The sequence below is a fragment of the Pomacea canaliculata genome, linkage group LG1 (assembly GCF_003073045.1).
Source record: "Pomacea canaliculata isolate SZHN2017 linkage group LG1, ASM307304v1, whole genome shotgun sequence".
Taxonomy (NCBI): Eukaryota; Metazoa; Mollusca; class Gastropoda; order Architaenioglossa; family Ampullariidae; genus Pomacea; species Pomacea canaliculata.
In genome coordinates, this window is record NC_037590.1 from 5,718,789 (window position 1) to 5,970,950 (window position 252,162).

At 40.5% G+C, this 252,162-nt stretch overlaps 22 protein-coding genes and 2 long non-coding RNA genes across 39 annotated transcripts; 14 read left to right on the top strand and 10 right to left on the bottom strand.

Moving 5' to 3' along the window:
* The first annotated feature begins 7,585 nt into the window (after window positions 1–7,585).
* LOC112571224 (NACHT domain- and WD repeat-containing protein 1-like) lies at window positions 7,586–22,736 on the top strand. Of its 2 annotated transcripts, XM_025250088.1 has the most exons (11): window positions 7,586–7,784; window positions 13,362–13,502; window positions 14,728–14,839; window positions 14,973–15,019; window positions 15,350–15,459; window positions 16,018–16,064; window positions 18,458–18,766; window positions 19,386–19,585; window positions 19,706–19,879; window positions 20,109–20,232; window positions 20,590–22,736. In XM_025250088.1, exons 2-11 carry the CDS (start codon window positions 13,383–13,385, stop codon window positions 22,704–22,706), a joined length of 3,360 nt encoding a protein of 1,119 aa, XP_025105873.1. In that variant the 5' UTR covers window positions 7,586–7,784; window positions 13,362–13,382; the 3' UTR covers window positions 22,707–22,736. The 2 variants fall into 2 exon arrangements, with proteins under 2 accessions (XP_025105873.1, XP_025105882.1); XM_025250097.1 differs by lacking the exons at window positions 7,586–7,784; window positions 13,362–13,502; window positions 14,728–14,839; window positions 16,018–16,064 and having other exon boundaries at window positions 15,000–15,019.
* Window positions 22,721–28,404, top strand: LOC112571235. The gene is made up of 5 exons (XM_025250110.1): window positions 22,721–24,013; window positions 24,265–24,435; window positions 25,125–25,239; window positions 25,486–26,111; window positions 26,299–28,404. The coding sequence occupies exons 1-5, from the start codon at window positions 23,021–23,023 to the stop codon at window positions 26,377–26,379; spliced, it is 1,986 nt and encodes a 661-aa protein (XP_025105895.1). The 5' UTR covers window positions 22,721–23,020; the 3' UTR covers window positions 26,380–28,404.
* On the top strand, window positions 26,385–31,665 carry LOC112577437 (N-acetyllactosaminide beta-1,3-N-acetylglucosaminyltransferase 4-like). The gene is made up of 4 exons (XM_025260513.1): window positions 26,385–26,592; window positions 27,333–27,435; window positions 29,857–30,583; window positions 31,044–31,665. The coding sequence occupies exons 1-4, from the start codon at window positions 26,385–26,387 to the stop codon at window positions 31,647–31,649; spliced, it is 1,644 nt and encodes a 547-aa protein (XP_025116298.1). The 3' UTR covers window positions 31,650–31,665.
* Window positions 31,666–42,173: 10,508 nt separating this feature from the next.
* On the bottom strand, window positions 42,174–46,838 carry LOC112577448 (zinc finger protein 808-like). Its single transcript, XM_025220146.1, has 2 exons — window positions 46,073–46,838; window positions 42,174–42,244 (listed from the first exon to the last, which is right to left on the bottom strand). Exons 1-2 carry the CDS (start codon window positions 46,833–46,835, stop codon window positions 42,174–42,176), a joined length of 834 nt encoding a protein of 277 aa, XP_025075931.1. The 5' UTR covers window positions 46,836–46,838.
* Window positions 46,839–51,605: 4,767 nt separating this feature from the next.
* On the top strand, window positions 51,606–67,136 carry LOC112553129. Its single transcript, XM_025220157.1, has 7 exons — window positions 51,606–51,725; window positions 52,295–52,504; window positions 52,770–54,198; window positions 57,417–57,495; window positions 61,210–61,546; window positions 65,141–65,359; window positions 65,625–67,136. The coding sequence occupies exons 1-7, from the start codon at window positions 51,638–51,640 to the stop codon at window positions 67,079–67,081; spliced, it is 3,819 nt and encodes a 1,272-aa protein (XP_025075942.1). The 5' UTR covers window positions 51,606–51,637; the 3' UTR covers window positions 67,082–67,136.
* A 2,883-nt stretch (window positions 67,137–70,019) lies between these two features.
* LOC112571908 (zinc finger protein 91-like) lies at window positions 70,020–91,931 on the bottom strand. Its single transcript, XM_025251309.1, has 2 exons — window positions 91,483–91,931; window positions 70,020–72,331 (listed from the first exon to the last, which is right to left on the bottom strand). Exon 2 carries the CDS (start codon window positions 72,196–72,198, stop codon window positions 71,116–71,118), a length of 1,083 nt encoding a protein of 360 aa, XP_025107094.1. The 5' UTR covers window positions 72,199–72,331; window positions 91,483–91,931; the 3' UTR covers window positions 70,020–71,115.
* LOC112571898 lies at window positions 75,953–81,724 on the bottom strand. 3 transcript variants are annotated; one of them, XM_025251276.1, is made up of 3 exons: window positions 81,687–81,724; window positions 80,792–80,862; window positions 75,953–79,980 (listed from the first exon to the last, which is right to left on the bottom strand). In XM_025251276.1, the coding sequence occupies exon 3, from the start codon at window positions 79,321–79,323 to the stop codon at window positions 77,161–77,163; it is 2,163 nt and encodes a 720-aa protein (XP_025107061.1). In that variant the 5' UTR covers window positions 79,324–79,980; window positions 80,792–80,862; window positions 81,687–81,724; the 3' UTR covers window positions 75,953–77,160. The 3 variants fall into 3 exon arrangements, with proteins under 3 accessions (XP_025107061.1, XP_025107072.1, XP_025107081.1); XM_025251287.1 differs by lacking the exon at window positions 80,792–80,862; XM_025251296.1 differs by lacking the exons at window positions 80,792–80,862; window positions 81,687–81,724 and adding an exon at window positions 80,345–80,367.
* LOC112553140 (serine/threonine-protein phosphatase 6 regulatory ankyrin repeat subunit A-like) lies at window positions 85,525–86,604 on the top strand. The gene has a single exon (XM_025220168.1). It carries the CDS (start codon window positions 85,525–85,527, stop codon window positions 86,602–86,604), a length of 1,080 nt encoding a protein of 359 aa, XP_025075953.1.
* On the bottom strand, window positions 89,203–91,485 carry LOC112571917 (zinc finger protein 39-like). The gene has a single exon (XM_025251319.1). The coding sequence runs from the start codon at window positions 91,365–91,367 to the stop codon at window positions 90,285–90,287; it is 1,083 nt and encodes a 360-aa protein (XP_025107104.1). The 5' UTR covers window positions 91,368–91,485; the 3' UTR covers window positions 89,203–90,284.
* A 3,149-nt stretch (window positions 91,932–95,080) lies between the features above and the next one.
* On the bottom strand, window positions 95,081–101,674 carry LOC112572906. Of its 2 annotated transcripts, XM_025252897.1 has the most exons (4): window positions 101,553–101,674; window positions 101,189–101,241; window positions 99,965–100,034; window positions 95,081–99,681 (listed from the first exon to the last, which is right to left on the bottom strand). In XM_025252897.1, the coding sequence occupies exon 4, from the start codon at window positions 98,910–98,912 to the stop codon at window positions 96,645–96,647; it is 2,268 nt and encodes a 755-aa protein (XP_025108682.1). In that variant the 5' UTR covers window positions 98,913–99,681; window positions 99,965–100,034; window positions 101,189–101,241; window positions 101,553–101,674; the 3' UTR covers window positions 95,081–96,644. The 2 variants fall into 2 exon arrangements, with proteins under 2 accessions (XP_025108682.1, XP_025108689.1); XM_025252904.1 differs by lacking the exon at window positions 101,553–101,674 and having other exon boundaries at window positions 101,189–101,519.
* A 5,838-nt stretch (window positions 101,675–107,512) lies between these two features.
* Window positions 107,513–110,436, bottom strand: LOC112570493. Its single transcript, XR_003100635.1, has 3 exons — window positions 110,241–110,436; window positions 109,577–109,724; window positions 107,513–108,269 (listed from the first exon to the last, which is right to left on the bottom strand). It is a non-coding gene; the product is annotated as an uncharacterized LOC112570493 (long non-coding RNA).
* Window positions 110,437–111,536: 1,100 nt separating this feature from the next.
* LOC112574554 lies at window positions 111,537–117,133 on the top strand. Of its 2 annotated transcripts, XR_003101458.1 has the most exons (3): window positions 111,537–112,347; window positions 112,720–114,776; window positions 115,182–117,133. It is a non-coding gene; the product is annotated as an uncharacterized LOC112574554 (long non-coding RNA). The 2 variants fall into 2 exon arrangements; XR_003101457.1 differs by having other exon boundaries at window positions 111,560–112,347; window positions 112,720–117,133.
* A 2,211-nt stretch (window positions 117,134–119,344) lies between these two features.
* On the bottom strand, window positions 119,345–124,680 carry LOC112567064. The gene is made up of 2 exons (XM_025243583.1): window positions 124,431–124,680; window positions 119,345–123,254 (listed from the first exon to the last, which is right to left on the bottom strand). Exon 2 carries the CDS (start codon window positions 122,917–122,919, stop codon window positions 120,751–120,753), a length of 2,169 nt encoding a protein of 722 aa, XP_025099368.1. The 5' UTR covers window positions 122,920–123,254; window positions 124,431–124,680; the 3' UTR covers window positions 119,345–120,750.
* A 7,090-nt stretch (window positions 124,681–131,770) lies between these two features.
* On the bottom strand, window positions 131,771–140,332 carry LOC112570885 (beta-1,3-galactosyltransferase 5-like). Of its 4 annotated transcripts, none has more exons than XM_025249599.1 (2): window positions 139,952–140,332; window positions 131,771–134,041 (listed from the first exon to the last, which is right to left on the bottom strand). In XM_025249599.1, exons 1-2 carry the CDS (start codon window positions 140,005–140,007, stop codon window positions 132,793–132,795), a joined length of 1,305 nt encoding a protein of 434 aa, XP_025105384.1. In that variant the 5' UTR covers window positions 140,008–140,332; the 3' UTR covers window positions 131,771–132,792. The 4 variants fall into 4 exon arrangements, with proteins under 4 accessions (XP_025105384.1, XP_025105401.1, XP_025105393.1 ...); XM_025249616.1 differs by lacking the exon at window positions 139,952–140,332 and adding an exon at window positions 136,573–137,115; XM_025249608.1 differs by lacking the exon at window positions 139,952–140,332 and adding an exon at window positions 135,685–135,789.
* A 3,555-nt stretch (window positions 140,333–143,887) lies between these two features.
* On the top strand, window positions 143,888–153,125 carry LOC112570850 (beta-1,3-galactosyltransferase 1-like). 8 transcript variants are annotated; one of them, XM_025249524.1, is made up of 4 exons: window positions 143,888–144,714; window positions 146,747–147,031; window positions 149,473–149,712; window positions 150,930–153,125. In XM_025249524.1, the coding sequence occupies exons 3-4, from the start codon at window positions 149,672–149,674 to the stop codon at window positions 152,275–152,277; spliced, it is 1,389 nt and encodes a 462-aa protein (XP_025105309.1). In that variant the 5' UTR covers window positions 143,888–144,714; window positions 146,747–147,031; window positions 149,473–149,671; the 3' UTR covers window positions 152,278–153,125. The 8 variants fall into 8 exon arrangements, with proteins under 8 accessions (XP_025105309.1, XP_025105326.1, XP_025105343.1 ...); XM_025249541.1 differs by having other exon boundaries at window positions 149,479–149,712; XM_025249558.1 differs by having other exon boundaries at window positions 149,566–149,712.
* A 3,192-nt stretch (window positions 153,126–156,317) lies between these two features.
* On the top strand, window positions 156,318–157,428 carry LOC112553157 (beta-1,3-galactosyltransferase 4-like). Its single transcript, XM_025220194.1, has one exon. It carries the CDS (start codon window positions 156,466–156,468, stop codon window positions 157,426–157,428), a length of 963 nt encoding a protein of 320 aa, XP_025075979.1. The 5' UTR covers window positions 156,318–156,465.
* Window positions 157,429–161,246: 3,818 nt separating this feature from the next.
* Window positions 161,247–162,383, bottom strand: LOC112553267 (lactosylceramide 1,3-N-acetyl-beta-D-glucosaminyltransferase-like). Its single transcript, XM_025220373.1, has one exon. The coding sequence runs from the start codon at window positions 162,381–162,383 to the stop codon at window positions 161,253–161,255; it is 1,131 nt and encodes a 376-aa protein (XP_025076158.1). The 3' UTR covers window positions 161,247–161,252.
* Window positions 162,384–165,047: 2,664 nt separating this feature from the next.
* LOC112553274 (beta-1,3-galactosyltransferase 4-like) lies at window positions 165,048–165,656 on the top strand. The gene has a single exon (XM_025220386.1). The coding sequence runs from the start codon at window positions 165,048–165,050 to the stop codon at window positions 165,654–165,656; it is 609 nt and encodes a 202-aa protein (XP_025076171.1).
* Window positions 165,657–168,770: 3,114 nt separating this feature from the next.
* On the top strand, window positions 168,771–169,764 carry LOC112553417 (putative UDP-GlcNAc:betaGal beta-1,3-N-acetylglucosaminyltransferase LOC100288842). Its single transcript, XM_025220622.1, has one exon. The coding sequence runs from the start codon at window positions 168,771–168,773 to the stop codon at window positions 169,731–169,733; it is 963 nt and encodes a 320-aa protein (XP_025076407.1). The 3' UTR covers window positions 169,734–169,764.
* Window positions 169,765–172,230: 2,466 nt separating this feature from the next.
* Window positions 172,231–174,782, top strand: LOC112553426 (putative UDP-GlcNAc:betaGal beta-1,3-N-acetylglucosaminyltransferase LOC100288842). Its single transcript, XM_025220632.1, has 2 exons — window positions 172,231–172,360; window positions 173,636–174,782. The coding sequence occupies exons 1-2, from the start codon at window positions 172,296–172,298 to the stop codon at window positions 174,780–174,782; spliced, it is 1,212 nt and encodes a 403-aa protein (XP_025076417.1). The 5' UTR covers window positions 172,231–172,295.
* A 3,476-nt stretch (window positions 174,783–178,258) lies between these two features.
* On the bottom strand, window positions 178,259–179,389 carry LOC112553446 (lactosylceramide 1,3-N-acetyl-beta-D-glucosaminyltransferase-like). The gene has a single exon (XM_025220667.1). The coding sequence runs from the start codon at window positions 179,387–179,389 to the stop codon at window positions 178,259–178,261; it is 1,131 nt and encodes a 376-aa protein (XP_025076452.1).
* Window positions 179,390–183,639: 4,250 nt separating this feature from the next.
* On the top strand, window positions 183,640–186,117 carry LOC112569600 (beta-1,3-galactosyltransferase 4-like). The gene is made up of 2 exons (XM_025247432.1): window positions 183,640–184,102; window positions 184,526–186,117. The coding sequence occupies exon 2, from the start codon at window positions 184,885–184,887 to the stop codon at window positions 185,809–185,811; it is 927 nt and encodes a 308-aa protein (XP_025103217.1). The 5' UTR covers window positions 183,640–184,102; window positions 184,526–184,884; the 3' UTR covers window positions 185,812–186,117.
* Window positions 186,118–187,685: 1,568 nt separating this feature from the next.
* Window positions 187,686–191,745, top strand: LOC112566452 (zinc finger protein 2 homolog). Its single transcript, XM_025242658.1, has 4 exons — window positions 187,686–187,805; window positions 188,093–188,180; window positions 188,474–188,572; window positions 188,995–191,745. Exons 2-4 carry the CDS (start codon window positions 188,100–188,102, stop codon window positions 190,669–190,671), a joined length of 1,857 nt encoding a protein of 618 aa, XP_025098443.1. The 5' UTR covers window positions 187,686–187,805; window positions 188,093–188,099; the 3' UTR covers window positions 190,672–191,745.
* A 1,086-nt stretch (window positions 191,746–192,831) lies between these two features.
* Window positions 192,832–205,308, top strand: LOC112566461 (dnaJ homolog subfamily B member 11-like). The gene is made up of 10 exons (XM_025242668.1): window positions 192,832–192,979; window positions 193,463–193,619; window positions 194,239–194,330; window positions 195,559–195,694; window positions 196,204–196,346; window positions 196,650–196,732; window positions 201,785–201,842; window positions 202,189–202,300; window positions 202,682–202,841; window positions 203,176–205,308. The coding sequence occupies exons 1-10, from the start codon at window positions 192,909–192,911 to the stop codon at window positions 203,238–203,240; spliced, it is 1,077 nt and encodes a 358-aa protein (XP_025098453.1). The 5' UTR covers window positions 192,832–192,908; the 3' UTR covers window positions 203,241–205,308.
* Window positions 205,309–252,162: the final 46,854 nt, after the last annotated feature.

Genomic DNA, 252,162 nt, shown 5'->3' on the forward strand with positions numbered 1-252,162 from the left:
GCTACTAAAAAGCTATTTCACATTCATTCCTCACGCAAGTTCAGTGCAGGTCCTGTTGCTAGCTCCGCCATTGCGTGAGAGAGAGAGAGAAGAAGCATTATCGTTCTTCAGATTCATTCGCTCTTTCGTGCGTGTTTTTATTCGTTCAGCCTCCTGTTTCTTCGTTTATTTCTCCCCGTATCAAACCTGGTTAACCTGTAAAAGGACGACCTCCCCCTTCCCTTAAAATGCTGTTTGTTCCGGAAGCGTAAATAAAATTGTAGGTTCTGTATAGCCTTTCCCCACTTCTTTGAATTCTGTGTACCGTGGCGGAAATCAGTCTACCAGCGAACGATCAGACAGGATTTGTCTCTCCCTCGGCTGCTTTTGTCTCCAGAGTCTCGGACCTTCATGCGTGACGAGGTGGTCACGTGGTACGGGGACAGGGAGCATTCAGCGCGAAAAGAACTTCATTTGTAGTCGGCGAGCCGCTCGATCGGAACTGAAATAACGGTGACAGCAGTGTACTTTGTCTCCTCCGCCTCCGTAGGTTTGCCGAGCCCGGAGGGAGCCACAGACAAAAATTGAGACATCTTTATTCTCGTTGTTATTGTTATCATATCAATGCCATCGTTAGCACCGCCAATGCCGCCTCTACCACGTCCACTACTGTTACCACCATCGTGACAATAGAACACTTATTTGAACATAAAATGAGAAAAAAATGTTACGATTATCCCATTGTTCTCGTCCCAGGTTCATCCCGGAGTTTATTGTTAAAAGCATTAATTAAATAAATAGCGAGTTTCTTTTTTAACGTCTAAATAACGTCCTGCACGGTCCACGGCATCCTGAATCCTCCTCCCTGGGGTGCCTCAGGGAGTAAGATTATTTTAATTAATTCACGCAGTCCTGTGTGTCTTTCAGCCATTGACATGCTGTCTTGATCACGAGTTTAGTTCATCGAGTGCAGGGAAGAGAAATTTTTTGGAAAGAGAGAGGGAAAGGTTGGGAAGGAGGAGGGACTGCAGGGAGTATGTCTAGGTGCAGCACTCTAGTAGTGTGCTAAGTATATATATATATTTTTTTTTATAGAGGGTAGGGGTCGAACAGACCCAATGACTGTCCCCTTCTCACGCCATGAACTGTCCACTCTTGGACACTGGACCTATTGTTGCACCCGAAGTCGCCTGACCCACTTGGGGAGGTCATGACCAGACAGTGCGGGATGGGGAGTGACCACTGTCGTCACGAGAGTGGGGGGTAGAAAAAGGTCGTGACCTGGCCGTGGAAGTGGGGGGTGGGATCGTTCGACGGGAATAGGATAAGTAGCTGGCGGAAAGAATGGAATGGTATTGCCCGTGGGAGGGAAGGTAGGAGAACACGTGGTGTGGACTGCCATCGGCAAGTCGTCTCCAATTACTACCCGGACAATAGGCAGGGTAGATACCACAAACACTGACGACTAGCATGGCAATAAACGTCTTCCTCACCCGACCAGTACTTGCTGTAGGGTCTGAGCGCTGAGGTGAAACGACTTCTATCTGAACATACTGTCATGGTTAGGACAAGATGTATTCTCCACAAACAAACTAACTAACAAACAATTAAACAAACAAACAAACAAATAAAAAAAACTAGACCATATAAAGAAGAAAGTGATGAACATCGCAAATGACAAAAACATAAAATCAACTGAATTTTCAAACTTTATATTTATTGCTTTTTGTGTCTTTCTCTATGTCCCTCATCTTTCTTTGCTCATAAGCGGGGACATTAAGATTCGGCTTGTAGTCCGTGCTCACAGCTTTCAGTTTGTTCTTGCACGGATACATCATCGCCTCCACTGTCTTCACTGCGGGGAAACTGAGGACTTTCACCGCTCAAGAAATGATCCAGCAGAGAAGACAAGAAAGCAGACCCGGATTTACATCCCGATTTTTTTCGTGCAAGTTCAAACTTATCACTAAATAGTTTTCTTTCTTCTTCATCTTTAAAACACAAGCGTATGTCTTTTGTTATGGATTTATATTCGTAGGTTTTAACAGTGCCGTCCGTCAAAGTTTTCTTGTAACGTTTCTTCAGTTTTGGGTTTTTCTCCATTGTAGACAAGTCACACTGTTTTGGTAAATCCACAGTAATCCAAGATCCTGTAAAATATGTGAAAATAGTCTTTAAACAAACGGGTTATTTTTTGCCATCATTAAACATGTTTTTTCCAAAGAATTTCGTGATAGTGGTTTGTACCAGAAGGATAAATCAGAAATAAATGCATTTTCATTTCACTTCTTTACACATCTGAGACGAATGAGGCGGGGAGAGGAAGGGCATGACTCGCCCGAGGGGAAAGGGGTCACGTCAGCTTGCTCACCCACCCGACTGTCGCCCTCTCACACCAGCTCACCCGTCTATTCGCATATTTCCACAGGCGTACGCACTGGTAAACACTTTCACCCGCCTGTGCAAAACCAACCGACAATACAGTTGTACAACGTATAAAATTATTATACAATAAAAAAAAATACGCAAGATATTAAACAAGAAAAGCGAAAATTTGGTTGATATGAAATCAGATATGAAATCGAATATGTATATAACTACTTAAAGTGACCCGGCATCAGATCGGGGAATGAGTAATGAATTTGGAAGATAACGAAGTCTTACGGCAATATCTATACGTACGTCCGGTCACGCGGTCCGTTCCTCACCTCACAGTCTCGGAATCCGGTAGGTACCCGGAACACGAACTGTCCCTTGGCGCTACCTTGTCCTGGGTTACTCGAAGATGAGCGGCGGGTGCGCCGCCTACAAAGCACAACCTAGTGAACCAACGACAAACACCACAACACCACAAACACCACTGCTGCACTGTCCTCTTGTGGAATATTTCCTGCCGTTGTTCCACAACAACAGCTTTGACTAAAGTGACCACCTGCGCTATACCCGGGATACCTGGCCCTATCCACCGTCTCTCTTTCTCACTGTCGGCCACAAATACCTCCGCCTGTCGCGACACCTGTCTAGCTCCCTCAGTCAGCACCCGTGTCCAGTCGGTGGCAACGAAAACAAACATCGTTCTCCAAGGATAAGTATACCCTTCTGAACAACAGGCCCGAAGCGGGGTAGATAATTATAGGTGGGCAGAGGTCAGTGAAAGCGGAGAGTGAGGGGAAGCCTTTCTGTCCGTTTTTACGACTTGACAGGTCGCCTTGACTGATGGAGGCGATCGAGGCCCAGGGTTGGGAGGTAAGAAGGAGGTGTTTAGCGAACCGAGCTCTGTTGCTGATGTCATAAAATCTGAAATGCAGCAATCAACCTGGAAACACGAGAATGGTGTAAAACTGGAGTTCAGTATTCAAGATGTCACTTGTTCAATTAAACACGATCCTGAGCAGAATCCTGTGCATGATGCAAAGACAGAAAGGCTCCCTCTATTTAAACAAGAAGAAAATCTTAGTCATATAATATATATTAAAAAAGTTGGTTTACTTATCCCGGAAAGGGCTTCGAACCAGGGGCAACTTTTTGCTATGGACAGGAAACGGATGACGAAGGAAGATGAAACAGTAAAAAGTTAGATGGAATGAAAAGACTTGAACATAATAGTTATTTCAAATATTTTCTGATTAAAACAATTTTGAATAACTGTCTAGTTAAAGAGCCAGGAGGGAAAACATTCAGAATGTCTACATTTTTTAAAATCACTAGAGAGGTGACAACACTTGTTAATCTACTGGCGTTGACTCTTTCATTAATACTTCAGCAACACGTATAACAGCAAACATCTATTAGACCGCCATAACGGGTAGAGGAAGTCGTCGCAGCGGAACGGAGACCAAAGTCGCGACATAGCACAGGGGAGCAAACTCTTGTTAACTGATTAACGCAGCTACACAGGAGTTATCTCACATGAACGAGCGATGCGCTGTAACGAGAAACTACATTTTGTCTCTAGATGAAGTCACATTTTTGCTTATTTCTTGGACTTTATGTCACGACCTTTGGCTACAAGTTTTCTAAAGTCAAGAATTCCATCGTGTAAGGACAAAACAGGAGTGGGTGTGGGTGTGGGTTGGGGGATCACTTCAGTAACAAGACGGGTGACGACTGTCCGTGCCAGGAACATTCTGCTTACATTCTACCAATGCCCCGCTAACAATAAAATATCTACAATTATTTACCCTTGAGGTCTATGTCGTTCAAAATGAGCCAGGGCTCCCCTATCAGCTAGTCTACAACCGGTGCACCTCGAATCCAGCGACACCCTTCATTCCGAAAGGATCTGGCAACACAGGAACGCTGGACTTTAACTCACCAACGCCGAAAAGTAGCCGCCACCGCATTTTACCCAGAAAACAGACAGCACCCTGCACCGAGAGAGTTAATACCCGAGCTGGTTGTTGGCAAACAGTGAAGCCAAGCCACCCCTTTATCGCAACAAGAGAAATTCTTATCAGTTTCGCTGTCTTTGCCTTGAGGTGTCAGAGGTTTCGTGTCTGGAGATTGTGTCTGGTGTTGGTTACAATGTTCAAACACTTTACAACGGTTACTCCTTCGTCGTTACCGCCCCCTTCCCGCAAAGGATGTTGGAGGAGGGTGGTGGGTGGAGGAAGTTGAATGTGAGATAAAGTATAGTAAATTAATCAGCTTTATTGGTTTTAAATTAATTTTGTATGTCTATTCTGTGTCACTTTTATGTATTTGTATTTTTGCGAGTTCACAAAGTTACATCACTGCAATGGAGGAGCTACACTAACTATAATAGTTTCTTTCTGAGGGTGTTGGCAGCACACCCGACATAATTGTGCAACTTGTGAATAATTGTCGGTTTTTCCTCCTGAGTCTACGAATAGCTAGCATAGCTATTAGTTACTACCACCTAGGTAATTATCTTTCTTCCCACCACAAAGAGCACTTTTTTTGGATTTATTTATCGAATTACGACTGGAAAAAGACCGTTCATATTTTCTCCGTAGAAGCTTTTCTTTGTATGTATGTATTAAGCAGAAATATTGCCGCTGTCTATTTTAGGATTTAAGATTCAAGTTTCAAGATTTTTTTATTCTGTCACTCACTAAGGGATATTAAAAATATATTCACACATGTTCACACACATTCCTATCTTTATAAATAGAATATTGCTGTTATCGAATGTTTGATCGTGGACGATGTGTTGCTGTTGAACGCTGTCCCGACCATGCTTACCTTAAGTGTTTATCTTCGCATTAAGTATTTTAGTCAGAAATTCGAACCAAAGAAAGAAATACATAGAGAGAGAGAACCTTGGAGTATTTTGATCTACTGCGCACAGTTAATTTACAGAACGCAGTCAGTTGAGATGTTCGTCAATGAGAGAGTGAAAGACAGAAACATAAGGGAGAGAGAAAGAGGGGTGCGAGTGAGCCACTCACACTAGACTGGCACGAGGTAATTTTTATCTCCCCTTTGAGTAGAAATAGTCTGTCACCTCGCCCGTCCTCCGACTTGCTCCGCCAACATGGACTTCGCGCTGATAGTCATCCGCTGATTGTTTGTCCTCAACGTCCGAGTGACAGAAGCCATCAGCATCCCTGACACTCCGCGATGAACGAAACTTACTTTCAATCGTTCCCTTGACAAATGAACTATGAAACCTTGGTATGACTCCGTACTGAGAGAGAGAGAGGATTAATGAAAATTACAACTCTTTATTAGTCAGGATGAAAAGATAAATAAAGTGTTCTTTTCTAACACGTAGCCACATTTCCAAGGGAGGTAACAATATGTCCAGCAAAAAAAAAAAAAGTAATAACGAACTGAAACGTTGAATAAAAATATAAAAGAGGTGGTAATAATATTTCTGTATAGTTGTACTAAATGGGTGCGTGGAAGTTTGATGTGGTTTTTCATGCAGGGTGAGTCAATGACAACTGGTAGAGGATGTGATATAAATATTTAAGAAAGTCCTTTTTGAAACATTTTTGACTAGATTGCAGTAGATAAGAGAAGGAAGTGTTACGTGTTACTGTCAGAATATCTTCAGGCATGTATCCTAATGTCTGAAATTCTAAAATCGAAGTAGCACTAGTGTATTTCCAGTAATCTATTAATATCTAAATTCAAATACATCTCCCTGAGTGTCTCATATTTAACTGATATAAAAACTAAATCTCTCACTACTATATAATTCCATTCTTGCCAGTGACAATCAATTTACCCTTTGTTTAAAACATTTAATACAATTGCTAACTGCTTCCGCTCCTCGAATTAACCAAACACGTCCAAACATGGTGAACTCGACTGGTCAAAAGTGGATTTCTTTGTTCATGAAAATTTCTGTACCTTGTGCGTAAGTGTCACCTGCCGGCAACACGTACCCGACAATAAAGGGGTGCTACACACAGAAGGGAAACCAAATGTTGAGGTAGGAGGTGAACGAACTGCCGAGCTCAATGACCCTCACGTGGAGAGAGAGAGAGTTCTAGGCACCAGAGCCATGAATGGCGAACATTAGTGATGACGAGGAGCCTACAATCTGTCACCAATCAATAAGCCTACAACCTGAAATCAATCAATATCGATGATTTATGGCTAAACTCAGTGGACCGCTTCTCGTATTTCCGGAGAGTTATTTCCCTTCCCCGTCAAGTCTCGAACCTGCTGTCAAGCATTTGGGGGACCGTTGAAACTTGCCCTGACCCATTAGGCGAGGGAACTATGTCCAAGAGACATGTGTTGTGCACAAGAGATCGTCAGATGAAAACTTGGAAACTGTCCACTGACAATGAGGAGAGGGGAGACAGTTTGTGCTCTTTTAACTCAATCAATCCACCGAGTGTGTTGTGTTTCTGGTTTTTCGCATTTTGTCAACTCTGAGACATATAGACGTGGTCAGGACAGAGGTGGTTAGTGGAGTGGAAGTAAAGCCCCGGTCAGTAATGTAGATGGATGGTAGTTACTTCTGTGGTACCTCAGGTCTAGCCTCTGGAGCACATGCATTTCTGTAGGGATTAAACAGATGATGACATCTTCATCAACAAGAACTATGTCAATAAACTGCTTCAAGATTTCTTCTTTGTCTTTCCACCCTATACAGAGGTACAACAACAACTCAGGTTCCTGCCTTATGTTAATTAAGGATCGTAACAATAAAATAGAACAAAGATTGTAGGAGAAAAAGATATTGAGAAACTGGCACCGGACAACGGATAGGACGCTGTTTGATTTTCTTCGACAATGGAATATCAAACTCGGTCATGTAAATGTATGGGTTCATTCATAAACACTTTTCTCAACACACACATACATAATCATGAACGTACACACTCACAGACTAATGCAAAGCATGGTTCCAGACCTGACCTATCCGTCAAAGTGCCAGTCCAGCTGTGTAACCAGCTGCGGGTTGTTGTACTGCTGTCTCACAGCCGGCGACAGCGCCCCCAAGTGGTGTCTGTGAGGGCAGGCGACTGGTCCTCCCCCCACTACGCTTCTCTGATACCCACCACCACCACCAGCGGTCGCCACACGTTCACAGGTGCCCACCCTACATACCCACCACCCCATTCCTCCCCACACAGTCCCCGCACCGTCTCAACAGCCAGCGCCTGGAGACTGCAGTGCAGCGCCGCCTGACGTACACTTGCAGCACAGCACAGCTCCACACGACACAGCGAGTGTCGGATCCCCTTCACTGGCTACGGCAAACAGTGGAATGTCACGTGAAGCCCTCGAGTCATGACAGTAGCTAAACACAGTTGTGCTGGAAGCGGGACAAACAGACTGAGCAAGAGAAAGGAACAGGTGAAAGGTTAAGTTCTGTACAGGTGAGTGCACAATGTTTATTTCCCTCCCTCCCAACTTTCTTTTATCATTCGTGTTCCAATTTCATCCATATTGTTCTCTATATGATTTTAGTTTTTGTTTTCTCTTCCACTGCTTGAAACCATACAGTTCCAGACTCTAATCCCCTTATTTTATTATGTAAGCAAGAAAGAGAAAAGAGATTATCCACAAGTTTTTTAAAGGCTCAGAAAAATATTAGCGCACAGTGCACGGCGCTGATTGGCGAGCACAATTAATACTTTCCTATCGATAAAAAGCGATAACAAAGTCAGCTTGGGCCATAAACTTCTCAGTGGGGATCCGGTTTTGGTACCCACCCTTTCACTGTCGTCTCACCGCTGAAGTCTCCACCCGTAAACTTCAGTCGACGATCTATCAGCGTCGCCTTGGAGCTACCGACAGAGGCAAACATGCACGAGACTAGTACACCCGCAACACTCATCGTCCCCATGTACCTTAAAAAATACCCCGAAAAGACCTGTCTCTGCTTGAAGTAGTGAGCCCCGAAATACTATATTCACTAAGCTGGGTGTGCTTTATAACGAGGTATTGTTATGTCTGTACTGATCGACAGTGAACTGCACACTTCAGTGTTCGTGATCGAGGCCTGCTGTGTCAAATTATTTTTTACACAACCATGATAGGTTTAAAAAGGGTTTTAGGACTGTGTCAGACTGCATGCCGCAGTCGTAATGAACTCACCCGTTAGGTAAGAATTATGCTAATGGATGCTGATGTCGATAATGGATGCCGACTGAACAAAGGATTTCGGTTGATTTCCATGATGGCTTGAGGATTACTACACACTGCGTGTCGGCTGTAGTTGGGTTTACGGGGATAACAGAATGAATGACAATGCAAATAAAATAAATAAATTGAAACATGTCAAACAAAGACCAGTAACATCTCAAAGGATAGGCAAGAGAGAGAGAAAAGGCGAGTGTAGAGGTACTGATGCCCTGTCCTGACATTTAAGGCAAATACTTACATCAGGCCGGTTCGATACCAGATTGGTGTATTTCTAGTTTCTAACAAGGAGAGAGGTCTTTGGATAAAGATATGAACGATTTGTAATCTCAGGGAGGTCCAAGAGTCCAGCGGACCTTCAAGCCACAAGGTGTCCGAAAAAGAAGGGTCGGGTGGCTTTCATGGGATCACAGCAGGAATTTCCATGAGATCCTATACGATGTTCTCCACTACAAACCGTCGATGTTGAGGTTGGAAAAGAAATCACTTTCGGTGTCCATCTGTAGTCTCCAGTATCAGTCGCAATCCTACTGATATTTATTCTCATCATTTTTTTCATCTAAGAGTGTTTTTGTTTCAGATTGCCCTCTGCCCACCCGGGCTCCGTTTGACATCGCTGTCTGTTTTTTATGACCCCCTCCCGCTTCCCCCCCCCCACCTGATTCCTAGTACAATGTGCATCCAATGGAAAGAGGGGCAGGGTGGTGTTTTATTTGTGTTTTATGGAGCAGTCGAGTCAAAAGTTTCACGACAGACGATGTTTTACGGCACATAACTTCCTTGTGTTTGACCACGTGATGGATGAGTGGTATGAAGGCTTCCACAAGAACAACTTCATTTATTGACTTTTTTCTTGTACTTCCCAGTGAAAACAAGGATTACACATTTTTTTATTCGACGAGATTAAAGAAAAATGGAATCAGTGCAGTTCCTCTACCGAACTCCTTTACTATCGCTGTCAGAATAATTCCAAGCTGAATAAAAAACGCTTTATCTTATATTTTCTCCTGTTGGAAATGAAGGAGAAAAATGCTGGAGGGTATATATATATAGAGAGAAAATGTGTGAGGAAGGGTGGGTGATGCTTTGGAAATGAAGTTTTTGGGTGGCTGTATATCGTGTCTATTGTATTAGGTGGCCAAATATTTTGTACTTTCTCTCTTTTACCTTTATATCTCCTTCTGTGTGTGAGAGACACACATCAAAGTGATTGAAAAATCTTCTTTTTTATTATTAGTCACTAATCTCCATCAGGGGTACCTGACATCTTCTTGTTCCTAATCACCCCCAGTGGACCATAGGACCGCAAGTACACCAGCGGTACCTGACACACTGACAAACTCTAGTCATCGCATTGGCTGAGTTGGAACAGGAGACGAAGACAGCTTTGGATGGCCAAGAGTCCGTGTCCTCCATTCGTCTTGGGAAAAACAATCTCTTTCTCCTCCACGCAGGAAGACCACGTGACAGCTCCTCGGGGCGACACTAAGAGCCCTCATGGCCTCCGTTACCGAGGACACACAATGGTGTTCGATCTATTGTCAGTGGGAAGCACCATCGACACTGGAATCTTGGCCGTGTAAACACGCCAGGAATGCAGGAGGATACACGTGGAGGGGAAACCTCTAAGTGCGAGGAAAGTCCTTGTCAAATGTTTGAACCACGTGAAGGTGCATTAGCACTGCGGCCAGAGGTCAGCAGAGCACCCGACCCTCGAAAGACAAAGCACCGCATCCTCTTCAAAGCAAGGGAGGGAGAGTCAGGGTCCCTTCAAGTGGTGTTTAAACATATTAGGCAACATTTACCGTCCTGCATCAAAGAACGGCTAAACCTATGTTCCTCGGAGGGAAAAAAAATCATTTGCATGGAAATGCGAAGTGTTAAAAGCTTCAATAATGGATGGAAAGATTGAAGGCATAAAATTTCTTTTGAATTTTTTTTTATGAATGAAGTCTTTTGAAATTTACAGTGCCGTATGTTGCCACAGCGCTTGAAGAGACTGAGAGGTTTCTGTTCTCCTTCTCTCTCTTGTTTATAACGAGTTGGCTGATTGCATTCTAGGCGTTTCCTTGGCAACCTTCATTTCTGCCCGCCACGAAGGCTTGCAAATATGGTTTCACATAAAGATAACATGTGTTCATTTATAAAGATAAGATATTCATAGTCACGAGCGTGAAGTTATCTTGATCGAACTGGGAGGACTTTGAGGTGTAAGAACTGTCGAGGTAACACAATCTGCCGCAAAATTCTCTTTGATCTTCAACGCACTCCTCCCTTATACACACAGTCCACGAAACTCTGTACAAACACACGGATGCACATGCAGACGAACACACACACACATACAAAGTCTTGAACGGTTGCTGACGAAAACCATACGACGATAATTTCTTCCCAAGACTCGTGCGACCATCAAACTTCACAACCGGGGGGACGAGCACCGGGTGGAGAATGGCTCTTGAGTTTAAAATCAAAAATCAAAATCAAAATCAAAACAGACTTTATTGTCTGCCCAGGAGGACAGAAATTTGTCTTTGCTCACATACCCATACAGACATTTAACAAACAGTTAGGAGTAAAAGTGAGGAGTAAAATAGTGTTGATTGCACCAGTCCATCAAGGCAGTGTATGTTTATCCTAACAACAAACCTTGGGTGACCAAGGGCCTAAAAGCACTGCTGAACAAAAAGAAACATTTGTTCATCACGGGCAGAAGCCCACGACAGAAGATTAGTACATAGAGAGGACCATGATGCTATCCGTTGGTGGGCAGAGGCTCTACGAGCATACTAGTTAGTCCGCTTTCAGTAGTTTGCCGGTGGACCAACGAGTGTCGACGAGATTGAAACAGAGGTCGAGTGAGCTCTCGCCATAAACCCGATGTGTCAGAATGCGGCTCGTGGTTACATCTTGAACTCGCTGGAGGGACCTGCCAGACGTCGAGTGTTTGATGCTTCCGCATGACGCAAGAGATACGCCGAGAAAGATCTTGGGTGTCCTAGTGGAGCGTACGGCGAACGGAAGGATGTCGACATCAGTGCCACAGCAACGTGATGAGGTGGTCGACGAATACGCCGCGAAGCTCCAGAATTTAAGCAGGCGAGGTAGAAGGCGGCGCAGAGCGTCGAAGTGGCGGCGATTGACACCATCTCGGAGGACTGCAGCCGACGGTCAGGGAAAGTGACTGCCCCCGTCATCCGTAACAGGATGACAGGAAATAAAGTGTAGCTGGCCTGACTGGAAAGTGTCCGACGGCGGAGGTTGTCATTTATGGCAGTTGAGTGATGGCGTTGCTCGACACCGGCAGTGAGGTAACGACGGTCACTGACGAGTGGGCACGAGGCACATACAGGACTTACAGCTAAAACAAACTCAGGAGTGGCGGTGGTGGACATGTTTACGGCCAGCGTCTGAGGACGTTCCTATCCTGGTGGTCAAGGACCTGGTCGATGTGGTCACAAGTGAGCGCAGGAGGCGCGTGTCGCTTCTACTAGGGAAGAACGTCCTTGATCAGATAATGGACTCTACCGAAGATGTGGCGCAGGCAGTACAGGCAGCCGTGCATGAAGCTCATCTTGAGAAGACATTGTCAACAAAAGGACTGGCTAGGGCCGCTGGCAACACGCCCGTTCCAGGATGCCAATGGGTCTGACGTCCACACCAGCCACTTTCCAGAGGTTAATGCAGACCACCATGCCGAACTGTTTAATTTCAGTCCTTCTTGTGTACCTAGACGATCATTTGGTATACTCCAAGATAAAGGACAGCCACCCTCCCACCGCTAACGGCCGCCAGGATAAGCTGAAATGAAGTCGCCCTCCTGTCAGCCCCTACCCTGTCACCCACCCCATCCCTCGCAGGTTATTACTGAATTGATTACACCAAATGGGATCGGCTCCCCTTGCCCGAGCAGCAGAAGGGAAGCATAAACGATTTTCTATACAACTTGGCTGTTAGTGCTCTTTCAGAAACTGCCGCCGTCTCGGGCTCCGGGCTCAGCGGGTAGGACGGGTGGCTGTGAATGGCAATAATGGCCTCCCTTGCCTCGTGAAGTCCTTTCACTAGACGCTCACAGGAACTGCTGTGAAAAGAAGGCAATTTTTTATGCTCCTTATTTGACCATCGTTCACCTACGTGTCACGAGTAGCACTATGGAGCTTATTTATTGACTTATTCTTTCATTTATTTTGTGATAAATGCATTACAAATTAATATTTTTTTTTGGCTTTAAAATACTATACAATATCATGTCTGATGAAAAGGGAAAATGATGAAAAAAAAAACACCCAACAAGGTTGACCTCGGAGAAAACCTGCAGATAACTAAATTTCGCTGAAACAGCTTATTCTGAGACATACTATAACGATGTTCTCTAGTGAGTGATCAGTTAATGAGTGATTGACAGATTTATAAACACTTTCTAAACAGAATTCAGTAACCTGAGGTCACAGCCCCCACAAGATAAGAGGGTAGGATGAGAAACACAAGAAGGAGAGAGAGAAGAAACCCACAGCATGACACTGAAGATAGCGAGCTGCAGGCCGTTCATTTCGACAAACATGACAACCACGCTAATTTGTAAATAAATAATTAATCAAAGAAAAAGTAGAAAGACAGAAGGAGTTTTATTGCTTAAATGTTATGCCTTATTTTTGTAATTCAAACAACAATAATTAGACAAGACGATGTGGCTGATCATTCACACAAAGTACATACATAGTTCAGCCTCTCCGACGGGCAGGTTCCCTGTTGATATGTCACCCGACCGATGTTTCAAAAGAGGTTCATCTTCTCGTGAACATGTGATGCAGAAGCATGACCACGTGACTGGTATGGCGGACTCCCAGAGGACAGTGCAGCCATGGACAGATCCCCCGGAAGCGGAACTGCGTCGTGTGAAGACAATGGTCGAGGATGAACTGCTAATCAAACTGGGCGCCAAGAAAGAGGCTGTGAGTAGTTTTCGTGATTTTTTTTTCTTCGACAAATGTAAGAAAACCTTTAAATAAGGTAGGGGTGTGTCAGGGTTGGGGAATGTTTATAAACCCGAAGTGTGCACAATGGCCTCGCATCATGATGAATTCAATGTAAATTTCGTTTTTTTTTTGTATCAAAATAACTGGCATATCGTTAGCAAAATGTAGCTGGTGTCTTATGTTCTGATAACTGACAGTTTAGAAATATCTTGATGTCATTGTCAAGAGCAGTGAAATATCTTAAAAAAATATTAAGTGATTAAATCATAAAATTACAAACAAGTTTAGCCTACAGAGTCGTATTCCAGGTGCCAGGGGTCTTTGTAGGATCCAAATGTCGAAACAATATGTTTATGTAGATAACCTGCTGCTGGCGGCTACTACATTATCGGTAAGAAATTCGTTATCATGTTGTTGAAGAATCTAGAACCGCCTATACCATCGCCTCTCATTCGAGGCACCGAAGAACCTGTTGTAATTTAAGAATCCACCCAGCCCAGCTACAAATACCCCAGTGCGGAGGATGGGTGGCTGCAAGGTGGCCTGACAAACTCTTCTCTCTAATTACCATCGACCTGGTCTTTTTATTAATCACTTCCTAGACACTCCTGTGAGACAGACACATAAGACTTTGCATTGATTTTGTTGAAAGACATATTGTCTTGCACACCATTGCCAGCTCAGGCAGGTGGTACAAATGTCTTCAGTTGTTGTTTTTTTTTTATCTTTTACTTCTGCGTGACAGGTATTTCTATTTATTTTGTTATTGTTATGACAATTTATGTTATTACTGAATACTCATATCGCGTGAAATGCACGTGTAGACCAGTCTGCAAAGCATCAGCCTCAAGAGCACATAGCATCTCGGGTACTCACATCCGTCATCGCCTGACATCTGTTTGACATCAACCACTCCAACCATCCCACCCACTCCACCCAGTGCATGTCTGCCGTGCACAACATGAAACTTTAAACGAAAGACAATTATCGTATTGATTGTGTGTTTGTCTGTGTGTGTGATTTTGTGTGGAGGGATGAGATTCGTAAACGATCCGAAAATTATCACCAGGGGAGATCACTATTACATTACTCCATATAAAGCAACCATTCCTGATTAATTACCTCCCCCCTACATAGACCGTTAGTTGTATAATTGCTGCGGCATTGATTGTGGAGGTTCACAACGTTTTTTTCTGCACAGATTGAGTTTCATCCCCTGATCCTGGCACAAAGACCCGAGCGGCCAAAGTCTTCTGTCGTCCCTGACTACCGCCGTGTGAAGCCCCCCCGTCAGGAGAAACAGCAGCCCAACAGTACGTGTCCTCAGGGTGACCCCAAGCTGACCTGTAACCTTTAAACCTACTTTATATTTACAACTACCAGAACCCAGCTGTACATTCTACTGCAGTACAGTCGTCTTCTTTAATGTCTTCAATTTGTTTGCAGGAAACCCTTGGAGATGTTCTGATCAAGCCCTTCGTCAGCTGACTAATGTGAGAAAAATATCTGGTGATGGCGAGTCAGAAATTAATCATAAATTAATCTTAGTGTTTAGTCATACTCAGGTAACTGAGTTCAGTTCCCTGCGAAAAGCGTGCAAGACATTTCTCATATTAATGACATTCCAACTACTTGCGGTCACCGGCAAGTCTTTGTCTTCGCTGTCTTTGCAATGATGGCCGACATCCCTTCTGGTCCTTTCTACGTTTATAAACTATTCAGACTGACCTTCCTCCTGAATTTTGTGATAAAAGATCACGTGATTTTTCTAGATGTCGTATCGTATTTTTTAAAGGTTTGTCCCTTTTTTCATCCTTGTAAAGAATCGCACTCGCCAAGGTCCTCGTCAGATTCAACTGCCGTCTGCCAGCAGCCGCAGGACCGTCAACCTCCGGACCATGCCAGCCTGTGATGAGGAGTACAGGAAACTGAGGTGAACACTTCTTGTTCTTCTAGCGCCAGACTCTACTCAAGTCTTCTTTCAATCCCCTTTCTAGCTGTTGAAGGAGTATATGCATGTATGTGCGTGTAGCTCTGTAAATATGTCTGTGTGTATGTTCTCTAGTGAGTGACGAGTTAATGAGTGATTGACAGAGATTTATAAACACTTTCTAAGCAGAATTCAGTAACCTGAGGTCACAATCCGTGAGAAGAACCCACAGCATGACACTGTGGATGTGCGTGTGTGTGTCTCTATGAACTCATTTGCATGTATGTGTGTGAACAAGCATCTCCTAGTTTAATGTGTGAGTGTTGCACAAAAGTCTGTTTGTGTGTTTGAAGGAACGGCTTGTTTTCTTTGCAGTTTTGATGGCATTGTCCTTCAATTATTACTTCTGAAATGCTAGTCTTTACAAGATGAATATTTACAAATGTTTACAAATGCATTTCCCAAAATGTTTCCTCCCCACTTGTCCCGAAGCAGTGAGCTTAGATGCTAAGTAGTGCTAGAATGGTCTGATGGCATTGTTTGATGTCGTTTCCATGCCAGACTGGTGAAGCTGAGCAAGAGAGATGAAATTCTAGCCGAGTGGCCAGGTATCATCCAACATGACAGCACCGTAGTCCTTAGAGAAACTTTTCTCTCATACTGTACACGCTTATTTGCTGATAAGACCTTTGACCTTATAGCATCCTCTAGAACCGGCCTTCTTCTGACCAACAGCACTGACTTCTGATTTTTTGTAGCTGGGTGGATAGTAAGTCTGTCTGTTCTTTGTCAATGCTTGCAATCTTCACATCCTTCACCTACTGACATACTTGGTACAACCTGTCTGCTTTGAAGTAGCGTTGGCAGTCTCGGCACTTTCATTGGACTCTGTCGGTTTGTTGGCAAAGATTCTTTATGACACTCTTTTTTTATTATTAAATACACCTCAATTAGCCGAGCATCTTCATGCGCTACTGATTGCCACTATTATCTCACCTACATAGCTGTATAGGAACCGTTCACACTGTCTCTCAGGCCATTTTATTTTCATGTCATTGGTGTTGGATGCTTTGAGCCTACACGCGATCTGTTTTTTTTATTTTAATTTTATTTTATCGTTGCTTCTTCTTGAGCTTCATTTGTACATGGAGTTGGTTTGAATAGTTTCATTTTGAATAAAATTTCTCCTCCTCATTTACTGTGTATCAGTCTGTCATTATCTTTTATTTGTATTGTTTGTGAGACCTACAATTTCTTTATGTGTGTGACTGTGCGCTCTCATCAATGTGTGTGTGCATCCACGTCAGTGTTGTGTGTGTGTGTGAGAGAGAGAGGGTGAGAGAGTGTGTGTGTGTGATCAGTTTACAAGAGGTAGTTAACACCTTTCTATGTAATCAAATTTAAACATAATATCAGAACAGGCTTTCCTGGATGAAATGAGATGCTATGGGGTTTAGAAGAAAAATTATAACATTAATAATAAAAACCTACTTTATATGTAGACTTTTGCAAGCCAGACGGTTTCAAAGAAATAACATCATTGCATCACGCGGCATTTTCATTGTCTTCTTCGTTTTCTGTGCCGCACTTTCCACATCGCCCTGTCTTTATGTATATTCCATGAACTAAACGCTTTCAGCAACTTGTTTAGCTGCATTTTTTTACTTTTGGTGACCTTTTGATTTTTTTATTTTATTATTTTTTTATTTATTGACTAATAAATCTTTTTTCAACCTTTTTTTAAAATTCGCTTTTTCGACTCCTTCATTGATGCTTCAGTCTGTTAATGCTGTTGGTATTGTAACTCCATGACTGCCGATGTTAGAACATCTACAAAGCAACAAAACATAAAGCATACAATGTATATAGAGCTTTCCATGTATGTCTACTGATGACAAAACTGCAGTTTATGTCCAATAATTCTAAACAAGTATTTATTTACTTTTTCGTTTACTGTTTTATTCTCAACATTATTCAGTAAAATGTTTTTTGGAGGACTGATGAGAGTCGCTGAAATTTTATTTTGTTGTCATTGATTTGAATACAACAACTGTAAATAAATTTCACATCGAGAGAAGAAAACTGATATTATCACTGAAATTGTTTAAGGAATTGTTCCATATTAATCTGTTCTTATCAATCTTCACTTTTATTTTACTTAAAAAAAAAGGAAATAGTGTTATACAGTTTCTTACTCATTGTTATAACTTTTGTACATAAAGAGACAATTCATCATCTATAGCAGAGCCAGTGTGTTAGTCATTCTGGCAGGACCTACAAACAGATGCACATCCTTAAAAATACTTTTTTTGGAAAAAAATCTTGAATGTATCGTTTATGAAACAGAAGTTCAGGAAGAAATACAGATAATGTGTTATAATTTCCTAGAAAAATCACTAGAACAAATTTAAATCGAAACATTTCTTACCTTCTAGTCATGTTTAAGCACCGCGTGAAAGATAAAATAAAAAGCACAATCACAGATTATTTCGTGATAATTTAATTTGTAAACTGTATTTTCTCTTGTGGAGGCGAGCACTAAGCTGAAAGAGTTGATACATACCCTGTGTTATCACTGTGAATGCGGTGTGGACCACTGAATATAGGAACTTTATTTATTTTGACATCTACTTCCTTTATTTCCCTCTTTTCTCTTGCCTGTAGAAAGATTTATTAAGCGTGAAAGGTACTTTGAATATGTGTGGAATACTGTCAATTATTCAGGTATGTATTGATTGTAACAAAAATCTAGAAGTACACCTGTTATACATACTATTTACAGCTGTGGCCACAGAGCTGTAGATATTGAGTGGAGGTGTAGACTGCTGTGGATATATCTCTGTTTCCTGAGTTATATCACATATCTACACTAAATAATTACAAACAACCGTGTAAATATATTTTCCTCCAAGTTATCTCTTGACCTAATATCTTTGTTTTCATACTCATTTGTCTGAGTGCTAAAAGACATGCGCTGACAAGACTGACCTTTCACCTCCAGTGTACCAGAGCCAAGCCTACCTGCTGAAGAGGCTGACCTTCTTCGTGGTGCCGGACACTGATGAGCTGCGTCGCTTCTCTCTCGTGTCCTCCACGTCATCCATCGCTGGTCCCGAGAAAAAGTCCGCTCACCCTCGCCCCGCGCGCCGCGTCCTTGACCATTTGACCCAACCCACCCTCCGCAAGCGACCCCGCGCTCGGTGGCGAGGGATGGCCAGGCAGGTCTTGTGGAACACTAAGGCGGCGCAGATGCGGATGCCGGAAGAAATTCCGAGGTCGGAGGTCAGAATCTACGTCTCGTGTACGGAAGGTAAAACTGTCACTGTAGTTTTTGTGAAAAATCTGTGGTAAACAAAAAAAGAAAGATATGAAGGAAGGAGGGAAGGGAGAAAAAAAGAAACTAACAGACTACAAAACAGACAATATATTGATTAATTGTAATATCGTGGAAACAATACTTTAAAATAATTTTACCAACATTTCTAGCCTTTATGTTAATATATGTGTTCTTATTTGATTTGAGAGACACGTAAAATTTTCTTATGAAATTTACGTTCATCTGTAATTCAAATAACCATCTAAATAGTCATCTAGTTGTCAAATAACCGACCCGTCATCTAGTAGCTGTGTAAGTGTCACATGTAAATTAAATGACTTTCATCTAGTTACTGTGTAGGTGACATCTAGAACTTATCTAACCGTCATCTAGTAGCTGTTTCAGGGACATCTTTATGTCTCGACTAGAATAATTTCCACACTATCATCCAACGCAAACTTTGTAACTTATTCATAATTTTTTTTTTCGGTCTTTGCGATTCTCTGTTATTCAATCTTGTCTCAGTTCTCGTCTTGTTATTTCATATTTTCCGGATTTACTCAGTTTGCTCTAATCGACACCCAAGACAGTTTAAGGAGTTGTCTTTTCCCAGATATGTCAGAGGAACGGGAGTTCCTAGCAGAGGTCGCTTACCCAGAGTTAAGACGATTTTGCGAGAAGCATGGGCTGGGATGTCACGTGGTTGACCTACGTCACGGCATCAATCGCCTGAAGAATGATCGAGAAACCTTTGATGTCATTGACTATGAGGTCAAGAAATGCCAGCAGTACTCCATCGGCCCGAGCTTCGTCGTGAGTTACTCCAGATAGTAATTTTATTCATTTGTAATGGCAAGTGGGGCTTTAGAAAAGGAATCTCATTAATTTATCCTTAATTAATTTATCCTTAATTTTGTCGAGGTCTGATTGCAGAGCATCATCGGCCGAGAGGCAGACGACAGACACCTGCCCGGCTGGATGTCCAAGGACGACGTTCTGGCCGTTCGGAGCGTGCTGGTGAAGCGCGAGGACGTGGTAGCAGTGGAGGCCCTCGACAACATCTACAGGCTGGACTCCAACTACAACCCGCCCATATACCTCCTGGAGGTGACTTTTATAATAAAATAAACATTCCCAACTCTTACCACTCTTCAAACATCACTGAAGCGACAAAATTAAACCTAGTTATTTAGAATTTTAAAAATTAATTTCCTGTTTTTATTTTCGGAGGCCAAGTGAGGCTGTTTTCAACCTGACACGATGGGGGATATCAATATTCATCTTTATGAACGAACGAAAGAACGAAATGAAAATGAATAAATAAATCTTGTTTCAGGAATCTCAGTTTTTCGCAGAGACTGCAGAAACCAAAGTTCTTCAGAATGTTCTTCCCGATGTACTCAACCTTCTCCGTGGTGAGGGGAAGGTAAAGGACAGTAAGGGTTTCTACCCATGGAGCAGTAAGTCAAGAAATAAAATCTACCTCTCTTTCTCCTTCTCCCTAATCTGCAACTCCTGTTCTCTTTCTTCCCATCATGAAGATTGAGATTTCTTGGTTCCAATCCCGTCTCTGGACATTTCTCTGAAAACTGAACCTATTACAGGCTTGGCCATCGGGCAACCCTTTATCAGCATTTTATCCTGCATCCAAAATTGTTACAAGGTCGAAATACTTTCTTAAATCAAATTAACGAAAAAAAATCTTCCTCCTTCGTATATATGTAAGTATTTAAAGGACATTATGGCAATCCTACAACAGCGTTAACACATGTAATCTGCGATGTTCTAGTTTACAGTAAAGATATTTATTGTCGCAGGTACGGTCAGAGAAGTCGAACGGGGACTCTTGAAATGTCTGGAGCCCAACAGGCAGACGATTTGTTTGATGGCTCGTGCCGATAACAAGAGCGACACGGACATCACGGCCAGCACCGGCGACCTCGGCGCCGACAAACTGCGGGCAGCGGTGAGCGACTGCTACAAGTTCACCAGCAGCAAGAACAACCTGGTGCTCTTCAACATCGGAAAGAAAAATGTGGCCTACCTGCGTGAGGTGTGCGCTGTCTTCCTGGCGGCGGTCACACGACTGATCGAGAGCCAGATCGGCCATCATGAGTTTGACATCACGCATCACATGACCAACGCCGCAGACCTCGTGCAGCACGTGCGCGTGGCCAGACGTGCGTGCGATGGTTTTATTGGTTGCGAGCAGGCGGTACAGAGAATCTGCGACCTTTTCACTGACGCATCGGCGCCACGGGTCGCGGTGGTTGCTGGGCCGGAAGGACGAGGCAAAACTTCGCTCGTCGGCCACACAGCCGCAGTTTTGTCGCTGGCTGCGCCGCGGAGGAAGCTAGTGTTCCGGACAATCGGCATCACCCTGAGCTCGTCCACACTGTTCCACACGCTAAGCAGCGTCTACGCACAGGTGGCCTACCTGTACGAGATCAGTCCTCACCTTCCCGCGGACATCAACTTGGGAGAACTGCTGCAGGAGTTCCGGAATCTTCTCCAGAAAGCTCGGGAGAAGTTTCGCGACAAGGGATTCTTCGTTCTGATCCTGGATGGCGTGGACAAGCTGCGTGGACTTCAGGCGAAGCAACTGAGTTTTCTCGTAGCCTCGATTCCAGCTGGGGTCGCGCTGCTCATGTCTATGAGTGACTTCGGGCCGCTTTACGAGACGATGAAGGTCTTTGCCAATATCGAAATGATCCATTGCGAGCCCATGAAGTCCGACTACCTCAACTCCTACATCAACTCTTTTCTCGCGAGATGTGGTCGAGTGCTGAAAAATGATCAGGTCAAGGCGATCCTAAATGAACTCACGGAGGAAAACGAACCTCTCGTGGCAAAAATCGCTGCATCCATGGCCTCACGCTGGCCTTCCCACACCTTGAACGATGACCTGGACATCTCGTCTGATATGGAAAAAGCTTTCAACAGGCTGGTGCAATCCTGCGAAATGCAGTTAGGACTCAAATTCACGCGATACTCTCTCTCGCTCTTAGCAGCTTCTCGCTACGGACTTGCCGAGTTCGAGATTCTTCATCTGATCTCATCGGACTCGGAGCTGATTGACGAGATCAAGGAGGAGATCGAAGACTTGAGTGTCGTTGAAGGCTGCCCTTACCAGCTACAGCTCAGCCGACTGCTGTGGAGGCTTGAGCCTTTCCTGTTTGAAGTGAAAACTGAAGGAGAGACTATTCTCAAAATCAGCCACAGAACTCTTGAAAAGGTCGTGAGGGAGAGGTTCATGAGGGATGGATTCCAGTACCACATCCACAGCAGGCTGGCCACGTACTTCCAGATCACCCGCCGGGGTCACCTGCTGAGTTCTCGAGACATCGCAGAGGGACAGCACAAAGATCTCTCGCGTTACCTGTGGAGGACCCTCCGCTCCGTCCCCTACCATCTGTGCCACTCCCACCCGGACCCCAAGGAAGCGTGGAAAGTGCTTAAGTCCGCGGTTTTCACGAAGTTTGCCTGGATCATCAACGAGATCTATGCTGGCTTCTTCAACGACTTTATCGACGACATGAACTACGCTTTGGAGACCCTGGGCCTAGACTCGGAGGTTCTTTTCTTACGCCAGTTTCTGACCAGTGTCCGGAAGACCATCATCTTCAACCCAGTCTCCCTGGCCTCACTGATGGCCGGGCAGGACTTGAAAGAGATGGCGGAAGTGCACCGGTCGGTGACGGAAGCCACGGATTGGTTGAAACAAGTCAACGTGCAGGTGCTTGTGCCCGCAGCTTTTACAGTAGAGAAGGCCAGCCAGCTCCTCCTCAACACGGCGCTACTGAAGACCGTAAGCACTCTGGTGACGGACGCCAAAGGGGAACGTGTGTTGGCGCAGCATGACACCTTCCTGACGTCAGTGGAGCCCATTTCCGGAGAAGAAACAGTTGTAGCCTCTTTTCATCGCGGATACTAAGCACGCATTTGTGGGGATCGCATTTCCTGACGGTCCTGACCATATCCCCGACCGGGAAATTCGTGTTTGACACGTACGCGCTGGACAAAGGCAAGCAGGTTGGCTCCGTACATATACAGGAGACCACCGTCACGTGGTATCAGGTTCGGTCAGACGGCTTCGTCTTCTACGCGGTTGGAAATGCCGTCAAACGCGTGGTTCTGGAGAAAGGCAGCGTGACAGAGCAATTCAAAACACCCGAGACCATCGTCGACGCCTGCGTGTCGGAACCGCTCCGGGTAAAGGTCGTTACCCTGCACACTTCCCCCAAGACGATGCTGCGCGTGTTCGACGCGCGCGAGCCGACCAATCAGGGCAAAGTTTATCTGCAGAACAAGACTCTCAACACCAACGCCGTCAAGCTGCTGGCCATGACCAAGGACAGCACCTTCGTGGTGGTGATGTGCGAGCGCGAAGTGCTGATCGTCGACTTGAGCGTTGACAAGGTGACCCAGACCTTGACCTTCAACAATGTGCCCGTGATCCTGAGCGCCTTCTCTCGTAGCAACGAGCACGTCTTCGTGGTCACGCCCACACATATCGTGCAATGCTTCAAGCTCAGCACGGGTGCCATGGTGATGAATTGCAAACTGCAGCTGGAAGAGCAACATCGGGAAGATGCGCATACCGCGCAAGCGTCTTCACGTGACCAGCTGACGTCACGCACCGGGTCAAAAACTCCCGCATCCGCATCGTCCCGGAGGAAGGCCAAAGGTCAGAGAGAAAAGGATAAAGAGCTCGTATCCACTGTCGTGACGTCAGAGGACGATCACTTCCTACTGGCCGGCACGTCACTAGGCCGGATGTTCGTACTGCACGTGCCAACAAGTCTGCAAGTGTGCGTTCTGACCACATCACAGTCCCAGCTCCAACACGTGACCTACTTCACCAGCGCCATCTGGTTCCAGCACGTCGTGACGGTGGACGCACAAGGCTTGGTGAAGCTCTGGAATCTTCGCCCGCTCGTGACCCGGGCCCGGACTTTAGTGATGGACATCATCACCGACAACGACCTGTTGAACGAGGAGGAAAAGAAACTTGACCTGAGGTCGTACTTCAAGCACTACCAGGAGCGATGGAACGACAGGATGTTCTTGAACGGACCAGACATCTCCTCCTTCTACAAGAAGCCCCCGCCAGCGGATATTTTTAACGTCCTGGATGGCATGGACCCGTCCTTAAAAGCGCCCTCTATCTGGCAGTCCTCGTGCTGCCTCAGTGACTGTACTGACGTCTGTGCTGTGTCCAGTGGCAGCAGTCTGAACGAGGTAAAGGTTATACTTTGAAACATTGTTATACATTATTTTATTAAGGCCTTCCTTGAGCGAAAGGGCAAATGTTTGACCAAGTTTGACAAAGATTTGACCAAGTTTTAGAGTATAACCTCCTTGTGAAAACTTGCCCAAATATTTGTCCACGTGTGTCCCTCTTAGGAAAGGCCTCGATGGTAGGAAGAGTAACATGTAGTTACAATCTCATGGTTTGACGAGTCAAGTTTGTTTACTTCCCTCCTTCCAAGGTAATCTTCACGGCGACATCATGTGACCTGCTTCGCTGGAGTCTTCAAGACGGATCCCTGTTGTCAGTGCAGTCTTGCCCCTTTCCCGGGGAATACGAGACCCTGAGACCTGTCTACTACGACAAAGCGTTTTTTGTTGTCGTGAAAAAAGACGATTTTAAAACAGCAGCAGTGAGTAATAACAGGCATGCTATGGGAAATTAATTTGAGGAATTAATGACTTTTCTGTAATTATTATGTAATTAATATCTTACGACTGGTTAAAATATTAAATATGTATGACTTTTATGTAATTAACATATGACTGGCTGAAAATATTTAAAGCTCCTTTTCCTCCCGTCATGAATAAGTTAATGTTTTTAGAAAAAAGTGAGCAAGGAATGTGGTTTGTATAAAAGACCTAAAGGCTTAAATAGAATTTATAATACATACATATTTGAAAGAAAAGAATAAAATCCGAGCTGCAGATAATGATCAAATAAAACATCGACGACATCACTTTTCTATCGAATTAGCAAAATAAAACTAAAAATTAAATGTCGGGGTTACTGAGTCATTATGGTAAGTCTTTGATACAGAGTCAGAGAAGTTTGGAAAATGAAGCAGTTTGATATAAAATTACAGTTTTTTTTTAAAAATGTAACAATTATTAACAGTCTGTAATACGACGGCAGCCTTTGAATATCATCCTTTTGAAATAGTAATCTCTCGTTGACCGGCTTTATAATAAATACCTGTTTGATTATCTCCCACTGAGCCCATCAGCTTTATCTTAAGATTACAAGGAAGAAAACAGGTGGGAGGATGGCTGGACGAGTAGGTTATTTCTCTGATGAAGCAAATCTCACGGCTCACTGTAGGTGTTGTATCCAGAGGACAAACATAACCGTGTCTTGAAGCAGGAGAAGGTCGCCACCTGCCAGGTGAGCAGTGACGGAGCAACCATAGCCTTGGTCACCAGTGATGAGCAAACAGGTAAGACGTGACTTGGATGCAGGTAATCTGGGAAATATTGCTGAGAGCTAGCAGACTTGGGTTGTCTGGTGTTTTTATTTTTTATTTTTTTTCACCCTTCCCCTGTCGATAAAAACGAACTTTAAACACAGTTTTGCAAAGTAAGACATGCACACCTCGTGAACAGAGAAGCAACTGTACCTCTTTCTAAGGGCATCCAGATGACCTGTGAAATATCACCCGTCTCACTTGCTTTGACTCTTGCAGAGTTGACCATAACCTTCTGGAACGTGCTGTCGTCCGAGCATCAAGGGTCAGTCACTCTTGTTGCCTCCGACACCAACTTGGCCGCTAGAGCCTCCAGCATGGTCTTCTCCCCTGAGCTCGGCTCGTGTTGTCTTCTGACCTCACAGGACCAGGAGCCCGGATGTACGCTCCATCAGTGGATGCTCTCGCTGACTGCACCGACGGCCCACAACAGGAAGCACAGCACAGCAAGCAGCGGCGACCCCTCGGCAGCAGAGGAGAACAGGGCAAAGGTCATCTCCCACAAAACCACGCGCCTGTGCTTCGTGCCCACCGCAGTTTGCTGTTGCAGCGGTAGTAACGTCATCGCCCTGGGCACGACGTCAGGACTGACGCTGATGGTCTCCGCTCAGACCTTGACCCTGAAGTCAGTCTTGACGGCGGAAGGCGTGGAGCCTGCGTCAGACGAACCGTTAGTTGTCGACACCACGTGGTCGCTGCTGGTCCCCCCAGTCTGGTCTGAGGTCACGGGACTCGAGTCCGTGCCGGACACTCACGTGCTCGTCGTGCGCTACCCAAGCGCCATCTTCCTGTGGGACCTCCAGCAGAACAGACAGCTGCTGAGCATCATCCTGGAGGGAGACGAGGTAAGGATAGAAGTTTTATGGGTCGAAAAAAATATTATAAAAAAATTACTTTAAATAAATAATTTGTTAAAGGAGCATTTAAACAACAACTGACTTTGTGACTTGATTAGGCCAGCATATAATAATAATAACAACAACAAACATTCCTTTCTTTGTTGGAATTTTGTTTACCTGTTTGTTTTCCCAGTTTCTACATTACTGCGTGTCTCGTAACTGCCGCGTGTTATGCTACGCCACATCCGGTCACGTGGTGGCACTGTGGGTGTGAAGGAGATGAGGGAGCTGTGTTCGTACCGCCTGCCCCATCCTGCCACGTCACTCGTCATGACACCTGACTGCCGCCGCCTCGCTGTCATCCAAAACGACGGTGTGACCTCACGTGTGCGGGTCTTTGAGGTCAGGAACATTGAGGAGGTCACGACGGAGTCGGAGGCTCAGAGAGAGCAGAACAAAGCACCAAAGGACAAGAACAATGTCGAGGGCAATGATTTGTCGTAGCCATGGATGAAAATGTCGACACCTCCAGACTCTTGGCACAACGCCTAAAACAATTTCATATCAGCATCATTCAAACAGCTTTAATTGTTTTATTTATTTTATAAACAAGCGTATTATGATAATTTATTTACAGAGAAACTGTTTTGATTAATTACTGATGTCAGTAGGTCTGCGACAAACGGTTCTGCGGATTCAGTTTTTGGTTAAGTTATTAACCCGTTATCAGGCATCTGAAACTGGAGGGACTGGGTATTTCTTCGGGAGAAATACGATTCAAATGTCAAACGATTTATGTGAAGAAGGGTAAAGTTTAATTAAGGAGTGTGTTGTTTGAAATCATCCCTTCATTATTCTCTCTGTCTTTTGTCACCCACCGTTCAACTTATTTTTCTTGTAATCTCTACCTCGGCAAGAACGCGTGGTTGTGTGGGCGGGTACACAAATACATCCCAGGTAAGTGTTTCATTACAATATCTGTGTGTACTTACATGGAATTGAAGCATTTCCCACCTGCTTTACCGACGATTACCTCTGCTCTTATCGAATTTGCTTTACGATCCTGCAGCTGTCGTCTGTTTTAAAAGAGAGGTGGTGGGCGAGGAAGAAAGTAGTGTTACAGATGATGGACTGACGAAACCACAGGTGTTCCCTGAGTGCTCAGTCATCACTCTGTTTATAGGTCATTGACACTCCTTTGTTTTTCTCACTGCCTGATTGTCTTAGAGTTTGTTAAACAAATTATAAGTCAGGAACCCACCAAACCATCATCTGTTACTGATGCTGAGAGCCAAGTGGTCAGAGCATTGGCGTCTAAACCCAATGGAAAGTTGGTTCGATACCCGTGTAGTCTCAGTCGACCCAGGTGTCGGGAATGAGTAGCTGACAATGTGAAGGGTTAGGGAAGGTAAAGCAACAAGGGATACGAGATGGGTACTTTAATTAATGTAAAACCTCTTATCAGTTGTAACGCAAGCGACTTTACAACATCAGGGATATACTCTGGGGTATCGATAGAAATAATCATCTAACCCGAGAAAAGGAAATCTCGACCTTTAACTTACTTCACCGTTACTGATGTTGTGATTCATATCAATGTTGACGCTATCAAAAATACTTTAATCAAAAGCTTTTACCACGATTGCTTTCTTTAATACTTAAGTTCTGTTCTACTTTTCTGTATTTCTGTGAGCATTTAAATTACAGGTGTATATTATTCCATAAGCAATGTGCCATTCCTCCGCTCCTTTCTGTCCATCTGTTTGTTCGCGTGTCTGCGTGTCTGTCTATCCAGTCAATAATTTTCTGCCGTTCTCTTCACTCTCTTGGAATCGTATTATTGTGTGTGGTTGCTTATGTTAATCTCAATGGTAACAAACTGACTGCAAACATTCTTGTGGTATTGACTAGATTTTTAATTATCAAAACATTTCCTGTCACTTGTTGACTTTAATTAAACACACCACAATCAGTCAGATGTGTTCACACATTCAGGAAAGAGATTTTATGTCATTTCTACACTTAAATCCAAAAATTGTTTTTTTTCATGTGCTTATAAAACAATGAAAGATAATTTTTTCGTAATTGATCAGTTATATTGTTATTTTTGTTTACCTTTGACCTAATGCTGGGTCCTTAGTTTCTTGTGTATAGTCTCCACGTTAGCCGTGGAATTAACAGTATGATTGTATTCTTCCTGTGTTTTGCTAATATAATATAAACAGCCTGTTTTAATTAGCTATTTGTCATTTTGCTTTCATGTGAATGCAGGAGACCGAACGAAATAAATAATTTATTACAATCACTCAGCATATATATATATAGACTTGTGTGTGAAAGACTGTGTGTAGGTGTTTGAATGAATGTGAGTAAATGAAAGAGTGAGTGGAGGAGGACAAGATTCTATTCCACAACCCGTGGTGGCACCAAGTGTAGCACTTGCCATTACTGCACCTGCTGACATTTGTTCACCTGAACAAATCTTTAATTGCTGGTCGACTGTGAAACAGTTCGCGTGAAGCACACGTGACAACACACGTGACAGCTCAGAGCTAATTAAGACAAGCAGCTGCACATTAAGTCCAGAGACAAAACCATTAGCAACATCTGTCTCCAGCTTTTATTCTACACATTCCTTCCATTTCGGCGGAAACACAACAATTGTTGCTACATCTCAGTCTTTGTGCAGTCTCTGCAGCATGCACGAGGGATGCACTTTGTTGTCCTCTTAAATCAGTGAGTGATAAATAAGCACATCTATAATACAAAATATCCACAAAAACTGCAGAGGATAACCGACTTCTTTCTAGCTAGCGTTAATTAAAGGATTTATTTGCTGAGACTTGGTAAGTGTTAATTAACGCATTTTCTTTCAAGGAAGTCTCAGTTCTTCTTTTTCTCACCATAGAATAAACAATTAGCCCAGAATCATAGAACATTTCATCTAAAGATAATTTTTACAGGGTGGGACAAAGCTTTCAAAACCTTTACTTTTCTTATCATTCTTTCTCTCCTTTTTATTAATGGGTCGACAAAATACATAGATGCGCGCAGAGAAAAAGATAGAGGAGAAACGGAGTGGGTGAGTGAGAGAGCAAGAGAGAGGTATATTTGGTCTGTTTATCCATTTGTCTGTTTGTATGCTATAAGGTGTGTGCACCTACGTCCGCTCGAGCGCGAGTTCTCTCTCGAGTATGTGTTGGCAAATATGTTTATGTCCTCTTCACACAGAGAAAAACAGAGGTTTATTTCGTTTAATCATATACATCATTATATTAACATACATCAACAGCTATAAAAATTGTTTAAAGATATCACGTGTTGCCCTGCAGGTAAAATGGCCGCGAAGCAGTCGCCCTTTCGAAGGTAATGTTTTACATGGGTTGGTATCGTGTAAGTATGGTTTCCGAAGTGAATGGAGCTGCGTACTTGTGTAATTCACTGGAAGTTAAGTGTAATTGATCGACTGAAAATACCTTTTAATTAAAAAAAAAATTACATTATGAGAGACTATTGTGGGGGAAAAGTAATCAATCTTTGTGGCTGCCCTTGATAGCTAGACCTTTCACAAGGAATATAAATCAAACGTAAGCAACAATTTCAAAACAAAAAAAAAATAGCGCTAACCATGAAAAGGAAACCCAACATTTTGTTTGGCTATTTTTTCCAATCAATCAATGAACTGTAGCAAGTGAGGAGTTTGATTTTTGAATAAGGAATTGGTTGTACTATTGCCGTTGTTGCTGTACAGGCAGCCCGCTTGTCGGATGAAGATGCTGTGGAGCTACGCGCTGCTGTTGCTCGTGCTGGGGGTGATGCTGGTGATCTGGACCGCCGGCTCCTACCACACCTTCGTCTGTACTAGCTTGGTCAAGGTCAGCGTGGCTGAAGTTCAAGGCCGTCTCGAGGACGACCTGGCGGAAGGTCACGTGGCCATGTCCAAAGCCACCCGACATTCTGATGGCGAACCGTCTCGAGGTTTTTCCACGAACGTCAGCGAGCTGTCCACTGTGTACAGACACAGCTTCCGGACCAACACGCCCCTCGAGGACCATCAGTTAGTCTTAAACTCGCCGTACTTCCGGCCTAGACTCCACGTTGTCACTTCCCTAGTCACGAAATATCTCATTGAACCGGAAGAACTTTGTGAAGGACCGGAAGGGTCCCCGTTACTCCTGATCTTCATTCCTTCTGTCGTCACCAACGTCAACATGCGAAGGGCCATCAGGGCGGGGTGGGGGCGTGCCGCCAAGGGGGAGTGGCCCGGAACTCGACACCTTCCACCGGTCAAGATCCTTTTCGTCTTTGGCAGGAGCGGTCACGTGGACGAGCACGCCATCCTGTGGCAGGAGAAGGAAGTGTGGGGAGACGTTCTGTTCGCTGACTTCACAGACACGTACCGCAACCTCACGGTCAAGGTCCTGACCAGCCTGCACTACGCCGCTACACGATGTCCAGCAACGGACTTTGTCTTGAAGGTCGGTAAACACGCCAAGGCTGTTATTGTGGTCGTGTGGAATTTTGGAATTGGAAACATCTCGTGAAAGCCATAAAAGTATTTTATCGTATATTAAAGCAGAAGAGACTAATTCAATGTTGGACGCAAGGGAAGCAGAACTATCGTGTTTAGAGTTTGTTCAGATGTTTTTCAGAATTTGCCAATGCTTGAATGCTTGTGAGAATAATCTGCGGGATTGCTAGATATTGATAAGGATTTAGTGGCTGGAAGAGTGGGTTGGAAATATAAAAAGTACAATGTGTTTTGTGTAGAACTTAACTGGATTTCAATGATGAATAGATTGATGAGCAAAAATTGAGAGGCCAGCAAACGTATACGGGTAGAGAAAAGAAAATAGAGGAGAAATTAGGTTGCAGGTACATATGGTGCAAAACATTTGTCACATTTGATAAAGCCAAATAATTTAACATTATCAACAGGTTGACGAAGACACGTTTGTCAACGTGCCGTACCTCCTGGAGTTCCTCAGATATCACCGCAAGGAGCTGTCTGGACGCATGGTGGGATACGCTATCAACAGACCCGTCAGCGTGCGCCTGGGCAAGTGGCGGGTAGCGGCAGAAGCGTACCCGCTGCCCATCTTTCCCAAGTACCTGTTCGGCCACAGCTACCTCATACACAACAGCATCGTGAGCGACCTGGTCAACCTGTCGCAGTACATGCCCTTTGTGCCGGTAGAGGACGCCACCGTCACGGGCATCCTGGCGCGCGCGTTGAACGTCAGCCGCTTGCACAGCTCTTTGTTCGCGTTCGGCAAACGAGGCCACACGTGCGCCATCGTCAAGAACACCAAAGTCACCATGACCTTAGTGACAGAGGCGTCACACAGGCTGATCTGGCAGGCCGTGGAGTCGGCCACGTGCTCCTACACACTTCTGAATCCAGACAGACTGGAGGAGAGGACTGCGGAAGGTTTACCTGAGGACCGTAAGACTCTGGATGACGATTCAGGTCCCGACAGGGGAGTTAACTTGATCCAAGAAGTGGGCCACCTTGACAAGGAAGACGACGAAGAAGTTATTTAAGACCTCCAGGAAGAATATCGATGGCAAGATCCCGACGTCAATACGGTCAATCCCCTAACTTCTGGCGATCTTTTGACTCTAATATTAAAGGGTGTTAACAGTTTACAAAAGTTAATGACACTCAGCAGAGTAAAACAGACAGACAACGGTGTAAAAACATCAGGAAAAGCTAGCAGTGGACGAAAGCTTAGCACAGACGGTACAGACAACAGTGTGAAAATGTTTTGCACAGAAAGCAAAGTAAGAAAATTAAGAACAGACAGCTGTGGAAAAAAGTTGACGCCAAAGCAGTGAGCAGTTCGAAGAAGCACAAGTTCAGAGGAATGTCTCAGTGAGTTATAAAGAAGATGGCGGACCACGACTGTTGTTTTCCTGCTCACTCGACCATTTTTAGAGCAACAGCTTTTCTCTTATATATGACGTCATTTTCTGCTTCAGGTGACGTGGAACAAATGACGCACACAAGACGTCAGACACGAGACACCGTTTGTACACGAGACAATACGAGACCTATCACGTGAGACAAAGGACGCACTCAAGACGTCAGACACACGTCACCGTTCGTAAACGAGACAAAACGAGACCTACCACAACTCACTACAGTGTCTATGGAGGGAAGACGTCCAGTGGTAATTCGATAAATAATGCAAAAAAAAATTTGTCTTTTGTGCTGGGAAGGAAGATAATTACCTAGGTGGTAGTAACTAACAGCTGTGCTAACTGTTCGTAGACTCAAGATTGATAAAGTGGCACAAGCATAGGAAAGTGCTCCCAGCATCCTCAAAAAAAAAAAAAAAAAAAAATTATAGTCAGAGTTAGCGTAGCTCCTCCATAACAGCGGTGTAACTTTGCGAGCTCCCGAACATATAAATAAGTAAATGTGACACACAATTGACATATCAAATTAATTTAAAACCAATTACAATGATTATTTACTATACTTTCTCTAACATTCAAATTCCTCCACCCACCACCCTCATCCAACATCCTTTGCGGGAAGGGGGCTGTAACGACGAAGGAGTAACCGTTGTAAAGTGTTTGAAGATTGTAACCAACACCAGACACAATCTCCAGACACGAAACCTCTGAAACCATAGAACCGCAGCAACACCTCGCCAGCGGACCCGGCTTTGGGCAGCATCCGTCAGTTAGGCCCATGTGGTTCCTATGTCCTTTGCCTTGCTCTCTACTGTTGTCTTCCAAACCTGCTTTGGTCTCCCAACTCTCCTCTTCTCCTGAGGATTCCAGTCAAGTGCCTGCCTGGCAATAGTGTCAGCTGGCTTGCGCAGGTTGTGTCCTGTCCAGCCCCATTTGCGCTTTGTGATATCTTGGCTAGTGGCATTCTGGTTGGTTCTTTTCTACAGTAGATGTTGATGTAGATGTTGTTGATGGTGTTTGTCACTCTCCAGGTTTCATAACCATACAGTAGGCGTAGGCTGTTAAAAGCATGCTTGGCCTTGTTGATAATTTGTTTTCTTTGTCAATCTCTCACTGATGCAACAAAAACTCTCAAACCCTGGAGCAAAGCATGTCAGCATCAAATATGTCCAATAAATGGGAACTTAACACTCCTTTCAAAACAAAGCACATGAGCACAGAACCTTCCATTTCACCCTAAGGCCACCTTACCATATCAAAAAAGTTAGTTCTCTACTAAATAACTGTTTCAAACAATTCTCCAAGATCCACATTCATTCTCCTAAGAAACAGACAGAGGCTGTAAGGGAGACAATGCAGTGCTCAAAATCAAAATTAGTATGTTGTATATAAAGCACCAGGTGTATGTGGGCTGCGGGCATTTTCAATCTAAACAAGCCTCAAACCAACAACCTTGTGTGTCTATCTGAGTACATGTCAGCTAAAACCATTGTCAAAAAAACGCTTTTGAGAGTACATTTCACAAACTATAGCAGCTGATTTTTTTTTCTTTTATTGATATTGAACCCACCCAGCAAACACGCAACATTGGCCCAAGCTTGGCCGAATCTTGTGTGTTTGCTGGGCATGTGTAACCTGATGATGTGTTGTTATTATTATTATTGATCAATAGTTTACCCAAGCTTGCCTCAGTTTGTACAAATTTTGGAACAAGATGGCTCCTCCTTTCTGAACAAAATATTCAAGATGGATTGTAAAATGTCAACAATCTACAGACTGTCACCACTCAGCTATGCTGACAGTGACAGTGTCTGCATCGAAGAGCTTTCATCGACATGCTTTCGGATGACAAGAAATAGGTACATGAGCTAAGACTGCGAGGCTTCTGCTTACGCAAAAAATTGCATACAGTACGCATTAAAAGTTCGGAGGACCCCTTCAATTTTCGTCAATGGGGTCCCAGGGGACCCCTTCAAATTTGGGCGAAGAACAGATACAAAATTGGGTAAGTGTAGTGTCTGACATCGTAGCCCAATCTATTGTTGTCGTCTGCTACAAGGTGAGAGTAACTTCCCTTGCGCTGAGATTTTTTCCCTTACTGGGAAGAGTTCCAAGATGTCGTTGACAGCGTGGATAGAATCATCCTCTCAGAAACGGAAAGAAAGTGAGCACCCGAAGTACAGTGAGCATAAGCTCATCACAGATGCTTGCACAGACTTCATGGCACAGAAATCTCGCCGTTTCTGACTAGACATTACAGTGCTTTGTGTGCCTGAAAGGCAGTTGAACAAAGTAGTTGATTTGTTGTTTTTTTTTCAACTTTGTAAAGGGATCCTTTAGAGTTAGCCTGGGACTCCTAAGAGATCTGAAGAAGGAGTCCCTGGGACGCCAAACAATTAAGCCTTAGCAGAAGCCCTGTAAGATGTGTTGCTGTTCTTCTTCTTTTTTTTTTGCTTGTCTTAGCAAGGGTGAATGCCTCGAAACACGAGGACAGGCTGCATCGAGCGAGCGAGGGAGGGAGCACACTGCGACCTGTATGATGCCGTAGTCAGCAGCGGCTTCCATGGCAGCCTCAACTCTCACAAACATCCCCAAACTCTCTACACTGTAGCAGTAGAGGCGATGGACTGAATGTTGATAACTACAGAGCTACAACCGTACTGACATGCTATTTTACTAGTACAGGTAGTCCTCGACTTACGACGGGGATCCGTTCTTAACGCGGCGTCGTAAACCGAATTTCGACGTAAGTCGGATCATACGTTCATACAGTACTGTATCATAATTACAGTACAGTACTGCAAACATTTAGCCTATCCAAACACCTATCCTAACAGAGTACCCTACATAATTATCAATAAACATAAGTACAGTAAAATAGTGTAGTACAGTACGTTTACTAATGAAATACTGTACTGTAAGTGCTGTAACAGTAATAAACAGTGTTAGGTTAGACAGACGTTTCCACAACAAGCCTGTCTCATCCACGTTGAACACTTGTTGAGCACAGTAACCACCCTCCTCAATTATCTTAGCCAATGCATTAGGAAACTCAGTTGCTGCTTTCTCATCAGCACTGGCAGCTTCACCTTGCACTTTAATGTTATGGAAGTTGGGACGATCCTTAAACCTCATTAACCAACCCCTACTCGCCACAAATTCTTCACTTTCACTTCCTTCCCCTTTTCTCTTTTCAACGCCTCAAACAGTCCCTAGCCTTCTCCTGACTGACCATAAAACTCACAGGGATACGGCGTTGATTTTGGTCTTCCAACCAAAGCGCCAATAATCTGTCCGTCTCAGTAATAAGCCCACTACGTTGCCTTGTTATCACTGTCGCTGTAAGTGGGAATGAGTGTCGTAACCACGAAACGACGTAACTCGAGACCGTCGTAACCCGAGGACTACCTGTATTCTTAATACAATGTTATACAACTTTCTGAAAGCCAACGACATACTATAGAGACTGAGCAAGCTGGTTTTAGAGAAAACACTACATGGATTATCCTTCTTTACCTGTAAATGTCACCTGCAACTGTACATAGATCTGCACTGTCTCAGTCTATGTGACTAGGATCTTCTTTCTCCACCACAAGTTTTTCTTCTATCTGAGCATGATGCACAGGATTCTGCTCATTCTTAATTCAACAAGGAGAGAACTGAGAGTGGATCTCCAGTTACTTCCATAATTTTCTTATTACAATCATCAAGAATAGAAAAAAACAACAACTAAGAAATATTATGTATCTTGTTCTAATAAGGTAAATAGTTCAGCAAGCAAACATACTGATGTTATGGTTATAGCAGCCAGCACAAAATTATCCACTTCTTTTATGCACTATTAAGATTGTAAGCGAGGCATATAACACTTCATTCTTCATTGACATGAAAAGGTGCTTTTTTTTAGATTGTACTGAATAATAGTGTTTGATTTACATTACACACATCTTTAACAGGTACCTTTAAGTGGTAAAGTGATCAAAGCTAACAACTTAGTTATTTTGTTTGTTTAATACAAATCATGAAAGAAACTTTTTCCTGAGCCATTTTCTGCTTTCACTTGATTACATTGTTTATTGATGTGACTCTAAGAATCTGTGCCTGTGTGCTCAAAAATACTTTGTGTGGGGTATTCTGTAACTTAAAATTGAAGAAAATTTGTTATAACCCTGAGAAGGCTCTTGTGAGAGGAGGAATGCATGATCCTCACTTACTTTCAAGTAAGGTCAGTGCTGTTACCAAGTCTTTTTACATGTTGCCTGCACTTGATAGCACTACAATTCTTCAGCATTTTCTCTGGTACAAAAATCACTTGTTTCATTCTTTATTTCTTTTCAAATAAATCCAATGTTGTTGCAATGTCAGATGTTATTATTATATACAAGCAAAGAATGTTATAGACCAAAGAAAAAAAGTATAGTGAATCTTGGTTTTTCAAACAAATAAAATATCTTTGTGTACTGACAGGAGTTCATGGAACTTTGAATTATCAAGTGACTTTTTCAATGAGCTTGGATCCTAGAGGCAGCTTTACACACTGTACACATGACTCTCAACAATATCAGCATTTTTTATTACAAAAACCTCTTTCTCTAATTAACAAATCTACTTTTATTTTTTTAATAGCTTTCAATCAAACTTAGGATGCTGATGATGATGCACCCTGACATGCTATTTGACATTAGCAACAGCAACGTTAAACACAATACTTAGCAAACCACTAAAAGGCATGCTAGATTCTAATAGTGTATAAAAGATAATAAAATCATTAAAATCATGTGTGAAGCAAGAAGACCTGATGTGAAAATGCTCTAAACTCAAGTTGCTCTTTCAAATTATTGATCTTCAGATGAAAAATTAACACACAGACTGCACTAGTGAATTTAGTCGCCACTTCTTCGTGCATAATGATTTTTACTGATATCAGTAAGCGTTTTGTCAAATAGCCTGGTCTGGCAACTTGAAAACAACTTATTACACCGCTTACCCGTGAGGTCTCTCATCACTCTCACACCATATGCTCGTTCACAAATGATCTTATAGCAGCTTTATGTACACTGCACTATTGATCTTTAATATAACTGTGGGTCAGTAAATGCCTTTACAAATAGTCTCAGTGCCTAAAAGCAGCTTTACATAAGATAAGATAAGAGATAAGAGATAAGAGAATACTTTATTGATCCCTAGAGGGCAATTCAGTTGCAGCTCGATTATATATATATTAAACCCACAGGCAGTCGTGTTGCAGTCAATCATACCAGCTCGATTAAAGTCATACATGATCGCATGCACATCACATTCATAATCCATTCAAAAGTCTGACGGCTGAAGCAACAAAAGACAGCCGCAGTCGGTTTGTCCTGCATGCAGGCATACTATATCGGCGACCTGATGGGAGCTGGACAAGTTCACCCGACAGAGCATGCCTGGCATCACGAAGGATGGCAGACACTTTCAGAAGAGTCCTCCTGTTATACAGATCCTGAAGAGAACTCTGGGTGGATCCAACGACTTTGGAGCAGGTGGATACCACACGATGTAGGCTGCTCTTGTCCTTCACCGATAAATTATTATAGAAACAGATGAACGAGAAGGACAGCACGCTCTCTATATGTGATCTGTAAAAAAGCTGAAGAAATTGGGGGGAGACAGAGAAAGACCTCAGCTTCCGTAGGAGGAAGAGGCGTTGTTGAGCCTTCTTCACGACAGCTTGAGTGTTGACATCCCAGCAAAGTCGCCTATCGAAGATGGTGCCCAGGTATTTAAAAGCAGAAACAATTTCCACCTCCTTGTCATGGATGACACAGACGGGACATGGTGGAGAATTCCGACGGAAATCAAAGACAATCTCCTTCGTCTTACTCACATTAAGTTCTAGAAAGTTGTCATCGCACCAAACAATGAATTCTTCCAAAGCAACACCGTGAGTGTGCACCGGCCCGCTAAGGAGAGACAGCAGTGCAGTGTCATCAGAGAATTTGACAAGATGGTGACCCTCATGACTACTGCGACAACTGTTGGTATACAGGATAAACAGAAGGTACATGATCTTTTGAAAGCTATATAACATACAGTAGACAGTTGACATCTCTCATCACTCTGGGCCAGCATGAGTCCTTTTAAATGATTGGATCACTTAAATGTAGCTTTATAAAATCTGAGCTACTTAGTTTTCACATCAATGTGCATGAGCACGTGGCCTTTTAAATTGCTTAAGCGTAAAAAACTGTTTTTTCTAGGTTACTCACTACTATGGACCAGCATGTGCCTTTTCAAATGGCTTGAGCGCTTAAATGTAGCTGCACACAAGCTGCACAGATAAGATTTCACATCACTGTGTGTGAGCATGTGTTCTTTTAAATGACTTGAACACTTAAATGTAGCTTTACACGAACTGCACTGGATAGGTTTCACATCACTGTGTGTGACCATGTGTTTTTTTAAATGACTTGAACACTTAAATGTAGCTTTACACGAACTGCACTGGATAGGTTTAACATCACTGTGGACCATCATGTGTTGTTTTAAGTGCTTTGAGTTCTTAAAAGTAGATTTACACAAAGTACACTGGTAAGATCTCTCATCACTGTGGACCAGCATGTGCTGCTTTAAACAGCTTGACCTCTTAAAGACAGCTTTACACAAGCTACACTGATGAGATCTCTGATCACTGTGGACCAGCATGTGCCCTTTTAAACTTCTTGAGCAATTAAAGGAAGCTGGACACAAACTGCACTGGATAGGGTTAACATCACTGTGGACAATCATGTGCTGCTTTAAACCGCCTGAGCTCTTAAAGGCAGCTTTACACAAAGTACACTGGATGGGTTTCACATCACTGTGGACAAGCATGTGTCTTTTTAAGTGGCTTGACCTCTTAAAGGCTGCTTTACACAAGCTACACTGATAAGATCTGTCATCACTGTGGACAAGCATGTGCCTTTTTAAATTTTTTGAGCACTTCAAGGTAGCTTTACACAAACTGCACTGGTGAGGGTGAAGTTGCACATCACTGTGGGTCTGATTCTCTTGATTTTCTGCATTAATATCCATAACCTCATGAGCATTACACCTATGAACACTCATTTCTTGACATTTCTCATTACTGTCATTCTGCCATATTGCAGGTCTGTCTGTCTCAATCTTCTCCTTTTGACTACCTTCTTGTTCTTCTTTAGTCACAATCTGCTCTTCTGTCTTTATTCTATGTACAAAATCTTGCTCAGGTTTAATTGAACAATTGGCACACTGAAAGTGGTACTCCAGTTTCAAAGTGCTTTCACACTTGCAGTCTGACTGCTCAATGTGTGTAGCATGCTCTAGTTTGACTATATTACTAGGATCTTTTTCTTGCTTAAAAAGAAGGTGCTCTTCTGTCTTTGCACCACGCACAGAATTCTTGTCAGGATCCTGCTTAATTGAACAAGTGACATCTTGGGAATTAAACTCCAGTTTTACACCTGGCTCATGTTTCCAGATTGACTGCTGAAGCTCATATTTGATGAGATCCTCTACAGAGCTCGGTTCATTCTTTATGCTGGGCATACATGGGACCTGGACTTGATTGTTTATGGCTGACATAGCTTCCTGTTCCTATTACTTTACGTTTGAGTTTTCTTGTTTAAATTAGACTGAATTACCACACAAGGTGTCAGCTCCTTTAACTCCTGTGTCTCAGTTCCTGGTGCTATAATAAAAGCCTGCAATATACAATGCAACACTAAGTTAATTATATCTTACTTCTTTTATCCTTCCTGTTGATATTTCTTCTGTCAAATGTAGAATTACACAGGTATAAAATAGTACATTTGTAAGTAAATGTCAAAATACCCTGTCTTTTTATGCATACTGAAAACCTACTTAATTTTCCAAGATTATTTTGTGACCTGGAAGAAAATACTGCTTTACAGCTAAAAAATTCAAATTACATTTGATATTTGGGCATGACAACTAAATTCACATTATAATAATATGGTAGTATGGGGCATCGTAGGATGAAACGTAGCACGCACATCCACGCACACAGGGAGGGTACAGGCTGGCGATGGGGGGTAATCACTGACAGGGTGACGACACCGTAATCGAAGGAGAGCGGGAGGGGGACGACAGGTTGTAGGTGCGCGGGTGTGTTTGGGAGGAGTGGAGCGTGAAGGTCGGGTGAAGAGGCGGGTGATCAGTTCGTGAGGAGACAGCGAAGAGGTGGGAGCACATTCCACAGAGAGAGCTAGTGTGTTGTGTAGTTTCGCCATAGCCAGCACCATCGACTGGCGTTGGAGTAAATGATCTAGAACCCACGAAAGTGTTGTGTTTTGTGGTTGTGGAAGGATTGGGGGAAGAGAATCGCATCTTACCCTCATAAAGGAATCAAATACATATTCATTAACTTAAACCAAAAAGTAGAATTTGTAACTGCAGTTACCAAATATTTCTTAACAAAATATTTGCAGCAAATTGTATATTTTATTCATAATTTACCACGTACATCACTGGCATCACTAATAATTTCTAGCATGGAAATGTAAATGGTTATAATAACTATATTAAAAATGAAAAATTTTCAAATTTATATTATTTCTTTCAACTGAAAATGCACTAAAATAGTATCCTTGTTTTGAATTTTTCATGGTTTTTACAATCCTTATAAAATGAAATCATTTTCATGGTCAGTTGCAAAGGTAGTATCATTTCATGCTCCTCTTCAGTTACCATTCTGAACATATCGCGGAAAAAAACAGTATAACTAAGCTATATAATCGTTGAAGTGGCGGACTACGTTGCTACACATACTAGCAGGATAGACCGTTGAGCGAGACTCGACGTTGAAGCGAGGCATGCTCATGCGTAGAAACTATGGATCTTCTAGTGTTGCTGAATGGATTAGCAGACATGTTCGTGGTATTTTTCTAAATCAAAACCAATAATAAAGCATGAGTTGCAAGTGTTTAGCTTTTTCGTGTTATTATGACCTGAATTTACTCTTTAGCAGACGATCAAACACCCACTCGCGCAGGGATATCAAACGAAAATAGTCCACTATCCACATCACTTGCAAGCTATAATAATTTGAACTTAAAAGTTTCATTTGTTAAATTTAAATTTGTAGTATTTTTTTTTTTCTTGTAAGGTTCAGTACATTCTCTTTGACATGTCTCTCTTCAACACCGAGTCTTGCTAGAACGGCAGATATGAATTTCAGTTCTTACCTGGTGGCACACTGTAGCCAACACGTCAGCACGTAGGGGTGGACTAGTCGCCTGTCTCCACTCTCACTTCCAAATAACATGAGCTCCTCTCAACTGTAAAGCTACACTACTTATTCTATCCCCGTAGAATCTTCTAGCAGCCCTGTATTGTCTACTTTTATGAATGGTAAAAGTTGTGGCTAGAGCAATTAGGTTGGGGAAAACCAACCGCGAACTGGTCCAAGTGGCGCCACCTGGGGCACGGCTGACGCGGCAGCGGTCTCGCTGTCCTATTCAACACCGGTGGCCAGTCGACGGCGATGAAACTCAACGCTGCGATTCACGCACGGCCGGGGGATAATGACAATGACAGTTCCTTATTTATGAAGGGTAAAATAAGTAACAGGGCTTTTTTCCATTTAGCCCTCGCCCTTTACAGGGAAGGAAAATAGCTACATAAATGAAGTAATTAAGCATTATATAAGAACAAAAGTCGTAAACATAAAGAAGGGTGGATATTTACAAGGCGATGGTTAAGAATATATATTTACAAGGTCACATGGAGTTGGGAGGAATCTCTAGAGGCCTCATCTATATGTCTTGTAAGTATTTGGATAGATGGCGTCTAAAGCAGTTCAGGGAGTTTAATTGCTTGAGATGGAGAGGGAGGCTTTTTCCATTGCACGCTTCCCGATAATTTCAGACTTGAGTTGAAGAGGTCTAGTCTAGGAAAGGGGATATTCAGTTTTAAATTGCCACAGTTAATTAATAACAGGGTGTCGCACGAGGCGATCAACGTCCCTTTAGTAATGTCGCTTTGCACACGTCCAAGGGGACGGGAAGAAAGAAACAAACCAAGTCTGGTACAGAGGTCGCAAAACCTCACTTTTCCGGGTGGCGAGCGAGGTAGCGAACGGCTGACGGAGGTGACCTCCGCTTCACTACCTTCAGGCGGATCAACTTCTTATTCTTTTTCCTCCTTCTCCCATTCTTCTTCCGAATCCTCCGCCTTCGTGTGGATAATCTGCCACTGCCCTGTTCAAAAGAGACAACGTACATCACTGACGGTCGTCATACTTCCAGTCATAGATAACGGTCGTCATAGGGGTCAAAATACCGTCTTTGTCCCACAATTTTACAAAAAACAAAAATTGTACTATTGTTACGTCAGTCACAGAAATACCTTTTTACGACAGGTGCTCGAAGTAGAAACATCCGACCTTTACCGCATGTTCTGGCACCTATAGTGCGGAAGCTGTCAGTGACAAAATTAACTGACGAAATTCAATGTATTTATCGCGATGGTCGTCATGACTACAAAGTATAGCTAAGGACAAAGTGTTAAACACGGAGCAGACCGTCTGTCTCAGGCCAATGTTCGTTTGAAGCACTGCGCGTCTCTCAGCCAGATCATGTTTCCATGGTTACGTGCGTGTAAAAAGTCGATACAAAAAAGTTTCATGACAAAAAAAAAAAGTGAAATCATACGGCCGTCATGATTGGACAAAGTCTTTCAGTTTCAAGCAAAATTGTATAAATTCCTTTAAATCTGTTGGTGTTTTTAAGATTCTTAGCAGACATGTAATAAAAGTAGATTCGGACAACCATTTTGTATACATCACTCCTGTCGTCTCGACAAAAGCGATTATCTCGGTGATCAAAGCAAAAACTAATATCTTCTATGTATGGGAATTTTTAAAATGTATGCAGAATATTCGTCTGAGTATAAGTCAGCTAAAAATATTCTCAGAGAAACGCATTTGGGTATAATTTTCAGGAACTATAGCAGTTTTTCTTCAATTATTGTTGATACTGCACACAGGTAACACTGAAGATTATTCTAAGCAGAAAATGCATTTTAGTTAAAGGTGTCAAACACTGAATTATAAGAATTATACCGTAGTTCTAAGACTAGGAATGTACCAGGATATGAGAACCCAATTCTAACCGCACTCTTTCCTGGACTACACTGCTCGCAGCCAAATCTTAAAGGTTTTCGTTAGAATTTACATCGGGTAGGACTTCGGGGCTGCTTAAGGAGTTTGAATGACATTGTGCATCATCTGCTTACTGCTTAGTATGTTGTCCAGAAAATTATCGACGATGACCCCTTCACGGCACTGACACACACACACAGACCCGAATTTTTCCACAGACAGTCGTCCCCCGTCTTGTTAGTGATGTGATCCCCCAACCCACACCCAAACTTGTTTTGTCCTTACACGATGGAATTCTTTACTTTAGCAAATTTTTGGTCAAAGGTCGTGACATAAAGTCAAAAAAATAAGTATAAATGTGACTTCATCTAGAAACAAAATGTAGTTTTTAGTTACAGCGCATCGATCGTTGATGTGAGATAACTCATGTGTAGCTGCGTTAATCAGTTAGCAAGAGTTTGCTCCCCTGTCCTATGTCGCGACTTTGGTCTCCGTTCCGCGCGACTTGCTATACCCGTTATAGCGGTCTAATAGATGTTTGCTGTTATACGTGTTGCTGACGTATTAATGAAAGAGTCAATGCCAGTAGATTAACAAGTGTTTTCACCTCTCTAGTTCTTTTTTAAAAAAATGTAGACACTCCGAATAAGTTTTCCCTTCTGACTCTTATAAACTAGAAAACTGTTAAAAATTGTTTCTATCAGAAAATATTTAAAATAAAATCTATCATATTCAAGCATTTTCATTCCATCTAACTTTCTACAATTTCCTCTTCCCTCGTCATCCGTTTCCTGTCCACAGCAAAAAGTCGCATTTGGTTTGTAGCCCTTTCTACATAAACCAACCTTATAATACTCTGGAGGATTACATTGCTGCTACGAGCTACATGTACATGACATATCCTTAGACGAAGAAGAATCATAGAAAACACGTGCGACTCTCAGACGAACACGTGTAAAGTGAGAGAGAAAGGAAAGCAGTTTGTATCTTCTGGTTCCAAACATCTGAACACTGGGCTGATTTTAATCATGGCCGCTCTCACTTTGATCACAAAAGAGTATCAGCTGACATCACAAAGTAAATGTAGCTTATTATAATTTTTATATTTTTCGGTTTGTGAAGTATTCTTATTCAGAAGTGCAAGGAACGTTAATAAAACAAGGGGCTGTCACAGGTGGCTGCAGTCAAGGCTAATACATCAGAGAACAAAAACAAACAAAAAAGGGAAAACAGAATCGATGATTTTTTTTCAGGAGAAAAAGTTCTTAATAATCGTTGGTGTTAGACAAGGATATTTTCCTAGAACTATTAAAATGAGCACCAATTAAAGATATGGTTAAAATACTAAAATCAAGACTTGCTACATATTAAGAAACAATTGAGAAGAAAAGCACGTGTAACTTGTATTATTGCTAATGCATAGAAATGGTTAGGGTAGCACTATATATTTCTTCAGCATCTTCTCTGGTACAAAAATCACTTGTTTCATTCTTTATTACTTTTCAAATAAATGTTGCAATGTCAAATGTTATTCATATATAAACGCAAAGAATGTTATTGAACAAAGAATAAAAGTATCGTCAATCTTGGCTTTTCAAAGAAATAAAATATCTTTGTGTACTGACAGGAGTTCACGGCACTTTCAATTATCATGTGACTTTTTAAATGAGCTTGGATCCAACAGGCAGCTTTACACACTATACACATGACACTCTCAGCAATGTCAGAATTTGTTGTTAAAAGAAACTCTTTTTCTAATAGAAAAATCAACTTTTTTTAAATAGCTTTCAATCAATCTTAGGATCTGATGATGATGCAACCTGACATGCTATTTGACATTAGCAACAGCAACGTAAAACACAATACTTAGCAAACCACTAAAAGGCATGCTAGATTCTTATAGTGTCTAAATTCTAAAAGATAATAAAATCATTCAAGGCATCACCTCACCAACCACGTTTCGCAAAAACTTAAAACCCATCTGTTTCTTTCAAACCAGTCTTAAACTACCAAGAAACACTTATGTCTATATTTTTTACTTTTAACGGTGTTTTATATATTTGTTCACTTTATTTTTTTCTTCTTCTTTTGTTTTTTTTCTGCGGAATGAGCATTCTTCGGAATCGGATACCTGCGCATTACAAATCGCCATAATCATCATCATCATGTGTGAAGCAAGAAGACCTGATTTGAAAATGTTCTAAGCTCAAGTTGCTCTTTCAAAATTATTGATCTTCAGATGGAAAATTAACACACAGACTGCACTAGTGAATTTAGTCGCCACTTCTTCGTGCATAATGATTTTTACTTGATTTTATTTGATTTTGTCAAATAGCCTGGGCTGGCAACTTGAAAACAACTTATTACACCCCTTACCCGTGGGGTCTCTCATCACTCTCACACCATATGCTCGTTCACAAATGATCTTATAGCAACTTTATGTACACTGCACTATTGAGCTTTAATATAACTGTGGGTCAGTAAATGCCTTTACAAATGGTCTCAGTGCCTAAAAGCAGCTTTATATACATTACACTGGTGAGATTCCACACGAATAAGTAACACCATGTACTGTTTTAAGGTACATCATCTTTATGAAATCTGAGCTACTTAGTTTTCACATCAATGTGCATGAGCACGTGGCCTTTTAAATTGCTTAAGCGTAAAAAACTTTTTTTTCTAGGTTACTCACTACTATGGACCAGCATGTGCCTCTTCAAATGATTTGCACGCTTAAATGTAGCTGGACACAAGCTGCACAGGTAAGATTTCACATCACTGTGTGTGACCATGTGTTTTTTTAAATGATTTGAACACTTAAATGTAGCTTTACACGAACTGCACTGGATAGGTTTAACATCACTGTGGACCATCATGTGTTGTTTTAAGTGCTTTGAGTTCTTAAAAGTAGATTGACACAAAGTACACTGGTAAGATCTCTCATCACTGTGGACAAGCATGTGCTGCTTTAAACAGCCTGGCCTCTTAAAGGCAGCTTTACACAAGCTACACTGGTGAGATCTCTCATCACTGTGGACCAGTATGTGCCTTTTTAAATTTTTTGAGCACTTAAAGGTAGCTTTACACAAACTGCACTGGTGAGGGTGAAGTTGCACATCACTGTGGGTCTGATTCTCTTGATTTTCTGCATTAATATCCATAACCTCATGAGCCTTACACCTATGAACACTCATTTCTTGACATTTCTCATTACTGTCATTCTGCCATATTGCATGTCTGTCTGTCTCAATCTTCTCCATTTGACTACCTTCTTGTTCTTCTTTAATCACAATCTGCTCTTCTGTCTTTATTCTATGTACAAAATCTTGCTCAGATTTAATTGAACAATTGGCACATTGAACGTGGTACTCCAGTTTCAAAGTGCTTTCACACTTGCAGTCTGACTGCTCAATGTGTGTAGCATGCTCTAGTTTGACTATATTACTAGGATCTTTTTCTTGCTTAAACAGAAGGTGCTCTTCTGTCTTTGCACCTTTCACAGAATTCTTGTCAGGATCCTGCTTAATTGAACAAGTGACATCTTGGGAATTAAACTCCAGTTTTACACCTTGCTCATGTTTCGAGTTTGACTGCTGAAGCTCATATTTTATGAGATCATCTACAGAGCTCGGTTCATTCTTTATGCCGGGCATACATGGGACCTGGACTTGATTGTTTATGGCTGACATAGCTTCCTGTTCTTATTACTTTACGTTTGCGTTTTCTTGTTTAAATTAGACTGAATTACCACACAAGGTGTCAGCTCCTTTAACTCCTGTGTCTCAGTTCCTGGTGCTATATAAAAGCCTGCAATATACAATGCAACACTAAGTTAATTATATCTTACTTCTTTTATCCTTCCTGTTGATATTTCTTCCTGTCAAATGTAAAATTACATGGGTATAAAATAGTACATTTGTAAGTAAACGTCAAAATACCCCGTTTTTTATGCATACTGAAAACTTACTTGATGCTCCAAGTTATTTTTATGACTTGAAGAAAATACTGCTTTACAGCTAAAAAATTCAAATTACATTTGATATATTGGGCATGACAACTAAATTTACATTTTAATAATATATGGTAGCATGGGGCATGGTATATAAGTAGGATGGAACATAGCATGCACATCAACCCACACAGGGAGGGTACAGGCTGGCGTTGGGGGGTGGTCACTGACCGGGTGACGACCCCGTGATCGAAGGAGAGCGGAGGTGGTCGACTAGTTACAGGGTGTAGGTGCGCGGGTGTGTTTGGGAGGAGTGGAGCGTGAAGGTCGGGTGAAAAGGCGGGTGATCAGTTCGTGAGGAGACAGCGAAGAGGGGGAGCACATTCCACAGAGAGCGCTAGTGTGTTGTGTAGAGTTTCGCCATAGCCAGCACCATCGACTGGCGTTGGAGTAAATGATCTAGAACCCACGAAAGTGTTGCGTTTTGTGTTGTGGAAGGATTGGGGGAAGAGAACCGCATCTTACCCTGTTACAATAAATAACCTGATAAAGGAATCAAATACATATTCATTAAACTGTAGACTGCAGTTACTAAATATTTCTTAACAAAATATTTGCAGAAAATTGTATATTTTATTTATAATTTTCCACATACATAACTGGCCTCACTAATAATTTCTAGCATGGATATGTAAATTGTTATTATAACTATATTAATATTGAAAAACGTGCAAATTTATATTATTTCTTTCAAGTGAAAATTCACTAAAATAATATCCTTTTGAATTTGTCATGGTTTTTACAATCCTTTTAAACTGAAATCATTTTCATGGTCATTTGCAAATGTAGTATCATTTCATGCTCCTCCTCAGTTACCATTCTGAACATATCGCGAAAAAAACAGTAAAACTAACCTATATAATCGTTGAAGTGGCGGACTTGTCCATACACACTACAGGATATGAATTTCAGTTCTTACCTGGTAGGCACACTGTAACCAACACGTCAGCACGTAGGGGTGGACTAGTTGCCTGACGTCTCTCCACTCTCACTTCCAAGTAAAATGAGCCCTCTCAACTGTAAAGCTTCACTACTTATTCTATTCCCGTAGAATCTTCTAGCAACCGTGTAGTAAACGTATTTTTCTACTTATTGTCGACTTTTATGAATGGTAGGGTAAAGTCGTCCTTAGAGCAAGTAGGTTGGGGAGAACCCACCGGGAACTACTCAAACTGGCGCCACCCTAGGCACGGCTGACGCGGCAGCGGTATCTCTGTCCCATTCAACACGGGTGGCCAGTCAGGTGGCCAGTCGTCGGCCGGGGGACATCAATCGACACAGTTAATTAATAACAGGGTGTCGCACGAGGCGACCAACGCCCCTTTAGTATTGTCGCTAGACCCTTTGTACACGTCCAAGGGGACGGGAAGAAAGAAACAAACCAAGTCTGGTACAGAGGTAGCAAAACCTCACTTTTCCGGGTGGCGAGCGAGGTAGCGAACGGCATACGGAGGTCCGTCTTGTGTAAGACGTAAAAGGGTTCGCCGTACGTGGAATTATTAGTGATTTGTGAACTTTGGTGAGCTGATGAACGGTAGAATTAACAGTGAGTTGTTATCCTTAGTGAACTTGTAAACATTGGAATTTGTGAACTCTAACTTTACTGAACTTGTGCACCGTTGGATTATCACCAGGAGAACAACACCCGAGAGATATGTTTCATGATTAATGTAGTAACCTAATGTATGACATATATATATTCACGTATTGTCTAATTACACTCTTTTAATTATTACTAAGATCGTTATTGAACGTGTTGTAAGTAGGTGTGTGTGGCTGAATGCTACATGAATGCATGAATGCAAAAGTCAGCTATTGCGCACAGAGCCCGCATTTCAGACCATTACAAACCCCCACCTTCCACGACTGGTCACGACCTTTCTCTGCCCCCCACCCCCCACACCGCCCTGTCTCGTCATGGTCTCCCCAAGAGGCTCCGGCAAGTTTGTGACTTCTGGTGTAACAACAGGTCCAGTAGCCAAGGGTCCAAGCCAGCAGCAAAATAAAAGGAGATAAATGCTAGTAACAATTCACTCAGGGACACAGTTTTACACGTTACTTCAGTTAGTCGTCATTGCAAGTGCAGATTAAAAAATCAATAAGAGTAAGAAAAAAACATCATCATCATGAAAATCAACAAAATAGATGAGAGAAAGGCTTGTACCAATGCACTCAGCGACAGAGTTCTCCATGATTTCCAAGACAATGTTTAAAAGTATAGTACCATCTTCTTTCTTTTCCTCAGTTTTAAAGTTTACCTCGTCTAGGTTTCTGACACTGAAGAAATTGTGATCCGCGAGGGGCCATAACTGTCTGAAAACAGACGTGCACCATCGCGCCAGGGGAGGCGACTGCATTACGTTAGTACTGCGCAGCATGGGAAGGGAGTTCACACTCACTTAATCATGAGTTGCTGCGCTCTATTCTATCCTTGGTTGTTGTTGCTCAACTAACAGTCTTCAAATAAAATCGGCTGTTGGTAAAAATGTAATGAGATGAGTTAGAATTATTCGAGCAGAGTTGTGAAGCGCGCTCGGTAGACAGAAAGGTCCTATGTGTTGCTCGCTCCCAGCTCCACTGTTCTCTACACACGGTATGAAAGGGCACTTGTGAAAGGAGGAATTCTTGTTGCTTAGTTACTGAGCGTTAATATAACTGTGGGTCAGCAAATGACTTTTCAAATAGTCTGGGTGCCTATAAAAGCAGCTTTACAAGCATTATACTGGTGAGATTTCACACCACACGGAAACACCATCAGCTGTTTTAGGGTACTTGATCTTTTTAAACCTACATGACATACAGTACATAGTTGACATCTGTCGTCACTGTGGGTGAGCAGGTGTCCTTATAAATGATTGGATCAGCGCAAGGCCGCAGCCATAACAACAGTTAAAACTAGAGACAGGTCTATTGTGTCCCGTAATCAGGGCTGGGGATTAAAGTCTTCGACATACAACTTTGAGTAGATATTTAAATAATTGTCCTGCTTTAGTCACGTGCAGCGCCTCCGGCAAGGAAGCTACCCCAAGCGCTCGCCGACTCTGACGCAAGCTGTGACTACACTGAAGCCTGACCTTTAACCTTTGACCTCATAAGAGCTGGAAAAGAAACTCTTTGGACTAGAAATTGCGAAATGTACCCAGAAGATAGCATTCACCCCCCCACCCCTCACCACCACCACAACCTCATTTCTTTCCACCCTTACACCCCCGTAATTTACTTTTGGCACGTGCGAAATTTGACTCATTGACTTATGTCCTGTAGACAGCCTCTGGACTTTGGGAACAGCAAGTAAAATATTACAGGGGCAGTATTTTTTTTTTCTACAATTTGAATATACCAGTGGCAAACCTTTTTTTCTGGGGACTAGCTAATGTAGGATTTGTATACATGTATTTAAATCTTGATTTTTTACACACACACACATCGAACGACGTTCATTACAAGACTGAGCCGTTGTCACAACAACATTATTAAGAAAACCGAATCACAGCGCTTTCATTTTCTAAGGACACGATTGAGCAGCGAAGTAAAAGAACTTGCGTTAGCTTTGGCCTGATGGATAATTATTATAATTATTATTAACCCTAACACATGCAGACGTTCAAGTGCGTGTGACTAACAGTTACATAACTCTAGGCCATGCTTGAGAGCCCGTGGGGGACGTTAAGTCATGTCGGTACACGTGAGCTGACCAATCAGCGCCTCAGTAGCCTCCAGGTCAGCCGGGGGAAGTCGGGGTTTTCCTCGGGTACTCTGGTTTCCTCCTCCTTGCTCTTCACCCTCTCCTCCCACCTAGTGAGTAATCGCCGTAAGGTGGCAGCTAAACTGAACAAAGCAACCAATCAGCAAACATCAGTGACGTAACAGTTTAGGCTTTAAGGGTCAAACCGCGCTTTGCCGCGAAAGTCAACGAGAGGTTTATGTGCAGAAGGCACACGTGTCACAGTCACTACCTACAGAGAAAAGGAAAAACGGTGATACACTCAAGAAAAAAGTCTAGAAAAAAGGCAAGTAATTTCAAAGTAGAAATCTACTGACAGCTAACTTCCTGTCAGTATTAGGATCGTCATGACAACATGACAGCAAATCGTTTTTATTTTTGTAGAGTAGCTCTTTCCTCTTACATGAATGACCACATTACTTTAAATTATTATTAGCTTACAAGTGGGGGCACGTGCAAGCAACGACCTTCTTTAAAACGTTTGTGGTCAACCTTTAGTATCCATTTCAATTTTAATATGAGGAGAACCTTGTTTCGTCAATTATATCATGATTTTTATTAATAGATTCGCTTGTAAATTTGTTTCTATTTCAAAAATTGTGGTGTTGCTCATGGTGGAGGTGGCATCAGAAAAAGAAATAATATAATTTCAGTTTTTAAAAAGAAATACTGACGTGCCATTTATACTTTGTTCCTGCTTAAAAATAAATTATGGCAATCCAGAAACAAATAGGACAAAAACATTTGCTTTTATTCTGATGTGTGTTTCAGATCCGGGCAGTTTCACATTGTGTATAGGACCACTCGTGAGAATGAATGCAAAATTGGTTTTCCGCATGTACAACGGTACGTAATACCTGTTATTTTGTTTTTAACTTGATTTCTTTAAAGGTTTTGAAAAAGTGAGCGGTTAGCGAATTGTAGAAATATGAACATCACCTCTACTGCACACGTGACTAATAGCATATCCTCAATAAGTCACTGTAAACTATTCTTAGTATGTCATTACGTAATGGGAACCAGGCATTGGTTCAGTGCGTTACAGTAAAATATCCTGCCATTGGGTTGTCTAAGTCACGTGATGCACACACTAGCAACAAGGCGCTATCCGCCATCTTGTAAGCCTCGTGGTTTGCTGCGAGTGTATAGTGACATAGAATATGTACACTAGGCACAGAGGCAATACCAAGGTGTTGTAAATAATTGCTTGTTTTGTTTTTGCAACTTCCTCTGCTAGTCCGGACTATGTACCGCTATACCGACTAACTAGTCTCCTTTATTTAAATAATGAAGACTTGACCTGTTGACTGTTTACGATTAATTCTTTACAACTGATAATTGTCTGCCGAGTAAACGTGTCATTTTTCGAATGTATACGAAAGAGTAAAGACTTAAATATGACATTTTTCCTGCAGACCTCGAGTTTGTGAAAGGCCCCTTGCAAGATTTCCGGAGAATGGCAGTTGCAGAGTATTTGCGGAATAACTCTCTGGCTGTCCGAGGTCAGCATATCGACGCTCTGCGACGAAGAGTTGCTGCAGAATCTCTTTGCTCATGTGAGAAAAGCAACGACAGGAGCGACACTGACAACGAAGGAGACTCTCGGGGCATATTGGAGGATGGTGGTATGCATAAGGACTTCAACATACGTTTATATTTGTTTCACATTTACTAAATTGCTAGAAAAGTCTGAAAAATGTCCTCGGCTGAAACAAATATTTGGAATACTTCTTGGGTTTTGGTAGGTTAAATGTAGTTTTTATTTTAAAGTTATGCTACATGCATTCGTAGCTTTAGTTACATTAGTTACTATGCAGTATATATTATGCTGTATGATGGTGATTACAATACCCTTTGCAGCTAACACGTCGTTATTTTCAAATATTTCAGACTGGTCTTTCCTTGAAGCCCTCGACCCACACTCACAGATACCCGTTCAGCTGGAGGATATACCTTGGTCGATAGTGGCAAAGGCACATTACATCCCTTGGTGCTGCACGGAGCCTTACACCTGTTACCCGATACACCTGGCCTGTCTCTTTGGCCAAATGGATCTGGCCAGAATGATGTTCGAGAAGAAGGGAGCTGACATTCACGCCAGGGACAGCCGAGACAACACTACCCTTATGATGGCCGCTGCCTCAGGCTCTGCCATGACCATGGTTCCCCTCATTTTGATTTTGTGCAAGGACGAAGAGGACCGAAAGAAGTTAGTCACCGCCCAGAACATGGACGGACTCACGGCCCTGCACTTCGCTGCTCTGAGCGATGACCCGCAGGTCGTGGAGCTGCTGGTGGATGTTGGGGCTGATGTCAATGCTGGGCAGTTCACCACTTTGCAGAACCGACGCTTCGCCTTGACTCCTCTGCACTTTGCCCTCATCAGGGGCACACTTCCTGCCGCCAGCATTGTAAAAGTGCTGGTGAAGTCAGGAGCGGACCTCAGCTTGGAGGCAGCCAGAGCCGACAGCAGGGTGCCATGCGTGACGATCGTTAGAGAGTGTTCCTGCGGGATTTGCTTGTGTCTGGGTATCTACGTATTTCCCGATCTGCTGCTTCCCTCACACGGAGCTCGGTATGACGGTCAGATCAAAAGCGTGGGGACTGCTTTACACCTGGCAGTTAAGCGCAGCTTTGACCTGTCTGATATCCTCTCGGAAAAGCAACACAGACCGCTGCTGAACGTACCCGACGGTTCAGGCTACCTGCCTCTTCATTCCGCAGTCAAGAATTTAAACCAGAAAGCTATAAAGATCCTCCTTAGTTTGGGTGCTGATGTTAACGCCAAGGCGTCTGGAAATTGTTGTATGCTGGGTAGAACGGCTCTTCACATCCTCTTTAATTTCAAGTTAGTAACGAGACTCCATTGCATCTTCTGCTCCCGCACACTGCAGCATAGCCACCACTTTAAAAGATGCGTGTCCCTTTTGCTGCAGCAACCTTTGGTGGATCTCAATGCGAGAGATTGGCAGGGTAAAACCCCTCTGCATGTAGCCTGCGAGTCCGGGCATTATACCTTTATTGAGCAGCTGGTCGCTCGCGGGGCCAACGTCCTGGTGGAGGACAACAGGGGCGGCTCGCCGCTGTCCTACGCCGCGTGTCCCCCCGACAGGACCGTCCGTGAAATGCTCGTGGACGTCCTTCTGAGATGTGGAGCTGTCGTCTCGTGTCTGAATACGCCCTTCTACCGTTCTCCAGTGCGAGCGTTCTACGGCCGCTATGACGTGGCCATCCTTCTGAAGCTGCACAACCTCGGGGCTATAACCCCCCAAGATCTGAGTTCAATGCTTTGTACCATCCCTTACAATTATGAGGCAAAGTACTGTAAAAGAAGAACAATGCGATGAAACGGCTGCGTACAGACGCGAAGGATTGAATCCACGCTCACTCTGCTCCAATAATTCTAACTCATCTCATTTTTAACGTTGACGATAAACGGGTATTACATTTTTACCAACATTGTTTTATATGCACTTTCAATAAAGGTTAGCGGAAGTAACGTGTAATGGCCTGATCTTCAACTTTAAAAAAAATACCATTTACTAACAAGAAACGCTACGTGCCAATATTTGGAAAAAGTTTTTCTTATTTTATTTCCATGTCACACTTTTTTGTTTCTCTCACACACACAGACATACGTGCTCACTCACGCATACAAATTCTTTATTTTCTTCGTCGTCTGATGTGCTACAGTTGTTGCTACCAATAAGCGCTGGAGTCGACGATCTTTGCAGTCTCAGTGACAAATGTCAATCACAGTGAAGTGTCCAAGTCAATACAAAGATAAATCTCTTCTTTTCACAAAAAGCGACCTTAGGATGCTACTAAGTGCGTCGCCGCTTTGTGACTGTAAAAGAAAAGAAAATTTAATACAAAACAAGGGATATTAAATTTCAGCGGGTTGTCCCGTTGCAATCTTATACAATCAGCTCCCGGATGACTATCAGTGCATAGTCCACATGGCGGAGCAAGTCCAAGGAAAGCCGAGGCGACAGACACTTTCTCCTCAAAAGGGAGATAACAATTACCTCAATGTGCTTTCTCTCTCCCTTATGTTTGTCTTTCACTCTCTCAATGACTAACATGTCAAATGATTGCGTTCTCCAAATTTACTCTGCGTGTTAGATTAAAATACTCCAAGGTTCTTTCTCTCTCTATGTATTATTTTCTTTCGTTAGGATTTCCTAACAGTTTCAACAGGAACACATCGTCCACGATCGAGCCTTAGATAACAGCAATATTCCTAACACAGACAAGAGAAATATTTCTAACATCGACAACGGCAAAATATTCCCGCTACATTTGGTTGGGTCGAACTCTGGTTTCAACCGCCGACACACACAAGAACGCATGCACGTTCATTTCTGAGAAATGTGTCTATGGAATGAAAAGAAATGTTTTTGTAAAATTGTGATTCAATAAATAATGCAAGAAATATGTGGCGGAGAAGCAGATAGGGGAGCTCTGGCTCATTTTGCACGACACAGAGCTCAAGGGCAAATAATTGTAGCGATGTTTATAGTCAGCGGGGAATTTTTAAAATGTAAGCAGAATATTCGTCTGAGTATAAGTCAGCTAAAAATATTCTCAGAGAAACGCATTTGGGTATAATTTTCAGGAACTACAGCAGTTTTTCTTCAATTATTGTTGACACTGCACACAGGTATCACTGAAGATTATTCTAAGCAGAAAATGCATTTTAGTTACAGGTGTCAAACACTGAATTTCAAGAATTACACCGTAGTTCTAAGACTAGGAATGTACCAGGATATGAGAACCAATTCTAACCGCACTCTTTCCTGGACTACACTGCTCGCAGCCAAATCGTAAAGGATTTCGTCAAAATTTACATGGGGTAGGCCTACGGGGTGACATTGTGCATCATCTGCTTACTGCTTAGTGTGTTGTCCAGAAAATTGTCGACGATGACCCCTCCATGGCACTGACACACACACACACAGACCCGAATTTTTCCACAGTCGTCACCTGTCTTGTTACTGAAGTGATCCCCCAACCCACACCCACCCTGTTTTGTCCTTACACGATGGAATTCTTTACTTTAGCAAATTTTTTGGTGAAAGGTCTTGACATAAAGTCCAAGAAATAAGCATAAATCTGACTTCATCTAGAATCAAAATGTAGTGTTTAGTTACAGCGCATCATTCGTTGATGTGAGGTAACTCATGTGTAACTGCGTTAATCAGCTAGCAAGAGTTTGTTCCCCTGTCCTATGTCGCGACTTTGGTCTCCGTTCCGCTGCGACGACTTCCTATACCCGTTATGGCGGTCTAATAGATGTTTGCTGTTATACGTGTTGCTGAAATATTAATGAAAGAGTCAATGCCAGAAGTTTAAAAAGTGTTTTCCCCTCTCTAGTTCTTTTTAAAAAAAAATTCTTCAGCATTTTCTCTGGTACAAAAATCACTTGTTTCATTCTTTATTACTTTTCAAATAAATGTTGCAATGTCAAATGTTATTCATATATAAAAGCAAAGAATGTTATTGAACAAAGAAAAAAAGTATAGTGAATCTTGGCTTTTCAAAGAAATAAAATATATTTGTGTACTGACAGGAGTTCATGGCACTTTCAATTATCATGTGACTTTTTAAATGAGCTTGGATCCAACATGCAGCTTTACACACTGTACACATGACACTCTTAGCAATGTCAGCATTTGTTGTTAAAATAAACTCTTTCTCTAATAGAAAAATCAACTTTTTTTTTGTGAATAGCCTTCAATCAAAATTTTAACTTTTTAATAGCTTTCAATCAAACTTAGGATGCTGATGATGCAACCTGACCATTCTACTTGACACTAGCAACAGCAACGTAACACACAATACTTAGCAAACCACTTAAAGGCATACTAGATTCTTATAGTGTCTAAAGTCTAAAAGATAATAAAATCATTCAAGGCATGTGTGAAGCAAGAAGACCTGATGTCAAAATGCTCTAAGCTCAAGTTGCTCTTTCAAATTATTGATCTTCAGATGGAAAATTAACACACAGACTGCACTAGTGAATTTAGTCGCCACTTCTTCGTGCATAATGATTTTTACTGATATCAGTGTTTTGTCAAATAGCCTGGTCTGGCAACTTGAAAACAACTTATTACACCCCTTACCCGTGAGGTCTCTCATCACTCTCACACATATGCTCGTTCACAAATGATCCTTCTTATAGCAAATTTATGTACACTGCACTATTGAGCTTTAATATAACTGTGGGTCAGTAAATGCCTTTACAAATGGTCTCAGTGCCTAAAAGCAGCATTACATACATTACACTGGTGAGTTTCCACACAATGTACTATTTTAACACCATGTACTATTTTAAGGTACATGATCTTTTGAAAGCTATATAACATTCCATACACAATTGACATCTCTCATCACTCTGGGCCAGCATGTGTCCTTTTAAATGATTGGATCACTTAAATGTAGCTTTATAAAATTTGAGCTACTTAGTTTTCACATCAATGTGCTTGAGCACGTGGCCTTTTAAATTGCTTAAGCGTTAAAAACTGTTTTTTCTAGGTTACTCACTGCTATGGACCAGCATGTGCCTCTTCAAATGGTTTGCACGCTTAAATGTAGCTGGACACAAGCTGCACTGGTAAGATTTCACATCACTGTGTGTGGCCATGTGTTTCTTTAAATAACTTAAACACTTAAATGTAGCTTTACACGAACTGCACTGGATAGGTTTAACATCACTGTGGACCATCATGTGTAGTTTTAAGAGCTCTGAGTTCTTAAAAGTAGATTTACACAAAGTACAACTGGATGGGTTTTCAAATCACTGTGGACCTGCGTGTGTCTTTTCAAGTGGCTTGAGCGCTTAAATGTAGCTTTACACAAGCTACATTGGTAAGATTTCTTATCACTGTGGACCTGCATGTGTCTTTTTAAGTGGCTTGAGAACTTAAAGGCAGCTTTACACAAGCTACAACTGATAAGATCTCTCATCACTGTGGACAACATGTGTCGTTTTTAAACGGCTTGAGATCTTAAAAGTAGCTTTACATAAGCTGCACTGGTGAGGGTGAAGTTGCCCATCACTGTCGGTCTTATTCTCTTGACTTTCTACATTATCCATAACCTCATGAGCGTTACACCTATGAACATTCATTTCTTGACAGTTCTCATTACTGTCATTCTGCCATATTGCATGTCTGTCTGTCTCAATCTTCTCCTTTTTACTGCCTTCTTGTTCTTCTTTAGTCACAATCTGCTCTTCTGACTTTTCTGTATGCACAAAATCTTGCTCAGGTTTTATTGAACAATTGGCACACTGAAAGTGGTACTCCAGTTTCAAAGTGCTTTCACACTTGCAGTCTGACTGCTCAATGTGTGTAGCATGCTCTAGTTTCACCATATGACTAGGATCTTCTTGCTTGAACACAAGCTGCTCTTCTGTCTTTGCACCATGCACAGAATTCTCCTCAGGATCCTGCTTAATTGAACAAGTGACATCTTGAGAACTGAACTCCAGTTTTACACCTGGTTCATGTTTCCAGGTTGACTGCTGAAACTCAGATTTTATGTGATCAGCTACAGAGGTCGGTTCGCTCTTTATGCTGATCATACATGGGACCTGGTCATGACTGTTTCTGGCCGACATAGCTTCCTGTTCTTATTACTTTACGTTTGAGTTTTCTTGTTTGTTAAAGTAGACTGAATTTTCACACGAGACAATCTGCATATATCGCGGAAAAATACCCAACAGTATAACTAACCTATATAATCGTTGAAGTGGCGGAGTACTTTCAGTTCTTGCCTGGTAACACACTGTACCCTACACGTCAGTCCGCGATGGGTACTCCCGGGTGGACTAGTCGCACAAAAACACAGCAAAGATCATTGCCGCACAACTGTAGTTACTTGGAGTTTACTCAGCGGTTGGCCTGCCGTATCTCCACTGTCACGTCCAAACTGAATAAGCCTCTCTCAACCGTCAAGCCACACTACTTACTCCAGCGGTTCTCAACCTTTTACTTGTGACGACCCCCCTGACGAACACCGGTACGTCCGCTACCCCCCCCCAGCCTAGGTCGGTGGAGGAGCGGGGGGGGGGAGCCTTAGCTAACCTCGAACGCGGCGTCGAGGAAATCCACAACGGAAGAACAAAGTTCGTATCTGCAAGAAGTATAACTGTTAATGAAATTTTACTAAAGCAAATTCTGCGGTGCTAATAAATATTATTTTATTGGAAACTCACTTTGATTAATGAGAAGGTTGAGCCTGCTTGCTGTTGCATAGAGAAGCGAACCTGTGTCGATGTTCGTACCCACTGCTATTCGCAGCTCAGCCTCTGCGTCCACACCATTTCTGTATTTCGACTTCAGTGCTGCCAATGCTGAAAATCCTTGCTCACACATATACGAAGTTGAAAATGGCAGAAGAACTTTCATTGCTGGAGAGGGAGAGGGGAGTCAGCGATGAGAGATTGGGGGAGAGAGAGGGCAAAAGGCGAGAGGAGGGAGATTGGAGGCTTAATTGTTGAGAGGGGGATTGTGTTGTGAGTTTTGGAAGTGAGAAGTCACTGCATGCCGAGACAGTGTACTTGAATAGGGAGAAGAGATTTGGAGTTTGATCGCCCTCACTACTCGGTTACACAATCTAAGCTAATTTCACTAATACCGGTATAAGAAACTTTTTAGAAAAATGACCACCTTCGCGACCCCCTTGTAGGAACGTCGCGACCCCCCAGGGGGTCGCGCCCCACAGGTTGAGAACCGCTGACTTACTCCATCCCCGCAGAATCTTCTGGTCACGACCTTTCCCTGACCCCTGACCCCCATAATCCCCCCCTGTGACGTCATGGCCTTGCCACCTGGGTCAGGCGACTTCGGGTGTAACATGGGTGGACAGTTGAAGGCTTGAGAAAGGGACAGTCGTCACTAATTACTATCCGGACGAGACTATTTTATTCGAACTCGGTTTTCTTTTTTTTGTTTGGGTTTCTTTCCACTCTTGTACGCATGCGCGAACTGCCCTACCAAGCTGTATAAACCCTGACCTCGACTTTGCGAAAGCAACTATTGCTCGCGTGACCGAAGCTTTCATTCAAAACAATAAAAGTAATAAATGCTGAGATGGATGTGCCTCAAGAGTGATGTTAAAATTAAATGAGAAAGCTGTGACTTGTTCTGATGAACATTGCTACAGTTAGCACTGAGAAGGAACGAGTTAAAGACAACGGAGAACACAGATGTGGAACAGAGGACTGCACCATTCGATGGTTCCAATGTATGTTCAACAGCCAAAGGAATGATAATAATACTGGATTTGCTTCTACGACTTTCTTTTCAAAGTAAACAAAAAATACCGAATATATTTTCAGGTAGAATTCCTTTTATAAATTATTGTAGAGTGCTTATAGGTATCCTTGTGCTTAGGAAGGAAAGCTGGTTTCCTCAGAAAGTGACTAAAAGCAGGAAAGGAAACCCGAGAATGAAGAAGCTGTCAGGAGCATCAGTAAAGACACATCAGAACACGAACTACTCAAGGCATTCCAAAATGTCAGTAAGCTAAAGTGTAGCACGCTGGAGCAGTTGTCAGAGAAGGTGGTAGACAAGAAGAATAGAGGAAAAGGAAGGGTCCGGTGACCTGTTATAGGTGTGAAGAGGAGGGTCAATTTTCGCGACAGTGACCCGGCGACCCGGGCTCACAATGAAAGCGAGCAAGGAAGTTCAGAAAACTAGGAAGGGTTAAGAGTCCCGAACTTGACCCGTGGAGGAGGGACAAGTGTCGCCATAAAACTTGCAGACACGGACCAGAGGAATGTGTTTGTACTCGCAAGAAAGAGAGAAGGAAAGAGAAAGGCATAGAGGTCCCTAGATGTCTGGTTGAGGTAAAGGGAGAAGATTTGTTCGTCCCTGTTACAAACTTTAAAGAAGTAAAAGTAGAAGCTAGCGACAGTCCTTGCTCTGCTAATGTTGAGTTAGGGAGGAAGAAAGATGTGTTGTAAAAGAGAAGAGTGTGTACAAGGTTGTGGGAAGCGATTCAGGGTACTGGCTCGTGCGCGTGCGCGTGGACAGGGGTTGACCGATCAGGCTGCAGCGAGAGAAATTCTGCCTGGGGCAGTGACGCGTGTTGTCCTGTCGGTGACAGGAAAGATGATACGGGTGGATCGTGAGAGGTCAACCAAAGCGAGGGGCGGCACCCGCGAGTGATGATACCTCCGCTGACTTGCCCGAGGGTGGCATGCAGGGTGACATGTCTGGCACGTCTCTAGAGGGTAGAGGCTGAAGCTAATGAAGTAGTTAGTGACAGTAGCTCTTTATGTGTTCCTGGTGTGCCAGAATGTAATCCCTGTGTGTTACAGGAACAGTATGGGCGGAGAGAGACTGAAACTAATGAAGTAGTTAGTGACAGTAGTCCTCTGTGTGTTCCTGGTGTGTCAGAACGTCCCCCCCCCCCTCATCTAATCACCTCCTTTTACGGAGAGAAAGGTGCGTCAAGCCTGTTCGAAGGGCTATTCAGTCAGGTGTTGGTGAAGCAGAACCAAGCACGAGTGGAAGGCGAAGCCACCACCAACCTCCGGGTACCCTACGAGGTTACCAAGGACGCCACCACGCGCCAGGCTGCAAAGATGCTGAGACCAAAAGGGGAAGCACCTGCCGTACACTTTCTGCACGTGACAGTGACCAATCGCAAGTGGTGTAAGTTTTCTATGGACGCTGGAGAAGATTCTGGAGTTTTTGAAGATGCTTTGCCAAATGTCAAAATTTAAGACGAACTTTGTCAAGATAAAGAGACTCATAAACTGCACAAGAAAATGAAAGAACTGTGAAATGACTTGTGCATGTTGGACTTGAGAAACCGATTTACAACTGAGAAGCTTGAACATGTTTTTGATTTTAGAAAATGTTTAGAAATTATTATATTTGTTTTAGACTAATGTACACATTAGGTCTGAGGACAGGGGAGTGTAGAGGGAGCGCTTGTTTAGGTCAGCGGGTACCACTGACAGTGCCTGGTCCCTCCACCCCACATCCCCTACCACCCCAAGCGTGGTCGCGCGAGCGGCGCGGCGCGAGACGGACAGCAACAGCGGATGAGGTAGTACCCGAGCTGTCCGGTACAAACAGCGGGTGACGTAGTACCCGAGCTGTCCGGTACAAACAGCTTCTTTTATCCTCCCTTTTGATATTTCTTCTGTCAAATGTAAAATTATACAGGTAGAAAATTGTACATTTTATAAGTAAAAGTCAAAATAACCCTGGACTTATTTGCATGCTGAAAACCTGCTTAAAGCTCCAAGATTATTTTCATGACCTGTAAGGAAATATTGCATTCACATTATAATAAATAAATTTCATAAGGGAATCAATTACATATTCATTAAACTAAAACCAGAAAGTAGAATTTGTAACTGCAGTCACTGAATATTTCTTAACAACATATTTGCTGAGAATTGTATTTTTATTTATAATTTATTACATACATAACTGGCATCAATTAATAATAATTTATAGCATGCAAATGTAAATGGTTTTTAATACAATCCTGAAATTGAGAATATACAATGTATATTATATCACTTTCAACTGCAAATACACTATGATAATAGCCTTCTTTTGAAGTGTTCATGGTTTTTTACGATCATTTTAAAGTGAGATTATTTTTATAGTCAGTCGCAAAGGTAGTAGCATTTCATGCTCCTCAGGAGTTACCATTCTGCTAAATAAGGGTGTGACATGAACTGCTTCATCATCTTTATCTAATTTTGTCATCTACTTCAACGGGCATGCGCTGTGTAGCTATTTATAGCATCCGCATTCTGCAAATAATCTGTTCTCGCACAATATCAAGGTTAGCCTGCTCCTTAAATTACTCAGCTTCCTAATTTTAACTTTTGATTGAAGTATTTCCTCCCTCGTCTAAGGGTCTTTTTCTATTTTTCTTAAAACTTCATTCTTTCGTCTAAGTGCACTCTTTTTTTCTTTTTTGTTCCTTTCTTTCTTCATTTGTTCATTTGTGATGTATTTATTTATTTTGCTAATTTGTGATCTATTTATTTACTGATGATTTATTTTTTATCTGGACTGAGATTGCATCCACTGTACAAGCAGACGAAAGTGCTCACAACATTATTGTTAGCAACTGTAGACTAGACAGACAGGCGACCACAGCAACACTAAGGACATGCTGAATGGTTTAAATTGAATCTGTTTCCACACACACACACAGGTGAACTGAAATCGCATACAAATATAAAGAACATTTAATTGTAAATAATCAGTATATATTCTTTAAAGTGTTCAGTATCGTGGCAAACACATGTTAACAACATTAACTGAAGATAACTGTAGGTACTGAGGAGCTACTGAAAATATACTGGCTACGTCACAGACTGTGGTGTCCAGGCCACACAGTTTGTCAGTTTAAATTCATTGTGACTCAAGGCACTTGTAAAACAGGGTAGAACAACCATACAAACTTGAAGGTACTCACACAATCACTGTATTTAGTAGACCATTCACTGTCAATATCAGATTGAAAAGGAGTAAAATTTACACAGAGGTGCAGGATAGTGACTACTTTCACACTGCGAACAATGTGTTGCCATGGATAGAACCCTCAAAAATACTTTATACATCCTAAATCAAGACGAAATAAACTCTGTCAACAAGGATGACGACGATAATTTGTTCTGTCTGCGAGAATGAAGACTTTTGTTTGGCTGAATAATACAACAAGTGTTGACTGAATGGCACCGAGCAACACAACATATTTTAAGAGCAATCCTGTCAGAGATTTGAAAAATGGATAAGAAGCTTGATAAAAATTTAAAGTATCAAAAATATACAAAGCCTCGTAAAACCATGGTCTTAGATGCATATCACGACGACGTATAATAAATACCATGTTGATAGGCACAATGTCAGATCATGTCACGTGTCACAATACCACTCTGTCACATCATGTCACGTGTCACAATACCACAATGTCACATCATGTCACGTGTCACAATACCACTCTGTCAGATCATGTCACGTGTCACAATACCACAATGTCACATCATGTCACGTAGCATCAGAAATACAATAAAATGCAGAACGTACAGTGGCTTTTGGAAATTAGAAAATAATACTGGAAAAAAGACACGCTGTAAACAAATTCAGTCTGGCTTAGCATAATGACTAATCCAGTATAATTAATCAGTACAAAATGACTTTCATGACACACGTTCATGAAACATAGATGTGCTCACTGACATCGTCGTTGTCGTCGTCACGCGAATACGTCATCCAAGCTTTGGGGAAACAGAAAACAAAGAAAACAGTAAGGCAATCACACATTTTTGACTGCCTGACTGGCAAAAAGTACATATCTTACATTCCAACATCATCTGTCCCACAGCTTTGTTTCTTGAGGTTCATCCATAATTTTGAGAACCAGTCAGAAGCATTGTGAGGCATTTAATGGAGCAATTAATATTGTAGCTATCGAAATAATACTTGGAATAAATAACAGTAACCCTAATAATAGATAGATTGGGCCTTGTAACTAGATAACTGTGGAAGACTATGTTTATTCCGTCGATTTGAACATTTAATTATTTCAGTTTCATAAAATGCATTTAGAAACTTTTCCAAACAATACCCTTCATGCTAATATTCCTGTGTATGTTTTCTTATGCCTCTATCATTATCTCCGTGCGTGTAGGGGAGGTGATGGGGGCTACAGGATGAGTACAGAACATGTCACAAGACACTAATAGAATACATCTCATTAATTATAAGGAATTGAAATACTTTTATCTGCTCCTTAAATGCTAAAAAGTAATATTGATAAATTTATGTTATTTTCTCCCTCTACTTTCATGTGACAAATGTCTTTTTTTTTTTAAGAAATAAAATGAAGAAATTTATTTATACAGACCCTCTAAAAATCAGATAAAGGCTTCAACTGCTTATAATTCCCCTCATTTTCTCCCTCCTTAAACGTTCTTCCGGTGATGTGTCTGACAAAGAAAAAAATATAACGAAAAACTACATCAGCATTTATGACAATCGTTAAAACCATCACAGCCGGGGCTAGGGGGATGCGGGGCCGTGGGCAAATAGAATTGCGGGGCCTTTGTGAAGCCGGTACAGCTATGACACTTGTAGGCGCGGGGCCTTGGGCAGTCACTCCTACCTTAGTGTCACTGTTTTGTTCTAAAAGATGAATAATCTTACTCTTGATAATGAGTTTATCCCAGCAGTAACCGTCATTGCTGCTCTGAATTATGCTTTCCATTTTGGTAGTTAATAGGGATTATATGCTGCTTACTCTACATGACTTGCAAGATTTCCGGAGAATGGCAGTTGCAGAGTATTTGCGGAATAACTCTCTGGCTGTCCGAGGTCAGCATATCGACGCTCTGCGACGAAGAGTTGCAGCAGAATCTCTTTGCTCATGTGAGAAAAGCAACGACAGGAGCGACACTGACAACGGAGACTCTCGGGGCATATTGGAGGATGGTGGTATGCATAAGGACTTCAACATACGTTTATATTTGTTTCACATTTACTAAATTGCTAGAAAAGTATGAAAAATGTCCTCGGCTGAAACAAATATTTGGAATACTTCTTGGGTTTTGGTAGGTTAAATGTAGTTTTTATTTTAAAGTTATGCTACATGCATTCGTAGCTTTAGTTACATTAGTTACTATGCAGTATATATTATGCTGTATGATGGTGATTACAACACCCTTTGCAACTAACACGTCGTTATTTTCAAACATTTCAGACTGGTCTTTCCTTGAAGCCCTCGATCCACACTCCCAGATACCCGTTCAGCTGGAGGATATACCTTGGTCGATAGTGGCAAAGGCACATTACATCCCTTGGTGCTGCACGGAGCCTTACACCTGTTACCCGATACACCTGGCCTGTCTCTTTGGCCAAATGGATCTGGCCAGAATGATATTCGAGAAGAAGGGAGCTGACATTCACACCAGGGACAGCCGAGACAACACTACCCTTATGCTGGCCGCTGCCTCAGGCTCTGCCATGACCATGGTTCCCCTCATTTTGATTTTGTGCAAGGACGAAGAGGACCGAAAGAAGTTAGTCACCGCCCAGAACATGGACGGACTCACGGCCCTGCACTTCGCGGCTCTGAGCGATGACCCGCAGGTCGTGGAGCTGCTGGTGGATGTGGGGGCTGATGTCAATGCTGGGCAGTTCACCACTTTGCAGAACCGACGCTTCGCCTTGACTCCTCTGCACTTTGCCCTCATCAGGGGCACACTTCCTGCCGCCAACATTGTAAAAGTGCTGGTGAAGTCAGGAGCGGACCTGAGCTTGGAGGCAGCCAGAGCCGACAGCAGGGTGCCATGCGTGACGATCGTTAGAGAGTGTTCCTGCGGGATTTGCTTGTGTCTGGGTATCTACGTATTTCCCGATCTGCTGCTTCCCTCACACGGAGCTCGGTATGACGGTCAGATCAAAAGCGTGGGGACTGCTTTACACCTGGCAGTTAAGCGCAGCTTTGACCTGTCTGATATCCTCTCGGAAAAGCAACACAGACCGCTGATGAACGTACCCGACGGTTCAGGCTACCTGCCTCTTCATTCCGCAGTCAAGAATTTAAACCAGAAAGCTATAAAGATCCTCCTTAGTTTGGGTGCTGATGTTAACGCCAAGGCGTCTGGAAATTGTTGTATGCTGGGTAGAACGGCTCTTCACATCCTCTTTAATTTCAAGTTAGTAACGAGACTCCATTGCATCTTCTGCTCCCGCACACTGCAGCCTAGCCACCACTTTAAAAGATGCGTGTCCCTTTTGCTGCAGCAACCTTTGGTGGATCTCAATGCGAGAGATTGGCAGGGTAAAACCCCTCTGCATGTAGCCTGCGAGTCCGGGCATTATACCTTTATTGAGCAGCTGGTCGCTCGCGGGGCCAACGTCCTGGTGGAGGACAACAGGGGCGGCTCGCCGCTGTCCTACGCCGCGTGTCCCCCCGACAGGACCGTCCGTGAAATGCTCGTGGACGTCCTTCTGAGATGTGGAGCTGTCGTCTCGTGTCTGAATACGCCTTTCTACCGTTCTCCAGTGCGAGCGTTCTACAGCCGCTATGACGTGGCCATCCTTCTGAAGCTGCACAACCTCGGGGCTATAACCCCCCAAGATCTGAGTTCAATGCTTTGTACCATCCCTTACAATTATGAGGCAAAGTACTGTAAAAGAAGAACAATGCGATGAAACGGCTGCGTACAGACGCGAAGGATTGAATCCACACTCACTCTGCTCCAATAATTCTAACTCATCTCATTTTTAACGTTGAGGATAAACGGTTATTACATTTTTACCAACAGCCGATTTTATTTGAAGCCAACGATAGAATAGCAACTCATGATTAAGTGAGTGTGAACTCCCTTCCCATGCTGCGCAGTACTAACGTAACGCAGTCGCCTCCCCTGGCGCGATGGTGCACGTCTGTTTTCATACAGTTATGGCCCTTCGCGGATCACAAATTCTTCAGGGCGAAAGCACGTGTCAGAAACCTAGACGAGGTAAACTTTAAAACTGAGGAAAAGAAAGAAGATGGTACCATACTTTTAAACATTGTCTTGGAAATCATGGAGAACTCTGTCGCTGAGTGCATTGGTACAAGCCTTTATCTCATCTATTTTGTTGATTTTCACGATGATGATGTTTCTCTAACTTGATGTAAATCTTGTTTACTCTTATTGATTTTTTAATCTGCAATTGCAATGGAGACTAACTTGAAGTAACGTGTAAAACTGTGTCCCTGAGTGAATTGTTACTAGCATTTACAGTGATACCTCGGTTCTCGAACATAATTCGTTCCGGGAGGACGGTCGAGAACCAAATTGTTCGAGAACCGAAGCAATGAAACCCATAGGAAATAATGGAAACTGGTATTAATTCGTTCCAAGCCCAGAAAATGCCTATTTACTGGCCTAATTGTATATAATATGTAGAAAAACATGAGTCTCAAACAAGAATAAGAAATAAAAGTGTATTATTAAAACAAAAAAAAATAAATAAAGATGTACTGTACAGTACAGTAAATTGTGTTTATTTACTGTACCTGGCTACCAAACTTATATGAGGAGGGAATGAATGTGGAGGAGGAGGAAGGGGGATGGTTATTGTTTTGAAGGGGAGTCCTCTTCAATAAAAACAGAGGGTAACTGCTTCTTCGGGTGTTTCTGTTCTCTGTATCTTTTTGCTGAGGAGAATCAGAATCTTGGTCTGCAGTTGCTTGTCTGATTTCTTTACGGAAGAATTTGTCAATTGTTTGCTGTTTTTTTTTCTCCTCTGCACTTCACACTGATGACGCAAGCAAGGCGCACTGGGCCGATGAACGCCATTCGGCTCAACTCGGCTCATCTCGGACGTTCGGATGTTCGAGTTCCAAATATTTGTTCGGATTCCAAGACAAAATTTTCTCGAATTTCCTGGTCGAATACCGATTTGGTCGAAAGTCAAGGCGTTCGAGAACCGAGGTATCACTGTATCTCCTTTTATTTTGTCGACGATGAAGATATGTTTCTAAGTGATGTTGTAAATCTCATTTATTCTCTTTGTTGCACTTGCAATAAAGGTTAGCTGAAGTAACGTGTAATGTCCTTATCTTCAACATTTACCAACTTAAAAAGAAACACTACATGCCAATATTTGAAAAAAGTCTTTCTTACTCTTTCCATGTCACACTTTTTTTGTTTCTCCCTCTCTCTCACACACACAGACATACGTGATCAAGCACGCATACAAATTCTTTATTTTCTTCATCGTCTGATGTGCTACAGTTGTGTCTACCAATAAGCGCTGGAGTAAGGTAATCTTGTCAGTCGGCGATCATTGCATTCTCAGAGACAAATGTCGATAACAGTGAAGTGTCAAAGTCAATACAAAGATAAATCTGTTTGTTTTTTTAAAAAAAAAAAAAAAAAAAAAAAAAAAAAGCGACCTTCTGATGCTACTAAGTGAGTCGCCACTTTGTGGCAGTTAAAGAAAAGAAAATTTAATAGAAAACAAGGGATATTAAATATCAGCGGGTTGTCCCGTTACAAACATACAATCAGCTCCCGGATGACTATCAGTGCATAGTCAACATGGCGGAGCAAGTCCAAGGAAAGCCGAGGCGACAGACTCTTTCTACTCAAAAGGGAGATAACAATTACCTCAATGTGAGTGGCTAACTAGCACCCCTCTTTCTCTCTCCCTTATGCTTCTGTCTTTCACTCGCTCAATGACAAACATGTCAAATGACTGCGTTCTCCAAATTTACTCTGCCTGTTGGATTAAAATACTCCAAGGTTCTCTATCTCTCTATGTATTGTTTTCTTTCGCTAGGATTTCCTAACAGTTTTAACAGGAACACATCGTCCACGATCGAGCCTTAGATAACAGCAATAATCCAAACACAGACAAGAGAAATATCGACAACGGCTAAATATTCCCGTTACATTTGGTAGGGTCGAACTCGCACTGGTTTCAACCGCCGACACACACAAGAACGCATGCACGCTCATTTCTAAGAAAAGTGTGTATGGAATGAAAAGAAATGTTTTTTGTAAAATTGTGATTCAATAAATAATGCAAAGAATATGTGGCGGAGAAGCAGATAGGAGAGCTCTGGCTCATTTTGCACGACACAGACCTCAAGGGCAAATAATTGTAGCGATGTTTATAGTCAGCGGGGAATTTTTAAAATGTAAGCAGAATATTCGTCTGAGTAGAAGTAAAAATATTCACACCCACCCCTGTTTTGACCTTACACGATGGAATTCTTTACTTTAGCAAATTTTTGGTCAAAGGTCTTGACATTAAGTCAAAGAAATAAGCATAAATGTGACTTCATCTAGAAACAAAATGTAGTTTTTAATTACAGCGCATCGTTCGTTGATGTGCGATAACTCATGTGTAGCTGTGTTAATCAGTTAGCAAGAGTTTGCTCCCCTGTCCTATGTCGCCACTTTGGTCTCCGTTCCGCTGCGACGACTTCCTATACCTGTTATGGCTAATAGATGTTTGCTGTTATACGTGTTGCTGAAGTATTAATGAAAGAGTCAATGCCAGTAGATTAAAAAGTGTTTTCACCTCTCTAGTTCTTTTTAAAAAAAAATTCTTCAGCATTTTCTCTGATACAAAAATCACTTGTTTCATTCTTTATTACTTTTCAAATAAATGTTGCAATGTCAAATGTTATTAATATATAAAAGCAAAGAATGTTATTGAACAAAGAAAAATAGTATAGTGAATCTTGGCTTTTCAAAGAAATAAAATATCTTTGTGTACTGACAGGAGTTCATGGCACTTTGAATTATCATGTGGCTTTTTAAATGAGCTTGGATCCAACAGGCAGCTTTACACACTGTACACATGACACTCTCAGCAATGTCAGGATTTGTTGTTAAAATAAACTCTTTCTCTAATAGAAAAATCTACTTTTTTTGAATAGCCTTCAATCAGAATTTTAACTTTTTAATAGCTTTCAATCAAACTTAGGATGCTGATGATGATGCAACCTGACATGCTATTTGACATTAGCAACAGCAACGTAAAACACAATACTTAGCAAACCATGCACTCAAAGGCATGCTAGATTCTTATAGTGTCTAAATTCTAAAAGATAATAAAATCATTCAAGGCATGTGTGAATCAAGAAAACCTGAAGTCAAAATGTTCTAAGCTCAAGTTGCTCTTTCAAATTATTAATCTTCAGATGAAAAATTAACACACAGACTGCACTAGTGAAGTTATTCGCCACTTCTTCATGCATAATGATTTTTACTGATATCAGTAAGCGTTTTGTCAAATAGCCTGGTCTGGCAACTTGTAAACAACTTATTACACCCCTTACCTGTGAGGTCTCTCATCACTCTCACACCACATACTCGTTGACAAATGATCTTCTTATAGCAACTTTATGTACACTGCACTATTGAGCTTTAATATAACTGTGGGTCAGTAAATGCCTTTACAAATGGTCTCAGTGCCTAAAAGCAGCTTTACATACATTACACTGGTGAGATTCCACACGAATGTGTAACACCATGTACTGTTTTTAAGGTACATCATCTTTTGAAAGCTATATAACATACAGTAGACAGTTGACATCTCTCATCACTCTGGGCCAGCATGAGTCCTTTTAAATGATTGGATCATTTAAATGTAGCTTGACAAAATCTGCACTGCTTAGTTTTCACATCAATGAGCATGTGGCCGTTTAAATCTCTTCAGCATTAAAAACTGTACTTTCTAGGTTACTCACTACTATGGACCAGCATGTGCCTTTTCAAATTGCTTGACCACTTAAATGTAGCTGGACACAAGCTGCACTGGTAAGATTTCACATCACTGTGTGTGGCCATGTGTTTCTTTAAATAACTTAAACACTTAAATGTAGCTTTACACGAACTGCACTGGATAGGTTTCACATCACTGTGGACTATCATGTGTTGCTTTAAGTACTTTGAGTTCTTAAAAGTAAATTTACACAAAGTACACTGGATGGGTTTCAAATTACTGTGGACATGCATGTGTCTTTTTAAGTGGCTTGAGCGCTTAAATGTAGCTTTACACAAGCTACATTGGTAATATTTCTTATCACTGTGGACCTGCATGTGTCTTTTTAAGTGGCTTGAGAGCTTAAAGGCAGCTTTACACAAGCTACACTGAAAAGATCTCTCATCACTGTGGACAAGCATGTGTCGTTTTAAACGGCTTGAGATCTTAAAGGCAGCTTTACATAAGCTGCACTGGTGAGGGTGAAGTTGCACATCACTGTGGGTCTTATTCTGTTGACTTTCTTCATTATCCATAACCTCATAAGCGTTACACCTATGAACACTCATTTCTTCACATTTCTCATTACTGTCATTCTGCCATATTGCAGGTCTGTCTGTCTTAATCTTCTCCTTTTGACTGCCTTCTTGTTCTTCTTTAGTCACAATCTGCTCTTCTGTCTTTTCTGTATGCACAAAATCTTGCTCAGGTTTAATTGAACAATTGGCACACTGAAAGTGGTACTCCAGTTTCAAAGTTCTTTCACACTTGCAGTCTGACTGCTCAATGTGTGTAGCATGCTCTAGTTTCACCATATGACTAGGATCTTCTTGCTTGAACACAAGCTGCTCTTCTGTCTTTGCACCAGTCACAGAATTCTTGTCAGGATCCTGCTTAATTAAACAAGTTACATCTTGAGAACTGAACTCCAGTTTTACACCTGGTTCATGTTTCCAGGTTGACTGCTGAAACTCAGATTTTATGTGATCAGCTACAGAGGTCGGTTCGCTCTTTATGCTGATCATACATGGGACCTGGACCTGACTGTTTCTGGCCGACATAGCTTCCTGTTCCTATTACTTTACGTTTGAGTTTTTTTGTTTGTTAAAGTAGACTGAATTTTCACACGAGACAATCTGCGTATATCGCGAAAAAAAACAAAAAACAAACAAAAAACCCATCAGTTTAACTAACCTATATAATCGTTGAAGTGGCGGAGTACTTTCAGTTCTTGCCTGGTAACACACTGTACCCTACACGTCAGTCCGCGATGGGTACTCCCGGGTGGACTAGTTGCACAAAAACACAACAAAGATCATTGCCGCACAACTGTAGTTTCACTCAGAGGCTGGCCTGCCGTCTCTCCACTGTCACGTCCAAACTGAATAAGCCCCTCTCAACCGTCAAACCACACTACTTACTCCATCCCCTGAATCTTCGGGTCACGACCTTTCCCTGACCCCCTCCCCCCCATAATCCCGCCCTGTGACGTCATGGCCTTGCCAACTGGGTCAGGCGACTTCGGGTGTAACATGGGTGGACTTTCTTTTCAAAGTAGACAAAAAATGCAGAATATATTTTCAGGTAGAACGCCTTTTATAAATTATTGTAGAGGGAGCGCTTGTGCCGTGACCCGGAGACTTTTCAATCGAGTGTCAGCCCCGGTTCTCTCTGTGTTCGCTGGACACCGGGCTGCTGTGTCCCATTCCTGTAGTGTAGAGGCAGCAGCGTTTTCATTACACACACTGTGCTCATCATGTTGTTAACGGCTGCTTTGTGTGAGCTGGTGTTTGCGCTAGGTGTGTTTATAGGTATCCTTGTGCCTAGGAAGGAAAGCTGGTTTCCTCAGAAAGTGACTAAAAGCAGGAAAGGAAACCTGAGAATGAAGATGCTGTCAGGAGCATTAGCAAAGACACATCAGAACACGAAGGCATTCCAAAATGTCAGTAAGCTAGTGTGTAGCACGCTGGAGCAGTTATCAGAGAAGGTGGTAAACAAGAAGAATAGAGGGAAGGATAGGAATGGTCCTGTGACCTGTTACAGGTGTGACGAGGAGGGTCACGTTTCGCGACCCGGGCTCACAATGAAAGCGTGCAAGGTATTTCGGAAAACTAGGAAGGAGGAGTCCCGACCTTGACCCGTGGAGGAGGGACAGGTGTCGGCATAAAACTTGCAGACACCGACCAGAGGAATGTGTTCGTACTCGCAAGCAAGAAAGAGAAAGGGATAGAAGTCCCTGGATGTCTGGTTGAGGTAGAGGGAGAAGATTTGTTCGTCCCTGTTACAAACTTTAAAGAAGTAAAAGTAGAAGCTAGCGACAGTCTTTGCTCTGCTAATGTTGAGTTAGGGAGGAAGAAAGATGGGTTGTCCAGAATACCCACAATGTGTTGTAAAAGAGAAGAGTGTGTATAGTGTTGTGGGAAGCGAATCAGGGTATTGGCTCGTGCGCATGCGCGTGGACAGGGCTTGACCGATCAGGCCCCGTATGCAAGAAACACCGTTAGCCAATCGTCGCGATAGAGCCTTTCGGTCCGAAAGCTATTGCAGCGATAGTCTCCCCACTAACGTGGTATGCAGGAACACGCCGATAGAGCTCCAATAGCTTTCGGCGCGGGAAGGCAGTTCTATAAATAGCTTCCGGGTAGGCCCGTTTTTCATGCGCTACTGCGAATGTATTTGTTTTAAAAGTAGCGTTTACTTTTTCTCCCTGACGATGTCCTAGTTGCAGAAAAACGGGAAACGAAATGTATGCGAAAAGCCAATTTCAGTGACATGGAAATAAAAATTTTGCTAGAGGAGATATCCATGGAAGACAAAATTCTTTCCAGCTGCTTCTCCAACAAAAGAACGATACCAAAAAAAAAAAAAAAAATAAAAAAAAAAGAAAAGAAACACCTAACAAGCAAAACAAACAAACAAAAAAATTTGGAAAAAAAAATCGCGGCCAAGGTGTTGGCAAGCAGGGTGGCTGTTCTGTACCAGAAATAAAAGATAAATGGATCTACGAAAATAGACAATGCTTCAAAAAAAAAAAAAAACAAGCGAGGCAAATAAAACAGTTGGAGACAAGGGAATGCCACCACCAAATATATGAAGAGGCTGTTGCTGCGATCCTTGGCAATAACACCTACCCTGATCAGTGGTATTGGAGGTAAGTGACACATTAACTGGCTAAAAAAAAGTATATAAAACAGTAAATGACAGAATAATTACTTATTTTTATTTATATTTTTTATGAAATTATAATATTATAATAGAAAATGTGATTATGTTTTGCAAATCAGCTGGATGTAGCGAGGGGAGCAGTGAAACATATTGTATGCGTTGGATGTTTAAATCACGCTTATAATTGTTAATATTACACGCTTTACATTCTTGGTAACTGGGGACACAGCACCACAGGTTGAAATGGATTGGTTTAATCTTGCCTCAAATGCAATCATTATTTACTTTTCTTTTATTGTTTATACATCAGCTATAATCTTGTTGATTAAATGAAGTACAATTTTTAAAACATGTTTTTTATTCCAGTGAATGGTCCAGATTCACAGGAGGTAAGCAGGCTGAATGAATTCATGTTTTATGGTGGCTCTATTGTGAACTTTGCGCGCAGAATGCTGTGTTCTGAAGTTTGTGTGCAACATGTTGCCATCTCAACAAGTAATACACAATATCTTAAAATTTACATAGTGACATTTATTTTACTCTCAAACAGTCACAATCAAACATTTTAAAACAAAAGCAAAGTGAAAAGTGAATAATTGCATCCACACACAAATATATATATCCACATTTAAATGATATTTTCAGTCAATTTTTGCAGGATTGATAATTTTCTGACACTTTACACTAAATCAGTTTGTGGATAACATCACTTTTCTTTAGAATGCTATTGATGTATATGCAGATATCTAATTGCCACTCTTGCAGCTATCATTTACTACATATTTTTCTCTGCTCTGCCACAGAATATTCAAGTCCCTTCAAATCGTTGACAAACTTCTATCCGTCAACACCACCCTGGACAACCGGAAAACCCTTAGAATGAAAAAAAGAAAAACAGCCAGCAAAGGAGATACAGAGCAACAGCTCATGATATAACATTTCAAAGACCAAAAAGCAGTCTATTATAAGCCAAATGGGACTAGAAATTAAAATCTCAAACTAGAAGTCTGGCTGCTAAACGCTAAATAAGCAAGCTAGACAAACAGATAAATGATAATTAAAACTAGCAGTACTGCCAGTGTATGCATTTTTGTATATTAGAGTGGATCTGTATACAGTTAAAAAATGTGGGTTACAGTACAAAGCATCAACACACACAAACTCACATACCTGCAACACATATTCTGAAGTGAGATACAATGCAAAATGAAAAAATGTGGGTGACAGTACAAAGTCACACACCCCCCTGCAACAGCTACTAAAAAGTGAGATGCAATGCAAACTAAAAAATGTGGGTTACAGTACAAAGCATCAACACACACAAACTCATACACCTGCAACACATATTCTGAAGTGAGATGCAATGCGAAATTTAAAAAAATGTGGGTTACAGTACATAGTCTCAACACACACACACTCACCTGTAACAGGTATTCAGAAGTGAGATGCAATGCAAAAAAAAAAAAGTGGGTTACATTACAAAGCATCAACACACACACACACCATGCAACAGGTATTTAGCAGTGAGATGCAATGCAAAATAAAAATTTGTGTATAGTACAAAGCCTCAACACACACAAACTCACACACCTGCAACACATATTCTGAAGTGAGATGCAAAGCAAAATGAAAAAATGTGGGTGACAGTACAAAGTCTCAACACACACACACACCCTGCAACAGGTATTCAGCAGTGCAAACTAAAAATTTTTGGGTTACAGTACAAAGCCTCAACACTCACAAACTCTCTCACACAATGCAAATCCTACGTCAAGAACTAGAAGGTTTGACTGTCACATTACAGTCATGTTAGTCTGCACAATACCTAAGCTAGGATGTTAATTTTGCCTTTTTCAAATTTAAAATATCATTTAAAAAGCAACTAATCACGGCTAAAATCAAATAGACAACAAGCTGAACAAGTTTTATCAGCAGATTAATAACTGATTTATTCAGTACCTGTAACACTGGAGAAAGCGACGCACGTCGATTCGATGATTCGATTGCTGCTGCAATGTCATTTGTCAGTTCTAAAACATCATGTCTTCTAAATTTACATTTATGGTAAAGTTCTTGGTCGTTGTACCGGTCCAGGGGAGGATTCCTGTCCCGAAAAACAAGTTCGTGGCGCAAACAGCGTAGAATACGGTCCCCGAACCTCCAGTCCGCCATCTTGTGCTTTCGGTACGATAGCGAGCTAACGGAGGGGTGAGGCTCCATTAGCCGTAGAGCTACGATAGCCGGCTATCGGCGGTCCCTGCATACGAATTTTCCCGCGCTATCGTGACGAAAGGGATATCGTACCTTTAGCGGCGCTATCGGTGCTCCCTGCATACGGGGCCAGGTCGCAGCTAGCGACATGCAGAGATATTCTGACCTCTGGCTGTGTCCTAGGGAGGTGACGCGTGTTGTCCTGTCGGTGACAGGAAAGATGATACGGGTGGATCGGGAGAGGTCACCCAAAGCGAGCGGGCGGCACCCGCGAGTGGTGATACCTCCGCTGACTTGCCTGAGGGTAGCATGCAGGGTGACATGTCTGGCACGTCTCTAGAGGGTAGAGAGGTAGAGGAACAGTGTGAACAGAAGGAGGCTGAAGCTAATGAAGTAGTTAGTGACAGTAGTCCTCTGTGTGTTCCTGGTGTGTCAGAACCTCCCCCTCCCCTCATCTAATCACCTCCTTTTATGGGAGAGAAAGGTGTGTCAAGCCTGTTCACGCGCCAGGCTGCGAAGTTGCTGAGACCAAAAGGCGAGGGCCGTACACTTTCTGTACTTGACAGTGACCAAAGACTGGACAAAAAATGGCCAGGGACCGTTACATTTTTTATCACTGTTAATGTAACTTAAAAACATACATCAACTTACCAAGTGTTCTTAATAATGAAAAAACAAGCGATAAGAAAGAGGACCAATTCAGGTATTGGGTTTGGCTTCTTCACCCATCTAGACAGTCTCAAAAGATGGTCTTTTCTAGGCAAAGAAGTCGCCCAGTCATGGACTTCAAATGATGTCATCCAAGGAAGTAGCGGACAGTCGTCAACCTTGATTATCAGCAAAGACGACCGAGGAAGCATCTTGCTGGAAATCGCATTGTCGCCAATCATACCAGCCTCCAGGTGCTGTTTAAACCTGTCATTCAAGTATTTCAAAGACAAGATGATAATATAGCGATCGCTGTTCTCAATGGCTGTGGACACTGCTGAAATTAGCTGAAGGTTAGGCGGAATTCCCAGCTCCGATGTGCACACTGTCTGCCCTCTTTCTTTTAACACAGGTAGAATCTGAGCTTTGACAAGTTCCATGTCCTCTTCTGAGTGAGATATAAAGAAGTCAAAATGCTGTCTTGAAAATTGCGTGTCTGCATCTTCAGGAATTTCTCGTCTGTAGATATCTCTGCGCCTCAAATTTGGAATGAACTCGTTAAAGATCCGTCGTCCTGCATAATTTCCTGCCCATTTCACAAGCAAACAAGAAAAGCTCAGTATGATGGCAAACAGAACTATACCAGCTACTATCAGTAAGTTTTCCTTCCAAGCAAACTCATTTTCTATAGATGCTGCTGCGAGTTTTACATAATGCATGTCCTGTGGAGATGGAGTCCGTCGCTGACTGTCATGAGACGTTGCTTTATGGAAGTTTAACATGTCCTGCTCTCGAGGCAACACGACCAGTTCATCAGGATGATACACTTCCATCAATTGGTATTTGCCTGTACGGGCATTATAAACCTGACGAAGAAAGTGAACATTGTGACGTCCATAAGTACTGGCACATAAACAGTGAAAATACCAAGGACGTTTTTGTCTTTTAAGATTCCATTCGAAATCCAAATTTTCGACAGTCGGAGGTAGCACGTAATTCTTATATCCAAAATAGAGGTAGAGTAGCAAAAGCTTTGAACATCCACTGAATTGACCTTCGCACCCCATCAGTTCAGCTGGTTCTCCATTTATGAAGTATTCTGTCAAAATGTCGGAGCCGCTTTCACTCAGATGGAAATAGTCTGGTTGAAAGTGAATGATAGCTCCTGGTGGCACTGTTACGATTATTTGCTTACGAGAAGTTTCAGTAAGTCTAAATTCTTCGAAAGGGGAACTTGCATACATATTTTTCGCCATTTCAAACTTGTCTTCCAAATGGGTTTTCTCGGCAGTAAAGCTGCTAATTTTTTTAAGAAGCTCCTCTGTTCCTTTTCCTAAATCTAAAACGCTAACATAAATATCTGTTGATTTCACTTTAAGGGTTATGTTATGACGATAAGTAAGTTGAACCTTATTCAGAACGTGACATGTGTAGTTTCCATAATCTTTCGACTTGACCATATATATTCTGAGGGTTGCTGTAATTGTAACAAGACTCAAATCACGTTTTTCTTTTGAGTTCGTCAAAGTATCATTTTTTGTTGATTCTGTGATATTCAAGTCTTGTCTAAAACGTGCTGACGAAGGAAGCGGTTTTCTATTTTTCATCCAAACCACTTTAATGTCTTCTTGCGGCCCCAAAGTCCCGGTGAGTTCGCATTTAGAGGTGAAATAGGCATCTTCTCCTCTGTAAACGTATTTTTCTTCCAACCATACAGGTCGATGTTCTCCGTGTGTCTGAGGATGAACTATGTGATGTTTATGTAATTTTCTGGACGGTGACAAAGAAATGATGTTGTCTTCAAAACGTTGAACCATTTCAGACTTGAAGACATTCCACGTTCCCGTAACTATGCCATCAAGAAGCAAAGCAGTAAACACGTAGGAAAACAAACATACGAAGATCACATAAACACATGGCCTTATCATGCCGTACTTGACGTACAGTCGACGAAGCATGCATACAATCATAATCAGAAACAATTTTACATAGTTCAAACCTAACAAATATACTAATATGAAATATTCAGAAAAATCGCTGATGATGTTTAAATCATTCTCAGACTTGCGCCAAGACTGGTCCAGTATTACAAGTTTGATGATCTGATATATGACATAAACAAGCACACTTATGTTTATGAATGCTTTCATTCTGGACGTCATAATGAGCTACAGAGTAGATACGTTGAACCGCTTACTTAAAATATACAATAGCGGCGTGATGTTTTACAATGTATCAGCTTTGATCTCTGTTGTTCTCCAGACGCTTTGTAAGATTACAGAAATCACATATTTTCGTCTGGACAACTAAGATAAATAGAGAAGAGGACAAAACAGTGTGAACAATATGAAATTACATAATTTTTCTAAAATAAATGAAACTAAATAAAAACAGTCTTGAAAACTGAGCCGTAAAACCAAATCAACGTCTTTCTGACGTCCCTCTCTCCTTCTCCAAAAGTGCACAGAAAAACAAGCAAGCAACAAAAATATTTTTTCTCTCAAAACATTTTATGAATTTAATAAATTTGTCATTGGAAGTCACGTCCACCTAAACTCTATTCTGAACATAATTTATGCAGAGGTCCAGGACTTTAAATTATCTGCAAGGTTGTATGAAATCGTCGCCTCATCTACTGGTGAAAGGATAGTCTTGTTTGATATGATTCTCATACACAGCGACGAAAATGACTTTCTGAGATACCATCTACATTAGGCAGTTAACGGTGCACAGTAGTACAAAATATGGAGAAATTTCTCTGGGTTCTCACTATTCTGTAGCCGATTCAGCACAATGGTCGTATTAATCTGTCCCCACCACTGCGGAAAAATTAAAGGAAATTTTATAATATTACCAGCACATTTTATAGAGATTTCTAGAATGTTCCTTCCTCTACAGTTAAAGTAAGCAAGGACATCTGAAAGTGTTAAACATGTTTAAAACTATAGACAACTATAATTTATTAAAATGTCCACAAAACATCTGGATCTTTTTCTTGGTTTTGTGAAAATTTAATTATAATTTTCAATGCTGTCAATGTATATATATATTATATAAAAACATATACATGTATAAACTTGCTTATATGGACACGTTCCAAATGAAACAAAGGAAAGAAAAAAGAAAGAGCAAAGAGAGAGAAAGAATACTTTCGTTTGACTGCATGAGTTTGCGTATACATACATGGAGACGTTTATGAATCTGTGTGTGCACAACAATACATAAAGCAGTAAATAAACATGTATAAAGGAATTAAATCAGCGACAGAAGCAAAGTACCGAGCAGATGTTATGAAGATATGAGCGTAATCTATTCGGTGGTTTACATTCGAGCGAGTATAAAAGTTAGAACTAATGGACTCAAGCCAAGGAAAGTAGACCAGTGCTGTTATCATGATGGTGATTAACATCATGTGGTGTGACAGATAAACTTTCAGGATTAGAGTACTGTTTAAACACAGATAGCTCGAGCTAAAATGTATCAAAAGATACGAACTACACACAAGGTCATAAAGTTTATGCTGTCATGTGATTGCACAACAAGGGCTTATTATGGCCACATCACTACCATATAGTTTTTGAACTGTTTATGTATCCTAAACAGTAATAAACTCATCAAAACTTTACTTACCGTTGCTAGATTTTGGGGGCTAATGTTAAGCTTGTCTAGAAATCTGAACAATCGAGAAGTCCGTACCTTTTCTTGTTTATTAATTCGAGAATAGAAAGGAACAGGATAAAAATCAGATAGTAGTATTCACGACATCAAACAACTAACACATTTTCTTATACACAGTTGATACACATGGTGAAGTAACTTACCATACTACTTGTAGCAATATTGTTAAAATGTTGAGGTCGCATCAAGACTTTTCTGTCAAAAATTAACTTTGTATAGGGACACGTAAGCGATTCCTCTACATCCACCCCTCAGATTATGGACACGTACTTTCCGCTCGATGTATACAAATGCATCATATTTGGTTGACATATATTAACAAACTCTTAATTTTTAATTTGAAAAAATTAAAAAGTTAGAGTTGAAGAAAAGAAGTAAGGACAATTTCTAACCCCACATACTTGTAGGTCACAAAAACATTGGTTACATATAGGTCATCATTTCAATCTTCAACAAAATGATTTAAAAATTGTCGCATTACAAATATTTGACTTGTTTTTCTCTGATTCTAAAAGTGGGAAAGTACAAGGTTACCTAATGATCAGTGAACTCGACCTAGCCAATATATTATTTGCACCTTATTATTTAATCACATTGAAATGCAGCTACAAAATACATAATTTATTGAAAACAAAGCAGTATAAAGCTTGCGAAAAGACAATACAAGAAAAACCCAAACCAGAACTATCAACGTTAAAATACTACATTGATTCAACATCATTTTCCTTTACCTCAATTGCTCCTTTTCATGTATTACCAGATTTTAAAAAATCACAATCTCTAAAGAAGCAAAAAGGAAGTTTCACGGTAATAATATAAAACCCTGAGGACTGTGTAAAAATATTACCTGCAAGAATTGGGTGAAACGCCCGCTGCTTTGCTTTTACTTATGTGATCGAAGGCAATCAACCTCAACAGGAAAACCCTAAGTAGATAATTTTGGTATTATTAGCTATCTAGTATTACTGGGTACTTATGTCAAGGTTACTTACCCGATATTTCGTGCATCCAACGTTTATAGGTTTCCTGCTATCTTCATTGTTTTGTTTTCTTTTTTTCATTTAGTAACGGGATATTTAATTAATTAGTGGGCGTATGTAGGTAGGCAATGCAAATTTTCATATATATATATAAAATAAAGTCAGGAGTAAATTAGGTACGAGATAGGTTTACACGATTCACAATTTAGTAAGTAAATGACTTTTAGCCTAAGAAGAATTAATATTTAGTGCGATGGTGTCCAACGGTTGGGATATAAGGCATTTTGTAATGATTCTAACAACTAGAGGGGAGCGTGGCCTAGTCAGCCCAAGGTAAAGTTGTTAATATTAGTTCGTTTACCCCCAGCTTCCACCTTTCACACACCCACTCAGGGTGCAATACACTTCACATCTTTGCACAAAGCAGACAGCACCTTCCAGCAGGTAGTGATCTACTCTGTAAAAGAATGGGCCTCCCTCATTCAGACATGCTGTATCAGCTGTTCTAACACTCAGAAACCGTTGTCTCTATTGGAGAACAAGAAAGAAAGACCCTCAAGCTATTATTATTATTAATATCGTAAAACATTCCGATCTCTTGGACCAAAGTGATCAGAAGTCAAAGCGAGTGAAGACCAAAGTGAGGGTGGAAATACATTGATACCCACGGTGTCCATTCTCTCTCCCTTTTTCTTTCTAATGAGTGGTCAAGCATTTACCCTCTCACCCTCTATTACCATTCTGCGCTTTGTTCCGGACCAGAGACGACTGTTTCGTGAGACATGATTGTCTCCATTTAGAAAATGAGAGATGTTGCATGTGCTAGTTTACCACATTATGAGAAAGAATCATCAAGTAGACAGAGACCGAGGAAGAGGAGAGATCGAGCGAAAGGACGGTGACACTTGAGCTCAAGTTAGTTGCACTTAATCGTTATTGTGGCTTATTTTAGCCTCATGATAAACAAATTGTTGAATTTCCTTGGTAAACCATTTTCGCATCCTTGCTGAGTGAGTGCATTTGGAAAAGTGGAATCAATGCTCGGCTCCTCTCTGCCTCTTTATTCCATTAATTCTCGTAACCCTTTTCTTCATGTTCTCTCCTACATTCAATCATTTCGCCTCTACTCTCTTCTTTTGTCTCCTCTAATGGCAACACGTCAGAAGCGCCTGTTATCTGGTGATGATCGAACCTCTGTGTTCCACAATGGCTCCTACTAAGCATGTATATATTGATAACTAGCTTGTGTATCCGACCGTGTTAAGGTCAAACACTTTGAACTAAGAATTCATTGTTAACTTTCGTTCTACCACTTCATTCGAATCAAGCTTGAGCAGTTGACTTCCTTGGTGTCAGTGCGGTGAAGCAGTCAGACACTTGTGTTCTTTCACTTGCTGTGCTCATGAAGCTCATTTACAAACTTGTTAAATCTGGACAAACAACCTTTTGGGGCCCTTTCATTAAATTGTGACTGTAAATTAGGTTTTGCTAAAGTATAGTAGCTGCGGCCCTATGCTCCACTGGGGTGAATAGGAACAAGACGAAGAAGCAGAAGCAGAAGAAAAAGAAAACAAGAAAACAAGAAGAAAAAGAAAGGAAGAAAAAGAAAAGAAGAAGGAAAAGAAAGGAAGAAGGAAAAGAAAGTAACAAAAAGAAAAGAATAAAAAATGAAAAGAAAAAATGAAAAGAAAACAACAAAAGAAGATGGAGGAAAGAGAAGAAAAAAGAAGAAAAGAAGTAGTAGTAGAAGAACAACAACAACAACAGCAACAGCAACAAGAACAAGAAAGTATAGTAGTAAACTTACAACTCGATTGTCATCACCAGCATTTCTCGTAATAACACAATATCGACAGCAAACGGAACAAGGGTAGCTACAAACTACAGAGGACCGCTGTCTCTTCATGCATTGCAGACCTAGCTCGACCGAAAGAAACCAATAAACGAAACGTAATATGAAATTTTTTATTTTCTTTTAAACTAGTGTCTTAGGAACAACAACAATAATAATACAGAGCACTTGTATAGCGCATTTTTCCAGCACCGAAGCCGGGCTCAAAGACTTTCAATGCATCTTCACGCACCAATACGCATGACAATGCATCCCGTACACAGGTGTCGAACCCAGAGAGGGATGAGCTGGAGCCAGGATCAAGAACTAGAGCACAACAATCAGGTTAAAATTTACAACGACCCATCCTCAATCAAGAAAAAAGGTCGGCTGCTACTCACAACAAAGATCATCAATTATTCCTTGCATAGATTAAACGTGTTAAACCTCGCAGCAACAAAGGCCTCTCTGTTTCTATTTATTTTAGTAAAATAGAAGATCAGAGTCAGGTGCTAGGTCATCTTGCGTGCGAGGCAACAGACACATTCTTAAATCAATTTACAACAGCAACTTAGCAAACAATAATGATCAAGAAATTTTTTCAAAATTAGCAATTCATTAAAGTGATGTTAATAATTCACACTTTAAAACACGAAAAATACTCACTAAAAATACAGTGATTCAGTGATAAAAGCATGTATAAATGACTGAATCGGATAAACAAATATCGTCAAAAACGATGAAAACATCAGATTTGTCTGGAAAAGATAGTTTAGCTTATGGTAAATTGGTGAGAAGAACAATCATGACAGGGAAGAAAAATCATAAACAGGCGTAGGAGAGATGTGGTACAAATGTCAATGTTCACATATTGCGTTTAATTTGATACCTCTCTGCACCCATCTGGAAAGTCTGCGTAGTTTGTCCTCTCTGGACAAAGATGTCGTCCAGTCATGAACTTCAAATGATCTCATCCAAGGAAGCAGGTGACAGTCATCGAGCTTTATAACGAGTAAAGACGACTGAGGTGACATCACGCTGGATATTGCTTTCATGCCAATAATATCTGTCTCTAGGTTTAGTTTCAATAAATCATTTAAATATTCCGAGGACCAGATAATAATGTAGCGAGCACTGTTGTCGATGGCTGTGGACACTGCTGAAAGTATCGGAAGGTTGGGTGGAATGTCCAGCTCCGATGTACACACCCTCTGTCCATGACCATGCAACACTGGGAGTATCTGATCAATCAGAAGATTCGAATTCCAGTCCACGTGAGAGATAAAGATGTCAAAATGCTGATTGGAAAAGTTTGTCTTTGCATCGTAGAGATCTTCTCGTCTGTCGATATATCCGAGTCTCAGACATGGAAGAGGCTGGTCAAGAATGAATCTTCCTGCATATTTTCCAACGCATTTAAGAAATAGATAGGAAAACAGCAGTATCAGAAAAAACACGCAGAATCCTATTACAATAACTTTTGTTTCCGAACTATCAAATTCATTTACTACAGCTGTTCCAGCCATATTCACGTAGTGCATGTCCTGTGGCGAGGGAGGTTTAAGGTGTTGCCCGTTGTTATGAGATGTTCTGTTCTGAAACAGACTCAACATATCTTGCCCTCGAGGTACCACCACCAGTTGATGTTGATGACGAACTTCTAACAGTTCATACTTACCAGCCGAGGAGTCATAAAAGCGGCGCAGGAAGTAAACATTGTGATATCCATATGTATTTTCGCACACACATTGATAGTACCTAGGAACTTTTATTCTTTGTAAAGCAGAGCTGTCATCTAGATTAAGAAGAAATGGAGGAATGATTTGAAAGTTGTAAGTAAAATACAAATAGAGCAGAAAAACCTTTGAGCATCCATGAAACATATCTGTGCATTGGTGGATGTGGGGGCTGATGTCAATGCTGGGCAGTTCACCACTTTGCACAACCGACGCTTCGCCTTGACTCCTCTGCACTTTGCACTCATCAGGGGCACACTTCCTGCCGCCAGCATTGTAAAAGTGCTGGTGAAGTCAGGAGCGGACCTGAGCTTGGAGGCAGCCAGAGCCGACAGCAGGGTGCCATGCGTGACGATCGTTAGAGAGTGTTCCTGCGGGATTTGCTTGTGTCTGGGTATCTACGTATTTCCCGATCTGCTGCTTCCCTCACACGGAGCTCGGTATGACGGTCAGATCAAAAGCGTGGGGACTGCTTTACACCTGGCAGTTAAGCGCAGCTTTGACCTGTCTGATATCCTCTCGGAAAAGCAACACAGACCGCTGATGAAAGTACCCGACGGTTCAGGCTACCTGCCTCTTCATTCCGCAGTCAAGAATTTAAACCAGAAAGCTATAAAGATCCTCCTTAGTTTGGGTGCTGATGTTAACGCCAAGGCGTCTGGAAATTGTTGTATGCTGGGTAGAACGGCTCTTCACATCCTCTTTAATTTCAAGTTAGTAACGAGACTCCATTGTATCTTCTGCTCCCGCACACTGCAGCCTAGACACCACTTTAAAAAATGCGTGTCCCTTTTGCTGCAGCAACCTTTGGTGGATCTCAACGAGAGAGATTGGCAGGGTAGAACCCCGCTGCATGTTGCCTGCGAGTCCGGGCACTATGCCTTCATTGAGCAGCTGGTCGCTTGCGGGGCCAACGTCCTGGTGGAGGACAACAGGGGCGGCTCGCCGCTGTCCTACGCCGCGTGTCCCGCAGACAGGACCGTCCGTGAAATGCTCGTGGACGTCCTTCTGAGATGTGGAGCTGTCGTCTCGTGTCTGAATACACCCTTCTACCGTTCTCCAGTGCGAGCGTTCTACAGCCGCTATGACGTGGCCATCCTTTTGAAGCTGCACAACCGCGGGGCTATAACCCCCCAAGATCTGAGTTCAATGCTTTGTAGCATTACCATCCCTTACAATTTTGAGGCAAAGTACTGTAAAAGAAGAACAACGCGATGAAATGGCTGCGTACAGAAAGGATGGATTGAATCCACACTCCACACGATTTTCTTTGAAGATTGTTAGTTGAGAAACAACCAAAGATAGAATAAAGCGCTGCAACTCATGATTAAGTGAGTGTGAACTCCCTCCCCTGGCGTGATGGTGCACCGTGCACGTCTGTTTTTTATTCAGTTATGGCCCCTCGCGGATCACAATTTCTTCAGGGCGGAAGCACGTGTCAGAAACCTAGACGAGGTAAACTTTAAAACTGAAGAAAAGAGAGAAGATGGTACTATACTTTTAAACATTGTCTTGGAAATCATGGAGAACTCTGTCGCTGAGTGCATTGGTACAAGCCTTTCTCTCATCTATTTTGTTGATTTTCATGATGATGTTTTTCTAACTTGATGTAAATCTTGTTTACTCCTATTGATTTTTTTAATCTGCACTTGCAATGAACATTAAGTGAAGTTACGTGCAAAACTGTGTCCCTGAGTGAATTGTTACCAGCATTTATCTCCTTTTATTTTGCTGCCGGCTTCGACGATGATCATATGTTTCTAACTTGATGTTCTAAATCTCATTTACTCTCATTGTTTTATATGCACTTGCAATAAAGGTTAGCTGAAGTAACGTGTAATGTCCTTATCTTCAACTTTTAAAAAAATACCATTTACTAACAAGAAACGCTACGTGCCAATATTTGGAAAAAGTCTTTCTTACTCTATTTCCACGTCACACTTTTTTTGTTTCTCTCTCTCACACACACAGACATACGTGCTCACTCACGCATACAAATTCTTTATTTTCTTCATCGTCTGATGTGCTACAGTTGTTGCTACCAATAAGCGCTGGAGTCGACGATCTTTGCAGTCTCAGTGACAAATGTCAATCACAGTGAAGTGTCCAAGTCAATACAAAGATAAATCTGTTCTTTTCACACAAAAAAAGCGACCTTAGGATGCTACTAAGTGCGTCGCCGCTTTGTGACCGTAAAAGAAAAGAAAATTTAATACAAAACAAGGGATATTAAATTTCAGCGGTTGTCCCGTTACAAACTTATACAATCAGCTTCCGGATGACTATCAGTGCATAGTCCACATGGCGGAGCAAGTCCAAGGAAAGCCGAGGCGAGACACTTTCTACTCAAAAGGGAGATAACAATTACCTCAATGTGCTTTCTCTCTCCGTTATGTTTCTCTTTCACTCTCTCAATGACGAACATGTCAAATGACCACCTTCTCCAAATTTACTCTGCGTGTTAGATTAAAATACTCCAAGGTTCTTTCTCTCTCTATGTATTGTTTTCTTTCGTTAGGATTTCCTAACAGTTTCAACAGGAACACATCGTCCACGATCGAGCCTTAGATAACAGCAATATTCCGAACACAGACAACAGAAATATTTATAACATCGACAACGGCAAAATATTCCCGTTACATTTGGTTGGGTCGAACTCGCACTGGTTTCAACCGCCGACACACACAGGAACGCATGCACGTTCATTTCTGAGAAATGTGTCTATGGAATGAAATGTTTTTGTAAAATTGTGATTCAATAAATAATGCAAAAAAAAAAAAAAAAAAAATGTGGTGGAGAAGCAGATAGGAGAGCTCTGGCTCATTTTGCACGACACAGAGCTCAAGGGCAAATAATTGTAGCGATGTTTATAGTTAGCGGGGAATTTTTAAAATGTAAGCAGAATATTCGTCTGAGTATAAGTCAGCTAAAAATATTCTCAGAGAAACGCATTTGGGTATAATTTTCAGGAACTACAGCAGTTTTTCTTCAATTATTGTTGACACTGCACACAGGTATCACTGAAGATTATTCTAAGCAGAAAATGCATTTTAGTTACAGGTGTCAAACACTGAATTTCAAGAATTACACCGTAGTTCTAAGACTAGGAATGTACCAGGATATGAGAACCCAATTCTAACCGCACTCTTTCCTGGACTACACTGCTCGCAGCCAAATCGTAAAGGATTTCGTCAGAATTTACATCAGGTAGGCCTACGGGGATGCTTAATGAGTTCGAATGACATCGTGCATCATCTGCTTACTGCTTAGTGTGTTGTCCAGAAAATTGTCGACGATGACCCCTCCATGGCACTGACACACACACACAGACCCGAATTTTTCCACAGTCGTCACCCGTCTTGTTACTGAAGTGATCCCCCAACCCACACCCACCCCTGTTTTGTCCTTACACGATGGAATTCTTTACTTTAGCAATTTTTGGGTGAAAGGTCTTGACATAAAGTCCAAGAAATAAGCATAAATGTGACTTCATCTAGAATCAAAATGTAGTGTTTAGTTACAGCGCATCGTTCGTTGATGTGAGGTAACTCATGTGTAGCTGCGTTAATCAGTTAACAAGAGTTTGTTCCCCTGTCCTATGTCGCGACTTTGGTGTCCGTTCCGCTGCGACGACTTCCTATACCCGATATGGCGGTCTAATAGATGTTTGCTGTTATACGTGTTGCTGAAGTATTAATGAAAGAGTCAATGCCAGAAGTTTAAAAATTGTTTTCCCCTCTCTAGTTCTTTTTTAAAAAAAATTCTTCAGCATTTTCTCTGTTACAAATATCAGTTGTTTCATTCTTTATTACTTTTCAAATAAATGTTGCAATGTCAAATGTTATTCATATATAAAAGCAAAGAATGTTATTGAACAAAGAAAAAAAGTATAATGAATCTTGGTTCTTTCAAAGAATTATAATATCTTTGTGTACTGACAGGAGTTCATGGCACTTTCAATTATCATGTGACTCTTTAAATGAGCTTGGATCCAACATGCAGCTTTACACACTCTCAGCAATGTCAACATTTGTTGTTAAAATAAACTCTTTCTCTAATAGAAAAATCAACTTTTTTTTTGAATAGCCTTCAATCAAAATTTTAACTTTTCAATAGCTTTCAATCAAACTTAGGATCTGATGATGATGATGCAACCTGACATGCTATTTGACATTAGCAACAGCAACGTAAAACACAATACTTAGCAAACCACTAAAAGGCATACTAGATTCTTATAGTGTCTAAAGTCTAAAAGATAATAAAATCATTCAAGGCATGTGTGAAGCAAGAAGACCTGATGTCAAAATGCTCTAAGCTCAAGTTGCTCTTTTTTTCAAATTATTGATCTTCAGATGAAAAATTAACACACAGACTGCACTAGTGAAGTTACTCGCCACTTCTTCATGCATAATGATTTTTACTGATATCAGTAAGCGTTTTGTCAAACAGCCTGGGCTGGCAACTTGAAAACAACTTATTACACCCCTTACGCGTGAGGTCTCTCATCACTCTCACACCATATGCTCGTTCACAAATGATCTTCTTATAGCAACTTTATATACACTGCACTATTGAGCTTTAACTGTGGGTCAGTATATGCCTTTACAAATGGTCTCAGTGCCTAAAAGCAGCTTTACATACATTACACTGGTGAGTTTCCACACAATGTACTATTTTAACACCATGTACTATTTTAAGGTACATGATCTTTTGAAAGCTATATAACATTCCATACACAATTGACATCTCTCATCACTCTGGGCCAGCATGTGTCCTTTTAAATGATTGGATCACTTAAATGTAGCTTTATAAAATCTGAGCTACTTAGTTTTCACATCAATGTGCATGAGCACGTGGCCTTTTAAATTGCTTAAGCGTTAAAAACTGTTTTTTCTAGGTTACTCACTACTATGGACCAGCATGTGCCTCTTCAAATGGTTTGCACGCTTAAATGTAGCTGGACACAAGCTGCACAGGTAAGATTTCACATCACTGTGTGTGACCATGTGTTTCTTTAAATAACCTAAACACTTAAATGTAGCTTTACACGAACTGCACTGGATAGGTTTAACATCACTGTGGACCAGGATGTGTAGTTTTAAGAGCTCTGAGTTCTTAAAAGTAGATTGACACAAAGTACACTGGATGGGTTTCAAATTACTGTGGACATACATGTGTCTTTTTAAGTGGCTTGAGCGCTTAAACGTAGCTTTACACAAGCTACATTGGTAATATTTCTTATCACTGTGGACCTGCATGTGTCTTTTTAAGTGGCTTGAGAGCTTAAAGGCAGCTTTACACAAGCTACACTGATAAGATCTCTCATCACTGTGGACAAGCATGTGTCGTTTTAAACGGCTTGAGATCTTAAAGGCAGCTTTACATACACTGCACTGGTGAGGGTGAAGTTGCACTTCACTGTCGGTCTTATTCTGTTGACTTTCTACATTATCCATAACCTCACGAGCGTTACACCTATGAACACTCATTTCTTGACATTTCTCATAACTGTCATTCTGCCATATTGCAGGTCTGTCTGTCTCAGTCTTCTCCTTTTGACTGCCTTCTTGTTCTTCTTTAATCACAATCTGCTCTTCTGTCTTTATTCTATGTACAAAATCTTGCTCAGGTTTAATTGAACAATTGGCACATTGAAAGTGGTACTCCAGTTTCAAAGTGCTTTCACACTTGCAGTCTGACTGCTCAATGTGTGTAGCATGCTCTAGTTTCACCATATGACTAGGATCTTCTTGCTTGAACACAAGCTGCTCTTCTGTCTTTGCACCATGCACAGAATTCTTGTCAGGATCCTGCTTAATTAAACAAGTTACATCTTGAGAACTGAACTCCAGTTTTACACCTGGTTCATGTTTCCAGGTTGACTGCTGAAACTCAGATTTTATGTGATCAGCTACAGAGGTCGGTTCGCTCTTTATACTGATCATACATGGGACCTGGTCATGACTGTTTCTGGCCGACATAGCTTCCTGTTCTTATTACTTTACGTTTGAGTTTTTTTGTTTGTTAAAGTAGACTGAATTTTCACACGAGACAATCTGCATATATCGCGGAAAAATACCCAACATTTTAACTAACCTATATAATCGTTGAAGTGGCGGAGTACTTTCAGTTCTTGCCTGGTAACACACTGTACCCTACACGTCAGTCCGCGATGGGTACTCCCGGGTGGACTAGTCGCACAAAAACACAGCAAAGATCATTGCCGCACAACTGTAGTTTCACTCAGAGGCTGGCCTGCCGTATCTCCACTGTCACGTCCAGACTGAATAAGCCTCTCTCAACCGTCAAGCCACACTACTTACTCCATCCCCGCAGAATCTTCTGGTCATGACCTTTCCCTGACCCCTCCCCCCATAATCCCGCCCTGTGACGTCATGGCCTTGCCAACTGGGTCAGGCGACTTCGGGTGTAACATGGGTGGACAGTTGAAGGCTTGAGAAAGGGACAGTCATCTCTAATTACTATCCAGACGAGACTATTTTATTGGAACGCGGGTTTTTGTTTTTGTTTTGTTTTCACTCTTGTACGCATGCGCGAACTGCCCCACCAAGCTGTATAAACCCTGACCTCGACTTCGCGAAAGAAACGATTGCTCGCGTGACCGAAGCTTTCATTCAAAACAATAAAAGTAATAAATGCTGAGATGAATGTGCCTCAAGAGTGATGTTAAAATTAAATGAGAAAGTTGTGACTTGCTCTGATGAACATTGTGACAGTTAGCACTGAGAAGGAACGAGTTAAAGACAACGGAGAACAAAGATGTGGAACAGAGGACTACACCATTGGATGGTTTCAATATATGTTCAACAACCAAAGGAATGATAATAATACTGGATTTGCTTCTAAGACTTTCTTTTCAAAGTAAACAAAAAATACCGAATATATTTTCAGGTAGAATTCCTTTTATAAATTATTGTAGAGTGTTTATAGGTATCCTTGTGTTTAGGAAGGAAAGCTGGTTTCCTCAGAAAGTGACTAAAAGCAGAAAAGGAAACCCGAGAATGAAGAAGCTGTCAAGAGCATCAGTAAAGACACATCAGAACACGAACTACTCAAGGCATTCCAAAATGTCAGTAAGCTAGTGTGTAGCACGCTGGAGCAGTTGTCAGAGAAGGTGGTAGACAAGAAGAATAGAGGAAAAGGAAGGGTCCGGTGACCTGTTACAGGTGTGAAGAGGAGGGTCAATTTTCGCGACATTGTCCAGACCCGGCGACCCGGGCTCACAATGAAAGCGAGCAAGGAAGTTCAGAAAACTAGGAAGGGTTAAGAGTCCCGAACTTGACCCGTGGAGGAGGGACAAGTGTCGGCATAAAACTTGCAGACACGGACCAGAGGAATGTGTTTGTACTCGCAAGAAAGAGAGAAAGAAAGAGAAAGGCATAGAGGTCCCTAGATGTCTGGTTGAGGTAAAGGGAGAAGATTTGTTCGTCCCTGTTACAAACTTTAAAGAAGTAAAAGTAGAAGCTAGCGACAGTCCTTGGTCTGCTAATGTTGAGTTAGGGAGGAAGAAAGATGTGTTGTAAAAGAGAAGAGTGTGTACAAGGTTGTGGGAAGCGATTCAGGGTACTGGCTCGTGCGCATGCGCGTGGACAGGGGTTGACCGATCAGGCTGCAGCGAGAGAAATTCTGCCTGGGGCAGTGACGCGTGTTGTCCTGTCGGTGACAGGAAAGATGATACGGGTGGATCGTGAGAGGTCAACCAAAGCGAGGGGCGGCACCCGCGAGTGATGATACCTCCGCTGACTTGCCCGAGGGTGGCATGCAGGGTGACATGTCTGGCACGTCTCTAGAGGGTAGAGGCTGAAGCTAATGAAGTAGTTAGTGACAGTAGCTCTTTATGTGTTCCTGGTGTGCCAGAATGTAATCCCTGTGTGTTACAGGAACAGTATGGGCGGAGAGAGACTGAAACTAATGAAGTAGTTAGTGACAGTAGTCCTCTGTGTGTTCCTGGTGTGTCAGAACGTCCCCCTCCCCCTCATCTAATCACTCCTTTTACGGAGAGAAAGGTGCGTCAAGCCTGTTCGAAGGGCTATTCAGTCAGGTGTTGGTGAAGCAGAACCAAGCACGAGTGGAAGGCGAAGCCGCCACCAACCTCCGGGTACCCTGCGAGGTTACCAAGGACGCCACCACGCGCCAGGCTGCAAAGATGCTGAGACCAAAAAGGGAAGCACCTGCCGTACACTTTCTGCACGTGACAGTGACCAATCGCAAGTGGTGTAAGTTTTCTATGGACGCTGGAGAAGATTCTGGAGTTTTTGAAGATGCTTTGCCAAATGTCAAAATTTAAGACGAACTTTGTCAAGATAAAGAGACTCATAAACTGCACAAGAAAAGTGAAAGAACTGTGAAATGACTTGTGCATGTTGGACTTGAGAAACCGATTTACAACTGAGAAGCTTGAACATGTTCTTGATTTTAGAAAATGTTTTGAAATTATTATATTTGTTTTAGACTAATGTACACATTAGGTCTGAGGACAGGGGAGTGTAGAGGGAGCGCTTGTTTAGGTCAGCGGGTACTACTGACAGTGCCTGGTCCCTCCGCCCCACATCCCCTTCCACCCCAAGCGTGGTCATGCGAGCGGCGCGGCGCGAGACGGACAGCAACAGAGGGTGAGGTAGTACCCGAGCTGTCCGGTACAAACAGCTTCTTTTATCCTTCCTTTTGATATTTCTTCTGTCAAATGTAAAATTATACAGGTAGAAAATTGTACATTTTATAAGTAAAAGTCAAAATAACCCTGGACTTATTTGCATGCTGAAAACCTGCTTAAAGCTCCAAGATTATTTTCATGACCTGTAAGGAAATATTGCATTCACATTATAATAAATAAATTTCATAAGGGAATCAATTAGATATTCATTAAACTAAAACCAGAAAGTAGAATTTGTAACTGCAGTCACTGAATATTTCTTAACAACACATTTGCTGAAAATTGTATTTTTATTTATAATTTATTACATACATAACTGGCATCAATTAATAATAATTTCTAGAATGCTAATGTAAATAGTTATTAATACAATCCTTAAATTGAAAATATACAATGTATGTTATATCACTTTCAAATGCGAATACACAATGATAATATCCTTCTTTTGAAGTGTTCGTGTTTTTTTACGATCATTTTAAAGTGATATTATTTTTATAGTCAGTCGCAAAGGTAGTAGCATTTCATGCTCCTCCGGAGTTACCATTCTGCTAAATAAGGGTGTAACGATCCTAGATAGTCGCTGGAGTAGCGGACTACCTCCAACCACTGACCTGAACTGCTTCATCATCTTTATCTAATTTTGTCATCTACTTCAACGGGCATGCCCTGTGTAGCTATTTATAGCATCCACATTCTGCAAATAATCTGTTCTCGCACAATATCAAGGTTAGCCTGCTCTTTAAATTACTCAGCTTCCTAATTCTAACTTTTGATTGAAGTATTTCCTCCCTGGTCTTAGGGTTTTATTCTATTCTTCTTAAAACTTCATTCAGTTTCTTTCGTCTAATTGCACTCTTTTTTTTTTCCTTTCTTTCTTCCTTTGTTAATTTGTGATGTATTTATTTATTTTGCTAATTTGTGATCTGTTTATTTACTTATGATGTTTTTTTTTATCTGCACTGAGATTGCATCCACTGTACAAGCAGACAAAAGTGGTTACATGTGAACTGAAATCGCATACAAATATAAAGAAAATTTAATTGTAAATAATCAGTATATATTCTTTAAAGTGTTCAGTATCGTGGCAAACACATGTTAACAACATTAACTGAAGATAACTGTAGGTAGTTATGAGCTACAGAAAATATACTGGCTACTTCACACAGACTGTAGTGTCCAGGCAACACAGTTTGTTAGTTTAAATTCATTGTGACTCCAGGCACTTGTAAAACAGGGTAAACAACCATACAAACTTGAAGGTACTCACACAATCATTGTATTTAGTAGACAATTCACTGTAAATATCAGATTGAAAAGTAAAAATTAACAATGAGGTGCACTTTCACACTCTAGGCACTTTCACACTGCAAACAATGTGTTGCCATGGATAGAACCCTCAAAAATACTTTACACATCCTAAATCAAGACGAAATAAACTCTGTCAACAAGGATGACGACGATAATTTGTTCTGTCTGCGAGAATGAAGACTTTTGTTTGGCTGAATGGCACCGAGCAACACAACATATTTTAAGAGCAATCTTGTCAGAGATTTGAAAAATGGATAAGAAGCGTGATAAAATTTCAAAGTATCAAAAATATACAAAGCCTCGTAAAACCATGGTCTTAGATGCATATCACGACGACGTATAATAAAAATACCATGTTGATAGTCACAATACCACAATGTCACATCATGTCACGTATCACAATACCACATCACATCATATCACGTAGCATCAGAAATACAATCAAATGCAGAACGTACAGTGGCTTTTGGCAATTACAAAAAACAAATGCTATAGTTTGCTGTGCTTTATCCTGATTGTACGATGTATAATGGAAGAAAGACACGCTGTAAGCAAATTCAGTCTGGCTTAGCATAATTACTCTAATCCAGTATAATTAATCAGTACAAAATGACTTTCATGACACACGTCCATGAAACATAGATGTGCTCACTGACATCATCGACGTCGTTGTCGTCGTCGTCGTCTTCAAGCGAATACTTCATCCAAGCTTTGGGGAGCTCAAAGAAAACAGTAAGGCAATCACACACTTTTGACCGCCTGACTGGCAAAAGTACATTTCATTAGAAACTTAGCCAAACAATGCCCTTCATTCTACTATTTCTGTGTATGTTTTCTTATGCCCCTATTATTATCTCCGTGCGTGTGGGGCGGGGATGGGGGTTACAGGATGAGTACAGAACATGTCACAAGACACTAATAAAATACATCTCATTAATCATAAGGAATTGAAATACTTTTATCTGCTCTTTCAATGCTAAGAAATATTATTGATAAATAATAATAAAAGTATTATTTATAAATTTGTTATTTTCTCCCTCTACTTTCACGTAAAAATGAACAAATAAAATGAAGAAGTTAATTTATACAGACCCTCTTAAAATCAGATAAAGTTAATCCCACCAGTAACTGTCATTGCTGCTCTGAATTATGCTTTCCATTTTGGTAGTTATTAGGGATTATATGCTGGTTACGCTACATGACTTATATAGTAAGTCACTTGCTCAGAAAAAAATTCGCACAAAGCGGAATTTTCTGTAAGTCAGAAGATTGTGTCCTATGCAGTAAGCATCAACAGTAATTTCTTTATGATCAATGTATCAGACAAAGCCACATTAGAGATCCCCAAAAGTTGTACGAAAATTACAGAAAAAACGAACAGACAAATAAAAGGTATAAGGATGAATACAAGTTCATAGCATTCACGTTTTGCGTTTTGCTTTGTGCCCAGCTGCACCCATCTAGACAATCTGTTCAACTGATTTTCTCTGGACAAAAAAGTCGTCCAGTCATGGACTTGAAACGACTTCATCCAAGGAAGCAGCTCACAGTCGTCAAGTTTGATACAGAGCAAAGACGACTGAGGTGATATGTCGCTACAGCTTGCTTTGTTGCCGATCATGTCCAGTTCCAAGTTTCTTTTGAATCGGTCTTTTAAATATTCTGAGGACAAGATGACAATGTAACGGTCACTGTTGTCAACGGCTGTGGACAATGCCGAGATCACTTGAAGGTTGGGTGGAATGTCTCGGTCTGGTAAACACACTTTATGTCCCCGAGCTTCTAAAATAGGCAGAATCTGACCAGTTACCAGTTCAGCATCCGAGTCCGTTACAGATAAAAAGAAATCAAAATGTTTTTTAGAAAATTTAGTTTTCGCATCTTCCATACCTTGTTGATTCTCAGTCTGTCTGTGCTCTAAGCGTGGCAGGAAAGCAACTGTTTGGTCAAGAATCATCCTTCCTCCAAAGTTTCCAATGACACGAATAAGTCTGCGAGAGAGCCACAGAATTATAAAAGACACAAACATTCCGAGCCCAGCAACATATTTTTCATTACTTTCATACAAACTTGTAAATGCATTAGCAGCCATATTCACAAAATGCATGTCAGATGTGGTAGGACACTGTTCGTTATTTACATTGGATGTTCTGTTCTGGAATAAATATAACATGTCCTGTTCTCGAGGCAGCACTACCAGGTCATCAGGATGATACACTTCTAAAAGTTCATATTTCTTTTTCCGAGAATTATAAAATCGCCGAAGGTAGTAAATGCTGTGATGCCCGTAAGTTTTCTCACACAGGCAATGGTGATGATGATGAATTTTGGCTCTGTCTGGAAATGCTTTCAATTGATAATTTTGAACAAATGGTGGAAATATTGTATACTCGTAACTGTAAAACCAGTAGAGCAGCAGAAACACTGAGCAGCCATTGAGCCTTCTGTTGCACGTTCCCATTTGTGTTGATTGTTCGTTAATGAAATACTCTTCACTAACATCATCATTACTTTCGCTCAAATGCCAGTAACTGGTTTTAAACACAAGAATAGCCCCTGGTGGTGCCTGCCTGGTCATTTGACTTGGATGAACTTCGATAAGCCTGAATTCATGAGAAGGTGTGTACATGTCTTCTACACTTGTCTTCACGCTCAGTTCATTTTTGTTCTCTTCAGTCGATTTGGATTCACCTTGATGTTGAAACGAGCCAGGAAAGTCAGAGTGAGCTTTTGATGCCTGAATCCGTTCATTAAGAAAAACCATCCATTCTTGTATACTGTTCTGAACCATTTCGGCTACATGACAGGTGTAGTTTCCAAAGTCATAAGATTTTATCAGGTAAATTGTGAGTGTTGCTGTGATTTTATAAACGCTTAGATGATGCTCCTTCGCTATCTTAGTCAGCAAGTTTTGGTCCTCTGTTAGTTCTGTGAAAGTCAGCTCTTGGCGAAAACGCAGTGACCTAGGAAGTGGTTTTCCATTTTTCCTCCAGACCACTTGTTGTACGTACGGACGACCACCAGAAAGCCATAAAATCTGGCGTTCACATGTGAATTCAGCATCTTCGTCTCTGTAGCGAAATATCTCGTACAGAAGGAGGGGAGGTGTTTTACCACCTGTTAAAGGATGCACCCTGACCTTCTCAAAATCTGGTCTGGATTCATCAACCTCAATGATGTTTTCTTGGAACCGACGAACCACTTCACCTTTTGAGAGGTTCCATATGTACATGGTCGTGCCATCAAGAATGAGGACAACAAAAAAGCAAAACAGACACACAAAGACTAAATATATACAGAACCTTTTCCATCCATACAGAACTAAAAGTTGGAAAACCTTGCAAAACAGACAAATCGAAAACAACATTGCATGTTGCAGACTATATACAGAAGCTACTAACAGACAAACAGAAAAATAGTTTAAGACATTCATGTCATTTTCGAACTGACGCCAAGCTTGCTGCAGCAGTATTTGATGTATTATCAGGGAAACGGAGTAGGCTAAACAAAGCCCGAGCATCCATTTTCTAATTCTGAACGCCATGCTTTCAGTTAATCAGAAGTATTTGCCTTTAATTAAAATATATGTATATATATGTGTGGTAGGCGTAGATTAGGACAAACAGCAGCCGAATTTTAGACTCTTCGCTTAAACACAAGAACGAAAATAAAAAAGCAGAGCATCTGTATACCTGATCAATGCCTAGAGTAAATAATACAATACAAGGAAACAACAAAATTCTCAAAATAAATTTCAGCAAACAAAGAAAAAAAATTATTTGAAAGAATATGACAAGCAGTGACAAGCATATCACAATCAGTAAATGATATTTCAAATATAACTATTCTAAAAACAGCACAGTCTTTGTTACTGTACTTTTGAGAATCAATAACAGAAGCTTAATTTGTCATAGAATCATTAAAAGTAATAGCCCAAAATATATTGTTGAGTCTCAGTATGTTTAGATAATTAATTTTTTTTCAGTCGCACTGCGAAAACAAAAACACTGCAGAATGTAAACTAGTCTGAAGAAATAACATTCACGGAAGACTTTCAAGATTTGGTAGATGTCATCATGCAGACAAGGAACTTTCCTCTCCCACAAAGAACTTGAAAACGACAGGATGGTTTCCCCAAGTCGATCTTCATCTAGTTGCGATTGAATCGCATGCATGGGGATCTTATTAATCCGGAAAACTCAGCATCGGAGTAGATGGCAACATGTGGCAAAATGAAGCAAGATATGAATAGATGTTTGGTTTTCACGATCTCCTCAATGATTTTACCAAATCAGCTGTATCGTTTTGCGCACCTTAGCGAGAAAGTAAAATAAATTCTTATCAAAACCTCTTTTGATCTTTGCATCATACACAGTCATCCAAAAGTATGCCTTACCAGCTTTTCTTTCCATGCTAAGAATGGAATAATTATACAGAGGTACACCTGTATTTCATACACACCACCCTAAATCTTGTGCCTAATTAAGATTATCAAATTATGGAAGCTTTCTCCCACTCCTATAGCGATAAATGAAGTTTACATTTTTGTTAAGAAAAAACAAAATTAAAGGAAGTATGAATGGATTGGTTATTTACCTTTCAGGTACCTGAATCTTCAAAAAAGGAATATGGAATGGTATTTACCCAATAGATATAGTATTGTGTCCTGAGGAAAGTAGGAATCATAATTAATATGCAAAAATCAGACATTGCATGCAGATAAGCACATCTAAAACAAATTATAAGCACTAGTTGCCTTAAATTCCACAAGAAAGTACATTTCTCTGTACTCCAAGCTAGACTACAATACACTGCACTACATGCTATACAGTATTCTCCACCATCCACTATACTAGACTGAATGATACCATACTACAGACCATGCACTGCATTATTCTACACTATGCTTCACTGACTTACACCATACTACAGACCATGCACTATACTATTCTACATTATACTACACTGAATGACACACCACACACCTTGCACTGCAATATTATGCACTACACTAAACTGAATCATACCATAATACACACCATGCAATGGACTATTCTACATTAGACTAAATTAAACCATACTACAAACCATTCATTGCACTGTTCTAAACTGAATGACACCATATTACACAGCCTGCACTGCACTATTCTACACTAGACTGTATTACACCATACTACATTTTATATCACACCTCACTACACATCATGCGCTTCATTATTCCTCCCTACACTCTGTAGTGCATTTCTGTCCAGTATGCTTTACTCCACAACATTTGCACTCCACAGTAAAAGACAACATATTGTTTACGTTTGTGGCATGAGAAATTAATCAGGTGACTTAGAGGTGTTAAAAGCATTGCCTTCAAAGGTAAAGAATTATTTGAAATTGCTTAACATCAGTCAGGTGTTCATGTTTCCAGTGTTGTTTTATTTCAACAGTGTGCAATGGATGAGAAAACGAAAGTACCAACAATGACGGCTTCCTAGCTACCTGTGTACTTGTGGTTACTGTATTATCACCTCACGGTGACACGTATGCATATCTATTTTGAGGACTGTTAGTATATGGCGAAACACTGAATCACAAACTTTCATAAAAAGGTTGTCGTTTACTCATTTGTCCTTAAAGAGATGTGTTCTAGAGTATAACTTTGGATAATTCAGCACGTAACAACATGATATGATACACATACTGCTCATGTTTCCAAAATATGAAATGTGCCCAGCTGTTGTTTACAACATTTTCAAGATAAATTACACAGTCGCGAAATTAATTTTGGCAGTAAGTTAGTTTCTTTGGAAAATAATCTAGGTCACTTACCTGAGAAATTTTTCTGTACCTTTATTAACGGCAATCACACCACCACTACACATCTAAAGGGAAATCCCAGTGACTTATATTTAGTATCCGTAAGCTTTGTACAATCCGGATATGTATATATACACACGCTCAAAAGAAATTTACGGATAATGGTAATTCAACGTAAACCTAATTTTTGTCTTTTAATTGATTAATTAATTTAAATAATATTATTATTAATTGATGAAATTATTTAATGATGTACAGTAATTTTCTGAGACAAAAATTTAACTGTATGTTAAATTAAATCACAAGATAATAAAAGTCACATGAGACAAATGTGAAGATAAACAGAGATTGAACTTATATCAAAGAAAACACCAACCGGTATCCGAGTATGTTACCCGCTCATCTGTGGGTATACACGTCTGTCACAAGACCTGGGTAGCAAGCGGTGACAGGTTTGTCCCAGCTTTTCATGCCAAGCCATGGAGCTTTGGCTCTGGTATTTGTTATTTATATGCTGCTATTCAGTGTCAATCAACATATTTATGGCGATCAGCCAAGGGTCTAAGTCGGTATTACCAATGATATATTTGTGAGTTGTGAGCTATTGAGTATGAAGCTATTACTTACTGCTAGTGCTTTCTTTGATGTGTCTACTCCAGTTAGGCTACATTTACATGATTAATCAAGTTGTAATGAAACACTTAAAGTAAACAATGCCTAAAAACGAGTTCTGCCCGACAAGTTTAGAAATGGTTAGTAGAACTATGAGTGACTGTTTGAAGACAATTTTATTCGGTTTTAATGCACTTGGTTTTATTTTGGCATGTGTAATTATTGTTCTCAAGGTCTTTGATATCTGGCGAGTATAGAAAGTGCTCGACACTGCCGGATGACATCTTCCAGATGTCAGAAGTCTTCCGTGAATATCATTTTACTAGTATTTGAGTAGTTCACATTTTGAAGTATGTCTGCTTTGGTAAGGATGTAAAAAGATTCCTTACTAGAACAAAATTAGCAGAAGGTACAGGCTAAATATAGCTGATTGGAGTGTTTCGCCTAGATGTATAGCGGTTTCCGATTTGCATGAGTGACTTTAATTTTCCATGTTATGTCCCCGTATAGCTACTCACGATTTCTACATTCAGACCTATTTTCCCAGCTGCTTTACTTTCTGAATCTTCGTGAGTCATCAGCTTGGTCTGACCCTCTGACCTCTTGTCTACATTTCTGCCTCTTGCTTCACCCAACCTCATCACTGTCCTTGTGTTTGTACCACCTCCGTGACAGTCTTCGATGTGTACACGTGTCTTCTAAATACGGACATCTATGTTCTTCACTGACAACTGTGTCGGCAGCTTTACAGTTGATGAGTGTGTGCTCCTTCGCATATTATTATTAATGATTAGTGTTGTTTTTGAACAGCCCGTCTAAACGGCAAAAGTCGATATAGAAATCAACATTTATTACTATCATCAATATACATTGACTTGCAGAAACATGTTGAAAAACAAAAACAGAAAGCCTTCAAAAAATCCATGCCAGCAGTGTTAATGAATGCGTAAGAACGTTTCACACTAATGGCTCTGCTCAAAATATTTTGGTTATCACGACACCAAACCTCACACACGTGAAGGTGTTCACAGTTTTCACTCTGTAGATATGTTGTCTATACTTAAGAATGTCACAATGTTGAGAGTACTTGCCACTCATGCTTTTAAAAAGCCTTTCAAGTAAATGAAACGCGTGAGGAGAGACAATTCATAATGAGCTGAGCAACCATAAAAGCCATACAACTTTCACAAACCATTGCATTTATTAGAAAGTTCGTTCACAGCAAATGTAAGAACGAGTGAAAATTGACAAAAATAGTAACATTGTAGCAGATGTCCCACTCAACAATGTTTTGACATAAATACAATCCATAAAATAACTTTACACATGCTGAATGACAAGGAAAATGAAGGAGAAGCTGATGACAATTGCAGAAAGGATAAATTTTGTGACGACCGGGGAAATAACAGGGAGGAATAATGAATTTACACAAGCAATGTCACAAAATGTCATGCAATATAAGAAGGACGGAAAAATGCAGTATACAGAGACGTTAGGAGAGAAGGTAATGCCTGCAACATTGTAGACATTACTACAACGATGGGTGTCTCAATGTGTTTAGAAGCTTGGCCGTGCAGTTCCACGACAGTTCGCTGGAATATCACAGCTCACGTAACTAAACAGAACAGAATTTTGCTTCGATGGAGGCAATGAATGAGGCAGGGTGATTCATAAAAATATAAGCAAGTTTACTCATCAGTTTAACAGACAATCTTGCCAGTGTTTGATGTCTGTTTAAAATTATTTAAAGACTTAACACTTTGTCATATTTGTGACAACAACAGCAATAATAAAAATGAGATAATTTTTTATGTGTGTACTTTCTTCCCTGGAATAATATGCAATAAAAACACTACTACAACTCTAAGTTTCTGAATGACAAACTGAATCTCAAACATTCCTACGTTTGATATTTTTTGTTTATTAGTGACAGATTCAAATATGCGCCTCTCTTACAGCTACTCAGAAATATTGTTAAATATTGCTTTAATAAAGTCATCGTTGTAGCATCGGCATAATTTTTGTCTTGCAACACACTTCGAAAGTACGAGGAAAACAAGTATGACATATGAAATCATTAATTAATATTGAACTTGTATAATTAGAAGAGACATTGTCAAAAAAGCAGTCTGAAGGCATCAGTAGTGACATTCAATTACTTCATTTCGATGATATATTCATTACCTTCACTCTCATATTTTTCTATTCCCACAAACACTATATTGTAATTATAAACATAATAGTAATGGGAATGTTCATTTTAAATAACGCAGCATATGATGTTATTGCATTAGAAATCACAGTATAATAAATATTTAATTATCAAAGATCAAGCAGACAGCATGCGACAGCAACTGATTTTTTGGTATAACAAAACACAGAAACCTGTCAGTAAACTTCCTAATAATTTGATACTTAAAACAAAGTAATTTTACCATCACACATTTTTCAACAAATATCTAGTGAGTGACAATAAAAATGTATTTTTCCTCGAGGGGTCATCAACTCCTGTGAAGCAAACATGTAACCGATGTTCATGTATAGTTCATTCCAGTCTTACTTCTTTATGTAAGCAAACAACCAGTACTCGTGTAAGTCCTGCCCAGGGTTACTACAGAATTAGACTGCTTTAGTGAACATAAGAATACCCTACAAATAAAATAAAATAAGTTTGATACCATGTGCAAGAAGTCCTGTCAAAGTTCTGACCGGTCGCCAGTAAACCACACTTGGGTAGAGTACAACACCACACAACTAATCCACAAAATCTGTACATTCTGTACAAACAAAGTTGACAGGTTCGCAACATTTACATGCATAGGAATAAGAAAAATGTAAACTCCACATGTGTAGTTGTGTCCGCCTTGTTTTAGCTACTGTAAAACTCACGGCAAGCACAAGAGTTGATCAAAAACTGACGGAGTGGTCATCTCCTGGACAAAACACTAGGTCACACCGCAAATACAGCAGATAGCTTGGTACCTATACCCGAGGTGAGAGTGAAACAGACCCTATATAACCCAGGTGGAGTCCTGTAACTCTTACATAATGCTTCACATCTAACTTACTAAAAATGATAAATTTTTTCAGCAAAAAAGCACACTGCGTTTTGTGCTAAAATTTCTGGTCAGCGAACAAAAATGAACCATAATTTTAAAATGCTATCTTGTCTAAACATAAACAAACATAAACTCACAAGTTATAACTCGTTATTAGGCACACATGATAATATGGTGTGTCGGTTTTGACGGTCTGGTTAGGGTGGCTTGGCAGTATTTACATAAAGACCAGCAGTGAGTGAGTACTAGTGAGCGCTAGTTTTCTGACTGAGGCTCATTCGCCTGCTAGTTCAATAATCTAGTTAAAATACACATCCAAACATACACATTGCTTTATATATTTATGATATAAGATACCCCATAAAAAAGTCAGCTTCAAACCTTGTAATAAACAGTTTTTAATATACTAAAATATCATTCAATTTACTGAAAAATGTACTATAACCAGTAACCTGATGTACTTACAAATAAAAGATTTGATTAGAAAAAGGATCGAAGGCATCAGATCAAACCTTATTTCAAAAAGATACCACAATTCACGCAATCCACTTGGTGATGATTAGAAACATAGCTATAATAAGCTTCAGAAGAAATAGCAATGGTCAAAAGGTGCTTTGTTTACAGAGACTAAGTTTCGTGTCTCGCTTGACGCCCTTCTGCACCCATCTGGACAGTCTGCGCAGGTGGTCCTCTCTGGACAGAGTGGTCGTCCAGTTATGGACTTCAAATGACCTCATCCATGGAAGCAACGGACAGCCGTCAAGTTTGATAATGAGCAAGGGCGACTTACAAAACTTCTTGCTGTAGATTGATTTGTGGCCAATCATCTCTACCTCCATGTTTAGCTTAAGCTCATCATTCTTATATTCCGAGGACCAGATGATAATGTAGCGAGTGCTGTTGTCAATGGCTGTGGACACTGCTGAAAGTATCGGAAGGTTGGGTGGAATGTCCAGCTCCGATGTACACACCCTCTGTTCATGACCATGCAACACTGGGAGTATCTGATCAATCATAAGATTCAATTTCCAGTCCACGTGAGAGATAAAGATGTCAAAATGCTCATTGGAAAACTTTGTCTTTGCATCGTCGAGATCTTCTCGTCTGTCGATATATCCGAGTCTCAGACATGGAAGTGGCTGGTTAAGAAAGAATCTCCTTGCATATTTTCCAACGCATTTAAGAAATAGACAGGAAAACAGCAGTATCAGAAAAAACACGCAGAATACTATTACAATAACTATTGTTTCCCACAAATAAAATTCATTTACTACAGCTGTTCCAGCCATATTCACGTAGTTCATGTCCTGTGGAGAGGGAGGTTTAAGGTGTTGCCCATTGTCATGAGATGTTCTGTTCTGGAACAGGCTCAACATATCTTGCCCTCGAGGCAACACCACCAGTTGATGTGGATGACGAACTTTTAACACTTCATACTTACCAGCCGAGGAGTTATAAAAGCGGCGCAGGAAGTAAACATTGTGATATCCATATGTATTTTCGCACACACATAGAAAGTACCAAGGAGATTTCATTCTTTTGAAAGGAGGTATCATTTCCAGATTTGCAACGAATGGAGGAATTTTTGGGAAGCTATAAGTAAAATACAAATGGAGCAGAAAAAGCTTTGAGCATCCATGAAAGATATCTGTGCATAGTGACATTTCAACTGGTTGCCCGTTTATGAAATATTCCGTGGAAACGTCTTCATTGCTTTCACTCAAGTGCAGGTAGCGAGTTTTGAAAGTCAAAATGGCTCCAGGCGGCACAGATATGACAGTTTGTTTACGAGGAATTTCAATAAGCCTGAACTCTCTCGGAGAGTTTATTATTTTAATTCCTGCAAGCATTACAAAATCATCATCTACTTTTATTTCTGCGACAAAATTTCTCTTTATTCGCTCAATGGGTAGTGTAAGATCTTCAAACCGATTATAACCAGCGAAAGATATTTTATCTTCTCCAGCCATCATTTTAGAACGTTCTAGTATTCCCATTATATGTACTAAGTGGCAGGTATAGTTTCCAAAGTCATAAAATTTCACCTGATAGATTTTGAGTGTTGCTATGACTTTAAAAATGGCCATAGGAGGGTAATTTTCTGGAACCAACTCATGAGTATAATTATAAACATCATACGGTAATGGCGTAATGATAAGTTCTTGTTGATAACGTCTTAACGAGGGAAGTAGTTTCCCATTTCTCTTCCAAATCACTTCAACGTATGGATTACTACCCGGGAAGCCGATGGTATCTTCTTCACAGGTAAAAGCAATATCTTCTTCTCTGTACCGGTACTCTTCGATCACAGATTGAGAAGTACGCGTCTCATTTTCATCAAATCTTCTGGACTCTTCTACAACAATGAAGTTTTTTTCAACGCGAGTATCCAATTCATGCTCTGCGAACTTCCAAATGGCCATGCCAGTGCCACAAAGAATACAGAAAACGAAGACCAATGAAAATAAAATCACGATCACGTATTTACATAATCGTCCTTTGTTGAACTGTGAGAGACGTTCATAAAAAGTGGTAAATTTCAGAAATAAATACAACACCGAGAGTCTGAGACTAAATACAGATGTTTCATTAAGACAAACCACAAGATACCTAAAGGTATTTAAGTCATTTTCAAACTGGTGCAACGCTTCAGCCAACATAAACACTAACTGAACTGCGATGACGACATACCAACTTCCACATATGACTAATTTATACCTGAACAACATGTTTCTCAACAACGAAGAGAAATTTGAATTTACTTAGAATGTCTCAAAGCTCTGTAATATGAAACGAAAGGTGGAATTTTACAGCAACTATTCTCTAAACATTTTGGTTAAATATAAAATAGAATTTCAGGCGAGAATGTTGGATCAGTATTTTTTGGGGAGCTGTATAAACAATCCAGGAGGACCAAACAATTAAACAATGGACACAACTTAAATGTAGAAGATTTTGCGAGTAATAAGCGTTGTATTTAATTAGAATTTAGTCTAGAAAATGCACATCACAAACATAGAAAAAGACTCATGTCAAGGATTATTTTGAAAAAGGTCTTTGTGAAAAAGTGGCAGCAGCAGCAACTTTCGTGTTACATGACTGTTGGTACCAGTTGATATGAGGAACTTCTGTGATTCCAGCACCGTGAGTGAATAAACATGGACAGTAAAGAACTTGAGGCCATCAGCTTGCAAAGGAAAGAAGTCGACAGAGCATAGTGTGCAAATTATTATAGAATAATGACATAATGACTACACAATACCAAAGATAATAACGTTTTTGTTACAGCATTGCCCAACAGAAACTGCTCCTCTTCCTGTTCAGGGTGATGAGACAATAAGCTGCTTTGACTTTCATCCGGCATATACTCCTCTGTGTGACTCGGAACTTGGCGTCTTCCATAAGTGGAAGTTTCCGTATCTCTGAAATAAATAAATAACCAATGTCCTACATTAGTTACAGGGTTAAGCTTACTTCTGTTTCTTTCTTATTCATAGAAAGATGGGAAACTACAAATTATTCTGTACCAGTATACTATCGTCATCATGTTGCTATAACTTTTTGCCACAGTTCACAGTTTTTAAAAGAATAGATACAAATTTGAGCCGAATGTGTTGGAGTATTATTTATGAAGCATTTGTTTAAGTTACAGTGGCATTGAGAGTCCTATAGATAGCATTAACAGGTAGCAGTAAACAGAAGTAACGAAATTCGGACGACGACGACGAGGATGACGACGAGGATGACGACGACGACTTGGGACTAAAAAGATAACACTGTTATGAAAAAAAAGAGAGCAAAACTTCGAGATTTCAAAAGATGTATTTTCATCAAACGTTCCGTGAGCCTTTCTTATAGTTGTTGTTTGCAGTATAACCCATTGTGTAGCCTTATTTCAATCGTCTTTATGTGGGTTATGGTGTCGTGACTTTATGAACAATGTGGAGTGGGTGGCAGGCTCTTGCACAGAAAGTGTTCTGATAGAAAATGGTGCCAAGTATATCTTTGAAGCTGTTAGCTGATATTTACATAGGAAATAATATTTTAATCATAACTAATTATAAATTATGTCAATTTCCTGTTTTTTAACATCTCAAGACGCAAAGAAGTTTCTAAGGTCTGTGAATCATTCACAGGTGTTATTTTTACACAGCCGCTAGTTTGCGCACCTTAGCTCTAGACAGAATATAACTGAGATATTATCTTGTAAATTAATATTTCAGGTTTATTTTTCTAACAGGAAAAAATAGTACTGGTGGGTCTAACTGAAAAGTTAGAAGACAGTGCGACTGCCAACACGCAGAAGAAGCATAAACAAACACCTAATTTAAGAGGGTACCAATGACAGAAAGAAAAAGGGGGTGAGACAGCGACAGAGATGTAGAGAGAGAAAGAGAGAAGGAATGGGAAACAATAAGCAATAAAATTGACAGAAGAAAGGAAGAAAGGATGTGCCAGAGATTTAGTTGCGTGGCTGTTGGCACCACAACAACTTTTATCATCCATTTCACTCAAAACTTAGTGCCTCAGTTGCCAGCTGTCAACCTGCCAGTCGCTCGTGAATAAGCTTGCCTCAAAGGAAGCCATCAATTGATAGTTGGACTCTAACACCACGCCAGGTAAAGAAAGTGGCAGAGAATAGCTCTGGCGAAACCCCACCTAGTACATAAAAGTATACAAAACATCAGTGAGTCCAATGCATGAAAGAAGGGGAAGAATAAGTGTGTACCTTGTCAGCGAGCCAGGGAGAATCTCTGGCAGTGGAGGTGTGTGTTTGGCCAGCACTCAAGTCACTCCATGTAACGTGCGTCAGTCCCGTATTCACGTTGGTCACGTGATGAATAATATTTCAGGAGTTCAATACTGTTTACACACGTCTGTTAGAAAGAAAAAAAAAACTTGCCAAACTTGGCATTACATATCTGATAGGAGAAGAAGACTTTCTGTCCCCTCCCTTCACTCTCTTTATGTGGTTGAGCTTAAAAACGTTGCAAAAATTTCACGTTTGTATAATCTGTATCAATATTACTATACAGCAGGTCAATCTGTACTTATCAACTTTGTGATATCATAGGATATGGGATAGGCAGCGCAATCTGACAAGCAAAAAGAGAAGAGACACTTTGTTGAAACCTTTAAATTTGCGATTGTCTACGTCGTCTAATAGGCTAATTGCAAGATACTCCCCCTGCCCTCATATTCCATTTTGTCCAGGATACACGCCTACAAACAGCACCACACATAAAAAGGTTACAGTAAAGTCTGTTAAATACTGGTCTCTACTCAATTCATGAAATGCTCTTTCTGAAAGTCATCAGCGGGAAAAGGAGACTTCCAGGGCATTAATATGTCGTAAAGCCACCGAAAATAGTGAAAACTGGTGAGAGACTTACCTGTAACACCTTGCTGAGTCGCCGTCCTTTCATTTACTCACTGAAATGAGAGGCTTGAGCGGAAAAAAACTCCGACACCAATGTCTAGTTTTTATTAACTGAAAGCCTTATAGTAAGACGGGCACTGATGTCTAAGTAAGTCACCTGCTTGTGAAAATTGTCCTGTTTGAGTTTGTCAGGTGACATGACCACAGAATACTCGCTGCTTAAATGTTTACATAGTTCCTTAGCAACAGCGGGACCTCTGGCCTAGTTACCGTCCATGACCACAGAATACAGATACACCTTTATTCATCCTTTTCAGGAAATTATTTATCTGTCATGCTACTATTAAATCAGACATTACAGGACAATTTAAGTAGGACATTAAATACTAACATAAATTTAAAAAATAGAAAGACCGGGCTTTCCGGGAACGGACGCCACTAGCGAGAGAACTAACTCAACTGCGTGTCCCAGTCACGATTTGGTTGTGTCTGTGGATTGCCATCGGAATAAAAGTTCAGATAGTGTGTGGTTCTAGCAAAGTGAGAATGTCTCCTTCGCCATTTTATCTTTCTTTGAATCTTTAGACGAAAATGAAAACTCGTGAGCAAATCTGTTCCTTCTCCCATATTTTAGAGATTCATATCAATGTTTATTCCTCCAATTAAGCCCGAGGCGTTTTAATGCCTTCAAATCGCAGGATCCGAGTCGGACATAGGCTTCCACATAGACTTCATACAAAACATCATTTTTGAAAGCACGATTTAATCAGGGAGGAGAGAGTACTTGTAGACACATAGAGAGCTTGTCTTGGGAGCAAACCTAACATACGGGTACCTGACGGTCAGGCAGTACCCAGGAAAACGTAAAGGCAGTGGAAGGAGCGGGATGTATTAGACACAATAAACCAGTTCAGTTCGCGGCTCCAACAGACTGACCTCCAACAACTAACCCCTTATGCTTTTACCAGTCGTTGGCTGGCTGAAGATATTTTGTGCCGAGCCAGCAACAAAATCATGACCTTGGGAAGTTTAACAGTTGACACGTGCCGACAAGTGCTTCACACGGGATGGTTGCGACTTCATTGATAGACCTCTTCTTTACGTGCCGCTACGGGGTCATTACGTTGATGCCATCCACACACCAGACAGCCAGAACATACACAAGAGCACACACACACACGCACACGCACACACAAACAAACAGCTATCAACAGCTTGTGATGACAAAGTAATTAATGCTTCTATCATCTACAGGCCGGAAACGTACTTGGCATTAGTGTAATCCTACAATCAGTTTCCTGCACTCACTAACAGCAAACCTGCTGACAAGGTGGTAACCCTGATTTGACTAACAACCAAACGATTTCGCAGGATGCTGACTAAGACGAAAGACACCAAGCTTTAGAGCATAAGACAAAAGAAGTGACTAAGATATGGACAGCATGCGATTGTTTGTGCTTCTAGTTCTTCCAGAGAACATTTCTTGAACGTAGATCAGGGTTCTAGTCGCTCCTTGAAGTAAATCTCTCTCGCACAAAGCTCGAAGCTTAATAATAGCCACTAAGACTAAAGCGATTAGGAAAGACGCGAGCGATTATCGACGGAATTTACTTGGCAGTTGCTGCAGTTGACAGAAGACGTTGTCTCTACTAACGGAGGTCGAGTTCAGATCCTACATACTTCCAGAGGCGACACCAGTCAAGGTGGGAATGGCTGTCACAGATGTTGTGAGGAAAGTTTTCATCTTTTTCTACACACTAACAGTGGGGCTAGCGGTGGAGTTAGTTAAACTACTGACAGTATTTGTGATCATCGCTGTCGTGGTGTTGACGTGGCTGGTGGTCGCGGCGTTCACCGTGTGGCAGACATACGAGCACACACACAACGCCGCCCTGACGGTGCTCGCGGGTTGTAGGGCTGTTGCTGGTGGATATGTTGTTGTCGTCCTTCTTCGGCGTCTGGCTCGTGGCGTCGTCGGGTCTCCACCAACGTCATCGACTGATGTGTTACAGTTGTTGCTGCCTACAAGGTCATCAAGGGCTGAAGTGAGGTCGTCTCGTCAGTCGACGATCTCCGGCACAAAGGTTAAAAACAATGGAGTGTCTAAGAAACGAGTTTAGGTCAGTACTAAGATACATCTGATTTTTTTTGTTTTACCAAAGTAACGCGATCCTGTGATGATGATAAGCGCGCAGCCGCTTTGTAACTGTAAAAGAAAAGAGTAAACCGTTTAATATAAAGTTTAACGGGTGATCACGTGTTAAAGCTTATATTTTCAGTAGCATGCCATACAGCTTTTTCTTAGAAATATTTTAGAAGTACTCCTAGTTTATTAATTGACAATTTTAATTGTTCAATTGTTGGTTAGGCATTGCCCACACCAAGAGAATGCTTTGGTGGACTGTGGCGTGAATACTGTGATGGTTCAGTGAGTAAGGCAAGCACTGACACTACATGTCATTCCTTTACTTGCGTGCATTCTCCGTCTGCAGACACACTAGGACGTCTCTTGGCAAGAAACAAGAGTTGGGTATGAATTCAGTGACATCCAGTGACCTGTGACCTCAAGTCAATACATGAACCAGGAACCACATGAAGAGAAAGACTTTGCAGGCTATTGCAGAAAGATCATAGCGGTTAATATCACAAATAACTGAACGTGTACAAGACTGTGACCAATACAAATAAAAATATTATTGTTAAATCAACATTTTCATTGTCGTGTTTCATACTTTATTGGTATTGGCCATGGTCTTGAACACTATTACTTATTTCTGAGACCGTATCCAGCTCAAGACGACGGATACCCTCGGTGTTTGCCTTACAGGTACCGAGATCTTCAATGAAATGAAATGGTATATTGAATGGAATTCACCCAGTAGATATAGTGTTGTGTCCTGAGGAGAGTAGGAATTATGATTAATATGCACAAATGTTGCATGCAGTTAGGAACACCTAACACACAATACACAGCACTACCTACATTAAATTACACCACAAAGTACATTTGTCTGTACTCCACACTAGACTGCAATACCTTCACTGCATACTACATGCTACTCACACCATACACTACACTACACACTACACTACACTACACTACACTACACTACACTACACTACACTACACTACACTACACTACACACACGACACTGTATTACACAATATGGCATCTCATATCACACGGTACTGTTCATCCTACTCTGCATTACTCCCCACTGCCGTCTGCACAGTGTGTGTGTTAGTGTGTGTGAGGGTTAGGGTCAGGGTTAGGGTTAGGGGTAAAAAAGATATGTGTTCTTTGATCTTGGCATCTGTTCATCTGTATGCCTCGGACTTAAGCGTTCAGATGGGGTTTGTCGGAGACACACGACACTCACATTTAGCCATATCCGACAAGATGTCACAAGATGTCGGCAGGTACGGCAAGAAATGGAAGAGGTGGCTCCATGTGACAAGATTTTATAGGATTCTCTTCATCTTTCAGGTCTGCTTGTGTTGTATAATAATTTCAGTTTTACCCAGGTCAGTTAACCATTCAGCGGGAATTTCTGTATAACTACGACCAAAACAAAACAATAGAAAAAATATAAAGACCACACACATGATGTATGGGAATGTATAGAGGTAGAAGAAACCTCTCGCTATACACAAGAGATATTTTTGATAGTGTGAAAAACTTGAATCCTGATCGTACACCGGGTACATCTGTCGAGAGGTCATCAGAAATCGCCTGACCTTGAACATGTTCTCTTTTTGACTGTACAAGATGACACTACCATAGAATATTCGCTATATAAATGATAACTTTGTCAGTCGTAGAGTTCGTTAGGATAAAGAAAGGTGTACATAAGCTACATAAGCTACCCAGCTAACTCCTCTGAGGACCGTTCGACCTTGTGTAGATGGAAGGCGGCGATCTACTTCAGCGGGAATTCCGTCTTTCTATTTGTATTTACAGCCACTTAGGATAATGTGATAAGGAAAGACTAGGGCGAGTATAACAGGAGTTTATTTATCACTTCCTGCTGTTGACACAAGACGTTGTTTCTGTTAACTTTCACAAAGGTCGAGTTCAGATCGTGCATCTTCAGATCGAGAGGCCAAACCGGTCAGGGTGAGAATGGACGTCGAAGATCTTGCAAGGAAAGTTTTCATATTTTTCTACAGACTAACAGTGGGGCTGGTGGTGGAGTTAGTTAAACAATCGATGCTAATGGTGATCGTCGCTGTCGCGGTGTTGATGTGCCTGGTTGTCGGGGCCTTGACCGTGTGGCAGACATACGAGCACACACACAACGCCGTCCTGACGCTGCTGGTGGGTTGTGGGGCTGTTGCTGGTGGATATGTCGTCATCATCCTTGTTCGGCGTCTGGCTCTTAACCTCTGGCTCGTGGCGCCTGATCCAAAGTCATCGACTGATGTGTTACAGTTGTTGCTGCCTGAAGGTCATTGAGTGCTGAAGTAAGGTCGTCTCGTCAGTTGACGACATCTGCAGTTTCCGGGACAAAGGTCGAGAACAATGGCGTGTCCAAGAAACGAGTTTAGGTCAGTTCTAAGATAAATCTGATTTTTTTTTCATGATAGTAATGCGGTCTTGTGATGTTATTAAGCGCGTCACCGCTTTGTAACCGTAAAAGAAAAGAGCATTTGATGTAAAAACGAGGAATATAAAGTTCAGCGGGTGATACCGTTGCTCAGTGGAGACCACGTTTTACAAGCTTATACATGTATTTTTAGTAGCATGTTATACATGTTTGTCATAGAAACATTCTAGAAGTACTGGTAGTTTATAAATTTACAGTTTTAATTGCTGAACTATTAGTCAGACTTTGCTCAGAGCAAGACAATGCCTTCGTATGCTCTGCCGTGAAAACTGTGACGGTTCAGTGAGTAAGGCCATCAGTTACACCTCGTCCCATTACTTCACTGTTGTACACTCTCCGTCTGCAGACACATGGGGTTGTCTCCTCAAGGGACTAGGAGCTGAGTATGAATTCAGTGACATCCAGTGACCCGTGACTCCATCTCGCAGTGACTTCGTCAGTACATTAACCAGGATCACATGAGAGAAAGATTTGCAAGCTATTGCAGAAGGATTATAATATCACAAATAACTGAACGTATATAAGACATTGACCATTACAAAAATATTATTGTCTTGTTTCAATGAACATTTTATGCTGAACCTCATACATTTTTGTACTGATCAGCCTTGAGCACTATGACTTATTTCTGAGAACGTTTACAGCTGAAGACGATGGATACCATCATCGCACACTGTGTTTGCAAATATTTTTTTTATATATCGCTCCTTGTGTCAGTTAAGAACAGAAAGCGAGTGTTCATAATCCGTATCTGCTTGGGTGCTTTCAATCCCGCGTTGTGCCATTTCGACTTCTCTCGACAAGAGACCTTGAACTGATCTCCAACAACCCGTAACCGTTGGTCACAACCGAATGCAGTATCGACACGAAGAGCTACAACCTTGCAAAGTGTTCGAGAGGACAGAATATTTATGTAAAATGCTGCATGCAAAACGAACCCTACGACACGAGGCAACCGTTGATAGCCGTCAACACACGATTATTTTCAGGAAAAAAATGTTTTTCTGATACATGTTACATACCAATATTTTAAACATCATGATTAAAAGCGCTGAGCAATATAAGTAGGAAAATACAATGTATCTTAATTATCATGTGTTGTTAATAATATCCATTGCTTTCTGTTTTTGATTTATATTTTACAATTGTTATTTCACTCGTTTGAGTACCGAAGAGTAAGGAAGATATCGTAAATGTTGTTTGTTCAGGTTACAATGTTATCATTTCTTTCGTGCAAAATGTATTTATACAATTTAATATGTTCTTTTCCATTTTATCAACATGAGCATTTGTCAAATGATGGTAAATATATTATTGACAAGTCCGAGGGAATCTTGAAAGTGTATATTTTTCCAATAAGAAACAAACCAATGTGATAAAAAATAAATGATTTATAGTTAAAAAAAATGTTACCCTTTCAGAACTAATTGTTGCTGAAGTCTTCTAGTCTTCAGAGCAACATTTTTATAAGCGATAGAAACAATCTATACGATGATATATATGATATATATAATCATGGCTATCAACCATGCAGGCTTTAAGATATATAAAATATATGATCTTACATGCGTTTTCAATCAGGGCCTTTTTCCTGTAGACTATATTTCAGCATTTATATGCCGTAGGTTTATTCATTATTTATGTATTATTAACCATCTCTCTCAAATAAAAATTGTTTAAAAAGTGATTAAAAGAACTGCTAAGTTATGTCTTTATTTATATTCAAGGTGTAAGTACTCAATGTACTCCAGAATGAGCATAAAGGCTCTGTGTCAAACAAACTGCAATCAAATAAAAATAATATGTAAAATATAGAAAACAAGATAAATACCAAAAAAGTTGTATAACAAAATAACCTGTGACATTGTAAAAGTACTTAGGCAAAGGATTTATTCTGTCTTTATTTGAAGCCATTTTTTATTTTAGACAATTTATCCAGTAAAAGTATGTTTTTGTACATAAGGGATAATGATCTAAATACGAGTTTTATTTAATATAATTTAAGTAAAATTGTTGATCCTGATAGTGAGACTGTTGAAGCCGAGGAGTTTTTTTTAACATAGGATTTCTCGAACGGTTTTAGTGTCACGTATACCTGTGTTTTACCTGTTTTATTGCGAAGGTATATAACGCGTTCAGGGGAGGCAATGACCTTTACTAAGATAAATTCGGAGTACAGTCCCTTACATTGTGTTTCGTCTTAGCATCAACATGCAGTTCTTTGTCGATATGCCTAGTCTAATTTTACTGTGTTCTTTAAATAATTCGTTAAATAAAATATTTCCGTAAATTACAAATGTGCGTCGTTTCATTTGTTTCTGGATTAAGACTGAAAACTTGTGATATTTTTATTTGTCCCTTATATCTCGGAGAAACTATAGTTCTGGTGCAGATCAAGACTTAAACTGAGATATGAATTAATGTGTTGACGATTTATCGATATAAAAATGCTAAGCTTATTTACGTTACATATGCAAATGAGGGTCATAACCCTTGACAATGACAGCTTGTGTCCAAGAAAGTTTTAAAAGAGAGGTGACTGTGATCATCGAATGCTTTGAGGTTAAATTAGAAAATCTTCAAGTACGCTGACAAACGTTTTCCAACTACAAACATGGAATCGTTCATGAATTCATCATTGTTATTGCACCACATGGTATGTTCATATTAATTTCAAAGGCGTATAAAGGTAGGCTCGGTGAGGGACATAATAGCCAGGGTTGTCCATGGGACATATTTTTCTATCCCGTCCCATCCCATCCCATGGCAATTTATGCCTGTCCCATCCCGTCCCATCCCACGGGATGTTTCCCATGGGATTCCCATGGTATTAACAATCCAATGGACAACACTGAAAACCACTTTTCGGCTTTTGTTCTATAATTCCTGCTACTTCACATACAATAGATGATTCAGAGGAAAGATTTAAATCCTTGATGAATGAAATAACAGTAAATTTATTTTGCAATATCAAGTATCGACTACCATGGGAAATACAAATGTGTGCTGTCCCATCCCATCCCATCCCATGGGACGTTTCCCATGGGATTCCCATGGGATTCCCATTCCTATGGACAACACTGATAATAGCAAACCAGAGTACTTCATTAGACAATATAGGGGCGGATGACATTATTTTGGCTGATACGTGATCAGTGGTTTAATATTCATAAACTGAGGGTTTAGGTGTGCATGAGTTAAAATCCCACATTTACAACGCAGGAAGGTGCAATTATTGTTTGCACAAAGTGGAGTCGGCAAGGAAGTAAACTAATATTTGTATTCATGTGGAGAATGTGCTGAGTACAGTGAGGAAAATACCCTTTCCGCATTAGTGATGTCGTTAATGAGTCTTTATACGATAATGATAAGACAGTTTTATACAAGGTGATGTTACTTTGTGAAACATTATAAATAATTTTCCGAGAAAATAGTAAATGAATTAGACTTTATTAGATATCATTTAACAGAACATAGGATTATGCTCTGGTGTCACAACAGAAGTTTTACTCTCACACACATCCAGACTTTAAACATAACTAAATGCTCCTAAGAAGATTATACGTGTGTGTGTGTGTATCATGCTTATATTTTTAATCCACCCTGAGGATGTTTTTGCCGCACAGCATCTCGCACCTGTTGAGAGTGTTATGTATGTACACAACTACTGACCCAGTTGAAAACACAACCAGCCACGCAGGCATCGTCGGCAGAGGTGACAATCATACAACACCTTTGACACCAGACACGGAGATGGTTGTCCTTCAGGAGAGTAACGACCTTCATTTGCATATCATGCAATATGCCACGTGGCACAGCTCGATGTATATTAATATGTCAAAGCTGCTTTGAAAAGAAACTTTCAGTAATTTCAGGTGTAAAATCACTCATGTAACACGTGCCTAATAAACGTCATACCTTACATTGACGAAATAATAACAGAAACAAAACTGAAATTGGAAATACAGGTAGGGCTGAGAATTGAAAGTTAAGTTTTATCGCTTAATAAATGTTATTTGGACTTACGTAGATCGTCGAAAACTAAGGATAAAAATAGACAGTGAACGATGGCGACCGTGTCACCGAGACCTTTTGCGTCCTCTCATTGCTGTTATTTTATCTTTCTGTCTCGTTTTCGAGGCCTTGACCGTGTAGCAGACACGAGCGCACACACGACGACGCCCTGACAGTGCAGTGGGTTGTGGGGCTGTTGCTGGTGGATATGTTATCATCATCCGTGTTCGGCGTCTGGATTGTGGCGTCGTCAGATCTGCGCCATCGTCATCGACTGATGTGGTACAGTTGTTGCTACCCTTAAGGTCCTCAAGTGTTGGAGTAATGTCGTCTCGTCAGTCAAAGATGTCTGTAGTCTCTAAAACTTGTTACATTGTAGTAAGAGAAATGAAATCATCCACGAAGAATCCATTTTCAGCGAAGGAATGTTAAATGTCTAGGCAATAATTATAAGCAGTTATGAGACACTAAACATAATAAAGACCACGGATTTTGTTTAAAGAAAATAAGTTTGTTGTATTTTATGTATGAATTTCAATACATAAAAAGATTTCAAAAACATTTTAAGAATTTATGCCAAGAGATATTTCAAAATGATGCCAACGGATTAGAGAACACAACATGTTTTGACAGGGAGTGACATGGTCATACAGTGTACAGCTCAAACATCGTTACAAATGATAGTAATGCTACTGTTGATACATAATTTTAACTAGGATGACAGCTATGAAGATGACAACGTCCAGAAATTGTGGATTGATTACCACTTTCACAACTAAATTGTCATCTTACATAATGAGTGCAATGTTCTTGCACAAGAGTGCATTATAAATATTTGACAAAAATGAAATGTACATCATTAACAAGGCACTAAAAGGGATGGTGATTCAAAGAATTTTAATATGGGAAAAAAACTCGCGCCCTTCAGAATAAGACAATAAAGGAATAAGCATTTTGTAATAAAGAGATAACCACATTACGTATCTTGTTTATCTGGAAATCGGAGTCATTGATGACATCTGTGAAAAGAAGTCGTCCAGTCAGATGCTGTAGTGCAAGGAAGTAGATTGGTCATAAAGCTTAACAATGAACCAAGACGACCCAGGAAGTATTTTGGAACAACTAACGTTGTCTCCAATCATGTAATTGAAATATTCCAAGGGCAAGATGATAATGTAACGATCTCTACGGTAAATATTTGTCAACAAAGCTGAAATTGATACTGTTTATAAGATTAATAAGTTTAATGAATCCTGCTCTCGAGGCAGCACGATACATTCATCGAGGTACAAAACGTTCATTGTTACACATTTTCCGGCATAGTAAGTAAGACATAGATAGTGAAGGTTGTGACGTCCGTAAGTATCGATGCACACACACACACACACACTCACACACACAGTGATACAGTGATAATGAAGGTAATTTTTCAGTTTTTCAAGAGGCCAAAGTAACATCGAAAGAACTAAAATGAAGGAAAAGTTCTATAAGTAAAATAAAAGCACAATAGCAAAAACGTTGAGCACCCTTTGAAAAATCCTTCGCACGCCCCTTTTTCAGATGATTCTTATTTATGGAATAGTTTGAGGAAGTGTTTCTCGCTTTCATTGAAACGAGTGTACATAGTCTTGAGTGTAAGAATAGCTCATTATCGTTGTCATTGTCATCATCGTGAATAACGAAGCATATAATTCTTGCATAAGAAATATTCATAATAAAAATGTACAATATTAAATCAAATTCATTACATATGAAGAGAAGAGTCGTTTTATAAATGCAAAAAGATCTTTGAGTGAAACTGTAACTATAAGTAATGAATATGCTTTATTTACAAATGATAGTTTTAATTTGAAAAATAAACCACCAGACCCAATCGATATACTGTATCTTCAAAAGATACGTCAAACGGTATGCCAGATGGCAAGGAAAAATATAACAAAAAGAAAGAGGATAATAAAAGGCAAAGAAATGCTGCAAATATCGAGGAATTGCCCTTTTGCGTTTTGTTTGTTGCCCTTCTGCACCCATCTGGACAGTCTGCGCAGCTGGTCATCTCTAGATAAAGTCGTTGTTGTCCAGTCATGGACTTCAAACGGTGTCAACCAAGAAGGAAGCTGAGAGTGGTCATTCTTGATTACAAGTAAAGCCGTCTGAGGTGGCATATTCCTATCAATTGCGACGCTGCTAATCATACCTACCTCCAGATTTTGCTTCAACTTGTCTTTCGAATATTCTTTGGACCAGATAATAATGTAACGAGCGCTGTGTTCGACGGCTGTGGACAGAGCTAATGTTACTGGCAAATTGGGTGGGATGTCCAGCTCCGATGAACACGTTCTTTGTCCACGAGCACGTAACACGGGTAGAATTCGACCGACAACTATTTCTGTATCCCATTCTGAGTGAGATATCAAGATATCAAAATTATAACGTGCATCGCCGGTGTCGTCTGTTCTATCGACCTCTCTGTGCCTTAGACATGGAAGTGGCTGGTTAAGAATGCATCTTCCAGCATATTTTCCTATCCATTGAATAAGCAGACAGAGGATCCATAGCACGGAGACAAATAAACCCACCATTGTTCCAATAAGAAAGCTTTCGCATAAATCAAACACATTTTCTTCTCCTTTTGCTGCCATTTTTACGAAATGCATTACCTCTGGAGGAAGAGACTCAAAAGTTTCATTAAAAGTTATGTTCTGTTGAAAGAAGTTTAACATGTTCTGCTCACGAGGAAGCACAATCAATTCGTCGGGATGTTTAGCCTCCAGAAGTTCGTATTTGCCTTTATGGACGTTGTAAAAGTGACGTACATAGTGAGTAGTGTGACGTCCATAAGTCTTGGTACATACACATTGGCGATACTCAGAAGATTTCACTTTTTCTGAATAACTTTCTCTATCGTTATTTTGACTAAACGGACCCAGCGAGAAGAATTCGAAATTTAAATACAAGTACAGCAGCAAAAGCTTAGAGCATCCTTTAAAGGGTCCTCTGCATACTCCCCCTTCAGCTGATTCTCCGTTTATGAAATACTCTGTAGAAACGTCTTCATAGCTTTCACTCCGATATCTGTACTGGGCTCTGTATATAAGAAAAGCTCCTGGCTGCGCAGTTATGGTTATTTGTCTACGAGGAATTTCAACAATCGCGAACTTTGCCGTTGCGTACTTCTCTTTCACAAAAAAAGGCTTGTCTTCAAAGCTTTTTTTTGTTTTATGATAGCTCAATATTTCGCAAGCAACTTCTTTTCTTTCTTCAGTAGAGTTAAGAATACCAACATACATTTCTCCTGATGTGTTATGCGTTACTTTTTTAAGAGCTGACACTTGTATCCTTTGTACAATATTGCATGTGTAGTTTCCAAATCCATCGGAGTCCAGGAAGTATAATGTAAGTGTTGCTAACACAGTATATTTTCTCTGTGTATGCTTTGATGCTGATTGCGCAAAATCGTCATTTTTTGTTGATTCTGTGACATTCAGAGTTAGGTGAAAGCGAGTTGACGAAGTAAGTGGTTTTCCATTTCTAAGCCAAATCACATTAATATCTTTTTCCAGACTTTTTGAACTTCCAGTGACAGTACCAAGACAGGTCAACAGAACATCTTCTCCTTTGTAATAATACGAGTAGAAGATCGAAGTATCAATGTTTGTCGGCCTGTAAATTGTGGGTCGGAGTTGAAAACCATCTAAGTAAATGATGTTGTCTTCGAAACGACGAACAATTTCTGACTTGAAAACATTCCAAATTCCCAGAACAGTGGCATCAAGAATTATAACAACAAACACGTAAGAAAACAAGCACAGGAAGATCAAATAAACAGATAACCTCACGGGGCCCCACTGTACATAAAACTGACCAACCTTGCATAGAAACCAACATAGAAACAACCTTGAGTAACATAGAAAAAATAGAAAAAGTAACTCAAAGTTCTTAGAGAAATGGTTGATAGTGTTTAAATCATCATCGTATTTGTTCAACGATTGGTTAAAAATCACATGTTTTGCGACATAAAGACTCATGAAGCACAGACACACTTTTATGAATGGTTTCATTTTGGTGAGCATTTAAGATTAGAACCTAAAAATATGCACTTCGCACATTGAAGATGGTCTTTAAAAAGGTCAATATTAATCTCTATTATGTAATCTAAAGAATTTTTTTGCTATTGGAAATCCAATAAGAACACAAAATTTTAGCCAAATTATTAATTTTCTCGCAGACCTTATAGGAGTATGTCTATGGTCTTCAGCCTGGGTTGCAGGATACAGGGTAATCAGAAAGCCTTTTTGTGACAGTCAGGACACAGCTGTGTCTGGATATTTCTTCAGTTTTCTTACTGTCTGGTAGGACTGCTGTCTTGCTTTGGTGGTTCAGCACTTGCTTACAGCTGATCACATTTCTACGACAAAGAAATTATAATTATGTAAACCATTTTTTATAACTAATTAAAATAATACCCACACAGTTCATGCGCAAAGGAATGTAACATCTTAAATCTCCACAACAGCCATAATATCTAGATACAATATGAACAAAATAGTTAACTAGAATAAAGCCCATACAGACCTCAATGAAAGAGTAGGTTAGAATGGTAGGTCCTCGTGGGTAACTCAGTATGTTGATGCCGATAGATAAGGGTAAACAATATTTTTGACACTGAGAACTATTTTCAAGGGTACTGAGTAATAAAAGAAACCACTTGTTTGATGCAATCGGACAAAGTTGCACAGTTTACCTTTAATGATGACAATATTAATAATTAAAACATATCTAAAGGGACTGTCTGATCACGTTAGTTAAGCAAACAAATAGAATAAGAAGAGAAGCTTTAAATTTATGATTGTCCACGTGTCAACGTCAAATCCAGAGACATTTCTATTAAAGGAGTACAGGGGGGCATTTTTTCGAATGATAGAGTAAAGCTTGTTGCAAGATACTCTCCCAAATTATTCTGGGCAAACAGCCCAATTCCGTCTTTAGAATACAGGACTACAAATAGCACCAAACAAAAACAAGTTAGTCTTGTGACCTCACGCTTCTACACCATTAATTAAGATATGGTCCGAGCTCTTCCACTGGCATATCCATATTCGTAAGCATATCTATACACAATCTGTGGTGTTGATGTCCGTGCATGGAGAGGTTTGTATTAACTTTGACTTTGGAAAATAGTATCTTACATTGAGATTTGCCTAATCATTAAAATCTGCACTTTACTACAATTCAACAGCAGTAATGAGATGTAAAAATGGCAGCAAAATGAACGTTTAATGTCGTTATACCACTGTTAATCAGTGTTAGCCCAGAGCCAGAAGATTACTGGTTAGCTATTTTATCCTATTAATGTTAGCATAAAATAAAAGCAAACATTGACGAGACTGTGAGCATGCATTAGTCCGGAAACCCGAGAACTCGGTAACATGGCGATGTTGTCATTTTTATTGCTTGTGAACTTTGTGTACTTACATTGTGTACACTATTCAAGACCTAAAACCATTAGTATGTAAATAGTTCCTGCAGTAGGAAAGGGCATTAATATATCGTAGACTACTATGACAACTGGTGAGAGACTTACCTGTGACACCTTGCTGAGTCGCCATCTTTCTATTTACTCAGATCAGAGATCGAAGGTGGTCGATCGGTTTGAGCGGAGAAGTTCCCGACAGCAATTTCTAGAATTATGAACTTAAAACTTTATGGTAAGACAAGGACTGATGTCACGGTAAGTCAAAAGCTCCTGTAAATTGTCTTCTATGACTTTCCCAGATGAAATGACAACAGAATATTCGCTAGTTGACTGTTTACACTGTCAGCTGTAGAGTTCACTCCTTAGCAACAGCGGGACGAGTAAAGGCTAGCTACCTCCGTGACGACTGAAGTCGACAGTCTACCTCAACGGGCAGTCCCTGTGTAGCTGTCTATTCACATTCTGAGAATAATCTGGTCATACATAAGGTATTAATGTCAAGGCTTAGTCTGATCTTAAGAATTACTCCCCTTTCCAGTTCTCACCTTTTGATTAAAGTAACCCACCCACTCCCTGGTTTTATGGTTTTATTATATTCCTCTTATAACTTCATTCTGTTCCTCCGGCCAATTATTGACTTGTTAATTTGTTATGTATTTATCTACTTTTTGTAAACTAAGACTATATCTACTGTACTTCTTACTACAATATTGTTAGCGAGACAGAGAGGCTACCACAATAAAAGCAAGGTCCTGCTTAACTGTTCAAACTAAATCTGTTTCCATGGAACCACCCCCCCCCCCCAGAAAGCGATTGTAGATATTATCAGATTCGGTTTGATCTCGTAAAGTACCTTGTCACCTTTGAAAAGTAGATGAAAACTGTATAAATACAGGGTGTACTGTTTATCCGATTAAGTGAATATCTGTTCAAATAAATTAAAAAATTATTAATGCTGTCTTTATATGGATGTTAAGAAGGTTCTATATATTATACATTGAAGACGAACTGAAACAGTATAACGAATGCTTTATTGTAAATAACTGGTATATTTTCATCAAAATGTTTGGTAAACGTTTCGAGCAAATGTTAATAAATTCATTGAAAATAAGTTTCATGTGAGAACTGTAGATACTTCGAGCAAGGTATACTGGCTACATCACAGAGTATTCACGACCAGCACAGAAAAGTTCAGTTTAAGCTCATTGTGACTCAAGGCACTTGTAGAACAGCGTGGAACAACCATTAAAGTTTACTTGATTAAATACGATGGCTGTGTGAATGTGTTACAGCTTTCAGCAAAGAAGGGGGTGATGGGTAAAGGAGATGTTTGTTCTTTAATCTGTGCATCTGTATGCCTCGGACTTCAGCGCTCACATGGCGTTTGTAGGAGACACAGGACACTCAGAGTTAGAATCATCCGACAAGATGTAACAAGATGTCGGCAGGTACGGCAAGAAATGGCAAGAAGAGGCTCCATGTGGAAAGATTTTAAAGGATGCTGTTGATCTTTTTAGGTGTGGTTGGGTTATATAATAATTTCAGTTTCATCCAGGTCAGCTTACCATTCAGCAAACACTTCTGAATAAGTCCAACCAAAACAAAACAAACAAAAGTAGAACTATAAAGACCACACACATCATGTATGGGAATGTATTGCATTATGAGACACCTCACGTTATAGACAAGAGATATTTCTGGTATTGTGAAAAAACTTGAAGCCTGATTGTACACCGGGTACATCTGTAGTTATGTTCCCAGAAACCGCCTGGCCTTGAACAGGTTCTCTTTTTGACCGTACAAGATGGCAGTACTATAGAATATTCGCTATATAAATGTTAACTTCGTCAGTCGTAGAGCTCGTTAGGATGTTAGGACAAAGAAAGGTGTCATTAAGTAGCCAGCAAACTCCTCTGAGGACTGTTGGACCTTGTGTAGATTGAAGGCGGCGATCTACTCAGCGGGAATTCTCTGTCTTTAAATTTGTGGTATTTACAGCCACCTACGATACATTGATTAGGAAAGACGTGGGCGAGTATAAAAAGAATTTACCTTTCACTTCCTGCAGAGGTGGAGTTCAGATCGTGCATATTTCCAGAGGCGAAAACCGGTCAGGGTGAGAATGGATGCCACAGATTTTGTGATGGAAATTTTCATATTGCTCTACACACTAACAGTGGGGATAGTGATGGAGGTACTTAAACTATTTATTCTAATTGTGATCATTGTTGTCCTGGTCTTGATGTGGCTGGTTGTCACGGCCTTGACCGTGTGGCAGACATACGAGCACACACACGACGCCACCCTGACGGTGCTGGCGGGTTGTGGGGCTGTTGCTGGTGGATATGTTGTTGTCATCCTTGTTCGCCGTCTGGCTCGTGGCAGGTGGCTCGTGGCGCCTCATCCAAAGTCATCGTCTGAGTTGCTACAGTCGCTGCTGTCATCAAGGACTGAAGTAAGGTCGTCTCGTCAGTCGACGGTTTCTACAGTCTCCGGGACAAAGGTCAAGAACAATGGCGTGTCCAAGAGACGAGTTTAGGTCAGTACTAAGATACATATGATTTTTTCATAATAATAATGCATGATTCTATTAAGCGTCACCGCTTTGTAACTGTAAAAAAAAACAAAAAACAAAAACAAGGAATATTAAGTTTCAGAGGGGGATTCCGTTGCTTAGTGGAGACCACATTTTACGACCTTGTGTTTTTAGTAGCATGCTATACAGCTTTTTCTAAGAAACATTCTAGAAGTACTCGTAGTTTATAAACTGACAACTTTGATTGTTGAATTATTGTTCAGACTTTGCTCAATTCAAGAGTGTGCCTTCGCATGGAGTGCCGTGAATACTGTGAAGGTTGAGTGAGTAAAGCCAGCAGCTACACTAAGGCCCATAACTTCACGTGTGTACATTCTCCGTCTGCAGATACATGAGGTCGTCTCCTCTTGGCAAGGGACTAGGACCTGGGTATGAATTCTGTCATCCAGTGACCCGTGACTCCATCTAGCAGTGTCTTCGTCAGTACATTAACAAGGATCGACGTGGAGAGAAAGAGTTGCAGGCTGCTGAAGGAGGATTATAGCAGTTAATCTCACAAATAATTGAACGTGTATACTAGACATTGACAAGTACACATAAAATATTATTGTCTTGTTTCATTGAAAATTTTATGTTGAATCTCATACTTTATTCGTACTGTTTAGTCTTTAACACTGTCACTTACTTCCGTCAACCCGGAGGAGTATTTTCAGGAAAAAAAAATCTGTTTTGCGGATACATGTGACATATCAATATTTTAAATATCCATGATTACAAGCCCTGAGCAATGTAAGTAGGAAAATACAAGGTATCCTAATTATCATGTGTTGTTCATACCATTAATTGCTTTCTGTTTTTGATATATATTTTACAGTTGTTATCTCACTAAAGTGAGTACCTAAGAGTAAGGAAGACATTGTAAATGTTGTTTGTTTAGCTTACAATGTTATTAATTTCTTACTTGTTAAATGTATTTATATACATTTACTGTGTTCTTTTCCATTTTATCAACACGAGCATTTGTTAAATGATGGTCAATGTGTTGTTTACAAGTCAGAGGGAGTCTTGACAGTGTATATTTTTAAAATAAAAAAACAAACCAGTGTGATAAAAAAACAAATGATTTATAGTTCAAAAAAAAGATATACTACCCTTTCAGAACTAGTCGTTGCTAAAGTCTTCTAGTCTTCATATCAACATTTTTATGAGCGATAAAAGCAATCTATATTTTGATGTATATATACGATCAACCAAGCAGACTTTAAGTTATGCAAAATATATAATCTTACATGGTTTTTCAAGTCAGGGCCTTTTTACCGTCCACTATATTTCGGCATTTATATGCTTGATGTTTAGTCATTGTGTGTTTTTAAATATTTATGTATTTTTCACTGTCCCTCTCAAATGAAAATTGCTTAAAAAGGATTTTAAAAACTTCTGCTAAATTATGTCTTTATTTATATTGAAGGTGTAAGTACTCAATGTACTCCTTAGATATTTTCTCTCCCAGGTATATTGCAGATGTGTGCACTGACTGACTGTTTTTAAAACTGCAACCGGAAAGGGGATGGGAGTGGTTCTTTATCACATGTGAGCAAGAAAAAAATTGATGTGCTCAGTCATTATATTTTTAAGAATGAACGTTACGGCTCTGTGTCAAACAAACTGCAATCAAATAAAATTAATTAAGTTGTCAAAAATGGCAAACAAAATAAATACAAAATGGTTGTATAGCAAAATAACCTGTGACATTGTAAAAGTATTTAGGCACGGGATCTATTCTGTCTTTATTTCAAGCCATATTTTTATTTTAGACAATTTATCCAGTAAAAGTGTGTTTTTGTACATAAGGGATTATGATCCAAATACGATTTTTATTTAATATAATTTAAGTAAAATTGTTGTTCTTTATAATGAGACTGTTGAATCAGAGGATTTTTTTGTTCGCTTTTTTTTTTTTTAGAATTACTTGAGCGGTGTTAGTGTCACGTTCACCTGTGTTTTACCTGTTTTATTGCAATGGTCGCTAACGTGTTCAGGGGAGGCAATGACTTTTACTAATATAAATTCCGAGTACAGTCCCTTATATTATGTTTCGTCTTTGCATCAACATGCAATTCTGTGTCGATTTGCCTAGTCTAATTTGACTGTGTTCTTTGAAGATTTCATTAAATAAAATATTAGCGTAAATTACAAATGTGCGTCGTTTCATTCGTTTCTGGATTAAGACTGAAAACTTGTTATATTTTTATTTGTCCCTTACATCTCGGTAAAACTATAGTTCTGGTGCAGATCAAGTCTCAAACTGAGATATGATATGAATTAATGTGTTGACGATTTATCGATATAAAGATACTAAGCTTATTCACGTTGCATATGCAAATCAGGATCATAATCCTGACAATGACAACTTGTGTCCAAGAAAATTTTAAAAGAGAGGTGACTGTGATCATCGAATGCTTTGAGGTTAAATTAGAAAATCAAGTGTACGCTGACAAACATTTTCCAACTACAAACATGGAATCGTTAATGAATTCATCATTGTCATTGCACCACAGGGTATGTTCATCTTCATTTCAAAGACATAGGAATGTAGGAGCAGTAAGGGACATAACAGCCAAGCAGAGTACATGTACTTCATTAGACAATGTAAGTGCAGATGACATTATTTTAGCTGATACGTGATCAGTGGTTTAATATTCATAAACTGCGGGTTTAGGTGTGCATGAGTTAACATTCAGCATTTACAAGGAAGGTGCAAGTATTGTTTGTACAAAGTGGAGTCGGCAAGGAAGTAAACTAATATTTGTATTCATGTGGAGCATGTGCTGAGTACAGTTAGGAAAATACCCTTTACACATTACTAAAGTCTGTAATGAGTCTTTATACGATAATGATAAGACAGTTTTAGACAAGGCGATGTTACTTTTTAAGAAACATTATATATAAGTTTCCGAGGAAATAGTAAATGAATTAGACTTTATTAGATATCCTTTAACAGAATATAGGATTATGCTCTGGTGTCACAACAGAAGTTTTATCTCACACACATCCAGACTTTAAACATAACTAAATGCTCCTAAGAAGAGTACAACACGTGTGTGTGTGCATCATGCTTATATTTTTAATCCACCTGAGGGTGTTTTTGCCGCACAGCATCTGGCACCTGTTCAGAGTGTTATGTATGTACACAGCTACTGACCCAGTTGAGAGTACGACCAGCCACGCAGGCATCTTTGCAGAGGTGACAATCATACAACACCTTTGACACCAGACACGGAGATGGTTGTCTTTCAGGAGAGTAATGTCCTTCATTTGCATATCCCGCAATATGCCACGTGGCACAGCTCGATGTATATTAATATGTCAAAGCTGCTTTGAAAAGAAACTTTCAGTAATTTCAGATGTAAAATCACAAGTGTAAGTCCTGCCTAATAAACATCATACCTGTCATTAAGAAATTATAACAGAAACAAAACTGAAATGGATGATTGGGAAAAGGATGACAGGACAGCCAACTCTCAAGCTGCAGGCTGGTCACACGTGTGTTAGTTGGTAGGTCCAGCCTTACACTCCATCTCGATAACGAGGACTCTTACACCAACATTTTCAGCTTGGAAACCATTGGAGAGTGTCACATGACATGTACTCAATGTACCGGACTTGTGCCAGTATTGTTCCTGATGACAGAAACTGCGGAAATCTGTCCGTTACGAACCCGAGTTTGCAAACAATGCGCTCGTTATCGAGGTTTGCTAGTGACGTCACGGATGTCCGGTCTCAGCTTCATTGTGCCGACTTCTTCCCTTCAGACATGAGATTAGGAACCACAGGACGAGAATATTGTCACTTTTTCTAATAAATATATCCATAAGATAAATGATCTTGTCACCTTGTACTTGGTGACCGTTCAGAAATCTTTTTCTATCAGGAGACAAAATATCAATTTGATGCTACATATATATATACAAAAATTTGATGGTCAGGTATTCTTGAAGACAGGTAGGGCTGAGAATTGAAAGTTATGTCGCTGAATAGATGTTATTTGAACTTACTGAGATCGTTGAGTGCTAAGGCTAAAAATAGACAGTGAAGGATGGTGATAATGTCACTGAGACCTTCCACGTCCATCCACTGCAGTTATTTTATCTTTCTGTCTCTCCCATACACACCACCACCACCACCTATACACACACTCTCGTACGCTTTACTTCGCCCCCCTCCACACACACTTTATCTCTCTCTCACAAAGTTCAAACAACCACATTTCTCAATTGTTTTTTTTTAATCACGCCCCTCAACAACAGCCGCACCTAAGGATGAACGCATACCGTTATACAGATACAGAAGCCTGCCCTGGCCAGGTCACCAGGTTCAGAAAATCTGTGCAGATAAATGTGTTGTACTTTAGCGGTTTGATGGATACATATCAGTTTTTAGATGCAGAAAAGTATGTTCACAGATAAAACAAATAAACTCGGTACGGCCTATGTCGGGTATCACAAATAGTAGTTACAACGGTCAAACTCGATATCTTGATCCTAAACAAATCCCTCGTAGTTGCTATGCTGAGTAATTAAACTATTCCTAGTTTTTATTTTTCACCTACCGTCTACAATTGTTTCAAAATTCTAAGAGGGCGACCATGAACTGAAGACGTTCACATTGAAAACAGAAGGTGGATTGCGGTTTAACTGCGGCCAGGCTAATGTTACATTTTAATTAAACAATTGTACGCAAATGCTATTCGAATTTTTATTCCGTGGGCCTGTGAGCATCTCAAGCACCACCACTAACGCTACCACCACCAGCACCTACACCACACATGATTAGATCATTAGGGAAGAATGGAAAATAAAACTAACTCTCTAGTATACAAGGATGAAGGGTGGAAGAAAGAATAAGACACGAGTACAGAATGAATTCGTTTAATGTATGATTCGTCAAAGCTGTACACTCCTTCTATGTGTATGATAATTATTATTACATCTTGAGTAGTTTATTAAATGTATGATTTTTTCACTTTCCTCTTGGACTGCAGGTTTGTTTGTTTTTTTTCACTTCGAGCTCTCTCTGTGCCTGAGGTGTGTGTGGGAGGCTGTGTGCTTTACTCCACACGTGCCACGGTTACACGCCGCTCCATCAGGACGAGAAAGAATAACCTCCCTTCTCACATTTCATTTGCATGCTTGACTATGCACCTGCAAGCTCCAATCATCCATCCTTTCAACCCACGCAGATGACCCCCACAGCCATGTCGCCATGACAGGAGTGACAAGCTTCGCCATGCTGCAGCTCCGAGAGGTCAATAGGTCGAACTCCGGTGTCAGCCTGTGGCGTGAAGTCTCGCGAGAAAAATGGCCGCCGATGAGGGGAAAACAGTTTTGATAGCACGGGGCAATGTGTTGACAGATACCTGACAGCGACAGAGGCGGGCGACTGGAGAAAAAGGTTTAGTCACACCGGAGGCTGGGAACCACAGGCTACAGGTTTCACCACTGTCATGTCAACTGTAGTCACGATGAAGACACCACGTGACAGAAAATGTCGCCAGAAGGTCTGTGCGTGTCCGTGATTCATTCCTGTGCCAGTTTAAAATGTTCAACTCAGCACCTTAATCACCGAAAAGTTTTGATATCCCCTTCACACAATTATTCTAGACAAGTGGCCGTTACAATGCTCACTCGCCCGTATGGTCCGCTTTTTACTACACGATGTTCGCAACTTAAAAACCAGAATTAAATGCTTCTTCATTTTCAGTTTTGTTTGCTAAATCTCTCGTTATCATGTCAATAAAGGTTTTTGACAAATGCGTCAATAAAGAACGGACACAAGGTTATATTCACTTAGCTTTTGAGTCTGTCTTGTGTCTCTATTGCTAGCCTGTGGGGTTGAATTGTTGTAAAGGACAGAACAGTTACAAAAAAAGGATGACTACTCACATTTACCTGTCACTATACTGTCCCACATCTTCAGAAGGTCTTTCGCACCCCTAAAACTAGTCAGACTCACAACATCTTCCAGCAATCGGCACTTGTTCGTGTTGGAAATGACGGCAAAGTACGGGCAGTGGATTCTAGGAATGTTCATCGTTTTCGCCAATATTCCCGTCAGGTGAGAATCCTCCGACAATACCGTCGGCATGTGATGGAAAGCAAGGAGCAAACTGCTCAAGGCATCATGGGATATCACGTACGAATGCCCGTACAGGTAGCGCGGGAAGTAAGGAAGCGGGTACGCAGCTCTGTCCACTTCCCAGCGTCCATAGCGAACGACTGCAGGCTTCGAGTGCGTGTGTCTGTGGCCCAGAATGTAGACCTTCCTCTGGTTGGAGATGGTGGCCAAGAGGTCAAAGAGAAGAGGCATATTCACGAACGTGTCTTCGTCTATTTTTAACACATGTTGAGTGTTCGCACAGAAGGTGACGCTCCAGTGCAAGACGAACCCCATTTTGATCGTCAGGTTGCGATAACTCTCGACAAAGTCGCCCATGACGATGTCTCCATAGAGGTCAGATTCTGCTTTCAGCTCTGTCATGTTTGCTTTTGAGAGAACACCGAGGAAGAATACGACCTTCATCTCGTAAGATGGACCTGACCTCCGTGGCCACGACCCTCCACGAGCCAGGCTCCCCCATGTCTTGCGGATAGCCTCCCTTTGCTCTGTGTGATCTGCTACGGAGGGCACAGCGACCAACAGAAACGGACCATCCTCTGGACACAGAGGAAAAGCCTGAATAATAACCTTCGGGACAAAGCTGTTGACAACGTGTGGTCGAAGCTGAAAGAAGGACGAGTTGTCTCGCAGATAATCCTCATCGATGAGCTGCAAGGACTGAACAATGGTGTGCAGATTCCTCAGATAATTCCAGCTTGCAGTCAAATCGTGTTGAACGTTCTTTGTCTGGATTTTGTTAAAGATGTCTTTGGTAGTTCTGTTAACGTGGGCTGGAGATTGGGTGGAAAGACTAGTTGTCTTGTTGAGCTTTCTGTCTAGACTCCCCGCGACTGGCTCCGTGGTGACGGGTGGAGAAAGTCTCTCGTGTATGGAAGCCGAGGACATGTACTGCGATCGCTCGCTGGAGGGGTAAGCCGTGTAAATGAAGACAAGGGTTGAGAAGATGACGAAACAGAAGAGCTGAATACAATACTGCCTGTAGACTCGCTTGAGGCCACGTAGGAGACTGAAACATAAGAGAAAATGCATATAAACATTTATATTGATATAAGATATAAGCTAATGATGGACCCCACAGCCTACAGGCTATAACTAGGGCGTGGCATGTGAAAGCCCAACCCTGTTCTTCTCTGCATCTGCCCTGGTATATTATGGACCCATTCCTGCAGAGCAGCTGGTTGTTAGAGGGAAAGCTTTCCAGACAGATGTCCACAGGCAGAGACTGTTAATTAGGCGCATCGGTGTACAAGCGTGACGTCACGATTTCAACCTTTCTATGTAAGGTTATATTTGTAAGAGTTTATTTCGAGAAACAGAAAGGTGGTGCTCACTTCAAAACATTAATCAACTTTAAAATTCTTAGGCTAGATGTTGGAACTGTGCGCCTTGTCGATGTCGTCTGCTGAGAAGACATCTTGTTCCAACTTATATTTCTAGAGTACTGTTGTCTTCGCTTCCTTCAGCTGTGCTCTGTTCTCAAATGTGTTGCCACTAAACTTCAAGCAAAGAATTCAGACAAATCTCTCTTCACCTTCCCTTGACTGTATGTTTTACCGGTTAATTTCTGTAAAACACATTAAACCTACTTAAGGGAAACTAAGCTATAGAATATACAAATGTACATAGACACTGTCAGCCTGGTGTTTCTGTCGAAACGAATTGAACTTGCTTCCAGCAGAAAGATGCACTATATAAATACTTTTATTATTATTTATTTTTATTGTTTATTCTGTAAGTATTTGCAGGTTTCCACGCAGGTGACACGCCATCGATCTCACCTTTCAGACAAGAAGGATTTTTTAAACTCTTGGGACGAACAGCATGTGTCAGTAACAGCATGATGAATGTAAACAGATGATATATTAGTCACGTGATGTATGTAAACAGATGATATATTAGTCACGCAGCATATTTTGAGCTCGATGGTACAAAAGTTCTTGTCATCGCAACGGCTGTCGTAAAGCTTTTCAGGTGATGGGACTCGGGTAAAAAAAGTATTTACTACTGACATCAGTGAGAAACATTCTCAAACAATACTTCTCTAATATGAGCATGTGTTCAGCTTTTATTCAGTCTGCAGAGTACATTTCTGAACACGATCGACAACTTTAAAGTCGGCTAGACGAGTTGGTAAGTGTTTATATTATTTATTATCATTATTATTGATGATGATTTTGCTGATAATGCTAATATAACATCGAAAGAAGTTAGAACTATATTATCACAAGACTGCTGAATCATCATCCTTCAGTGTGTTCATCTGTCATTAAATCCGGACGGTAAGTGCACGATGGACAACTGTGATCAGACAGGCGATGATGATAATATCATTGTCGACATCGTTACGATTACATGAAAACAATGTGTACATTATTACCAGACTGATGAATCATCATCTGTCATCAACTCCAGAAAGCAAACAGTGCACGATCGACAACTGTGGTCGACAAGGCGATGATGGTGGTGGTGAGGATGATGATGATGATGATGATGATGATGATGATGATGATGATGATGATGAAAAAGAAGATGATGCTAGCATTATCTACATCGTTACGATGATAATGATTAAAACAAGGTAGAAGTATGTCCTAATGAGATTGACGAATCACAGCATCATTCCCAGTTCAAACTAGCCATGCCACTTACTTCATTGCGAGAATTAATTCACTTAGCAGCAGGGCTTCTCGTGTGGTTGTTGGTAAACTCTTTGAGGGAGAGGAGGATTTTTATTCTTTCTGATCTCTCTCTCTCACACACACAAATGCAAAGACAGACAACAGTTTTATTTATGGACAGAGTTGACAGTGCATCTGCTGGAGGCACACTCCATGTCGCAGAGAGGGGGTGACAGGGTGATGGAGGATCTCAGTGACAAGGAGGCTGAGTAGGCATCACGTGTAAGTCACACATGGCCATGAGTAGGCGAGTGTGACCACATGTTGCTACCTCATATTCCTTTCTTCTGAGGATTAGCAATATTAATGTGCAATATGTCAACCGACACAGGTCGCGCCGTTGTTGGTGCTGAATAGAAAAAGACGAAGTAAAAAAAAATTGTTATTGAATTTGTAGAGTTCACCTCCCGGTGAAGATGCCAGATCACTGCGCTGCACGTGAAAGTGCAAACGAACCGACAGTCAAAACAATAAGTATAAATGTCAGCACACATGTGACAACATGACAAAACATGAGCTCAGGGACTGGATGAAGAACCTGAGGGTTGAGCAGAGCTATTGACTTCGCCAAAAATATTTCTCAAAGCGAAAACAAATACAAAGCTTTTCTTTTTAAATAAACGACCTCTCTCTTCAATTTCTTTTTTCACGGACATTACTCTTTTACACACACGCACGCACAATCACATAACAGTATTTGTCAGATATGTACACATAAATATATTTACACAACAAATTAATGAATAGCAAGGGGTAGATGTTGGAAAGTAAGCCTATTTTTTCACGTCCAGTTACTGATTATTTTAAACAAAGTAATCTCGGTATCCCTTGAGGTTCAAATCAAATGTTTCAAACTTACTTCATTGTGGTGAGAGAAATAAAGTCTTGTCGCCTTTCTCCATCACCAAGAGGAGGCCTGTGTGTTGTGGGGGGACCTGCACCGAGCTAGCATGGGGTTGCATCATTTAATTATATAGGGGTCTACTACCAAGCCTGTGGTATCATCGCTGCTTGGCTGTGAATGAAAAAGATCAGCGATAGACGAAATGAAAGTAAGATGACATGGGAGTTCTCATACCTAGGGATTAGGACCAGAAGAGTTTATCAGTCAAGACATTTATCATGACTGTTGGATATCTGAAGAAGGAAGTGCACCAGGACAATGTGAGGTCAAGAATGTCAACCCACTCCCCACCAAAGCCTTTTCCAGCTCTATTTCTCCACAGACACTTTGCCCGCCACTGAACTTAAGTTTTTCTTGTTTATTTTGCTCAAGATATTTAAGTGCAGCAAATATCCTTAAAATCCGCAAACAAAGATGTTTTTCCAGAGGTGTTTCAAAACACCTGTGGCATTAACAGAAGAGAGAAAACACGGGGTTGTCATGTTTCTCACGCAACATTGAGTTTAAAATGTTACTTATAAAATCATCAAGATTACTGATAATTCTTGACTTCTCATGTTAGTCTACTATACTATACTAGTCTACTAACCCTTTCATGTTCTCACAAACAATTGTTTCAGACATTATTAGAAGTGTAACTCTTTGTTTGTTTAAATGCTCTTCTTTGCAACAGGCAAGTGAAAAAAGAAAAACTTTTGAATTTAATAAGTCTCACATTACTAGAGATTGTTTCACACGAATTGCCGTGAAAATGCTGCCACTCAGTCCGGCTCATAAACAGTTGTTTGCACTGTAAACAATGGCACATGCCTCAGTCGCCTGGAGGGATTGAGTGTCTGTCTATCAACAGTACCGCATCCCTCTTTTGTATTTTTTTTTTTCATTCGTCAGTTTAGTCGCATGCGTGAGAACACACCACCTGACCATGAAAGTCGAGTAGTGAAGCGGACTTTACCTTGCAAACGTAACCTGAGATCGATGATACCTAAATAATTCCCCAGGTAACTGTACACCATCTCCTCAGTGTCTACTCGCGGGACACCAGGTAGCGGACTGTCCTGTGGTTTTGGTTGGCACACCTGTGTCACACTCTGCAACGTGTGATGCGAATAACCACACTTTGTGAGAGAGGTTTTAGAGATGCTTTTTGAGAAGGTTGGAGATTCGTGAAAGTAATAGAATATTTTCTTTCTTGTTTCCATGTTGGTGAGTTTCTAAAAGGATGATGGACTAGCTTGCTGATACATAGACCACAAACAGTTCGCCGATAATCTCTCATCTAACATCCACTCCTGAGTACAGGTGCACTGCAGGGTTGTCTCCTCTCTCCCTTCGTGTATTAGACAGTTTGAGATTCCTCCTTAGCACGACGGGTACGGGAATGGGTGGCGCCATCATTTACTTATTTTCCTAGTTACTTTTTCAGTTCATTAAAATGTTTTAATCATTGTACCGTTAATCCATATTTTTAAAAAAAATTAATGATTATTTTTTTCGTAATTTTGGATGCGCAAAACTAAGGAAAAATTTGAGGTTTGTATCTGCCCACGTATATTTTATTTAATTTCTGTTTCTATTTAATTTTATTATTTTTGTTATTGGAAATTTTGGTGTTATTATTTATTACGTAATTGTATATTATTTATATCAATTAAAGCATTTGTTAATATTTTGAATGCACTTACAGGGGTACCAAAAACAAACGATCAATTAACAAAAGGACTAAAAGTTTACTTAAAATAAATTTAAAAAAACCGAAATTTAATACATAATCAGACAATCTCTCTCTCTCTCTCACTCATTTGTTTTTAAGCAAAATTTATCTTGGAAGGTAACATTACGCTGACAAACAAGAGAAGCAGTCTCCGGAGAATAAGATAATGCTTCGTTTGAACCATAAGTCCCCCACGAAAAAGAACAGCCATCATTTCAGAACAAATACTGATAAAATTTAATTACGTTTAATGCAAACACCCATTCTTTCTAAAAATAATTTCAAAAAGAAAACAAGCAAGAAAGAAAGAGAGAAGAAATGGAAAACATAAAAAAAAAAGAAAACAAGGGTTAAAGGATTAGGAAACGTAGAGAAACTATCCCCTGCAATGTACGAGAAATGATGATTGAAACGGTGAAATTACAGTTTCTCAGTCTATTGTTCAGCTACTCCCGAGGTTTGTTACCCTGAGGTGAGTGCGGCAATGTCTTCCTGTTCTTTAAAGGACGTGCAGTCCCGTCTCAGATGATTTACACCTGTCAAATGCCTTTAAATGACACGTCACAGATGATTTACACAGACAAGTGCCGTGTATCTGTCTCTTTTAAGTGAATCATGAAGAACAAGTCACATCCTGACCTCTGACCCTGACAATGCCGTGTCGACACAAACTCGCTGTCTGTTATTTTGAGTCAGTCGTCGCACCTTAACCGTCTACCTGTAATCTAGGCTAACTCATTAGGGGTTAATTTAGTGGGCAAGGAATTGCTGCACTGTAAAAACTCCACAAATCATTTATTTCCGTAAGTAAAATATGTCTAAAACATAAATTGTCTCAGTACTTTAAGACTGAAATTTTGTTGGTGACTTGTTGACATACTTTGGGAAACTTTATTTTTCTGTTTACGGTGCGATCGCTAAGCGCAAGACATCTTAAAGTGTTTATTTACCTACACAAGGTAAGTAAACAAAAATTAGTACACACCTTGCGCGTGTCGTGTTTTATGGAGGTTTATGTTATGAAAGCAAGAAGGAAAAAGAACAACAAAATATAAATAAAATCACATCAAAAACGAAAAGTAAGCAAGACAGAAAAGCAAATACCAGATGTGCATTCGTTTGTTTGAATAAAGGTTGAAGACAAAGTCGCTTCGCGTTTTAATTAGTTGCAAGATGCGCCGAGGTTTCTGGAGATCTTTGACCACGGGGGTCAGAGGTCCTTTGTGAAGATTAGCGCAATTGTTAATGATGAACATTCATCACGGTCCAATAAAGCTTGCATGCAAGGACTGATTTATCTTTGTCTTCTCAACAACATGTCACATTTTGAAAGCCGTTTGCACTTTTATTATCATTAAAGCGGAAATGGAAAACCCGCGCGCGGGATGATGAATGAGTACTATATATATATATGTGTTTGTGTGTGTGTGTGTGCGCACGCGTGCGTGCGTATTTGTGTTTCTTTGTGTTTATGTTATGTGTATGTGTGAATGAGCTTTCAAGTGTTTACGAGCAGTGTGTTTTTCTGTAAATATTTTATGTAAATAGCCAGTATATGTTTTAGGAAAACTTCCGTTATTTTAACAAACGCATGTAAGTTAGATTACACAAGGTACTCACCAAGCGAGGCCCACGTTCTCTAACCGTCTCTGTGTGTGGGGGCTAACCGTGGCCATTCACCTGTAACTTTGCTGACGTGTCGAAAGTCAAATGTTACAGAAGCAGAGCTTTCCTCTCGAAGAGATGCAACAGATTGTACGTGTTATGTCAACAGTCACAGAGGTTTCTTGTTCACAGTGACAAGGTGTTCACAGTGACAAGGTGTTCACACAACAAAACCTGCGTCAGATGGACTCCGCCAGCCTGAAAGAAGATCGGAGCAACTGTACAGGTGGCGCGCACTTCCTCTGGCAATACGTCTAGCCATGACCTCAGGTGACCCAACTTTTCATAACCTCTACCTTCTCTTGTCAAGTTTTTTTTTCTTTTTTTCAGAAGCGGAAACGTCAGTGTGACAGGCCGGGCAGACGACACCAACCTCGACAGTCGCTTCTCTAACCTCTGGTGGCAAGCGACGCTGACTTTTGATGTTCTCAGCATGTGGACACTGATGGCAACTCACCCAGTCTAGCAGCCTGGGTAGTCTTTGTTAACCCTAAGCTAGACACCATTAGGGTTAAGTGGACATTCGACTGTTTCCTTAACTCTTTGCCGGCACGGCGGAGATTTTTGTACGCCCGCGCGCAGACTCTTAGTCGCCACGGCGGGTTAAAATAACCGCCGTGTTTTTAGATTTTTTTTGGCGTTTACAGCTTTTTTTTCCGTAAAGAAATCGCTTAGTTACGATAGCTTGTTCATTTCTGAACACAGTTATTTCCTTGTAAAGGGAGAGTACTCTGTCTTGACTTAACTATCGTCATTTTCCAGAGTAACCTTTCTTTTCCCTTGAAAAAAAAATGGCGAGACGATGTACGATAGATATGCGGCTAGTTCCTCGGATTTTCAGAAATCTGGCATCATTTGTGAATTTCTATGGACAAGAACTATGTGTGTGCATTTCTTTTTGGTTTTCAAAGATCAAAATGTGTTCCAATAAGTCATCTTTGTGTTAGACTTCGTGTACGGTGACAACTTGTGTAACCACGTGTAGAAAAAAATTTCTGCTTCATCTACCCGATTCTGTATGGATAATAATATATAAAAAAGTGAGCTCTCAAGCAAGTTTCAGGTAGGATTGATAAAATTTTACACATTTTCATCTATCATTATCAATTTGAATTATTCTTCTAGCTCTTTTAGTTATTTTTTTATAATTTTTTGAAAAACGTTAAAAATCATGCGTACCAGTGTGTAAAACTGCCTCTAGCTCTACCTTCGGCAAAGAGTTAACTGTTAGAAAGTTTGTTCATCTGGAATAGAGTAATAGACAATGTGTGTGTGCGGGTGTGTGTCGGGTAGGGAGAGTTTGCGGCTGTGCGTGTTGTCTGTGTGCTCGTGCTTTTAGAAACACACAGAGACCTGGCGGGTAAGTAACCGAGACCACAGACGTGTACAGGTGGACTGCTGTCTGTCTGCCAAGACCAACGCTTAGCCTCCTGCGAAGTTCTCCGCTGTTAGTCTCGGCGAGCCTAAACAAAGAATGTGACTAAACCGGAAGCTTTGTAGTCTCCTGCCTCGTTTTAGTAGTTAACTGGAAAAAAAATCGGCTGACACCCTTCAATGCACCTTGGATGGTGGTCGACGCCGTGGTGGTCAGAGGAACAACTTGCTTTGGAACATCAAAGACTGGACTGGTCGTCCTGTACAGTACCTGCTGACGATCGCCAAAAATAGAAAAAATGGTGGGTGGTGTCTATCCGTGTCCTCCCCCAGTTACACCTGACTGACTGGCTTCTATTTATACTATTTCCCCAAAGGTACGCATGAGAGCCCGCAATTAATGGGGTCAGCAGCTGGGTTGTAAATTGTTGTCATGTCTGTCCATAAATACATATAAAGTGGCGGAGAAATATGCTTGGCTTTGAGTGTGGGAGGCAAACTCCAAGCTAACAGTCAACGTTCACACTCGCACATTACGAAAAAGAAACGGCGGTGAGTGAGTGCAGCCATTCTCTCTCTCTCACACACACACACGCACAGACACAAGGTACGTGTGCCTGAACAAAAAACCGCCTCTTCATTGTTTTGTAGAGTGTTTCTTTCTCCATTGTTCTGGTAGAAGGCTGGATGTAAAAATAGCATAACTGCCCCAAATTCTGTTACTCTAAATGAAGATTTGTCATTTGTCTCTCTCTGTCTCTCTGTCTCTCTAAGCTTCTTTTTGTACTTTGTGAATAATCATCTCAAGCACTGGGCAAGGGTGGGTGAGGGAAAAAGATATTCTTGCCCTCTTTTGTGGGGGCGGCTGTCTTCTTCATCCCCCCCTTTGGTTCGTACTCCACTAATACATACATTTTTGTGTACAAAGGAGATTCCTGCCTGTTCTTTCCGTCACTTCTGCTTGGACATCGATGTTGTTCCTACAAGAAGCCGCTTACTTTGTGTTAGAAAAGATTTTTTTATTTCCTTGATAAGAACAAAGCTTTACACGCAAGTCACATGGATTGTTTCCCATTCCAACTATACCACATACACACAGATAATGAAATATATTTCCACTCACACACATACAATAAAAAATAAAAACATAAATTATCTTTCCTTTTTCAATTGAACATCCTATCGATGAATCTTGAGAAAACAACAAACTGTGCAATAACAGAAGAAGACAGTATTCCTGCGCATTATCCATGGTTTCCGTTTTGTGGAACTCTTTTCTTTCCTTCCTAACCATGCTGATGCTGCTGTGTCCTACAGTCAATGTATCAAGTCAGCCTCTCAGTTGACCCCAACCTCCTCTACTTCCTCTCTTGACCAGTCCTCGTCAATAACCGAACTCTCGTGCATCCTTGCCTGTGTGTCAGGACCACTCTCTCTATGATTTACTCCCCCGCCAAGGGGCGTGGAAGCAAGAGGAGGGGGAGAGGTGAACAGCTGGCCATGTGCTACAGTGAGTTTACTTAGTACTTGTGGTGACTTAGTAGCTTGCTTGACTGGCAGCGCCACCAGCCTGTGAGTTCGTTAGCCAGCGCTCGTGTAATCATTCAGGCTGTCACCTGCTCGCTCAATATATTTTTCTGACAACAATTTTCAGATACACCAGCTCGGTCGTTATAACCAGAGGCCATAAATGTCATATATATTTGTAGAAACATCCTTTCGTTTTAACAACTCGCAAAGAAGCAACATAACTGTTCTTAAGAACCCTGAATAAAATTTTGGAGGTCGGGCCACAGGCCAAGTACTGTTTCAAAGATTTGGACAATAAATAAGAGGCCAGGTGGACCCGGAGTAAAAAAAAAACCATTACAAAACAAAATATAAAGCATCTTTATTAATCCTTTTCAGAAAAGGTTTATGTCTGGTAATATTAATATTACATAACACATCTGACATGACATGAGACAGTATGACACTCTGCCATGTCTGTGGTCCAAGTCCTATCGGAGTGGACGAAAGTCTTCGGCTAAAATTTCAGTTTGTTATACATTCTGCCCCCTCCCAATCAGCACACTAGACCAAAAGTCACATTATACATATTACAGACGTGTAGAATAATTGCAGAATTCAGGGCGGACATTAAAACAAATCTCAGTTTTCTCAAACAGTAAAGGCGGCCATGGATTTTCTGAACAACGCCATCAACACGATTTTTCCAGGAGAATTCATCGTCGATAATTATACCTTAATATTTGTAAGTCTACTCTTGTTATTATCTCACCTTTGATAAGTATGTCATCAAAATCAGTCTTCTCTTTCCTGAAATCTACAATCATTATTTAACCGTTTATCTCTAAATAATTGTTGTCACACTTTGTAATATTCAACCTGGTGCCTGTGGTAGGAGTCATCAGTCCTGTTAGTATGGTGTCAGGTACAAATTTAATTCTAAGACAGTTTTGGTTCTTGTGTCTACACTCTGCGATGTACAGGGCAGATAAGAAAAAGTACAGTCGCTTGATGAGCACCATCCTTGTGTACCGAGTATCGCAATGACATCACTGGAAATTCTTATAAACTGAGGTCTGTTGGTCAGGTAGTCTGACATCCACAGAGAAGTTCTGACATTAACAACCATCCGAATTAGTTTTTGAACAAGCAAATGAATTGAATTTTGTTGAAAGTACTGGAGATGTTAAAAAAACAAAAAAACAAAAAACAAAACAAAACCAAAAAACAAAACAACAACAACAACAACAACAACAACAACAAGAAACAAAAACAAAGACGAACGCAGGTGTTACGGTTCCCCAGCAATGCTTAAATTCTAGGTAAGACATATAAAACAGCATCTTCTTCACTACGATTATTTCTAGTGACAAAGTGTAGAGGGTCTAATGAGTCCCGAACCAGGACTATTAAGCGTTTGAATACAAGTTTTAAAAAAATGTTTTCATTACAGCAGAGGTTCATGGTACCGGGCGTAAATAATTTCATTCTAACACCCGGATTTTCGTCGGCACTGGCACAATGCAGGAAGGTATCATCTTCCTACTACACAACTGTACCAAAGCACGAAATGTTAAAAACAATTACTACTGCTGGCAACAAGCTAAAACAAACACCAGACAGGACAACATCGAGGCTTTCTACCCCACCTGGTCTACAAATAACCTGGTGACACAGTCACAAACACATCATCAGTCATATCCTTCTCCACCACAAAGCTAACAACAACTGACAGGGTGAGGACAACAGTGATGTGCGTGCTGCAAACAGCTTTGAGACAGAATTGAGGGCGACACATGTATGAGGAGCTTAAACTGGGAACACTGCGAGTATCAGTAAGTAAACAATAAATTTTGCAAGCAGCTAAATGAGGAAGAAATAAGATTTTAGACCGATAAATAAGTAGCAAATTTTTTATTAATGGTAAAAAGTCATTATAAGCAGACACTTGTTACTATAAAATAAAGATGCAATGATGGAAATTAACCATCTATCAAATAAAAAAATGACAAAGGTTGTCGTAGACAAAAGTACATTTGAAACGTGTTTATATTTTATTAACAATCATGCGCATGGAAACATTTATTCAAATGAAAATTAAACATCATTATATACTCATACTTTAGGAATAATGATTTTACAATAAACTTATCATAAAAATATTAAAATAAACGATCATAAAGATAAAATGTTACAATCAGTTGTCCTTTAAAGTTGCACTAAAGGAACATCTGTTCCATCGCCAATAGTCCTTCAGCCAATCAACATCGTTGTCGATAACAGTAATTATATCCAACCGACTACTCTGCCTCCTCCTCTCCCTCTGCAAATTTATGACACTCTCCATCCTTCCTGTTTGTTCCCTGATATGTTTGTCTTTTATGACTTGTCTGCATACTCATTTCTCCTTCCGTCCATCGTATTCTGTCCATGTCTCGTACTTGTCTTTAGCACTGAGAGCTTGCTCCTTTGTGAGCATTATTATGCGGTGAATAAATCACAGTAGTTATTAGCATTAGCATTAGTAAAGTATTTAGCATTAGCATTAGCATTAGCATTAGGGGAATCATGGTAAGGTGTAAGACGTCAGGAGCTCAGACAGGAGTGCTGGGGAACGGCTGTACAACCAACAAAAGCACAGAAGTGGCGATCAGCAATTTAAATATGCAAATCAGTAATCGGTGAAAGGTGGAACTGGCTGTAAAAGCTGGTGAAAGAAGGTGTAACACGGTCTGAGTTTTACCTGCGAAAGGCAAGAGGGCGTTTGTCCACTACGCATTTAGGAAGATTGATGAGTAGAGTTCAAAGCTAGGCTGTGGTGTTTCCATAAATTAAAATAATACACGAAAACACAGACCCACGCAAAGACTTCTTTTAACAGACTAAGTTAAAGGTGAGCTAAAGTGTACTTGTCTGAAACACAAAGCTCTCGGCCTGAGAATCCATACATAAATTACACCAACGTAAGGTTTTCAGGGAGGGTCAAGACAGGACCTGAGACTCCTCCATACAAAATACAATCACTAATGTACTCACAAAGTCTCCACTAGCACCAGTTACCCTCCGTTCCTGCTAGACGGGAGCTGGAAGTCGGCAGACTGCGATGCCAGCGATAACTGTAGGAATCAGTGTTTACCAACAGTCACGGTCCGCTGCTCCCCCGCGCTGTTATTAACAGGGTCAGATCGTCCTAGTTATGAAGCCTGGAAGTGAGAGACAGTCGACAATTCCCTGACACCCGGTCACGGGTCACGGGTCACGGCGATACCGAGTTATGGCGCGTCGGCAGCAACAAGGGACAGCCTACCCGGAAGACAGGCAGATCTACCCAGGACTTATCGAACGGGATGGCCAGTGCTGAACAAAGATGTAAGCAAAGGCCAGCTTATGACCAGCCAGAAATCTCATTTTCTGAGCAGCTGGGGTAGGGAACCGAAATTTGTCATGAAAAGACATAATCGTAATGTTACACTTTGTATATATATATATCGATATATAATACCTGGAACTTTTAATGTGCGACGTTTAGTGGAGGACTGTCAGAGCAGTTTGAAGATGGACAGCTTTGTGAGCTCTACTTTGTTTTGAGAGAGAAGTATAGAAGATAAACTGTGGTCTTATCTGTCTGACTCTACACAAAGCTTGCGACATAAGTTGTTGGTAATCGTATGCCTATAATTTCACCGTAGTATAAACTTTGTTAGTATTGCAAACTTTTATTGTAGTTATATTGTTTAATTCTCTCAGTGCAGCTCTTAGCTGTATGGATGTGCATGGATGGACCAAGATTTTATAACCTCTACAACACAATCCAGGTTTGTTATATTAACCTCGAGAAAGTCCCAAAGCAATGCAATATTCCGACAGAGAGCTGAGGGACAGTTGCTGTCGTCGCTGTCGTCGCACAACGTCGATGTCGCTCACAACGGACTGCAGGCGGTGCAGGCGACTTCCGAAGGTGGCGAGGTCGTAACTCGTGGTGTCCTGTCAGGGACCTGACGACACTGAGAAAACTGCACACAGCAGCTTGGTGGAGGGCGGACTTTGCACGTCTGCTTCGCCTCCAATACTTTCTCCAACAAAACCTGTCGTGATCTTTTTCGCTACTTACATGGTGTACCATCTCCAACTGCGACGGTTGCCAAGCTTGATGTGAGTAGTAAACGTACATCGCAATATTTGTGAGCAGCATAGTTGTTTTGAAACAAAAATCAACTGGCAGAAACATAGAGCGTAGAATTGAGGGGAGGTAAGAAATATTAAATAAGCATTAAAATGAACACGTTTAGGAGAAATATAACCAACCAAACCTAACCTATAACCTCGTTGTAGACATAAAGAATATTACGAAATATTAGCTGAAGATCGGAGAAAAGGCGGACATTTGAAAAGACTTGACTACATACTGACACCAAAGAGGATCAACAAGGGAGACCACTCAGGCGGGAAAATGAAGCCGCGCTGACCCGGATGTAACTGCGACCACGCTCATCTTCGACGAGTATCGGCAAAGTTCATTCTCTTTGGTCTCAGTGTTCGAGTTGTCTCTACTCTCCAACTAAAGATTTCGATTGTTCTCTTTTCCGAAAGACGAAGGGAGGTAAGTTAATGGAATTACCTTTCTTTCGTAGATTTAACAAGTCACATTAATCTTTAGTTTTGACACTAAAACATGGCTACTTGACAGTGACTCTGATGTCGACATTACCTGCTTCTGTGGCCCTTTTATATATATGCTACATCTGCTACAATTACCGGTAAGGCGCGTGGCGGAGGAGTCTGTTTCTATAGCAACCAGTTCTGTAATACAGAAAATCTTCGTGAAAGGATGTGTACTTGCGAACTTGAACTACTCGAAATTTTGCTTCGCCCATTTTACTCCAGAAAGATACCTTCAGTTGTTTTTCAGCCCTGTGTACATTCATCCCAGGCAACTGTTACAATTTATTGCAGATGTCGCCCACAGTCTCCACTCGATTTGTCCTCGTGCTCCAATGTGACTGGGACAGCCGAGACTGCTCCTCAGTCTATGCACAACAGCAGACACTTCTGAAAGTGCCTGAAATCCTTCATGATGACAGACATATCGAGAGAATTTCTCCAGCTCCCATCCAATAAGACAGTAGATAACATTCCATCTCATAAAGAATTTTGCACCGCTTTGAAAAAGTAGGAAACTTTCCTGATGAAGATGTCCTACCTGATACCTCAGAGTTAAATGGCGATACAACTATTAATGATGTATCGAACAAAGAGATTGATGAGGTACGAGGAGGAATTGGTAAGCTAATAAGACATGTGAAGCTGATAAGGTTCTAAATAAATATTTTCAAGCCTCTTCGCCAAACTTAATAAGTATATCAACCTTGTTTTACAGTGCGGCGTGCTATAGCCTCCAACATAAGACAGATCAGCAACTTCATAAAAACTACTTTTAATGAAACTTAGAAAACATCTTTGATAGGCTCATCTTTCCAGAACAGCGACTATACTGCGATTAAGGACATGTAAAGGTGGACTGCTGTCTGCCGAGACCAACGCTTAGCCTTTTGCCTAGTGATCCGCTGTTAGTCTCTGCGAGCCTAAACAAAGAATGTGACTAAACCGGAAGCTTTGTAGTCTCATGCCTCGTTTTAGCAGTTAACTGGAAAAAATCGCATGCCAGCAGTCTAGGGATATTAGTTCGTGCTGCGTCCCTGTGCCGGCCATGAGCATGCCTAACGTGAATATATTTACTTGGTGTATGACCGGGTAGAAGTATGTCTGTTATATATCAATGTGGGTACCTGGTTGTTGGTGATTCTGTAAATCACTTCTGTAAGGCGCTGTGAGCAAATCGTTGAAAAAGCGCTATATACATTATTATTATTATTATTATTATTATTATTATTATTATTATTATTATTATTATTATTATTATCATCATCATCATCATCATTCAAAAATATACTGTTGAGAACTTATATTTAAACGGTTAGATATCAAGCATTATACGGAGTACTACTACTAATTGCTTGATATAGCGTATGATCTAAGTGCTTGACACAAGCAAGACATGGAAGGACGAAAAGAGAAACAACCGCAGACAAAAAAAACAAAAAACAAAAAAAAAAAACCACACACACAAACAACAAACACCCAAAACAAAGAAAGAAGACGCAAAGGGAAATCAGGGAACAAACAGTAAGGACGGAGAGTGTCATAAATTTGCAAAACAACTGTATCAAAACTATTGATAACTAATCAATAAACCAAAAAATGAAAGAAAAGGTTAAAAATGAAATGGCATTTTGTTGATTTGTAAGAATGTTTATTTTAATTTCCCTCTATGCTCTACTTTGTTGCTAGTGGGTTAAAAAAAAAGCTATACTACTCAGAAATATTGATGCATTTTTGAGTACGATATGAAAGAGTGATTTAAGATTAGATATATAACATATATAAGTGTTTTAAAAGTTTTTCTACTTATGTTCTAATCAAACATCTGAAGTTTATGTCAAATATAGTTCACAATAACAGTCAAAACTCTTGCTGGCTTTGGTGGTTGGCGAAGTATTGATGAAAGGGATGATAATTATTGTATTATTTGTAAGGACCAGGTGCAGACTGCATGTGACTGGAATGACGACTGCGAGGTCTGATAGCTTTACACCTGTTCTCTCACACCTGTCCCTACACCTGTACAGCAGGTAGGTCTGTCAGACGGTGACGCATCTCTCCTGCGTGCTTTGACCCTCAGAGCTACAGTCGACATCTGAAGGCAGCAGCACACTGTCTCGTCACCCACTCGCCATGACAAATCTCGTGGACACTGGAGCAAAGCCCTGTCGCAGGTAATTGTTTTGCAAGTCCTCTCCCCTGCATTTTTCTTCTTTAATTACATAAACGCATGTATATAATATAACTGTCCATAGATACAAACATGTTTTGTTATGTGAGATATACAGGAACATTGTATGTCTATGTGTTCACGTCCCAGTATGTATTGTCTGCGTGACCGTGTGTGTGTGGTAGAGATAGTGATTTTCGCGCACTCAAATTTTTATAAAGACCTCCAGGAATAAATAAAGTCCACGGACAGGGACCTAGTCTCTACAGGGGGATCGCTCTCTGAGTTCTTGTTTGTTTTTTTTTTTTTGTTTTTTTTTATTTTTTATTTTTGTTTATCTGTAGTCCAATGCTTTCACTTTTAGTTCCCTTAGTTTTCAGACACTTCTTGCTGATCAGCATCGATGTATTCATCCTCATGCTGTATTGTTTTACTGTCTGTGGCTTTTTTTGAACTAATTAAAATTTAAAACTCTCAATTTTCATTCTCGAATGCACTTTAATGAATTACAAAAATCAACTACAAGGATACGATGGTTAATGACTTTTATTTAAAGTTGATGGACGGGCAATGATGTTTGCGATGCCGACAATGCATGATGCGGGCCAAAGTGACAAAAACAGTGGCACGAGAAAATGGACTGTTCCAAGGGTACCTGACTGAGTTTAAAAAAAAAAGCGATTTAGCCTCATAAGAGGATATTTTATTCTTTCCTTCCGGCTCGTCTGTGGAGCAAACGTCAGCAATGTTATGGAGAATAACTGTTTCAGCATTTCATCCCTTGACTGATAAAAGTCGTTGGGAGGAACAATATATTTCATTTATGTTTTAGTCATAAAGACTGTTTTAGCAATGACACAAAGATTGTTTCAGTCATGAAGACGGTTTCAGCAAAGGGCACACAAAAAAAGATTCTTTTTTTCGTTTTAGTAACAGAAGCATCTACAAGGTCTGTGAAAACTAGTGTCATGACTGTCCTCTTCGTTTTTTCATTTTTCAGCCTGTCCCCGTTCATTTGTTTACTTCTTTTAGTGTATGAGATGGATGTATTAAATTTATATACTGTATTCATTTACAGAACGTTATAGGTAGATGAAAAATACATGTCTAACCATGCATGTATCTTTTCGTGTTATTTGTGAGAAATATGTGTATATTCTTATGTATACTCGACTGGCTTTGATATGTGTGTATGTGTGCGCGCGCGTTTGTATCTGAAAGTATATGTCTGCGTGCGTGTACGTGCGTGCTTGCATGTTTCAGCTGTCGGCATGTCATCAAGAAGTTGTCTCGGCCATACTTCACACCCATCTTTGTGCTCTCTGGGTTGTCAGTCCTGATGCTGCTACACTTTCATCGAGACAAGTCTGCCTCCACAGATATCTCTCACAGTACCCCTCATCCACCCGTTTTCATCACGCGCGCACAAATGTTTGGAGTTCTACAGGGCCAAATCGGTTACACTCGCTCCTCTCGTCTTCACTTCGACTTTCCTGCTAACGGACAGGACGTACAAATGGTTCAAACGGCAAACAATGTAAAATCTAAGTCAAGAGACTTCAGTTTCAGCTATGTGAATAAATCGAAGGAAATTCCAGTGACAGACGCGTCACCAATACACTTGGAAATTCAACACAATACTTCTTTATCCAATGTTATTCGATCTTTGCAGCTTATCGATGATGAGGATTATCTGCGAGACAACTCGTCCTTCTTTCGGCTTCGGCCACATGTTGTCAACAGCTTCGTCCCAGAACTTCTCATCCAGGCTTCTCCGTTGTGTCCTGAGGATGTTCCGTGTCTGTTGTTCGCTGTGCCCTCCGTACCAGAGCACTCAGAACAAAGGGAGGCTATCCGCAATACATGGGGGAGCCTGGCTCGTGGAGGGTCGTGGCCACGGAGGTCAGGTCCATCTTACGAGATGAAGGTCGTATTCTTCCTCGGTGTTCGTTCAGAAGCAAACATGACAGAGCTGAAAGCAGAATCTGAGCTCTATGGAGACATCGTCATGGGCGACTTCGTAGACAGTTATCGCAACCTGTCAGTCAAAATAGGCTTCGCCCTGCATTGGAGTGTAACATATTGCAAGAACGCACAAACCTTTATTAAAGTAGACGAGGATACTTTCGTTAATGTGCCTTTACTTTCAGATGTGTTGAATAATGTATCCAAACAACATGAGCGCTATGTACTTGGCTACAGACATGCGTACTCGAAGCCTTATGTAGTGCGGCAAGGTCAGTGGAAGGTAGAGGAGGATGCTTACCCACTTCAGTTCTTTCCCGCTTACATGTATGGGCATTCCTATGCTATTTCACACAGGGCTATCTCGGACCTAGTCACCGCCTACCAGCACATGCCACTGGTTCGGGTGGAAGACGCTTTCTTTACTGGGATCCTGACCAAGACAATGGGCATTCCTAGAATTCACTGTCCTTATTTTGCATCATTGATGGAAACTAGATGGTGTCAGTTAATTGAAGATACGTATGTAAGTCAAACAAGGTTTCGAGATTCATCAGATCTCCACAAAGTTTGGTCAGCCCTTCTGACAGGTAAATGCAAGTAGATCGGCGGACAGTCAACTCTGCAAGTTCACTTAGGTAAACTATCGCAATAAAACATCTCATTGAAATACTCTCCTAAGCGTGCCCCAGGCTTTATAGTGAATACTTTGGTGTCTAAAGAAATATAAGTGAAATGATTTAATAATATGATAGAAGGAAAAAAAAAACACTGAATCTTTACACTCAAGATGAAAAAAGTAGCCTTTTTGGAGCTTTTATGATGGAACGAGAAGCCTTCTTCAGCAGCTAAAAGCTAAGTGACTGATGATATCAGTGCACACGATTTTTAGACGAATAAATTAATAAGAATTATTCAACAATAATCTTAGTAATAAAAAATACTATAGACCCGATACAGTGGTTGTTACAATGTTTCTCCGATTTCTAGTCAAACGAGAAACATTGGCGCCAAGAAGCTGGCACTTGGGCGACTCAATGGTGTAGGGGAGGCTATCCATGCTTACCGTACTTCCAATATGACAGTGTTGTTATCTCCCATTAGAACCAATTATTCACTCAAGTCGCATTAGCTGTCGAAGATGTCACCGCGGCTCTCTTACTGTAAAATATTTATGTCTCACTCTCTCCACGCTTGTGATGAGATGAGAATAAACATTTTGACAACTTCTTGTTCACATGAGTACTAGTTTCTTCGACGATTGTTCACCTGAGTACACTGTCATGCAACACACACACATTCTACATTTTACACGGGGCGCAAGCTCTGGTCACGAGGTTCTCTTGTGTGGATGCTTTCTAACACGAGTGTCCTGAGTGTCTTCTTCCTCTTGGCTTCAGTCTTGGTCTTGCTGAAAATAATAAAAGTAAGAATTAAAAAAGAGAATTTATTTAGCGCATTTCCCGACAACACATGGCTCAATGCGTTTTACAAGAGAAGGGCGAATAAAATGTGCAAAACAAATATACAGACACAGTTAACAAACGAAGAACAAAAAAATGCAGCTGCGATGTCCTTGGCGTTGATGGAAGGCTTGGGTCGTAGCCAGGGCCGCCGAGAGCCAGCAGGGACCCCGGGGCCTCTCCGGTCCCTTTGTAATTGTTAATCTAAATTATTTTCCCAATATATAATAATATAGTTATCAGTTGTCAATATCTACATTTCATTCAGTAACGTAATCAAACTGCAAGCATTAGGACAAGTACACTAGGATAAATTAAAATTAACAAACATTGATACATTACTTGGGGGAGGTGGGTCTGGTGTACCCGGGCCCGCGGCTGTGAAGAGGGCCAGGCCATGGTTAGTTGATTTTTTTCCTTCTTCTTTTCTTTTACTATTTCTTTTAAAGAAAGGTTGACGTAAGATTCTTCCGTCTGGGGATTTTTTTTTCTATAGAACGGAATACTACATATCTTTAACGTCAGCTTTCATCATTTACCAAGCACTCAACTTGTACACAACTCTATGCTGACAATGACAATGACAATGACAATGACCAACTTTACTTCCTCCAGTGAGCACTTTGAGCATTGGAAGGTGCTCTAGTTATAAAACCAAAGGTTAGCAATAAAAATAAGAAATAAAGTTCGGTACAGCTTTAAAATTTGTCAGTATATATAATATAAACAACAGAGGTGATAGACAACAGCCTTGTTGGGAGCCAGTGACTGTAACAACAGTATCAGGATAATTACTATTTACACACACCATCTGCTGTCTGCAAGCAAAAAAATCCCATATTCACAAAACCAGTTGATGTGGAAGATCAAAATCAGAAATCAGTCTCAAAGCCAAAAGGTATGGTTGCACTGTATTGAATGCAGAACTAAAATCTGCGAATAGTAGTTTAGCATGTGTCTTGAGCTTTTCCAAATGTTTGTACAGTGTGTTCAGAATGAACGACTTGGCATCATCAACACCCCTCCCCTTCCTATAAGCAAATTGCAGTGGGTCCAGTTTATTCCTACAGATGTTAAGATGAGATTTTTGACAATTTTCTCGAGAGTTTTTATTGTGAGGGAGGTTAATGCTACTGGCCGAAAATCAGCAGGATGACTAGTATTAGGTTTTTTGAGCAGTGGGGACGATGGCTTGTCTCCTTCCGCTCTTCCTCTTACACCACTCCGCTGCAGTCATTTCATGCGAAAGGTTCGAAAAGAAGAGGGGATGGTCTCAAGGAGAATAGAAACTCTCTCACGTAGACAGAGTGGCCGCCATCTTGATGCTGTTGACCTGACGCCGTTTCATTAGAAATACAAAGACCGACACTAATCATTCTACAATTTTCAAATTCGTGAACTTGCACATTTTCCAAGTAGTCACATCCACCACTTAGAACTAAACACACTAGATTAAGGAGATAGCGAGCACATGGTCCCCCGTCGCCCATCATGCGTGAGCGGCCTTTATAGATGTTCAAGTAGTGATGTAGATCACAGTGCAATTTTCTCAAGTTTTCAGTCAATATTACGTTGCTACATGAAATGTAGACATTGACAAATGAAAAGTATATTGTTATATACTGGGAGAATAATGTACGGTAACAATTACAAGGGGCCCAGCAATGTCGTCTGCACTGGGGGCCCTGATGGCTCTCGGCGGCCCTGGTACCCATATAACTTCACTGATGACTGCTCGTGGTAAAGCTGCTATAGCAGTGGTTCTTAACCTTTTTTGAGGTACCGAACCCACAAGTTTGATATGCACATTCACCGAACCCTTATTAGTGTCATCACGAATTGCGGGTGTGTCTTGACCTCCATGTTGGAGGCTCCGCCGAACCCCTGAGACCGACTCACCGAACCCCTAGGGTTCGATGGAACCCCGCTTATGAACCACTGTGCTATAGTGTAGTGGGTACCGTGAGTAGGTCTCAGTGGAACGTTATAGGGTCTGATTTCTATTCCTTTCGTGGATCTTTCTATTTTTTTTTTCCTGGTATACACGCTTAGCTTTGTGTGTGGGTGTGTGTAAGGGAGGGGGGGGCGCTTCTTTTTTAACTGGACATCTGTGCTTAAGATAGCTGTTTAGGATGAAGGTTGGATTAGGTTTTAGAGTGGGCTATGATTAATTTCAGAGTGAAATACAAACCAATCGAAGTCAAGGTTCGATAAGGTCAACTTCAATCGGTTGTTTGTGATTACTTAAAATAGAATCACTCAAGTCTGAAAACAAGTTCCCATCTGTCACCAAGTGACGGGGCCGTTACGTGTCAGTAATGATTGAAAACTTCCCATAAGCTATAACAGAAGAACAAAAGTCAGAAGGACAAAAACAATTAAACATCACAGGCGTCACATCTACCTTCAACGAGCAACATGGACAGGTAAGACACATTTTACTTACCACCTCGCCATCTTCGCAACTATGGAATTATTTTTTAAAGTTTTTTCTTTAAGACATACCTAGCTCAAATTTAAAGGCGCTTTTAATTTCTCTTTCTCCTTGGAGGTGTGTAGGGGTGGGAGAAGCTGTACTCTTTTGATGGTTATTAAACCGACAGGTGGAGCTATTTTCTATTATTTAAATTTTGACCCTGGAAAACTCGGATAATTAACAGTCTGATTTGCGACAAATTAGGTCTCTAGGTACAAAACAAAGGCACAGAGAAAGATAGTTAAATCAGAGTTAGTTTATTCCTTGTTGCTCCTTTGAGGAAAATGTGACTTGTTAAATCTACGAAAAAACGAAATTTACCTCTCTTCGTTTTTCGGAAAAGACAAAAATCAAAAAACTTACGTTCGAGATTTTTGACAACTCGGCGCAGCGCACCACAAAGTACCAGGCATCCTCACATAAAGACGGATAGGTACAGGAGGGCGTGGCGGGGTCACGTACGGGTCAGCGCGGGTTCACTTTTGCTTATCCCCTTTGATTTAGAATCTGGTAAAGTAGCCATTTATACATGTGTGGTGTACGTGTCTCTGTGGGCATTACGTGTACCTGTAGGTGTGTGTGTGGGGGGGGGGGGAAACGTATGTACGTCTTCGTATGTCGGTATACGTGTACTTACGATATAAACTATACTATATACTGTATAAACTCACGGTAGTGTGTGTGTATGGATTTGTTTTTGTCTTATTCCAGAATTTGTCAAGTATACAAAGTACCACGGAAAAACTATTACAGGATCCTGTTTCTCCTCTTCGTTTGTGAGGCTTTTGCGCTCTTTCTTCTCTCTACTCGATTCAAAAGCATATATCCACTGGCATTTTTCAATCTCCAGTCGATGTTTAAAAAACCTCCTACCTTCATTTCGAACACTTCAGATGACGTCCTCAGAACAATTGAGTATTTTCCAGAAGACGAATACCTCAAAGATAACTCTTCCTTCTTTAAACTTCGGCCAGAAGTCATCAACAGCTTCGTTCCAGAAATTCTCATTCAGGCATCACCTCTGTGCGCTGGGGATGGTCCTTACCTGCTGGTCGCCATACCCTCCGTACATAATCACATGCATGTGAGGGAGGCAATCCGAAACACGTGGGGTAGCATAGCATCTGGCAGAAAATGGCCGCGGAAGTCTGTGGCTGTGGACGTCAAGCTGGTCTTCTTTCTAGGAGTTAACGAAGCAACAAACATGTCCGACCTGAAGGCGGAGTCTGGACGCCATGGAGACATCGTGCTGGGCAACTTTCTGGACACTTACCGTAACCTGTCCGTCAAAATAGCCTTTATATTACACTGGACAATTACTTACTGCTCAAACGCGAAACATTTACTTAAAGTAGATGAAGACATCTTCGTTAATATACCTTTACTGATAGACATACTACATAATGTATCCAAGCAACAAGAGCGCTACATCATTGGCCACAAACACAATTTCCACAAGCCCCCTGTTGTTCGCAGAGGTCGGTGGTCAGTCAACGAGTCTGTATACCCTCTTCATTACTTTCCCCGCTACACATTCGGAAGTTCATATGTTATTTCTCACAAGGCTGTCAGAGACCTGCTCACCGCTTACAAGTACATGCCTCTTGTCCTGGTAGAAGACGCTTTCTTCACTGGAATCCTGGCTAAGACAATGAGCATTCCCAGAACTCACTGTCCTCGCTTTGCACCAGCGAGTGAAACTAACAGATGTCTTTTACTGGAAGACAAGTTTGTGAGTCAAGCAGGCTTTCGAAAAAACACTTCTGATTACTACAATACTTGGTCCATGATTGTTAACAACAAATGTAGAAAATGATGTTTCCAGGAAGTAGATTGATAGTTTAGTTTGACGAGTTTAACGTCCATGTTGGAATGTTCGATATTAGCGATCAAAGTTTAGTTCGTATCGCCGTTTACTCAGAGTTTGTACCAATTTGCATTGTGAATACATGTATATTGCTGCTTATATAATATTAATTCTATTTACAGCTTTTAAAACATGTCTCTTTTCCACTTGTTCTTTGTTGCGATAGTTCTCCTTTTTAAGAGACCTTTGGTAAAATATAGTCTACAGTTTATCGATAAATATTAACTATTCATTATTATAATGTTTTTAAGTGAATAAATTTCTTTTTTTTAAAATTCACATTCTGAAATATTTTGCTGATTCGACGTGTTGTGTTCCGCCATTACATTTGATGATTAAAAAAAATTATGACTCTAGTAAAATAGACGATAGACGATTTTTAGTTTTGTCTTGCCGTCTATACCTACTCTTAATAACACTTTCTCAAACATCTAGAAGCTAATGGTTACAAAGTGTAGAGCTTGATGCGGATACATTTTTTAGGTACAAACCCTGAATTTCTAGCTGGTTGTCTCTTGTATTATTTTGTCTTCTATATTGTTCTTGCGCTCGTTCCCTTGCTGTGCATCCACTCGCATACATACACACGCGCTCTCACACGCTGAGAGAGGTATGAACACAGAATGACTGTGAGTTAGAGTAAGCTACAGGTTGTTGTCTGTAAAGAGCTCTAACATTGTGAACACCCACTTTAAAAAAACAACCGGCTTATAATTAGTATCACCGCTCTATTTGGAAAGATAAAAGTCCAGGAAACAACACGTTTATTTCAAATAACCAATCACTGCTTTTTTTCTAATTCATACACTAAACTTAGTACAGCTAATGCTAGTAGAATACACAAACGAGTCAAGCATGTACATAGGTGAATGACTGTCTCAAGCACATTGCAGGTAAATCAAGGTAAGCTTATCTAGGTGTGCTTCATTTTAAAGACAGAAATAGTGTTTGCATCCCTTTTACAATAAGATGTATGGACCTTCAGTTTGTACATTGCGAACTATTTTTAGTCTTCATCCACTCTTAAGGACAACCCAGTTACACAAGGCAGTATCAATTTATTTCTTATCCAACTAACTTTTTTCTTCTCTCTTAATTGGAAATATTTTCTTCGGAATAGCAGATTTTTAACACCTGAAAATTTGCAGCATTGTAGACTCTAACGAAGTTCAAAACTTGCTGGATTTCGACAAGCATAAGGTATTCTGCCTTTGATTGCCGTTGAGTTATCTTCTGTTATAGAAAACGTAAGAGTACCGTCCCCTGAATGTCAATCGATTGAATTATCTCCCTTTACGTCGTCAGCCCTTAGTTTATCATGAAATCAACCTTATTATTACAAGTGAAAGTGATTCAGAATCATGAGAATGCGTCTGAGGTGGAGATGGAGCGGCGTTAATTTTACCTAATTGGATATTACTTGTGTAAGACCTTGTGTTTGCTAAATTTGTGTACAAAAGTACACAAGGGATACAAATAGTAAGCAGTTTCTAAAAGTGTCTAAGAAAGAGGTTGTCATGCTGTTAACTTTCTAAGATTAATTTTCTAAACAAATTTGCGTGTGTGTGTGGGCGCGCGCCCGTGCGTGCGACCACTTAATGTCTGAAATGTGTGAATGAACTTTATTCTTTGATTCATTAATAAATACTCCTTTCATCATCGTAATTATACTCATAATTATGAACGGTGGATTAACATGCCAGTAAAAGTCTCTACAATAAACGAAGGAGCAGGTCTGTGTGAACAACAGTGTTCTTCATACGTCATTATTGTTGACAGAAGGTTTGCTTGTGTACTCATTAAGAAACCTGACTTTTACACCTTCTGTTATTTATCGTTTATTTTTCTTTCCCCAAGCCTACCGTATGTTACGCAGATCGATGTAACTTTGCTTCGGGCTGTCGATGTCCGAAATCGTGTTCACAGAAAAAAAACAACACTTGTTTAAAAAAATAGTTGACACCGAAAAAAACCTTCTTGCTAAACACGTATAGCAGCGTGTCATCTCTTCACAAAGATCGACAGATAATGTTTGATATGTCGTTAAAACTTAGGAAAAGCACTTTAAAGAGGTTAATTGGTAGTGGAAGATGTTGCTATGTTTTGTGCTTAAAAAAAGAGAATGAACAAAACTGCAGAGTTAAAAAGTCAGATCAGGAGACTTTCTTGCTACAAGCAGAATTCCTGATAAGCAAGTATGTCCAACAACCAGCTTGAAATGTTTTGAACAAATTATTTAAAATGTTATGGGCATGAATTTCGCACGGCACGTTTGAATAAAGTTAATCCACTGGCGTTTGTTGCCATTATCTTTATGATTTACTACGTGAGTACAAACTAATTCCATCTGAGTTTCGAAGAGAACAGTCAGCAACAGCACATTGTGTGCTGGTCTTGTTTCTTTTACCGAGGATTGCATCTTTTCTTTTCAAATTCATTTCATGAAGACGACGTTGTATTTAGAAATACAACCCTTTTGTCACTTCCTATTTTATCGACAAAGTCAGGTGATTAAGAGAAAAACAATGTCTCGTGCCACTGGACTATGTTTTTATGCCACTTTATGCTCTATTTCGCTGAACGCTCGTGTTGTCCTTTGCGTTCTTACAGTAGTCAACGGCGACTTCACCACATGAGGGTAAAACTATTTAACGATTTCACATAAAATGTTTGATGCTCTACTACAATCTGTACGCACTGAAATAAAAAAGCTTTCAGTTTGACTTCAAATTCAAAAAGTAAAAATAGAATAAATAAAAATCCTTACTTTCCGACTGCCCATGCAATAAGTGGTCACAGTTGTGAAGCAGCCTGAAATCATCGTTGTTGTTTATTCTCCTTTCTAATATTTTAAAATAATTTGTGTTTTCTTGATGGCAGTATGGGTCTAAAAGCTTCTATTGTTATTTCATGCATTTTCTGTTACTCAGTCGCTAAACTCAGTCTGTTTCGTTCGTTGCAGTGGATCAATGTGACACATAGTTTGAATCCTTTGTTTTAAAAAAGTGTCCTCAAGTCGACCACATTCCATAATAGCAAGCAAGCGGGCAAACGAGAGAGAAAGAGAGAGTGATTGAGAGCAATAATTCATTTCACTTTTCTTCACCAGTAAGACTCATGTCTTTAAACTAATAAGGACCCATACTACCTGCTTACAAGGGCTGAGCAGGTCATTATTTTCAGGCTGAGGACAGGCCACAACCGTCTCAATTACCACCTATACACCAAGCTCCGGATCGGCCAGACAGACCAGTGCCCGTGCCAGACAGGCAGTCAGACAACAGCACATCTACTGCAAGAATGTCCCATGCACGAAGAACTCAGGCACCGCATTTGGACTGATGAGACGCCAGTATTGAGGAAGCTACACGGCAGCCTGGAGGACCTGCGGCTCACAGCATCATTTGTGCAGGAGGCAGGCGTGTCCATTTGAGTGAACGACGAAGAAGAAGAAGAAGAAACTAATAAGGTAATTTGAAGAGAAACGGGTCTTTAAAAATTTAAACAGAACTTAATGAATTCAAAGCGGGTATTTTCTTCTAAACTCTTCTCATTTACCGTAACATAGCTTATTTCAAATTATTTTCAATGCAATGAAATGTGCTCCCCATTGCAGAAAAATATTTGTGATGTTTCCTGAGAAACAAGAGACGTGTCAAAAGGGAGGAAGAAAAAATGTGGAAATTAATAAAGCATCTGTCAATCAAGCCACCAATCAATAAATAAGAAATATAAAACAATAATAAACCAGCTTGTTGACAAGACATGTTTACCTAACATTTATCATCGACAATGAAGGACCATATGCTATTCAGTGCGTCTCCATTATATGTTTGGCTCACAAGCTTGTCCTCCAGTAACAGGCATTTGTTTCCTTCAAAGCCTGATGCAAAGAGAGGGCTGTATATCCTGCGAATGTCCATGGTCTTAGCCAGTATTCCTGTAAAGAAGGCGTCTTCGACTGGAACCAGCGGCATGTGTTGGTAAGCGGTGTATAGCTTCTTAAAGGCTTCATTAGAAAGAACATAAGAAGCCCCAATGACGTGACGGGGGAAATGAGAAAGAGGATAGACATCTTCTGGAACTTTCCATCGATTAACGCGCACCACAGGAGGTTTGTCAGGCGCATGCTTGAAGCCAATGATGTAACTCTCATGTTGCCGGGAAACATTTTGTAGCACATCTATAAGTAAAGGAACATTGACGAAAGTATCTTCATCTACTTTCATCAAATGCTTTGTGTTTGTACAGTAGTTGATCGTCCAGTTTATCACGAAGGCCACTTTAAGAGACAAGTTGCGGTAAGTGTCCTGAAAGTTGCCAAGAACTATGTCTCCATGACGCTCAGACTCCGCCTTCAGGTCGGACATGTTTGCTGCCGAGTTGATGCCCATAAAGAATAGTAGTCTTACATTTACAGACACAGATTTCCGTGGCCATGTCTTACCTTGGGCTATGCTGCCCCAGGTTTTTCGGACAGCTCTTCTTCGGGCGGAATTCATGGGCACGGACAAGAGAGCGACCAGGAGAAACGGACTATCATTAGGACATGAAGGGGAAGCCTGAATGAGGACTTCTGGGACGAAACTGTTGACGACATGTGAGTGGAGCTTAAAGAAAGAGGAGTTGTCCCGCAGATATTCATCCTCAGGAATAAAATTTAGTGACTTGATGGCATTGTCCAGTTGCTGTCGGTAGTACACTGATGTATTTGAAATCGAGTGGTTCAGTTCCGATTTCGAGAATCCATTTGACTGCGTTGTACTGCGAAAATCTTCCAGTCTTGTAGTTTGTTCGTTCTCTGGTCTTAATTCTTTCAGCTGCAGTCTCATCTTAAAAAGAAGGTCAAGTTCCTGACTTTCAGTTTTATTTCTCCCGCTGTCTTCGCTCTTTTCAACATACATTCTGATCCCCATTTGAGATGTACTCGGAGACACGGTATTAGAATTATTGTAGACATGTTTGAGCACTACAGTGAAACCGACGAAGAAAAAAAGGAGGAGAATTCTGCGATTTCGATATGGTATTTTTTTGAAGACACAAGCCATTCTGAAAAAGATAAACCAACACCCGCAAAGTCATTTGGATCCATCATATAAATACAAGCAACATTCGTTGGCTGACGAAACACTAAAGGCGCTGTGTGTATGAATTAGTAAAATTAGTTTTGACCTATTAGGTTTAATAACCATCACATCAGTTCATCTTCTCCCACCTCTTCACCCCTTCAAAAGGAAAGAGAAATTAAATCCACATTTTAGTTCGAGCTACCGTTGCTAAAGAAGCGCACAGGTGGCGAGGTGGTAAGTAAATGCTCAGGTATTCTGTGTCTTACCTGTTCATGCTGCTTGAAGTGAGTAGTGAAGCCTGTGATGTTTGAGTGTTTTGATTCTTCTAGCCTTTGTTGTTATATAGCTTATTGGAGATATCGACATTGTCGACAGGTGAGATGCTTGCGGGAGGTGCCAGTTGACCACCAGCATCAGTGACGGTAACGGGTGGCGACTTTTTTTAGGTCACTGACTTGAGCGATCCTATTTTAAGTATGCGCAAACAACCGATTGCACTTGACACCTTATCAACCCTTGACTTCGATTGGTTTGTATACTCAGTCCTTCCGTCAACAACAAAGGTCTACACTAAAACATTTACTCTCAAACTAATCATAGCCCACACTAATCCTAACCCTACCATAAACCTTAACAACTGTCGCAAGCATAGATGTCTAGCTAACACGATAAAAGACGCAAACTAAGTGTGTATACCTAAAAAAAATCCCAGATAGATCGATCAAAAAATAAATTCCCGATCCTATAACGTTCGCACTGAGACTATTTATCGGGAACTTTTTAACAACTCTAAGGACAGTGCACGCATGCGTGACGGACGTCAGTCCAATTTTTAAAGAAAGGTCGTTGCAGGGGGCACTGTACCCTTGCTGTATGGCTATCGACTATTAGTCAGCTGAAAATATTAATAAAAAATACCTGTAAAGGCAGTCGTTACAATCGCTAAAGACTGAGATGGAACTGCGGAATTGTTGTTTCACGCCGAGCTAGCGACCCTTGTCCAGAGCCTGGTCAACTGGTGAAGAACGGGGAGGAGGGTGGAAAGGAAGTTGAGTATTTAACTGACTAGTGTGTGCACCTTAGGGGTTCAAATGTGTTTGCTGTACCCTCTAGTCTGTGTGTTGCTACATTGCTGATGTGTAGCTGACTGCTCCCTCATCCTGTCATCCATCAGATGACTGTACATCTGAACCCAGAGCGATGAAAACCTGTCGCGCGCACAAGACGTTCCTCCAAACATTGCTTTCTCATTGCTCAAGTTCATCCTCTTTCAAAGTTAATGGTAGAAAAAACAGGTGATGTAGCAAATGTTTGTTGTTTGTTGTGTTTTTTTGGTTTTTGTTTTGTTTTTTTGTTTTTGCTTGTTTTTTTGTTTTTGTTTGTTTGTTTGGTTTTTCTTTGCTGTAGGCCGTATGATATTTAATCTGGTGTAGATGTGAGTGACTAGGTCATGACTTTCTCACCCACGTTCGTAACATTTCAAGTCTGACCAACCCTTATACCCCTGCCACAGATCATTTTTATCACCCTCACCGGAAGAATGACAAATCTGTAATTTTGTGATACATATGTAGAGGGCTGGTAGTCCGGCGTTGTTGCTAGTTTTGGCGGGATCTGCTGGGACAGGGGGAGAGATGGCAAATAGCGGTGATTGGCTATGGGAGATGGCAAATAGCGGTGATTGGCTAGGGTAAAACGGCGTATTGTTCCGACCGTATCAGAGCATCGCAAAAGTTTACCCCTTCCCAGAGGTATATAAGGGCAGAGCTGAGACGAAGAGGACAGATCAGAGTCGGCGGAGACAGCGCGCACAGCTACACGACAAAGAAGAGACAGCTCCGACCTCTAGCGCCTCGGGCGATTGACGCAGCCGTGACCATCGTACAAGAAATAAAGGGTCACACACCTGCTGACTGTTCCTGCCTTTTTGGTTCGAGTGTTGAACTGTTGTTGTCACCATACAACCCCACCTTACCACTCGGTTACACATAGTAACAGCAAAGTGATTTTGTTTCTGGACAACTTCTTTCCATAACATTCTAGAATAACGAATAAAAATGCAGCAGTTGTACATCCCTTTAGTGTAGACGAAATGTAAACCCTTGATGAAGTAGAACCGTTGGTTTCTTTACGGCTTGAACTGTCCTCAGGGGCAGACAATCGCTGCAACTGTGGTGGGTCATCATGAGCGCCTCCTTCATTTACTTGATTTTCTCGGTCTTTTCCTTTTTCCTGTCAAAAGGATATCGAGGAAAGAACAAAGATCTACATGCCGGCAACAGTGATAAACACCCTCCGACTTACAAAATATTCCCTACTAAGGATTCATATAACCTGGGGATCACACCTGCAAACGATACAGAAACGATATCGCAAGTAGTTGATTTTTCAAAACACGTGGCATCTGTTTCTAAGGTTTCATACAAAAACAGAATTCTTTTCGAGGGAAACGTATCAGACTTCCCAATCCCTCCACGCGTGCAAAGTATTCTCCAGGGCATGGTGACTCTACCCCCAGATGATCATCTCAAAGAACACATGTCTCACTTTCGACCTGGTCCACAGGTGTTGAACGACTTCTCATCTGGTTTCTTCCTCATCTCGGCGCCCCACGTGTGTGGTGGCAGCGACTCTCCGTCGTTGGTGGTTGTCGTTCCTTCGGTGGTATACCACTGGGAGATCCGGGCGGCAATTCGAGCCACGTGGGGAAGTCCTGCCCGAGGGAAACTATGGCCAGGCCATACACATCGTCTTTCGGTCAAACTTGTTTTTGTATTCGGTGTCACCGACAAGAACGGCAGCAGGGACCTGCGCGAGGAATCCCAGCGGTACGGCGATATCGTCCAGGGGGACTTCCACGACAACTACCGAAACCTCAGCATCAAGACTGCAGCGGCATTGCAGTGGAGTGACACGCACTGCCCAGGTGCCAAGCACGTGCTCAAGGTGGACGAGGACACCTTCGTCAACATCCCTCTGCTGATGGAAGTCCTGGACTACATGACTTCGCTGAAGCTGAAATTTGTCTTGGGTCACAGGCACAGCTCTGTGCGTCCCCGTGTGGCAAGAGCAGGGCGGTGGGCTGTGGACCATGCTCTTTACAAGTAGTTTCATGACCATCTTTCTCAGGTTGGCAAACTTGGACTCATTCAGTGACTCATAAAATTTGTCAATGCTTTCAGGTTGGAATTTCTCTTTCAGGGTATATTCTCTGAGTTGAGGATATTCTGTATCTTTCCCTTTGATCTCCAGAAACAGTAAAATTTCCGTTTTCAGGCCCCAGACACGTCTCAGAACTTTCCCCAAACAGCAGTATGATACAAAACATCACTGTGATCCGAGCCGCAATCTTCCAGAACTGTGATAAACTGTGATTTAGACCTCTCGCCCTGATGAAATTAACAATTTTCACAACTGCATCCACAACATGTTTCATGTCAAGCACACTTTTACATAGCGCTTCATGGTGTATTATGCAATGTAGAAATATCAGCTCCCTGGTCCAAGCGACCTCTGCAACACGGTCACCCAACCTCTTCAGTAGACCAACTTTCTTTCCTGTCAAAGATGGACAACCATCCGTAGTACTACATGTGTACTGGCCATTTTCTGCCATGGTAATTGCATCGTATGCATGGCATTTTACACACATTCAAAAATATCTTCCCCGTAGTAGTGTCTTTCATTGATTCCATTGACAGCAATTCTTCTGTGATTTCAAAGTTTTCTGAAATGCCTCGTACAAAGATGAGCAACTGTGCAGTGTCATCGATGTCAGTGCTTCTCAATGCCAAGGAAAACAGCTGAAATGAAGGTACCCGCCTTTTCAGTTGTGATGTCAGGTCTTCACCAATTGCTTCAATGCGGCGAACCACAGTTCTTCTCGACAAACTGACTTCTTCAAACTTTTTTCTTTGTTCTGGACAGACTTGATCAGCGACATCGAGCATGCACTTGTTGACAAATTCACCATCACTGAACGATTTGCTGTGCTTGGCAATGTTTTATGCCACCGCAAAGCTGGCATGAGTAGCAGCTTTCTGGGCTACTTTGGTTTTTAGGAATACATTCTGCTGCTTTACAAGTTTTCTGTCCAGTTCTGTTTCTCTTGTGTTCCGCTGCTGCTAAAGTACTTCCATAGCCTGCCATAGCCTGCCATAGCCTGCATGTGTCGTCGCATCATGGCGGCTAACATTGTACTCTGTCAACATGGCAACACTTTCACTGCACAACAAACATACTGCTTTCTTGCCGACTTCTGTGAACAAGTACTTAGACATCCAATCTTTGTTAAATGCGCGACACTCGCTGTCAACTTTACATTTCTTGGCAAAATCCATGGTACAAATTTTATGGAAAATTCTAAACCTAATTCTAACTGAAAACAAAGAATCAAAAAACAAAGAAAACAAAGAACCAAAAAATAACTAACAGTCACTATTATTCGACGCAGTAAGCAAGTAATTAGTACACGTAGTGGGAGATTGCGGCAGAATGTGGCCGCGGGCCACATTATCATGTACGACCAGAAACAGTCTGCGGGCCAGTCAAAATCCCGTCGCGGGCCGGATCCGGCCCGCGGGCCGTATGTTGCCCACCCCTGGTGTAGAGTGTAGAGCAGGGGTGGGCAATTAATTTTCCCAAGGGGTCGCATGAGAAATTGGGATGTTTTAGAGGGCCGGACTAATATAGTTAACTCAGTTTTACCCAATACTGTATATATAGTAAATATACTGGCGGGCGGGCCAGCGGGCGGGCCGCTCACAGGAGGCGGGCCGGATCCGGCCCGCGGGCCGGCCTTTGCCCAGGTCTGCTGTAGAGGGTACCGTGAGTAGGTCTCAGTGGAACGTTGTAGGGTCGGGTTTCTATTCGTTTCGTGGATCTTTCATTTTTTTGGGGTGTATATACGCTTAACTTTGTGTGTGGGTGTGTGTAAGGGAGGGGGACGTCTTTTTTAACTGGACATCTGTGCTTAAGATAGCTGTTTAGGACGAAGGTTGGATTAGGGTTAGCGTGGGCTATGATTAGTTTCAGAGTGAATGTTTTGGTGTAAAATTTTCTTATTGACTCAAGGACTGAGTATACAAACCAATCGAAGTCAAGGTTCGATAAGGTGTCAACTTCAATCCGTTGTTTGTGCAAACTTAAACCAGTATCACTCGTCTGCAAACAGGTTCACATCTGTCACCAAGTGACGTGGCCGCTACGTGTCAGTAATGTTTGATAACTTCCCATAAGCTATAAAAGAAAAACAAAAGTCAGAAGGACAAAAACAATCAAACACCACAAGCGTCACATCTACCTTCAACGAGCAACATGGACAGGTAAGACACATTTTACTTACCACCTCGCCATCTTCGCAACTATGGAATTATTTTTTAAAGTTTTTTCTTTAAGACATACCTAGCTCAAATTTAAAGGCGCTTTTAATTTCTCTTTCTCCTTGGAGGTGTGTAGGGGTGGGAGAAGCTGTACTCTTTTGATGGTTATTAAACCGACAGGTGGAGCTATTTTCTATTATTTAAATTTTGACCCTGGAAAACTCGGATAATTAACAGTCTGATTTGCGACAAATTAGGTCTCTAGGTACAAAACAAAGGCACAGAGAAAGATAGTTAAATCAGAGTTAGTTTATTCCTTGTTGCTCCTTTGAGGAAAATGTGACTTGTTAAATCTACGAAAAAACGAAGCTTACCTCTCTTCGTCTTTTGGAAAAGACAACAATCGAAAAACTTACGCTCGAGATTTTTGACAACTCGGCGCAGCGCACCACGAAGTACCAGGCATCCTCACATAAAGACGGATAGGTACAGGAGGGCGTGGCGGGGTCACGTACGGGTCAGCGCGGGTTCACTTTTGCTTATCCCCTTTGCTTAAGAAATCTGATTAAGTAGCCATTTATACATGTGTGGCATACGTGTCTCTGTGGGCATTACGTGTACCTGTAGGTGTGTGTGCGTGGGGGGGGGGGAACGTATGTACGTCTTCGTATGTCGGTATACATCTACTTACGATATAAACTATACTATATACTGTATAAACTCATGGTAGTGAATGGATTTGTTTTTGTCTTATTCCAGAATTTGTCAAGTATACAAAGTTACACGGAAAAACTATTACAGGATCCTGTTTCTCCTCTTCGTTTGTGAGGCTTTTGCGCTCTTTCTTCTCTCTACTCGATTCAAAGGCATATATCCACTGGCATTTTTCAATCTCCAGTCGATGTTTAAAAAACCTCCTACCTTCATTTCGAACACTTCAGATGACGTCCTCAGAACAATTGAGTATTTTCCAGAAGACGAATACCTCAAAGATAACTCTTCTTTCTTTAATCTTCGGCCAGAAGTCATCAACAGCTTCGTTCCAGAAATTCTCATTCAGGCATCACCTCTGTGCCCTGGGGATGGTCCTTACCTGCTGGTCGCCATACCCTCCGTACATAATCACATGCATGTGAGGGAGGCAATCCGAAACACGTGGGGTAGCATAGCATCTGGCAGAAAATGGCCGCGGAAGTCTGTGGCTGTGGACGTCAAGCTGGTCTTCTTTCTAGGAGTTAACGAAGCAACAAACATGTCCGACCTGAAGGCGGAGTCTGGACGCCATGGAGACATCGTGTTGGGCAACTTTCTGGACACTTACCGTAACTTGTCCGTCAAAATAGCCTTTATATTACACTGGACAATTACTTACTGCTCAAACGCAAAACATTTACTTAAAGTAGATGAAGACACCTTCGTTAATATACCTTTACTGATAGACATACTACATAATGTATCCAAACAACAAGAGCGCTACATCATTGGCCACAAACACAATTTCCACAAGCCGCCTGTTGTTCGCAGAGGTCGGTGGTCAGTCAACGAGTCTGTATACCCTCTTTCTTACTTTCCCCGCTACACATACGGGCATTCATATGATATTTCCCACAAGGCTGTCAGAGACCTGCTCACAGCTTACAAGTACATGCCTCTTGTCCTGGTAGAAGACGCTTTCTTCACTGGGATCCTGGCTAAGACAATGGGCATTCCCAGAATTCACTGTCCTCGCTTTGCATCAGCGAGTGAAACTAACAGATGTCTTTTACTGGAAGACAAGTTTGTGAGTCAATTAGGCTTTGGAAAAAACACTTCTGATTACTACGATACTTGGTCCATGATTGTTAACAACAAATGTAGGAAATAATGTTTACATGAAGTAGATGTGATAGTTTAGTTTTCCGAGTTTAACGTCCATGTTGAAATGTTCGATATTAGCGATCAAAGTTTAGTTCGTATCGCCTTTTAGTTAGAGCTTATGTCTATTTGCATTGTGAATATATGCAATGTGCTGCTTGTATAATATTAATTCTATTTACAGCTTTTAAAACATGTCGCTTTTTAAATTGTTCTTTGTTGTGATAGTCCTCCTTTGGTAAAATACAACCCATAGTTTATTGAGTAGTATGTGAATAAATTCCTAACGTTTGAATTGTATATAGTGGAATATTTCACTAATTCTATTAGACTAGTTGTATTTTCGCCAATAATTTATTAAATGAAATGCATTTAACTATGACTGTAGTAAAATAGAAGATAGACAATTTTTTGGCTTTCTTCTGCCATCTATATGCCTACTCTTAATGACAGTTTCTGAAACATCTAGAAGCTATTGATTACAAAGTGCAGAGCTTGATGTGGACACATTTTTGAGGTACAAACCCTTAATTTGTAGATCTTTGTTGTCTCGTGTATTATTTTGTCTTCTATATTGTTCTTGCGCTCGCTGCTTTGCTGCTAAAGAAAGTTTTCTATTGTAACATGAGCTTGTCCTATTAAATATAACGAAACAGTTTATGTCTCTTAGTTTTCTCGATTTATTGGATAAAGATGTGTCTAGTGACGATATATACATGCAACATCCAGAGATGAAAACGTGACTCGGACTCTCTCTGCCCCAAGTATTACATATTTTGCACCTCATAGGTGGGTGTGAGAGGTATTGTATATAAAGATAGAATGTGTCTTTATATGTATATCTATAGTACATTCTGAATATACGCAATAAGTACAGGTAAGGATAAAGGCGGATTAAATACTAAGAAATATGTTCTTAGTAGCTGATCTAGAAGAAAAGTGTAACTTTCCTCCTTCATCTCTGTGATATTGTTGGAGGTAAGGATTCTATTCTTTTTGCTGGCCAGCTGACCAGCAAGACGAATTACACTATTAACTCCACGGCAAGGAGAGCAGCAACGCGTCTTGTTTGGTGTGTCCCAATTTAGCTTTCGTCAGACAAAATAAACAAATGTGCCAGTTATTGCAACAAAATGTAGCAGCAGAAAAGCAGACGATGTTACAAAAATAAAAATTCAAGTGTTTCCATTTTTAAAGTTTACTGAGGTAGAAATCAAAATATCAGACTCAAAAATGAATCAAAATATTTAAAATATACAAATAAATAATGCATTGGCAAAAGCATTCTCATCTTCTGACCTGTTAGTGCATCGTTCTTCTTTCTTGCATATCCTACAGGATCATGCAAAACAATAGAAGCTATTTCAACTACGCTGATACACTACACATTTACTAAACTTTCTAAAACAAAGTTAATTAACTTTGAGCAAAATTAAGTAATAACATTCATTTAACAAAGGATTAAGGATATCAACAGCATCTACCTTTAAGGTTGACAGAACACTTCAAAAAACTTAATCCGTCGCACCATCTATGCTCATGTTTTGTTTTCTATGACCCTCGAAAAAACTAGATTCATTCAACCGTCTATGTCCACATCTCTTTTCTACATAAAGCTTAAGCAGGCCCCAAGCAACGGAAAAACAATTAAGAGAAAAGGTGGCTAGATTGTGACAAACATTTAGCATTCACTTATTAATTAAATATCTTCTGAGAATCTCAGAAACACGAACACATTTACAGCAATATACAAAATTCTGTTTAAAGCTAAAGACTTCGTCTAATGGCACAAACGTAAAGATTTCACTGACACTCTGTGACATGTCAACTGTTTATATGCACAAGAATAAGATAACATTTATCTTTTTAGCTACATTTGTGGACACTTCACGCCACATACTTTCAACAAATATAACAAAACATAAAGAAACAAATAAACCAAAAAGTATTAAAATTAATGCGACCGCGAATATCGCTCTAGCAGACTAATTTATTTATTTTTTTGAGCTCCCAACAAACAAAAATTTCTATGTCTCTTGCGACCATAGACAATAAAGATGTCTTGCATCTTGTATCTTGTATCTTGTACATATGTCTATCGGTTCGACAGTCAGACTACATAATATGCATAACATATCAGCGCGTTTCGAAGTTCAATGAGTTTCTATTCATCATGGCATTCAAGAGTTGAACATGAGATAGATCATGTCCTTACTAGTCGATACATGTTCATACACAAAAACTGGAAAAGTTATAATCCCGACATGCATTTGCTTACACTGCCAAGAGATTCAAGTGTTGTACACAGCGTTGCTGATCTTGTCGAGCTAGTTTCATCCAAAGGAAAGGCAAAAAAAATGGTTCCGCGTGAATTCTCTCAGCTTTGTGATTGTGTTTGTGTATACATGCGAACATGCTTGAGAGAGAATGAATGTATCCATGTTTGTGAAAGCGGTTGTCACAGAAGGGTACATAAAGTTAAAGTTAGTACTCCGAACTGTACTTGTTGAGTGGAAGACTTTAGAAGGGAAAACATCATCATTGACCATCACCGGCCACTGCTTCACTACCCATGGGGACACTGCAAAAGCTGAGACGATGCGTGTGGGGCAACGGAGGCTTTATCTTCCAAGTAAGGTGTGGTATTCATATTTCTTTTGTGTTTCGGATTTTTGTGCAATTTCTTTGTATTTTTCAGTGTTACATTAGTGTTAGTATTTGTTTTTAATCTATCAATAGGCGCAATAGTCGGGTCTTGCCAGTGTCATGGAGTATTTGAGTCTGGCAAATGGCATGGAGTATTTATCCGGAATATTTAGTCTCTGATCAACGGCTAGGAGCCTTTTACCTCTGAAGAAGAAGGAAGCAAAGGGTAGAAAGAGTAGCAAACCAGACAGTAGAGGTTGTGTTCGATCGTCTACAAGAAGCAGCGCCATTGTGTACAACGTCTGCCCCTTACAGGCGGCGTTTAGGTTCAGATATTCGAGGACGATAGAGTCTCCTATTTCTCTCACCAGAAAAGCAACTTATGGCCACATAATTTTTAGCTACTGATACAGCGAATTAATGGAACTCTCTTCTTCTCTCTATCTTTCCATATCCGTTGTATCCTTTAAATGTTCAATGAAAACTCACCTCTTTCTTTAACATTAACCCTAACACCAATTTCCATAAAGCTAGTGTTTTTTCACACCTTTCCCCCTTTTCAGCTTATTGTTACTCATCTTCCTTTTGCAAAATCATGATGCACTCAGTCCTTGTTACTTGGGGTTTTGTGCGTTTTCTGTATTTGTCTTTATTCATTATCGGTGTTGTTTAACCGTCTGTGAGCTGCATATGTTGCTCGTTTGTTCTTCTGTCCCTCGTATGTTGTCTCCGCCTTAAGTCCACAGTGACTAAATAGTGATTAAAGTCTCAAGTACGAAAAGTTGAAACAGTGACTTTATGTCGAAATCCTAGCATTCTTCTGATTAGAAGATCGATTAAAAGAAATGTCTGGTAATGTCTGGACGACTGAGCGAGTGTTGAGCGCGTGTGTAAGCCTGTGTGACAGGTAGAGTGTACAGGTGTGTAGGTAGTGGCGAGGGGGAAGTCAGAAGCTTCCAGGTGTATCGGCAAATCGTTCTGGCTGATTAAGCAGGCGTTATGAAGAGAGCGACGCAATCAAGTTTAGACGCTCTACAGCTAGCTGTGAAGTGTAGTGTTTAATACCATGGACTAGGAAAGCTATCCATTGTACATGTGTGGTGTACGTGTCTGTTTGCATGTGTGTGTGCGTGTAGATTTTTGTGGGGCAAGGGGGAGAACAAATGTATGTTAGCGTGCGTCGGTATATGTCTACTTACAATATAAACTTGTTTAGTGCATAATCTCACTGATGCGTATTAATTTTGTTTTTGTCTTTTTTTTCAGAAATGGTAGAGTGCTCAAAGGAACACGAGGAAAATATTATAGGATCCTGTTTCTCCTCTTCACGGCTCTTTCACTCTTTCTTCTCTCTACTCAATTCAGACTCATACTTCCACTGACATTTTTAAAGACATTCCATTATCTTCAAAACTATGGCCGCCAGTCGATGTTTGCAATGACCCCCGAGTTTATTTCAAACACTTCATCGCTGTATCGAACTACTCTGGATGACGTCCTCAGAACAATTGAGTATTTTCCAGAAGACGAATACCTCGAAGATAACTCTTCTTTCTTTAATCTTCGGCCAGAAGTCATCAACAGCTTCGTTTCAGAAATTCTCATTCAGGCATCACCTCTGTGCCCTGGGGATGGTCCTTACCTGCTGGTCGCCATACCCTCCGTACATAATCACATGCATGTGAGGGAGGCAATCCGAAACACGTGGGGTAGCATAGCATTTGGCAGAAAATGGCCGCGTAAGTCTGTGGCTGTGGACGTCAAGCTGGTCTTCTTTCTAGGAGTTAACGCAGCAACAAACATGTCCGACCTGAAGGCGGAGTCTGGACGCCATGGAGATATAGTGCTGGGCAACTTTCTGGACACTTACCGTAACTTGTCCGTCAAAATAGCCTTTATATTACACTGGACAATTACTTACTGCTCAAACGCGAAACATTTACTTAAAGTAGATGAAGACACCTTCGTTAATATACCTTTACTGATAGACATACTACATAATGTATCCAAGCAACAAGAGCGCTACATCATTGGCCACAAACACACCTTCCACAAGCCGCCTGTTGTTCGCAGAGATGAGTGGTCAGTCAACGAGTCTGTCTACCCTCTTCCTTACTTTCCCCGCTACACATACGGGCATTCATATGTTATTTCCCACAAGGCTGTCAGAGACCTGCTCACCGCTTACAAGTACATGCCTCTTGTCCTGGTAGAAGACGCTTTCTTCACTGGGATCCTGGCTAAGACAATGGGCATTCCCAGAACTCACTGTCCTCGCTTTGCACCACCGAATGAAACTAACAGATGTCTTTTACTGGAAGACAAGTTTGTGAGTCAATTAGGCTTTGGAAAAAACACTTCTGATTACTACGATACTTGGTCCATGATTGTTAACAACAAATGTAGGAAATGATGTTTCCAGGAAGTAGATATGATAGTTTAGTTTGACGAGTTTAACGTCCATGTTGGAATGTTCGATATTAGCGATCAATGGGAAGTTTAGTTCGTATCGCCGTTTACTCAGAGTTTGTGCCAATTTGCAATGTGAATATATTGCTGCTTATATAATATTAATTGTATTTACAGCTTTTAAAACATGTCTCTTTTCCAATTGTTCTTTGTTGTGATAGTTCTCCTTTTTAAGAGACCTTTGGTAAAATATAGTCTACAGTTTATCGATAAATATTAACTATTCATTATTATAATGTTTTTAAGTGAATAAATTTCTTTTTTTTTTAAAATTCACATTCTGAAATATTTTGCTGATTCGACGTGCTGTGTTCCGCCATTATATTTGATGATTAAAAAAAATTATGACTAGTAAAATAGATGATAGACGATTTTTAGTTTTGTCTTGCCATCTACGCCTACTCTTAATGACACTTTCTGAAACATCTAGAAGCTAATGGTTACAAAGTGCAGAGCTTGATGTGGACACATTTTTTAGGTACAAACCCTGAATTTCTAGCTCGTTGTTGTCTCGTGTATTATTTTGTCTTCTGTATTGTTCTTGAGCTCGCTGCTTTGCTGTGCATCCACTCGCATACATACACACGCGCGCAGAGAGAGGTATGAACACAGAATGACTGTGAGTGAAAGTAAGCTACAGGTTGCTGTCTGTAAAGAGCTCTAACATTGTGAACCACCCACTTTATAAAACAACCGGCTTATAATTAGTATCACCGATCTATTTGAAAAGATGAAAGTCCAGGAAGCAACATGTTTATTTCAAATAACCAATCACTGCTTTTTTTTATAATTCATACACTAAACTAAATACAGCGAATGCTAGTATAACACACAAACGAGTCAAGCATATACATAGATGTATGATTGTCTCAAGCACATTGCAGGTAAATCAAGGTAAGCTTATCTAGGTGTGCTTCATTTTAAAGACAGAAAGTAAGTTTGCATCCCTTTTACAATAAGATGTATGGACCTTTAGTTTGTACATTGCGAACTATTTTTAGTCTTCATCCACTCATGAGGACAACCCAGTTACACAAGGTGGTATCAGTTTATTTCTTATCCAACTAGCTTTTCTCCTCTCTCTTAATTGGAAATATTTTCTTCGGAATTGCAGATTTTTAACACCTGGAAATTTGTAGCATTGTAGACTCTAACGAAGTTCATAACTTGTTGAATTTCAATAAGCATAAGGTATTCTGCCTTTGATTGCAGCCGAGTTATCTTATGTTAAGGAAAAAAAAACCGTAAGAGTTCCGTCCCCTGATTGTCAATCGACTGAATTATCTCCCTTTGCGTCGTCAACCTTTCGTTTACCCTGAAGTCAACCTTATTATTACAACAAGTGAAAGTGATTCAGAATCATGAGAATGCGTCTGAGGTGGAGATGGAGCGGCGATAATTTTACCTACTTGGATATCACTTGTGTAAGACCTTGTGTTCGCTAAATTTGTGTACAAGAGTACACAAGGGATACAAATAGTAAGCAGTTTCTAAATGTGTCTAAGAAAGAGGTTGTCAGGCTGTTAACTTTCAAGATTAATTTTCTAAACAAATGTGTGTGTGTGTGCGCGCGCCCGTGTGTGCGATCCCTTTATGTCTGAAATGTATGAATGAGCTTTATTATTTGGTTCATTAATAAATACTCCGTTCATCCTCATAATTATACTCATCATTATGAACGGTGGATTAACATGCCAGTAAAAGTCCCTACAATAAACAAAGGAGCAGGTCTGTATGACCAACAGTGTTTGTCATACGTCGTCATTGTTGATAGAAGGTTTACTTGTGTACTCATTAAGAAACCTGACTTTCACACCTTCTGTTATTTATCGTTTATTTTTCTTTCCCCAAGCCTACCGTATGTTACGCAGATCGATGCTTCGGGCTGTCGATGTCCAAAATCGTGTTCACAGAAAAAAACACTTGTTTATAAAAATAGTTGACACCAAAAAAAAACCTTCGTGCTAAACACGTTTAGCAGCGTGTCATCTCTTCACAAAGATGGACAGATAATGTTTGATATGTCGTTAAAGCTTAGGAAAAGCACTTCAAAGAGGTTAATTGGCAGTGGAAGATGTTGCTATGATTTGTGCTTAAAAAAAGAGAATGAACAAAACTGCTGTGTAAGATAGTCGGATCAGGATACTTTCTTGCTACAAGCAGAATTCCTGATAAGCAAGTATGTCCAACAACCAGCTTGAAATGTTTTGAACAAATTATTTAAAATGCTATGGGCATGAAGTTCGCACGACACGTTTGAATAAAGTTAATCCACTGGCTTTTGTTGCCATTATCTTTAGGATTTACTTAATGAGTACAAACAAATTCCATCTTTGTGTCAAAGAGAACAGTCAGCAACAGCACATTGTGTGCTGGTCTTGTTTCTTTTACCGAGGATTGCATCCTTTCTCTTCAAATTCATTTCACGAAGACTGTTGTATTTAGAAATGCAAACCTTTTGTCACTTCCTATTTTATCGACAAAGTCATGTGATTAAGAGAAAAACAATGTCTCGTGCTACTGGAATATGTTTTTATGCCACTTTATGCTCTATTTCGCTGAACGCTCGTGCTGTCCTTTGCGTTCTTACAGTAGTCAACGGCGACTTCCCCACACAAGGGTAAAACTAACGATTTCACATAAAATGTTTGATGGTCTACTACAAGCTGTACGCACTTAAATAAGAAAGCTTTCAGTTTGACTTCAAATTCAAAAAGTAAAAATAAAATAAATACAAATCCTTACTTTCCGGCTGCCTGTTCTAGGGCTACCGATACAGTAAGTGGTCACAGTTGTGAAGCAGCCTGAAATCACCGTTGTTTTTATTTCCTTTTTGATATTTTAAAATAATTTGTGTTTTTTTATGGCAGTATGGGTCTAAAAGCTTCTATTGTTATTTCATGCTTTTTCTGTTAGTAGCTAAACTCAGTCTGTTTCGTTCGTTGCTGTGGATCAATGTGACACATTGTGTGAATCATTTGTTTTAAAAAAATGTCAAGTCGACCACATCCCATAATAGCAAGCAAGCGAGCTAACGAGAGAGAGAGGGATTGAGAGCAGGAATTCATTTCACTTTTGCTCACCAGTAAGACTTATGTCTTTAAACTAATAAAGTAATTTGAAGAGAAACAGGTCTTTAAATTTCAAACAGAACTTAATGAATTCAAAGAGTCTATTTTCTTTTAAACCCCTCTCATTTACCGCAACATAGCTTATTTCAAATTATTTTCAATACAATGAAATGTGCTCCCCATTGCAGAAAAATATTTGTGATGTTTCCTGAGAAACAATAGACGTGTCAAAAGGGAGAAGGAAGAAAAAATGTGGAAATTAATAAAGCATCTGTCATTCAAGCCACCAATCAATAAAAAAAGAAATATAAAACAATAATAAACCAGTTTGTTGACAAGACATGTTTACCTAACATTTATCATCGACAATGAAGGACCATATGCTATTGAGTGCGTCTCCATTATATGTTTGGCTCACAAGCTTGTCCTCCAGTAACAGGCATTTGTTTCCTTCAAAGCCTGATGCAAAGAGAGGGCTGTATATCCTGCGAATGTCCATGGTCTTAGCCAGTATTCCTGTGAAGAAGGCGTCTTCGACTGGAACCAGCGGCATATGTTGGTAAGCGGTGTATAGCTTCTTAAAGGCTTCATTAGAAAGAACATAAGAAGCCCCAATGACGTGACGGGGGAAGTGAGAAAGAGGATAGACATCTTCTGGAACTTTCCATCGATTAACGCGCACCACAGGAGGTTTGTCAGGCGCATGCTTGAAGCCAATGATGTAACTCTCATGTTGCCGGGAAACATTTTGTAGCACATCTATAAGTAAAGGAACATTGACGAAAGTATCTTCATCTACTTTCATCAAATTCTTTGTGTTTGTACAGTAGTTGATCGTCCAGTTTATCACGAAGGCCACTTTAAGAGACAAGTTGCGGTAAGTGTCCTGAAAGTTGCCAAGGACTATGTCTCCATGACGCTCAGACTCCGCCTTCAGGTCGGACATGTTTGCTGCCGAGTTGATGCCCATGAAGAATAGTAGTCTTACATTTACAGACACAGATTTCCGTGGCCATGTCTTACCTTGGGCTATGCTGCCCCATGTTTTTCGGACAGCTCTTCTTCGGGCGGAATTCACGGGCACGGACAAGAGAGCGACCAGGAGAAACGGACTGTCATTAGGACATGGAGGGGAAGCCTGAATGAGGACTTCTGGGACGAAACTGTTGACGACATGTGAGTGGAGCTTAAAGAAAGAGGAGTTGTCCCGCAGATATTCATCCTCAGGAATAAAATTTAGTGACTTGATGGCATTGTCCAGTTGCTGTCGGTAGTACACTGATGTATTTGAAATCGAGTGGTTCAGTTCCGATTTCGAGAATCCATTTGACTGCGTTGTACTGCGAAAATCTTCCAGTCTTGTAGTTTGTTTGCTCTCTGGTCTTAATTCTTTTAGCTGCAGTCTCATCTTAAGAAGAAGTTCGAGTTCCTGACTTTCAGTTTTATTTCTCCCGCTGTCTTCGCTCTTTTCAACATACATTCTGATCCCCATTTGAGATGTACTCGGAGACACGTTATTAGAACTATTGTAGAAATGTTTGAGCACTGCAGTGAAACCGACGAAGAAAAAAAGGAGGAGAATTCTGCGATTTCGATATGGTATTTTTTTGAAGACACAAGCCATTCTGAAAAAGATAAACCAAAACCCGCAAGGTCATTTGCATCCATCATACAAATACACGCAACATTCGTTGGCTTACAAAACACTAAAGGCGCTGTGTGTATGAATTAGTAAAATTAGTTTTGACCTATTAGGTTTAATAACCATCACATCAGTTCATCTTCTCCCACCTCTTCACCCCTTCAAAAGGAAAAGAGAAATTAAATCCGCATTTTTGTTCGAGCTAAAGAAGCTCACAGGTGACGAGGTGGTAAGTAAATGCTCAGGTATTCTGTCTTACCTGTTCATGCTGCTTGAAGTGAGTAGTGAAGCCTGTGATGTTTGAGTGTTTTGATTCTTCTTGCCTTTGTTGTTATATAGCTTATTGGAGATATCGACATTGTCGACAGGTGAGATGCTTGCGGGAGGTGCCAGTTGACCACCAACATCAGTGACGGTAACGAGTGGCGACTTTTTTTTAGATCACTGACTTGAGCGATCCCATTTTAAGTATGCGCAAACAACCGATTGCACTTAACACCTTATCAACCCTTGACTTCGATTTGTTTGTATACTCAGTCCTTCAGTCAGGAACAAAGGTCTACACTAAAACATTTACTCTCAAACTAATCATAGCCCACACTAACCCTAACCCAACCTTAAACATTAACAACTGTCGTAAGCAGAGAAGTCTAGCTAACACGATAAAAGACGCAAACTAAGTGTGTATACCTTAAAAAAGACAAAAAAAAAAAAAACCCCAAAAAAACCCGAATGCTCGATCAAAAAATAAGACCCCGATCCTATAACGTTCGCACTGAGACTATTTATCGGGAACCATGTAAGGACAACTGTAAGGACAGTGCGCGCATGCGTGACGGACGTCAGTCCAATTTTTAAAGAAAGGTCGTTGCAGGATGCACTGTACCCTTGCTGGATGGCTATCGACTATTAGTCAGCTGAAAAAATTAATAAAAAATACCTGTAAAGGCAGTCGTTACAATCGCTAAAGAGGGAGATGGAACTGCGGAATTGTTGTTTTACGCCGAGCTAGCGACTAAAGCTATATTACAGCAAAGCAGCCAGCCGTTTAACGAATGCCACATTTAGAGAAAAAAAAACCCACAGTGTGTCCGAGACAACATTTGAACATTGTAGACAATCCCCACTGTATTGGTGACAGGCTGTAACCGCTGCGCCACCGGACTCCGAGATGTTACAGACCCCCTTTATCTCGCCACATTCTTGTTTGTGAAGCCGATGCCTCTCTCCTCACCTCTACAACCGTCTAAGGAGTCAGGTACTCGTGTCTGGTGAAGAAAGGGAGGGTGGAAAGGAAGTTGAGTATTTAACTGACTAGTGTGTGCACCTTAGGGGTTCAACTGTCTTTGTTGTAGCCTCTAGTCTGTGTGTTGCTACATTGCTGATGTGTAGCTGACTGCTCCCTCATCCTGTCATCCATCAGAGGACTGTACATCCGAACCCAGAGCGATGCATAACCTTTTAATTTTGTGATACATAGTAACAGCAAAGTGATTTTGTTTCTGGAAAACTTCTTCCATAACACTCTAGAAGAATGAATAAAAATACAGCAGCTATACGTCCCTTGAGTGTAGACGAAATGTCGACCCTTGATGAAGTAGAACCGTTGGTTTCTTTACGGCTTCAACATACTTTTATTAACAGATGATAATGATATACTGTCACTAAACTAAACCTTTCGTCGATTATTATCATCAGATAGAAAAGTGCGTTGATAAATATGTATGCACACACAGGCAGCAAATAAACAAGAACATAGGACTTTACCAGGCAAATAAAACAGAAGGAGGCGAACTAGAGAAAGAACAAAAAATACAACAAAACAAAAAACAAAGAGGTTGAATATTTACAATCTGAGATTTTTATTTGTTCAAAACTAGTTTGATTTTTTTGTGTGTTTCACGTAGTTCTAGCTTTAGGCATTTCTTTACATGCTTAAAACTTTAAATGTTTCTTTCATATCTTTTCATCATTGAATTTCAAGGTGGTGTTCCCTAGTTGTAGCAGCTTGTCCACTGTTCGACCTCGAACGTGTATTGATGGACTGCTTGCAGACGATTTGTTTTTCAGTTAACTACTGGAACGTGGCTGGTTGCAGTGTATTATTGCTGTGATGGGGACGACCCAATAAAAAGGTATAAAATGATCGTAAAAATTGCACAGACCGACAAAGACACGCGAGAAGATAATCAGACGTGGTCTCATTGACATCATACCTGGAGTTATCACCGACTACTAGTCAAGATTCGCCGATTAAGCTCAAGAAAGACTGAGTTATCAATTTGTGCATTGAGGCTTGACGACGATGATTTTTTGATGAAGTTTGCGGTAGGGACGTGTACTGGAAAAAGCAACTCTTTGTAGATATGTTTTCAGATGCATAAACACACGAAACATACACACGACTGCTCTGTTTTGTGGGCGAAACATTTTATGTCTGGATTCAAAAATATATTTGGCAGTTGAAGCGTTAAGAAAGACTAATGATCAAAATACATTTCAAGCCATCTTGTGAAATATATGGTCTTTCCTTCGTCTTTGTCGTGCAATGGGATTCATACGAGTCTGGCCCTAAATAGTTCTGACTTTATAACTTTTCTTCTCTATTTATCTCAATGAATATTTATATAGATTTTTAATGGAAAGTTTTTAATGATTAAATTTTTTAAACCTCACATAAGATTTCCTCCTATGCTTTATGACATGAGCTGGTCAAGTCTCATATGGAGATAGTAGTAAGATGGGAGAGACTAAAGGAAATGCAGAGATAGAGGGAGGGAGAGACGGAGAGGAGAAAAGAAGCGAGAAAGATTACTATTTGTAGGACTGGGCCCACTGAAATGATTAATATACATTATCTTAGAGAAATATCGCACATAATTAAGATTTAGTGATCAAGTACACACACACATACACACATGATAGCTCAATTCTTACGATGAACTGATGGAGAGGTTCACAACAGAGCATCAATGTAGACCAGGAGGGGTCAGGACTGCAGGTGATCTTGCAACCCGCCAGCAGCTGACTGTCAACGACCAAACTACAGGAGACCTTCAAGCTTACTCAGTGTCCTCCTCCTCCAGGGGACGGCAGGATGATGTATAGAGACAATATGGCTGATAAACATCTCTTCACTGCGTTCCGTGAGGATTCCCCTTTCAGTCGATCAGTTGAAAACCTCTTTCTCTGCGTCACAACCGGTAAGCCAGTCATGCTGGCGATATATGCACGTGGAGGTGAGGGGGAGGCTGCGACGACGACGACGACGACGACGACGACGACGACGACTGAGCAGAATAGTCCACTTGATCAGGAAAGATGACGGCGGAAGAAAAAGGTTGAGCTCCACCTTGTAGACAATGTACCCTAAACAGGGTGAGCCACGCTCAGCGTCCTTGTGCCTCTTGGTTATGCAGACCTGTACCCTTTACCTCTACCTACTGCATGATGTGAGAAGAAAACGTTTAGCAAAACATGTCCCGGAAATGACATCGCACTTGAAAATTAGATGTTCATAAACCCCAAACCCTTATTTCAGTGTGCATGTTTACTGTTAAGTGACAGCTGCAAAAGAAGTACATGTATGTGGTTTCTTGTGCACCTGCTGTCTTGAGGTCGAGCATGAGAGAGTTACAGCCACACCTGTCTCATCAGCGACTGCAGTTTCTATTGAATGACACAACAGACTTTTGTGATGAAAGCCACTGTTTGCCGCCAGATAATATTTTGCACACAGTCAATAGCCACCGTTCAATAAATGGTTGGCAGTTACTATCTACACTCTCATTGTCAACGCGAAACATTAAACGATAATGGATAATTTTATCACTCAGGTTCGATTATTCTCCCTTTCCTATCAGAACTTAAAAGTCTGAGCAGGACTTGGCACAACATCTGATTCTCTCCCACATACCAACTGTGTATAGTGTTCATCGCTCCCACCTTGTTTTGTGGAGTGAGAACATGGAGAAAAACATTCAGGTGATGGAGACCATGTGCCCTAGGAAACAGAATTTTCTACCAACTACACAACAGCAACGAACTTTTACGAAACGCAGCCATCTTTGTGGAGGACTCTCAAGAACCTCTTATGGAAAAAGTAAGAAGCTGCCTGGTTTGGCTGTGGACCTGGCACAACACCTCCAACACCTCTGGGGAAGGTGATTCCGTGACTGATAGAAGAAGAATTAGCTGCTAAGTACACAAAGAATGATAGACCTTATCTTATTGTACTTGTTTACCACCACTCATCAAAGGCCAGCCTGGCGAATTTCAGCTGTTGCCTCCAATCTACCTCTTCACCCCACGCCCCCCGACGGCCATTGCTGCTCAAAGAACTGAGTCGATAAAGTAAACAATCCCCACTCTCTTATTTTCCCTGAATGAAACAAAAGAGAATAAATACGGACTGGACCAAGTCGTCAGGTGTTTTTTGCAGGTGAGTCCGTAACAAGGTAAAAGGATTGGTCAACATTGCACAGATAAAAGGATCATTAAACACTTTCTTTGGGATTTCGACAGCGGAATGTTCATCCCACTCCTGTGTAGGTGAGTTATTTTGTGGGTTCACATTGGATCACTTTTTATCATTCTAAAATATAAGTATTTCTATGTTGATGAAAGTAATCTTTATGTAAGTAAAAGACTTTAAAAGATAAAAAAAAAAAAAAAAAGATTTCGTGTGCGTGTGCTCGTGACGCCTTGTTAGAGAAGGACCCTGGTTGGGCAATAAACGTCGATGAACATTTTATTCAGGAAAAGGAATAGAATTGTTAGTTAAGTGTGCAAGACTAAGCGCTTGTATGCTGTGAAAGTGGTATGGCATGATTTTAGTATCATCTCTGATGACAAAATACGATTCAGCTTTTGTAAACATTGTTATAAACATGTCATAAAACTTCCCACTTTGCCATCGTATATTCGTCTCAACCGTAACCGTCTCCCAATTTTATTTGTCTCATGCTGTTACAGGTTTCGCATCCTCAGGGGCAGACAATCGCTGCAACTGTGGTGGGTCATCATGGCGCCTCCTTCATTTACTTGATTTTCTCGGCCTTTTCCTTTTTCATGTCAAAAGGATATCGAGGAAAGAACAAAGATCTACATGCCGGCAACAGTGATAAACACCCCTACAAAATATTCCCGACTAAGGATTCATATAACCTGGCGATCACACCTGTAAACGATACAGAAACGATATCGCGAGAAGTTGATTTTTCAAAACACGTGGCATCTGTTTCTAAGAAGGTTTCAAACCAAAACAGAATTCTTTCGAGGGAAACGTATCAGACTTCCCAATCCCTCCACGCGTGCAAAATATTCTACAGGGCATGGTGATTCTACCCCCAGATGATCATCTCAAAGAACACATGTCCCACTTCCTACCTGGTCCACAGGTGTTGAACGACTTCTCACCTGGTTTCTTCCTCATCTCGGCGCCCCACGTGTGTGGTGGCAGCGACTCTCCGTCGTTGGTGGTTGTCGTTCCTTCGGTTGTATACCACTGGGAGATCCGGGCGGCAATTCGAGCCACGTGGGGAAGTCCTGCCCGAGGGAAACTGTGGCCAGGTCATACACATCGTCTTTCCGTCAAACTTGTTTTCGTATTCGGTGTCACTGACAAGAAGGGCAGCAGGGACCTGCACGAGGAATCCCAGCGGTACGGCGATATCGTCCAGGGGGACTTCCACGACAACTACCGAAACCTCAGCATCAAGACTGCAGCGGCACTGCAGTGGAGTGACACGCACTGCCCAGGTGCCAAGCACGTGCTCAAGGTGGACGAGGACACCTTCGTCAACATCCCTCTGCTGATGGAAGTCCTGGACTACATGTCTTCGCTGAAGCTGAAATTTGTCTTGGGTCACAGGCACAGCTCTGTGCGTCCCCGTGTGGCAAGAGCAGGGCGGTGGGCTGTGGACCACGCTCTTTACCCGTTCTCGGAATTTCCTGCTTACCTGTACGGCCATTCGTACGTCGTGTCCAGGGGCGCGGTGCCAGACCTCCTGTTCGCCTTCAAGCGGAGGCCACTGATGCCTAACGAAGACGTACTCTTCACAGGTGTGCTGGCCAGTGCTATGGGCGTGACTAGAATTCACTCGCACTCCTTTGCCCACGTTTCTGATCGACAACGGAACGCAACGTGGTGCGAAGAAGCGCGCGGTCTGAGGGTGTCGCGGACTCTGTTCCGGAGCGCCAGCGCCATTTTGAACATGTGGTTTGACATTATTCTCAGACGCTGTCATGGTGATGTATGACTTGCTTCTGTAGGTGAACTCTACCTCAAGTAAAAATTCAGATGCCTTGTGAACGATCGATGAAATAGGTCAGTCCATTGATCGTGAGCACTGTACTACTTTAGTTTTAGATGATTGTAGGTCAACTGTCAACCTCAAGATGGCGAACTTTGTGCTTTTTTTTATAACCATCTTCCATTTTGCTGAACTGTTTAATTATTGAATAATATACTTTACCAATAACTCTTATTATCTTTGTTTCAATCCTATTTTTTAACCATCCTTATCGTGGATGATCAAGTTCTATTCGTTCTTTTCGAGCTTTTTGTCCCAATTTTTATGTGTACCAATTGCTTTCTGTTCATCTCTAAACAGTTCTTTCAGTTGGTACACCACATATCTCGATGAAAATATAAATATTATTAATCTCCACAAGAAATGTGGCTGTTCATTCGACTCTTCTGTTGTGTGCATTAAGAGTGTGTGTGTGTGCGAGAGAGAGAGATAGACAATATGTAAATATTTGTTCATGAGTTAGTAAATGGACGTATAAATATGCAACAATTGTCTCGCACGCGTGATGGTTCCTTGGGTGTATGATAAAAATGTTTAAAGCGCAAGTAAATATTGTTGTTGATAGCTCTAGTGGTTTGGCGTATTCTTCTACGTGAACTACAGGAAAATAAATATCTGACGTCGTTTCGTTTGTATCTATGGGAGGGTCGAATAAAACAAACAAACAAACAAACAAAAACCAAACAAACGTATTAGTTTACTGGGGGTAGTAATTGCATACTTATCTGACAGCACGAGATGTATTGCTCATTAGAAGAGTCCCTAAGGCAAGACAGGGGATTGCCGTCGATGAAAAATGTTTCAAGGCATTCGCAGGAGAGCAGATGAAGGAGCTCGATCACTGTTGTTGAGGTTAATAACAATCGATCTATCGTTTTACAAAGGATGCAACCCACTTGATCCTCCCTTTAGAAGCCTGTCACCAGTATAGTTTAAATATGAATGAGGTCCTCGTCTCGGGCACCTGTTCTTTCTCTGCATGTGGCATGTGTTTATAGGGCTGGCTGCATGTAGACTTAGCTGCTGGCTCGGCGTAAAACACCAATTCTCCCCACTCACCCCACACTCACCTACACTAATAGAAAGTATATATATATATCTTGCCTATAACCTGTACGGATTGTCTCTAATCCAAGTGAAATGGCCGCTTTTATTATGGCCGTAAAATCCTTTCTACAGTCTACACTAGAGCATATAAATCTTAACCAGCAACATCGAATTGCAAACCCTTGTAAATAAAAGCAAATGTACCTTAATTTTTGCAAAATATAACACTTTATCTAGTTTTACTTTCTTTCCTTTTTTTTTAACTCAGTGGTTGTGAACAGATCGAGGTGTTTAGGTATAATGAATTCATCTGTGTTTATTTAGGGGTGGTGGTGGCGAAAAGTGTCAATTGCTGTGCATGTTTGAATGTATGGATGGACAGATCAGCGTTTTGGTTTGAGCTCTCAATTATTATTATGAATAATTAATGTAACAACACTTTGCTAATATCAAAATCTTGGTGGTTGGAATGACAACTAGAAAATGCATAGGCATGCGTGAAAATTTTGACCCAATCACCTTCACTTTTTATTTTTAAGACATTCATGACTAATATACATGTACACTTCGATTGTTTGACGATAATTTTTCGAGCACATTGAGTGGAGCACGCGAGTGATACAAGGTGGGTGGAGGGAATTGGTGTTCTACGCCGAGCCAGCAACTAAGACCACAGCACGGCAAGGCAGCCAACCCTGTAAACAGATACCATACGCAGAGAAAGAACAGAGTGCCCCAGACGAGAACTGAACCCTGAACAGACAGCCTTCCTGTGTTAAGGGAGATAACTGCACAGTACTCAACCTATGCGAAAATGGCTGCTGCATCGAATTGGAGCTGTTCGTTGTCCGGATTCCATCACTTGCTAAAAGCTTGGGTTATTGTTTGATTTGGTAAATATTCCGCAAAAAATTTTGCGTTAGAAACTATTCATTTACGTAGATTTAAGATGCTTTTCTTGGTGTGTCTCTGGTCTTCCAATCATTGTTCAAAGTGCCACGCTAATAATAGAAATGGCTTAGAAAGCATCATACTCAATGACATTTTTTAAAACCAAATTTCTTGTACCAGTTTATCAAAAACTTGTTAACTGTAAGAATAAAGTAGGACATTGATTGCAGGTGTAAAAGATATAAATGCAATGAGTTTACATCTGAACAAGACTGCCTGTTGTTCAAAGGTGCCAAATGGACCCTGAATCAGCCTATATTCTTTCTCACCTGGAAGATCCCTCAGGATCAAGTGCCTTCAAATTGAAAAATCTTAAGGTTTGAAATTTGAACTAATTTTTAAAACTTCTGTTCAATCTGCTGTTTGATCCATTTTGGGTTTTAATTTTTTTTTTTTTAGTTTGCTGTTCCTAGAGCATGTGTTAATTAATCTTTTTTTGCCGGTTTTATCCAGCTATTTCTAAATTAGCAAGATGCATTTTTAGTTACATTAATGATGCCGCATTGTACCATTGTTTTATCCTCTCTTGAATGAAAATTATTCAGTTTTCTTTCTTTTTGTGTGCTGCTCATGTTAAAAATTAACAGTAATATTTATTTGTATTCGGCAGAAAATGAAGTTGATGATGTCTGCTGTTCAGGCAATCAAGCCATTTAAATGGGAAAAAAGTATAAGGGTCACCATCACCAAAGACTTCCGAAATCTAGGGGTAATTATTCATTATAAAGTTCTTTTTGCAGTTAATGATTGATGTGACATAGTAGAACAATTATTTTGTGCAATTTAAATGCAATTTCATATTTGGATAGGACATATATCTGATTTCAAAATATGAGTGCACAGTTTTAAGTGACACTTGCATGAATGTGTTGAACTATCTATGTCAATTTATTGTAAGCAGTTTAAATATGAAGGGCTGAAAGTTCAGAATTTTAGGAGGGTTTACATAAAAGCTTATAGAAGTTTAAAGTCTTCAGATTTATTCTTCTTTGTCTATGGATCTAAAGAAAACAATAAATAAATCAGCCTTGCTTATGAAATTTTTTTCTTAAAAAAGGTATGTATTTACACTATAAACTATAGAAACATTCAATATGAAATAGAATTTTTTTTTTGTTTTTCTTTGTTCAGAGTGACAAGAGTCTTTCAGAGGAAGCTCCCTATACCGAGGATCATCCAGTCCAACGATTGTTCACATGCATTGTCTGTAAACAGGCTTTTTTGCATATTGCTGATTGTATTCAGCATATGTACATGCATACAAAGAAAACATCACTTGCAAGATATGAAGCTAAAACATCGTCCCAGAATAATGAAGAACTTCTTGATAAAGTTGAAAAAAGAGAACCTAGTAATGATACCAGAGCCAAAGAAAGAAGTAAAAGTAATGAAAATGATAAATATGCAAGGAAGAAAAGTGAAAGGTTACAGGTTATTGGAGATAATGTTGAGATCAAGACAGAGAGTTCTTTTGAAAATGGGGAGTCTTCTATATATGAGACAGATGATAATGATGCTAGTTTACTCGAAGAGGAAATCTGCATTAATAAAGACAACAAAAAAAGAGAGGTAGATCAGAAAAAAAATTTCAGTGATGCATCCTTGCACCCTTGCGGAGAATGTAAAGCATTTTTCCCTAAAAGGTCTAGTCTGAAAAGGCATATGAAGGTCCACAGGAAACCTCGGAAAAAGTTTGATTGCGATTTTTGTGGAAAAAATTTTCCTCGCAGTGGAGACCTCCTGCGACATAGACGCATTCACACTGGGGAGAAACCATTTATGTGCTCCGTTTGCAATTTGTTCTTTGCGCAAGCCAGCTGTCTTGCCATCCACAAACGCACCCACACTGGTGAAAGACCACATAAGTGTGATGTCTGCAGTGCTTCTTTTAGTGAACTGGGCACATTGAAACGCCACAAAAGGATTCATAGTGATGAAAGGCCCTATGTGTGTGAAGACTGTGGTAAGGCCTTCAAGCTCTCAAACCATCTTGTGGAGCACAGACGATTACACACCGGAGAGCGGCCATATGTCTGTGAATTTTGTGGTGCAGGCTTTGCGCAGTCCAACGGTCTTAAAAGCCATGCCAAGCAACATTCACTTGACCGTCCAAACCAGTGTAGCATATGCTTCAAAGCTTTTTCACATCCCAGATACCTGGAGCTGCATAAGCGCACACATGATGGAGAACGACCATATGAGTGTGACCAGTGTGACAGGACATTTCGAACAGCCTGCAATCTGGGTGCCCACAAAAAGCTGAAACATGAATCTATCAATTCTTCAGGCCTGAAGCTGTTCACATGTGAAGAGTGTGGGGCCACTTTCTCACAAGCTTGCAACCTCGGCATTCATAAAAAGAAGAAGCACATTGATGGCACACCTAGTGGAGAGAAGAACTTTATATGTGAGATCTGTGATGCAAGATTCTATGAAGCTTGCAACTTGGGAGCTCACAAGAAAATCAAACACACAGAGGAATCTGAGATTGGACAGAATGTATTTGAATGTGACCTGTGCAGTGCCAAATTCTATCGTGCCTGCAATCTTGCAGGGCACAAGAAGAGAAAGCATTCTGATAAAGGCACGGATGAACATGTTCATGTTTGTACTTTTTGCAGTGCTAAATTTGCTTCTGTAGTTGATCTTGAGACTCATCTCTCCAGAGCTCACATGGAGCAAGATCCTCATGCATGCCATCTCTGTGGCCTCATGGTGCCCAACATGTCTTCCTTTATGAAACACTTGGATGGACATGCCAATGAGAGATTTTCACATGATATCTTTACCCCTCACTCTCAAAGCTGAAGTCTTTTCAAAGCATAAAGTTACTTTTACATAATTTGTGTATACTTATTTCATTAAAATTATAAATATTTTTTCTTTAAACAATTCTTCCTCAGAGCATTTATTCTCAATTAAAACTGCAAATAATAACAATAATAATAATACAGCTAGTTCACAAGATTATCTAGTTACAATTAAGCTTAAGAGTCAATGAACACTCACATTTTCTAGTTCCAAAAGCAAATGCATGCCTGACTGATCTAGTTTTCCCACAATAAATATTACAGTCGATACCGGTAAAAACGAATCCTCAGTACTAGATCAGAGTTGCATATAAAATCATATCTAATATCTGTTAAGGCATCAGAATCCTGATTTGAGATTGTGATTGCTATTATATCTCCTAAAGCTTTTAGTCACAGGAAATCAAGCATTACTGATGTATTAAAATCAGGATAGTTTGCTATTTTGGAGTGCCTGAGTTCAGAAGCATACAATTTTATCTGTACATTTCAGTTAATCTAATCTTTCAACTATTTTAGTTTACTATGAACCAATTGAAAACTCTTTTGTAGTTTGTTGTCAGTATTGCCTAACTTTTTTATAAAAAAAATATATTTGCTAAAAGCTGTGTATTGCATAATAATTCCAAGAGCAACCTTTGGCTCTGAATGTAAGCATTGTGAATCACACTTTTAGACACTATAAACTGTACACCACTATACACCACTATAGCATTGTATTCTTGCTATCATAAATGGTTGTGTTTAGTTAAACCATTGTTAGCAAATGTAACTGAAGCTGACATGCAGAATATCTGTCTATATTTTTTAATACCTGCACTTAAAAGATATACTCAGTTTCAAGGTTAGTGTAAGTGATCAAATCTCTTTTCCATATGTCAAGTTATTCCTATGTTGAAAACAATGGCAAACAAGTTAAGACTGTCCTGTAAATCATCTTGCGCATGCAATGTATATTTTGTGAATAAATGGCTTCTACCATTTAAATTTTGACTAACCCTGTATTATATACAATACATGTATACAGCCATCCAATTTTTTTCAGCATTTAATAAATAAATCGTAATTGTCATCATCAGAAGATTTGCTGAGTGCTGTATCACAGCCAAAGCTGGGCTCACTGTTCTGTACAAAGAAAAGAAAAATCTACAACACACACATGCAGACAGAGAGAGAGCTGTATACACAGGTAAATCCTGACCAAAACTGAATAAGTGTGTAGGTCAGTGCCAGAGATAATTCACCTGCAGACTCATCCACACACTACCATGAAGAGTGTAGCCAAGCACCAAGAAAAGCTCCAGTGCTGTCAGGAAAAGCTAGTGAAAGTGTTTCTTGAACAGGTACATCTTTTGAATTGTGGGCTAGAGTCAATGTGACGAAGATATAGATCAAAGGGAACACAGCAGACAGCATGTTCACCAAAATACTTAATGCATATCTTAGGAATTTCTAGAATAATCGGAGGAATAACAAAGATGTTGGAGAAGGAGTATGTATACTGTTAATAGGTCAGCGATGTACTTTGGAGAGAAGGGGAGGGGAAATTGATAGATGAAGGACAGTTTAATTGTATTTGACACAGGCAGTTAGTGGAGTGACTTCAGTAAATAATTTTCTTCGCCTTCAGAATTAGTCGAGCAGCCAAATCATGAAGAGTTTAGACATGCGATCATCCATTAATAAGAATTGCTTTAAACGAGTCCACACAGGACATGGCCACAATCTACCCTTTCGGTTGTGTCAACAATCAGAAAAAAAGTCTTATAACACTATTCTCACGAATGGCAGCAAAAGATGAGAAACGCGCATGTCCATTACTTGATCAGCTTCACCACACAATACAAGCTTTAAGCGCAAGTGCCTCGTCGTGCTATATGACGGGAATAGTAGACCTTGCTTATGAAACGGAAAAGCAGACGATGCGAGAGTTTGCCTATTTACAGAGGTGCAAAAGTATGTCCACATGTACGCATACATCTATGACATCACTAACTAGAGCTTCTCCGGTGCAATAATATCCCGGCATCTCAATCGCCTTCCCCTTCGCCTAATCAATAGTTTAATAATAATTTCGAAGATATATATTCTTAAAATCAGTGACATTGACATTCAGATAAAAAGTTCAATGTTAGTGACGTCTTGCGATACTGCAACGTAAACGCACATTTAAGGGACACGACTCTACTGACGTCCCTCCCATAAATCCTTGCTTCCTGACACTAAAATTGAAATATGGCGTCCGTAGCGGCGAGTTCGTTTGTTGCTGTCAATTTACTTCTTCTTTTCGTTCAGGTTTTGGGCGGGTAGGTATCACAGTGCCCATTCATATAATGTGGACAGATTATTTTTAACTTCATTTCTTAATAACGCTCATACGAAAGGTTTGTAATAGATTTTATTGAAAATGCTTCCGCTTTCGTAGCAGACAACACCTTCACGCGTCGTGGGGACTTTTCATTGGCTAGTAGAGTAAACGTTGTTAAAAGTACGTGAAAAGATGTATATGACAGCTTCTGTCTTTAAAAAGGAGAAACAATTTAAATAGTTGAATTGAAAATTTGTGTATAATATCTGCAATGCTTATTCGCATAGTAATCTTTTTCCAAACAGCGTGAATCGCTTTTTCTCTTCACTCCTCACACAACAGAGTTCTGTTCCCCGGCTAATAGTGTTGCTACACGCATGCAAATCATGAAATTAAAAAAAAGATTTTAGTCATCAAGGCAGATTTTGTTCGCTTTCAAGTTTAGCTTAAAGTGAAATAATTTGGCACTATTTTATTTCAGGAGAGATTTCTACAAAATCCTTGGAGTCCCAAGAAATGCGGATATTAAGCAAATTAAGCGGTCATATAGGAAGCTGGCAAAAGAACTCCATCCAGACAAAAATAGGGATGACCCTGAAGCTGAGCAGAGATTTCAGGATCTGGGTGCTGCCTATGAGGTTAGCTGGTGCTTTTTTGAGATAAATAGTGATAAAGGTCTCTTGCTGATGGCAGTTTTATATTTTAGATGGAGTATATCTAGTTATGGTCATTACTTCAAAACTACCTTACTTCCAGGCTTGATAAGAGAGTGGTCTGGTGTACCCAGACCCATGGCTGGGAATTGATGATTACAGTTACAAGGGGCCGGAGAGATCGTCTACCCCAGGGCCCATGCTGGTTCTCGGCAGCCCTGCTTACTTTGTCATGAAGTTCATGCCATTGATTTTCCTGTTTTTCATGATGCTAAAAGGGCATTTTTTTCCACCTTAAGGTTCACAAAGCCCATTTCTAGTGCTCCAGAAAAGGTACTCCAGCACACTAAAGAAATTTAAGTATTCTTAAAGACTGCAGCACCCTTCATAGTTATAATGTCAGCATTTTAAGGCAGAGATAGAAAAGAATGTGACGATAATTTAAAGTAATAGCATGATTTACATCAAAGTGGGTTTTTTAGACAGTGTATTTTTTAATATTTTGTGATGGTCACTATTTTGCAGCTAAAAAAGTATAAACATTGTCTCAGGCATTATTCATTGCTGTTATTTTTGTTCTCTTATTTCTCTCTTCTTTTTAAAGGTTTTATCAGATGAAGAAAAAAGGAAGGTATATGATCGACATGGAGAGGAAGGCCTGAAACAGGGAGATGTTGGAGGTGATCCCTTCTCAAGGTGATTGCTTTGTGACTATACTAAAAGATATTCCAGAATCTATACTAGTCATAGAAGCAGTGAATAGTAAGTGGTTCATCGTTTTATGGTCATGACATAAAGAGGTCAGATCCTAACACTGCCTTCTGTCTTTTACCTTCTATGAAAGAACAGGTATCTATCAGTTGATGGGTGGACATAAGTTTTTGATTTGTTGGTGTGAGCAAGCCTTGAACCATTGTCTGTTTTGAAGTAGAGTGCAGTAACTAAAATGTCATGGAGCCTCCATCTGAAGTGACCATATGCATAAATTGCTCCAAAAATAAACCCTACATTTTCATTTGTGGAGCAATTTACGAACATTTTATATTTCTCAAAAGAAATTATTCCATCTTGATGTAAGACATTTGTATGTTCAGGTTGTAGTTGATATAAGGCAGTGGTTCTTAACTTTGTTTGAGGTACCGAACACACCAGTTTCATATGCACATTCACCGAACCCTTCTTTAGTGTCATCACGAATTTACATAATCAGTCAGGTGTGTCTTGACCTTCGTGGCGGAGGCTCCGCCGAACCCCTGAGACCGACTCATCGGTTCGATAGAACCCCGGTTAAGAACCACTGATATAAGGTGTCACAAGCAAGGCTCACTGAGCTTCACTCACTCCAGATATGCATGTTTTTTTTAAGCAGTTGTCTTTCTCTGTTGTCCAATTTGTGATATACTAACAGGGCTTCTGCTAAGGCTAAATTTTTTGGGGTCCCAGGGACCCCTTCTTCACATTTTTAAGGGGTCCCTGTTCTTCGCCCTAATTTGAAGGGAACCCCATTGACGAAAATTGAAGGGGTCCTCCGAACTTTTGATGCGTACTGTACGCAATTTTTTGCTTAAGCAGAAGCCCTGACTAAGTTTCCTGGCTGAGGTTACAGCAAATGTGATTCAAAGACTGCAGCAGGTCACAGGCAGAACAATTAACTTGCCAGCACAGAGATTTTTCTGTTGCCCTGCTAAGTGAATATGATGGTTGCTTAGAGCTCAGAAATCTGCTTTTTATGCCTGCTTATGGTAGCATAGTCCTTCCTTTCTTATTTACAACACCATATAAAATGTCAAGTTTAGGTCCAACATGGACTGGAAGAAGTTGTGAAGATGATGATAGTGTATATAAGGAGAAAATTGTGTGTGCATTAAAAGAATAAATTTTAAGAGGATGTGATGATATTTTGCTTTCCTATTTTATAAAACAGCTTCTTTGGTGGATTTGGGTTTGATTTTGGCTTTGGTGGAGGACGAGAATCAAGTCGAGAGATCCCAAGAGGAGGTGATATTATCATGGATCTTGATGTCACCTTGGAAGAGCTCTACAGTGGAGATTTTGTGGAGGTATAAAGTGCCATTTAAAACGTTATGGTGCATAAGTCTTGCGTGTTATCTCACATGCATCCTGTTCAATATAGTATCTTATTTGTTTCAGATTCTTTAAATATTTGCATTATTAACTTTTGTTTCTTTATTTAAATATGTTTTACACTTTTTTTCTTTCTACCCAATATAGTGGTCATCAAACTTAAATGGTAGTTATCGTTGCTCAGAAAAATTAGTGTGGCTGTTTTTTTTTCATTCTCAATTCATGTTTTATCTTGTGTTATTGTGTTGTGTAATGCTGACAATAGTGCAATCTGCAGTAAGGAGGCCTTAAAAAGTTGAAAAGAAACTGGATAAAGCATCAAGAGAGTATGCCTAAGGAAAGCAAGAAATTATTTTTCCAAGAAGAGAACGAATAACAGAACATCTTGAAACAAATTAGAGGGGAAAAACATTGTTGTGGCTGATACTATCTCTTAATTTGATTTGCCTATCCATTTTTGATAGTTAATATGGTTTGGTGACAGGTTCTACGTTACAAGCCAGTAGCCAAGCCAGCCAAAGGAAAGAGAAAATGTAACTGTCGCATGGAAACTGTTACTCAACAGCTGGGCCCTGGGAGATTTCAGATGTCCCAGCAACAAGTCTGTGATGAGTGCCCAAATGTTAAGTAAGTGTTTCATGGAGAAATACTTAGAAAGTACAAATAAACATACCCTAGGAACAATCTAAAAAATGTTGTCATGCACTTATGTATTGCTGCAATTGCATTAATCATTATCACAAAATTATTGTGTTCTTGGGGCATAAAAACTTGTCTTTTTTTTATCCTTATGGGGATTTTTTAGCAGGAGGGGATCTTTTTCTCTTTTCCTTGGTACAAATTCTGTATTCCTGCGTCTCTTTTATTATCACACAAAAGATTATTTCTTGGCAGCTGATGTTAATAGATGATTTATGGTATGTATTTTAGATTTGTTCCAGAAGAGAAAGTATTAGAGGTGGAGATAGAGCCAGGTATGAGAGATGGCCAAGAGTATCCCTTTTTGTCTGAAGGTAGGTGTAAAGGTTATGGGCACTCATACATTTTTTTTTTTTTTAGGCCCTTTCGCCCCTCCTGCAGGGTTCCCAGGTCCTTGCAAGGTCCTTTTAAGTCCTTTTATATTGAATTTTCGCCAAAAGGCCTTTTAAGTCCTTTTATTTGCCATGCGGTCCTTTCAAATTCTCACACAGGTCCTTACATTTTCTCTGTGACCCTTTTAAGTCCTTTTATCGATAAATATTACAAACAAATTATATTCCGGAGTAGACTTTGGCGCAAAAATACCGACGATTTTTCGCTGCATTGCTATTTTAATCACATGACTACCCAGTCTCGCTCGCGGCGGGAACGTCCGTTTCGGCCTTTCGCGAGTTCACTCTCGTCGTGTCGACCACATTTCTTTGTCTGCTTAACAATTTGAAAGATGCCGGGGAAGTGCTCTTTTCAGGAGAAGTGGCTAAAGGAAGACAAGTATAAAGATTGGTTAATAAAAGACTCGAGCAATAAACATTTGGCACGATGTGCTGCCTGCAAAATATCTCTGAATCTTTCATCAATGGGCGAAAGTGTTCTGAAACAGCACATGGTTACCGAAAGACACCCAATGGCAAATAAAAGTATTTCTGAAAGATGCGCGCTTTTGTGTAACTGATTACTTTCGTCATCGAGAACATCCACAGCCCGCTCAAAATCAGACGGCACCGACCAGCTCTGCAAGTGTGTCCAGTAAGTTGACAATTATTTATCTTTAGCGATTCATTTAGTTAACGATGTGGGTACTTAGAAAAACACATTAAATTAAAGCGTGCATAACATTTTGCGGTTTTTTTCCACTCTTTATTAAGCCTATCGTCTAATTTACGGTGAAGCCAATAGCTTAAAGATCAGTAAATAGCAAAGAATTATTTAAATTAAAAAGTTGAGATTTTCATTTTCTCATGATTCGAACTACAAATAGAGTTTTATACAATCACGAATCTTACTACAGCTTTGCTGCAGAAAATTGATCTGAATTTTTGGCATCTGATCAGGAAAGATTAAAAAGAAAGTATAATTAATAATGTATGCTTATTATCCTATTTTACCAGCAAATACATTATTTTTTTGGATTTTTAAAATCAAACAATTTAACATTAAAGCTAAATCAGTTAGCTGAAAATAACTTTCATTTTCAACTATGCTGCATCTTTATACTTTAACTTAGTTTAGTATTATTTATATTTATCATGTCATTAATTATTGCTTTTTGAAACCTGTCTTTTATTCAGACAGAACATAATGTTTACAGACATAATGGTAACTTAAATGTTTTCTTTGAATAGGTTTCGTGATGAGCAATGAACGATTGAAGGCAGAGATCCTGTGGACTCTCAAGATTGTGGAATCACACTACAGTTTCAGATCTGCTGAAAAGTCTGCTGACTGTTTCGACTTATGTTCCCAGACAGCAAGTAGCTGCAGAATTTAAGTGCGGTCAAACAAAAGCCAGTTATCTAACTTCATTTGGGCTTGCTCCTCACTTTTTCGAAATTGCTTCTGGACTGTGTAATTCGTCGCCTGAGTATGTTCTTTTGTTTGATGAATCTTCTTAACCATAAGACTCAAACTAAACAGCTGGATTTCCATGTTCGTTTACTGGAGTGACAATGCTGTAAGGACTCATTACCTGACCTCGGAATTTTTGGGTCATTCCGGCCATTAGACCTTCAACAAAAGTTCAGTAAGGTAATTTAGCGAATTCAAACTTCAAGCAAGCTAATTTACTTCAAATTTCTATGGATGGACCTTCTGTAACCTAAACCTTCTGAGAAATTTAAATAACATGTTACCAATCACAATGTTGGTTTGTTAAATGTGGGCAGCTGTGGACTCCATGTTATGCACAATGCATTTAGGCGTGGTGCGAGGCTTTCAATGGGAGCTTGAGTCTTTCTTACATCTGCTTATATCTTGTTCAGAGACAGCCCAGCCAGAAGAGAAGATTATATAAAAGTAACTGGTTCCACATCTTTTCCAGCCAAGTTCTGTGCTCACGATGGCTTGAAAACAATTCTGTTTTTGCTGAAAAAGCAATTGTTATGCTTCCATAATTGGAAAATTTGGTCAAAGCTGCAATGGAGAAAAAAATAAGCATTGCCAAAGGAACAAATCTTTTGATATTGTAAAAAGCTGGAGTCTTATCTACCCTTTGCTTTCATGTCGTCTGGCTTTCTTTAGTTTAATTGCAGTATACTTGAACCTTTTTGAGAAAATACCAAGCTGATCAGCCTCTTCTTCTTTCCTTTGTTTAGACTTACATGACATTATGAAAAATCTGATGCACAAAATTTATCAAGTCAAATGTAACTTAATAAATGTGAAACTGCCCTCCAACTTGTGCAGGTTGATATATGCAACAGTTCTAACCATGTCAATCTGAGCATGATCGAACTTTGGCTTCAGGGTTGAATAGACTACTGGCTGTAGCTAGAAACAGTCATCAGTAAACGATGGAACTCTTCATGGCCTTCAGAGCTGAATGCAGAGATTTTTTTGAAAGCAGTTGTTCTAAAATTGCAGATAAATCTCCACTGAAGTACACCCTAGTGAGAACATAACTTTCTTAAAACCCCAAAGACCATGGGGGAAAAAGACAAATCAATACAAAAAATGAAAAAAGGTTTTGTTGTATTGCCAAGGTGTGAAAAGGTTTGATGATGTGACTTGTGACAGGTTTGTCAGAGTTCCGTAATTTTTCTTGACAGTTCTGCAGGTGAGTGGGTAGTAAGGCTTTTGACCTATGACACAAAGACTGGATAGTTTGGTTTTATGATGCCCTTGCTGGAAAAGCAGAGTTTCAGGTGTTGTGGTCTGTTGTCAGACGTTACTCCTACTCTCTCATGGTCAAGCTACAGTGGAAAAGAGGATTTTCATTCAACAAAGAAACAGTAGCTGACAATCTTAGTCAGACTGCACTAAAAGCACGCAGAGTAATTCTTGAATCATATACAGTGTGGGAGGGGTGGGAAAATGTTGAGATCTCCAAACCACTGATGATATCCGCTTCTAGTGCTATGGCAGGTATGAAGTTACCCCCTCTGAGCAGAAGCAGCATAAGGAAACAGAAGAAAAGCAGGGTCCACAGAAAGAGATTAGGAGATGAGCTGGTAATATCACAAAAAGTAAAGACCACCAGTGCCGAAGACGACGACCTGCTGGAACTGGCTGACAGACATAGTTTCCAGGCTGAAGAGCAAAAAAGTTTTTCACTTATTGAAAGATCTAACAACATGCGTTGTTAGCAAAGACAAGAAGAAGGAGATAACAAAGATTCAGTCAGACATTGATAGATTACAGGAAGAAATTAAAAAAGTGTTTGAATTGTGACATTCAGAATTAATGTTTATTTCAGTTTAATAAGCCTGCACAATTCTGTACTGTATGCTATGGAACATGTTAAAAAACCAGAACTATTTAGAGGAAATTAGGTTGTGTAAAGAAATTGTATATGTTTAGTATTGGTAAAGCTGTAGGGTGACAAAGAAATTGAATTCATCAATGAAACTTTTGCTTATAGTAGATGGATTGCTTTGTCATTTTGTAATCTTAATCTTATGTGTATTAGTAATATCATGCTGTTGATGTATATGTTTGCATGTGTTACATGTATGTGTAATAAGATGCTTAAATATATATCTCAAGGTTTAAAATTAAAATGGGCTGTAATGCTTGACAGTTTCGACTCATTCCATCTTTGTTTAGCATTAGGATCACTCTTTTCATTCCTCATCTGATCCTCCAATCCTTGGCATTCCTTGTAGTCACAAGAAAATGTTTGGTCTACACATCTGTACAACACTAGTTGCCCTTCCGTATTTCGCAAAAAACGCTCTTTTTTTCAAAAGTCTTTTAGAAACTTACTCTTTCTTGAACTTGATCTTCTAGTACTACTGTGCATAGCTCTATTTCTATCTCTCTCTTCCCATTAGAGTGTGTGTGCGAGAGAGAGACACGTGAAACTGACTTTGTATTACACCAAAGAATGGCTTTCAGGTTTTGTAATTATTATTACTTAGATTTCTAGAAAACTTGGAAATTTAATCGGTGTATGTTATCAGCGCGCTAAGGACACTTTTTAAGTTATCTAATCTAAATATGGCAGACAGGCATCAAAAATTAACTCTTTGATTATTTATTACTAGAAATACATGTATTTGAGAACATAGAGAAGACCACAGATTCATAAATAATACATCTTTCGACCACACAAGAGAAAAACTTAAGCATTGATGACTGTCACTTAGGTCCTTTCGAATGCATGAAAGGTCCTTTTAAGGTCCTTTTAAGGTCCTTTTTTGGCACCATCCCTGATCCCTGGGAACCCTGTCCTGGGGCATAGGCCATCGACTACAGTCTTAACTGTTTTCAATGTTTTAGTAGCAAGGATTTGTTTTACGGGGTGGGGTTGCTGGCCTCCTCCTTTTTCAGCCGGACTTGGGACCGTCCTTGGCGGAGGGCAGCCAGCCCTGTAAACAGATGCCACGTGCAGAGAAAGAACAGCATGCCCGAGATGAGAAATGAACTCAGGGCAGCCAACCTTCACTGTATTGGTGACAGGCGCTAACCGTTGCGCCACCGGGCCACTCTGCACTCATACATAGGATACTATAATTCCTTTGTATAGTTCCCTTCTTCAAGGATACTATAATTCTTTTGTATAGCTCCCTCCCTCTCTCACACTCTTTCTGTATTTTAACATTGTTTTGTAGATACTGAAGTAGATAAAACTATGGGCCTCCCCCCACCCCCCACCAGCGGTGTTCTATCGTCACCACTTTCAGTGTACTTGAATTTTATGGGTTTAAAGGCAAGAGGTATACTCTTTATATACGTATTTTACAATGCGGTGTAAAGCTTCAGATTAAAAATTCAAATATATGGAGCATTGATGGACAAACGAAGGAAAATCAACATTTCAAACAATAGTTACAAAAACATTAATTTTTGCTTGTCATTTGTAACTTTTTAATCCCAAACACAGTTTTATGCTGATGATGATGGACCTTGTGTTTCTATTGCAATTGCAGGAGAACCTCATATCGATGGTGAGCCCGGTGATTTACGGTTTAGAATAAAACAGGTCAAGTGAGTGATATTTCAACTTCCTATTCCTTGCTACTCATATGCTTACTGGAAACAATGTTTATATATTACTCTTATCTCTTAGGTTTCGGTAGGCCATTGTGTGGGACATGGTAGGTGAATAGCATTTATAGCTGCATGCATATAAGATGTGTATGCATGTTAAATTTTAACTTTAAGCAGTATTAACCAAGTTTCCATAGACTTTTTGTCTGTATGCTTTTTTTTTTTTTTTTTTAAGAAGTTTTTTTTTTAACCAATTAGAATAAGATAATATATAAACAAGAAAAAGTTGTATGTTTCTGCATGTTCCTTTACTGTTAGCCATAAAAAGATTCTTTGTTTTCAGACATCCAAAGTTTGAGAGGCGTGGTGATGACCTTTATACAAATGTCACAGTGACTTTACAGGATGCGTTGACGGGTTTTGAAATGGACATTGAACATCTAGATGGACATATGGTAGTGAAACTGTTGATGTCATATTACAGAATAATTTTGAACGAAATAAGACAACTCATTCAAATTTTGATCAATATTAAAGATTGGAATTAAGTACTGCAACAAATTGCAATAGACTTTCATTGATTGCAGCTAAAAACATTGTATGTTAAATGAAAAACGCCATATTAATTGGGACTATTTGCTTTACTTTCATAATTTGTCATTTTCCTCTGCAAAGACCTGTCACTTTGTGTCTTAAATCTCAAGAATATTGTTGTCTCAAAGTTTGTGATGTAGTGTAATGTTTTAAAAAATGGAATTATTAACGATAGCCTCAAAAAGGCAAGCTTGTGATAACAGCTGTATGAAAGTAAGGTATTCTCCTGTTGATTTTTACAGGTTCATATAATTCGAGATAAAGTCACATGGCCAGGAGCTCGAATGCGAAAAGCTTTTGAAGGAATGCCCAATTATGAGAACAACAATGTAAAAGGATCTTTATTTATAACTTTTGATGTAGAATTTCCAAAGGGTTCTTTGACAGAGGAGGCGAAAGAAGGTAAGTGGAAAATATGCTGGCATGTCATGTATTTTGTAAGAACAAAAGTAAATGATGAAAATTAGGTGGTTTTCCTCCTTGCCAACAAATGGGAAAGATTCAAGATACAATTTAGATAGATAATTGTTAAACTTGGAGAAATCAAGAGCATTGCAATTTTATTTTTTGAAACATGATCTTCCAACTTTGCATTTAATCTTTGGACAAAGCACACTTGATCTATTGATGTAGTACATGTTGGAAAGATTAACAGCGTTCTGCTTCACTGCTATTATAAGTTTACTCAGAATAGTACTTTCATTAAACTTGTACTTATAAGTGTTCTCTTTTTCAGGTTTGAAACAAATATTACAACAAGAATCAAAGCAGACAGTTTATAATGGATTACAAGGGTTTTAACGTATACCAGGATGTCTGAAACATTTTCAGATGGACAATCTCCTCATAGCTCCGTGTGTTGACTGTGGCTATATATTTTTTAAAAGATATGGTTGGTTTAATCATTTTCATGTTGTTCCTCAGCTATGTTATTAAGCACTGACTTCATTTTCATCCAAAAATTTTTCATAAAGTATTGTGTGAGGTTTTGAGTCCTCATTTGCTAGTTAACAATTGAAGAATAGAAGGAAAAAGTGTTATTTCTGCCAGTTATTTAAAACTGATTAAAATGTGTGTGCAGTTGAGTAATTTCTTTGGTTTTGCCATGTTTGTTCAAGCAGCTTTCATGACTAAATAAACCCCAAGGACAGTTGTCCTTGCACCGTGATATTGCTTCACTGTGAGAATATACAGATGTCTGTAGCTATCACAAGCATAGCACTTGGTAAATAATATCTATGATAGATATAAAGCATTTGACTTTATAAATAGTCTGAATTGAAACCTACAGATTTTACTTAGGAAAAGACTAGTTTGCTTGAATAATGACTTGCTTAGTAAAGTCAGTGTGAACTACACAGATCTATGTGCAGAGGTGAACAGTACACTTAAAAAGTACTTTTAGACAATAAAAAAGAAATTGCTATACAAAGAGTTTTTTTTAACACAATGATTAGATGATGGGAAACAATAAAAGTTAGGGGTTTGATTTACCACCACATATATAGTGCGACGATCTGAATAGCAGTCATGTGAAAGAAAAAAGTTAACTGTGATGCATATTAAAGCCACAATGTTTGAATTTTGTCAGTGTATTTGTGGTAATCTTTTCTGTGGATAAGTGTTTTCTTTAACCATCCTTAACTGACGTAGGCTTTTAAATGTTCTTTAAGGATGCAAACTGTGATGCTTTGTGCTAAAGAATGAAATTTAGTTATGTGTGATTATCACAGCAAACAGTATCTTAAATCTTATTGATCTGCGGATTTGGGATGTTTTTTTTTTTTTTTTCATTAGGAAGTGAATGCCTACAGGGTGTAGCTAGAGTTATGTGACTTGTTATTAGCAAGATTTTTACGTTAAAAAAATTCACACCAAAATCATATATTGTTTTCCTTAATGTCAGGTTTTGCATGATGGATTAGTTGTATTTTGAGATCCTGCAGTTCACTAGCAGTTGAATACATTTAACAGTAACTGTTTATTGCAGTATTTTTGTCATTGAGCTTTGTCAAATTCTTGGTCATTCTTTGTCTGTTATTCTTATTTTGTGTGTTAGCTTCTATGTTTCATCCCCAAGTGCTGCCTATGCTTAACAGTGAGCCAGGATTCAAGAGACTTTAGTGGGTTATGGGACATGAATGTTTTGATACAAGACTGGAAACTTCTTTATTATAAGCGACTGAAATATTAACACAGCTATTATTTTACATTCTTCTGTTTGAGTAGATGGTATACAAATATAAAAATTCAGCTCAAGAGATTTATGCAGAAGATGGATTATTTTTTTTAGAGACAGGAGAAAACTACCCATTTTTCCTTCTCATCTTCAACCCTTTACTTTTGACAGTGCTGTCTATACAAAATTTGGGTCATCACCAGCTGCATCTACTTCTCTTCAGAAAAGCTCAATGAGTTAGCACTAAAGAGAAGTAGATGCAGCTGGTAATGACCCAAATTTTGTATCATAAAAATCCTTATATGATACTCATGAGGTGATAGCTATTTCCATTAGTTTTACAAGAAAGATTTTTCAAACTTGTTTATCAGTTTGTATAGACCTGCAGATTATAATTCACCATCTGTGATTTGTATGCACAAAGCAATAACTTTACCAAGATTCATCTGGTTCTCTGTCTCTTCAGGAACAAACCTGCACATTGAGAATTTTCGTCAGAATGAGAACACACATTGAGTTAAAAGTGGCTTTAGACTTGCCTTTTAAAGTACACAGTGCCTCATTGATATATTCTAGCTCGTGTGCATGTTGGTGTCATTGGGATTTGGGTGGTTACAGGAGAAGTGATAGTGGTTCATATGGAGGTAAATGCTACTACATGTAGGTGTATAAATGAGAATTAAGGAATAAAAAAGAAAAGCGTATTCCTTTTAGTTGTTTACAACATTCATTTAATACAATAAGAAGCAAGTGTAACATTGGGAGATTTGTCCTTTGAAGACTGACTATGAATCCACTGATGTAACATCACAATTTACTCTGCTCACAGTGCCATCAAACATTCAGTTCATGGAGACAAGAGAGAGAACTACCCATTTTTATGGACTCTGTGTATGTGCTTGCATGCACTAAAAGAATGAACACGTTCTCAAACGATGACAAAGTACAGTTATGTAATAACTATGTAATATAGTACTAAGGGAAATGTAGGCTGAGCTAAGTTTCTGTATCCCTCATAGCTTTTCATTTGTTTCATCTTTGACGGGTATATTACCTACCAACTATGTCCGCCGATACACGACCTTTTTTATTATTGCAACATGAGCGCACACTTTTGTTGTTGTTGTTTTTTTAAGTTCCCAGTGAAAAAGTTTTGTCGAAGATGTTACATCAGGTTCGGGGTTTTATTTATTTATTTTTTGTTAGTTTTCTTGGTGGATATTTTTCTTTGGTAATACACGATTTTTATTGTTGCTATGGAGGTCATATGTTTATTAATGAATAACTCAACATCTGTAATTAAGAGTACTTTGGAATTTTGGTTAGGTTCAGGGTTTTGGTTCAGGCTTTTATTTTGGACAGAATGAGCAGATGTTTGAGGTCGACGCTTGTTTAGCTGTCACCCACGTTTGGCTGTTGGCGCTTGTCTTGAGGGGCGGTAAGCCAGTCCTGCATGGATGTCCACTTGATTCCATGTTTGTCAAGTTTCTCCTCTACCTCGGCGTCGACTACCATCCAAGATACCCTAAAGGATAGCTTTTGTCTAAGTGTCGTGCCGGGTCACGAGGCTGAACTAGACAATATCGCGCCTCCTCGCTGTTGCCAGGTGACCGATAACCCGTCTGCAATAATTTTTTAAAATTTAATTAATATAATTTTTTAATCAGAATTGGATCTGCCATTTATTAGAAACAAGGAGATAGGATTTCTCACCTCACCGTTGTAAGCAACAGCTGCTTGAAACTGTTTTACAAAGAATGGAGACAGCAGTAGCAACTGCAAATCGCAAGGAGAGATGGAAGCCAGCAGCGCCTATGTATGAAGGAGCTTAAAAATTGTATTTATTAATGAATCGTGAGGCTAACGCCGCATATTTTACGCCTGTCATTAGCCATACTTGACAATCAAATGTGTCGAAAATGAACGTGTTTCAAGAAAACCCGCGCTGGTCTTTCGCTAACCTACCCACCACCCTTAAAGGACAACACGTGCAACATATTTTCTTTATGATCGGGTTCACTTTAAAATAGTTCCCAAAATATGAGTAGATAATAATAAATAATAAGGATACAATTGATGATGTGTTTGTGACTGTGTCACAATGCTACTTGTACACCAGATCGGTGTAAAAAGCCTCAATGTTACATATCTTGTGCTTGATCTTTGTTTAAACTTTTTACCATCAACAAGTGTTGGTTTTAACTTCTTGTACTTTTGTGTAGTTGGCACTGCTGTAGGAAGATGATCTCTTCGTTTTACTGAAAGTCTAAGACATGCTTGTACGTGTAAGTAACTTGATAACAAGCGATTTTGAAATGTGCTGAGCAAATTCTTGAGTACGATGTGGAGTCGACGTTCACACGGCAACAGCATATTGTGTTCCGGTCTGTTTTCTTTTCCTGAGGATTGCATCTTTTCCTTTCGAATTCAACAAATACAGACGACGTTATTTTTAGAAATACTTCCATTTCGTCACTTTCTATGTTCTCGACAAATCCAGGTGTGATTAAGAAAAGAAAAACAAAACAAAACAAGTGGTCGTAATGTACCACCGGGATGTCTTTTGTGATACTTTATGCTTTATTTCCAGCGATTTTCGCCGCACACTTGGGTTGTCCTTTAACGTTGAACATCTTTACAGTTATTCTCTTCACAATGTCCTTACAGTCATCAATACAAATCATCAAAATCATATGGATAACAATGCGTACTGTTTATCGTTATATCTTATCCTCCATTACCTGGCGTTAAACAATAATCTTGAATCTGAAAATCTTACATGGCAGAGCTACTTGGCTTGGAAGTAAGTGCGCACAAAGTGCTTGCTATCGAGGTTCGCTCTGTCCGGCTTTCTTTGACAGCATGTTACAATTACGATGTGTTCTGCCAGCCGCAAGGAATTAAAAAAAGTCCCCTTTGAGCAATAGACACAGAATCATAATGTGATTTAAGAAAATTTTTTGCTTCGGGTCGTGGATACACAAGCTTAGATTGTGCGCAGTGGGAATACAATTATTCTGAACAACTACCCCCGAGGTAATGAGTGTCTCTGTGAGTGCGTGTGAGCATATTTCGCATTTGCGAGCGCTTAATCGAAAAGGAAAGGATAAATCAACTGATCGATATACTTGCAAGAAAACTACCACGATACAGATCGTTGACGACACTCTATAGGAGGCTTTATTGATGGATCTGCAACAGATTTGTTAACAGGTTAAATGTCGAAAGCTGAACTAGTGGTAAGGTCTTGCTAAAATGCCAATACCAGCACCAAATTATCCGTAGCGATCGTGTAACTGCGAAGCTGAATGTCACATTATCCCCAACTTCATTGTCGTTCTTGATGAGTTCCCCAACTCCGTGTGCCCTCCATGCGTAACAGCACATGCTAGTAGAATCACACAGTTTTCGGATCATGCGATTCTTCTGGAGCTGTTCATCTGTAAATCGGATGTATCCGGGACTTAGCTCGTATCCTCTGCGTGATGCACAATTTTTTTTTTTCATTTTTGTGAGAGGGAGGCATGCACGCATACATGTGTGTACGTCACTCTCTCTTTCTTGTCTGACCTCTCTGACCTATCTTTCTCTCTTGATCAGTTGCTGTCAATACGACTTCACTTTCAACAGGCTCTGTACTACAATTACGGAATTATGTGGATTAACCCTATCCATAATCCTTGGATTAACCCGTCTTGCAAATAGCATGAGCGGGAACCTTAGTTACAATGCTCATGCATGGTCTTCAGCTGGCGCCGGTTGTAAGGTCAACAGCTCAGTAAGTTTGTGATGTCAGCAGCTCAGTTTGCTCATTCCCTTCGCAAGCACATCCGTGTTATTAGAGCACCAAGAAAACTTGTCGGTCATGGCGATTGTCGGCGCAAAGCACTATTATTGCTGTGTTGATGTGCACAAACAAAAGTCGGAGACCTCTCACGTAGCCAGAAACAGGGCACTATGGTATGTACCCTACCTTTTGTTCGTACGTTTCTTTTGTTTCCCTGGCAAATTATATATATATACACATATACCTGTAGAATTCAGAGTTGTTCTTTCTTGTGATACGATCTCTAGCCTGTATATACTCACCATATACTCGTACAGTATGTCTGCAATGTAGCTCTGCAATGTATGGGTCATTTCTAATCAATGTGGGCAGTGTCTATGGTGTAGAATGGGAGTGTGGAAGAGGTGTGTCTGTATGTCTATGGCGACCACCTTCACGTCAAATCCCTAATGTACTACGACCAATGTTGATAAATGAATTCTTATTCCTATATCTTAGTGAACTAGTTGTTCTTTCAGTTTCTCTCACGTTCGCTGGTCCTCAAAGTCATTCTCTGAATAGGTTATTCTTTATTACAGCTGGGGAGTTTTCCCTTCCGGTTACCGGCACGTTCAGATTGTGTAGCACAGATGCTAACTCTACTTTCATAACAGTCCGGGCCGGTCATTTGCGCTATTCCTGCACTGAACACTGCTCCAGCTGGTCTCACCGTCATTGGAGTCTTTGGTTTTTCACGAGGCTGCTGAAAGTTACTGCCCATTTTCATGTCTATACTAATCCCCACTTTTTGGTTCTGTTGAAAGCCCTTTTAGATGATGAGGATGGAGATGATCGACAGCGACATTTTTGCAGCATCTCCCCGCGCAACATCTGGTTACATCAACATACGTGTGCCTATGATTTATAATCACACTATAAATTAAAAAGCAAAGAAACCCACCAACTTGAAGATTAAAAGAGAGACGAAGAAATGGGCAGAGAGGAACAAAAGTCTGGCAGTTACGAGAAGTATTTTGAGAGGAGATTATACTGAGACCTGTCATCAGACATTTAACCGGTCAAACGAAAAAACGACAAAATATGGTTCTCGACTCTGAACCATGGCGCAGACTAAACCCACCTGGAATCAGCGAAAGGACATGCGTGTATACAATTTTATTTTGCTGTAATAAGTAAAAGATTAGTTTCTGGCGCCAGAAATTGTTGCCGATGTGATAGTACTGAGCGTGGAGAGACTGGTTTGTGTTTAAGAATCCATGAGTAGACTGCTCATGTGAAAGACATTGATTTAATTGTTTACTTTGTCATACGATAACTCCATCTGATACTGAGAGTTCTGTCCCTTCGCTCTAGGCTGAGGGGTTAGGCTCTCCTTGATTTTGTGTATGTTTTATTGTCGTGCTTTGATTTGGATAAAAGTGTTGGACCTTCGTGTTTACATGTACTTCTGCTGTGTTTTTTCCTCTTCTGGTTTGCAACAGGACTGTGTATAACGTTATTTGAAGTGCGAACTGTTTGGATCTGTTGGCTGGATTCTACTTCGCCTCCATCACTCGCTTTTACAGCGACTTTGAGCTACACTGAATAAACTGGTAATGACCACCCTCTTGCAGTTATATATGATAACATTTCTTCATATTCTCCAGATTACTCAATATCTTCCCAGTATTCTCTTGATGTCACTGACTTTATTTTCTGGAGTCGTCACCGTTAGATCTACAGTGATCACCCTTTACTGCCGGAACGCAGTGAGTCCTCGCGTTGTTCTTCCTTCTACATCTTTGTTATTATTTTGTGATTTGTTCTACAGCTTTGTTACTATTTTGTTAACTTGTTCTACATCTTTGTTACTATTTTGTGATCTTGTTCAGCGCAATGAGTCCGCCTTTGGCTGAGATATTGCGTTTTATGAATTTCCCAATTATTATTATTATCTGGCTGATTCAAACTTTCAGCCCATTCTAAGGCTTATTTTGACAAACATGAAAACCTGTTTATGGTTATTTACATTTTTGTCATTTGGGAAGTTAGCGGTAACACAATTTTTACAATTGTTTTTTTTTTTCGAGTAGCTAGCATCTGCGACTGACTAGAATGGTTTGAAAAGCGATCTGCTCTTCGCTTGTATCTCACGGGGACTTTTAACCGGTAGTCATCGGAATGGAGCTGCAAACAAACAATGTCCCTGGGACCCTGTGTAGCGGCAATGTAAGCGTTAACGGTTAAATACCCCTCGACTGAGTAATTTGACTGCGCGTTCGACATTTATTATTCGTAATCGTGTGCATTCGTACCTTCATACTTGTCTCTCTCGTCACTTACCCCACTGGTTTCTTTCTCTGTCACTCTCTAGACTTAAGCTACTTACACATCAGTAAAAACGCCATAACTCGGAAAGCATGGAAAGAGCTATAAGGATTTTATGGAGATTTTTATGATTATTATTTATTCAATTTTTTAATATTCTGTTCGGTGTGTCAGAAATAATCACTGACGTTGTTAGAGTCCCAAGCAATCATCTATTCCCTTCAGCGCTGCGACTTATTTAAGTTTATGCCTCCCGTGGGCACGCAGATAAATTAAGCAGAAATATTCGTAACCAGTAGCAGCTGCAGATCGGTCGGTCAATTCATTTATTCGCCAACAATTTTTCCTCACTGATCATGAAGCAAACGTTGTAGCGCGCGTGCCTGTTCACAGTGGTGGTGATGTTTTGACGTATCTGAACCCTGAATTTTTTGAGTTTGTGTATTGCTAATGGATACGTTCTATACTCTGTACCAGGTTCATTTGAGAATATCTCACCACGCCTGAAACCGAATAAAGTTCTAACGTTAAAGGGAAAAGCAAGTCAAATGGCAAGATGGCTTTACAGACAGCCCCTGACGTTCTGAATCATGTCCGATTACAATGTTGGTAAATGAATCGTCTACTTGCACTTACGTCTATAACACAATCCTAGGCAGTCGAGCAGTCTTTCAAGAAACAAAACAAAATGACTGTAATCCGTGATGTAGGCGAATCCATTGGGAGGGGCGGAGGGGTCGAGCGATACTGTCATCAATTTTTCCGACTTGCCGACAGCGCGACCTTGCCATATATTGTAGTCTGCGAGAATCACAGAAAGCTTGCAATGTGTTAAAAAGGTAGAGCTTACAAGAAATGTAAACAGACTTGTTTGCGCCTTGCCTTTGAAAAAAAGGAGGATGCGCGTATCAACACTTCCTGACTGTGTTGATGAGCCTGGTTTAAAAAAATTAAAATAAACAGTATATTGATAATAATATTTATTGTAAAACTGGATATTTTCGATAAATCTGCAATGAAATCTTCCTCGTGTGAATAACACCGCCTTTTTGTATGCGAAACAGAAGAAGTAGCGCTTTTTAGTTAATATTATCTTATCTGTTGCCCAGCAGACTATTAAAAATTCCACGGTAAATGGTGAGCCCCAGGGAGTTAGCGCGCAAAGAGACATAACGTGACTTGAACGAGATTTCATCAGACAGAGTCTCTACGGGGATCTCTTCCGGTGTCTAGCCTAAGCCGCCTCTGTCGTGTTCCTCTTTTGTCTTTTTCCATACCAAACATCATTCTAGGCTGCGTTCCTCCCTGCCTTGCTCCCTGGTTTTATCTCAGGGTTTCAAAATGTTCTCTACCCGTAAGTGTCAGATGTTATCTCCCCCTGAGCCCTCTCTCTTTCAAGGCCCCCGCACCGTCCTCGCCACATCTCTCATTTCCTCCATACACCCACATCTTTTTCTCTTCCTCCACTCAGTTTTCTTCTTTCTCCGTGTCAATTTTTTCTTTTCTCTCTCACTCTCTCTTATGGTATTTCTTTCTCTGTCTCACTTTATCACTTCTTTCGCACTCTCCCTCTCCCTCTGTGCGTTTAAGGGGTGCTAATGTTACAGTACCTCCCTTCCTTCCCGTTCTTTATTCTTTTTCTTCATCCCTACTCTGTAGTTTTTTGCCATAGTTTATGGTCAAAACCGCAAACAGATTAGGATATCAATAGCAACGCTATAAATATACATTCAAACAAAGGCAAGAAAGCAGAAATGTAGAAAAACATGTACCGACTACACAACCATGCTCAAAACAAATATTTATCTAATACTGGAAAAAGTTTCAGACGGTCATGTTTCTACATAAATTTTGCTATTTGCAAATAGCACCTATGTATAAAAGCCGTTGGTTTCAGAAAGAATATCAGGGCATCTGCGTTCTCTGTTTTCTCCTGTCTACCCTCAAGGAACAGCAGTCTTTTATGAGGATGGTGAGAGAATGAAGTATCTTGTATCTCTGTCTCGTTGCAGTTCGAGCATTGTGAAAGAAAGACAAACCGGGATTTGTAGTTGCCAATTCTAATTAATGTCGGTCGCACCACCCTCGTTGTTAGTCCTGACTGCTTGCTCGGCACTGAACGGGACACCACTTAACCCCTCATCCAGTGTCGCGCCTTTGAAATTGCCAATGACATCATAAAAGTGTAAAGGTTAATTTGGCCGCCTTATCCTGTTGAGCGAAGACAAGTGACCATGCAAGATGATTTAGACTAAAAGGTAATAGGTGTTTATAAAAGTAAGTTTGAAAAATATTCATTAAACTGTTAAGAAAGAATAACTACAATTAAAGCAAAAGCAATAAACAATAAAATTGAACACAAAAGAAAAAGAAAATTAGCAAAGAGACGAGCACTGAAGCTGAACCTAAGCCGAACAAATATTCTTCTTTAACCCAGTACTTCTTCAGCACTTGCTGCTTACCTACTATTTTTTAAATAGTGTTTACTGCTTGTTGGTGCGTCACGAAGGGAGGAAGGTAGAGTCAAATTACCAGGTTAAGGAAATCTATGATCTCACTTCTTTCTGTCTGTAGGCGTGTCCAGAGGCCAATTCCTATTTCTGCCCTGCTACACAGACGTCGCTGCCATGTTGTAAAAAAGGCCAGTACCGTTATTATTTTTATTATCCTTCTTTTCTACAAATTGTCACTGTGTACAGCATTCGCATTGATCTTCTCTGTTTTAGCTGGATTTTTATCAAACTATCAACGACAAAGAAGCTTAGAAATACAGGCTCCGTATTCCATCCTGAGATTGTATAGAAAGTCGCTTACTTTGTGTTTGTGACCTTTTCTTCGTCGGCATAAGGGAGAAAACCGATTATGGGGCTGTCGGTAAGGCATTTCTTGGAGACATCCGATCCATGTTTCAGTTCGGCATTCCGCAACCCCAGATCGTAGTAAACTTAATTAAGTGGGACAGCTAGAAAAGTCAGTAACCTAATCACCTATACATTCTCTTCATTTCTTTCTATCAGTTTAAGCCTCATTTTCAAATATTACAGACTAGGATATTCGAACCGAATATATTATTCTTAAGCGCGAAAAAAGAAAACTACAAAGTGCACAAGATATAAAATTTAGTCATGCTCCGCATAACACCGTTTCTGTCAGTGACAGACGGCTATACAATGGCGGGCACATAAGATTATGATGGATCCAACAATTTCTTTCGCCTAGTGGCTGTCGTAGCCTGGTAACACAAGGTTTTACTTAACATCTCCCTGTGATGTTGGTCAGCAAACCTGCTGCTCTGCCAGGCGTAGAAAGGTAAAGCATAGAATTGTCAACAGTTCAGAATACTTGATAATTATGATAACTATGTGTACCCTCACTCTGTGACATTCGCTCAATAACATAATCGTCTGACAGCAGTTACAAGAACATGTTTCTGACAGTAAACAGCGCGTAAAACATTTTTATGTGTTTGCACACAACGAGGCCGTCAGACTTTTTCGATAATAAAAGTTCCATTTTATAGTACAAATAAACTTAAAGAATCACTTGCTTCTATTGTTTATCGTATTGTGTCCAGCAACTCGGTCCTCTTGTTCGATATGCATTTCTAGCTGTTTGCAGGTGCAACACATGTTCAGGTAGTCAGGGCTCGTTTATAGCTCCCCCACACATTTAAGGACGCCATCATTAGCGGATACATGTTGTTAAGTATGTGAACATGTCTGACAACATTCTTATACTACTGTCGATAAAACTTTCCATGGCATAGACGTTTGCTGATCTGTCCGCTTAGTATCACCTTTTCGATACCGTTTTGCAGTTGAATGGTACAAGGACATTTAAAAGTAAATTCAAGGTAAAAGGCGGAAAAAACAAAGATTATGCTAATGGTCTCTCATCATTAATGTGCTAGCTTCTACATTTAAATTCTCTGCTGCAAAGCAGACGCAGACAGCATCTTGGTTCATATACTGGACATAACAATCCCTTCAAGAGGAAGAGGAGCTCATCTTCCTTGATCTTCGACGCATTGCCCTTATCAGACCTTCCTTCACAGTTTATTTAATATTCTTGAACTGTGCTTGTACCTTCTGTGTTGTGAGGGAAAGCGCGTTTCAAATGATTTTGTTTTACTCTTGATATTTTGTTCTTTGTCTAGTTCTTGTCGTCGTCGTCCTTCTCTTCTTTTTCTTCTTCTTATGACTATTATGAGGATTATTACTGGTTGTAGTTGTTTTTGTTGTTGACAACCATGAGTCCTGAAACTTGTACCCAGAAGGAGATGAAGACTATCTGGAGTTTTCACTAACAGACATAGTTTAGTGTACAAACCTGCTCGCTAGAAGTTACTATCGATAAACAGGTGCAATTATATATATAAACTAATTTCCGACCTTCTCTTTCCGATTCTGTTTGTTGACCAGGCAATCAAACTTGAATTGAGCAAACCAAACAAACCGTTTCAGTTTTGAATTAGCAGGTGTTGTCATCTGTACCGAACCAAAACATTCCTGAGTGCTTAGTACAGATGTGCAGTACTCATCTCTTTGATAGAAACAGAGTTAAATCAACTTAAACATGTCGTTGGCCTTTTGTCTTCCGAATAATTCCCTCTCCTTATAAACGTTACGTGGATCATCTAAATTTTCACAATCAGCGAAAGATGTAAATTATTGGGGACTTAATATCTTGTAGTTCATTTACAGAAGAAAGACTACAGTCAATTACTATTCGGGCAAACACAAATACTAATAAAAATGAGATAACTAGAATTGACTGACGATTAAATTTTGAAGCTATCGGTCTTTTCGATATTTTTTTCTTTTAAATCGACTTTTCGACCAAACAGCTTCCTGAAAGTATTCGTCACGTGGTTGAACTGGAAATCGTGGGATTCGTAGGTACTAAAGGAAGGTATTCTTTGTTTGTCAGGTATATATATGTGTGTGGGTGGGTAAGCAGGCTGATCGCTGATCACTTGCTGTACCAATAATCTCTTTCCAAACAAGCCAAGATTCAATGATGTCTACAGCTGGCATTTCCTTGAAAGACTCCCGGCATCACCTCGTTTCCCCGCTGTTTGATCGTCGCTCAGAAACCGTCGGTGGAGGCGCTGTACTATCGTCCAGTCTCGGCATTTGTCTCACTCCATCGCACCAGCTGTGCGCCTGCGCAGGATAGTCTTGCGTCGCTGCCCGCTATCTAATTTGTTATGTTTTAAAAGCACCAGCGGGCACGCTAATGACAGGGTTCCCACAGGAGCCGCAAAGCACGCGCGGTCGCGGAATTGCCCGGCACTACATTTGGCGCATGCGCAGCAGGAGGAGCCTGGCGGGTCACGTGGTTGGACGTCATTTGTCTTGCTGTGCTGCGGTCTTCATCGGCGTCGCCTGCGGTGCTTCCATTTTTGGTGGGGATGGGAAGTGACTTCGTTTGAAGAAAAACACACGAACGAACACAAGCACACGCACAGCATGCACCTGCACGGATGATAAGTCGGTCTAATGGCGTCTTCAACAAATAAACACTGACCTTGAAATATTTTAAAATCAGAAATTGGGGTGAAAAGCATTTACTGACTCCATTCTCCAACTCATTCTCCATAGGACAATACAGCGAAGAGTTTATATGCTCTTAAAATCAGAACTATTTTCCGTCATCTCAGGGGCAGGAAACTAAAAGTCTGTTTACTAGTCTCCATCATCGTGAACAAGGAAACACGGCCAAGTTCAAAAACAAGGCTTTATTTATTCTCAGCGTTCTTGTCCGCAACTATTCTCTTCAAGCTGAATTTGCAGGCACGCTAACCTGAACGATATTGCAAGATGTCCAAGTCAAAATGAGTAATGAGGGTAGATGGTCTTTGGCCACGTGACCCCAGGCAGCTATCTGGAGCGCTAGGTCAGTGCGGCAGGGTTATCTCCAGTTTCACACTAATCTTCTTCCACCTACAGTCTTTCGCATGACAGGCTGTGGTTATTCTCTCAGGAAATCGGGAACCAGGCAACGAAGTTACAACTGACATTCATGTGAATCCCGTATTCCTTCCTCGCTTGCTGTATATATGGATGTATGTATGCGTGTATAGTTGTAGAGATGTCTGGTGTGTGTGCATATGTGTGTGAATGACAGACAGAAAGAGAGAGAGACGAGCTACAAGATAGAACAGGACAAAACAAGGAAAAAAAAAAGGAGAGAGTTTGGAAGTTATGTAAAAAAAAACCAACACCGAATCAATCTATTTACCTTACTGATTTTTAATGTTTATTTTCTTTACGAAGCAGAGCGCAGGTTTGTCAGCAAACATGCCATCGCTTGCCTAGCTAAAGACCAACGAGTGCACCAATACCTCTTGTATCGTTAGCGAGGGACATTATCTAAAGTAGCCAATCATAATATGTTTACTGACGATTACGCGAGTAACCAAAACAAATCCGAGTGCTTGCGCGGAAATGTAATATTTAATGCAAGGGTAACCTACCAGAACACAGTGTTGTCATTAGTTTATTGCAAAAAAAAAAAAGTATAGCATCAGTAGTACATGACCATTACTCTTCAGAGGTGGAGTCTCGTCGTCAACACCCTGAAAAGCCCGGATGTCACCGACATACAACTACAGGATGGTCTTCATTGTTTTAGTCATGCTGGGTAGGTGATGAAGGGTTGGGGTGGATAGCGTTTTATTCCCAGTCAGCAACAAGGACTGCAACTTGCCCCTACAATGACTTTCTAATGAGAATTTGCTGCATTTAGTGCGTTTCTACAACGAAGGTGTAGAAAGGCTCTATATCAATAAATATTAGATTTATTTGAATAAATAGGAGCAAGGAGAGTAAAAAGAAGTTTTTGTTGTATGTACCACACACTTGCAGTGATTTGTTAATTTTTTGTCCTCTTGACAAGCTTATGTCATTGAATTGTTCTAATTTTCGTTTATTTTTAAATTTAAGGATACAAAGAATTTGAATTGGTTTATCTTGCTTGAAATGTTCGCAAAACTCTTTCTCTCTTTGGCAAGTTGCCGGATGAAAACTTAAAAGGTGATTACCGGTTAAAAAAATTTTTTAAGCATAACCTACAAGAGCAAAAGGACAAAAGAGAAAAAAAAAAGAAAACGGAGGAGAAAAGAAGGCGAAAGTACTGACAACTATAGTTCACCTGCAGACCTTTTCACAGTAAGTCTTGGGGTGCGTGAGTTCTCGGCCAGCCGACGTCCATTTATCACGTGCAACTTGATGTTTATTCTCGTGAAGGCAACTGAGTGTGGCTGTCGGGCTGGACAAATAGCTCTCAGCCTGTCGTGACCACACCGAGCTACCTGACCTACATGGGTCTCCAACGGGTTGTTCTCTCCCCTCTAATGTCTCCCCATTTCACACCTGTGCTTTTTAAATTTATTTTTTGCCTATACAACAACTGTTTCCCAAATCAACTATATTTTCGTAATATTTAAATGAATGTTTATGAAATATTCAATATGATGCACATATCCACAAGAACATACACAATATGCAATACAAAAAAAAAGTTTAATTAACTTTACTGAATGCTGCACTAAGTACAAAAAGAAAAAAGAAACAGTTATACAGAATCTTAACTTTTGTGTCATGTTTTGCGTTAAAAGACATTTGGTGATTAGTTGGATAAATCTTGTTCAGATTCAATCCATATACACTTTTACAAACACACTCTTCCACTCACATTCTCTCTCTCTCTCACACACACACACACGCACACACGGAGAAGCGTGCATGTAGGCACAATAGAAGGGAACTCGGCCACGTAAACACACACACACAGACTGGAGAAGCGTGCATGCAGGCACAGAAGAAGGTAATCTATGTGACACCAGACGGCATCACCGTGAATATTATATCAGAATGGCGTGGAATCACTTTCGTCTCGGCTGATTCTTCTACTGGTCGTCTAGGGGTTCAGAACCAGGCCATGCGCAATGGAGAATACGACAGTTCTTGCTACGACATTTTTATAATGAATTATGCTCTGAAAGACGTGTGAATTCCCAAATGGCACAAGAAAAAAAGTGAAGAGAGAAAAACTGTCTTGTGGCAATCTGGAATCTTCGAGAAAGGAAGAATCTGTTTGCTTAAAGGGAAGTACAATCTATCAATGTTGTGTTAGAACGAGTTTCTTATCGTGCTAATCGCGAAGTTTTGACACTCCAGCTTCTGACAACAGACTTAATTAAATTCTCTGACGACACCAGTTTCTTACCTGACAGGATTCTGAGTAAAATTCGAAACAATTAACTGTTCAGTGTTATTAAATTATTAATTTATTAAACTAATTAAGCTATTAAATTCACTTAATTTATCATAAGCAATGGTAATCTGAGTTGCGGCCCTATGCTCCACTGGAGGTGATTAGGAACAAGAAGAAGAATGGTAAGCTGAATAAAAATACAGATTAATATCTACACAAATACAAGACAGCAATAACTCAGAAATATGCTTTGAACAAACTATCAGCCGAGAGTTTGATGAGTTTAAAAGAATTTAAAGTGGATTAAAAACTAAAAATGTATAATGTCAAATTCTTTCCCCAGAAATAGGTTTCCGTTTTAAACAGCTTGTAAATATTTTATGCGTGTGGGCATAATCTACAATGTTGTGCTGGGAGGCTTAAGAGTTAACCGCTTGTTTGTGCCCCTGCGTATCATTGTTATCAATCATGGCTTGTTTGGGCGAGAGTTTGTCAGAGGACGCCTGGTCTGTTTTCCCGTCTTCGGGATGTGGTGAGCTAGACCTGTGGCTCCACTTGCTGGCCACCTTGCACCACTCGTTGTCTTCATCGACTGCTTCCTTCCGTCATCTCGCTAACAAACCTACGAGTAGTACCACGGCCGTGAGTACTACTTACACCGCACAGTGTGGCGAGGTAGGACTTCCGGTGCGGCGTTGTAAAATACGGGATCGTTACGCTGCGTACAGGTGGACTGAAAAATGCGGTCTGATCATCAAGAAACTCCTACAGTTAAACAGGCGATTCACATTTCACACTTTTAGTAGCAAGTTTCACCCCACCCCGCATCCCACCGCCCCTAAAAAATCCCATGGGTTACAAGACTTAATTCACATTTCATACTTTTAAATTTTAGTTTAACATCCGAATCGGATCACTGATAAAATCGACTTACGAATTTGAACCGGATGTGGTCCACTACATTACTCTTGATTTACAATTTCTACAATTTAATTAAAGGTTTCATGATCAAAGTAGCAGATATTGATTGATAATGTAAGAACAGAAACAAATGAAAAAGCGAGTAAGAGAGAGATTGACAATTTTTCGGCTTAAGATGACACCTTTTCAAGTGAAACCTTCGTTAAATAAATACAGTCATCATTACTTATAAAAAATTAACATTTTTTATTTAATTGTTGATTTTTGGTGTCTTTGAACAACACAGATCGAATGCACTCTGGTATTAAACGGGATAAAGACATTCTTGTGAATTATACTGAACGATGCCACAGATTTGCTTTGTTCGTGAAAAGTCGTAAAATACGCACAAATCTTCAGGTCTGCTCTTCTTTTCCATTTTGACCGCTGCTGCTTTATTTTTCTATTCAGTCAATCCCCCCGATGCTGTAGGAGAAAACGAAATCAATAAATATTGCTGATCATGTTCTCTCCTGAGACCCACGATGTCAGTAAGTGTCACAGACATTAGACATCTGCTCACCTCCTCGTCACCGAACTCAAAACCACGGTCTTGGTCACTTCAGATGACGATTGGATGGCGACTTCTTTCCCCTCTGTGTTCTCTGAAACTCTTTCGGGAAAATCCCCGGGGGACCAGCCTGACTCAAGCATGGCTGCAGACTGTAAAAAGAAAACATTTTTGCGTTAAAGTTTTACTTGAGCAAACGTATTCAAATGGTTACATGATATGTTGAAAATATTTTCGTCATGATACAGAAAAAATTATGGTATGGAAGGTAAGGTCATTCCCCTAACCTCTTCATTTTGTAGGGGAGTGAGGTGTTAGAGACCTCACTTTTCTCGAGGCGAGCTTTATATGAGGGTGGTGCCCATCTCCTCTCCCTTGCTTCCTTACCTCCCCTAATTCTACCAGCTATGTCGACTGGGGAAGTTTGCTGTTTTACGCGGGTATTGAACCAGCGCCTCTCAGTTCGGATGCTCTAACCCCTCGGCTATCCGCTTTCCGATATGAAAAGAATACTCAAACTCAAGTGATAAAGCAAAAATGTCTAAAGCGAGTACAGCACCACACCTTTCAATCGAAATTGTCAGTAAAGATAATAATGAAGCCGTTCAATTGCTCATTTTGATACATCATCATCATCATCATTAGCAGCAGCTGCAGCAGCAGCAACAACAACAGCAATAACAACAAAAAACTCAAAGTACAAAAATATAAGTGGTTTCTGAGTAAAATAATGAAACTGATATGAAACTCAATTTTGTTAGAGTGGTGTATGCCACACACAGACTCGGTTCATGTTCTCATACGTCTGTTACCAGTTTCAGAGACGTCACCCTCGGCGACGAAACGTCGACGTTCGTGTTACGATCTTAGTTCACACTGCCAGGGTTCGAGTCTTGACCTCAAGCCTTCCCAGGGTACAAGCTTTTGTGATTGGCTGGAACCCCGCATGCGCAATCTTCCGCCTCCAGACAAGACTGGCGACGTGGCCAGCAGGGGGTGGGTGTTTGGGATGGGGTGAGGGAATGCGTTCTAACGATCAACAATTTTCTGGTCTTTTTCTTCCAGCAGAGAAAAAAAAGCAGCACCAAGGGGCGTGAGACTGTAAAATTGACCATTAGCGTTAACCGCTCGAGAATTTGTGTTCGCTCGCTTGTGTAATTTTTTTTCTTCTTTAGACAGAAAAACTCCAGCCGTGACTGTCTAACATGTAAAGAGGTCTTTCAAATGGATGTTTATAGGAAACGAATTTACTATACTCCTCTTTGTACTTTGATGATGGCGATGACGACGATGATGATAGTGATGGTGGTCGTGGTGGTTTATATAGATCATTATGTCTCATAAAATGGTAGTTCCAAGAACTACGCAGACATCAAGGAACAGCAAGTAATTAAGAATGTGATCTGGAAAGCAAAAACAAAGAACTTTAATAGCAGGTACACACGTAAAACAGTTTTAAGTGATGTCTTGCGATGAAATTTAGTCTTGATGTACTCAGTCAGGTATGCTGTAAACAATCAACACTTCAATGATGTCGCTAATCAAGGTTTCCTGACAGTTAATTCGTAACAAAGGGCTATTAGGAAAATAGGTTAGAATCACATAGAAGACTGTAACTGTTATTACAGCATTTTTGAGGTTAAATGTCATTTAAATTCCCTGGAAAAAAAAAATCACTTATCCATCTGCGGATGCAATTTTCGATTACCCCGGGTGAATCTCGAAACCTTCTGCTCCAAATCTGATTGCGCTTATACACAATGCAAGCTCATTGTCCATAGATCATCATAAATAAATAAATATTGTTTATTATAGATCGCCTTTCCTCTCCACCAAAGACAGAAAACACTTTACATAAATGCGCGAACATGCACGACGGCGGATGAGTACACACCGTGATCAAACATTGAGACATGCACATACACACACACACACGTGCACACCCCACCCACTTACAACTGCCCTTAGACACGCTTCCAAACACAAACAAACAAAGTTGCGAGGAAGGGGCTTGACTACCCAGAGATAACCATCGGTCGCTGAGCCCTGGGAATTACTATCGCACCCCAACGAACTACACCCGACTCTCGGCGAAACACGCTTTAGTCAGCGCGCCACCAAACACCCAGAAAGTTCGGATCCGATTCTATATTTAACGTGGTTTCCATTCTGGCCTTGGTCATAAGGTAGCTGGTGCTAACGATATGTAAACAAGTGTTCTATTCAATATTTCCCTTCTTTGTCGGCGACCTACGAGAAGTGCCCAGGACATATTCTTGCAAGAGAAAAGGGTTCTGGGCATCACACGATGTTGAGATACAATGCGCCTGTATAGGGGGGCTGGGTCTATGAGGTGCTAGACACAAATAGAAAACATTCGTCAAAGAACGAAATTATTCTTCAGCAAGAAGATTGAGTTCGTGCTTCTTCCATGCGAAACGGCCGTCAGTACGAGTTGTACGAAGACGTTTTATGCCCATCCCTCCTTGCCCTCATGTTCTCACTCTACTCATTTCCCCACCCTTTTCCCCAGCACATGATATTTCTTATTCTTTCGTTTCTTAGTTCATTTGTTCTTTCTTTCATTTATTTTATCTTTTATTTGTTTTTATACTCGTTCTTTTCTTTTCTATTTGTCTTTATTTCTTTCGTTTGTTTGTTTAGTATATTTTCTATTTTTTGTTTGTTTATTCGTTCTTTCTTTTAGTCCTTCCTACTTTTCTTTATTTATTCGTTTATATTATCCCTTTGAAACAGTTACTACTTTAGTAAACGTTCATCATCATCATCATCTTTAGCACGTCATCGTCTGCACGGCTGCTCACAATATGTTTGGTCGAAACCAGAGGAAGTCTTCTGAGAGAATTTCCTTATTTCCGTTGCCCTTCCTCGATTAGCGAAAGATCATCAAATGGAACGCTCGTTTGCATTCGCGCTCGCGCGCACGAGCACACACACGAACACACACACACACACACACGCTTTCTTTCTCGGAATGTACCAAAGTACACAAGAGACAGACAGAGACTTGAATACAGACACACAGACAGAGATAACGGACATCTAAGCCAATCTGCGTACGTACGCCATCTTTAAAGGGAAAAGCAAGTCCAATGGTGAGTTAGGGTTAAACGAAAGACACTGACGTTTGGACTCAGGTCAGAGGAACATTTCGTCTCTCAAAATCATCGCTGGCTAGTTGACAAAGCTGCCAACAGTACCGCAGCACCACTCGACACTTTTATTGCCTAAAACTACTACTATTCCAGCACCACTCTACTCCTTTTTAACCAATGGGTCCGCCTACGTCAAGGATTACAGTCAGTTTTTTTTTCGCCAGAGTACTCAAAGCTCATCGTGGCTTTCATGAAACGTCCTGAAGTTGTAGTATTGTTTGATTACTTGTTATTTGAAGTTGTGTTTTAAATATGAGTGTAGATAAATGGTTCATTTGCATCCAGAAATTTTGCTCAGATATAATTTGGCGTCAGTATCTACCATTTGACTTGCTTTTCCCTTTAACGAAATGTAATTTCAGGGGAGTACGGTACCTGATGGCTGGACGGAAAGCCTCCCAGTCCACAGATGTCTTCCGGTAAGATGCGCCATTAGCTATGCGCACGACGTGTTTGTGCCAAGGTGACGTCACATGAGCCGCTCTTCCCGCGGTCGTACTCACAAAACGCGTATACCTCCGGGTTAGCAATCCCTCACTGGGTATTCATACCTAATAAATCAAATTAACATATAAGGGAACTGAAATATGAAGGAATTAGAGTTCGGTTTGCTGTTCACTTTGTCGTTAATTTATCTTAACCTTTCTTTTACCAGTTTGCTTCGGAAAGGATTTTTGTTGTCAACTGTTTTATCGAGGGAAAAAACATTTAAAGTGGATAACATTTACCGTTCGCAGAGTTTTACTCTTATTTTCAATTTTTCGAGTTTTAGAGTTTTTATAACTTTAGTTTCAAGCTTCTTGCTTGGTTACTCAATAGTTGATGAATCTGTAACTTTTTTGTCTGTATGGTTACCGGTTCCCTACCCAAGCTCCTGCAATTTCACCGATGAAATAAAAACAAATTTAAGATTTCGGTGCCTCGTCTAGGAGAGGCTTCGGTAAACGTACTAAAATGCAGACGACATCAAGCGGAAACAAAACGCGCTTGCAAAACAAGGTAAAGCAGAGATAAAGAGTCCCGTAGCCTAGTGACGGTGAGCGTAAGTGGCTCATCCTGTCTAACCCTTTCCTTCCGCCGTTATCTCCCCTGATCAGTCAGGTTTCTATTTCTGAAGACCAGATACTGGTAGGTAGAAGGAGCTTTTCAGCCACATGTCCGTGGGCCTCGAACCAGCAATCTGGTTTAAAACAAGAGAAAGGTGTTAAAGCACAAAATGTTGATCCCTGTCAGACGGCAAAGCAGGAAAACAGGAATTTTTACAACTGTTTTGACTGAAACGAGCTTGCAAAACAAGAGTATGACATAAACCGGCGTCTGACATTTTCACGACAGAACATTACACAGAACATTACTCTCTCTGGCAGTCGAAAATCAGACATTTAATAAAGAAACTTGGTAAATTAAAAAGGAAAGCTATACCTATAAATATGATACACGTATACACAATCAAATGTAGAGGCCTGATGATAGATACGTCATGAACGATACATATTTTTACCACACTATCAACACCATCTTCATAATTATGGTCGTCTTCACCATCATCACCTATCACCGCCAGTGCGATCACCACTACCAAGAACAGTAAATATAAAAACAGTATACATATATATATATACCAATTTTGTTTTATTTTACTACTCATTATTCTATCGAACACGTATCCATGCAAACGAATGTACATAAGAGTTTACACGCACATACGTACAGAAAAATGCACGCACGCATGCACGCACACAAATCCACACACGTCTACGTAGTACGTCTACTGTGGACGGTACCACTCAATGCCTACCTCATAAACCTGCCAAATCCACACAGCATCACAGGGTTTCATGCTCAATCGTCCAGCGCCAGTTTTGGCGAAATTGCATTTTCGAGGTCTGAGTAGGATAACGAGAGAACCATTCTGATTCAAGGGAAGTCACTCCACGCTACATGCGTACAAGAAGGCCACCAAGGCACCATAGTGAGGGAAGGAGAGGAAGAGAGGGGGCAATGAAATAAAAATAATATACACACAAACAAACATACTTTTGATATGCACAGCATTGCTGCTATAATTATAAGATCTTGTATTGAGTTGTTGTGGAACAAAACAACAAAACGTTAACATGAAGCAGAGTCTGCACTTCATGCTTTTCCTGATTCTTTCTTTCCTTCATTTAAAAAAATGTTTTATTAATTTCTCTGGACTTACCAAAGAGTGAATTGTAGAGACTAAAAGACCTGAGGATGAAGACAGACCAAAGGATGTATTCCCACGATACCTATCCTGCTTATCGCTCACAGGACGTTGTCACCGATACACCTTGTCCTTCATTTACTGAAGTAAAACTCGCATCGACGCCTTTAATTCTCTCGTGGGAACAGGAGAAGGAAACAAACTCTCACAATCTGTCTCACGAATACTCTCGGAAATGAAGCAGACTTTCTTCTCTCTCTCTTAATTATTCTTTACTCATTCGCTTGCTCGAACACTCGTTTGTATGCGGGTACTTAATATGCGTGTGTGTGTGTGAGAGAGAGAGAGAAGATCACAAATGTAAAGTTTAAGGGCACATACAAAAAAGACCCCACAAATAAAGCAACATCGCTTACAACAATACCCAGAAAAGTAATTGACTCACAAAGAACACAGAAAACGATGATGTGTGTATAACCAGTTGTTATATACTCTCACGATGAAGAAATACAACTTTAAGGTCATCCGAAAATAAGAAAGGACATTTGAACTTTAAATAAGATTCCTTTTGGAGAATTATCCTAAAGGGAAAAAAAGACAAGAAAGGTTTTAATAGAAATTAAAAACATTGAAACCCTGTTAGAAAAAAAATTAAAACCTATGACATAAATTTAGTAGCAAAAAGAAAAGAAAAAAAAAGAAAGAAAATTTAATACATCTGGACCTCTCGTATATCCAAACCTTTTCTCCAACAAAAGGGGAATGAGAAGGAATTAGTTTGCAGCCACTTCCTGAACTCCACGTGCGATGCGCTTGTCTGACCCAAAGACTACAGAACCAAAAGAGGATCGGGAGCAGACGTCTCTGACTTGTTTATATAAGCCAAGTGCTCTTCGTTTTTAAAAGCTCAGCTCTTCGGAAATTCGCCCTCGGCTTCCGGAAATCCATCACAATATTGTTGAGCCCTCGCGGTCTGGCGCTGCGAAACGCGGCTCACAAAGTAAATAAAAGTAAATCATTGTAGTTGGGACCATAGTATTTCCAGTCCATGGTTCTGACACACCTATCTATCACTTGATGGACCCGTTGCCGAATCGCTCGCGACGGCCAAAGGTGCTCGCTCGCGCCGCGTGAGATGAGTTCAGCTCATTGCCAGCTTTTTCGATGACCAGAAATCCCAAGTTCTACCGAATGTGTGCAGTGAACTGCTGAAATAAGTGCAGTCCACCCAACGTCTGGAAAACTGCTGTAAAGTGGTCAAACCATCGGCATACGATCCCAGTCTTAAAATGGCGGCCGGTCCTGCTGACGCTGTATAATAGGACAGAGGTGTACTGACAGTGACCATGGGTTTATCATAATTACAATTCGAAATAGAAATCAGTTAAATTTCAAATGGAAAAGGAAAAGTATTCACTGCATTTTTATTCTCTGTAATAGTGATGTGTACGTATACAAATAACAATTTATTCAGGTTTTCGAGCCATCTGGTCCAGATCAACGTCAAATACATTTGATTACATTCTTATCAACATTTTTTAAATTTCATTAGTACTCGGGCATTCTCTAAATTCTCACTTCGAAGCGTAAATAATGTTCTTTCCTTATGTGTGCGCAAGTGTTTATGACCAACAGACAGTCAGACAGGAAGACACCTGTCTATTTTCGTTTACTTCTGATCAATAATAAATATTAAAGCTGATTTGTAAGAGCACTTTTACCCACCCTTAAAAGCGAGCTCAAAGTGCTTTACTTAAGAGGAATATAAGACTAACATAACAATAATGGATGCTGGTCTCAAAAACAATAAGTTCCAGTTTTTATAGTTATTTACGCTCACTCCCTTTCCTCCAGCAACAGAATTTAAAGTTGATTTACTGTGCAATTTATTTTTAAGCAGTATGTAACATCATTTGCTTATGAGCAGTTTGTTGCACCCTTTATTTGTGAGTAATGTGCACTTCCGTTTGTTTGTAAGGAGTATGTAGCCTCCTTTACTTTCGAACAATGTTCGTAATTTATTCGTGAGCAGTATACGATGTCATTTATTTGTGAGCAGTAAACGATATCATTTACATATGTACACTCTTTTTCGATGTCCTTAGCATTATTTTCAACATTTCCCATTTAATGACCAAAAATGGAGACTCGGAGAAATGAAGATGGTTTGCGTGTCGTGTTGGGTAGGGAAGGGAAGGGGACATCAGGAAGAAATTCCGGTTGCTCTTTGTCTAAAAACCTCACATATTTTTAAACTCCACTCTTTTTCAGCATCAAGCCTGACATTTCCTGTTTTTCTTACCTCTCCCTTCTCATTCACCTATATAAAGAAACACGCACTTCTAGCATGCGCGCGCACACACACACACATAAGAATGAACAGCACCCCACGCACGCAAGCGATACACTTGTGTTAATATTAAGTCTCGTCAGTTGGGGTTAGTGTGAGTAAATCTCAACTACGAACACGTCATAGCAATAACATCCTCTACTTTCTCCCTCTCCAGTCAAGCGACAACTCGAACCCCGCACCATGTGTTTACCACTTTACTGACGCAACTCATTCCCGACGGCCCCTCCTAGCGTCCCTCCCTGCTTATCTCCTCCCTGAGCGTGCCACGTGACTGACAGAGGTCACGGCCCACGCACACTGCGGGCACCACTGACCACTCACCTGCCCACCTCCACAACTTAGTCTTCGAAAAAAAAAAAAAACCACCTCGCCTGTCAGCCATTCGACTGCTTGGGTTCCTGACTACGACGACTACGACAAGCAGTTATTGTTTGTTAACAAACTTTGTAGTCACGCCTCACGCGCGGCGGAGGAGGAGAGAGGGGGTGTGTGTTTTTCAACTCGAGAGTCTGCTGGCATGTTGCGCCTGTGTCCGATATAAAAGGCCATCAGGCGACTGGCAGCACATTCTCTGGAACTCTCGTTGTCGGACCCACAGTCTGATTGGTGGACATCAGCAGCCGCTACGCCACAGTCGCTCGCACGCGCTTGCGCAGCTCCAGACGACAGAACTTTTCGTGTGGGTTGACTTTCGAACTCAGGTAGGAATTATTCTTTTAGTCCTAGTCCATACTCATGGGCTTTTTGTTGTTTTCTTTTAAATATTAACTAAAATTTACGAATGATGTTATTATTTATTTATTTTTATGTAGCCGTTGTCAATGGAATATTCTCTTAATTTGTGCTTTTGCGAGTGAAATGCGTCTCTGTCATCTGAATTTGTTGCTGCTTCTACAGTGCTGTTTGTCACAGTAGACTAAATAAAGTGGAACTGCTTTTAGTGCTTCTGTTAATCAAACCACAAACGCCTATTACAACAGTCAGCCGTCCTCGGTGGGTCATAAAGTCTACAATAATATTATCGGATTGCTGCGGCAAATGACATTTGTATTTTAAACCAGTCTGTAGTTTATACATTATGATGATGCTTTTCTCTCTACTCTCTAAAACGGTTGAAAATCCGTTAAAAGTTCTACGCCAAACTTGAAATACTCTGCCAGGAGTCAACCTTGTGAATGTTAAACAACTAAAGATGCAATTTAACCTGATAGGGTTAGGGTTATCATATATAGGATTTTTCGGAGACAAAATCTTTTACAAATATCCTCCCCCAACTATCAACGCTCGGTTCTAAGTGAATCCTTTAATAAATATTTTAATGACCACTGATAAATAAACTGTCCAGACATTCAAGACAAAAGCAAGCCTCATGGTAAAACCCCATACTCAGCCAAAGAACAAACAACAGTATATGTACCATTTCTAAAATACAAAATTGTACCTCTGCCTGACTATGAAATGACTTTCAGCTTCAGTAGTTTGTATGCTCGTCACAAGATACAGACAGTTGACAGCTAGAACAATAAAAACAATGACACTTTTCTTAATAAAACAGTTTTACAGAGTTTATCCTGTTTGTACAATGAATCAAATATCTTGCAGTTTGCAGTTTTGTCACATATAGTCACAATTAATTGCCATCATTTTAAATTAAATTTGCTCAGCAAGGAAGAATCTTGCAGGGACTTTCTTTGCGACAATTTATTGAGAAACAAACACGATATTACAACAGCTGGTGCCGGTACACGAGAGCCGGTCATGAGGCTCATCATTCTGTCAAACATTTTAAGTCCAAGATGAGGAGACGCCAGCTCGCAGTATAGCAGCTCTCCATTATACACAGCTGACGTCACATGCGACTGAAGCGTGCAGGTCTCAATCTACATCTCGTGCCTACAGTGAGGACGCCGACCAGAATGTTGCTGGTGCATTGTTTGTGAAGTTTGATGAAATAAACGATGTCAGTATTTGGTATTATGTTAGCGAAAACTTACTCGTCATCTCCTGTAACTCTACTAAGGAGACGTGAGTTCCTTGTGTAGAACGATCAGTATTATTTCCATATGTTTGATATAATATTTAGAACATGCAGCCATTATTTCCCATTGCCTTTGACGAGGAAGCGGTTAGCCGAGTGGTTAGAGCAAAAGCGTCCGATACGGCGAAGGCGCGAACACTGTCCGATTCGGTTCCCGTGATGGCGCAGCTTATTTCCCCGAAGTGTTCAATGGGCACTTAACTTCCATATGAGGCTGTGAAGGAGAGATGGACACCACTCTCACTAAATAAAACTGGTCTACAGAAAAGTGCCGTGTCTAACAAGTAACACCTCACTCGGTGATGACAAAATAAATAAAAATAAGGATTTTTTTTTTTTTTTACATTTTTGACTTCATACGATAAACAATGCTATAAAACTTTAACCTTATATGGAGAACATCCGGTAGTTCTTTCTCTGGATACCTTTGACGTCATATCCAGAACATCCAGTGGTTGTCTCCCTTGGACTTTTGCCAGAGTGGCACTTGGTGCTGTTAACCCTTTTGCTGTTTTTAGTTACACTTCTAAATAAAAGTCTCACCCATTTCAGCAAGCAGGGTATTTATTTCCCCTTTATTGAGAAACGATCACACAAAAACAGTGAAATAAAAGTTATATATATCCCTGATCTAGTGAATGCATTGTGTTATATATATATAGTGTAAATATTATATCTCATGTAATGAATACTGAGAAATAAGCCTTGTCAGCATTCCCTTCTCCCCACAAACTTCGACCAAGTGTGCAGTCTGATAGATCAGTTAGAACTGATCAAATAAGAGAATGATTGAATTAATGAACGAATGAAACCTGATAATAAGACTATTCAGACACCCCTACGGCCAGCGAGGGCTAAGGCTCGGACGATGACGAAGACGGTTATTATTACCTACCATGCAGTCCTGTCACCTCTCAGCACATCCCTAAACCGAACCTCTGTAACAAGAATGTCAAAGTCAGATTACCCTCTGGCATCTCGGGCTGTTGAGATCCTTCAGTTCAAATTTGTCTTGTAACCGCCGGCCTCTCTGACGTCAGGGGTGTACTATGGACAGAATCTTGACCCGACTTACCGCAGATTGGATCTTCCTGGACGAGGGCCTCCACGCCCAGCTTACGCAAACTTTGCCGATGCAAAAGCGTGAAACAGTTTTCTGTGGGCTGTCAATATTGGCACTCTTGGGCTTAATCCAATCCAACTGCCAGCCATTTGCCTGTTCATGTGATTTTCGCCAACCCCTTAAGCGATATACCTCCCGACAGACGCTGTAACGACTTTGCTGAAAGGGAGGAGCAAGTCATAGAGCAGTGGCAGCGCCCCTCCACAGGTCAGGCAAAAGCACTTCAGGATCCCGGGAAACGCCAGGAAACAGGATAATGAGGTTAATTTCTGGCACTGGCGCCTCACTCCTGCGACATTAAAGTTTTAATACTTGATGCTTATGAAATTCTTACCCTCTCCCGTAATAAGATTTACTGATTTTCTTCTCTCTGTTGTCTGTGCTCACGCGCGTTGCTGTTCCTAATACACTTTCAGAGATTTGTTTTTCTTCTTTTCACCGACTGGCGTCATACGCCAGAGTGGTTTTGGATTTTTTGTCTAATTTCCCTTTTACTTGATTTACTTCTCGCGTGGAAAGGGAGTTAGGAGCAAAAAGTAAACAAATATGAGTGACGCGCTGCCCAGAAAGGTTCCTAAATTATGGGACATGAATACTTTAGTTGATAATGTTTTATTTTTTATGTAACTTGTGTACCCTCAGGAGTATGGATACACGGTAGGAGAAGGAATAAACTGACTTGAGAAAACAAGTGGAAATAGTTAAGCAAGCAGATGTTTACATACATTTTCTCATAAACAAATTTGTTATACTAGTTTTTCTTGCATGACGACGATTTTTTCAGTCTCAGTCCTTTACAATAAACTTTCTTGCTACACCTGATAAAAGTGTTGTCTTAACCCATTGACCAGCGTCAGGGCTTCTGCTAAGGCTAAATTCTTTGGGGTCCCAGGGACCCCTTCTTCAGATTTTTAAGGGGTCCCTGTTCTTCACCCAAATTTGAAGGGGACCCCATTGACGAAACTTGAAGGGGTCCTCCGAACTTTTAATGCGTACTGTACGCAATTTTTTGCGTAAGCAGAAGCCCTGCAGCGTTGCATTTACAAGATTATCTGACCTGGTGAATACAATATCTATCACTAAGAAAGTAAGTGGTGATAGCATTCAATAAAGGCCATAGAGAACACTAACAATTGGCATTAGAGCAGTTGAAGTTTCTGGGTTAGAAGCTCTTGCTATTCCATAAGGTGTACAAGTGTTTGCGCGCGCATGTAAACAACATGAACATAAAATTATTAGTATTTATATTTAGAAATAAAGATTTTAAAATTTAACGTACATCTTAAGTTAAATTAATTTACTTTTCGCTGTCTAGCACCAGAGTGAGCAGAACTCATTTCTCCTCAGCTAATTCTCCAGGAACGAGGGCCACGTTGCTTCATCACATGCTTCGTTAGTGGGAGGTTCTTCAGAAGGCAAAAATATTTTATTAACTTGCGTCAGGCGTTAGCAAATGAGAGGTGGATATTCAATTTCAGTAGCGACGGAAATTAAAATAGCAATCTCATCCAGTTCTATGCTCTTAATGACAGAAATGAAAGTTTCCGTTTGTGGAACATTTGAACTCTTTTCCTCTTTCTCTCAATATCCGAGCTATATATTCACGTGAAATAATATCAGGTACTGGAAGATGTTCCGTTGAAACCATCTGGGGCATCTACAAAGAAAAAATATCAAAATTTGTTCAAGTAAGAATTTCTTCAATATTTATCTCCGTTAAACATAATTTTACATCCCATAAACTTAAAATTAGCAAATTAACAGTGCGTAGACAAATTTGCTATACCTCTACCTTACTCCCTACCTTTTCTACATAGTCCTTTACTGTTGTTCTGTACAGAGGTTTCTTTACTATACAACTACTTTGAGAAACTCTTCTCATTGTATCGACTCTTTCTTCCCTTGTAGACTGTCTTGTATTGTGCTTTTAAAAAGGTTTGATAAAATCTTGTCGACTAATCACTTTGTTCTAATTTCTGCGTTTTTTTAGGTGGTACAAAAAGCTACTAACATCTTCGTCAGCCTGGTAGAGCTGTACAAAAGGTAGCATAGTCTTGACGATGCATTCCCTGAATTCTCTATCCTCTGTAACTCGAGACAAATGAAAACGGAAACTCGAATAAAAGGCGCAATGCCTGGGCAAGTGGAGCGGTTTCCAGATGTTCATTCAGAAGACATTAAAGCCATTTGTTTGGATGAAGTTTCGCAAATGCTAACAAATCAATTTTCAGCTTTTTGTATTTTGCAGCAAATGCGTATCATGTTGTTTTATTTTAGTTCTCGTGTTTCTTTTTCTTTGGAAAAGGCAGCACAAGAGACAGCAATTGTTTGTGCACTAAGCGACGTGGTCTTGGAACTGTGCACCACTCCTTTCTTTGTGTCCCACCTCCTTTGCCGTCTGATTTCTTTCGTCATCACTCATGTCCTTATCAAAGCGATTTATGGGCAAAACGACAAAAGGACTTCCAGGCAGAATGTCTTGGCAATGCTTTAAATTCTTGATTGCTGGTTACCCACCGACCATGATGCACCGTCGTCAAGATATTCTGACGTTCGATTTCTTTTCTTCTTTCTTTTAGTTTTCAACTGACTGTTGAAAAGTTTTCTTGTTTGGGTGGAGGTTTTCTGTCGTCATCATCTTTGTTCCCTTTAGAGCTGCAGTGCTGCTAGGTTTTTAAACTCCATTTATTAACTAGTATTGGACCACCAGTATTTTGGAGTCGAGATCTTTACATAGACGAGAGCAAGTTTAGTTGGATTACAGGACGATTTATTAAACAAAGTCAAAGAAAGCAAACCAGAGAAGCTCACTAAAGACAGAATTTATCCCAAAAGTCACTAATTAAGACAGTTCTGGAACAAAGGACATTCAGACCGGTAGATGGCTATTTGTTACTGTCATCTGGACAATTATGTTGCTGGCTCAAAATCTACCAACAAGAAAGCCTTCACGAACACCAAAGCACTAAGAAGAATGAGTAAGATATTCATAACTAAAGAAAGGATTGGAAATTTAATCTCATTTCTCTGGAGCGTAATGAATTCTGGGGTTCTGGGAATCCATTTTTTTCTCGCTCTTTGTCTCGTTGATGTCTTCTTCTTTTTTGCCCTTTGTTTGAATGCAAGCGTTTATTTCAGACTGCGCAGGAGATTGAAAAAAAAAAGAGAGAGAGAGAGAAAGAAACTGAGTATAGAAAGACGAAACGCTAATCAGGCACAACGATAAACAGGCATAGAAAAATATAGACGAGGGTACAAGCAGACAAAAGTAATGATGGGATAGAACGAATAGACAGACAGACAGACAGACAGACAGACAGACAGTACAGCTACTGTTACGCCCGAACAGAAATATCTGTTGCAGTTGTTAGTATTTTATAAATCACATAGGACTGGCATAGTCTACGCCTCCAGCATATAGTCAGTGAAAAGTCAACAGGAAGACTCATTTGACTTCTGATTCGTCCACTTTTACATTAGCCGTCGGCTTCAAAGCATTCATATCTTTTTACCTGCAAGAACTGTCAAACGTAGAGCCCTGAAGGTATAAGGTTTGAATTATATTATTCGGGGATAGTTAATAAATTATTCTTTCTTTCTCTCTCACCTTTTTTTTCTCATGGTTGTGGCCTGATTCCCCCCAAAATTATTTGGCTAGTGTCCTATGTCCTTACCAAAGCTGCCAACACTTTTAATTTACTCCATTTTGACTTTTTTTCAAGAAAGGGGTCTGATCATGCATCCCTTTGAATTAAACATCGTCTGTATTCTCTATGAAATTTCACTTCGTGTATGCCACCCGGTAATGTTTCAAACAATCAGATCGTGCAGTAAAATTATGAACTAGAGAACTTGGATGAAAACCTGAGCGAACTCGCTCGACAGAGTGCTTGATTAACAGTTTCAGTGTAGTCACTGTAGTAACAGTCAGAGTAACAGTTTCAGTGTAGTCACTGTAGTAACAAAGTGTCAGAGTTACAAGTTTGAATGTAGCTACTCCATACTTCGCCATGACAGTCGTTGTGGAAGAAGTTGCCCGGTCAACGATCTTATTGCGTAGAAAATCAAAGAAAGCCTTTGCAAAACTGAATGAATGTCTTGGTGTCACACTGAGGCCGGTTGTTCAGATTCTACACATTCTCGCATACAAACGAAGCTAATGATCCGCACTCACCTGGCTTTGTTGTAAAGGTAGAACCCAAATAAGACTTTTTACACTGTTCCTGTAAGCTGTACTTTTTTCATTGAAAACATTTCGTGTTTCTCGTGGAATGTAAATTTATAAATCAAGTTCACGCTGGGGAGTCTTCAAACCCTTTAACTGTATCGCAGCATCTTTTAACCCTTCTCTTGTCCAATGGATCCGCTTACGTCACAGGTTAGAGTCTGTTTTCTTGCGCGAAAGAGTTCGCAAACATGGCGGCGTTCATGAATCAGCCTGAAGCTGTTTCTTAGACGTGATTCTAAGCAAATGGTTTATTTGCACTCTGAAATTTGGATCACATCTATCCACCAGTGTCTGTCCTGTAAACCCAACTTACCATTTCATTTGCTTTCCCTTTAACACGACTGCCAATGACTAGACAACGAATAAAACAAACGGAGAACATTTTTTCGAATCAGTGGGCATGGCAGTTGTGTTTATCTTCCCTTTCGCTCCATTGTAAAGATATATTTACGGTTGAAAGCAAGAGAAAACCCATCTTGTAAGATGCAACATGAAGGTGGAAAAACAGTCAGCACGATACGTGACTTGAAATGGATCGGAGTGATCGCTGAAATTTACTGCGTGGAGTGTCTTCTTGCTGAGATTAACCTCCTCCTTTGTATGGGAGAGGTAGCGGGGAGCTGCTTGTGGCCAAGCAAAAATACAAATTGGCTCATCCAGAGAGGAACTGAAAAAAAAAATCTATTTGTAAACAAAAGTGTGTGATGGTGAGTGCGTGCGTGCGAGTGTATGTGTGTATGCGCGTGCGTGCGTGTATGTGTATGCGTCTGTGCATGCCTGCATGAGTCCCTTTTTATTAAAAGAAAAAAACTTAAAAGACATATATGGATGGTCAAATAAATTAGCAGCAAAGATCTAGTGGCTAGTGACCCTTCATGTGGTTAGTAACCTGTATATCAGTCAGTCTTAGTCCCTAGTATCTCGGCTATCTCTGTTAATTCAGTGTTTGTAACATTTGGTACACTGTCAAACAATAAATAATGAACGCGACACGGGGTTATTATGAGAAAATTAACAGAATGTAACTCACAGTTTTAAATAAACACTAAACAATTGAAAAACGCAAATACTAATTCGTTCTGAAGATTAGCTTAGTTCCATTTGCCTGATTTTCTGCTATTTAAATTGCGTTCGTTTCCATTCTTGGTGAAAAACGATGAAACATGCGGACAGGTGAAACAAATCTTTGCTATAAATTGCCGTTAAACCAAGAAACGTGATGCGCCAATCTGTCACGGTGAGTACAGCCTAACTCACCCTATGTTCTTGTCCACTATTTTGATGGAAACTCGTGACAATTCAATAAACAACTGGAAAACAAATTTTAAAAAGTGCCGACCTCACGTGTTAATGTCATTCTTGATCTCTTCCATTGCTGTGTGGACAGTTTTAATTAAGTTTATTTCTACTCCTATATCGGCGACATTTATGCTGTTCTATACAGTCTACAACGCCTTCTGTAGGCACCTTTACCACAGGATGTTGGTGTTCTTGAACAATGGCGATTGCATTTTCTCAGTCGTGACCGTGGTGTCACGTGGTGCAAGATGTACACGAACGATCTGAGACCTAAGAACGTTAGCGAAAAATAAGAAAATGAAGGAAACAAATAACGGCATTACCGGAAGTCAAGAGAAAAGTGAGTTCGTATTCATTCGGGACAAATTTGATAGAGCTATCTGTTTACGACAAATGAGATGAAGAAAACTGGGCTTGGCAAAGGTAGAGCTGTGTCGTATATTTTGAAGACGGAGAACATTTTAAAGTGCGCCTGATACATAGTTAGGAGGTTCAGACCGAGGAAGGGAACGATAACATATTTTGAAACAGAATTGTCTACAACGAGCGTTGACTAGGCTATGCTACTTATGTTTCATGTAAGATGGTCTTGAACGTAAGGTAAGCACCTGCAAGCATCTTTAGTTTTCTGGAATATTCGGAACATAAAAGTACACATGTGTAATTTTCTAAGTTTGTAGACTGCATTCACGAGCACAAAAAGTTTTCTCGAAGCTTCTGCTTAAAAACTATGCCTAAATGTATTTCTGGATGCTTCTACCAGGTGTCGGTACATACAGGGAACCACGTGGGAGTAAGTAATAGGAGCTGGAAATATCTCAGGTTCCAACGGCGGCCTTTCACTGCAAGAACTGAACCGTGTCCTCCCTTCTGTGTTGTCAGTGGCATCGCCAAGTGTAGTTGGGTGCGGTGGCTGTTACAAGGGGTTAGGGGTGGATCGCTGCTAAATGTTCTGTGATCGCTGTTATTCGGTATTTAGGGCACATTCCTATCTCTAATTGCATTGGCCGCAAGGGCTGGAAAGTTGAATCCCTGGTGTACATCTCGCATTGTAGACGCTGTTAAATTGTTGTTTTTCCCTCTACCAACATGCATCATTTTCTTGAAGAAACAAACCTCACTATAAAATCAAGGCACTGTGGAATCAATTAGGCGTTATGGTGACAGTAAAGACTGTCGAAATGACAGGAAAAAGCGGTAAAATGACATTGAGATGTCGAGAACGAGGCTGATTGCTTTAGTTTGGAGAAAACCTTCAGCTCTAGGGACCTGGATGAACGAGATACTCCATGAGTGTTGGTGTATTTTTGTGTGCGTGCTCATGAGTGTTTGTGTGTGTGTGAGTGTGTGTGTGTGTGTGTGTGTGTGTGTGTGTGTGTGTGTGTGTGTGTGTGTGTGTGTGTGTGTGTGTGTGTGTGTGTGTGTGTGTGTGTGTGTGAATGAGTTGAGTGTGTGCGTGCGCACATATCTTTAAAACAAAGTGTGAGAGAGAGAGAGAGCCATGCATGCACGTGGATATTAAGAACTTAAAAACTATTTGTTTCCCTACAAATCTTCAGGGTTATTTGCCAACTCGAGCAAACTATCTTCAAACTGCTTGTAAAACTCTTCACGAATAACGTCTGCTTGATTTCCTCATTACCGACATTGAGAACACAAATACTTAGGCGTTTGTATCAAGTCCCAATTACATCTCAATATTTTGTAACAAGTCCCAATCACATCTCAATATTTTATAACAAGCACCAATCACATCTCAATATTTTGTAACAAGCACCAATCACATCTCAATATTTTGTAACAAGCACCAATCACATCTCAATATTTTATAACAAGCACCAATCACATCTCAGTATTTTGTAACAAGCACCAATCACATCTCAATATTTTGGGACATTTATTTAAAAATGCCTTTTGCTACAAATCAAAAAATCAAACTTAACGAAGTGATATTTCACACAACGAAGCTGAAAGGGAGCTCGGCGACAAAAATGTTTTTGAATATTCACTTCATAAAAAGGAATTTCTGAGAGATTTCCTGTTTGAATAACCGCTCTCACATATTTTGATGTAATTGAATTACGAACCCCCTCTCTCTCAGTATCTCTCATCCGCCCATCCCACCCCTGCCCACACACAAGTAAAGATATGATGAGAACATTGTCATGTGACATTATAATGACATGTTTTTCGTCCTTAAAAAAGAAGCCGGCAGTTTATCTTTGTTTTCTTGCGATCGTCCATGAGCAGGGAGTCACGTGCGTTGATGGCCATTAACGTTTCTCGTCCAGCGGATTTCAGAGCTAATTGAGTTTCGTTGTTTGTTGATTGTTGATCCCTGGATAGAATTATTGAATGAAATTCTTTAACGAAAGGCATTTCATCCATTTACGGCCCTGCATGGCTTAATTAAGCTTCGTACAGGAGCGCCTTTGGTTGGCTGAGTCCGTGATGTTGTCCTCAGAAAAAAAGCTGCGATGAAAGAGGTGGAAGGGTGGATCTCTTTCCGTAATTTTACCCTTTCACATCGTGGTTGGCTGGGTATAAATGACAGTTTATACAGCTACCATTTTATATGTAAATTAGCTCCATTTTTCTCCTTCCTGACTTTCTTTATCTATCAAAATACACTGATCATTACTTTCTTTAGCTTGCTAATTATTTGATCTCCTCACAATTTTATCCTACATTACACAGTCGTAACACGTCGTACACTACACCACCTTAATTTACGATGTATTATATGTATCATACAAAACGGAGCCGTAGTCTGCGCTAAATAGTAGTCATTATTTATCCTGAATTATATATTATCAAGTCCCTACTCTCCTTATATCGTCTTATCTGTAGTATGAAAGCTTCAAGCTTTGCTTAGAAAGTTGAGTTCTTTTTTACTTATTAGTGACACTGTGACGAAGAATTAACAAAGTGTAATTAAATGTAAATGGTCATTTGTTTACCAATTATAATTATCTGAGATTACATACAAATTTTGTTAAGCCAAGCAAGTACTCATTGTGCTCAACTCAGAATTCCGAATTTTTAAAAGTCGAAATAATGAACAATAATATTGTTTACAAGGAGTGGGACGACGAACGTAAAATTGCGAAATGAATATTAAAACCATTTAAAAACTGCAACCAATATGGATTTAGTTCGCACCAGCTGACCTGAGCCAACTTCAGAATATTTCACTGGATGTGGGCGAGGTTAAAGAATGGCAAGACAAATGAAATTTTAACCTTTGCCACCCATGGACAAAGGCAGGTGACACAAATCATTTCCAAAATAGAAGAACCAGTCAGCCATTCAGCTTTGCAGCGTGCTGTTAAAGACAGGAACGAGAAACCGGAGTGATCGTGTTGTAGGAAAGTTCAGAGGTCGAGAAGACGGAGCTGGAGTACATTATACGGTATCTTTAGTGCCTGCACACATCGTCCACTTAACACTTGCAAGGAATCGGACGAGTCTTGAACTGACGGAGCGTAGCGGGGAAACTAACGCGGTTCCATACCCATGTGGCGCAGCGATGTTTCTCTACATCACCCAGCTGCCGGTAATGGGTACCTGGCTCCACAGAGGGTTGGGGCAGTTAGGCAACGCAGGAGGGGAGATGGACACTGACCTCACAAATAAAGCTGACCCTGAGAAAAGTGCGGTGTCTAACACTTTACTCCCCGCCTGTAAACAGTTTCAAATGATGCGATCTCCAGGAAAGCGAGAAAGAAAGACTTAATTTTGCTCGTATATGCCCCTAAGTCCTTACACCTACAACAAAAGTATGTATACATGTCAACGTGCTCATACAACAACAAAGTAGATGTTGGCAGTCAACACTTTACAACCTGTGAACACGGAAGGTCGTGTGTAACCCACAGTTTAATTGCACCTGACCTCTCGTGGCTTCGCCCGCACTCAAACGAGGGTTTGGCGCAGACACTAGAGTGACGTCAAAGGTGTTCCCATTTACTAACGCGATTTCCTCTACTTCTTGTGCGTAGTCCGGGCCAAATTGGTCCAACGGCCACTTGATCTGCGGACCGAAGGCTTGCTAAGTGAATCTGAAACAAAATGTCACGTGACTAAGGGATGATCCGGTGAAGTGCTTGTACAGAGAGCGTGGATAAAGGGGAGGACTTTGGGGAGAGGGTGATGGAGGGAAGGAAGGTGAAAATAGGTGATGGTGCAATGGATCACAACATTCAGGGGCATGGAAAGGAAGGAGAGTAAGAAATCTGTCGCAAAACAGGAAGAAAGTAGAGAATCGGATATAAATATTTTAAATATTTTAAATATTTAAATAACTCAGGAAGGTGGGACTAGTGTACAGCAGCTGGCTTCTACAAAAGGCAGGAAGCATGCACTATCTTTACTCCCCAACATTTTGGCCACTGAACCATCGTAGTTTTCATCAACATCAATAGCCACATAAAAAAGTGAAGAACAATGTCAGCTTTTAATACACTGTTCCCTCTTCTCTCGGTCCCTCACGATCATCTATCCTTCGTTCGTTCACCTAGGTTTTCCTTATTTGGAGTGGTGTACATTCGAGATATTGCTTCGTTATAAAAACTTTCTTTTCTTTACTTCCTGTCATCGGCTTGTGACGTTCTTTACAATTCCCGCTATGTGTCCACCTGAACTCCTTTACTCATAATAAGGTTTTGGCGATTTTTCTGACTGTTCGTCTGAAATTTACACCCATCTAGACAACGGAGTCAACCTCCAGAGAAGCTCTGACATCTAAATCAACTCTTGGCCTTTGCACTTTGTCCTCTAGAGACCATCGCCATCTTCAGACACTTTACTCGTCTCCTGTCGACGCCTAACTGGAGACAGTTGAGTAGCAGGTCAATGCAATTCCCTCTTCCATTTCTTGTTTGTTTTCCTGAGTACTGTCTCTTGTTCAGTCTAAAAACTCTGTTCTTCTCATTTAAGAAACTTCTGTCTGTTAAAACAGATGAAGTGTGGGCCCTGTGTGCAAGCCTCGTCTTTAAAGGAACACTGTTCAAACTGAGACGTCCACCTAACCACTTTCTTACAACATTTTTGTGAACATTTTTTTTTCGTGCAGCTTTTCTGTTTCTTATGAGGTTTTTCCAGAGAGGTCCTTTATTCTTGTCTAGTCTGACTTTTTTAAAAATTTTTTTTGTTTTGGATAGCAGCAGTTGGAAAAACTACACATAAGACAAAAACGCGTGAGGTGATGAAAGTAATTTCACATGATTCAAGAGAATTTGAAACGAAACGGACAGTTAATAGTTTGACTGCTTACAGCCAAGCTATCACATCTTAATGAAATATTTCCTCTACAACTTCTTTTTCGGTGGGGCAGAGGCTGGATTGGACTTCATCGGTCCGCGATGGGAATGTGAGAGAAAAATCGACGACAAGTTGGCTGCTGACTGCGGTAAAAGATTCCAACCGCCGGCTTATCGTCTTCAATAGAACCGAGCGAGATGCCGGCCTTAGACTTGCCTTGCCTTGTCTGGAACCAAAGTAGTCAGCCGACGAGCCAATCAAAGGAGCATAATATTTCATTGCCAAAAGGGTACGGCCATAAGGTTTCATTACCTATGCAACGACTTATCCTTCCCAAGAGCACACCCGTTTATTCCGCTTCAAACAAAGGGGTACGAAAAGGGAAGATCAGCGAGAAGATTTACTTTATGCTTTTATTTCTGTGCTCGTTGCGTAGACGATTCGTATGCAGATGTGGATGATTCCATATCACCAATCATCCCCAAAGAATCGAATGTCTTGGAACGGTATTTGACGAAGCATGGCGTGTGGGTGGGCCAGTGACGTCTGGGAATCCCTCGACAGCGCATGCGCATGGCTAGTGACATTTGAAATGCCGTTATCGTTCAACTTCTACCCCATCCTCTCCGAACCTCCCGTCTGAGGGCAACACGGCTTTTCATTTTCCTTCCATCCTTCGTACCAATTCTTTCACAAATGTTTTTTTACGGTTGTCTGTTGTTGACCATGATGTCACAGGTGTCTTGTTGCTCTCTGCTGTACATGGTTAAGATATGTGTCACGTGAGTGTGTGTGTGTGTCATGCATCCATAACCATCATTGTATGAATTTCTGCGTCCACTTCATCTACCACATCTACATATGATACCTTTACATTAACAATTGTTACAGCTGCTATTGGTTCTAAGTCGTGGGAAGTGGAGGTCCATGACCCTTACCCCTCCCCACCCAAAAAAAGTAACAATATATGAGCGTGATCATGGGTATAAATCGCGCTGTTTATCATTATTAATTAATTACCGTATTTAATTGCTGAATTTTGTCGTGGTTACGGATATCAAACTGCTAAATGGTTCGCCAAGACCTTACAACCTAGAACTTGGCGACTAAGAATTATTCTTGACAAACAGGCAGCGCCAGAGACATACAACCGTCTCACACACGCGCACACACACACTCACACCAAACATTGCTCTCTCTCTCTCAAAAAAAAAAAAAAAAAAAAAAAAGGCGAAGATAAAGAAATAAAAACTAGGAGCGTTTTATTTTCTCAAGCAGACGACAGCAGGTGTAGACCGTCTCCGAGCTGTGGTCTGGGCGAAGATATTGTCACGAGACCATAGTGGACACCAAGTGTTCTGCTTGCGGTTGTCATAGTGACGTGGCAGGACCGCTGGCAGAGGCGAGACAGTGGTGCTCCTGGTGTCGGCAATATGGTCGGCCCCGTGCATAGAAACACAGACTTTTCATTCAGGACATTTCCCCAGACAGGCGTTCGTTGCTATTTTAATATTTGGAGCCAAACCTTTTTTGACTGGTTACACAAAAACGCCATTTAAATGATGAGGAGGGCACTTTAGTTATTGTACACTTTGTTAAGAAATGGATAACTGCTGTACTTGAGCATCAGCCGCATAAAACTTATTAACTGTATGTTTTTTGCTTTGTTTGTTTGTTGTTTTTGTTGTTTTTTTTGTTGTTGTTGTTGTTTTGCTGGCCAGCTGCTAATGCGACAAGACCTAGTTATAGAAGTTAAAATGGAACTTCAGACAACTCGCCATTTACGCGAGAAACACGTTCTCATTCACTTTTAAAATAGAAACGAGCCAGCTTTCACACTCGTTTCGTTTGTTTGCTTTTTCTTTAAGCGCCATCATTCACACGCACAAACACGTGGTTTTTGGCGACAAGCTGAAGGTTTGTTTGTGTTTGTTTGTTTGTTGTTGTTTGTTGTTTTGTTTTGTTTTGCTGGCTGTTGATTTACACTCTCATATCGAACAACCAGTTCCAACTATTTTTTTGTTCTGGTAATTTAACTGTTCGACCCACTTTGGGTCACTTTAACCGCTTGCCTATTTACATGGCCGCTTTGAAATGTTTTGATAGTTCAACTAACGTGAAAGTTAGAATAAACACACGACTGTGAGGTCGGTAGCCGACTCGAGAACGGAAGAAGGGTTATTGTCCCAATTCTTGGGAAATAGTGTCTTGCACTTAGCTTTACCCAGATTTGATGAACTGCATCCCACAAACCTTTGAACTTGGAGTACTAGCAGAAGGAAGACATGATATCAGTAGGAATGGAAGACGTGGGTGGCACCAGGACCTGCTCAAAAGAAATAATAATAAGAATGTATAGTCCGTTTACAATCTGGGAGTCGGGATGGGACCTGAGGCGACATTTTATCACCAGAGACAGGAGAGATAATCTGACACCCGCCAGGATTAAGTGTGGGGGACACGATTGCGAGATTCTGAGGCCAGAGTTATGGGCCCTGGGGTTGTTAACCGCGATTGGCGATTTCGCAGTTGCGCCCCGTTGACGCTCATCAGCAGGATGGAGAGAACGATCTCTTCTCCAAAATTCTCTCTCTCTCTCACTCACACACACCCACGCACGCGCGCGCGCTCGTGCTGTGGCCATTACCGCTAATGAAAGAGTGCTGGAGCTTTTCATGATTTCGCAGACAAGCGGGTTTATGCTTCCTGTAGGCATCTTGATTACTGTCCCGGTGACCTCCTGGCAATGAACCAGTGTGTCCACACAGGAGGTTATCTTCCCTGCTTACCTATCCATTAGTCTGGATTCACGTTGCAGACACTCGTCCCGCGACAGACGCGAGTCCCGATAACCGCCTGGAACCTCGGGGTTCAAATTTAAAGAAGCTCTGCAAGTTTGAGAAGTGTTAGTCCCTTACATAGACCTGTAACCCTGACATAAACTACCATCCAGGATAAGTGTCTGCTGTCAGACCACCTAAATACAAGTAGTGTATACATGGTGGTCAGGTAAGAACATATGTTGCCCCAACATCGTGCTGGGCGGTAAACAAGTTACCTTGCTGACTGAGCGATCAAGTGTTATAAACATGTGACATCTTGATTTGTGTGTCTCCTCACCTGAAAATTGTGAACTGATTCTGAGCAGGAGTGGGGCAATTACTTGTATTCTGCATTTATTAAACTCATACGAACATTTATGTTATTAACCTTTATTTATTTATTACTATTTATATTATTACGCTATTATTTCTATTACGAAATTATTATTGTAATAAAATGTTTGCTACAATTAACAAAAGCTTTACCGAACTCGGTTAGACGCTTTCTCCCCCTTTGTCGGTAAGTCTGGTCTTACATGAGATCGATGCAGTATTTTGTAATCTTTGTATGAATTGTTTTTAATGTTTTTCTACTGTTTTCATTTTTCTTCTCAATCCTGATCACCAAGACATTTTGCTGTGTCTCTTTCATACTTTGTATGTTCGCCTGTGCTACCTTACACCTCTTCTTTCTCCTTTTGTCCTTCTTACTTCTTCAGTCTTTCTCTTTCACTCTTTATTTTTTCAAATTTAAATATGTAGTCACGCGGTCAATATATATATTAAGCTTTACATTATTCATATTAAGTGTACGTTTTGTTCCTTAAAAATAATATAATTTTTGGACAGCTACACAGATTATTTTTATTTTAATTATAAAGGAAATATGCGATTTACACGCCTGAACAGACTGAACTGGAACTTGTATCTTGTTTTGCCGGTACAAGAAAACAGTTTGATGTCGCCCTTTTCCCACTCACCCTCCCCCTACTCTCAAATTTCTCGTGTCGTCTGGTTTCAGTGTGCTTGGCAAACATTGCCATTTTTATCATCGATATTATTCATCGTCACAAGCAAAACTCGAGAATACTGACGACCAAATATTTTTCTGAAGTGCTGGCCTGACGGTGCAGGAAATGTGCGCGCGGGGCGTCCATTGTTGTTAGGCACGAGGTTCTGTCGAGCACCCGAGTAGCACACAGGGCTATCGTTCTTAATCGCTGACTCGGGGACCCCAGCTTTCCATAACCAGTTGCAGACCCGGAGAACAATTAATTGAGTTCCCGCTGATCGAACCCTAGACGGAACCCTGAAGATCCGCGCGAGCCTCGGTCAAGAAGCGTGGAAAGGTCAAACAAGTTCTCAGAGATTCTGGCTGTGCCGATTACACGTCGACAAATTTTTACTGTTTGTTCTTTTATTATTCAGCCTTTCTGAATTAATAAGCACTTGCGATTTTAGTATTTTTTTTTTAAGGTTCAACAAGGACAACGCAGTTGACCCCAATATGTGACATTTTCTGTTACTAGTTTCATTTTTTAATTACAATTTCAGCCATAGTGAATGAATTAGCGTTTTAACTTGCTGCCTATTTTTGACATTTTCAAGAAACATTCGAGAATGATGTAGAATGGGTGAAAATTTATTGGTGTGGTTATCATTTCTCTGTGGTTGTGGACCTATGCTCGACTGGGATAAGAAAGAAGTTATCATTTCTCATGGCAAAACAGTTTTATGTAGACAATATTTTAAGGATGCTTGTTTGGGGCATAAGAAGTTTAGATTTAATGGTTATTAAATTTGGTTATAAATTAAAAATGACTAACAATCACTTAAAAGAACAAGGTATTGTTGTAAATGTAGCGGGTATATCGAATAAAAAAATGTAAGCCTGAACATCCAATGTAAATTTTAAAATCATTTAGCAGTAATTTGTAATCATCTAGAATCTCAGCTTTACCTTTAACAACAAAAGTGTTTGTATTTAAACTACATTTTACTCTTATACGTTCTTATACGCATTTATTCAGAGTGCTTTCGTGTTGTATGCACACTACTGGTTGCCTTTATGTCCTAAATCTCAGTTTTTAAAGACACAAGTAGCACTCATAGTAAGCTATAACAGGTGAGAGAGATGAGTTCATTTGCGCAGACAAGATGAGGAAGGTGATCAGGCCTCTGTTCCATGCGTCCCAGCATTCAGAGGAATACACTTATGTCAGTCCCAACATGAAATCTTGTTATTTTCTACCGGCAGTCTCAGAAAGCTTTAGCAATAACAATGTTCAACAGGTCAAACGAAGCTGTCCAAGACTGTGTTACTGTGAGAGAGAGAAAGTAGGAAGGAAGAGAGAAACAGTCACAGCACTCAAGTGACCAACTGGCTGTCGTCTGCTGGTTGACAGCGACTGAGTAGTGTTGGCAGCACCACAAAGCGCCAGTCTGCGACTTGTTTTACCTCCACGCCAGCTTGCTTATCGTCCCGTGTTCTCCAGCCAGCTCTCAGTCCCCGGTACTTGAGCCATTAATTGATAACTAGCCACTATGCTGGCTTCAAGCTAAATAAATCTAATAGCTGTCTATTCTCTCTCTTTCTGTCTCTCTCTCTGTGCCCATTGCTTTCTATAAGGTTGCAGTCAGATTGGTTAATACACAGCGAAAGTATTTTCGTTTACAAAATACTGAAAGATATATTGCCTTCTCTAGAATATTCTGCATTGATCTTTAGACACTGTTTCTGATGCCAAAACACGCTGCAATGATCTTTACACACCTGGTGTTTAGCTTAGGGCTAGTGTTTGGGGTAAGGTTAAGGTTTACGTGTAGGTTTTTGTTTTGTCAGAATGACTGAGCCGAGAAAACGCTCAGCTGAGGTCAAGATTTTTTGGTTGACAGCCTAGTTGGGATGTTTGCGCATGCACAGAACAGTTTAGTGCAAAAACGTCTTGGGGTAAAATAAAAATAAAAAATAAAATAATAATAATAAGTAGTCTGGACTGGGACAACATTCGGTATCCGTGTCGCCGGAGGAAGTAGTCGTCACTGACGTCGTTGGGGGACCAAGTAGGGACGTGACGACGGACAGTCGGACGGGACACTTCGAGAGTTGTCTGAACTGCGTCGGCTGGAGAACTGCTGCTGACACCATCAAAAGCGTGGACTTGCAACATCGACAGGTTGAGAAGTAGGAAGAATCTGCATTACAAGAGCAGAGTAACATCTGCCAGAGTACGTTGATGTGCGTATGTATGTGAGAGTGGATGGTGTTTATAACGGAAGCTAACAGCATTGTAGCATTGGAAGTACGGATAGTCTGTCAAAACAAAACTTGAAGATATATCATCTGAGAAATCTTTATAGATAACAAGAGGCTGTGCGCATCAGAAACATTTTCTCAAAACGTTTCCAACATGCCCTTAACTAGACATTCAAAGCATGGAAGGACTCGTGGATTTTCTTTTATGTGAAAACAGAAAATGAAATAAGGAAAAAAAAAAAAAAAGAAGGAAGGCAAGAAAAGAAGACTCCGACAAAAATAAAAAGACAAGGACAATAAGTGAAAGTAGAATGTGGCACAGCAATCACGGGGTGACAACCAGCAGAAAAATCCCCCCCCCCCTTTTTTTTTGAAGTCTCACCCAAGGGGCCTTTCTAGTCACTTTTTCGGTTGGCCATTCGTTTCACTAAGAAGAAAGTCAAGTAATTTTACAGAGAGAGCAGACTACTGATCAAGGGAGAGAGCTGTGTGGTGTAGTGACTACATACTCATTTACGTAGAACTAAGTAACGAGATCTTGCGAGCTTAGCTTCTCACAGAGAGAAAGAACAATCTAGTCTGATATTTTCCGGTTTCATGATTGATGAGATTAAAATTACAAGTCCTTACAATCTTGTTATCAATTCCGAAAGTGTGTTATGACTAAATTTAGAAACAGGATGTCGGTTTCTGCGTGTGTTTACAGGTTGTTCTGTTGCTAATAATAATTCGCTGCTTTCATTTTTTAAATGTTGGATCCATCCCTTGCGGTGAATGGCGAGGTAGTCAAGCAGTTTCGTCTCATATAATTGACAGGTAGAAGCGCGTGCCACGATGACGTAGAAATGACGCACGTGATCACGTGGCGGAAAGATCACCAGGTGAGCTCAAGGGGATCTGACCACAACACCTGTGTACGAAAACATGCGAACAAAGTAGGCGCTGCCCTCACCCTCGCGCGCTTAAAAAACTGGACATTACTATGTCAACTTTTAATTTAAAACAAATAAGTATAGCATGACAGCATTAAAGCTTACAGTCACAGATGTGTGTGTGTGTGTGTGAAAGAGAGAGAAAAAAGTGGTTAATGGGCGAAGGAGGATATGTAATTTCCCTTCTCCGAATCCCTTTTCTTTCGCCTGGTCGTCAGCTATTTATCACTTCACCTAAAATCACACCATTTGTAAAAATCATTTGTAGCTGTAACTGAACAATGGATCTCGACCAGAACACCCGGGTCATCATATTTTTGTTCGTCTAAACCAGGAAGTTTGTTCTTCTGTCATTTAGTGTGGAGGCCCTATATTGATTCTCGTTTGATTATCATGAGTCAATGTTGGTGCTGTCAATTCTGTTCTACACCTGTGATCACTCGTCACAAACCCCTGTCAAGGGCCTAGTCAGGCCCTACATCAAGACGCTCCTCCCTAAATGCAGTTTCACGAGTGCTCATGGTTCAAGGGAATTACCATCCTTGCTTCTCAGTTGATTCACAAGATCACGAACAAAGCTCAGGATTTTTTTTTATCTCATGTCTCGGTATCACATGTTTTGTGACAATGATGGGTGAGGCTGGCAACAGACATAGACATCCAAAAGCGACATCTAGAGTAGACAGGAAATGGGGAAACACAATAACGCAAATCAAAAATTTGTCTTTAGTCTTTTGGGATGATAGAAGTCCAGCATGTATTGACCTACCCGTATCGACCTGCGATTCTTGGGGTCACGTCACCTAAGGACTCGGGATGGGTCTGTGGTGTTAGCACCAGGTATGACAGTCGCCAAAGTACGGTGATAAATGGAATTACCGGGTAATGAAGTCAATACAGACCATCGCGTCAAGATATGTCACCAGAGCAGCCGAGAACAAAGACCTGGACAAACAAAAGGCAGCGCCACCTGTCACGTGCGGTCCACACACGTGACGCGTGTGACGGGGCCTTTTGTCTTTGAGACTGAACGCCGTTGTCTGCGAGACTGTCATGTGCAGGTCGCCATGTTTGAACACTAGTAGGCGCCGTTATGGATCGTTTGCGTTTCCTATTCTCCGCACTTCGGTGCAGCTCTCCCTCCTCTAGGTCAAAGAGCAGTAATGAATGCTTGTTAAGTATATTGGTGAAAGAGTGTGTGTGTGTTGAGAGAGAGAGAGAAAGAGACGGAAGGATGGAAGTGAGAAATTAATTATGTTAACCAACTTCTATGAAAAGATTGTTTCTTAAGACACATCAGTGTCTTTTTTATTGTGAGATTACCAATCTGACAAAATGATTGTTATCGTTTTTTTTCATTTTGGTTAAGTTGACTCTTTTTGTAAAGCTTTTACATCAGAGTCGGACAGAATTTGTGCGGTATGCGTGGTGTTAACAAGGAGTGAAGACTTCATTGGAGAGATAGAACATGAATGCACGCACTCTTCGCTTCACACATGCATCACGTGACGTCACGACACTCGACCGGAAGTTTTCCAGAACCTCACACAGTCTCGTAGCAATGGCAGACATCTTTCTTTTGTGGATTCCAGCCACACAGTCGGCCCTCCTGCCGACATCCTTCCCCGGCCAGCTTCAGGCCTTGTTCCTCCTCACCTTTGGGCGACATGGAGTGAACTGACGTCTGGATCCACCACCGCCCTGCACAGTGAGAGTGCTGGAGGAGCCCACCCCTGGCTTTGCGCATCTCAGTGCGTCTGGGCCATCCTTTTGTCCGCAAAACGTGAAAGCCATTGTAGAAACTAAGCATTGTCGCCGGTTACATTTCCATAAGTCGAAGCAAGATTGACCAAAATCCCTTTAACAACCCGCACGTACAACCTAAGAATACGTGATTTGCACAGGAAAAACGGATTGGACGTGAGAGTTCTCCGTGTACATCTGGGCTAAGTTGCACGTGAGATCTTAAAAATAAGTCTTAGGTCTCAAGTGCAAGCCAGCTTAGCTGACTTTTAGTCAGTATAGTCGACTGGCCACTTAAGAGTGGTGTCATAAGAATCATTTTTAATATGTTCTATGCTCACCAGCCAACGGCAATTTTTTTTTTTAAGTGAGGGGGTGGGTTAAGTAAAAAAAAAAAATTTACGCTTTAAGTCCAATTTCTGACTTCATATGCAACCCACTCCAGGTCTTTGAGGACTGCGCTGACTGACCGTGAAATTACCGAAGTGGCTGACAAAGTGCCTGCACACCCCACCGACAACCATAGCTGGGTGGTGCACGTAATGCTAACACTAAAGTGTAATGGCTCTGCTGTGGGGTGTGTAGGGAATGACTGTAAGAGAGAGAGAGACGCGGTGGAAGAAAAATCCTAGATGACCACATGTTTTGTATTCCAACATGCACTTATCTGTGTTCGACAAACTATTTGAGAAATAAATGAGTGTAACAGCGATATGATATGGCAAACAATGAATTGTCCGCTTTACGGATTAATATCACCTGGACCGATTGACTTTTTTGTGGGTCTTGAGGACTGATTTTATTTCTGTTTTGGGTCATTTATGGCGAGATGTTATGACCACGTCTAGCTCCTTTGTCGGTGTACTACGAGATGCGTTATCCCTTCCCTATTGTTTGTATGTTGCAGATCCACGCTCACGACTCGTGATAATCTGCCATGGAACTTCAGCAAAACACCATCACAGCTTTGACATTGGTGTTGTTATGCGCATGCGCACTGTCAGCACTTCCGGCTGAGAAGCAACGAGAAGCTCGCGACTTGTCGCGCTTGGTTTCGCTGATTGGTCGACTCAGAGACATTAACAACCAGCACGCAGCCGCAGCAGACGACTGGGACGACGAGGCGCTGGCAGCAGCAGCTTCCGGTCGGGACGGGGAGAGACTTCCGGCGGGTCAGAAGCCCGGCTTTTCAGGCGTGAGCAAGCGGCAGGGAGCCTGGACCTACGACTACGGACTCGGAGGCGGGAGGTTCGGCAAGCGTTACTATGGTGACTACGGCATCGGGGGAGGGCGCTTCGGACGTGACGTGGACCACGTTGACATTACAGACACCAACGAC

Coding starts and splice junctions, on each gene's coding strand:
- LOC112571224 (XM_025250088.1), top strand. CDS start 13,383: ATGGCGGACTCCCAGAGGACAGTGCAGCCATGGACAGATCCCCCGGAA. Junction 14,840..14,972: donor GGAGAAACAGCAGCCCAACA/GTACGTGTCCTC, acceptor ATTTGTTTGCAG/GAAACCCTTGGAGATGTTCT. Junction 19,880..20,108: donor CGCCCATATACCTCCTGGAG/GTGACTTTTATA, acceptor ATCTTGTTTCAG/GAATCTCAGTTTTTCGCAGA.
- LOC112553426 (XM_025220632.1), top strand. CDS start 172,296: ATGGGGACACTGCAAAAGCTGAGACGATGCGTGTGGGGCAACGGAGGC. Junction 172,361..173,635: donor GGCTTTATCTTCCAAGTAAG/GTGTGGTATTCA, acceptor CTTTTTTTTCAG/AAATGGTAGAGTGCTCAAAG.
- LOC112571898 (XM_025251287.1), bottom strand. CDS start 79,323: ATGACGTCCAGAATGAAAGCATTCATAAACATAAGTGTGCTTGTTTAT.
- LOC112553446 (XM_025220667.1), bottom strand. CDS start 179,389: ATGTATGTTGAAAAGAGCGAAGACAGCGGGAGAAATAAAACTGAAAGT.
- LOC112571235 (XM_025250110.1), top strand. CDS start 23,021: ATGCTGCGCGTGTTCGACGCGCGCGAGCCGACCAATCAGGGCAAAGTT. Junction 25,240..25,485: donor CACCAGTGATGAGCAAACAG/GTAAGACGTGAC, acceptor TGACTCTTGCAG/AGTTGACCATAACCTTCTGG. Junction 26,112..26,298: donor TCATCCTGGAGGGAGACGAG/GTAAGGATAGAA, acceptor TTGTTTTCCCAG/TTTCTACATTACTGCGTGTC.
- LOC112570885 (XM_025249590.1), bottom strand. CDS start 134,449: ATGTCTTCTCAGCAGACGACATCGACAAGGCGCACAGTTCCAACATCT. Junction 134,042..134,366: donor AAGTTGATTAATGTTTTGAA/GTGAGCACCACC, acceptor CTTATGTTTCAG/TCTCCTACGTGGCCTCAAGC.
- LOC112566452 (XM_025242658.1), top strand. CDS start 188,100: ATGGACCCTGAATCAGCCTATATTCTTTCTCACCTGGAAGATCCCTCA. Junction 188,181..188,473: donor TCAAATTGAAAAATCTTAAG/GTTTGAAATTTG, acceptor TGTATTCGGCAG/AAAATGAAGTTGATGATGTC. Junction 188,573..188,994: donor AAGACTTCCGAAATCTAGGG/GTAATTATTCAT, acceptor TTCTTTGTTCAG/AGTGACAAGAGTCTTTCAGA.
- LOC112571908 (XM_025251309.1), bottom strand. CDS start 72,198: ATGTCGGCCAGAAACAGTCAGGTCCAGGTCCCATGTATGATCAGCATA.
- LOC112577448 (XM_025220146.1), bottom strand. CDS start 46,835: ATGTCAGCCATAAACAATCAAGTCCAGGTCCCATGTATGCCCGGCATA. Junction 42,245..46,072: donor TGATGAGAGATCTTACCAGT/GTACTTTGTGTC, acceptor TCTTTTGAACAG/GGCAGTGGCAGATTATCCAC.
- LOC112553267 (XM_025220373.1), bottom strand. CDS start 162,383: ATGTATGTTGAAAAGAGCGAAGACAGCGGGAGAAATAAAACTGAAAGT.
- LOC112567064 (XM_025243583.1), bottom strand. CDS start 122,919: ATGCTCACCAAAATGAAACCATTCATAAAAGTGTGTCTGTGCTTCATG.
- LOC112553157 (XM_025220194.1), top strand. CDS start 156,466: ATGTTTAAAAAACCTCCTACCTTCATTTCGAACACTTCAGATGACGTC.
- LOC112553417 (XM_025220622.1), top strand. CDS start 168,771: ATGTTTAAAAAACCTCCTACCTTCATTTCGAACACTTCAGATGACGTC.
- LOC112569600 (XM_025247432.1), top strand. CDS start 184,885: ATGGTGATTCTACCCCCAGATGATCATCTCAAAGAACACATGTCCCAC.
- LOC112553140 (XM_025220168.1), top strand. CDS start 85,525: ATGAAACATATCTGTGCATTGGTGGATGTGGGGGCTGATGTCAATGCT.
- LOC112571917 (XM_025251319.1), bottom strand. CDS start 91,367: ATGTCGGCCAGAAACAGTCATGACCAGGTCCCATGTATGATCAGTATA.
- LOC112566461 (XM_025242668.1), top strand. CDS start 192,909: ATGGCGTCCGTAGCGGCGAGTTCGTTTGTTGCTGTCAATTTACTTCTT. Junction 192,980..193,462: donor TTCGTTCAGGTTTTGGGCGG/GTAGGTATCACA, acceptor ATTTTATTTCAG/GAGAGATTTCTACAAAATCC. Junction 201,843..202,188: donor TTTAGAATAAAACAGGTCAA/GTGAGTGATATT, acceptor CTTTGTTTTCAG/ACATCCAAAGTTTGAGAGGC.
- LOC112577437 (XM_025260513.1), top strand. CDS start 26,385: ATGAGGGAGCTGTGTTCGTACCGCCTGCCCCATCCTGCCACGTCACTC. Junction 26,593..27,332: donor GGACAAGAACAATGTCGAGG/GCAATGATTTGT, acceptor TGATTGTCTTAG/AGTTTGTTAAACAAATTATA. Junction 27,436..29,856: donor GCGTCTAAACCCAATGGAAA/GTTGGTTCGATA, acceptor GTTGCTGTACAG/GCAGCCCGCTTGTCGGATGA.
- LOC112572906 (XM_025252897.1), bottom strand. CDS start 98,912: ATGGCGTTCAGAATTAGAAAATGGATGCTCGGGCTTTGTTTAGCCTAC.
- LOC112570850 (XM_025249524.1), top strand. CDS start 149,672: ATGACAAATCTCGTGGACACTGGAGCAAAGCCCTGTCGCAG. Junction 149,713..150,929: donor GGAGCAAAGCCCTGTCGCAG/GTAATTGTTTTG, acceptor TGTATCTGAAAG/TATATGTCTGCGTGCGTGTA.
- LOC112553129 (XM_025220157.1), top strand. CDS start 51,638: ATGTGTGTTTCAGATCCGGGCAGTTTCACATTGTGTATAGGACCACTC. Junction 51,726..52,294: donor GGTTTTCCGCATGTACAACG/GTACGTAATACC, acceptor TTTTTCCTGCAG/ACCTCGAGTTTGTGAAAGGC. Junction 52,505..52,769: donor GGGCATATTGGAGGATGGTG/GTATGCATAAGG, acceptor CAAATATTTCAG/ACTGGTCTTTCCTTGAAGCC.
- LOC112553274 (XM_025220386.1), top strand. CDS start 165,048: ATGGTGACTCTACCCCCAGATGATCATCTCAAAGAACACATGTCTCAC.